The sequence below is a fragment of the Muscardinus avellanarius genome, assembly GCF_963383645.1.
Source record: "Muscardinus avellanarius genome assembly, chromosome: 9".
In the NCBI taxonomy this organism is placed as follows: Eukaryota; Metazoa; Chordata; class Mammalia; order Rodentia; family Gliridae; genus Muscardinus; species Muscardinus avellanarius.
Window position 1 is genome coordinate 78107508 of NC_137795.1, and position 254053 is coordinate 78361560.

Consider the following 254053-nt stretch of genomic DNA (forward strand, 5'->3'; position numbering starts at 1 on the left):
TCTACTTCCTTCAAACCTCACATGGAGGTTAATTTTCAACCCATGAACCTTTAAGGGATATATTCAAACCATATCCAAGCCATCGCACCAACTTTTGTTATAAATTATTTTATGATGAAAAGGAGAAGAAAAAAAATAAAGAGAACCTAGTTACTTTAATTCAGCAATAAGAAAGAAAATTTTATGTAAGCATCATGCATCAATCTTTTATCCTATAACTATGCATCGGAGAGATGTGAATTTTTTTAGGGAACAAGGATTGAAAACCAAGAGTAAAGTTTGAATTAATTAACACATACTAAATGCAAATGGTTCTGAAAATGTCCATTGCCAGAATCACTCCAAAGATAGCACACATACATAAAAACCGGAAGGATAAAGTTATCATTCAAGTTTATTGGTTAATTAATTTTATTTACAGAATGCAGTATTGAACCCAGGGACATTCTATCTCCAAGTTATACCTCGCCCAACCCCTATATTTTATTCTTAATTTTGAAACAGGGTTTCACTAAGTTGCAGAGGCCTAACTAAGAAGCTGAGGCTGGCCTTGAACCTGCTATCTTCCTGTCTTAGCCTCTCAAGTACTGGGATTACAAGCATATGCCACCAGTTAGTTAGGTTAATTAATTGTAAACCTATTAATGTATTTATATTTATTTAAAGCATATTGAAAATTAAATCATTTCAAAATTTATAATGACACTAGAAATTTTTCTATGACTGGAAATCAACTGTAATATTAATGACACATCCAAATCTGTCCTATTCTCAGTTTTTACCTAAATTTCTTTAAAATTATAAAAAATAAAAAGCATGCTAATAACATAAAATATGCTTTAGGTAAGCAAATAAAAATTTAAGTAAATCACAATATAAACTTAGGAAAACTCAATATTAATAAACAGATATTATCAGTTAAGATATTATGGAGAAAAGTGAGGGTGGTTTTATAAAACCTGAGAACAGGTATTAAGAGGACAGTTTCTATGGCAAAAAAAAAAAACAACCCTGAAAGAATTGTTCTTATGCTGATCAGTACTTTTTGGTTGAAAGGGCATGGATATGGTCAACAGGCATCTGAAAATACACATTTATTTTTATGTAATATCCAATTAATTATATAGTTGGGAAATATACAGCATAGTCTCAACTATGTTAAAGGTTTCAACATGAATTTAAAAGTCATTTATTTTTAAAAGACCACAAATTTTTAATATTTCTATGTAATGTTACAAAACAAAACCTAGTATGTATCTTAATACATAACCAGAGGGAACTCCATACTCAAGCCCAACAAAATTTCCATTACCCTCCACAGCTTTAATTTGACTTCCATCCTTTCTTTCAACTGCAGGCAACGGTTTAAGCCCAGCCTGAACTCTGTGTGTGTGTGTGTGTGTGTGTGTGTGTGTGTGTGTGTGTGTGTACTAGAGATTCAGACTTATTTTTTATTTTTATTTTGAAACAGGGGCTCACTAGGTTGACGAGAGTCTCACTTCTTGCTGAGACTTTCCTCAAACCTGCAATCCTCCTGTCTCAGCCTTCCAAATACTGGGATTACAGGAGTGCCACCCTGCCTGGCTCAGCCTGAACTTTTAAATGAGCGTTGCCCATCAGCTGGGCTTCTCTGGAATATAGGAAGGATAAGAAGTGGTATTGCTCCTTGATTCTTTTCTTACCCTTTGCTCTATAACATGGACCTCTTGGGACTCAAAGGAACCAACTATACAGTCTTCTTTGCTGAATGCTAAAAATCTGTGCAATATTAAGAAGTCCCTTGAATTCCTCAATTCAAATTACTTCACAGGTGTTAAAGAATAAACAACTTATTTTTCTCAGTTTAATGTCTCTCTTGTTAAACATTTAAAGGAAATTAGTTCCAAAATTTCTTATAATCAGTAATTTTAGCTCACTAAATTACATTTTGCCCTATAATAAAATAGTAAAAAAATGATCTTAGGATTGGTTATACCTAGTCCAGGACTTTCTGTATTGAAAGTAAGGCTATAGATGACTATGATGAGAATTCTTTTGAATCTTATTTCCTCAAGAGTAAAGGGTATAAGATAAAAATTATCTCATAGGATATTAAGAGAAATAAATGAGGGAAAACACATTAGAGGCATAGCACATTAGAGATATAATACATATTAATTTCCTGCATTTAGTTTGTCTTGAATTTGCTTTAGATTGAAAATAAGACAGGACACAGATACATGTTTTATGTTTCAGAGACTTAAAATATCAGTTGTTTCACAAAGAAAGATGTTTTATCTTCAAAATATGTTTTACCGAAAGCTATTCAATAGAGATATAAAAACACTTCCTGGGGCGGGGTGTGATGGCGCACTCTTGAAATCCCCATGCTTGGGAGGCAGAGACAGGAGGATTGCGGCGGTATGTAGTCAGCCTCGCTGGCTTAAGAGACCCTGTTTCCAAATAAGTAAAAAAATATAAAATAGGTCTGGGAGTGTAGCCTGGAGGTGGAAGGGCTTCCAATAACCCCAGTACCACCAAAAAAAAAAAAAAAAAAAAAAAAAAAAAGAAAGAAAGAAAACCCCAGAATGAACGAACAAACTAACTAACTAACTAACTAACTCTTCCTGGACAACATCAACTACTTCCAAAATGCTTTTTAAAAAGTAAAATATGATACCTCTTTGTTATTTCATAGCAATCTTACTTGAACAATTTAGACCTGAAGGTCAGTAAAAGTAGATATAAAAGAATGAGAAACTAGAGTGAGTAGATAAATAGAAAGGGAATCACAGAATTAATACAATTATTCAAATAAAATATTACTCTAGAGAAAATAAGCAAGAAAACTCTAAAATAGAATCTCTTTTAATCCAGTATTTATCTAGAATCCAAATAATTTTTACAGAAAACAATGGATAATTGTTCTACGGACAAATTCACTTTTATTTTTAAATTATATGACTTTTATAGTGAGTAGTTAATAGCACCTAGAACTGATTAATTCCAATTGTTAATGTTGTTAATAATGACTATAGATTTTTAAAAAATAATTGCAGGCTGGCTTGATGGTTCTGGGTGTTTTTTACATGATTTATTTCCCAGTGGGGATAGAAAGGTTTTTAAGGTCACGGAGTCCCAACTTGAAGCCAGTTTTACGCAGTTCATGCTCTAAGCCCTAGATCTCATGTCACCCTTGCAAGACAAATAACTGAGAAAAATAAATATGAAGACTATTAAATTTCAAAAATGCTAAAAGTGAAACAAAAGGATCTCAATGGGATTGAGCTATTATTAAATACTATTAAAGATTTAAATTGTTAGTAACTTGTTGCATAGAAAATGTGCCAAAGATCAATTAAATAATTCCTCTTATTTTTCAGGTAAAATTTTTATTTTAGAATAGTTTTAAATCTACAGAACTGTTGCAAAAATACTACAGAGAGATCCCATACCTCTGATACCCTGCTTCCCCTATCGTTAACATCTTACATTAGTATGCTACATTTGTCATGATTACTAAACCAATATTAACATATTAGTATTTACATCCATACTTAATTCAAATTTTCCCAATTTTTAACCTAATGACATTTTCTGTTCCATGATCGCATCCAGGATAGTGCACTATATTTAGTTCTCGTATCTCCTTAGGCTCCTCTTGGCTATGACAGTGTCTCAGACTTTCCTTAGTTTTGATGTCCTTGACAGTTTTGAAGATATTTTGCAGGTACTCTTCAGTTGGGATTTGTCTGATGTTTTTCTTATGATTGCTGGGCTTCTGAGGAGGAAGACCACAGAGGTCAAGTGTCATTTTCATTCCATCATTTCAAGGATGCATACTATCAATGTGACCTATCATGTTCATCACGCTGCTCTTGGGGACCTGGAAGAGGTGATGTGTGATTCCTTCAGTATGAGTTACTCTTTCCCTAGCCCCATAAGCAGTTTGACCTTAAGGAATGAGGAAAGGAATTATACCTCATTGACAGCAAATTATCTAATTAATTATTTGGGATTATTCCATACTGGAAATTAGTCTATTCTCCATCTGTTTATTTAATCATTCATTTATGTCAAGTATGAACTTATGGATATTTATTTTGTACTTGGGGTTGTAATTAAATGCTAATATGTTTATTTTGTTGCTCAAATTATTTCAGTTTTGGTTATTGCAGGATCAGTTTTACTTGGTTCTTGGGTCCCTTTGAGAATTTTCCTGTGATCATATATTTGAATTTTATTCTCTCATAGCCTTTATGGCAGTACAAGATGTTTCAGGCTCAACTTCATATTTCTTGCTCCAGTTCTGAAAGAAGCTCTGGGCATTTAGATTGAAGAATGGTATTAGAAACCAAGGTCTTGGATTGCTATGCATGTGCTGATTACTATTGAGATGTCATTGATTTTAGGCCCCTCAGCTGATGAAACAGGGGATACATGTATGTAGACTAATCTGTATATATGTATGCTTCTATAAATATTTCTATATGTAATCATCAGTTCTTTATTAAGTTGAATATGAGCTTATGGAGTATCTCAAATTCTAATATATTACCTTATGGGTCACTTTGCTCTTTCCCCCTGGTTTATCTGTAAGATATGTGAAAAATCTGGCTTCCACCATCCACTGATATATTTACTTAATTTTTCACTTCCAGTATTGCATACAGTGGTTTTAGGATTATCACATGTACTCCTGCTGGATATGACTTTGCTAACAAGAGTAATGCTTTATGTGGGTTATATGGATTCTCTTACCTGATTTTTATAGACTCTACTGATTTCCAAAGTTGCTTAGTCCCAACACTGTCCCCTACACTCTTTTCAGTGTTAACACTTGTAACAGATTCTTTCCTTGCATTCTGCATTCCATACTCGGATTCTTCTTCCCCAATCTCCTAACTGATTTCTTAGAAATTTGCATACATTTGCATAGTATTCTTTGTGATAGATGCATACTGTCATGTGCTCATTATTATAGGCTCATACAGAATAATCCTATAATAGGATAATATGACCTTATTATAGGATCATACAGAATTTACTGCCCTAAAAATATTCCTTGTGCTCTACCTATTCAACCCTTCCTCTCCCCACCCTGAATTCCTAGCAACACTGAACATTTTACTATCTCTGTGTAGCTATTCCTTTCCTGAATGCATATCATCGAAGTCATACAGTTTATAGAATCCTCACACTAGCTTCTTTTATTAGCAATTTCTATTTAAGGTTCATCCATGTCTCTTTTGGCTTGATAGCTCATTCCTTTTTATTCCTAAGTAATATTCTGGCAGATAGGCGCACCTGCTCACTTATCCATTCACTGATTGAACTGTATCTTACTTCAAGCTTTTGAAATTATTATTATTATTATTATTATTATTATTATTATTATTATTAGTGGTACTGGGGTTCCTGGAAACCCTTCTACCTCCAGCCACACTCCCAGACCTATTTTTATACTTTTTTATTTGGAAACAGGGTCTCTTAAGCCAGCGCAGCTGGCTTCAAACCTGCGCGATCCTCCTGTCTCTGCCTCCCAAGTGTGGGGATTACAAACGTGCGCCACCACACCCGGATCGAGTTTTTGAAATTATTAATAAAGCTATTATACACATTTGCATTCAGATTTTTGTGTGGACATAATCTTCTTGTAAATATCTAGGAGTGTAACTGCTAGATTGTATAGTAAGATTATATTTAGCTTGGTAAGAATCTGCCAAACCATATTTCAGAGTGTACCATTTTGTATTCTCACCAGCAACCCTTGCCAGAAATTGGCATTAGTGACAATTTTACTGGGCATTAAGGGTTCAACCATTCTAAAAGATGAGTACTGCTATCTTATAGTTATTTTTGCAATTTCCTAATGAAAATGATGATGAGTACCTTTTCATATATTTTTTGCTATTTGTATATCTTTTTTGGGTGTGGTATTTGTTTATATATACAGTTACCTTTTAATTACTTTGTTTTCTTATTTTTTTATTTTGATTTTTTTGTGGTACTGGGGATGAAACCCAGGGGCATTGTTCCTCCAAGCTATACCTCCAGCCCTATTTTTTATTTTTTAATTTTAATTAATTAATTAATTAGTAAATTAATTAATTTTGGTGGCACTGGGGTTCCTGGAAGCCCTTCTACCTCCAGGTTACACCCCCAGATCTATTTTATATTTTTATTTGGAAACAGGGTCTCTTAAGCCAGCGCTGCTGGCTTGTCTCAGCCTCCCAAGGGCGGGGATTACAAGCATGTGCCACCATGCCTGGTGAGTTTTTTTTATTTTTTTTTGACACAGGGTCTCACTGAGTTGTGAAGGATCTCACTAAGTAGCTGAGGCTGTCCTCAAACCGCGATCCTCTGGTCTCAGCCTCCCGAATGCTGGGATTACAAGCGTGCACCAACATGCCTGGAACTTTGTCTTCTTATTGCTGAATTTAATTTCCCTTAATTTTTTAAGAAAGTAAATAAACTGTTTGAAAACATCCTTTAAAAATCATAAAGAATTCTACCATATACATTTCATGGGTTTTTTTTTGGGGGGGGTTACCAGAATTTAAATCCAGGGGCCATTATACCTGCAAGTTATGGCCCAGCTGTTTTTAGTTTCTATTTGCTGGCTAGCTAAGTTGCTGAGGCTGGCCTGGAACCTAGGATCCTCTTGTCTTAGCCTCCTAAGTACTGGGATTACAGGTATGTGTCACCACACCTGGCAACATTTTATTCTTCTACATAAAAATAATCATAGAAGAGTCATTCAGCATTCAATGAATCATTCGTATGAGAAGGTGACATCTGAAACACATATACACACTATTAGTACTTACTTTTGTCAGACAATATGCTAATTTTTTGCCTTTATAGCAACTCACTTAATTTTTTTGTTGTTGTTGTTTGCAGTACTAGAGGTAGAACACAGGGACATTCTACCTCTGAGCTGCATCCTAAGCCCTATTTTTTTTTCTTTATTTTTGAAACAGTCTCACTGAGTTGCAAAGGGCCTAAGTAGCTGAGGCTGTCCACAAACCCTGATCCCCCTGTCTCAGTCTGACAAGCATGTGCCACCACACCTGGCTTAACTCATTTAATTCTTACTGCAACCCTATGTAATGGAAACTCTTGTTTCCCCCATTTTACAAGTGAATAAACCTCAGTTTACACACTGTGGAAAAATTTTAAACCTCCATGCTATATTTTCTGATAGACAGTACATAGATGGTTGGATGGATAGATTTTTTTTTTTTAGATGGGGGTCTCACTAATTTTTCTAGCTACCCAGGAGACAATATCTTTTAAAATAAGATGACCTAAGGGTTTTGTTTACACAGCTAAAGGAAAATATTTTAAATTTAATGATGAGTCAATTTAGAAACACATTATAGACAATATTGCATTTATTTCATTGAATTTTCCAGCTTGTTACAAGCTTCAAATCTGTTTGGGTTTGTATAAGAATACATTTAGGTGAATGAGTGGAGTGCTATATTGTTTTTCTCAGATGTTTAAATTTGTTTCTCATCATTTTTTTTCATCTTCACTTTCCTAAAAGCAAGATAGAATCTAGTAATCAGATGGGCTGTATTTTCCCTACCCCATTTTAGACCAGATAAATAATTTCAGAGAGTTGTTTGCTTTGTTATTTGATAGGTAATGAACAAAGTGAATTCCTAAAGATAATCAGAATCATGACCACACCGGCTCTTGAAAAACATCTCAGCGCACTCGCAGCTGGTGACTGGCTCAGGGGCTGGCCAGGCGCCTGCCTGGTGGGACTGGATGTTCCACATGGCTTGGCGCTCCTCCAGGGAGCTGTCAGTCGCTGGGTTCCCACAGCGCCAAGCATGAGGCAGGTGCAGAAAGGTTCAAGGTTTCTGTTCCCCATGAGTGTCGAGGGCATGTAGGTCTTCTGACATGAGGGGCTGCGGAGATGCTGCTTTGCTTAGTGTTTAGGGGGAGCGCTGTGTGCCTCCAGAACCTGCCTTTGCTCCTCTGCACCTGCCTCAGCCTGGCCTCCGAGATGAGACAGGAGTTTGCAGGGTCTTCTTAGACAAACAGAGGACTGGACATGTCCATTTCTGAGGCTTCTTGACTCATTTTTAAGGGCAGGGGAAGCAAAAATAGAGTTAAAAAACGATCTGTTTTACTCTTTTTTACCTTTAAAATTAAGATCCTTCATATGCAGAAAGTGAGATGCAGTGGAATTGAGGCACTTACCCGCAATACACAGGACTCTGGAAGTTTTAAGACTATTAACTCCTAATAAACTAGCGGTGGATGATCATGTTTATGAGATAGATATTCAAAGTTACCTCATAGAAGTGCTTTTTACTTACTCCTAATGAAGCAACTTTGTGACTATAAACAAAGTCAGTTGAGAATATTATGTTTTTGGTCTTAAAACCAGGAAATGGGGGAAGAAATCAAGCTTTGTATGGAGGCAAAAGAAAGAAAGCTGAAGGAGAATTAGGGAGCTCCTGTAGATTTTGCAGGCCTGGGAGAATTAAGTATAAATGGAGATTGATGCTGGTAATTTTCTTGGGGTTCAGGCAACTATTGCTTTGCTTTGTTAGAGTTTTAGTCAAATTTAGATCTGAGAAGCCTGTTGGCAGTTAGAGCAAAGTTCTGTCTTGTTTACTGTGTTTCCAGGTTGGCACAGAGTTGAAAAACTGTAGGCTTTCCAAAAGCATGGGTGGGAGGGAATCAGAATATCACTTTACTTCACAGGATGCACTTCTCTTTGTTTAGAAAATAATTATTTTAAAAGGTTAGAAATTTGTCATAGGATGATTATTAATATGTCCATCCAGGCTTCCCCCCCACCAATGTTTATGCACACATATATATAATGTATATGTTTCTTTTCACCCTCTTCTTGGAGTATAAATAAAGTCATTTCTCTTTTTAACTTTTAAATATTGAAGGTATCAAGAAGTGTAGAAAGTTTTTCTTAAGGGTTTCCTCATTACCAGTTGCCCAAGAACCTAGGGTTTTCTTAGTCCAAAGTGGTATTTCTGTTCCCAAACACCAGGGAAGGTGGAGAATATGGAGGATCTGAACAGTTCCCTGCCTCATGCTCCACCCCATTTTCTGCTACAGGAACCTCTGTCACTATAATATTGTGCCACTCTTGAAAATAAGTCCTCCCACAAGGTCCCTGCTGCCATTGTCACCCTGGTGGAACAGATCCCCATGCAGCGAGGTCACAGCAGTTCTTGTTCTCAGCCTTGGTCTCAGCCCATCTGACCTTATACATGGACTTCCAAAGTTGCTACAGTACTTGAAAAAGGCCACCCGATATCTCAAGATGGGTGGGTAAGGGTTGGCTTCCAGTTTTAGCTGCAAAATCAAGAGCAACCCATCTCCAACCATGGCATAGAACTTGGCATGAAACCTTCCCTCTAGTGATGGAATGTGTTCTCCTTGGGGGCTTTTCGTATCTCTATTTGGATACTCCAATTGGGATCATTTCACTCCATCACATGGATTATAACTGTGTTGAATCTCAAAAGAAATAGAAGAGGAAGTCTTGGCCAAGTCACAAAAAGGACCTTGTTCTTTTTTTGTCTCTTCTTGGATACCTCTTTACTGTTCATTCCTCTGATGAAGAGGGCCCACTCAACAGTCAGAAGAAATGAAGAAAAAGAAGAAAAGAAAACACACCTTTTTGGTAAGTCCCTGTTTTCACCTACAGAGAAGAAAAAGGACAAATTCTAAAAGACAGCTCCTCTAAGTTAAACAAATAAAACTGTTCCATGTGATCTAGTCACAGACAGCATCGTGATTAAGTGTTCCTCCTTGGAGCCAGACCACTGGATTTGTTCAAATTCTGGTGTTCTCTCTTATTATTATTATTTTATTTTATTTTATTTTATTTTATTTTTTTGTGGGTCTGGGAATGGAACCCAGAGGCATCCGAACTACACTCCCTACCCTATTTTTTATTCTTTATTTTGAAACAGGGTCTCACTAAGTTGCAGAGGGCCTCACTAAGTAGCTGAGGTTGCCCGCTAACTGCAATCCTCTGGTCTCAGCCTCCCAAATGCTGGGATTACAAGTGTGCGCCATCACGCCCCGCTTCTTTCTTCTTAAATTTGGGCATGACACTTACCTTTCTGTATCTCAATTTCTTTATTTGTAAAATGAGATGTTGTTGTTAATGCACTGATTTAATAGGGTTTTGCTCAAGGCATACAATTTATACAGCAAAAAAATTTTACAATATACAGTATTTCTTCAGCAAAGCTTGAATGGAAGGATAGGAGAGGAAGAAAGCTGAGGTTGTTCAAGGGAGGAGCTACATACGAATATGTGTAATAGCATAAATACAACATGGTTAACCTGGACACTCTACTGAGAGTGGAGAAGGGAAATGGAGGGGGAAGGGCATGAAGCACAATCTAAATGTACACCACTTTCAATATGTTCCACTTATAAAAAAAAAAATTGCCAGGCATGGTGGCGCACGCTTGTAATCCTCACGCTTGGGAGGTGGAGACAGGAGGATCGTGCAGGTTCAAAGCCAGATGCGCTGCCTAAGGAGACCCTGTTTCCAAATAAAAACTTATAAAAATAGGTCTGGGAGTGTAACCCTGAGGTAGAATGGTTTCCAGGAACCCCAGTACCACCAAAAATAAAAATAAAAAATAAAATAAAAATAAAAATTAAAAATTAAAAAAGAAAAGATTCTATCATACTAAATTAATTTGCTTTTATCAAAATTATATCTTTATTTTAAAATAAAACTTTGTAAAAGTCAAATTTGCTTAGATGGAAAACATGCTACAATTTGATTTTACTTCCCTAGCATGAGACGTTTTGTCACAGAAAGGATTTATACAATTTTCATAGATGATATTTTACACAAAAGTAAGAGTTACGAGGTGTTTGGCCATCATTTTGTCAGCATCACTTCTCAGCAGCCTTGGGAGTAAAGAGGTCCCCGTCATTGTCAGACCTAGATGGGTTGTCCTTTTGACCATATGGATTAATCACCATGGTTGCACCAATCACAGTGAACTTGCGATCAATAAATGGCCAGTGTAGTGCCCTAAAACAAGATCTCATAGACTGTCTATTCTGGGCAAATTAAAGAAAATAAAAAAGGAGATCCTAAACCTGTAACTTTTCAAATTCTGGTTTCCTGGGCCTCAAAGGCCGCCTTGGCTAACTGACTGCATATTCTATCCTTGCTTTTTGTTTGTTTGTTTTTATTTTACCACAGATTGGTATAAGAAATGACCATAAAACAAATGTGTTTGAGAAATTTATAGCTGAAAATATGTTCCATGATGATAGTTAATGATAATTCTATAAATCTCATAGTGAGAAACTCTTCCATAAATAGGGAGAATGGTTTTACTTTTCAGTGAACTTGCATATTGACGTCTATCATATTTCAGACTATGAGAATAATGCATCGTACTGGGCTTTGCTAGCCAAGACTTTCAGAATGACTATGAATGCTTATATGAAATAAATATTTTTCCATTCAGTCTCTCTTCTTATTCTATATTCCAAATTTTCTGTGTTGCCTGTTTTATTATCATTTCAACTCTGTCCATATAGAACTTGGTACTCTGTTTAGATTACCTAATCAGAGCTTAGGGAGAAATAGTTATAAATACATAACATATTCTATTTACTGTCTTCCTCTTCCTTGCTAAATGTACCTGACTATTCTATGTGGTATATTAATTAATATAGATCTCATATGAGGGAAAAGCTACCACTTTCCTCTTGGAGTTAAATTCATAAAACCATTATTTTAGTTCTACAAATAATATCTGACTTTCAGCATTGATATCACCAATGAAATTTTAATTTGGTGCTATGAATTTCTCTTGTTTCTAAAAAAAAGCTTCCATAGGAAAATGGAAAGAGAATCAGTATAAGTAATGACGTTTCATGAGCAGCAGCTTCAGGAAATCCCAGAATATTTGTTATCTTCTATATTCACTGTAAAGTTATATTCTCAATATTGTTCCACTGCTTTTGTAGCATTAATACAGTTCACATTTGGTATAACTTGAGGATCTCTATGAGTTCTTGATGAGGAACTACATTTAAGTCACAGAATACCCATCAAGGTGCCAAATTCCATCTGGACATAGTCATTATAAATATACCACTGTTAATATGAAAATTAGAGGAACATAAAACAGATTCAAATGTCATTTCAATGCAAAGGGAGTAAGGTAATTTCCATCATATAAAATATACTTTTGCCTCTAAGTCAAAATAATCTTACAGTTGCAAGGGTACTTGAATATGAGCTAATAACTTCAAAGGGAATGGGACAGCTGAGTGTTCTTAGAATTCCAACAGCCTTCATGGAGTTCAGTTTCTATAGTATTCCATTTTGCAGTGCTGTATTAATTTCAGATTTATAACCCATGAAGTGTAATAATAATGGATAACATTTAGTATGTATTAGGTTCTAAGCCTTTATGTCTGTTACATATATAACATTTGATTAATTTCACCTGGTAGTTCTCAAGGAGGGGAGATTTTCACCCTCTCCAGGCAATTTCAATCTCTGGAAAGAGTGTTGGTCATTACAACTTGAGGGTAGAAGTGAAACTATTAGCCCCCAGTGGATTGAAGCTAAAGATGCTAAATACCCTATAATGCACAGGACAACTCCCCCATCAAAAGAATTATTTAATTCCACATGTCAATTGCACTGAGATTGAGAGAATCTCAATCTGCTCACTAATCCTATGTGACATGTATTATTAGCCTCATTCTCAGAAAAGGGAATCTGAGACACAGAAAGGTTATAAACTTATGTGAACTCACAAAATTTAGTAAGTGGTAGTGCCAGGATTGGGAACTTAGCTTGTTCTTGCCTAAGAACTCAAGCTGTTTCCAATGACCACGAGTAGATTCTGAGTTTTGCAGGGTGGATATATTCCCTTATCTTGCATATCTTCTCTAGCACCAAGCTCTTACTTGCTGAAAGATGAATAGCAACTACTGATCTCCTGAGCATCTTCACATATCCCCTTTAGGATGACATCTCAAACATTAGGCCAAAAACTCCAAGAGAATGGTTTCTTGCTTGCAAATAACTGCATCACTAAAAAAAGGAAAACAAAAGACACTATTTCTGTCTCCAAGGAAGTTGTGGGAGGGAAAAGAGTTTTATATGTATATAAACAGAAGTATGTGTGTTGTATGTTTATAAATAGAATTGTCCAGTCAAACGTAATGGAAGCAATAAAAGTAAAGGAGAAACTGGCCTGATCATATATCGGACACCTCTTTCTGTTCCTGAAACACTATGTAAGACTGTAACGTGTACTCGCATCCTGGTTATCACCGTGGCACACTGTGGATGAGCCAGGGCAGCTACTACCCTTTTAGCTGAGATTAGTTGATGGCTACATCCAGCCTCTGCACGTGAAAATGACTAGGATGAGGCCTTGCCTTTTCTCTCTTGATGAGCTTTGCTTCCCTATGAGGTGTCATTTTCATCCTCCTACTTGTCTAGTTTTTAGTGTACTTGTGATTGCAGTTCATTCAGGAAGGAATCTGAAAAACATACTCAAAGTAAGTTGATCATGACAGAGAAGTGAAGTACAGTGGAAGTCCATTCTGGTGATCTCTAGGGGGAAACTAGCCTGGCAGGGCGAGCAATGTGGGAAAGGAAAGATTACTTCTTGTAATCTTTTATACATTGAGATCATTTGTAGAAAGTACCTGGCATAATGCTGAACACAAAGAAGGACTAAATAAATGTCTTATTTCCTTTTTTCTCCCTCCTGCTCCTCCTCCTCCCTTCTTTCCTCTCTTCCTTCTGTTTGTCCTCCGCTCTTTGTTCTCCTCCCTCCCTCCCTCCCTCTCCTCCTTCTACTTTTCTTTTCCTCTTTCTTCTTCCTCCTTCACCATCCTTTTCCTTTCTCCTTCATTTCCCTCCCTTCCTCTCCATTCCTCGCCTCCTTTACTGCCTATGTTCCCCCTCCTTTTCCTCTTCTCTTTTGCATTCCTTTAAAATTATGCCATGATAATGGTGACTTCCTCTTCTATATTAAAGGTCAGTTCTGCCAAAAATGTCAGAAAATTTTGTAGAAGTATGTGTGTGTAGTCATTAAATGCTTAGTTTCAGGCAACAGACTGTTTAGATTCTAACCCCACTTTCTTCTTTTATTATTAACTGTGAAACTTGCTTGGGAAAACTAAATGTCTACACCTCAGGTCCTTCACCTGCAGCATATGGATAACAGAAGTGTCTGTTCCACAAAGGTTGTATAAGGATTAAAAGAGGAAAATCATTCGGTGCATTTGTCATTGTACCCAGCATATATAGCAAATGCCCAGGGAATGTAAGCCATTATAATATCGTTATGAAAGCCGGGCGTGGTGGCACACACTTGTCATCGCAGCATTCGGGAGGCTGAGAATGGAGGATCGCGGTTCACGGACAGCCTCAGCTACTTAGTGAGGCTCTCTGCAACTCAGTGAGACCCTGTTTCAAAAATAAAGAATAAAAAAATTGGGCAGAGGTTGTAGCTCCGAGGTCAAATGCCTCTGGGTTCCATCCCCAGACCCACAAAAAAATAAAATATTGTTCTGAAATGATATGAGCTGGCATTTGAGTAGCTTGGAGAGAAGAATTTCACTGATTTTTGCTGCCATCTTACCCCCTTCACCCTGGCCTATTGCTTTCCTTTGAGAATCACATAAAGAAAATTGAACATTTTTCTGGTGCATACATTTGCCTTCCCGTGGTAGGTATGGACTGGCAAATCCTGAGTGTCAGATATCAATTACTTAATTTGGACATGTCGGCTAACCATGTTAAAATTCTGAATGATGAAGTCTTACTTTCGTGAAAACGAATGTGGACTGTGGTGTTTTATGACAAAAATCTAGGGTCTTCCTATGGGTATGTATATGCACAAACTTAAAATGGAATGTTATCATTAAATGTCACTTACTAAAAATATGTGATTCCAGTGGCTACTTGGATTATAGATTACTGCTTTCCTGTATTATTGTTGAACAATCTAAAATTTTTTATTTTATGACTAATGTGGAGAGAAAGAATGGACTGTTGTATGTGACAGCTTATCAATATATGTAGGACAATTTGATTAGACGTAATATTACACACTGATAAGGGTGAAGGTTTGGAATCAGATTTGGAACTAAGAAGGTTTGGAACTAAGATTCCAAGTTGGAATCTTAGTTCTACTTGTTAGAGGCATTTACTAAACCTGGCTTATCTGTTCTTTCAACTGAAAACTGCGGGGGGGGGGTAATAAGGCATACTTACTTGGTTATCAGAAGGTTTATATGAATTATGTCTAGCAAACAGTCAAGTCACTATTTTATTTACTCTTGTGATTGACAAATATTTGGGATCTCCTGGAGTCAGATCCCCAGGTCAGCTTCTATGTTCTTTGGAACTTAATTCTTAATCTCTTTATTGTCATATGTTGGTTGATAACAAAGAGGAACTGATTAGCCATTTACTTCAAAATGTGTGTATTATATTTGATGGGTCACACTAGCAGTTATAAAGCAAACAGAGTGGGGGCGGGGAGTGAATGGAATGAGTTCAATCACACACCTGGGAAAAGTCAATAGTGAAGACAGAGCCTCAATTTTTGTCGTACTAGAGAAAGGAAAACACGGTATAGGATTTGCAGCAATAGATTATGAATCAGAAATGCTGTTTTTTTAAAATTTTTTATCCATGTGTCTATTTTATGCATTTTATGCAATTTGGTTTAACTCATTGCTCTTCTTTTTCTGGCATTCAACACAGAACAATAAAATGTGTTTCCAGAGCCCACTTTGAAGGGGGAGAAAAGGGTTATGTTGAAATGCAAAGAAGAGCTATCAACACCTGCTGAACATACTCATTAATTTGCATGCATGTTCCTGCCCTTGTAGCATTATGAAATACACGTTTTATCTGTACTATATTTGGATGACTACAAGTCAACAGGAAGATAATTATTAAGTAAACAAACTTGCTTTTAGGTGTTGAGGCAAACATCAGGTCCAAATTTTGACTTTTGTTTGAATTCTTCAACTCGAACTCAAGGTAAAGTTAAACTTGCTTTCACTCATTAGGGCCCAAGAATTAAAGGCCTAGTTCTTTCAAAACCAGCAGTCGGGCACACAATTCTCACTGGGGAACACTTGGAAAGCAGGTGCCTGCCCTGGGAAAGCCTGCATGCTTTCAGAGAGTTGAAGCCAGGATTTTTTTTTTTTTTTTTTTCTAAAGTGAACATGCTACCTTCGCCTCAAAGACTGTTTGGATTCCTTTCAGTGTGTTAGTCAAGATGTTTTGCTGACCACGACTAGGAAATCTATAGGAGGGCGGGTTAATTTACACACTCTCCACTTGTCATTGCATCTAAGGCACACAAAAGCTTCCCCAAGAACACAAGCCGGACTGAAATAAGACAACGAACAAATCCTGGGCGGGCAAGGGGCGCAGCTACGTCTCCTCTTACCTCGCGTAGGTTTTGTTTTCTTATATAGAAGCGCGACTCTTAAGGTGTGTAAGCCACACTCGGAGCTCACCTACGCCTGGAATTACCGAAGCGCGGTTCCTTTCTGACACGCAGAGGCGGCAGCTCAGAGGCGAGCACACCGCACACCGCCAAGGAACTCGCCGGCGCTCTAAGGCAGGATTTTGGCACACCGGAGACCTATTTTCCTTCCGTCTTCAAAATGCACCTGGCAAACGTAACACGAACCTGGCTCTTGGGAAAAGGAGGAGGAAGAGGAGGAGGAGGAAGAGGAGGAAGAGGAGGAGGAGGAAGGCTCTGGGAAGCTGGCAGCCGCGGGTCCTGGGTCCAGCGAAACCTGGTGCGTAACAGGGTTGGGGAAGCTCTTGGGGGGCTGCTTCTGCCCCGGCAGGCGCCCCGTCCGTGAGCCAGGCGGACTGCACCTGCGAGGGGGGCGGCTGCCACTGCGCCCCACCCGCGGGCTGGACGGCAGGGGCGCAGCCCTGGCCGGCTTGCTCTAGAGCGGGAGGCTGGAGCATCCGGCAGGAGGAAGGAGCGGTCGGGGTGCGGGGCGTGGAGAGAGCGGCCCCGCGGACTTGGGGCCGGGCTCGCCGCGCTTGGCTTTTAACCTGGGCAGCGGAGGCGGGGAGGGAGCCCGAGGAAAGGGAGGTGTGTGGGATAGGGGTGGGTGGGGGGAGTTGGAAGCAAGTGACATCACCGCAAGTGAGAGAAAAAGGGGTGAGCGGCAGGCACCCGGAGGAGTAGGGCGTTTGGCTGTAGGAGCTGGACCCTGCCTATCCCGGCAGGGACCCCCGTGCCCCAGAGACCATGCAGAAGTCGCCCCTGGAAAAGGCCAGCTTCATCTCCAAACTTTTTTTCAGGTGAGAGGGTGTCCAGTGGATCTTTGGAAGGACACGGGTCCATGAAAGAGAAGGGAGTGAATAGGGGCAGAGGTTTTGGAGGAAGAGGAATATTTTTTTAAATGATGCCATTATCATTCATTGTTTTGGAATAAGGTAGCAGTAAGAAGAGACAAAAGAAAAAAAACTGAAGGCAATCGTTTGGATAGATAGCAAAAAATATACTCTCATTCTCCAGCTAGATTCCCAAGACCTAAGTGTGCCACTGAGCAATTTCTTTGATTTTTGTCTGAGAAACTTATAAAGTTGTAAGTAAGAAATTCTTAAGATTTTTTTTTTCCCCTTCATGCTCCGGAAACGTGTCTTCTTGGCACACACACACTACTACAAGTATCATGCCTGTACAGAGTAGGTGCTCAGGGAACATTTTTTTGGACCGAATTTTTTGGGGAAAAAGTGAGGAGAGGAGGTGGAAATTATATGTGCTAAAAGTTTTTGTTATTATGATGCTGTGTGAATCTAACAAGTATTTGCCACAATTTTATTCTTCTTTTTAAGAATGAAAGAAAATCCTTGACATACTTATCTTTAAAAAAAAAAAAAGTACCAGGAACGATATATTTGTAAAAAGAGGTCAGAATTGCCATGGACATGAGCTATGAGTACAGATTCTGAAGTTCTATAAGACTGACATTTAGTAAGTTGTATTCGCATCCTGCTTCGCATGAGATGTGGTACAAAAGCTTGCAAGCTTCAGGTAATGTGATTTTTAAAAGCAGAATTTAAGTTCAGAGTCTCAGGCCAAGATCAAAGATGTAGCAGTCCATCTTGGAAGTGCTCTTTGGATTCTGCACCTACTCTCTTCATTTTATTTTGCTTGTGTAAATAAATGAATAGGTAGAGTTCTCATGGGACATTACTTGACTCAATTTTTCAATGAATCAGCCTGCTAAAATATCAGAAAATTCAAATATAAATATGCTCGTGCGTGTGTGTGTGTGTGTGTGTGTGTGTGAGAGAGAGAGAGAGAGAGAGAGAGAGAGAGAAGAGAGAGAGAGAGAGAGAGAGAGAGAGAGAGAGAGAGAGAAAGAGAGAGAGAGAGAGATATGCAGGGGGAGAGTCAACATTTATGACTGGCTAAGGTTTAGTTCTACATGTGCAGTAAGCTTGGAACTCAGGTGCCAAGTAGAGACCATTGGCAACCAAAGGAGAGAAGGACTTTACTCCTTGAAAAGGAGTTTACCCTTTTGTTTTTGTTTTTCTGGTACTAGGGATTAGATCCATGGGTGCCTTAACACACACACACACACACATATGTATATATCTGTAAATATATATACACTTTAAATTTTTTAATGCTTTTTTCTAAATTGTCTGGGCTGACTTTGAACTTGTAACTTCTTGCCTTAGTCTTCCCAGTCCCTGGGACTACAAATGTGGGCCATTGAGCCCAGCCTGGAATTCCCTTTTGCACTGATATTTCCAGTACCTTTTGTTACTTCATCTATACAATTGGCTTATCTGTTGATCTATTTTCCTACTACTTACAAAATCAGAATGTTAATTGGCATAAATGGTAGGCTTTTATTAGAGCACTTTGAAGAATCTAAATGCCACTCAGTTTAAAAATAAAGTTTTCAGGAGGAGTATCCCATCATTACTTCTAAGTACTCAGAAACTTCAAAACGGTTCTTCTATCTAAGTATTTAAATTTTTTTCTTTTTATAGATCACCTAATATCTTTCAGTATAGTTTGGAAAATCTCTTAGGTGATTTGGAAAGGAAATGTATTATGATGGCTATTACGTTCATTAAAAGCATACTAGTTCCTGTTCTCTAAACTATTTCATAATAAGTTGTAAGAATGGGTGTTTTTGCCAGGTGTGGTGGCTCACATTTGTAATTCCAGTACTTGGGAGGCTGAGACAGGAGAATCACAGGTTTTCAGCCAGCCTCAGCTTCTTAGGCCCTCCGCAAATTAGTGAGAGCCTGTTTCACATAAAAAATAAAATAGTGCTGGGGCTGTAGTTTGGAGGTAGAATGTCCCTGGGCTCAATCCTCAGGACTACACACATACACATACACACACACACACACACAAAAAAAAAGAATGTTCTTTTTTCTTTTGGTATTAGGAATAGAACCCAGGATGTTCTACCTCTAAGCTACACCCCCAGCCATATTTTTACTTTGAAACAGGGTCTCACTAAGTTACCAAGGGCATCACTAAATTGCTAAGGCTGTCTCTCCTCAAACCTGTGATCCTCCTGTCTTAGCCTCACAAGTACTGAGACTACAGGTGTGTGGGATTATGGGCGTGTGCCACCATGCCTGGCTAGGTGTGTTTTTAAAAGTTACATTTTTACCATTTATGAGAGTTGACAATCATCTAAAGTACTAGTGATTATAAGTTTCCTCCTGGACTATAATTCTAAAAGGGTAAAATTTTATTTTATGTACTAGACTAGGCTTTATGGCTTTGTACTCAAAGCTTTGGATTCATATTATTTTGACTCAAATTCCAGATCTATGGCTTAGTAGCTCTGTGACTTGAGACAAGTCTCGTAACATCTCTGTGTTTGTGTGACTTGACCTTTAAAATTTGGAGATTAAGATGGGCGTGGCAGTGCATGCTTGTAATCCCAGTATTTGGGAGGCTGAGACAGAAGGATCCACAGGTTCGAGGACACCCTCGGCTACTTAGTAAGACTCTCCTCAACCTAACGAAATGCTGTTTCAAAATACAGAATAAAAAACAGGACACCGGGTGTGGTGGTGCAGGCTTGTAATCCCAGTGCTTGGGAGGCTGAGACAGGAGGATCGCACAGGTTCGAAGCCAGCCTCAGCTACTTAGTGAGGCTCTCAGCAACTTAGTGAGACCCTGCTTCCAAATAAAATATAAAATTAGTCTGGAAGTATAGCCCGGAGGTAGAAAGCCTCCGGGTTCCCCCCCCCCCCAGTACCACCAAAAAAAAAAAAAAAAAAAAAAATAGGGCTGGGTCTATAGCTTGGAGGTAGAATGTTCCTGGGTTCCATCCCCAGTACTGCAAAACAAACAAACAAACAAACAAATAAATAGAAAGAAGAAAAAGTAAGGCTGGAAGTATAGCTTGGAGGCAGAATGACCCTGGATTTAATCCCCAGTAGCAAAAACAAAACCAAAACCAAAACCAACAAAACAAAACAAAAATCAGAACAAAAACTTGGTGATTAATGGGACCTATGACACAGGGGTTAATCTCTTACAAAAGTCTAGTGTCTAGCCTAGTAAATGTTAGCTGCTCTTATTATTTACCACATTTTTATGTTCTTAATAGTAACATGTATTTTGTTTATGTAAGATAGTCAATTCCTCTTTATTGAGTATAATTTTGTGACTAATAGTCTGTATATAAATGCACTTGTTTGTGAAATTAATTTAGGAAAAATTTCATCTAATATGATCATTCCAGGTACTTATAGAAAAAGTCATGTACTTATATCTTTTTCAATGATTTAAAATTTCAGAATAGAATTTCTTCATTTGACGGTCATAAAGGGTAAAACCTTTTAGTGTCTGGGTTATGGATTATAAGTACCCTTTCAATTATCTAGATATTTGTGATTGGATAATCAAAAAAAACTTTGAAAGAATCTCAGCACTTTCTCAGATTTTCAGGAATTTCACATCAAGCACAAATTTTGAATGATATTAGAATTACCATAGTGCATGATATAAAAGAAAACTGCAACACATTCAAGTAGCTTATGAACAAATTGGAAAAAGGTACACTAAACTGAAGCTTTTATGAAAGTGACATTTATGAAATAATATTTATTTATTTATTTATTTATTTATTTATTTATTTATGGTGGTACTGAGGTTCCTGGAAACCCTTCTACCTCCAGGCTACACTTCCAGACCTATTTTATATTTTTATTTGGAAACAGGGTCTCTTAAGCCAGCAAGGCTGGCTTCGAACCTGCGTGATTCTCCTATCTCTGCCTCCCAAGCACAGGGATTACGACCATGCACCACCACGCCCAGCAAATAAGATGTTTTAAAGCTGGAGGTTATATACTTGAATGGAATTTATGGTTTATGTACCAGTGGAATTGATTTACACATGTTTACCAATAAAAGTTATGCTTTTTTATTTTAGACCACTTTTTAAGTTTACATTTCTTGTAACTTTAAAAAAAAGTATTGGTGCATTGTAGTGAGATTCAAAGTAACACGTTTGTGTATGTACAAATCGTTTGGTGTATGTTTCTTTCTATACCCCACATCTCCCTGCCTTCCTCCCATCCCATAGCATGCTAGTATGATTGGTAGTGACACATTCATATACAAACATAACATGATTTGGTCTGTTTTCTTCTCTTATGTTTTTAATATGATCATTCAGTTTGTTCTTTTGTTTCTTTCTCATGACCTGAATTTCCCATATTCTGTTTAGTTGTTAGATTGTGGATCAAGCCATATGTTGGATGAAATAAATGGAATTCTAGTTATGGTATCCATACTAGAAGTCTGTACCTATATTCAAGGAACCATGTGGGCTCCACAGAAATCAAGTGTGCAATACAATGGATCTCTTAAAAGACTGGGCACTGGTGATTTTCATTCTATAGATTTGTCTCAAGTCTGATCAAAGAATAAAACTGTAGGATCTAAGATAGAAATTCACAAAGAATTACATATTATAAGTTTCAGGTTAAAAATAAAATAACTTAAGACATCCCTTTAGTTATTAAACAGAAAGTAATAAAGTATTTAAGAACAGATATAATAGAATTTCTATATCAGGATATGTGCGATGGTTCAAAATAGCTACAAATAAAAACCATACTCGCAAGCATTTTTCCTTTGATCAAAATTTTTTGACTTATTATAGAATTACCTTTAAAATAGTATATAAATTAATTTTCATAAGTATATGTCAACTTCAATTTTTTATAGCTGTATAGCTTGTGTTAGATTACTCAGATTGACCACTTAGTCTTACTGCTAAATCACTTTTGACTATGTGTCAGAATCAAAATTTTCATCATAATTTTCTTTGTTAACAACAAATTGGTACCTAAGTTTAGATAATTGTCCTTCAAAAATGTATTTTGAACTTTAAAGACAATTCCTAATGAAGAGAAATGTCAGTACTTTGAGCACTGAAAAAATAATTATATAAACATATAAAGAGTCATTAAGAATGTGGTTTTGAAGAGGACCAATCTTATTTGGCTATATAAATTAAGACATATTATTAAAACTTCACAATTATTTTATATTGATATTTTTTCCATGTTTACATTTCATAAGGAAGGCTAAAAATTATGACCTAATTTTTGTTTTTGCAATTTGTTGGGGTTATCCACAAAAAGGTTTCCATGGGCAGCCAGTTGGCTACTCAAGCAAGTGTTTAGTCTGCTTCTGATTAATACACATGCATTTTCTCAAGTTTGCCTCTCAGACAGGGGTTAGGTTATCCAAACTAAAAGTAATAGGTTCATAAAACAAGGGCCAAGAGGAGATGAGCAGTTTGTATTGTGCTATAAAACTGCCAAGGGCGCCTGAAAACCCTGTGCTCATGTAGTCCAAGGGCAGGTGCCATTCCAGTGAACACAGCTATGGGTTTCCATACTTTCTCAGATTTATTTCCTGTAACAATTGGAAGATAGGGGCCCCTTTGTCTTGAACAGTGCTGCCCAAATGCTGACAGATGTTGATTTTTTTATCCTTCCCTTTGTTGTCCTTTTTATTCATCTTCCATTTGCTGACCATGTTGTATTATTAAACAGATCAGATTTTTCAACTTGGAATATTTGTTAATTTTATCCCAATTTTGACTGGTTTAACTCAAAATTCTGAAAGTACCTCCTGTATACAATATGGCTATATATATAATTATGTATGCGTATGTAAGAAATATATGCATGTAGCCGGGCGTGGTGGCACAGGCTTGTAATCCCTGCGCTTGGGAGGCGGAGACAGGAGGATTGCGCAGGTTCGAAGCCTGCTGCGCTGGAGACCCTGTTTCCAAATAAAAAACCAAACATATAAAAAATAGGTCTGGAAGTGTAGCCTGGAGGGGTAGAAGGGCGTCCAGGAACCCCAGTACCACCAAAAAGAAAAAAAAAAGAAATATATGCATGTAAATATATAGCTATATACTAAGTTTCTATTGCTTAATTTTAGAAGTTTTAAAATTCCTTGTTGGTTTTGAAATGTATTAAATAACTCTTCTTAAATACGACACATAACATATGGTGTATTTTTTAAATTGGTGTACTATAGTCTCACACCATAATGTGGATCATGTTGACAGTGGCATATATTCACACAGTACTTGGTGCCCTGCCCCCCCTTTCCTTTCTCCCTCCCTGCCAATACTGAGTGTCCAGATTAACAGTGTTATATTCACAAGTATACACATATTTGAATGTAGCTTTTCCATTAATCAGCCTCAGCCTTCCTCCTCCTCTACCTCTTTTTTCTGGTTTTGCTGAGGTTTCCCCTCCATTATCTGGAGTCCCTCTGGTATCCATTAGCGTATTAGAGAAAACATATGTCTCTTCTCTTTCTGTGCTTGGCTAATCTCACTTAACATAATGTTCTCCAGGTCTTTCCATCTTCTTGTGAATGACATGATTTTGTTCTTCTTTATTGCTGAGTAGAATTCCATTGTTTGTATGTCCCATAATTTTGCAATCCATTCATCTGTTGATGGAGACTTAGGTTGGTTTCATATATTGGCTATCCCATGTTCACAGCACAATTCACAATAGCCAAAATACAGTGTATTTTTAAAATTCAATTCTTTGCTAAAGTGAGCAGAAGAATTTGTTTTGCTTAACTACTTCATCAATATTTTAGGTTTGCTGTGGGAATTGAAATATCCTCAGAGCCTAATGATACACAAGGGAAATTATGGTTTTCCAGTTTTCTGTTTATGTTTTCTTAAGAGGAAGTAGAAGCTAGTATGATAATATTCAATACATGAATGTTGAAACTTGTTTAAAAGGTTCTTGAATGAACACTGCTATAAACTATATTATTATTGGTAGTGTCCTTTCACAAGAACCTGTAATTTCAGTGTGATGGAGCTATAAGTATAGGATTGCCAAACCATCAGGGAAGGGTGTTAACCATTTAGCATGCAGTTATATGTTGTTTGGCTAAACTTTAAAAACATCTCTGACTCAGCAGCAATTTTGGCCATTTTGATCCACTGATTCCTGACGCATCTTGTGTAGGGCATTTCCCTAGAACAAAAGCCTCGCAATATAATGAGGTCAAGAGGGAAAGTAGACTATGGTCAAGGTCTGGTTGTTTGGGAGCACTGACAGAAGGGTTGCTTTATAAATATGTAAAATGCATCATCACAGAGCAAAGCTTTACTCTTTACCTGCTAAGAATCAATGCACCATGTTGTTTCAGTGTAAATTTAGCATTACCAAGTAGCTTTACTATAGAGCTTTGCATCAGCAAAGAGCTTCAGCACTTTTAGTGAGTAGCCTGTACTAATTCAATTTACTATTAGGTTGCTTGAAATATCTGATTCTTAACAACTGTGTTCAAGTTGGAAGATTTGTCTAGTTTCCTATTTTCTGTGAAGCTCCGTTAACTTATTACTATCTTTGGATACCAATGACTATTTCAGATTGTAAATTCTCTTTTTTAATATAGTATCAGACCATGTTGAGATTCTTGCATAGAGTGTTTTAATATATTTTTGTGATAAGGATTCCATGGTGATCAACCCTAGACACCATGTATACAGTAGATTCGTGACATTCAACAATAGTCCTGTAATGGTGGCATGATTTTAATAAAAAATAGGGAGTGGGAGCTGGGCGGGGTGCTGCACACATGTAATCCCAGCATTCGGGAGGCTGAGGCAGGAGGATCATGGTTTGCAGACAGCCCTAGCTACTTAGTGAGGCCCTTTGCAACTCAGTGAGATCCTGTTTCAAAAAGAAAGAAGAAAAAAAAAATAGGGAATGGGTGGTCAAAGGAAACGGAATTGTGGGCAGGCAAATTTTAAGGTTAGTGAGGAAGGTTTGCTGGAAGAAGTGTCTCTTACATCACACCTAAGTTAGGAAAAAATTAACACAGACCAACTAGTTGTTTGGAAGAATATCAGAAGAATAAGTAAGTCAGCTTCAGTGAATTTAGAGAGGGTCCCTGAATTCTTCCTGTAACTTGTAACAGAAATTTGTAGGAGATGGGTCTGGAAACTCTAGAAAGAGCCAAATCGTAAGGGTTTGAGCTTTATCATACTGTAAATGAATAGCCTCAGATGTTAAGCAGAATGAAATGACCATTCCAGAGGCTGAAGTCCTGCAAAAGAAATGATGGACTGATAGAGTTGCAGTAGGGATAGAAAGAGATGGTTTTGAAAGACATTTTAGGAGGCAAAAGGGACAGATTTGTTAATTGATTATGGTGAAGGAGAGAGAAGAATCAAGGGGAACATCTAGATTTACTGCTATACAAAGCAGGGTGGATGGTACTACTGCTATATTAAAAGAGGAAATTCAATGGGAGAAGAAACTATGGGAGAAAGAGTAGAGGCCTCTGAAGACCCTCTGTGTCTCTTTAAAACTAGAAAGGAAAATGATGCATATGGCTCAAGGCGAGGTAATATACTTATTTGAAAATAATCTTGTATTTTTGAATACATCTTTAATAACATAATTTTTTGAAGGAACTTTTACTTTTCAGCTCAAATATAGATTTATTTATTTTTATTTTTATTTTTTGGTGGTACTGGGGTTCCTGGAAGCCCTTCTACCTCGGGGCTACACTCCCAGACCTATTTTTTAAATTTTCATTTTGGAAACAGGGTCTCCTAAACCAGCGCGCGGCTGGCTTCGAACCTGCGAGATCCTCCTGTCTCTGCCTCCCAAGCGCGGGGATTACAAGCGTGCGCCACCACGCCCGGCTCAAATATAGATTTAACATCTAAAAACTCACATTTGCTTCTTTTTTATACCTTTTCACCTGATATTTAATAGACTTACTATCCAAATTCATAAAAGTCAATGTATAGCTAATATATATGCACTGTGAACAAAAGCACACAAAGTAAATAATCTCTGACTATGGAGTCAACTTGGACCAGCATCAGTAATACAGCTAGACATTAAATATTTACATACATTATTTAATTCAATGCATAAGACATATAGCTACAATGGGTTCTAAAATTGTATTCACCATATTAGTTTATAGAACTGTTGAAAGTGAAGCTCAGTGATAGTAATCTCTGTAACATCAAAGCTAAGTTTTTATGCAACAAAATTTTATTAGCTAGAAAGATAATCACTATAAAATGAACTCATTAAAGTGAAAGTAATAACTTTGAAATGCAAATGTGGTCTTTACTCATTCATTCATTTATTCATATATAAACTTGAGTATGCATTTATTCAAGATACATATTGAGCCCCTGACACTTGCCAGGGATATAGTGGTTTGAAGACTTAGAACATAGGAATCTATTAAACATTATATTTCTTCTGCTTTTATGTTCATGTTAATATTTTTAATGATGTAATTTTTCTTTTTGGAATAAGAAGCCATCATATACATCTATAGATGTTTACCCTTACAGGATTTATTAAAGGGAACCTAAAGTTTTTGATTTACAAAATCATTGAACAGAGCACATTTCATATAATAAAACAAATTGTTCCAAAGCCATCAATATAATTACTTGACAACAATTTTTATTTTTTGTGGTACTAAGGATGGAACCCAGGGGCATTCTACCTTCAAGCTATACCCCCAGCCTTATTTTTTATTCTTTTAGTTTGATACAGGGTCTCACTGAGTTGCAAAGGGCCTCACTAAGTAGCTGAGGCTGTCTGAGAACCACAATCCTCCTGTCTCAGCCTCCCAAATGCTGGGATTACAAGCATGTGCCACCATGCCCTGCCAAAATATTTTTTTAATGTATTTTGAAAAATAAAAAAAAAACACTGAACTTCCATGAAGTATAAACTTAAGTCTATTTCATTTGGAAGTATAGATTGGGTTTAATCTTTGGAAACAGTCTTTGGATTCACTGTAGTGTTAACTTGGTAATTTTGCAGCTTTTCAACTCATGCAAGGCTTTGTTGATCCAGTCTGCTGCCACCAAGGGTAGCAGAAAGACTTTTGTCTTTCCTGGTTCACATTCTTACCACTTCAGCCACTATAGTTGCAGATTAGAATCACATTCTGGAATTATAGACACAAATAAATTTTTAGTTAAAAAACAATGAAGTACTAAGTCTGCTCTTGATAAAAATTTTCTCAAAATTTAGTTATTTTGATGAAAGGGAAATCTATCTTTTGACAGAATAAGTAAATTTCTGAGATGAATACTTTTGATTTTTAAATTAGGAGTTTTCACTTCATAATTAAGAGAATTTTCTAAGTTTTAAAGTAATACTCCTCAAATTATGGTATGCTGATCACCTGCTCTAAAATATACTAGAATATCTATGTAGTTTTTATGTAATATAAAAATATAATTCATATATAGTAGATATTTATCTTATATTAAATTTGCAGATTCCTAGATCCCACTCTATACCTACTAAATCAGAATCTCTAAGAACTACTAGGTCAGTCTTAAGAAAATGGGTTTAGATAAGTCAGCTAGTACTTCTCAATCTTGGTTGCCATAAAAAACCCCTGGAGGTCTGGGTCCCAACCCCAGAGATCTTGACTTATGACATTTAAAGTGAGGCCTAGCCGAGATCGGAGCTTGCTGATTGGTGAGGCCAGTATCGAGGTCAGCAAGGCTGGTATTGAGGCCAGCGAGGCCAGGATTGGAGCTTGCCATGCTGCAAGGCCAGTGCCAGGGCCAGCGAGGCTGGGATTGGAGCCTGCGGTGCAGCATCCACAGGGAAATATCACAAAAAAATTAAAAAATCAGATGCTTTCCCTAATATGTGAAAACTAGGGAGAAATGGGAAATAGGAGGAACTTTAGTTGAAGAAGGGACTCTAGAGAGGAGCAATTAAGGTGACTTATCTGAGGGAATGGGAAGGGGGAAGATGGAAACTCTTTAAAGCACATGATGTTCTTAAACAAATATATCAAAGTCAATCACTAAATCAAGCATGGGAATGTGGGAGGGGGAGGGAATGGGATGGGGATCGGATAAAGGCTATTTAGGTGATGTGTGCTTGTATATCCTCACAGGTCTTGTATTCCATTGGGATGTTTGATTACAATGCACCAATAAAAATATATTAAAAAAATAAAGTGAGGCCCAGGAATTTATATCTTCAAGAATAATAACCTCTCGCTCCTTAGTGACCATTTCTGATACTGGTGGTACATGGACCCTACTTATGAGTTCTGTCATTCTGGACTGATAAAACTCATAAAAGCTGTGGGACGTTTTTACAAATTCACATATCTGGACTTCAACCTACACCTCTGATTCATAAAGTCTAAGATGGGTATTGGTACAGAGGTCACAAAAGCTTCCAGAAGAGACTATTATTATAGTTACAGTTTAAAAATGAAACAAACAATAAATAAAAAATAGAAATATTATAAGTTATTAATGTGTTTATAACACTTCCATTTCTTAGATCACTAACAAAAGATCAGAAAACTACAGATAAGAGAACAAAAGAATTCTACCAAAATTCATAAAAATGTGGAATTTGGAGGAGATTCCAGCTTTCCCCAGTTCGATTAATCTTCTCTCTTTCAACATCCCTCCTTACCAACTTTACAGTCCACAAAAGAGAGTTTTGAAAGCTAACCACTCTTCAATAAAGTAGCAGTAGAAACATAAAAATATCTCAGTTTGCCACAGACAGAATTAAAATTTTTCTGTTAAGTAGTTTCTGAAGTCAAGAGTTTTGCCTCCCACTACTTCTAACATTGAATTCTTTTCACCTACCAGGAATTATGTGTTTTATCTCAATAAATTCTTTGAATACTTCTAGATATATTCTACATTAAAAGATACATGGTCTAGAAAGGATAGAGGGTTTATAGATGGTCACCCAGCTAATGTGAACCTAGATTGGTCTAAATCTAAATCTGTTCTAAACCAGTATACCATATTGCCCATAAAAGTAGAATGGGATTAGTGAATGATATAATTTCACTTGCTTTCATTTAAAATTTTTTCTTGTCTCAGAACTTTGTTTTAACTCAATTATAATAAATAATACTATATAAATAAGTCATCAAAATTAGTTCTTGGAAGGGCCAGAGAAGCATTCCCTGTGTTTAATCACGGTTATTGCTTTGCATAGGTCCATGTAACAAGCTATGTCATGGTGGGGAGTGGGTGGGTGTTGTCTTAGGATAATGAGATCTTTAAAACTTTAAATGTCTAGTTAAAGAGTAAAATATCTAGTCAGCCAAAAGCATGCCAATAGCCACATATTGTCACATGGCAACAGCTGAGTGGCAAAAATCTTGATTTAGACTGTGCTTCTTACCCTGATTTGTCCCATACAGGCCGTGACCACCACCACCCTCCTCCTTCTTTTCTTTTCTTTCTCCTTTTTTATTCACTTTTCGAATACAGCTTCCTATAATTTCCCAATCTCTCAGACATATCAAAAAGGTTTTCTTGTTGAGTTTTGAGTTTTCACATTTGTTCCTCTTACCCCACTGACTTCAGCTCTCAGCCATGTTCTGCTTCAGCATTCTCTCCCCACCATCCACTCTTCTTTGGTGTACCAGTATGACCACAGACCCCTAGTTTGTCATCATTCATGTCAACTGTTTTTTTTTTTTTTTTTCCTGGGTATGGGGATGGAACCCAGGGGATTCGACCTCAGAGCTACAGGCCCTACCCTGTTTGTTTGTTTGTTTGTTTTGGTGGTACTGGGGTTCCTGGAAGCCCTTCTACCTCCGGGCTACATCCCAGACCTATTTTTTTAAATATATATCTTTTATTTGGAAACATAGTCTCTTAAGCCAGTGTGGCTCTGCAGGATCCTCCTGTCTCCGCCTCCCAAGCGCGGTATTACAAGCGTGCACCACCACGCCTGGCTCCCTGCCCTATTTTTTATTCTTTATTTTGAAACAGGGCCTCACTAAGTAGCTGAGGCTGTCCACAAACTACGATCCTCTGGTCTCAGCCTCCCAAATGCTGGGATTACAAGCGTGCGCCACCACGCCCGGCTCATGTCAACTGGGTTTTTTTTTAAAAAAAGTTATTTCTTAGAGATGAAGGAAGGCGCCAAGCCACAGAGCAGGTGGTTCTTCAACTTGATACTTGATAGATGTTTATAGGACATTATGCTAAGCGAGGTTAGTCAGTCGCAAAATGTAAGAAATCGGATGCTTTCCTTAATATGTGAAAGCTAAGGTGAAATGGGTCATGGGAGGATCTCCAGGTGAAAAAAGAAATCCTATAGAGGAGCAAACAAGGCAACCTAACTGAGGGGATTGGAGGGGGGAAGAAGAAAACTGTACTTAAACAAACATATCGATGTCAACTACTAAACCGAGCATGGGAAGAAGGGATGGGGAGAGAATAGGGTAGGGATGGGGTAGGGTCTAACTGGGTGACGTGTGCATGTATATCTACACAAGTTTTTTATTCCATTATGATATATGAATACATTGCACCAATAAATAAATAAAAAAGAAAAAAATCTTAGATTTTTCTAGTACCATGGTTTCCACAATTTTTAGAAACAATACTTAATTTTATTAGTGAATAACATTATTAGTGAATAACATTTTTTTTTTGGTGGTACTGGGGTTCCTGGGAACCTTTCTACTTCTGGGCTACACTCCAAGACCTATTTTTTATATTTTTTTATTTGGAAACAGGGAGGCGTCGAACCTGTATGATCCTACTGTCTCCGTCTCCCAAGCGCGAGGATTACAAGCCTGTGCCACCATGCCCGGCTAGTGAATACCATTTTTCAAATGAAAATTTCCATGGAGCTTCAGTATATATGAATAGAAATGAGAATAAAAGACAATAATTCTTTCATAAATACAAAGATATAGTTAACTTGTGTCTCAAAATTAAGGCTAAAAATAAAATGATTATATAACATTTTAGGCACCATTCTCTTGGTCCATCTGTATTTTTCACAATGTTGAGTTTCAGAAGTGGAGGTATTTATTATAAATGACATAAAACAACAACAACAACAACAACAACAACAACAACATCCTGTCAACCCTCAGGCCCAAGAGTTAATTGTAATATGGGAATTTAGTAATCATAAAAGGGATATAGATTCCTATGACCTCAGTTGAATTTATTTTGCATTGGTGCTACCCTACAAAGTTGACTTTCAACTTAAATTTAGTTTGTTGCTTGATTTTTTTTTTGGAGAAAGATTACTGTGTGATCTAGTTTGAAAAGAAACAGGTAATATTTAGCCTGGAGTTTGTCTGGCATACCATGCAATGTAATTATAGTAGGAAGTGTTCCAGCTTGGCCTAGCTCAGCACTATGCCTTGAAATTATCCTGCCTGTGCCATGGGTGAAGGTATTTGGATTCAGCTTGTCACTGTTATCTTGTGCTACGCATAGCTATGAAAGGCCAAGAGTTTTCAGAAGAATATTTTTGACTCAAATATGAAAAAGGCTAAGATTAAAACTTTAATCATGATTGAAGAAGAAAGTGATAGATAATTGTGTGACTGGGCATATAATACAGTTAATTTCTAAAAGCGGTATGTTGTAATGTGTTTCTTTTTGAAAAGACAAATGTTATACTGATGGTGAGTCTTATAATCAATGTCACCTTAGCGCACATAGGTATGATAAAGCATTAGAAGTCCACTGTGATATCATTTGTAGCTTGTTATCAACCATCCTGGGTGTTATTGCTCTCTGTTATGCTCTGATGAAGCCTTCTGTGAACAGATGTGCCAGAGATATGATGAGCTCTTAACTCAGCGTGGTGTAGTGACATGACCACTTATGCAATGCAGGCATAACTAGTAAGGATCATAGTAGATTTAAATATGTGCAAAGAGAAGTTAGGCAAAGCTTTTCAACATAATGGACATTAAACAGGTTAACTTGGAGCCCAGGATAATGTTTGGATGGCTCCAGTGTACTAAAATTGGCATTTAATACATTTGAGAATGTGTGATTTTTAAATTACAATTTTTTAGCTAGTCACAGAAAGCAAAGGGTCATATGTTTTCTCTAATATGCACAAGCTAGGGAGTAATTGGGATGCCAGAGGGACTCTAAATAATGGAGGAGAAACCTCAGTGGGACCAGGGAAATGGCCTAAGGGAAGGGGAAGGGAAGACTGAAGTTCATTATGGAAATACTACCATCGACTATGTGTACATATATGAATAGATCAATGACAATCTCAGTACTCTGTATTGAGAAGGGAGGAAATGGGGAGGTGGGGGCACCAAGTTCTGTGTGCATGTATGTCGCTGTCAAGATGATTTCCATTATGATGTGAGACTATAATGCACCAATAAGAGCACATTAAAAATAACAAAATACAATAGAAACCATAAAATAAAATAAGCTAGGAAATAGAAAATTCTGATTTTAACATCATAAAGCATATTAAACATATTGATGTTTCAAATAAATAAAGCAAGTAAATTCCCTGAAGTATCTCTGGAGAATAGTAGATGTTGGGCCTCACAGATTGAAAACTGAACTATTTTTCCCTATATTGGTTCTTCCTGATATTCCCTGAGTCCCACATTTTACCCATGTTCACTCTTAGAAACTCATCTTACTACTATTGCTCTATAATATAATTTTTAAGTCCGGGATTGTGATACCTACTGCATGTTTTTTGTTGTTGGCACAACAACAGGCAGACTGACCAGTGGAATAGAATAGAAGATACAGAAACAAACCCACACACCTATAGTCAATTAATCTTTGACAAAGGGGCCAAACTCATACACTGGAGAAAAGACAACCTTTTCAACAAATGGTGCTGGGAGAACTGGCTATTCATTTGTAGAAAGACGGAACTGAATCCTTACTTCTCACTGTGCACAGGAATCAACTCGAGATGGATCAAAGACATAGAAATTAGACCAGAGACTGTGAAGTTATTAGAGGAGGGCATAGGCTCAACACTCCAACATATAAGCACAAGCAGTAACTTTCTCAACAAGACCTCCAAAGTACAGGAAATCAAAGCAAGAATTAACAAGTGGGATGGCATCAAACTAAAAAGTTTCTTCTCATCAAAAGAAACTACCAAGAACCTAAAGAGAAAGGCTACAGAATGGGAGAAGATCTTTACCAGCCACTACTCTGATAGAGAGCTAATAACCAGAATATATAAAGAGCTCAAAAGATTCCACATTAGCAAATAACCCAATCAAGAAATAGGCAACTGAACTGAATAGATGCTTCACGAAAGAAGAGATACAAATGGCCAATTGATACATGAAAAGATGTTCAACATCACTAGCCATCAGGGAGATGCAAATCAAAACTACGCTAAGATTCCATCTAACCCCAGTCAGGACGGCAAGTATAAAGAAAACAAATAACAACAAATGCTGGTGAGGATGTGGAGAAAGAGGAACTCTCTTACACTGTTGGTGGGTGTTCAAACTAGTTCAGTGGCTATGGAGATCAGTGTGGAGATTTCTTAGAAAACTGGGAATATATCCACCATACGATCCAGCTATACCACTCCTGTGTATCTTTCCAAAGGGCTTGAAATCAGAGAACTACAGTAACATATGCATACCCATGTTCATAGCAGCACAATGTGTAATAGCCAAAATATGGAACCAACCTAGGTCTTCATCAACAGATGAATGAATTGCAAAATTATGGGAAATACACACAATGGAATTTTATTTAGCTATAAAGAAGAATAAAATCATAGCATTTTCAGGAAGATGGAAAGATCTGGAGAACATTATGTTAAGTGAGATTAGTCAAGCATAGAAATAGAAGGGACATATGTTTTCTCTAATATGTCCAAGCTACAGAGTAGTGGTAATACCAGAGGGACTCCAGATAATGGAGGGGAAATCTCAGCAAAGCTAGAATGGAAGGATAGGAGAGGAAGAAGGCTGAGGTTGATCAATGGAGGAGCTACATCTGAATATGTGTAAAAGTATGAATATAGCATAGTTAACTTAGACACTCATTGTTGGGAGGGGGAAGGGGAGCCGGGAAAGGGGAGAGGGCACTAAGCACAATCTAAATAACCAACACTTTCAATATGTTCCACATATAAATAAAATATGAAAAAAAGAAACGCACCTTACATTCTACTTCATGTCTATGCTCATTGTCAATATGTAGGTAGGGGTATATAGTGTAAGAAGCCTGTACTATGGAATCAGACAGACTTGGCTGAAATCTTTATGACTCATTAACAATGTGATCTTAGGCAATTTACTTAATCTTTCTGATACTCAGTTCTTTTCATTGGTACAATAAGTTGTTCTCATCTGAATATTACCTAACATTAAATCTAATGCTCACTGTATATTAGGGATCTCCAGAGAGACAGAACCAATATTAAATATATACCTATATTTAATATATACAGTTTATCATAATAAATTAGTCCACATGATTAGGAAGGCTGCAAGTCCAAAATTTGTAGGGTTGGCTGATAGGCTGGAGACTCAGAAAAGCCATTGTTGTAGTTTAAATTCAGAGACAATCTGCTGGAAAATTCTCTCTTCCTTGAAGAGGTGAGTCATTTTGTCTAATTCAGGCTTCAACTGATTGGATGAAGCCTACCTACATTAAAAAAGGCAATCTTCTTTTTTCCAAATTCACTAATTTCAATGTTAATCTCATCCAAAAACACCCTCTCAGTTGCCACATAAAATTAACTATCACCTTCTGTAAGCACTTCCCATGCATTAAGTAACAGCAAATAATGCCAACTTATAGAGCAGCTCTTTATTAGAGAGCAAACATTATTTTGAGCCTCAGCAGCATTAATGTAATTAACACCTTTTTAGCTTTCTGTCCAGACTCCAAGAAAACACTGCTTTTCTCTAAAATCAATCCTACTATCCTGGGAACTCTGCCCGGTGCCTTCTCTGAATCTTGGAGATCACATTGGCCCCTGCCAATTCCACTGTCATAGCCTTTAGTCTGTCACTGACTTATATCCCCAACTTGTAAATTTATCTTAAATACTCAGGTTATCCCATGTGTGCATTGCTTAAATGCAGAATTCCTCTGTTGCTTATGGTCTTGCTCTTGCTAGGGATGCCATGACAAAGTCCCACAAACCAAATGCTTTAACAACGAGAATGTGTTATGTTATAGCTCTGGATGGTGGAAGTCTGAGACCAAGGTGGTGGCAGGCTTGATTTTTTTCTGAGGACCATGGTGAAGAGTCTGTTCTGGGCCTTACTTCTGGCTTCTGGGGTTTGCTGGTGATTCTTAGCATCTTTTGACTTGCAGAGGCATCACCATGACCTCTGTCGTCATCTCCACAGGGTGTTCCCCCATGTGTCTGTTTTTTGTGTCCAAATTCCCCTGTTTATAAGGGCAATGGTCACATAGATTAGGGCCAATTCTTCTTTTTAAATACTTTTATTGATGCAGTAAGTCTTCCATCATAATGCAGCCCACAGTCATAGTGGCATACAGCATACAGCACTTACTGATGGTTTACCTGGCTCCCTCCCTCCCCCTCTGTTCCCCATACAGAACATTGAGTTTGGCATTGGTATTCTTACATATGTACATAAAGTCGGTGGAAGTGTTTCTTTCTTTAATTCTCTTTTGCCCACCCTCCCCAAGACCACCCCCTCACTCCACTGGGGTTTCCCCTTCATTAGCTAAAGTCCCTCTTCCATCCTGATTATTCCCTCGCTTCTGCATATGAGAAAAAACATATGACCCTTCACTTTCTGTGACTGGCTCATCTTACTTACATAATGTTCTTCAGGTCATTTCATTTTTATGCATATGGCATAATTAGGTTCTTTTTTAGTGCTGAGTAGAATTTCATTGTGTGTATATCCCATAATTGTATAATCCATTCGTCTGTTGATGGGCACCTGGGTTGTTTCCATAATTTGGCTATTATGCATTGTCTTGCTATAAACATAGATATGCACATATCACTATAATATTTGGATTTCAGTCCCTTTGAATAGATACCCAGGAGTGGTATAGCTGGATCATATGGTGGATCAAGTTCCAGTTTTTGAGGCATCTTCACACGAATCTCTATAGTGGCTGCAATTCTGATGACCGAAATTTAACCTGATCACCCCTGTAAGGATTCTATTTCCAAAGAGGACCACATTCTGAAGTACATGGGTTAGGACACTAACACTTTGGGGTCAGATACAATTCAGTGTTTAGCAATCTGTAACAGTCTTCAGGAGCAGAATGAGATATGAAAGTAATTTGAATAATATGGTAGAATACCATATATTTGGCAGTTTGTAGTAATTTATAAAACTTTTGTAAATCTATGTGTACCTTACTTATAATGGCATATAAATAATATGTAGATAAATCAGAGGATGTCAAGAGACATGAAATCTATCAAGGAGAGTCAGAAGGAAGGGTACCATTTGCTCTTGAGAAGACGGAAGAATGAATTTCCATTATGAAATATTTGTACATGGTTATTAAGAACAGGATTAAGGACAAATGTTAGGAAGGCTGTTTTGATAATGAGGAGTGTTACATATAAAACATTTTATTGAGAACTAAATAATCTTGGCTGGAAGTTTTAGGATTATAAGCTTTAAGTTATGACTCATAAAAATGGAGGAAATGTTATTAAAGCATCATCCCCGAACAAGTATAGACTCCTCACACTTGTATCCACTTACTATCATCTGAAAAGTGTTTTTTATGTTTATGTTTAATACCTTTTACCAAGAGCAATATCTAAGAAACACCTATCTGCAATCACTGTCCTCACATGGGTTATACACCTATCATTTTTATGGGATTGATTAATTAATTAACGCAATACTTTATTCAGTTTCTAGTCGGCCTAAGGCACTGAACGAGATAATGGAGATAGAGTGGTAAACATTACACCTATGTTGTGTGCAAGAATTTAGTCTTATGAGGGAAATAAATTAGTAAACAAATTGTAATGTGGTAATGTTAGCCCCAAAATAAAAAAAATTTGAATGACAATTATGTGTCATGTTATAAAGTGGTAGGTGCAAGTGATTCAGCACTTAAAAAAAGGAGAGAAAAGATTTATGCAGTGTTTTCCCTGTGGCCTTACAGTCCAGTATGCTGGGAGATAAGGGGGATTGGTAGACAACTGAATAGACAATTTGTAGTAGAGACCCAGGTTGGCGGATGCAGGAAAGAATCGTACACAAAGCAGGGTAAATTAAATCTAGACTAGAGAGAGGTTTGCCAATACATAATTTATATGAAATTATTTCAATGCATTTTAGGGTTTCTCGGAAATAGCAGCTTTCATTTCAAGGCAGCGAGTACATTTTCTGCAGGGAGACCTGGTTAAACCAAAGAATGCCATGCCTGGTGATGGCAATAGAAAAATCCTTTTAAAAATTAAGAGCTGCCTTATTATCAATGGTTTCATCAAGGGAGAACTCCTACCGAGTTCAAAAAGAAGAGAATCTGGCTTGGTGTTTCCTTTAAAGTTCATTTTCCTGAAGCATCAATATAAGCAAGAGATTGTGACATTTCCAGGTCCAAAAACCTCTTGAATGTCCATGAAAACAATTTTCATAAAATTATCATGATTTGTATTATGATTTGTTTCTTTAATTACCTAGTTGCCAAGATGATGATTTTGAACCCTTAACTTGTTTAGGAATAATCAACGAAGAGTGTGTTTCACACTTGAAAAGTAGAGAAAGTTTTTTTTTCTTTAGATCTTAGTTACTTATATGTTGCTTATATTAAAGAAAAGATACAAATACGACATGAAGGGAATTTAAAACAAGGCTCTCTTGCAGTAGAGTTTTATTTCCATGGTAAACCTTGAACCAATTACTGACTCCATTCCCTGCCTGTGTCTAGCTTTTTTTTTTTTTCTTTCTGGGATTCACAGTGGTGATGGATGAGGGAGAGGCTGGGCTGCTCAGCTCCCCTGCACCCCTGGGGAGATTTATTATTGGAGCCTCTCCCAGCAATACCAAGGCTTACAGACAATGAAGTAGCAACAGCCTTGCTCCTCAAACTTAGGGACAGGATGTGAAACTTAAATTCTGAGTCATACAATGTGTCCTTATGCACCTTCCTTTTCCCTTTAAGGGGAAGAAATAAAGCAGATGCCAAATTTAACTTTTAATTTGCAGTAGTTTGCTACTTACTTTTAGTGATGCCCTAATCACAATGGAAAGTAGAAAGGGCTAAAATGCCATGTTAAGCAAAGTCTATGTTTAGTTTGAAGATGAGAAATCATATGCAGCTGAGAAGCCTGATGCTCTTTGGATACTTCTGAGGAATAAACACTAGCAGCACTAGTATCACAGAGTGCACGTGCAATCTGGGGGAAGAGAAGATCTGGATAAATAAAAAAATTCCAGAATTGACCTGATCATTCATCTAACTAGATGATTTCAAGCAGAGCTCTAGAGACCATCTTTATTATGACTGAATTTTATTTTATTTTTGTTTTTTGGGGTTTTTTTTTGCGGGTCTGGTGATGAAACCCAGGGGCATTTGACCTCCAAGCTACACCCCCTGCCCTATTTTTTATTATTTTTATTTTGAAACCGGGCCTCACTGAGTTGCAGAGAGCCTCACTAAGTAGCTGAGGCTGTCCGCGAACCGCGATCCTCTGGTCTCAGCCTCCCAAATGCTGGGATTACAAGCATGCGCCACCATGCCCAGCAATGACTGAATTTTAAAAAAACACCAACTTCATCTCCCTGATGCAGCATCTGTATCCATGCTTAAAACATTTGTAAAGTTGTTTCCAGGCTCCATTTTACCATTTTATTCACTAATAAATAATAAGCATATAAATGAATATTCTTAAATGATGTGCTTGGAATCATGCTGTATTTTATTTTATTTTAGTTCTAGGGAAGGTTACTTTAAAGTAGTGAATGGCAAGAAACATCAGAAAGGTCTTAATAAGTCATTATCTTTTAATGCCCATAATGAGTGGTCATTCTATCATTTGGATGTTGAAGGTCATGATAAAAGTCAGGCATGCATTTTTCCTGCCATGACTGCTACTAAACAGATACCTGACTCCATTGTCCAGAGCTTCTCAGAGAATCTCTGACTCCAAAGAGATGTGTCATCTCCATCTGGTGAGAAACACCTTAGAGAAAAATAAAGTGCTTTGATCCCAGGTGTTGAGTTAGTTCCAGAAGGACAATCATGGCTCAGAAAGAATGCAAGTATCTCTCTGCCAAAGGCAGAGAAACGCATTAGTGTGCACTGTGGGTTCTAGTGATGGTGTTTGAACGGGCTAGAAAAAGAAAGAGCTCAGAAAAAGAATTCCAGAAAAAGGGAATACCAAGTAAATGGAATAGCTATAAAGCAAATGCCAGCAAAGTTAAATCTACATACCACATGGAAGCTATCATTATATCACTCATGGAAGGTATATTTTGTTCCTACAGTAGGCAGAATGCTTCATCTTCTATTGTGGATGTTTGAAACTGTTTTTCCCACTGGGGATCTTGAAACTGCCTCTCTCCTCTGTTCCCTAGAATATCATTGTCTAACATTACAGTGGTGACATTCTGTCAGTCACACAAGTTTCCCTCTGTAAGCTTTAAAACGCCTGCCAGTAACCCAATGGCATTTGTACCGTAAAATCTTAAGGCCAATCTATTTCCCTTCTTCCTTATTATCTTGGTTTCAAATATATTTCTTATTGCCAATGGAAATAAAAATCAGAAATTAAAGAGCAATGGTATCACTTGTCTTTCTTGGTTAGCAAAGAGCTCTTGCAAGTGAGTGCATACAGGATGCAGTGATGTCACAGGGCGGTTAATCATCCTCCCCTTCTTGCCAGGTGTTCCAGCCACAGTCAGCTTTGTGGCTTTTGGTAGTGGCTTCATGCCCAGAGAGAGTAGAAATCAAACCCAAATCATGGAGAGACACTCCGAGGCTGCTTTTAGAGAATAGATGGGTACTGAATATAAGTCACAATGCCGTGCCTTCTGCGAACTTTGAAGATGGGTGGTGTGTGTGTGTTTGTGTTTGCTTATTACCTTTGAATTGCTTGAGACTCAGATCAAGTCACGTGACCAATTTAGGTGTGATTGTTAGAAGTGGCCTTTCAATGTCAGGGGTTACACATTCCTTGGTTTCTTTAGACCATTACCATTACCTTTTTTTTTTAATTCATAGTAGTTTTAAAAGTTAAATTTTTTGCTTCTCGAGGACAGGGAATTTACCTAGCACATGTTGCATGTCACCAATCCTAACTCCTCTCATGCTCTCATGAGCTTTTTACATACTCTTAAATATTTTTTTTAAAGTAGCTACCTGGGTATTAACATATTTAAAGGAACTTAAAGTGTGGAAATCACTATAATGAGAACTTTTCAACAGTTCTAGGAGTATAAAATTAAAAAAAATAATAATTCTTTTTCAGCCAGGCATGGTGGCGCATGCTTGTAATCCCTGCGCTTGGGAGGCAGAGACAGGAGGATCGCGCAGGTTCGAAGCCAGCCGTGCTAGCTTAAGAGACCCTGTTTCCAAATAAAAAAGTATAAAGTAGGAGTGGGAGTGTAGCCCAGAGGTAGAAGGGCTTCCAGGAATGCCAGTACGACAAAAAACAATAAAACAAAAAAAAAAACAAAAAAAATAACAAAAACAAAATTCTTTTTCATTTTCTGAAAACAAAGTTCTTAGAAAATATTTCCAAAATTAACACTGACAAGTGATTTCTATATGTTTTCCTGACTGTAGCTTTATGGAGATAATAATCTACATACTAAACAATGTACCCATTTAAAGTATACAATTCAGTGACTTCTTAGTAAGTTCACAGAGTTGTATAACTACCACAATAATGCTTTAGTCACCAAAAGAAACTACATACCCTTTAGTAGCTATTACTTAGCCCTCCTATACCACACTTCTTGCCCCAGGCAACAGCTAATATACTTTCTGTCTCTATGGATTTACCTACTATTCTGGGAACTTCATACTGAACAGTCTAGTCTTTTGTGACTGGCTTCTTTCTCTTAACATGTTTGCAAGGGTGATCCTTGTGATACATGTATCAGTACATCTTTTTTTTCTTCTCTCATAGATTGAGGATTGAGTATAGGATGTGCTGTACATCCCCAGCCCTTTTTACTTTTTATTTGAGGCAGGGTCACTAAGTTGTCTATGCTGGCCTTGAACTTGGGATCCTTCTATCTCAGCCTCCTCAAGCTGGGATTACAGGCTTATGCCAACTCACTGATCCATCAGTTTTTAAATTGTTGAATAGTAATTTCACTTGTAGGAAATAATTTAATTTATCCATTTTATTTATCTATTTACTGTCATATATATTTATTAATATAGTATATATTAAATATAGTTATATATCATATATATCTGTATAGCATCATATATATATATTGAGAAGAAATTTATTTCTGCTTTTTTTCTATTACAAATAATACTGCAATGAATATTTGGGTAGAAGATTTACATTTGGAATTGTGGGGATCAGAAAAAATAATGTGTGTGAAATACTTAGAATTTTGCATGGCTGTCATAATATTCTAGTGTTAGCTATTATTATTGTTATAGTTCCAATAATAAACTATATATATGTATATATATAATGTAGTTTATATAATAAACTATATTGTTATAGTTCTAATAATAAACTTTATTGCTCTGAAAATTAAACCAAAGGCAAACAGCACATGTAAGTAGCATGAGTTCAACTATAATACTTCACGGACAGCACTGAATTTAGCTACCATGAAAGCCAGGTGTAGTAGTTATGATAGTTATTTCTTGCTGTAACTGAGAGGTTCTTGGAGCTTTTCCCAAAACTATATGACTAGCAAATGATAAGAGAAGGGGTTACAACCTAGGGTTGTCTTTTTTTTTTTTTCTTAAAAAAAGTTCAGGTTTTTAGTCATAGATTTCTAGTAGGAGTCAAGTGATAGAGCTTTGTATTTTTTTTTTTAGAAGGAGTACAATCAGTCCAAGAAAAAAAAATGATTTATGGGAAAGAATATTGATAGTATTATATGAAAATCATGTCCTTTAAGTCGGGCATGGTGGCACATGCTTGTAATCCCTGCACTTGGGAGGCTGAGACAGGAAGATTGGGCAGGTTCGAAGCCAGCCTCATCTACTTAGTGAGGCTCTCAGTAACTTAGTGAGACCCTGTTTCCAAATAAAATATATAAAAATAAAATAGGTATGGGAGTATAGCCCAGAGGTAGAAAGCCTCTGGGTTTCACTCCCAGTACCACAAAAAAAAAAAAAAAAGAAAAAAAAATCATGGCCTTAGAACATATTTGGCCAGAAAGTTTATGTTAGTAGTTAACCACAGAAAATAATACAGTATGCTTATGTGTGCTATGCTTCTTATTTAATTTACAAGAACTCTCTCCTATTTACAAAGTTTTACATGCTCATTGTTAAACATTGGAGAAAAAAAGACAAGCAAAGATGCTTATGTTCCTAATATGTTTAGGTTCATAAGTAGCTCATTCAATGAGTAAGCAAATGTTTTATTAATATTTGAATTTATTAAGAATGATGGTAGCAAATTAATTTCCCTTAGGTATGCCTATGTGGTTGTAAATTGTAGGCCTCCAGAAGATTTTTCAGAATTTACTAGTGCTGTTTTGTGAGAAGCTACTAGTAGCTTTCTAGATTGGAAATCCATTGACCACTTTAGTAATGTTTACCCATCAAGTAAAGAAAATGTCTATAATTCCCTTGGTAAAATTAGAGCCTCATGAATAATTAATTTTCTTTCTTTCTTTTGTGGGCCTGGGGGTGGAACCCAGGGGATTTGACCTCCGAGCTACACCCCCTGCCCTATTTTTTATTCTTTATTTTGAAACCAGGTCTCACTGAGTTGCAGAGGACCTCACTAAGTAGCTGAAGCTGTCTGCGAACTGCGATCCTCTGGTCTCAGCCTCCCGAATGCTGGGATTACAAGCGTGAGCCACCACGCTCCACGGATAATTAATTTTCAAACACACAAACAATGACTAATCTTTAGCAAGGATGTGTAATATTCCTGAAGTGAGCTGACAGGTGGTTATTGCTTAAGTGTTCATCATAGAGAAGCAGCCAACACTGTGCAAAAAATTAATGGAATCAGGGAAAGGGAGTGATAAACCTGATCTCATGCTGTAACTTTGGTTTGAATTCTTGAAGCTTATAAGTTTTACATAGAACTTTTGAGAGTTGGGTACTCTTTCTTTGAGTCTTATTTTCACTAAATTTATTTTGAGAAAAATACAAGTGACTGTAGAATGCCTTTGAATCTATGTTAATAATATGTAATTTAAATGAATTAAAAATTAAATCCTGAGCTGAGGATGTAACTCAATTGTATATTGTTTGTGTAGCATGTGTGAGGTCCTGGATTTTGGTTTGGTTGCTAGCACTACATCTACACACACACACACACACACACACACACACACACACACACACACTTAGAGATTAGATGACTTTTAGGCCTAAATTCATTCTTCTATTATGACCATTTGTCAAAATAACTAAAGAAAAGTATGAGAACTATGCTCCAGGAGTGTTTCAGACAATATGTTCAAGTGATTTTTCCTTTTTTCTTCTACCTGCCTTCAACATTTTCTTTGGTAAATTAATTCAGATTATGTGACTGTTTGGTAAACTATTCAGATTATGCGGCTATTTCAAACTCATGGTAAATATATTGAGTGATGAGAAAATTTCTAGTGTATTTGAATTTGCCTACACAAAGTCCTTTAGAGTAATTTCTATTTAGTTTTTTGAATATTCATTATTTCTAGGAAAAGGCTATTAGTCTTTGGGTGTATCACTATGTCAGTATTTGGGAGAAGTGTCATATAAGTGGTTTCAGTTTGGTGTTTTGTTTCATTTTATTTTATTTGGCTAGTTAAATGAAAATCATGTGGACACACGATTGTTTTATGTAAACAGAATCACTTTAACTTGGAAAGATATGATGTATGACCTTCATCTTAAGTTCTAGCAATTAAAATGTCAGGTGTCTCTGTTGAATTAATAAAAGTCAAATGTCAAATGGAAAAATGATTATGAGCTTTAATTAGCTTTAGGAAGATAGATTTTGCGTAAATAAAGGCTTTAGAATAGTTACAATTAACAAAATCTTTTCCTCATAAGCAATAACAACTAACTCTATAGGAAAAATGGAAGTTTTTCCTAAGAAATGTAATTAAATATAATATTTTGTGTGTGTATGTGTTCATGCTTATGTGTGTGCTTAAAAAAATTAAGTCTCCTGAAACATAGTAAAGTAAACTGAATAGTGTATCCAGGATAGTAGATTTTTTTTTCAACATTAGTTTAAGCTGGGTGTGGTGGTGCAAGTTTGTAATCCCAGTACTTGAGAGGCTGATACAAGAGGATCACAGGTTCATGGCCAGCCTCAGCTCCTTAGTGAGGCCCTCTCTCTGCAACTTAGTGTGACCCTGTTTCAACATAAAAAATAAAATTGGGCTAGGGGTGTAGCTCAGAGGTAGAATGTCCCTGTGTTCAATCCCCAGTACTGCACAAAGGGAAAGTTGGTTTAAAACTTGCAAATTTTAAATATTATATATACCTTATGTATCCGCTATCTTATAATAAATGATTAGCTAGTTTCTTTAGAAATAGCCAGAACTTTGAAAATAGTTTCTAACTAGACTAAAGTATAGTAAGTCTGCCATCCACTTACAGTGACTGGTTCTGAAAGGCGGAGGAGTTGCCAGTTAGTGGAAAATACAGCAAGAAAGGAACTGGGCCTCGAGTTGTGCCAGGTGCACTTGCTGTGTTTCAGGAAACACTTGGATGGTCACCCATTGATTTCTAGTGGAAGAAATATGGAGGGGAAAATCCTGACTGTGTACTTTTTAATTCTGTCCAAGTCTGTTAAATATACTTAGGTTTATTCAAAAAGAAGATTGGCTGGCATTTTAAATTAATATTTCATTCAGCATTTACTTAGAGAAGTCTGTTTTTTTGTTTTGTTTTGTTTTGTATTTATAAGTCTGGCCTAAGGTAGGCATGAAGAGCTCCTTGATAGGACAGGATTGTTATTTATTTTTGTTGATTTAATCTCACAGAATACAGTCTTTCTCCAAGATGACTCTGTGGTGATCTCCATACAGCCTAAGGTTAATGGATTTTTTCATATTTTACCTTAAGCCAAATTTTTATTTTGAGACACAAATATGGGTTTACCGTGTTGAAACTTTTAGGAAATACCAAACACTATTAATATTTATACATGGTGAACTGGGGTCTTTATACATTTTTTTTGGATGATGCTGAACTATGGGACTCTTGGTCATCAAAACCAGATATCCTGATGTAATATAACTTATTAAAATGGGCACAGGTAACACAGGTTTTTTTTTTTTTTTTATTAAATCAGCCTAAAATTCTGTTCTTTTAAAATGAGCTGAAAAATAATTTCTGAGCATGGTTACTAGGTCTTAGGTATGGATCAAAAGAGTTATATGTATACATTTTAGGAGATTAAGAAAATTTATTTTTTAATTTCTGGAAAATGCCTTTCTTGTGATAGTGATGATACCCTGCTTACTTACAAAGTGAGTCTTATGCTTTAGTAATTTCAGACATATTGAAAACATGAGGTTTGCTAATAGGTGGAGCCTATTCTTTAAATCTTCCATAGCTCACCTTCTTTCATTTTTCCATGCCATTATCTTTGTTCAAAACCTTTTGCCTGGCGTGGTGGTCCACGCTTGTAATCCCCACGCTTGGGAGGCAGAGACAGAAGGATCGCGCAGGTCCGAAGCCAGCCACGCTGGCTTAAGAGAACCGGTTTCCAAATAAAAATATAAAAATAGGTCTGGGAGTGTAGCCCGGAGGTAGAAGGGCTTCCAGGAACCCCAGTACCACCAATAAATAAATAAATAAATAAATAAATAAATAAATAAATAACCTTTCAAACATCTGACAGTATTTGCTGAAGTTTGCTCTTTCATGCTGAGCTGTTTGGTACATTTTCAGGAACTTTTTGTGATCTGGTTGTTAGACATAGATCATTATTAAACACTAAATTATTAAACACTAAATTACTTAGACTTACAACATTACATAAGTTATATTAACACAAAAGTAATAAAAACTCAGAAGTGATCACTTTCTGAATTATTTTATATTATTATTGCTACTCTACTGAGGATATTTGTGTTCATTGCATCTGAGTGTTGGATGTAGCATATTATAACAGACAACTGTGTATCTCTTTCTGACTCTGTTCAATGACTCATATTTGGTAGCTTGAAACTGGTCATGACGAGAGTGTTTACATTACAGGAAATGGCCAGTGCCATCCATCAGTTTTTGCTTTTGTCTTCTGCAGAAGGGATTGTTAAATATTTGCTTGCACACCACTGCCTGCAACCTGCTGCTTTCAGAGTTTGCTCCCAGCCATTTGCCTAACAAACCACCATGCTTAATTTTTAACATAGAAGACAAACATGGTAAAAGAAGGAATGAAGTCTGAAGGTTGTAAAAAATCTCAGCTTTGCCACTTACCACTTCAGACAAGTGCAGTATCTCCAAGCACCATTTCTTAACCCTCAAAACAGGACAATGATCTCTTTGTTCTACCCACCACGTGTATTTCCAATTTGACCTCCAAGTCTGTTGGATACTGGGATGGTGTCAGCTGAGTGTACTGTCTTTTTCTCAGGTGATGCTAGCTACAGGCACTGTGGGATCATGGCACTTCTTTCCCTACTGCACTCAGACTGGCTTCACCTATTTCAGTATTGGAAAAAAATGATCAGTGAATCAGACTGGGTAATAAAGACAATGCGTAATTGTTACCTTTAGTTAAAGAATGCTCTTGTGAAGGTGAGCAATAATAGTTAATGGGGAAAAAAGTGACATATCAAGCTACATGCTAATTCTTTCTTAGCAAGGGACGATTGTTGAAGTTACTGAGCCTTAGAACAGAGCCCTAATTGAGTCAAATTTTAGTGAAAGACAAACTGTAGAAACATTAGGGACATAGAGAGGGACCTATTGAAGAAGCTGAGTGTGAAGAAGAATCTGGAATACTTTGGTGGGAGCGATGAGGGCAGGCACGAGGGCCAGGCCCAAAATGTTGTTTGTGTTTAGCATGGCATTTTCTCTTTTTATTATGGATGGCTTTACTAGAATACTTTTTTTCTTATTATGAGTTGGTCTTGCCTCTTAGGCGGTGCTAAAAATGCTCCCTTTTACTTTCTGTCAGTTAAAATGCATTTTGACACATAACCAAGTGAAGTCTCAATAACAACAAATTTTAGAATTCTCTGGAGCAAGGAAAGAGGCTGAGGGGCAAAGCGTAGTTCTGGGAATCACTAAATCCATGTTCACTTATTGTCATCATTAAACTGACAAAATGTCACCTGAGAAAGTTCTCATTCATTTAAATTTCATTCAGAAATTTCTCTTTTACCCGACTTATAATTCTCCTTCCCCTCCCTTCTTTCCTCCTCCTCCTCTTTTTTTTAGTTTTTCTTATCTTTGTGGATATTATTCTGCCTTATCCACAATACTTAGAAGCAATGTATTTAAACATACTGTACTCTGCCCAAGTGTTTCTCATGCAACTTAACTCATTTTCATCATAAATTGTTATTTATTAGATTCCTAGAGGACAGATGTGTGTAACTGTTGTGAGCTGAGGGGATGAAGTGAAAGAAAGCTCTGATCCCTACCTTCCAATAATGGTTCAGGCATGATAATTAAGTCTTCAAATTGATACAAACCTTTTACCTTCTAGCTGTAGCCAGTTCCTTGAATAGCTCATCATTGACTACTTTGTGCTCTAGTAATGAGATTATGGAAGTGTGTTGATTAAATGTCTGCCTTCTGTTTAGTGGTCTGTTTTTGTCCTTTAGGAATGATGGTACCATTGTTCCTGATCCCTTTAAACAGAAACAGTCACATTAATTGAGAGGTGTTGATGTTTCACAGAGATATATCCTGTTTGATATGAATTCTGTTATTTATATAAGTTGACTTATTATGTTGTCATATTTGTGCATTCATTAAAGTATTTTCAACATGCTAGGTCTGCATTGGTATCAGATTCCTTGTCTGTATTGAAGACCAAATGAAGCATGTATTTATACTTGTTCTCTCTCTGTTTTAGCTGGACCACACCAATCTTGAGGAAGGGGTATAGACAGCGCCTGGAATTGTCAGATATATACCAAATCCCATCTTCTGATTCTGCTGACAATCTGTCTGAAAAGTTGGAAAGGTATGTTTATGTACATTATTAATTAAAGGGAAGTATTTTTATTATTAATTATTGAAAGAATAGGAACTAGCATATTAGAAGGCTTAATTCTTAAAATGCTGCATTTAAAATAGAAACACTTTCTATTCTTGCTGAAGTTTCAACCAATTCAAGAAGTGAGTAATGAAACCATGAAAGAAAAATAATAATCTTTTTGAGAAATGACCTATTATATGACAAATACATATTTGCATTCTGAGAATTTACTTCTCTTCACAGAACATGAGATGGATTTTATGAAGACAAAAGTAACATCATTATGAAGAAAATGATGTGTATTTCTTTCTAGAATCTTAATATGTAAATACAAATGTAATTTGTCAGAAATCTTAAGGCAATGGCTCCTGGATATCAATATGTAAAAACACATTTTGGGTACCCATTACATACTAAGTGCAATAGCTTACTCAGCTGCTCCAGAAGGAAAGCATCATTGTATCCATCCTACAAGAGCAATCTGAGACTCAGAAAGGCAATTTGCCAGCTAATATTTGCCACTTCTATCCTTTTTCTAAAACTGCATTGACCAGGGTCACCAGAGGCCTCTTACTTATGTATAATTACATTTTTGTGGTACTAAGGATTGAACTCAGGGGTGTTACTTCTGATCTACATCCCTAGTGCTATTTTTTTTTTTTTTGGTGGTAGTATTGGGGTTCCTGGAAGCCCTTCTACCGCTGGGCTACACTCCCAGACCTATTTTATAATTTGGAAACAGGGTCTCTTAAGCCATCGAGGCTGGCTCCGAACCAGCACGATCCTCCTTTCTCCACCTCCCAAGCACGGGAATTACAAGCGTGCGCCACCATGCCCGGCCCTAGTACTATTTTTTTATTTGCTTATTTTTTATTTTGAAACAGGTTCTCACTAAGTAGCTGAGGCTGTTCTTGAACCTGTGATCCTCCTGCTTTGGCCTCTTCTCTCTTCAGCCTCCCAAGTACTGTGACTACAAGCCTGTGCTACCATGCACAGCATGATTACACTTTTTTACATGACTTCATTGTTATTCGTTTATTTTTCCCCCACCTGGAAACCATTTGTTTAGTTTCCACCTGTCTTTCCCATTGGAACAATTTCTCTTTTAATGTAGAAGATGATTCTACTCCATATTTAGCTTCGTACCCAATTTTGAGTTCTTAAATATTATGTTTGAGAGGAAAACTCTGTCAGTGAAAAGTTGGGAAAAGTGTGGGAAGGTAAAGAGATGGGAAAGGGTGAGCTTCATAGATAAGCCATTATTCATGCATAGAGACTGCTGAACTTGTCCTCAGATCTAGTTACATGTTCTTCTTTTAGAGTCACATAGAACCGTGTTTCTGTATGGCAGCTCTATAGTAATAGGAATAGCCATTGATGAAATGCAAAGCCTTTATCTAATCATTTAGCCTTTGGTTCATGAACATTTTCACTTCTGTACAGTTTGATGTTGAAGATGAAGGTAACAGACATTTTATTCCCTGGTAAAAAGAAAAAGAATTTTCATTAACAGAGTTAATAAATAACATTTACTGTTAGCTGATGTTCCTATAGTATTTAGAATAAAATAAAAGGTTTATAAATTTCAGTCAGATTTCAGACTATTTAATACTATGAGATATATGTTATTTTACTCATTTTTCAAAGATGATTTTAAGTCCCCTTGTTAAAACATTTCCCAAGTCACCCATTCCCATAACTCTCTATTCTTTTCTTTCCTTTTCTTTTTTCCCTTTCACAGCTAACATTTCTCTGGTCTCCTGTTCTCTACATATCTTTACCATTCACTAACATCTCAACTCCCTAAAGTATTTCAAAGATTTATCTTTTACACTGATAAGTGATTTAATAGCTAAAAATTAATTTTGATGATACTTATTTCATGCCTCTGTGTTTAAAAGCCAAGTTTAACAGATTTTTCTCATGTTAAATGGCAAACAAATTCACCTGACATTTCAGTTTGTTTTTGGTTATACAGTTAACTCTTGTAACATCTGCCATAGTTCTAAAGAGATAAGGATCAAGAGGGGAAGAGAAACTTAAGATATTTATGTGTTTATTTTTCACCTTGCTCTAAACACAGCAGTGTGTATTCAGAAATGCTGTACATTGTCCTCCATTTCCTTTGCTCTTAACAATCTCAGCAGTTCTCTTTAACACATATAACGTGGCTGTTTCAAGAAACCAAATCCCTGCAGAGTGATATTTGGGACCAACAAATTCTGCCAAATATGTAGTCGACAAGTTGGTACTGGAGAGTCTCCACAAAGTTTTTCTTTTTAAATACTTGGGTTAATCTCTTTGGATACACTTGTATGAAACAAGCTGTGTCAAGGGAAATAGAACTCAAATATTTGGACATGAAATTTATTAGTCCCACTTAATTTTTTTTCTTTTTTCTTTTCTATATTTCAGAGAATGGGATAGAGAACTGGCGTCAAAGAAAAATCCCAAACTCATTAATGCCCTTCGACGATGCTTTTTCTGGAGATTTATGTTCTATGGAATCTTATTATATTTAGGGGTAAGAATTTTACTTGTAAATGTATAATGGATAAAATATTACATTTTGTGATTACAGAAGAACTAGGACAATTTGATGAGCAACGGTAAAGGTCTAAGAACTAATTTAACTCCAAATTCTAAACAAACAACACCTAAAATCCCAACAAAGATAAATAAAAATCCTTTGGAACTAAGATATCCTGGAGTACAGGTGGAAATTTATGACTTGGAATGGATCCAACAAGATAAATTATTTGTTTAAAAATTATTTTATGTTATGATTCTAAATCATATTATCTTACTAGGATATGAGATTATTGATGCCTTTATTTTCCTATATTCAATAAGAGAACATCAGGAAAAATGTCAGGAGAACTAAGTCAAATTTAATCAATTATAATATGAATATCTGTAATATTTTGAAATAATGTCTGCACACTGAATTGTTTCCAAGACATGTAGCAAACATTTAAAATTTGGCAGTGAGGTACACTTGCAATATATTATCTTGATATCCTGAGGTAACATGCTTGAAAACACAGGCTTTGTGATGTTTAAGAGCTTTGGATATGCCGCAGCTGCTCTTGAATGTGTCTCTGATATATTATTTTCCATATCATCTCAGCATCATTTTGAGTTTTTGGTTGTAACCTGTAAAAGGAGGTGACACGTGGGAAATGGGTTCAGTCTTCTAGTAATGGCTGCAAAGTTCATTGCTTTGGGATGTTACATATCATAGGGGTTGACTTGTTCTGTATCCATATTGGTCAAGGTGGGGAGGAAGGGAGGTAGCAGTACCATAGTGTTTCTCAAAGAATGTCATGTGAGTTTCACTGATAAAAGAAACTTAGTTGATGCAGCTAAAAGAAAATTCATGTAGAAGTTTATCTTGACAAAGATGACTATAATTAGGTCCAGAATGTTTCCTAATGTTCTTGATATTCTCCATGAAGAAATTATTCTTGCATCTGTCTGTCTGTCTATCATCTATCCATTCATTCATATATATTATAATTATATGTATTAATATATCTATGTGGATATATTATTTCAACTTTTTTTTTGGCGTTACTGGGAATGGAACCCAGGGACATTCTACCTTCAAGCTACACCCACGGCCCTAGTTTTTATTCTTTGTTTTGAAACCGGGTTTCACTGGTGTTGCAAAGGGCCTCACTAAGGAGGTGAGACTGTCCTCAAACTGTAATCCTCCTTTCTCAGCCTCCTAAATGCTGAGATTACAAGCGTGCACCACCATGCCTGGCTCGTGGATATTTCAAAAGCTAAAAGATTTTCTTCTGCCGGGCGTGGTGGTGCATACGTGTAATCCCCGCGCTTGAGAGGCGGAGACAGGAGGATTGCGTAGGTTCGAAGCCAGCTTTGCTGGTTTAGGAGACCCTGTTTCCAAATAAAAATATAAAAAATAGGTATGGGAGTGTAGCCCGGAGGTAGAAGGGTTTCCAGGAACCCAATACCACCAAAAAAAAAAAAAAAAAAAAAAAAGATTTTCTTCTAGGAGATTGTGTGTGTGTGTGTGTGTGTGTGTGTGTGTGTGTGTGTGTGTGTAAGTATTGTATACATATTTGTATGAAATAGATATATTCTTATGAGTCATACCTGCAGAAGTTTAAGAGTAAAATATATTTTATTAGTAAATACAAATAAGGTAGCTCAAGAATGAGTTATCTTTTAAGATATATCGAGATCTCATTGACCTAAGTTGAAAAGCAATCGAAGCTTTGGGGAATGATTTTGTTGAGTGACGATTCAGTAATGCTAAAGCTGAAACCCACAGACAAAATTGGGACAAGGGAGTGGAGTAGGTGTGAAGAAAAAGTTTTCCTTAAATGTTGTGAGACTAAAAATATCCCAGCAAAAGAGATCCTGACGCTACTCATGGCATATTAATTATCCATGAATAGGCAAAAGAAAGGTGCTTCTGAGCTAACTTGAGTCCTAGGCTACATCTCTGGAACCAAGCAGAATGTTTCAAGGGCAAAGTATATTTCCTCACCTCAATTCCTACTGAAAATCAACCAAATATTTGTGAGGAAAGGATCCTGATATAAAAGGCAGCTGAAATGCGTGTGGTGAAAGGGAACCAAGAGGACAGTTTACACTGGGGATGGCCCAATGCTAGTGAGGCTGTGTGTTTTTTTACCCTTGTCACAGAGAAAAGGCCTCTCTGAGGCCACACAGTTTCAAGTACTAAAAATGTTGAAAACTAAGTCTCAAATAATTTAGATAACCATTGTGGCCATTTAAATAAGTGTAAAATTTCAAAATATTCGATCTCCTTTATAAAACACTATTCTCTATTTTTAACATTTTAACTAACACATTATAATTGCACATATTTATAGGGTACAATGTGATGTTTTGATACATATATACTATTTAAAATGATCAAAACAATATAATTAACACATCTGATACCTTAGACATTTATTATTTCTTTGTGGTGGTGAGAACAATCAAAATTTTCTAGCTATTTTAAATATATGATAAATTATTACTAAATTTCATTATTTTCTATTTTTATTACCATCATTCTACTAGAACCTGTTCCTTCTTTCTGACTATATTTTTGTACCTGTTAGCCAGCCCCTCCCTATCCCTGTTCTCCTGCTCCCCTTCCCAGCATCTGTTGACTTTGCTATTTTTGTTCCTTATACTAAAAATGAAAGGGAAGAATGTTTAGTCATTATAATAAGACCTCTATCTTTTAAATGACTTCAGCTAATGCCTTATTGTTTGTAGTATTCTTTCTGGTCATTCCTTCTTTCTATCAAGTAAGCAGGGATAAATGGAAGGATATAACACTACTTTTAGAAAGAGATGGACATAACTTTCAGAATGTCTTAGTCCTTCTACATCATAATTGTGGTACAATAAATATTTGGTTGGTGTTTGGAACTGATAGAAAAATGTACTGTAACGTTTGCTGTTAACTGTGAAAGGTTAAGAAAAAGGAAATGCCACCATGAAGGAGCTTGTCTCTCTGCAATACTGATGTAATTTTAAATCATATTAGTTATGGCGTGTCACTTGTTTTTTCTCCATCTGACTCAGCAGCCAGATACAACATTGTCTTTAACATTTAAGACTCCCAGCATAGGACAGAAACTGGCTGTTGAAAACAGAGTGAGTCAGTTAAGGATAATCTGAGAGAAGCTGAGGAGAGGGAATCTGTAAGCCTATTACTGGGGGAATATGATTCTCAATGACTGTATTATGATAGGAAATTCACAAGCATTTACTCAAAGCTGTCTTGATTCCTAGGCAACCCTTAGTGTGTTCTCCATCACACTGGTACAGGTCAATGAAACTTAGGTCAGATTACCTTGCTTTACTAAATCTTTAAGGGCCAAAGAAGTCCTAGTTACTCATATTGTCACAGTTTCTCAGATCCCACAGACTATAGTGAAAAGAGAGATTTTTGTCCCTTATATTTGGACAAAAACATGAGGCAAACATTTGAAAACAAATAAACTGCTAAAGAAGAGAGGAGTCTTTGGGGAATCCCCCCCCCCCAGATCTCTTGCTCTAGCAAGTCTTCTAGAATCCAGCCTCTCTCATCTTTCTCTCCCATCCCTCAGGCCCCCACATCTGGCTGCTTCTCTACTCCTGCAGTGGCTTGCACTGTGCACTCCCTCCACTGTATCCTGAGTATTTCTTTTCTTTATTAGAAAACCATCCCCATCCCTCACACACATGATGCCCACTGCCTTTTACATCACCCCCCCCCATCCCACCCTAAGAACATGTGGAAGTTCATCACCTCTCAATTTCTTCTTTGAAATGTAAGGGATTTTTACTTCTCTTTAGTGTAATCAATAGTCCCACCCCAGATCATATGATTTAATTGGTCTGGGATGCGATGTGGGATAATAGTGTTTGGGAATGTTACCCAGGTGACTGTGATTGTATAGCTGGGGTTGAAAACTACTGCTAGACTGGTACCAGCATATTCACCGAATGATGACTTTTCACTAGATCTACTGAGAGGATTGGGGCTATTGGACAAGCAAGAGAAATTTTCATTAGATTTTTTCTTAATGATAACACTGGGAAAATTTTATGCATAGTAGAATTAATATTAATTACTTGAATAACAGAAGGGCAGCATTTCTCAAGCTTTGGTATGTAAACTATTTGTTCCCCGGGATCTAGTTGAGATTGTGGCTCAGGAGGACTGGGATGGGACCTGAGATCCCTGTTTCTAAGAGCTCCCAGGTAGAGATGCTGTTTACTCTGAGGGCACAGTCTGAGTAGCAAGGCTCCAGAGAGCCATGCAAGAGTAGAAGGCCAAATCAGAAGGAAGGTGGCTAGGCATAAAGAATGAAATGCTGTCGTTTGCAGGAGGATGGATGGGACTGGAGAACATCATGCTAAGTAAGATAAGTCAGACTCATAAAGTCAAATATCCTGTGTTTTTTTTTTTTCTTTCTCATATGTGAAAGCTAGAGAGAAAAAAGGAAAGAAAAGAGACCTCAGAACTGGGTGTGGTGGTGCACGCTTGTAAGCCCAGCATTCGGGAGGATGAGACCAGAGGATAGTGGTCCTTGGACAGCCTCAGCTACTTAGCGAGGCACTTTGCAGCTGAGTGAGACCCTGTTTCAAAAATAAAAAGACTAAAGAAATAGGGCTGGGGGTGTAGCTCAGAGGTACAATAGGAAAGAGACCAGAGTGGAGTAGTGGAAGGGGATCGGGGGAGAGAGGAGGAGAAGGAAAGGGGAGGTACAGGGAAGAAAACAGACAAAATTATGCTATGTTCATGTAAAAGTATAGCACAGTGAATCCTCGTTATATATAATTATAATGTACCAATGATAAAAAGAAGAGTAACTGTGAAAAGAACTCTTATTGAAAAAAGTATATAATTTTTATTTGTATTACTTTGGTTTGATAGTGAGTTTAAAATGCTTTTATAAATTAAGCAGGCATTTCTGCTTTTGTATATGAATTGCCTTTTCATATTCTTTTTCTATTTTTATTTTGATGTGTATGTATTTTCCTTATTGATATATGAGGGAGTATTTTCCTTATCCTTTTGTTTGCCTTGGAATTTTGTTTCTAATGAAATTTTAGTTTTTTTTAGTAATCAGAAGTTAATTTTTTTAAACAAATTGCTGCCAAAGCCATGCATATTTTGTTGTTATTTTCTGCTTTGGCATAAAAGTTCTGCAAAGGTAAAATATTATATAAGCAGATTTGTGGATTTTTGTCATTTCATCTTTTACAGTTAAATACATATCTGGAATTTATTCTGATGTATTATGATATAAAAATCTAATTTTTGAAAGACAAGTATTCATTTTTTATAATTTATTACATAAACTACCTTTCTCCACTGAATTAAATGCCATACTCTACTATATATTAAAATATTATATGTATTTGGACCTTTTCCTAGTCTTTTCAAATGAATCAATTTTCTTCATGCCAAATATTATAGCAATTTTATTATTTAATACCCAGAAATACACATTATTCTTACTATTCAGATGTCATATGTGTTTTTGTGTGTGAATTATGTAATTGGTATTATAATATATCTTTTGCTTTATTGTTACTATGAATGAGATATTTATTAATTATTATGTTTAGAATATAGGAATCTATTTTCTCAGTATAATTTTTTAAAATTTCTACCTACTAAGCTCTGGATTTAATTAAATTTTTATAAAGATAATCGTATTCTATGCTGATAATGATCCTATTTTGCTGCTCTTTTCTAATATTTATACTCAGTCATTTTTCTTACTGAGTTGCATTAGCTAGAAGTTGTAGAAAAATGTTACATGGTCATAATAGCCAGTATTCTTGTTGTTTTCCTGGCTCTAAATGTAATGCTTCTGGAGTTTTATTAATTATGTCCCTGATTGTTGTTTTTAGGGAGAAATTCTCAGGTTAACAAAATATCTTTATATTAAACTGTCCTATTAGTTTTGAAATAGAGACACATAAAATATATTTAAAGCAAGTGGAAATGATGACACAATTAAATGGCCACAGGTTTGAGAAATCCAGGTAACCTTGGAAGTTCTTCAACTAGTCATTCTGTTTATATGAGAAACAACTATGCTTGGGGCTTGAAACTATACTTTTAAATGTAAAATTATTTGAGGATTAATTTATTTAATGTAACTGCAAGCCTGAGCTCAGTTCTCTGTTTTCCCCTGAACTGTTCTTTGTTGTATTTGCTGAATACCAGCAAAAGCAGATTCTCTAGCAGATCTAATCTTGCCCTAGACACGCAGGTGAAAGAGAAATGGCTGAATGATTTATACTGATCTACAGTGACTTTGGATTCTAGTCTGAAAAATGTTGTGAAAAACTAGATGTATCTCCTAGGAGGTATTCTCAAGCTTCCAAAATTGCCCTGTGTGACTGATCTAAATAAAGATCCCAGATGATTCCCATTAGGAATGCAATTGCTTGGGCCGATTTCTAACCTCTTCTCTGCCTGAGATGGGCTTCTGAACTCACACCATTCAGATATGCACTGTTCTGAGTAGAAAACATCTAAATTCATGGCAGGGTGTGGGCCAGGTCTATTACCCAAGGAATCCTTGGCCTCTGCCATGGGACGCCACAACTCAGATCATATAATCAGAGACATTATTACTGGAGGAGACCTTCAAGATCAGCTTGCTCCCCCTCTTAGTGTATCAGTGAGGAAAACTGTCCACAGAAGGGACATGACCGAGCTGATAAAGAGAGCAGTGATTATGTTGGGTAAGAACTCGAATTCATGACCATAAGTTAAATGTTCATTTTACTATTACACTGCCCTAAACATTGGTATCAAATGTCTTCGATAATCTAGGTGAACCATTAACCAAATTCCATTTTGGTTTCTGTCTAATAAAAAGTAATAAAATATTTTATTGAATATTAAGATAATTTTATATTCCCCTCATTACATGCAAATCTGTTTGCTTGTACTATATAGAATAGTATAATCTGAAAATTTTTTTGTATCTCTAAAATTAGTTTGAGCAACAGAGTACACAGTTTTTATGTACCACGAATATAGGACTATGTTTTTTCAGGGGTGATTTTTTTGTAAATGACTTACTTCAAAGATGAAACTACATATCAGGTATCAGTTTCCATTGCTTTCTTTTGTAAATAAAAATAAATCAGGTGATATCTGTCAATGGTTCTATTATAAATATAAGAGAACATGCTACATAAACGGCAAATTATAGTGGGGGAGGGAGGATCCAAGTGCTGATTTTGTCCTTGAATGCTAACACCTCTGCTGGTCGTGAGATTTGTGTTGGTTTGCTATTAGCCCATGGTCCTATTATGAAATTAATGTTAACAGAAAGTAAACTGCCTTTTATTCTATGAGCATATGTTGTCTCAGAATAATACTACCAATATCTTTGTCAAATAGCCATTGTTCAAAGGATGAATATGTCCTTTTCTGGTTAAGGCAAGATGACAACTAACTTTAATAGTGACAATGTGTGAAATAGGCATTTCATTCAGCTGAATGTATATTTTTTATTGTTTGTTATAAATTGCAGCCAAGTAGCTATGCAGCAAATAAGTGTATTGTGATAAAGATAACAGGTTATTGGAAAATTATGGTGGAGATCCAATGGCAGGGAGTTTTGTTTAAATTGACCAATGGGAAAAAAAACCTTAAGCAATCTGTCCATTTCTAACTTGAATCGTTCTATGCTATAGCTCAACTGCTAAAATATTTTTTTTCTCATGCTGCTCTTTTTAGCCTGCACCCCCGAAATAGATTCTAGAAAAGGGGAGAAATGTGTTTATGCTATACATGCATGATATAGGCAATTTATTTCCCAGGCAACAGTCATGGTTCACACCCTTCCAATTATTGTTTTGCAATGAACAAGAAATTACGCTTTATCTTATATATGCATAGGAAACATCAGTGTTCCTTGTTCTCTGCTTCGTGGCCACGCACAATACTTTCAACATGAATCACACAACTCAAGAGCTAAATCCAGTAGCACTGGAAAAATAAATCAAAGTAAATGTGGTATTGACATTTGTCTATGAAAATATAATATTAAAAAATTCTGAGACAAGCCGGGCGTGGTAGCGCACGCTTGTAATCCCTGTCCTTGGGAGGTGGAGACAGGAGGATCGCACAGGTTTGAAGCCAGTCGCTCTGGCTTAAGAGACCCTGTTTCCAACTAAAAAAGTATAAAATAGGTCTGGGAGTGTAGCCCGGAGGTAGAAGGGTTTCCAGGAACCCCAATACCACACACACACACACACACACACACACACACACACACACACACAAATACATTTGTAGTATAGCTGTTTATATGTAATTTTGAATTCAAGATTTATCTTAGCTGGACATTTTTATAGTTTAAGGATTATTTTTGAAATAAAATATTTTGGTCTAGAGGAATTTTGGCTATAGATATGAAACTCTAATAAATAGCCAGGGGAGTACTTGCAGTGATTGTAATAGCTTAAGAGTAGAAACAACACAATTGTCCAGAGTAGGAAATTAACTTGACTTATTCTCAGGATGGCAAATTAAACAGCACTTAGAATAAATGAGATAGCTATACAAATACCAATGGGAATAAATGTAAAAAACATAATATTAAATGACAAAAGCATATTATGATGACATTTACATAAAATTTAAGACCTCAAAAATGATCGATCATACATATACGTATTTTGAAAATGTATCTATCTACGTATGGTACATGCTTTGCAGTAATTTACTTTTTAAAAACAATTTTAAAAAGAATTTTTCAGTGGCTATGGCAAACTATTCACATGTTATATCTGAGTAGGAGGTTAACAATTTTCTTTTCCGCACCTTACTATCTGTCTTCAGTAATTTAAATCAATATTTACAATATGGCTATGTGACAGGAAAGAATTATGATATTCTACATTTGTGATTACTTGAAAAACTGTTTTTTAAATATCTGACTATTTTGTTACATTCAGATCCTTGGTTTATATGGTTAAAAACTCATAAATTACAGAAATCATATGGTGGCCAATCAATGGCAGCTGTATGTAGATTATAATTCCTTGTGGGGATGAAGTTAATATAGAAAAAATGGTCATCTATCAAGAATTCGGGAGCTAGTGGTATTGGGTATTGAGGTTTAAAAAAGATATCGTAGAGGATGGGAAAAAGCAAATTAAGGAGTAGAGAGTAACACTGAGCAATACTGTAGTTGAAGAAGCAGTCAGGCTAGGAAATACACATTTGAAATGGAACCAAAATAGCATAACATCCTCTCCTTCTGGTACTTAGCCCCAGATTCCCCTTTCAATAAGTCATTATTGGGATACATGGAGACTTCTCCATGTAATTTGGCAAGATGGGTAAAAAGTAGACCTCCTGAGTTTCAATCTATTTGATGGACAATTGGGATCATAGTTGGTTGAGGACCTCTGAGGAGTCGAGTTGTTGGGAAACTGGCCTGAGAGAGAGAGATCCTGCTGGCAAACTCTTTCACGGACGTCCACAGAGCTCCAGTCTAGGAATGGCTCTGGGAGGGGCTGGCTTTCATTTCTACCTGAGCTGGATGCTCTTCCCTCCTACCACCTGCTTCATGGTGGTATCTTGAAAAGCCATGTTCATTTTGAAAATTCCATTGCTCAAAACACTTTGGGAAGTTCAATTTGATACTACTTCAAGCCCCTTGGTCTCTTAGGTCTGTGTCTTCATCTTCACAGTGAAAACAATAATGTCGATTTTGACTCCAAAGTTGTATAAAATCAAATGGTACATATTTTAGGAAATGTTTAGTGCCAGGTAGGCATTACTAATTAGCAAATTATTTTAGAAAGCACACCTTCACTTTATGGCCACTATTTACTTTTTAGTTAAAAGGACCTCGTACATGAACAAACTTGTCTCTGAATGGTTGCTGTAATCTAAAAATTATGTGTGCATATGTACACACACACACACACACACACTCATACACACAGATATATAATTTTTTTGCAGTACTGGAGGTAAAACTTAGGCTTTGTATATACATGTTAGTTGACAAGTATTCCACTACCAAACTACATCTGCAGTTTTTTGATTTTGTGTTGTGACCTGGTCTCACTAAGTTGCCCAGGTTGGCCTTGAATTTGTGATCTTCTGTCTCAGCCTTCTGAGAAGGTGGGGTACAGGTGAGTGCCCCAGCTCAAAACTCAAGACTTGTTTCAGAGTATTCAGATATTAAAAGATGAGGCTAGCAATTTTATAAATGATTGCCCCATTCTAAAGCCCATTTTAAGTCCTTTTCTAACAATAATACTTATTGTGCTGAAAATGTGAGCATATTTTATGAATGGGAAATGAATCTTAATTTTGTTTTTTCCCCTTCTTCAGGAAGTCACCAAAGCAGTGCAGCCTCTCTTACTGGGAAGAATCATAGCATCCTATGATCCGGATAACAAGGCGGAGCGCAACATCGCCTTTTACCTAGGCATTGGTTTATGCCTGCTTTTTATTGTGAGGACGCTGCTCCTGCACCCTGCCATCTTTGGCCTTCATCACATTGGAATGCAGATGAGAATAGCTATGTTCAGTTTGATTTATAAGAAGGTAATGTGTTCTTGCATGGTCCCCATGGCACATGTATTCTCCTTGGCACCTACTGTAAGGCCCTGAATTACATAGTGAACTGATACAAATGTGGGATAAATGCTGAAATTAATTTCATATGCCTGTTTGATAAATGGCAGAAATAGGTAATGTATTTAATTTTCCTTTATAGCTCAATTCATTCAACTGACAATTATTAATCACCTCTGTAAATGGCCTATATATTGTGGGTTTAAGTTTTAGTCCTGTCATTTAATTACATAATCATTTCTTGATTTATGTAAAATGCCCAGATCAATATAAATATTTTTGTTGATTTATCACCCCTGTTTTTCTGGGACTTGTAAACTGATGAGATTGCAAAACAACCTTGCTTGACTTTTTTTTTTTTCAGTGCTGGAGGTTCTTTTTCATTATTCATGGTTCCCTGTTAAAATGACACACAGTTTACATAAAAGTCACTGACAAAATATCAATTGATGGCAGAATTTTCTGTCTGTCTTCATGATCGCTGACAAGAGTATAATATATAATTTTTGTGATAACCCAAGCACTAAAAGTTTCCACCTGTATTAGTTGTCACAGGTGGTGACACTGTCACAAGAGGTAACATTTATCCATGGTTTTATTGTGAGTTAGACCTTTGGCATCCTGTAGATTTGCAAATTTAAAGGTTTTGAAACAACACATGCATTAAAATCTTAAGAACTTACTTGTTTTCCTGTATGTATTGTCCAGAAAGGAGCCTCAGTTGCTAAATTCTAATTCATATTTAGCTGTCTCACCAATGCAATTGAAAATCACTTCAGTGGCCTATTTTTCACTAAACTGAGGCAACACCACGTGTGCCTGCTCGGTTCTACCAAGTCATTAAAGAAAGCTGTGTTGGTTGAATCTTTTGGCTATATTCTTCTTTTTTAAAAAATCCTTTTCAATAGAAAGACTTTATAAACTTGGATTGTAAGAGATATAGATCTCAAATTCACTCCTAGAAAATAACCCATAACACGTCCATAATGTATGTGCAAGGTCAAGTGGGCTGTTAAACTCTGATAGCCATACTTTATTGTTCAAAAAGCCTATGAGGCAGAGGAAAAACACAGTCAAGAGTTTAATTAAATTACTTTACTGCAGTCTCATCAGTTCACAAATCCCAGGAAAATATGGATGATAAATCAATAAAAAATGTATACTGATTAGAAATTTTACATAAGTCAAGAAATTTTCAGCTATATTTAGGATATAAAACTGACACCGCTTGCTATTAAAGATATTTGAATTTAGTTTAATAATATTTATAAAAAAGTCATTATCATCAGAGTGATAATAGCTAAGGGTATGCATGACAAGCTTCCAAATGATTAAGGTCTGTGATCTAATTTAATCTACTGCACTATTCTATAGGCTACAAATTATTAGCTCTATTTGTGGATCAGGAAACAGAGACCTAAAAATTATAATTCTAAATTTCATAGTAGGTAAATCACATTCTCTGAAAGGCAGGAGTTTCCAGGGGAAACTTAGTGTTAAGGAAATGAAATAAGTATTGGAATACAGTAGTGAAGCAAAGGAGATGTGAGGTTAAAGAAAGAGCAAAGTTGGTTTGGCTATTGTATTTATATTTCTTCCTCAGTTTTATTTTCATATTTATTTATTTATTTATTTATTTATTTATTTATTTATTTGGTGGTACTGGGGTTCCTGGAAGCCTTTCTACCTCCGGGCTTCCCTGACCTATTTTATTTTTGGAAACAGGGTCTCTTAAGCCAGCCCTGTTGGCTTCGAACCTGTGCGATCCTCCTGTCTCTGCCTCCTAAGCGCGGGGAATTACAAGTATGCGCTACCATACCGAGCTCTTCCTCAGTTTTGAATATCTGTGTCCTTAATCAGTTTACTTTGTCTTGCTAGCTGCATTTATTGGCTTTGAGAACCGAAGACTGGCATCATCACCAAAGAATGCAGTTTCATTTCCATGTGGCTCTGGTTTGGTCCCTCCAGTGGGCCTCCTCTTGGCCCATCCCAGGTTTCCCTGTCTCCCATGACTGAGCTGTTTCATGTTCATGGCAGGGAAATGAAAGATCCTCCTACTGTATTTCACATTTTTCATTAGAGTACTCTTTTACTTTGTTCTAAGCTCTCCAGCCATAACAGATTATACTTGAAATAATGAATATATTTCAATTTTATTATTATTATTGCGGTACTGGGGATGGACCCCAGGGGCATTCTACCTCTGAGCTATACCCCAGCCCTATTTTTTATTCTTTATTTTGAAACAGGGTCTCACTGAGTTGCAAAGGGCCTCACTAAGTACCCGAGGCTGTCTGCGAACTGCGATCCTCTGGTCTCAGCCTCCCGAATGCTGGGATTACAAGCATGCGCCACCACACCCGGTTCTATTTTCAAATATTTTAAAGTATTGGTGCACTTTTATTGGTGCATTGTAATTATCCATCATAATGAAGTTCAGAGTGATAGTGACATCCATGCACCCAGCACTTGATGTGGATAATGGATTTAAATGCAAACAAAATTGAGCTTTGCCTGTGAATTTCAAGAAGACACAAGCATCTAACAGATGTTAACTCAACATTTACTGTGCACATAGCTCTGTAGTTTGCCCAGTGCAGACCTCAGGTCTTCCTGAGACTGAGTCTGCCACTAAGTCAGATGTAACCCAGCACAGTGGATCCCAACCCCCATACTGCTCTAATGTTTTATAATTAATTTCCTTGATTCCTTCTTCATTTCTGCTTATCTGAGCAATATCCATTATTCTAGATCCATTTCTATAAATCATGCCAGAGTTTTCTAACTAGACATGTGCATTCTCTCTCAGCAACCCTATTATTTTATATTTTACATGACAAATTTGTTATATCTCACTTAGGTATATTTTATGAGGTTTCCTGGAGGCAAGAATTATGTTTTAATAACTCTTAATTTCTGAGGCATCCAGTATAGAGACTTGCATCTACTAACTGCTCAATAAACACATGATGGATTCAATTGAAATGAATATTATATGGGTGTTTTCCAATCAAGACTATCTAGCAGAAAATCAATTCTTATTAAATTGTGCAGGCAACATATTAATGTGCTATTCCATAATCATCATTAATTTATGCATTTAATATTTGTGACTAATTTATAGCTCAAACAAGTAAAATATTTGTCTGGAGTAAAATTTAAAGATTCTATATTATCACTGTAGTCTGAAAAAGTATTAATTACTCAATTATTCACAACATAATTTTATTAACTTTAATAATTTTATCAAAAGAGTTAGTATAGGGCTTCATGAAAAATTGAAGGCTACCCTTTTAATCTCAAGTTCCAGTGTCTTAGGTTTCATCCTCTCATATGTGGAAGCTAGAGAGAAATTAGGAAGCAAAAGGGACCTCAGATAATTGAGGAGAGTGACCAAAGAATAGTGGAAGGGTAGGGGGAAAGAGGTGGGGAGGGGAAAAGGACGCACTGATAAGAGAAAAAACTCATATTAGGCTGTGGCCACATGTGAAGGTATCACTACCAATCTCACTACTATGTGCCAGGGTGAGGGGGTTGAAAGGAGACACATCAGGAGAGATGTATGTTTGTTTATAGACTGAATCTCATTACGATGGATAATTACAATGTACTAATGAAAATTTAATTAAAAAACCCCACATTATATAAGTAGATTTTTAAGTACAATGTTGTTTCTATTATAGAAGAGAAAAGTTAGTTATTACTGTCTGTATTTTAGAAAATAAAACTAGTAGAGGTTTGTCAGTATAATATTTGCTGTTAAGAGAAATATTTATATATCTAAAAAGATACAACATAAAGCAACTTTCACTATCTTTACTTAAAACTGCATACACAGTAGCCTGATTTTTTAGCTTTATTATGTTATTTATTAATATCTTTGTCTTCTGTTTATTGACATTGTCTAACTTCCTATTTTTCTTTTAGACTTTAAAGCTGTCGAGCCGTGTTCTTGATAAAATAAGTATTGGACAACTTGTTAGTCTCCTTTCCAACAACCTGAACAAATTTGATGAAGTATGTATCTACTGATTAAATCTTTTACAAGTTATGCTAGAAACCATAAAACCCCAAAGGTGAAATATTTCTGCATCAGAATAATAATAATAATAATAATAATAATAATAATAAAAAATAGTTAGGCCTTATTAATCCCATCTTGGCTCTTTCTGGAAACTGAAAGCTAAATTGTGTAGCATAGTGCCATTCTGAAGTCTGGTGGCACCATCCAACTCAAACCACCTCAGCTTGCTCTTAATGTGATTTTTCAAACCTTAATCCTTCTCAGACTTTGCTTCTATTTAATACTTTAAATTGGCTATTTACTTTGGCTAAGTATGACACTGAGAAATTTTTGTTCTGTGCCATCTTACATGATAAATAAATTCAAGGTCCTTAAGGACAGATAGTGTGTTTTATTTATCTTTGCATTTCTACTTCTTACCATAGCACTGGACCCAGAGCAATCGCTAAATTAAATACTGCTGAATTAAGAGTATATTTTTCTTAATATCTCTGTCAGAAGACAGAGTTGTACAGTTGTGTGTGGATCGAGCCACTAAACAATTCCTTATTCTCTCATGTTCTATTCGATGGCTCCTGCTTTATCCAAAAAGAGTTGTCATTTAAATAAATTCTGGACACAGGACTTAAGATATCTTACCTCTGTTCCAGTAAGCGAAAATATACTTTAAATGAAGTAACTTGAAATTTGGTCCTTGGGAAAACTCAGTCAATGTGCAGAATGCCTTAGCTCCCTGCTCAAACATTTGTTCCTTGTAAAAATGATCCAGTTTTAGTGTGCTCAGAGCCATGAAACATTTGATTTCCTAAGCTCCCGGTGCTTGTTTTCTGTGGTACATGATTGTTTATTTGTTTGATTTTGGGAGTGGAGGGTGACAAGGCATTTGTTTCTACTGTGCTTTTATTTTGCAGGGACTGGCACTGGCACATTTCGTGTGGATTGCTCCATTACAAGTGACTCTCCTGATGGGGCTGCTCTGGGAATTGTTGCAGGCCTCTGCCTTCTGTGGCCTTGCTTTCCTGATAGTCCTCGCCCTTTTCCAAGCTGGGCTTGGGAGAATGATGATGAAGTACAGGTAGCTATCTACTGTCATTGCTTAAAATGGCTTTAAATTGGGTTTTCCTAAAGCACATGATGTACTTAAACATATCAATCAGGAAGCCAAGCATGGGTAGGAGGAATGGGTTAGAGATTGGGTAGGGGCTGATTGGGTGATGTGTGCATGTAGATCTCCACAAATTTTTTTTTATCCCATTGAGATGTATGACTACAATGTGCCAATAAAAATTTATTAAAGAAAACAAAAACAAAAAGTTCATTCTAATAAAATCAAGACTTCTCTATGTATGACTAAAAGGGAATTATTTTAATGGTAAAAATTACACATTCTATGTCAAGGGATGTTTCTTTGCTTGTGAGCCTATAGGATATTTTTTTTATAAATATGTTAGGATCCAGTGAATTTTATAAGATTAAGGTAAAAACAGGTATAGTATCTGTTTGAATTGGAGAGAATGCATAAATTTTGTGTAGAGTTTATTGATTTTTCCTACTCTGGTTCATGAATCATCATACCAGAGCCTTAATTACTTTTTATTACAGAGTGAATCAGAAATACCAGTCATTGCTTGTGACAGAGGATTTCTACCATTTGTTAGCTAGAGTATGACAAGAACTACTCAAATTTTGAGGCATTTAAGTTTTTACTTGAATCCCAGATTGCACATTGCTTTAAATCTGTTTTTTTTTTTTTTGTTTGTTTGTTTTTTGTTGGTGGTACTGGGGTTCCTGGAAGCCCTTCTACCTCTGGGCTACACTCCCAGACCTATTTTATTTTTGGAAACAGGGTCTCTTAAGCCAAGGCTGGCTTAGAACCTGTGTAATCCTCCTGTCTCCGCCTCCTAAACACGGGGATTACAAGCCTGCCCCACAACACCTGGCACTAAATCTGGTTCTTAAAATGCAAATTACCACCCCTCGGACACTTTCATAAGACTTTTTAAGAGGGAATACATCTAATGCAATGCCTAGCCATAAGCATTTGCTAAATGTTGCTATTAGTTTTATTAGCATCTATTTGAAAATAGAACAAATTCCTATCTATTTAATAAGAGAAATGTGGCCTTCTTAAAAATCCAAGCATTTTTTGATGACTATTTTGACTTTTTTTTTTACTATCTACTGATTGATTGATTTACAGAGATCAGAGAGCTGGAAAGATCAATGAGAGACTTGTGATCACCTCAGAAATGATTGAAAATATCCAGTCTGTTAAGGCATACTGCTGGGAAGAAGCAATGGAAAAAATGATTGAAAACCTACGACAGTAAGTTTTTATGATGATTACTATACTGTAAACAAATTTTTATCCATCATTGTGGACTTCCACCTCATATTTGAAGTTTCTGACAATCAAAAATTTGTTTTGGGATAAATCCATATTCAAGCATGAGTTTCAGAAAGTTATTTTTGTGAACTGTACACTTACACAGTTGACCCAGTATTTTATTTTGCACTACAAGAAAATTTATACTTATGATACAATCCCCTACATGTGTTCAAAGTTGCTTAATATACTTATTTGATAAAAAAAAGTTTATGGTGCTAAAGGCTAATTGAAACATTACCTGGAACTGCTAGAATATATACTTTTGAACCTGAATAAATCTACTATGACATTTCACTTAATGTGTTATGACTCACAAAAATAAAACAAAACTCTCTATTTGGGCAAATTATATTTATTCTTCCTTAACTTAGGAGAAATTATAGAGGATAACATCCACAAGTTTTGTTCCAGTCTAGGCAAAGTCAGTTCAAGTGATGAAAGCACTTCTGAAGATAGAATCCGTACTTGGCTTCTATGTCTAGTCTTCTTTCACCTTAACCTTTTGCTGATTAGTAAAGATGATATACAGAGAAAGGAGTAGAGCACAGACCGAGGAGGTATGACATAATTCGGGGCAAAATATTAGCTAGATCATGTCTATTGCCGTGATACCATTTTTCTACAGTTGAGTTCCATTGTCTACAAAATTCAATAAAAAACAAGGTTCTAGGCGACTTAGTGGGGATAGATACATCATTAAAGAGACAACTAACTTGAAGATGTATGGAACATGAGAGTTTTGTGGAAATAAATATATTAAATAGAAGAGTACCCTTTTGGGTGGAATATGGATTACAAGGAATTTAGGCTGTTGAGTCCAGTGGACAATGGTGCTTGAGCGGCAGGTGTGTGATTGGAACAACAAATGAAACGCTGAAATGTTAAGTCCTTTGCCATGTAAATAGAAAGAGTAAAAGAGTATTTATTTCCCAAACATTATTGGTCACCTGTTTTTGTTATGCCTTTCAAGACAAATCCAGGAAAGGAATTGCATTTTCTTTCCAGAAACATCCTTAAAGATCTTGGGAGGATTTTTCAGTTCTTCTCGTTAACAATTGAGGATGCTCTCACACTATTCCTATAGATAGTGCAAGGTTGGGGAGGAAGGTGTCGGAAGACCTGATTTTCTCAGGCCTTAGGATAAACTTGTGGCCAGATCATTCTTAAGGTTGACATTTCTTTAAAAAAATTTTGTTGGTGCATTGTATTCATACATCTTTTTTTTTTTTTCCAGTACTGGGGATGGAACTCAGGGACATTCTACATCCATGCTATACCTCTAGCCCTATTTTTTTATCTTTATTTTTTGAAGCAGGTTCTCACTGAGTTGCAAAGGGCCTCACTAAGTAGCTAAGAACCTAGATCCTCCTGTCTCAGTCCCAAACGCTGGGATTATAAGTGTGAGCCACGAAGCCAGGCATAGTCCTACATCCTAGTGGAGTACAAGAATGGTAGAGGCATACATTTGCACATCACTCATTTAGCTCTTTCCCAGTTCCCACTCTATTCCCTCCCCCCTTCCTTCCTTCTCATGTTTGGCTTAGTGATTGATCTGACATTTCTTGACATTGGGTTCTTTTTTTCTTCGCTCCTTCTTCCTCAAAAGATGAAATCCATCCTTCTGTATTTCTGTTTGGCCAATTCTAATAGCAAGTACCTGGTTGTAACTTGTAAAATCCAGCATGAAATTGTTACTTGAAAAGGATGGAAAGTGCTGACGTAAATATGGGAAAGCAAGAATCGCTTCTACTCAAGAGAGTAAATATAATGTTCTGAAAGAGATTGGCAGGATGTACTTCAAAGGAATGATTACCCCAGCCTGGGCCACCGTTGAACTGGGCTGAGCAAAGCTCCTTGGAAGTATACTCTTTTATTACTCTTTGGTAATAAAGTCACTTTCAATTTTTTATAAGAAACTGATAAAATATCTTATGACTCATAAAGTGTAAGTGATTTTATTATGGCGAGTACTGCTTTCTGAATGATACTTATAAGTGGTTTTAGATCCCTATTCTTCTGAATGACTATTTCTATTTTTTTTGACTGTTTTAATGTATTTTGACAACTTTGTTAACATTTTTGTAAAACAGTGTTTTCCATCATTTAAAAAATACCAATCTAGATTTTGTTTGCATAGCCCTGATTGCTGATGACGTTAAGCATCATTTTTCATATATTTATTGGCCATTTGTACTTCTTCTTTTGAAGAGTATCTATTCAGTTTAATTGCCCATTTTATGATTGGGCTATTTGGTTTTTTTAGTGTTGTTTAAGTTCTTTTTATATTCTAGATATTAGTCCTTTATCAAAGGAGCAGCTGGCATAGATTTTCTCCCATTCTGTAGGATTCCTTTTAAGACTCTTGTTTCCTTTTCTGCATGGAAGCTTTTTTTTTTTTATCTATAGTCATCCCATTTGTTGATTCTTGTTTTTAATTAATAGGCTTTGGAGGTCATATTGAGGAAGGTTCCACCAGTGCCTTTATGATACAGTAATGGTCATATACAATTCTAGTAATTTTGTAATTTTAGTAATTGCAAAGTCTCTGGTCTAATTTCTAGGTATTTCCCTCATCTTGAGTTGACTCTTGTGCTGGGTGACATTGGGGTCTAATTTCATTCTTCATACATATGGAATATCAGTTTTCCCAGTAACAAAGGATCTTTTTCTCTAGCATATATTTTTGGCAACAGAGTCAAAAATCAACTGGCTACAAGTGTAAGAATTTGTTTCCTATTCTTCTATTCTGTTAATCTATTTGTCCATTTTTGTGCCAATACCATGCTGTTTTTATTGCTATAGCTTTGTAATATTATTTGGAATCAGGTATTGTGATGCCTCCAATGTGGTTCTTATTGCTGAGAACTGCTTTGATTATTCTGGGTCTTTTCTTTTTCTATGTGGATTTTAGGACTTTTTTCCCCTCTCGTTCTGGGAAGAATAATAATGGTATTTTAATAGGAAATAAATTGAATCTGTAGATCACTCTTAGTATTTATTCTGCCTTTCCCAAATCATGGGAGGTCTTTCCATATTCTAAGATCTTATTTCTATCCTTAGTGTTCTATAATTTTTATTATAGAGATCTCTTTCCTCCTGGCTAGATTTATTCCTAAATATTTTAATTTTGAGGCTATTGTAAATAGACTTATTTTCTTAATTTCTTTTATAGTGGATTAATGATTGGTGTATAGAAAAGCTATTGATTTTTTATTTTGAACCCAGGTACATTGATGAATTTGTTCATCAGCTTTAGAAGTCTCTGAGTAAGTGTTTAAGATCTAAGAATAGAATAATGTCATCTACAAACAAGATAATTTCAGTTCTTTTTTATTTATATTCCTTTTATTTCTTTCTCTTGCCTTATTGATTTGCATAAATTTAAAGTATTACATTAAATAGAAATATTGGTTCCTGATTTTAAAGGGGATTCTTTCAGTTTTTCACTATTCAGGATGATGTTGGCTTTGTGTTTATTATATATTGATTTCATGATGTTGAAGCAAGCTCCTTCTATCCCTAATTTTTCAATGTTTTTAACATGAATTGTTATTGGGTTTTATTAAAAACATTTTCTGTGTTTATTGAGAGTATCATGTGATTCTTGTCCTTAGTTCTATTTATGTGATCAATTACATTTATTGGCTTGCATGTGTTGAACCAGCCTTGATTCCATCTAACTTTAGTTAAAATGGCAATTATCAAGAATACAGTGATAAAGGCTTACAAGGCTGTGGAGAAATAGGAACTCTTATATTCTATAGGCAGAATTTCAAATTATTACAGCTGCTGTGGAGATCAATATAGAGGTTCCTCAGAAGATGGAATGGAACTACAATATGACCCGGCTATACCACTCCTGGTTATTTTTCCAGAAGAAATGAAGTCAGAATACTATAGTCATGCACATACATGTTCATATAGCACAATTCGCAATAGCCAAATTATGGAACAAGCCCAAGTGAAACAAACATCCATTAGTATATAAATGGATTATAAAGGTGTGATATATATATATATATTATGTATATACATTCTTATTCATAAAGAGCAAAATTATGTCATTTTCAAGAAAATGGATAGAACTAGAGAATATTGTGCTGAGTTAGTCAGTCTCAAAAAGTAAAGAATCACTTTTTTTCTCATATGTTGAAGTTAGAGAGAACTTGGGAGATAAAAGGAGCTTCAGATAAATGAATAGAATAGAATCCAATAGACTAGAATATTCCAGTAGAATAATGAAGGAGATTTGGGGAGGGAGGTGGGGAAGAGGGAAATAATACTTGATGAAGTAAAAAGTGCAAATAATACTAGGTACATATATGAGGTTATCAATCCCATCTCAAAAATACATATAAGAGGGAAAGGAAAAGGGGTAGGGGTGGTCTCTGGAGAGAAACATACCAAGTGCTGTGTACATGTATATATCTATCACATTACACTTTATTATGATATATAATTACATGCATCAATTAAGGTTATATTTAAATAAATAAATACCAATCTAGTCAATGTATATATTTTTCCTATTGAGGGGAAAGGATCCACATTGTAGACTATAGAGTATTAGACCTGCTATGCTGTCATTTAATCTTGATACCTACTCTACAAGGGAGGTATTATGTTTCTCTTCTTTAGATGTTTAATCTATAAAACTAGAGAGAAGAGTTACTTACTTAAGATGGCATAGATTAAACTGGCAGAGCCAGGATTACCCAGGTGAGATATCAAGATCATAGTCTATCTTCACTGTCAGGCTTTTGAAGAAGTAAACATTGGACCTCATTAGTCTGATTACAATCTAGGTTGAGCACACTGAACTTGATTTTCTTCATCAGTGTCCTCAGGACTACATTTTTAAGACAAAAATATTAAGAGAGAAAGAAAAGATTCTCATTGAGTTCTACCAACTTGACAATGAGAATCTTTTCTCTGAATTATACATGCACATTGTATGAGCACCCAAGTGCCAGGTGCCCCGCTACACTGGGCCATAGCACAGCTCTTGTCTTTACCAACAGAGCCCTCTATTTGACTATGGCATTGTTCCTCTTTGCTTAGGCAAAAGTTGGATGGGAAGATCACAACTGAATCCAGTTATTATATCTCCAGAAGAGAGGGACTGAGGTTGATGGCAGTGTTGTCCTCTGTTCTCACTGGTCTCTGCACTCCTTGTGTTGTTCTACCAGTTGGGTCATTGAGCTTCATATACATGTTGAAAATAGTTCAGATTTGCAGTTCAGACTAGAGTATTGAAGCTATTATGTAATATGATCACAAATTATTACACTGAAATGGGGGGAGAGAGAATAAGAATATAGTATCTACTGCCATAATTTTTCAAGCATCTGTAACAGAACCACTTGGTTTCTTTTTTTGAAATAAAGGTTCTGGAAACCTACTGTATACTCAATCAGTATCTATAGAGGTTGAATTAAGGATGCCTTTCATCTGGCTTCTCAATTGATTTTTTTACCTATGCTAATGTTTGAGAACCACTCTTCGATTATATGAATGTATGTACATATCTATATATCCATCTATCTGTCATCTATCCAGTCTATTTTCAGTGTTCCTCAAAACCAAGGTAGAATTTCTAAAATGCTAAGAGTTCCTTTAGGTAATTGCATATTTGTCTTTTTCTTTTATAAATCTTGAAATGTCCTTATTTCTGCACTTAATTACTTAAAATACCAACTAACCAACTGACAAAAAATTTATCATCACCTCATACATCTTATAAGCTAATGATGAAGTGAATAAATATATAAAATAATGCAATAATAGTTAAATCACTAATATAATTTAAAAATATTTACAGTTATTTGTGCCAAACACTAGTACACTATTTACTGTCCCATTTTTAGATAAGGTGCCTGATGCCCAGAGAAGTTTAATAACTTGCCCAAGTGTCAGCTTATAGGGTAGAGTCAACCTCAGAAGACAGGCAGGAAGAGTCTAGACCCATTGTTGAAAGCTTGCATTCCGAGTTACCTGATATTTGAAAAGTAAAATATTATCTCAAAACTTCTTCTTTTTATTTTTTAATAGAACAGAACTGAAACTGACCCGCAAGGCAGCCTATGTGAGATACTTCAATAGCTCAGCCTTCTTCTTCTCAGGGTTCTTTGTGGTGTTTTTATCCGTGCTTCCATATGCACTGATAAAAGGAATCATCCTTCGAAAGATATTCACAACTATCTCATTCTGCATTGTTCTGCGCATGGCAGTCACACGGCAGTTCCCTTGGGCTGTACAAACGTGGTATGACTCACTTGGAGCAATAAACAAAATACAGGTAAGGTGCTGTAGATGTGTGTCATATACTATGACTCTGAAATGTTTTGAAATTTTACAGCAAACTCTCTAGGTATGCATTATTGGTCTTGGACCTTTATAATGTACAGGATTTCCTCTCTGGAAGTATGCACATGGTCTAATGAGCCCTTTTAGTGAGAATCTAGGGAGTTAAAATGAAAGCTTGTGATATTCTGACAGGTCAAAAAATATAAACTAATCATTTCTATAATCTGGAGAATTTAATCCAAGTGACCAGCGATTAGATCAATTCTAACAAACATTGAAAATGTGCAAAAAGATTGAATAAGAAATTTTCTTCACTAGGAAGTTATGAAACATTCCAGCTAAGACCAAGAATGTTCACCTTAAACTTTTCTTAGCATTTCCTTGGACAATATAATGGATGTAGCTGTCAGCTGTGAGAAGTTCTAAAATCTTTAAGTGATAAGACTCAACTTTACAGAGTTAATTGAATGAACTTGTGTTCATAAGAAAATTAAAGCATTTTATTATACTGTCAAAATATGTCTTTAAATAATTAACCCAGAAAATAAATCATTGTGTCAGAAAAAGAACCACTTTTGGGTCGTTGTACCATTATTTGATCTAGTCCAGAGATTGAAAATGGTGACTACATGGACCTAATTTTGGCTCCTAGACCTGTTTAGTTTGGGCTTTATATTTTTAAAATTTGAATTGATTGCCAGCAATTAAAAAATTGGGAGATGCATCCCCACGCACATACATACACATGCATGTCTTTAGCCTCAATTGGAGAATTTGTATTCCTAGTAATTTGGGTCCTTTTCCCCCACAGCTTTGGCAGCTGGTCTATGACAAAGCACCTGTCCCATCCAGTTCACCATAGTCTCTTTCAGCCCCCTTCCTCAAATATATCACCTGCTCAGCCCCAGAGACTGAGTTTGAAACCTGTAATTTAGAGAAAGTGGTTACTAGTTTAGAATTACAGTGGTTCTGGGAATATTTTCTGTTAGCCCCATCACAGCTCTGTGTGTGTGTGTGTGTGTGTGTGTGTGTGTGTGTGTGTGTGTGTGTGTGTGAGAGAGAGAGAGAGAGAGAGAGAGAGATAGATAGAGATAGAGATATGGAGTGAAGGAGCAAGGGGGAGGGAATCTGGGTAACAAAACTGGGAGAAAATGAGAGAAACTGAGGGAATAGAGGGAGGAAAGAAGAAAAGAAAGGGGACCAAGGCTGGCAAGGACCTGGATTTTCTCATGACTTCATGTGGTGAAGACCTTAGGCTGTGTGGAGTTAGGTCTTCTTAGGCTTCTGCCTCCCCTGTTGGTTCCATATCTCCAGTAGAGCCCTTCTCTTCAAATCACAGTTTGGTGCCTAAATACCAGTTATATCAAATCTTCACACTCTTACTTAGCTCAGAGAAGTGATGCTCATGTTGCCATTCATAAGGAGAGTGCTAGGAAGATGAAGATATTCACTTGTTCTCTGTCCCAGTGTTGGTTGAGGTGTGTGGGTGGGTAATTTAGGGGTGCCTTATAAGTTCATCAAAAAGGTTAACATTAATATGAGGAAAATCAGTTGTAGGTTAAAATTGAATGCATAAAGATAGCTTCCTAAAATGTCACATGTTTAAAGAGGTTATTTCAAATATGATGAATCCTAGTGCATATGAATTAATTTTAATACACGTTTATAAACTTGTTTTTATTAAGAAAAATTAATTTTGTTAAAATAAATTTATAAGACAATAATTTATTAAACTATTAAATAGATATAATAATGTATGAATAGTGTTCTGTTTCCACAATGTTTTTGTTTTCTTTCATAAATAGGACTTCTTACAAAAGCAAGAGTATAAGGCATTGGAATATAATTTAACAACAACAGGAGTAGTGATGGAGAATGTTACAGCCTTCTGGGAAGAGGTGAGGAGTTTTAAAAAAAATATTACTCTAAACTTTTTAGCTTTTTCTTTTTTGTGAATCTAGATTAAATTCTGATTGTAAACAAGGTTAGAATGATAATATAACTATGGACTGGAAGGAAGGACCACTGAACTTATAAAGTAAGAAGCAGAAGCTCAGGAATATTAGAAGCTATAATTAAAAATCTTCATATTTTTAAGTCATATAATTTGTTCCACATACCAGATCTAGAAATGATACAAACATCATAGGCTTGAAGCAGAGATTGAATCCTGGCTCTACCATTTACTCGTCATGTATTCTAAATCAAGTTATCTTAACTTTGAGGAACCTCTGAGTCCACATTTATAAAATGGAGAATATTAACATTTACTTTGTAAATAAAGATTGAGATAATTCACACAAACCATTCACTTGAGTATTATGCATGTAATGATTCCTTAATGAATGGACATTATCATCTCTGATCTCAAGTTTTAGTCTAATGAGTTTATGGCAGTCAACCAAACGATGTAGGAGAGATAGGCCAATGCATTTTTAACTATTTTACTGATTTTATTTACTATTAAAAATTCTCTTATATTTCTCAGAAAAAAACCATAAATTTCAACCTCTATAGAAGCAATATTTGATTTCTAAGAATACCTGCTTAATCCCTATCTCTTTATTATTTATAGAAATTGAGTGAAATTAAGTTATAAAGCCAATGTTTTCTTTCTAAATCTCTCACTATAGCTTAAATAGGATTTGTTTACATAAATAACTTGATCACTGAGGTGTAATTTTGCTTCATTGTTTAAAGATATTGATATAAAAGTAATTATCTTCCTAGCAAAATTGTTTTGTGGAAAAATCTGTAGATTGGTTTTACTTTAGTTATTTGCTTTTAGGAATTCCAAGTGCCTTTCTAAGCATGAAGGAAGAGTAACGATGTTTTACATTTTCATTACTACTTTCCCATCACTGTTTTCCTTCTTTGGCACAGAAACTCTCCATTCTTCTTTCATGTCAACTGATAAAAATAAATAGCATGTGTGTGCTTTACTATGTGCCAGGCAGTAGGATGAGCACTTTCTGTGTTTTGGCTCCTTTAATCCTATATCAGCTTTCTGTCACTGTGACAAAATACCTAAGATAATCAACTTGAAAAGAAGAAAGCTTTATTTTTGGCTCACAGTGCCAGAGGTTTCAGTCCAAGGTTGATAGGTCCATTGCTTTTGGACCTGTGATGAGGCAGGACATCATGGTGGCAATATGTTACAGAGGAGGCTGGTCACGTCATGGAGATTGGCAAGCAAGGACAGAGAGGAAGAATCTAGTGTCCTGATATCTCTTTCAAGTGCATGTCCCCAGTGACCTGACCTCCTCCAATCAGGCCTCACCTCTTAAAGGTTCCAACACCTCCCAATAGTAATAGGGCCTGGAGACCAAGCATTTGGCACACAGGCCTTCGGGGGGAGGGACACATATCAGATCCAAACTGCAATTATTTTATACCATTGCTATGATGGTATTTTATACCATTGCTATGATACCATTGTATGATGTATGATGGGTAATAATATAAATATTTCCACTGTAATAAGAAAATGGAAGTTTTGTGAAGTTGAGGGTCTTGGCTGAACTTACACCAACAGGGACTGAAACTGGATTTTGTACCCAAATATCATAGTCTGGAACATTTTCCCCAAGCCACTCTCTCCTGTCTGACTGTGTCTTTCCCTCTAGTCTTTGTCACCTGTCAAAGCCCTGATGTTCCTTGATGGCATTTACTTTGGATGGTGTCACTTATTAAACCTCTGCCCTCATATCTGGGACTTCAACATCCACATGGTTTTTCTGACACTGTTCTTAGAAATTATGTTTCCCAGTGACTTCATCAGCAATTGTCCCTCTTAATCATATCCTGAGCTTTGTTAGCACCCAGTCTTACCCCACTTTGGAAATGTCAGGCTCTGAAATCTTTTGCTCATCCTAGAAGTTCCCCATCCTCTAGCTCTCTTGAGCTCTTAATCCTCCCACTACTGCCTTTCAGTTGCACCAAGATTTGTAGCTTCTTTAATTCTCCCTTTTGGATCCTCTTGGTTTATCCTCTGTTTATTCCAAGATCAACCTTTTGGTACGTCTCCCAGCTGCACTCTCAATCCCATTTTTCTTTTGCTATTTTTTGTCTTTTCTTTTATTGTACAGGGGATTGAACTCAGGAGGCCTCTACCTCCATGTTACACCTTCACCCTTTTTTCCCCCTTTTATTCTGAGTCAGGGTTTTGCTAAGTAAGTGTCTTGCTAATTTGCTGAGACTGGCCTTGAACCTGTGATCCTCCTGTTTCGCCCTCCTAAATACTGGGATTACAGGTATGCATTACCACAGCTAGTTTGCTGATTTTTTTCTTAATGTAAAACATTCATTTTATCACTTTGGTGAAGGAAGGAAATATTGACTGAAGAAATTATATACTCTAGTCACCTGCACGATTTTTGCATTTGTTGTTTTAACCTCAGTTGGGCCTGCAATCCTTCTTGGCAAATCCTTTAATTTGTTTTTAGTTAATTTCCCTTATCATTTCCCTAAAAGCTGCTCTAGAATTTTACCATTTTTTTGAAACCTCCTATCTCTGTCAGGATCTTCCCACTTCAATTCCATGGTCTTGCCTTCTATAATACATAGAGAAAATAGAGACCATCGTTACCTACCAATGCTTCTAACTTTTCTTTTGGCTTCTGTAATTAACTTCTACACCTTATTGCTAGTCTAAAAGAAAGATGTATGCTTCCTCCTGTTTTCCTTCCCCTCCTTTATCTTGCTTTATCTTCTCAAACCAGGGGACCTGCAATTCCTCTCTTTAGAAACTTCAACATTTTTTTCAACTGACTCTAAATATTTTTGTGTTAAAACTTTCCCCCCATAACTTTTGCCCACCCCAAATAATTTTCCAACTTTATCACTCTTCTTTCCTTTTTGGTCAGACCTGATCTTGCTGCCTCCTCATGGACTTCTCCCTACTGTGATCTGGATTCTGCCTTTATCAATCTATTAAAGTATTGTTTCTTTCCTGGAATTTATCACTTAGTTTAGCTTTAGCGGAACTATTTCTCCAAATTATTTTAGCCCAAAGTCTCAGTTTCTGAGTCTGCCTTTCCCGCCACTTCAATGGTGATGGACCACTGGTCCTCCCAAGCATCTTCTACCATTTCAAGCTGTCTGTGGATGACCTTATCCAGGATGAACTGACCTCAATGTGCTGATGATTCTCAAATGTAAATCTCTGGCTCCAGTTTCTTTCCTGAAATTCATTCATGTGTCTCCAAATTCCCTTCATGCTCCTCATGCACTTCACATTCCTCACTCCCCAAGCTTCAGAAACCTACTGGTTCCAGGACATTCTCTATGTCCCTTCATGACATCACCCAAAATGCAGGGCCTTGATGAGTTCCATGTGACTTCACCTCTGCTTCAGACCTGTAAGTTGGGACAATGTCTTTCTAAGTATTAGGAAGTTGAGGCTTAGAGAGTTTAAGCAACTAGAATAAAGCTGCTCAACTAGCTAGGACATAGCTAAAATGCCAGCCTAGGCTTCTCTGATTCCAAAGCCCTTTCTCACTCATCAGACTGAAGCTTATTTTTGCTTTATAAAGAAGTGACCAGATGGTGAGGTGGTACATGCCTGTGATCTTAGTTACTTGGGAAGCTGAGACAGGAGGATCACAGGTTTAAGATCAGTCTCAACAACTTAGTGAGACCCTTGGCACCTAGGGAAATCCCGTTTCAAAATAAGAAATAGGATAGGGAGCATGTAACTCAGAGGTAGAATGGTCCTCGGTTTAATCCTCAGTACCAAAAAAAAAAAAAAAAAGAAAGAAAGAAAAGAAAAAAGAAAGAAAGAAGAAATAATGATGTGACTGTTGGTTTACTGTATCTAAGATGGTTTCCCATATGTGACTTTAGTTAGTGCCCTCAACAACTCAGGAAGATAAAGTTCAGACTTTTATGACTTCTCAGATATTACCCATTTAGTTGAGGTGAAATAAAGGCAAAGGGGGTCATAACCACTGCTTCCTCAATATAGGATCCTGTAGACATGGAAACAGTTTAGTGATACTATAAATCAAATAAGTACAAACAGGATCAATAGTGATTGCATATAAAACTACACACATGCAAAGACAAAACCAACAAAAACCAAAATACAACAGTGTTGACAAGGTTTCCTGATAATTAGCTCTTTTATATACTGCTAGAGGAAAATTTAGAAATATTTCTGAAAAACTTGAAATTTTACATACCATTTGCTCTGGAAAATTCTCTCATAGGAATTTATCCTAAGCAACAAGAACAAGAGCTATGACCCAAGATTTACAGAAAATATATATACATCATAGATTCATTGATTAAATTAGAAAAGAAACCATCTAATCGAGAACTGTTTATAATTTTTCTATACTCTGTGATACTGTCCTACAATTAAAATTATACTAAGAAGAGCCGGGTGTGGTGGCGCACGCTTGTAATTCCTGTGCTTGGGAGGCAGAGACAGGAGGATTGCGCAGGTTTGAAGCCAGCCGCGCGTGCTGGCTTAGGAGACCCTGTTTCCAAATAAAAAAACATGTAAAAGTAGGTCTGGGAGTGTAGCCTGGAGGTAGAAGGGCTTCCAGGAACCCCAGTACCACCAAAAAAAAAATTATACTAAGAAGAATGATTAATGCTATTTGAAAATAGTTATGATTTATAATGTCATAAAAATAGATCACAAACCTTATGTATAATTTATATTAATGTCAAAAAATAATATTCCTGGTTACATATGTACATATGTATGATATTTATATATTTACACATATAAAAGAATAGAGAGATATAAGCTAAAATGTTAAATTTGGTTATTTTTCAGTGGTACAACAAGTAATTTCTATTTTTTGCTTTTTTCTTTCTTCCTATTTTCTAAATTTCTTGAAATAAAATGTCTTTCATAATCAGAAATAAGAGTTATTAATAATGATCTTCCATTGGCTCAAGTCTTTGTTAGATAAAAGTTGTTATAGTTTGGATATATGTTAGACATGTGTTGAAAACCTGTGCCCAGTGCAGCAAGGTTCAGAGATAGTTCATGGCAAGCGGAGGTATGTCATTGAGGGTGGGGCTAGGGGACTATATAAATCCGGAGGCCCCTTTCTCTTGCTCTCTCTGTTTCCAGCTGTCATTACTGAGAGTGAGTTTCCTCTGCTACATGCCTTTGTCTGTGGTTTCTGCCTTGAAGCTATCAGCCATGGACTGAACCTCTAAAACTGTGAGCCTAATAAACTTTTCCTCCTCTAAGTTGTTCTGGTGAGGTATTTTGGTCACGGTGACAGAACAGTGAACTAAAAAATAATCCTATTTCTAAACATGGTCAACCAAGCGCCTTAACAACCTTTGGCATCTTGTCAGATATACCTGACGTGGCCACTCACCATCCCTGTGGCTTTTGTTCTTTTAAGCCTAAATCACTCTGTGTGTGTGTGGATGTGTCTTCCCGGAACACCTATCACAATGTCTTGATCTTGTGAAATCTCACTTCCATCCTTCATAGCTAGCCTGTATGTCCATTCGTGTACCTGGTCAAGGTGAATTGGTTGCTCTCTCAAATGTACCGCCATACAGGTCGATATGGTTTTTAACTGCAGCACCATATACATTGCAGTATGAGTATTTACTCATGTGTCATCTTCCATATGGGATTTTTGAAGTGATCTCTAAGGCAGAGGTGGCATGCACAAGTATCTATTATATAAATAAATGAGTAAGGGAATAACAAATATCTTTGTCTCATTTTTAAATACATTATGCTCACTCCTTAAAGGCTCTGCTTTTAGTTGTCAACCAACTGCGGGGGACGTTAGGCACTCACGTTATAAGAAAAAGAAGTGATGGTCTTTGAGTTTAATTTTGAAAATTGTATATTTTTAATGCCTTTTTCAGTAGATTTGTACATGTTTCAGCATAGGTTTAAGTGGTATAAAATGATGTTATTTACTATTTATTGTATATCTAAATGTGTGAAATGGATTCTTATCAAAGTGCTGGACCTGTAGTTTCAGTCACATGTGACTTTGGTCATTTAACCTTTCCGAGTCAGAGCCTACAGTTTGAAAGAGGAAGGTTGAGCCAAATGTTGTGCCTCCATGGAATTTCAGTGGTTGGGAGGCTGAGACAGAGACAGGAGGATTGCAGGTTTGAGGCCAGCCTCAGTGACTTAGATTATCAGCAATCTAGCAGAAGAGGGAAAAAAAGAATGAGAAAAATAAAGAAAAGAGGAAGATTAAATAATCTACCTCATTTATTATTATACCAAGGATGAAATGATGATATGTATGCATGTACCCAGATTCTAGGAGAAGTCATTCATATATATATATGTGTGTGTGTGTGTGTGTGTGTGTGTGTGTGTGTGTGTATACATATATACATATATACTACATATATATTTATAAACTATACATATATATTTATATATATGTGTAGTTTTTAATTAAATTTAAGCTTACCTTTAAATTTGATAATAGACAAATATTTGAGAAAGGGCAATTATGTTTCTATTAATTACTATACTTATAATTTTTGGATATTTTGGGTCATATACTCTAGAAATCATGTGCTCTATAATTATGTACTCTAAAGTAATGTTTTATTTAATATATATTATATATTTTTATAATGAATTATGTGCCATGTTCTTTTCAAACTAATTATACATATAAAATATCTTGAAAATATCTAAATTACCTTTTATTTTTAATGTATATTTTAACAGGGATTTGGAGAATTACTTGAGAAAGCAAAGCTAAACAACAACAATAGAAAAATTTCCAATGGTGATAACAGCCTCTTCTTCAGTAACTTCTCCCTTCTTGGCACCCCTGTCTTGAAAGATATCAACTTCAAGATAGAAAAAGGACAGTTGTTGGCAGTTGCTGGATCTACTGGAGCAGGCAAGGTAGTCAGTCCCTTTTATTCCTCATCATTAAGAACTTAATTGGACATACACTTCTTTCTCTCTCTTCTTTTTCTAGTTTTTTCTATTATATACGAAGTTATTTTGGAGAAATTCTTACATTGGCATTAAAATACTTGGGTGTAAGCTGAGCATGGTTGTATATACCTGTAATTCCAGTATTTAGGAGGCTAAAACAGGAGAATTGCAGAATCAAGTTTAGCTTTAACAACTTACCAAAACCCTTTTTCAAAATAAAGAATAAAATATAGCTGGGAGGTGGTTCAAAGATAGAATACCCCTGGGATCAGTCTCCAGTAACACACAAACACACACACACACACAAACAAAATACTTGAGTATACTTATATTGTTCCTTATAAATTACTCCACTCATAATTTCCTAAAGCTTTTAATTTCTTCATATTGTTTCCAGTGGCTTTTTCTACATCTTTATATTTTTTCATTGTATTCACCACAGTGTCTTGAACATGGTAAGCTTTCGATGTCTTCATTGAATGAATGAATTATCCATTATTACTAGTCATTAGTGCACCTTTTCACAGCTTGAACAAAAAAAATGTGGCTTAGATTTGACTTTAGTTATCATATAGGCAAAACTTTTCCATTTTGTTGACATTAGAAATTTAGAAAATGAACTCAGATATGCTTATGATATATTATGAAAATATTATTGAGTGGGATAATTCTTTGAGAAAACATTAATTTGTTCAGTGGACAACCTCTCTTACTCACCAAGTGCCAAGAACAATTTATTGTATTTACATACACTCAGGAAATTTGGGGATACATCCAATGGAATCTAATAGGTTAGAAGAAAAAACAGCTAAAGGATCAAACTTTTTTTTTTTTTGGTGGTACTGGGGGTGGAACCCAGAGGCTTTCTACCTCCGGGCTATACTCCCAGACCTTTTTATATTTTATTTGGAAACAGGGTCTCACTAAGTTGCTGAAAGCCTCACTAAGTAGCTGAGGCTGGCTTCGAACCCGTGCGATCCTCCTGTCTCAGCCTCCCAAGCGCGGGGATTACAAGCGTGTGCCACCACGCCCAGCAAAGGATCAAACTTTATTGTCACCAGAAGAAAAGACTTTATATTGATTTTCAAGGATATGGCTCTCATGCAGATTATGATAAATAATCTCTTCTCTACTGAGTAAGTAAATTTAAAAGACATGAAGAAATAAAATTAGAGATAAGACAGTGCTTTCTAGTGTTGGAATAGGCTTCTAAGGGCAACAAGTATTTGCTTTGGAGGTCTATAAAAGTAGGACCTTATTCTTTTTGACTGTCATTTTAGCTGTGGTTCTTTCTAGAAATATAAGAAAAAGTTTAGTGATCTCATGATCTATTTTTAGAATTCTACCCAAGGCCATAAGAAAGAAAAAAGAAAGAAAAGGAAGAAAGAAAAGAAAGAAAGGAACAGTGGTGCTATAAGTTAAAAATGTAAATGAAAATAAAAATTAAGAAAGAGACCTGACAGCCAGGCGTGGTGGCACACGCTTGTAATCCCAGTATTTGGGAGGCTGAGACAGGAGGATCACAGTTCACAGACAGCCTCAGCTACTTAGTGAGGAGGCCCTTTGCAACTCAATGGGACCCTGTTTCAAAATAAAAGAATTAAAAAAAAATAGGGCAGGTAATGTAGCTTGGAGGTCAAATGCCCCTGGGTTCCATCCCCAAACCCGCAAAAACAAAAAACAAAACCAAAAAAACAAAAACAAAAAAGAAAGAGACCTGAGAGGCAATTGTCTATTAATATTTAAGATCGGGAGAGCTGTATTTTGAAGAATTTAGTCTGAGACATGAGAAACAGAGCTCCATATAAAATTTCTAGTCAATGTATGTGATGTCCACAATGCTGGTAATAGAATTTGCTTATTGTTTGTTCCAGTTATTTTCCTACATGTAACATAGTTCTTTTAGATGAGATATCTACAGTGGTGTGTTTTATTATTATGAAATGGCCTTCCTTTTTATTATTTTTAACTTTTAGTTCTTATATAATATTACTAGCCATTTTCACTATGAAGAGAAACTTACACCGTAGAAAGAACTGACTTTAAAGAGGTTAGAGATAATCTAAAAAATGTTTGCCGGTGAGAGGGTAGTATGTGTGCTTCATAGAATTTTAAAAATGAATTATTAATTCATTAAGATAAGTTGAATGAAAGATGGAATTTAGCTTTGGAATTCTAAATTGTGAAAAATGCCAGTAATTAAAACTCAGACAATTCTATTAAAAGCCAATAAGCAAGTAATTATGGGCTGGACTTACGACTGCATCTTTTTGGAAGCTGCTAAGAAGATGGGCAGAGGAAGGCAGTGGCCACTTAGGGATAATTACATACTTCTGAGAAATATAGTTTGCCAACTCAATCTAGGAGAATGTATTTTTGTAGTTTGGGTAATAGAACATTTCACCTTATTGGACAAAAGATATATTCAAAATTAAATATTGAATAGCTAGAAATATTAGCATTTTAAGTTAAATTTCATCCCCCTCAATTTGATAATTTCTACTAAAAGCCTTTAAAAGAATCTAATAATCCTTCTACTTGTATGACATTTCTTAATATATATGCAGAGGTTTTTTTGACAGGGCCTTGTTAAATTGCTAAGGCTGGCCTCAAATCTGTGATCTTCCTGTCTCAGCCTCCCAAGTACTGGGATTACCATGCACAGCTATTTGCATAGATTTTATATAAAAATCCTCAGAATATAGCAGTGTGTATGTATATGATATTCTCTATGATTTAAATATGAAAAATTCTCCAAGATGTGTACTTCAGTGAAAAATGCAAGTAATAAAACTATATAGTATGTTAACTTCTGCCTAAAAAGAGGTTAAGAACAATAAAAATATATTGATAGTATACACGGAAAACCATCTCTGGAAAGATACTAAAAATAAATAAGATTGAGGTCACAGCATTGCTTTCGATAACTATCAGAAGAAAAAAGGAATCAAGTGGTTATCTCTGTGATTTTGGGTGTACTTTCCATCTCTGAATTTTTCAAAGTTTCAGCAAATTAAGATATATTATTTTGTTGGCAGAACAATAAAGTTATATTTAATTTTATCATTCCTCTAGTATAATAATCTAGACTGAAAAGGAATCATATCTCACTCATTTTTATAACTCAAGGACTACAACTGTACCTCCATTGCAATAGGTGCTTTCCACAAATTAACTGAGCGTCTTTTGTACAATGCTTTCTTTGTTGTTGTTGCTGTTGTTCTAATATACATTGTTTTTTCTACTTGGGAAACTTCTTCAGGTTGATTTATGAAGCTAGGTTGTCTGTACCATCAGTGTCTGTGATTTAGATGCCTGTCTCACCGATGCCCCCAACTAAAAGCTAGTGTGCAGCATCTCACTGGGGTATGGAATTTTTTAGTCCTTGTTGTCCCGACCACAACTGAAGCAGTTCTGGGGTCCTGTTTTCAACCCCAGACACCATGTTGTTTTTATCACCTACCCTGGCCTAACTCTAGCACTGAGATTTAGCTTCGCCTTATAATTGAGCTTTTGAAATAGGGTTTTTCTAAGTTGCTGAGTCTCACTAAGTTGTTGAGCCTGACCTTGAAACTATGATTCTCCTGTCTCAACCTCCCAAGTACTGAGATTACAGGTGTCTGCCACCCACCAAGCCAGACTAGTGACTCTTTTAAAATCAGAATACATATCTCTGCCTACAATGATAACCAGAGACAAGTGGATCCTGAGGGTGATTTCATCAAATGCCTTAATAACAATGATTTTTATTTCTAGACTTCACTTCTGATGATGATTCTGGGAGAGCTGGAGCCCTCCGAGGGAAAAATTAAGCACAGTGGAAGAATTTCCTTTTGCTCTCAGTTTTCTTGGATCATGCCTGGCACCATCAAAGAAAACATCATCTTTGGTGTTTCCTATGATGAGTACAGATATAGGAGTGTCATCAAAGCATGCCAACTAGAAGAGGTAAACAATTATGTGAAAACTGCTGATATGCATAGGAAACCTTCAAATTACCCCAATTCTATACTTAGATGCCTATTAATTCAGTCATTTACATATATTAAAGTTTGCTCTAGGAGTAAGTTACCATGAGTGGGTTGTGAAAGCACATGATCTTTTCTTTATGAAACTTATATATACAAAAAATAGATGCAGTCTGTTTTTAAACGGTGGGTTGGTTTAGTCACAATAAAAACTCTTGATGAAATTGTAAGAATTGTATTTCTACATTAATGAAATATAATTGTCTTCAGGAGACATTTACATGGCATGCATTTTTTTTTTGGTGGTACTGGGATTCCTGGAAACCCTTCTACCTCAGGGCTACACTCCCAGACCTATTTCATATTTTTATTTGGAAACAGGGTCTCTTAAGCCAGTGCGGTTGGCTTCGAACCTGCGCAATCCTCTTGTCTCCGCCTCCCAAGCACGGGGATTACAAGCGTGCGCCACCACGCCCGGCATGACATGCATTTTTTACTCCAAAAATTATATAAGAAGAATTTAAGAATTTTAATAACAGCATAGCCTAATTGAATTACTTCATCTGCTAGTGGAGAATCAAAGAAGTAAAATAGTCATCTTAAAATTATCTTTTCTTCAGCCTTGAACATATAAACAAATAGCTCTATTGACTGAAATTCTCTGTAACATAGTCACTTAAAGATGATGTTATCTCACTTAATAAGAATTGAGAAATGGGCTAATTATCTGAAAATTACTTAGAATATTCCAGGTGAAGCCAGGGTGTAGATATTAATATTGTATCATGGTGAGTTCAGTGGTTATGGATATAAGTGTTAGAACAGAGAATATAAAATTATGAAGGTTATTGGCATTATTATCTGAATAGTGGTCCTGATTCAAAATCAATAATCTTTTTTTATTGCAGCACTGGGGATGAAACTCAGGGGCATTCTACCTCTGAGCTATGCCAACAGCCGTATTTTTTTATTTTTTTACTTTGAAACGGGGTCTCACTGAGTTGCAAAGGGCCTCACTAAGTGTAGCTGAGGCTGTCCATGAACCATGATCCTCCTGTCTCAGCCTCCCAAATGCTGAGATTACAAATTTGTACCACCACACCCATCCCAATAATCTTTGATAGATTTGGCACTAATGGATTCTTTTATATCACCTTTTATGAAAAAACAAAGTTGTAGTTGAAATAAAATGAGGCTCAAAATACAGTGTACAATGAAAAAGGGCTAACTGTGGATTAGAGAGGGTTGTGTGCTGATACAAAGGGCTTTCCGTGAGTGCACTGACATTCAACAGTCTACTCTAAAAGCCTATTCTCTTTTTGCCTGTATACTCTGAGAGCTTAATGAGAAGGAAGGCTATCCTATAAAAGTGTTGGATTTCTTGTGATGAAGATATCTGCTGTTCCTCAAAAGCTCTTTTTTCAGGAACAGTATTTCACAACCTGGAGATTGGAACACTCTGAATTTTTCTGAATAACAACGACAAAAATCTAAGTGTCTCTAGAGAACATTTTTTTTTTCTGGAAGGTTTCAGGGATGTAAGAGTGTTAATCCTTGGTTTACTTACTCCTGAGTAGAAAGGCTTTCCAAGATTTCTGCTAGGCTTTCTTTATTTTTTTGAATATTCATTTTTCTCACAGGTATGATTTTATAACTGCTGCTTTGAGCCCCTCAAGTAAACTCATCAAATATATTTAATCCAAGTTTAACTTAGTTATATTACTAGTTATAAATTCAGACCTGTTGTTCTCTCATTTGTGGAATGAGCATTTGCCAACTTCTGAACATGGTCCTTACCCTGGGACAACCCAGTTGAATGAGAGTCTGTTTTTGAAAGGTTCATAGTAGAGTGTCCTTTGTTAATAATGAAAGATTGTATGGCATGTGGATTATATCTCAGCAAATCTGCTGGCAATAATGAAGAGGGGGAGGAGACACAGCAGAACACATTGTTCCTTTTTTATTCTTTTATTGATGTATTATAGTCTTACATCATAATGTAATTCATAGTGATAATGACATATGTGCACACAACAGTTTGTGGGTTTTCTTCTAGCTGGCTTTCTTCCCACTACTCCTTTCCCCATAGCTGAGTGCCTGCATGGCCAGCCTTAAAATTATTTTTGGAGTGTATAAGTCAGTATTTATTTTCCTATAGTCATAGGATTGAACAACTATCACCACAGTTTCGGTCTTTCTAAGAGAAACTCCGTACTCATTAGTAATCAGTTCTTATTTTTTTTTGTGCCTGGTTAAGTGAGGTACACACAGAAGGTGCGTAATGCAGTGCCTGGCCCAAAGTCCATTTAGTAAATATCAACTGGCTGTCACTTTCCTCTGAAGAGGAGAATACTGTCACAGAGGATTCCTGAGGGGAAATGCCTCTGAGACTCAGTACTTGTGAATGACTATTGTGGAGAAAGGGTGAAGGAAAACAAGGATATTCCCTGAGGAAAACAAGAATTATGAAACCAAATTATGAAAGTAATCAATATGAGTTTTGATGTTGACAAAACTGATTATAAGAGACACTTATGAAGATGGTCATTTAATATGGTAGTTGGTCTGAAAGACACAATCAAGAAAAGCTGGGAGATCCTATGGGGGAAAATCAGATTATATGAGATCTCCAAGGTTTGGAATGTGGGCATGTTGGTTCCATGCTTGAGAAATGGCAGTGTGTGGGGGGGGAGTGATCCCACATTCTATGTTCCTTTGAGAACCATGGATATCACTTGTGTGATGATCTTATGGCAGACACTGTTCATCGTGGTGATGGCAGATTGGGTATAGTTAAAAATGTTATCATTCCTCTGTCAAAAGATTTATAGGCTGCTTTGGGGGGCGTGCACACAAAGAGCTCCATTCTTTTTTAATTTTCTTTATTTTTATGTGGCATATATTGAAAATGGCATATATTCAGACTATGCTTGGTACCCTCTGCCCCACTTCTCTTCCCCCCTCCTAACAATGAGTGTCCAGGTTAACCATGCTGTATTTATATTTTTACACAAATTCGAATGTAGCTCCTTCATTAATCAACCTCAGCCTTCTTCCTCTTCTATCCTTCTATTCTAGCTTTGGTGAGGTTTCTCCTCCATTGTCTGGAGTCCCTCTGGTATCCCTAATACTCCATAGTTTGAGCATATTAGAGAAAACATAAGTCCCTTCTCTTTCTGTGCTTGGCTCATCTCACTTAACATAATGCTCTCCAGGTCTTTCCATCTTCTTGGGAATTACACGATCTTGTTCTTCTTTATAGCTGCGTAGAATTCCATTTTGTGTATTTCCCATAATTTTGCAATCCATTCATCTGTTGATGGAGACCTAGGTTGGTTCCATATTTGGGTTATTATAAATTGTGCTGCTGTAAACATGGGTATGCATATGTTATTGTAGTTCTCTGATTTCAACCCTTTTGGACAAATACCCAGGAGAGTATAGCTGGATCATAGTGTAAACTAGTTCAGCCACTATGAAGATCAGCGTGGAGATTTCAAAGAGCTCCTTTCAATGTGATATGACAAGTGTGTGGCTAGAGGTACCCTCAGGGCACTACAGAGATCCAGTGACTTTCAGCCTGCCTGGGCAGTTCATGGATCTTCTAAAAGCAGACACTTTGAAGGATGAGTCAGAGATAGAAATCAGAGGAAAATGTATGCACAGAAATGCAGAATATGAAACCACTTGGTCAGTCCAGGGAATTACAAGCATCTTGATAGGACCAGAGTGTGTTGTGGAGACAGTGAGCTGCAGGGATGGAGGTGAAGAACCCTCTCATGGACACCTGCCTCAAGAATTGGTCTTGGAAAACTATAAGTAGGGGAATGATGAAATTAATCACGTCAGAGTTCAGATGTATCACATTGTGACAATGAGGACAGCACAGTGAAGGTGGGCACAATTAGAAGCTTTGTGGGGTTGCAGAAAGAGCCTAGATTTTGAAATCTGACAAAGCCAGATAACCAAAGTCACTTAACTTTGATGTATACTGCATTATATTATCTGCAACATGAAGCTAACAGTTATTTTGTAAAGTTTTCCGGATTCTCTTGGCACATAGAAAGTTCTTTTTATTTTTTTTTTGGTGGTGGTGGTGGTGGTACTGGGGTTCCTGGAAACCCTTCTATCTCCAGGCTACACTCTCAGACCTATTTCTTATACTTTTTTAAAATTTGGAAACAGGGTCTCTTAAGCCAGCGCCGCTGGCTTCGAAACTACGTGATCCTCCTGTCTCTGCCTCCCAAGCGCGGGGATTACAAGTGTGCACCATCATGCCCAGCTTAGAAAGTTCTTAATAAATCAGTAGCTATTATTATTACTAATTATTACTATTATTGATGGTACTATTTGATATTTTGACTAGAAAGAGGAAGACTAAAAGGAATCTATAGCAGTAATCAGATAATGCTCATAATGGATAAGAGACCACAGTTAAAGTGAGAAGATATGAAATGTCATATTTATGTATTATTTGCATCAATATGAAAATAAATCAGGGAAAAGGGCCTTTTCAGGAAAGTGTAAGCTTTTCCCTCAATAAATTAGGAGAGAGACTGTTTTAAGATGAAGGATTCCCTACACATTAGTCACAGTAGGAATCAGAGGGGGCCCTGTGGATAGGCTGTGGGTTTAGGAAGGAAAGACATAGAGGTGAACTACACAGAATGGAGCGTCTGATCAAGGAAGAAGGATCACAGGTTTGGCTGATAACAAACTAATGGAGCATGTGACTGGGTGGGATTTAATAAAGAATCACTATGATAGCTATGACCTCTACTTCATTTTTTTGTTGGTTTTTTGCGATACTGTGGATGGAATTCAGGGGCATTCTACACACCCTAACCCTATTTTCATTTTAAAATAGGGTCTCACTGAGTTGTAAAGGGCCTCACTAAGTAGCTGAGGCTGTCCACGAACCGTGATCCTCCTGTCTCTGCCTCCTGAATGTTGGGATTACAATCATGTGCCACCACGCCTGGTTTCTACCTCTTTTTTTTTTTTTTTTTTCAGTACCGGGGATGGAACCCCCAGGGGCATTCTAACTTCAAGCGACACCTCAGCCCTATTTTTTATTCTTTATTTTGAAACAGGGTCTCACTGAGTTGCAAAGGGCCTCACTGTGTAGCTGAGGCTGGCTTTGAACCTGCACAATCCTCTTGTCGCAGCCTCCCAAATGCTGGGATTACAAACGTGCACCACCACACCCGGCTCTACTTCATTTTTAATGTATAATTGACTCTTTGCCTAAAGTGTACAAAAATAATTCAGTTTTTTGCTTCAAAGAATGTTTAAGGTTTTTCTATTTCTGTCATCCTAATTTTGGTAACCAAATTAGGCCTCCCTAGCTCCTTCTGATAGGCAAAGGCACCCAGGCATTTCTTAAATTTCTTATTCCTTAAATTGGCAAATATAGTGAGCACAAATAATAAATCAGTGTGTCATTCTCTTCTGTGCTGAATGTTTTGTATATGTTCTTCTTATCTATCCAACTACAGGGATAGCAACTCCAAGAACATTATTCTGGTTTACTCTACCTAGAACATTAATAGAATAGTAAATTTTTGTTGGATGGCTGTTTTGGTACTGTTTTAAAGTAGTTATGTCGGTTGCAAGAATTTTTCTTAGAAACTGTTCTTCTCTGAGTCTTGTGGTCTTAGAGTTTGAACAGATCAGTACATGCTAGCACAAGACGACTGGGAGTCACAAATTAAAATCACTAAAAGTGCTTGTCTGCCATGACAGTTAAAAATCATGGTTTCCTATTTTCAGTGACTTAAGAGCTTCCATTGTTGTATTTTCTTCTTGTTATATAAATATTCTCACCTTTTATAAATCCAGTGAGAACCTCCCAAACAGCATAATCCCTGTGTGGCAAATGAAGAGGTTATGTGTTAAGTACCAAGGAGTTTTAATCATAGGAACATGGGATCTCTACAGAATCTTTGATGGTTAAGCAGCAGGTCTTTACCCACCCCTAAATATAATCTTTATGTGGCCCCTGTCACCAAGTACAAACTTTCATTATTCAGTCTGTTTTGACTGCCGAAGCTGATCTGTTTCTTTGGTTTTGTTTTGTTATGTTCCGGTTCTGGGAATGGAACCCAGGGGCATTCAACATCCGAGCTACACCCCTTGCCCTATTTTTTATTCTTTATTATTTTGCAATAGGGTCTCACTAAGTTGCGGAGGGCCTCACTGAGTAGCTGAGGCTGTTCACTAACCTTGATCCTCCAGTCTCAGTCTCCCAAATGAATGCTGGGATTACAAGCGTGCGTCACCACTCCCGGCTTGATCTGTTTTTTTTTTAATGTATGATACCTAGACTTGAAACTGGGAATAAGGATGGAATATCCTCTTCCTTGTTTTGTGTTTTTTTTTTTTTCAGCTATGAAGTCTTCAGAGCCCTTGTGTCTGTAGTATGTTTGGGGTCACAGCATAGGCAGGTAGGTGTAAATTAGTCTGGGTAGAAAAAAGCATACACAACATATTTCACATAGTTTTCTGATTTCGGTTTGTTGTTGGAAATTATTCACTCAGTAAGACAGCTTAAGGACTTTATCATAGGGAAGGGCACAGAGATAGTTCTATGTTGACTGAATAATTTGTTATGTGCAGCCACAAGTGGGAAAATCATGCTCATATTCTCAGGTATTTTCCCTTTTTTGGGGAATATCTCTGTGGTCTCCTTTATAAAACCCATTTTGAATCTAGGTTACAGTAGAATAAATTCCTAGGCAAATTAATACTGAAAATGCTAATTACTTATTTATTAAAAATACTTATTAAAATACTAATTACTAGCTGAGCTTGGTGGCACACGCTTGTCATCCCAGCATTCAGGAGACTGAGACCAGACAGCCTCAGCTACTTAGTGAGGCCCTCTGCAACTCAGTGAGACCTGGTTTCAAAATAAAGAATAAAAAATAGGGCAGGGGGTGTAGCTTGGAGGTCTAATGCCCCTGGGTTCCATCCCCAGATCTGCAAAAAAGAAAAAAAAAGTACTAATTACTTATTACTTATTTTATTTATTTAATTAAAATTAATTACTCAAAATACTATTATGTATCCCCATAGCCATTAATTCATACTCCCATATTTTTTTCTATGTACCCAAACTACTTGTAGAATCTTCCTAAATATTTATGGTTACTAGAGACTTTGCTAGCCTAAAAAGAAGAATCAGTTTGAATACTGATTACTTTATTTATCCTCTATGAAATTATAATCATATTTGACTACTGAAAGAGAGACAGACTACACTGTTCTCATGCCTTTTTAATTTTCAGAACACTTTTCCTGCATGCTACCATTACCATAGTCTACCTCCTAGCCCTGTGGCTGAGAGGAAGAGAAATCTAGGCAGACCAGTGTTTGGGTAAAGAGTAATTGGGCTGTCTGTACTGGGTGACTCACTCTCTTGTAAGAGTACCTGGGTTTAAAGAAATAATTGGCTTTTATGATAGTGTGTGGTGGGGGCAGGGTCAGGAGTGTGAGGAAACAAGAACAGGGGCTTAGGATATGTAATTGGTTTCCACAAAGTTGTTGCGATAGTCTTCAAACCACAAGACGATCTCATTAACTGTTATGACAGCCATTACATATGCATTGTAATAAAAATATTTACTGTATGTTGAAGGAGGTAAAATCTGCATGTGTTTTCTACTCCACCACCACTAGTTTTTATATTTAAGTTACTAGAAGAAAAAAATGAGAGTAAAGTTGGCAAGAATTTACTAAAAGAAAAAAACACTAGGGAGGAAAATTGGCAAGAAGCAGGAAAAGAATTGGGAGGGAAGTAAGCAAAGAAATGAGTTAAGGACCGTTCTGGAAAATAAATTCCATCATGCAGATACCACATGACTAATTGAATTTGAATTTGACCTCCAGATCTCCAGGTCTGGCCAAAACTAACCTGAAAAAACTTGATGTGTAACCTTTGAATGGCCAGTCCAGCCCTGTAGGAGAATTAAAAAATATTCAGTGGGAAGAAATGAAAAGATAAAGTGCTGTGGGAATTAGCATTTGTCCTCAGTATTAGCCAAGATATAATGGGCATTTATAACAGACATTTGAAGCACATTGAACTATGTCCCCTAAACCAGAATAAGCCACACTGATTGTACCTTGAACTACCTTTAATATTCTACTGTCAGATAATTTTGAAAGCACTAAAAATTATTTACTATAATATGATGCTAGAGCATTTATTTTATAAAACTATTGAGCCAGAACCAAGCATGAATATCATAGAATTTCATAAACCAAACTGCTATTTTACTTCATTTGTACCCTAGATGCTAAAAGTAAATACTAAGCATCTCTGAACAGAGCATACCTGTCAGCATCCTGCTAAGTATTTATATGACTGGTCCATTGACTCCTCATTTTTATTTGTCTAGTGTCAACTTTGCCTAGAGTTAGCAGTCCAAAGGAAAATGTGCTGATTCTAAAAGTGTGAGCTGAATTTTAGGGGTTAAGATCACAATTCTGGAGCTAATTATTAGGTTAACAAATGAGAGTTCTTACGTCTGTAAAACCAAAAGAGCCCCAAGACTGCCCCTCCTACTAAGATTTAGGCAAGTCAACAGAATGGTTGTATACAAATGTAATTATAACTGTCTGGGACCAAACTATCCTGTGAATAGATAATGAATTAAGATTTTTAAGCCAGATCTTAATATTTAGAGAAAAAATTAAAAATCATGATATCTTTCAAAGATAAAAATCTTATTATAAAAGGAATGACTATGTCTCAACTTTATATATTAAAGAGATGAGTAACTTAAGATTAAGAGAAGTTCTTACCCTTGGTTTTTTTTTTTTTTTTTTTTTTTGCAGTACTGGGGTTCCTGGAAGCCCTTCTACCTCTGGGCTACACTCCCAGACCTATTTTTTACATTTTTATTTGGAAACAGGGTCTCCTAAGCCAGCGCACGCTGCTGGCTTCGAACCTGCACGATCCTCCTGTCTCTGCCTCCCAAGCACGGGGATTACAAGCGTGCGCCACCACGCCTGGCTTACCCTTGTTTTTTGTTTTTGTTTTTTGTACAGGGGATTGAACCAGGGGCTGTACTATCTCTAAACTACACCCACAGCCCTATTTTATTATTTTTTGAAACAGGGTTTTACTATGTTATCATGCTCTGACCTTGAACTTACTGTCTTTCTGTCTCAGCCTCTCAAGTACTGGAATTACAGACTTGTGCAACTGAGCCCTGCTTACCCCCTTTTTTTTTTAAATAAAGCTTTAGACATAGAAGAATCCCCATAAATTTCTGGCTAAATTTTAACATCAGCAACTGGTCTTGTTTTCTCACTAGGCTTCTAACACTATAGCCATAGAAAATGTTTATAAAGATCTTTCCAAGAAGGGAATCTGTGTGTTTCTAAAAATTGAGTACAAATTTTTTTCTAACAAAACAGCCTTTGAATGGCATATTATATTGCCTATTTTGCTTTTCAGAATCATATCTATAATACCTATTTTAATTTACAAAGCTTAGTAAATCTTTGATTCAGATTCAATGAATTATAAAATTGGTCACCACAAATATTTCTTTAGTTCCCACTATAGATACAGCATTATATTAAACACTTTGAATATTGTCTGAAGGTAAAGACAAGGGTCCTTCTTTGTAATGAGGTTGATTTTGGCTTATATATATATATTTCTGTCAGGGAAATAAATAAATGTGTACACATGTACATATGTATGTATGTGTATATATTTACGCAGTAAATATTTATGGGTGCAAACTTTGAGCTAGACATTGTGTCATACCCTGGGAATATATTGATGATCAAGACAGAACCCCTATCCTTAAAGGACCTTAATTTTAGTGGAGAAGATGCACAAGTAAAAAACATTACAGTTTGATCATTTCTATGTTATTGATTGGTATAGAGCACTTATGTAAGAATAGAGAAGTAGCACTTAATGAAGTCTTTGATGATCAAGGAAGGTTTCCCTGGAGGAAGCTGAGACATGATGGATGATTCATGTCATCTGAGTGAAGGGGGGACAGGGAGAACATTTCAGAAAGAGAAGAGAAGGTGCAAGGTCTCAAGCCAAAAAGTAACATTGAACTCAAAAAGCTATAACTAGTTCAGTGTGGCTGGGGTATAGAATGAAATGTGCCTGGACTCAGCAGAGTACTTGGTACTTTTGAGGAGCTATAGATGATGCAGAAGGCTAGAGACTGGAAAAGAGGAGGTGTATGGTGAGAGCTGAACTCAGGGAAGACACTTCAATCAAGAAGGACCTTCTAGGATACTTTAAGAAACTTGAACTTTAAGGCCCATGAAACTCACTGAAGGGTTTTAAATTTCAGAGTGGTGATGTGATCAGATTTTCATCTTACAAAGCTATTTCTGGATACAACATAGAGTGTGGATAATTGAAGGAGGGGCAAGGGTGGTGGCAGGAAGATCATTTAAAAGGCTGTTGCAGTGATTCAGGAGGGAGACGGTGATGAGCTGCTGCACAGTAGGAAGTAGAGAAGGAGACGCAGATTGGTTCCCAAGATCATTAGAAAACCACCACTATTGGAGATGGGAAGAGAGGGAAAGGGAGGAGTCAAGAGGAGTCAAAGATGATGCTAAGTTTTTAAAATTTAATTTATTTTATGTAATTATTTTAGAGGCTATTGAAGTATAAATGACACATAAAAATTGTGTATATTTTTCTTGTACACTGTGATGTTTTGATATATATATATATGCAGTGTGAAGTGGAAGTAGAATAATTAATATATTCACTAATTGTGTGTGTGTGTGTGTGTGTGTGTGTGTGTGTGTGTGTGTGAGTGAATGCCTGTATGTATGTCATGGGAATCTTTAAGATCTACTCTCTGAGCAGCTTTCAAGTATGCAATGCATTATTATCACCACACTGTACAATAGAGCCCTAGAACATACTCATCCTGTTTAACTGAAATGTTGTACCCTTTGACCAACACCTCCCAGTCTCCTCGCTTCCCTTACCACGTTTCTGTTGTGGGCAGTTGGGTGGATAGTGGTACCATTGTGCTGAGATAGGTTGGTGGAGTGAAAACAATGTGATCCACTTTGAAATGCTGAGGCAATCAAGGGGACCCATCTGGGTCTAGAATTAGAAACAGAATTTTTGACTGGAGAGTGACATGAAGTACTCATCAGCCTGTGGATTATAAATGATGGTATAGGAGTGGATATTGATTATAGCAGGTTAAAATCATTAATACCTTTTTCAATGATAGCACAGTAAAATAACAAAAAGGGGGTGATATATGGAGTGTTAAAGAAAGTGATTTTTCTGGACCTTTTCATTCTACTCCTCTCTCTTGACTGCCATTTCTCTTTATCTAGGTTTTAAATGTAGTACTCATCACATTATTATTTTCGTGATGTTCCTATAGGTGATAGTATCTATACCTCCTACTTCTCAGAAAACCAGAACAAATGAATGAACAAAAAGAGGGAGATAGGCTGGCCTTCCACTTCACTTTCATGTTCCATATAACTGGTGCGCTTCAATTCTCATATGGTCCTCTAGATGCAGAGGAGTCTGAAAGCCCAGCACTTAGCATTCTAACCTTCAGAGCATGGGAAAACACCCTGGGAAGAGAGTGAGTGGGTCTGCAGTTTCCTCCATAGTTGGAATGCCATAACCAAAACACAGTTGAAAATACCACAACCAAAACAATATTTTAGAGAGATTTATCTAGTGTCAAGATGCTGTGGTTAGATATTTATGAAATATTTTTTTAGCACATTTTAAAGTAAAAGGGATGAACATTTGAGACTTATTTAGGATCACATGTCTCAAAATGATGGAACCAGCAATAGAATCCAAATTTTTAAATTATCTTTTTTATATGATTAGTATTGCATATTAGAAAAGAAACTCTTTAACTCTGATGACATATCCTTTGGACATTATTGACTTTAAGTTAAAACTCCATGCTAGTTAATTTCATTGTACTTATAATACTCTTAAGCCATAAAGACTGTGAATTGGCCATTTGTTAAGGAGATTATGATAATAAAGATTCATAAAATAATAGTATTGAAAATTCCATGATATAGTTTTGAAAAATATTTTCAGGGAATCTGTTTTTATGGAAATAATTATATCAAGCTACCATAATCCTGAATAAATACCTTTGGGAAAACAGCTCACTTATTATAATAGATTCGAAACTTAAGTATCAGTAAATTTCTTTCTAGGTGTCCTCCTCCATTATCTTTTCCTTTTCCTTTCCCATTGGGGTAGGATATCTTCTTCATAACCCCAATTTTAAAATACAGAAGTCTAAAATCAGCTAAGCACAGGAATGAAATGGAAGTTGGGTAGCTTCTACTCCAAAGTCAGCACTTAAGAAATAGAATCATGGTAGGAATATTAGCAGTCATGGGTGGGCAAGTATGAAGGCCACTTGCTACTCCCAAGGAACTGAATTCCAAATCAGGAGGATTAATGACTAGGGACCTGGGAAACATCTCGGGAATTTGAGACAAACAGTAACATATCAATGAAGTGCCGAGTAGAATTCTTTCTTTGGGATTGAATTGGTCCCAGCATTTCAGGTAGACAAGACCTGGGTGAAATAGTTAAGGAATAAGAAGCTCCCAAATGCCAGTCTTAGACCAGTCAAATCAAAATCATTGACACAGCTCTCAAGAAACTAGATTTTTAAGGGTAATTGGAGATATAAATTTGTGATGTTTATAAATCCATAGTTGAATGTGTCTACTTTAGAGCCAGAAGTAAGTAAGTAAGATTGTATATTTCAGAAATCTTTTTCAGGCTTCAAAGAACTAATGAAATCAGCTAGAGAGGGGTCCAGTAAACCTAGTGCTTAGCATTTTAATCCTTGAGAACATTAACCCCAAACATATTAAGTCATTTTATTCCACAGCTCTTCCCCCTTTTTAGAAATGCTAACATTATTGGTTTTCAATATGCACGCAAACCTACACACTAATATTATTAGTGGGGAAAACTACTATAACATGCATTTTTGTACTTTTGTTTGTTCTAGTAAAAATTGTATTTGAATGTAAATTTTCTCTTATTAATTTAGTTAGTACCCATCAGTGAAAGAAAATCTTTTTTATTTTCTTGTTGATTAAAAATTCTTACTTTCTATGCAGTCTGGCAGGGCTTAATATTCAGCCAACATTTCTACGTGCAGCTATTTGCAATCAAGTATGACTCAGAGCAACAAATTAGCTTACCTAATAAACAGAACCCCAGTTTAACTTATGAATTCATTAGTGTCTATTTTCTGCTGTGAAAGTTTACCTCTGTTGATATATAGCATACAGAACTATGTGGCTTTCTTAAATACACACTCACATGTACAATTCCTGTGTGCAAAAATGTTTAATTCATTTTTCTCTCTTTCTAGTACTTTCTGGCCTCTTTCAAATCCTCATACAGTCTCTACCTTTCCTTTTCTCTCTTCTCCCTGTTTCCTCTGCCACCTCCCATCTCCCTTCCTTCACCCAATTTCCTTGTGGATAAAGCATGATATAAGAGCTAGGTAAATATTAAATATTAATAACAGTGGCATTAGGCATTTAATGAGTCACTGTTAAAGACAGGCTTTGTTGAATGGCATTACCCTTGAGTTCTTAAGCCCTTTGCCTTAACTTCTCACCCTCTTCCCTCACCACAAGCGTCTGTATTGTCAAGGTTGTTCTAGAAGTGATAAGCCAGCCATAAAATAAAATTTATGGTATTTTCCTATCTTCAAAGTTACAGGAAGCTCAAATGTACTCAGTAAATATTGCAAAATTGTACAGGAATATTAAATGTAACACTCTACCCTTTTTATTTTTCCCTCTCTCCCTCCCTTCCTCCCGTCTATATTCCTCTCTTTCCATTCTTTCTTCCTTCCAATATAATAACACTCTCTAAAATGTTCAATTTAGAGTTAATGAACAGCTGTATGTTCAATTTAGAGTTAATGAGCTATATATTAACAGTTCCTTTTGAACAACTTCTAATTAATTCTATCCACTTGAATAATGTTAGCATGATAAATCTTAGTGAATTTTTTTTTAAAAAGTAAAACGGTAAACATGTGAAAGGGGCATACATCATATTAGCTATGTTATATGATCCTTAATAATAAAACAAGTTAATCTTTATTGCATACTTATTATAATACTACTTTGAACCTCTCTAGCCTTTTATCTAAGTATTTTCAAGTGTTTTACAATCACAATCAAACCCCGTGTGCTGTATGCACAGGATCCTTTGAAGTTGGCATTTGGCTTTCTGACCAACATGTTATAAAGGAAGTCCACCCAAAGAACAAGTTCTCAGATGAACAGCTCTAATACTGGAGGGCACTGTCATCATCATGGATTAAAATGCACATTTCCCGGTTCTTCTGTATTCTTCAGAATAAAACTTGGTGCAATTCTTAAAAAAAGAAAAGGTCCCCAAGTAATTTTGACAATAGGACTAAGGACCACACTTTAAGGACTAAGGATCTAGATATTTGATTTTATCTATAGTTAAAACAATGTTGAGATAATGAGTACAAATTTAAGTGGTAGCGGAGAATAGTTTTAAAGTTTTTCAGAGTCTCAATAAGATCTAATTCATAAAAAAGTGATTTAAGATTGTGGTTTTTATCATTGAGAAAATCCTACGAGTTAAATTTTTATATGAGGAGCCAAATCCAACACAGGGTCTTAATTCTAATGGAGGCTTTAGTCCCATATAGCTTTTCTTGATAGCTCTAAAGGGATTCAAGGGAATTTCCAGTGAGAGCAGAGACATAGAACTTTTCTATGTGCGCAAGCCCTCTTTGATCAGAACTTGCTTTTATGTGGCCTTTAAAAAAACTGTGATTGCACCAAAAGGTATAACTTTTTCTCAGATTGTAACATGAATAGAAAGGAAAACTACTGTGAACTCTGAAAACACTTAAGATAAATATATTACTAGATTTGAGTACCCTTAGTAATCAGCAAAGATAAATGTTTAACAGTACATACAAGACAGAGTGCTTTATGTTAAATCAAATAGAGAAAGCCAAACACTTATAAAGAAATCTGTGAATGAACAATAAACGAGGTAATCAGAGCATGCACTCACATTAGCAGCAGGATATTGTAGTGCTGATGGATTTGGTTTTAAAACAATGGCCGTACTCTCAATTTTCTTTAGTGTACCACCACTATTTGGCTTTTTCTCAGTCTTAGCAGTCTCGTGTTTATTATGACCTTTGCAATACTTATTAAATTAAAAGTATCCAAATATACATATTTCTCTTCACAAATGGCTTCAGAGCAGAAAGGAAGCTCAATACCTGGCTCAGAACATCAAATCTTTTCAAATGCAAGGATCTTTATTTTCATACTTTTAAAATGTAATTTGTACCACTAGTGTCTATTCTAGACAGGAAACTTTCACATGAGAATATCTTTATTTTCTTAACTACATTGTTAGAAACCTAGATATATTCTTAGTAGGACCTTTCACTTTATCATTATAATTCTGCCATAAAATCCCATTTCAAAAATTACTATTATGAATGGGATACATTGTCGTGCGCAGTGACGACTCTTACACGATCTTCCTCAAGCAGTTTTATTACCCCAGTTTCAATGCTCTCTCAACGCCCTCTCAGGTAAAAACAACATCAGTCTTCTATCCTCTCCCTCATCACTCCACCAACCCTCCTTCTGGCACTCTATGTCTCTGCTGCAGCACACACCGGTCACAGTGGTGGCTTTGTGATCATGTCCGTCGCAGCTCGGAGCCCAGAGCAGTCCGCCAAGAAACTGCTCTTCCTGTCCACCAACCCTCTTCTCCTTCTCCTTCTCCCCGCTAGGGCATGCGCGCTTTTTAACCTTCTCCTGGGCGGGCAGGTGGTAGCACGAGGCGTTGCGTCACTAATTATCCGTAAGGCGCCTGATAGGGCTCACTGCGCAGGCTCAGGGCACCGCCAGCCTCGTGAGCCTCGTGACTTGGCTGCAAGCCCAGGCGCCATCTTGAGTCCACGCTGGCAACAAGCCTGGGTGCCACCTCGGTCCTGCCGAGTGGGCCCCAACATATCTCCCTTTTTGTTTTATTAAAATAAGGCTCGGGATCGTGCCTGTCTTAGGTTGCTGACCCTCAAGGACCATTCTTACCCGTCATTGGGAGAACAATAGCATGATTGTTTCCCTGTCTTAGGTTGAAAGGTCCCGGGGACGATCTTACCCGTCACTGACTACCGATCCAGCATACTGAGCCATACATGGGGAGATAAGCCAGCTTCAAGGGCTGCCATAGCTTGCACCAATATGCGCTGTTGTTGCAGTGTGCGTTGTCGAGTTCGCCTGATATATCCAACCATGAAACATCATGCTACCACCAGCAAGAATGCCCAGAACGCCATGCCACCCCAGTCTTTTAAAAAACCCAATGTTCCGTGTATTAAGTCCATTCATTGTTGTACTGTGGCGACTTCCACGCGGGTAGAATTAATTGCAGCGATGGATGCTCATAGCTCAATCATGGTGTGTTCAAATTCACGGCTCCAAGTTCCTAGAAGCGTCTTGCTTAATTGACGAAACAAATTGCCTGCATGGGAGAAATTCTGATACTGCACATACGTTATACATATAGTCCAGATAATTGAGCTTGCTGAGCCATGCCAGCAGCCACATGTGAGGATAGAGCATTTATAGTGGTTGCAATAACTGCCACGGCCACAGAGGCCACAATTACAGCAATAAGAGCAGAAATTCCAAAGTCTCCAAGGGTGCATAGAAGCATAGCAGAAAGTCAGAAAACAGGTATCAATAAAACAACCTAAACTATCATTAACCAAGGTAAAGGAAGAGGGAAAGTAGAAATAATTCCCCAAAGATCTTAAAGAAAACAACTCATCTCTACAGTACCAAGCAGCAGTTTACAACTCTTACGTTAGGAACTAATCTTCTGACCTATCCTTTACACATTAGGCGCCTTTTCCAACTAACCTCAGGTGTCTTCCATCTATGGTGGCGGATTAGGAGAGGGAGTCGAATCAGGACCAGCCCGATTCTCTAACTTGCTTACACTAAAAAATATCCTCCTTAATGGAGCCCCCTTTGATCGGGGAAAATATCCTCCTTAATGGAGCCCCCTTTGATCGGGGAAATAACTTGCTTACACTAAAAAATATCCTCCTTAATGGAGCCCCCTTTGATCGGGGAAAATACAGCGCTGTCCCTCGCTTTTCCGCGAGCCTCGCTTATCCGCGAGCCTTATTTACTAAATATCCTCCTTAATGGAGCCCCCTTTGATCGGGGAAAATACAGCGCTGTCCCTCGCTTTTCCGCGAGCCTCGCTTATCCGCGAGCCTTATTTACTAAATATCCTCCTTAATGGAGCCCCCTTTGATCGGGGAAAATATCCTCCTTAATGGAGCCCCCTTTGATCGGGGAAAACACTAAAAAATATCCTCCTTAATGGAGCCTCCTCCTCCCTTTTCGGAGTCAAAGGAGTACTTACCAGCCGGCTGCCCGGGACTGCCGAGGTTCTGATCAAAGCGAAGGTCCCCGTACGGGCCACCATTTGTCGTGCGCAGTGACGACTCTTACACGATCTTCCTCAAGCAGTTTTATTACCCCAGTTTCAATGCTCTCTCAACGCCCTCTCAGGTAAAAACAACATCAGTCTTCTATCCTCTCCCTCATCACTCCACCAACCCTCCTTCTGGCACTCTATGTCTCTGCTGCAGCACACACCGGTCACAGTGGTGACTTTGTGATCATGTCCGTCGCAGCTCGGAGCCCAGAGCAGTCCGCCAAGAAACTGCTCTTCCTGTCCACCAACCCTCTTCTCCTTCTCCTTCTCCCCGCTAGGGCATGCGCGCTTTTTAACCTTCTCCTGGGCGGGCAGGTGGTAGCACGAGGCGTTGCGTCACTAATTATCCGTAAGGCGCCTGATAGGGCTCACTGCGCAGGCTCAGGGCACCGCCAGCCTCGTGAGCCTCGTGACTTGGCTGCAAGCCCAGGCGCCATCTTGAGTCCACGCTGGCAACAAGCCTGGGTGCCACCTCGGTCCTGCCGAGTGGGCCCCAACAATACATACTCTTCTATTTAAATGAGTTTACACCCAAATATACATATTGTTATCTATGAACAATATTTAGTAGTTTTGTTTGTGTAGCTTTAATATTTATGTTCATGATATAATTTGTGCATGCCATTCTTCACTTTGCTTTTTTGGCTTCTATTTTTGAGATGTAGCTGTGTTGCTGATATGTAGAAATCTAGTGCATTCTGTTTTGTTTTGTATTACGGTGTTGCACTCATACTATGTTACATTTTATTTACTCATTCTGAACATTTAGATTTCTTAGCACTTTAGTGAAAATCTTTGAATATTTCTCCTCTGTACATATGCAAAAGTTTTTTTTCTGGCATAAAAACCTAGCTGTTGAATTTCGGGGTCAAAGAATATGTATGCACATCTAAATTTTCACTAGATACTGCCAAATCGAACTTTCAAGTAGCTGTTCCAATTTATAGCCCTGACAACCCTTTTATGAGAGTTTCTATTTGCTCACATCTTTAAAAGTTTTTGTTAATGACTTTAATTTTTGCCTTGCTGACTTCTCTTGTTCTACCTCCATTGTTCTAATTTGCAGTTCTGTGATTACATGAGAACTTATATATATTCTCATATGTGTTAACCATTCTGATTTCATAGTTGTGTGGGAGGCTGAAACAGGAGGATTGTGGGTTGGAAGCTAGCCACAGCAACTTAGTCAGGTTCTCAACAATTTAGTGATAACTTGTTTCAAAATAAAATAGGACTGGGGGTCCAGCATGGAGGTGGAAGGCCCATGAGTTCCATCTCCAGTACAACACACAAACACAGAGGGGGGGTGAGGGAGGAGAAGGAGAAGGAGAAGGAGAAGGAGAAGATGAAGGAGAAGAAGAAGAAGAAGAAGAAGGAGGAGGAGGAGGAGGAGGAGGAGGAGGAGGAGGAGGAGGAGGAGGAGAAAGGAAAGAAAGAAGAATGGAAAAAAGGAAGGAAATCTGTAGAAGAGGTCATGGGAGATACGCCAGAGAAAATTAAGCTTTTGTCAGTGTTGAAGGAGCTTGCCAGAGGAAGAAGTAGGAGAGAGGCATTCCAGATTGAGGGAACAGAAGATGCAAAAGCACAGAATGATGAAAGGAATGTTAAGTGTGGAAAACTATAAAATTTCAGCATGGTTAAAGGGCAAGGTGTGTATAGAGGAGTGCCAGGAGGTGTGATCAAAGAAGTAAACTAGGAAAAATCTTATATGCTATCTAAGTTTAGACTTTATTTTGGATCCAGCATGGGTCCAGTATTTTGTCTTATTTTGTTTTAAGCAAGATGTGACATGATTGTCTTTAATTAATGCACTACTTGAATTATTTAAAGTAGATGACAAAGTTTACTGTCTTTAAAGTTGTTATTTGACTGAACTTGCTTTATCAGTTGAGAAAAAAATGGCTTTCCTGGGATTTGATAAGCATTTTCAGTGAGTTGAGTGTTACTCTGTTGTGCGATAGGATTGAAGAGGATCCGTCTCGGGAAAGTGGGACAACTAACTTTTTATGAACTCTGTATCTTCCACACATTTTATTTTTTCACATGATAAGAAGTAGTAACCTAGTTCAAGAAGAAAATAATCAACCTCTTACTCATGCAGGATATACTTTTTATATACTTTTATTGGTACATTGTAATTATGCATCATACTGAAATTCAAAGTGATACATTCATACTTGCACAAATCACTGGTGTATTTACCCCTGCGTTCCACCCCACTCCTTTTCCTACCTCCTTATACACGTCACAGAGATCCATAGTGATGCATATATATATATATGAGTGCTCATATATATTTATTTATGTAATGTTTATATATATATAAACATTATTTGAACTGTTGCCTTCCTCAACCCTTGATTTTCCCCTCCCCACCTCTCTTCCCCAATCCCCTTCCACTATTTTACTGGCTTCTTTGCTCATTTATCTGAAGCTCCTTTTGTTTCCAATGGTCTCTCTAGCTTCCATATACAAGAGAAAACATAGACTCTTGACTTTCAAGACCGGCTGACCTCATTTAGCCTTATATTCTTTAGTTCCATCCATTTTCTTGAAAATAAATGACATAATGTTTTCTTCTTTATAGCTGAGTAAAATTCCTTTGTGTATATATACTACATTTTCTTTATCCACTCATCTTATTATTTGGGTACTGTGAATTGTGCTACTATAAGCATTGGTATGTACGTATCACTATGGTATTCTGATTTAAATTCTTTTGAAAGTATTTCAGGGAGTAGCTGGGTCATATGGTAGTTTCTTTCCTAGGCTTTTGAGGACCTCCATCCTGATCTCCATCGTGGTTGTACAAATCTACAGTACCACCAACAGTGTATAAGAGTTCCTATTTCCTCACATTTTCTCTAGTATTTATTATTGTTTGTGTTCTTAGTTGTTTCTAACTAGAGTTAGATGAAATTTCAGTGTAGTTTTGACTTGCATTTAACTGATCGCTAATGATGTTGAACATTTTTTTCATTCCTTTTTTGTCCATTTGTGGTTCTTCTTTTGAGAAGTGCCTATTCAGTTCAATTGTCCATTTTTAATAGGGTTACTTGTTTCTTTGGTGTTAAGTTTTTGAGTTCTGTATATGTTTTAGATATTAGTCCTCAATCATAAGAGTAGCTGGCAAAGACTCCCATTCCATAGGCTTTTTTCTTCAGACTCTTGATTATTTCCTTTGTTCCACAGAAGCTTTTTAATTTTGTGCCATCCCCTTTATTGATTCTTGATCTTATTTCTTGGACTTTAAGGGGTCTTACTGAGGAAGACTTTAAAATGTTTTCTTCTAGTAATTACAAAGGATACTCATTTCTGAGTGCTATGATAGTGAATTGTGGGGGCCAAGTTCTATGAATACATTCATATGTCTGTCGATCTATCTATCACATACAAATTATACTTATATGCACATATATACATATATATGAATATATGTGTATACATGTCTGTAGCCAAGTCATTGTGGTTAGTATTTTTTTATGGAAGTTGTGATAATCTATTTATTAGATATATTATACTTGATAATGAAAGTCATATTTTATAAGTACTAAATATTATTAAAGAAATTTTTGGTAAGGGTAAAGTATTGTCTAATACTTGAAATATTTTCAATATTTTTATCAGTTTAGGTCTTTTTCAAGTAGCTGGAAGTTCTCTCCTCTTAAGCTTAATTTAGTACAACAAAATAACCAAATATTTTTAGGTTCCACTAATGAAGATGTCTAGAATTCTGGTATTTTTCAAGATATTTGTAGAAAGTCTTCTAATCACTCTTCTCTTTCCCTTTCAGATTTTTTAACTATTTTTTTCCAGTTTCTTATCTTCTTAAGGAGTTATAGTTCACCAAGTTTTCTACTTCAAGTATTTGACTAAGCATGTTAGCTATGAGATAAAATGTCTGGATAGTAGATAAGCATATAAAATAATTATCTTTTCTCTATATTGCCAGCAGCCATCTAGAATTTAAAATGAAATCCTAGAAACTATTCAATTAACAATAGTAGCAAACCACAAAACATTTAGTAACAGATTTGACAGGAATTTTATAGGCATGCATGAAATAAATCATAGTACATGAAGAAAGTAATGAACTTGAACTATCTAAATCAGGTCTGAATTATTGGAAAGATGATTGTGATTTTTAATAAAATGTAGCCTTTTAAAATATATACTCTAACTCTATGCCATTTAACAAAATTACAAATATGTTCTAAAGAGATCACTTAGGAATTTATTAACCAAATTTTTGGGTAGGGGAGGACTTATAAAATGTAGAGTACATGCTTTGCAGACAAATTGCCTTGGTTGGAATTCTGACTCCATTATCTATTAGCTTTCTTATCTTTGAAATAGTATTCATGTTTTCTAACTTTCAGTTTCCTCATATCTAAAATGAGGACAAGTTATACATGTAAAAGTTGACCTGGGTGTGGTGGCGTGAGCTTGCAATCACAGCTTTTGGGAGGCTGAGACCAGAGGATCGCGGTTCGTGGACAGAGGATCGCGGTTTGTGGACAGCCTCAGCTACTTAGTGAGGCTTTCCGCAACTTAGTGAGACCCTGTTTCAAAATAGAGAATAAAAAAAATATAGGGCAGGGGGTGTAGCTCAGAGGTCCAATGCCCCTGGGTTCCATCCCCAGACCCGAAAAAAAAAAAAAAAAAAAAGTTGATACATGTGAAATGTTTAAAATAGCACCTGACAATAAATACTAGTACTTCTTGTTATTATTTATATTACAATATATTCTTTATTACTATTTTTATTATTTACATTATATTTTATTATTTGTATTATTATTGTTATATATGAGAGACAAAATGATCAGACAGCCAAACATTTATAAGGATTATGCTTTGATATTAAATCATACCTAAAGTCATAAAAACACACATGCCAGAATTCAAGCAGGGCATTAGTATAGGAATTTAAAAAATAGATCAGAGAAACAAAACAAAGAAGACAATAATATGATATGATAGATGGTACATAAATTCAGTAGAAAATATCAATTTAATAAATCTCTATTCAATTGAAAATAAGGTTAGATTCTTATCTAATACCAGAGTTATATAAATTTCACCTTGAGTACACTTTTTAGTTAAAAAAGAACAATAAACATTTTAAAAGAAAATTGAGGATACTATACATAGAACCTAAACATTGGAAAGTATTTTTTAAACTTTTTTTGTGTGGTACTGGGGTTCCTGGAAACCCTTCTACCTCCAGGCTACACTCTCAGACCTACTTTTTATATATATTTTTTATTTGGAAACAGGGTCTCTTAAGCCAGAGAGGCTGGCTTCTAACCTGCGCGATACTCCTGTCTCCGCCCCCCAAGCAAGGGGATTACAAGCGTGCGCCACCATGCCCAGCTCTTTTTTAAACTTTGAAAAAAATCAATGTAGCTACCTGGATATAGGATATCAAGAAAAATTATGCATTTTATGAAAAATTAAAATGTATATAATAGATGGTGAAATGGAAAATGATGACTAAAATCTCTTACATGGCAAAAACAAGAAAAGAATTGATGAGTCATTCCAATAAAAACAGGCTTTTTACAGAAGAATAAGTCTACATGGCCCATAAAAATTTAAAATCTTACTGATATGAAAGAGAATGTAAATTAAAAGAGGAAATTAGCAAAAGTTAGTGTTTGATCATGTCTTTTGTTGGCAGTGATTGTAAGGAAAGAAATCTAGCACAACTTGGGATGAAATGTAATTCTTTTTAGTCGTTTTGTAAAGGAACATGGTGGTATCCCTTTTTTATACATCTACTAGTCCATTGCAATTTTGCATCCTAGTGAGGTTAAACATTCTAGAAGTAAGCCGGGCATGGTGGTGCACACTTGTAATCCCTGCGCTTGGGAGGCAGAGACAGGAGGATGGCACAGGTTTGAAGCCAGTCACACTGGCTTAAGAGACCCTGTTTCCAAATAAAAAGTATAAAAATAGGTCTGGGAGTGTAGCCCGGAGGTAGAAGGGTTTTCAGGAACCCCAGTACCACCACCAATATATATATATATATATATATATATATATATATATATTCTACACAGCTGTTGTTGTATTCCACTTTAAAAATAAAGAAAACACATATCTCTGACCTAGAGTCTATCTCATAGCTTTAAAAAAAATCTAAAGAACATAAAAACTTATGTTGAATGATATTATTAGTAGGTTTTGTGGGGGATGAGGAGGTAGAAAAATGTCAGAGAACATCACATAATATCTAATACACCTATATGTGATATGAAATGTTATAGTTCCAGTCTAGACTGCACAAGCAAATGATTCAAGCACAGAATCACCTGAAGGCACTTGCCTAGTCTATTTTCTTATTATAATATCCCAGTGTTCTTTTCGAGAAGGTTATTGTGCTGTTGGTTACTCAAATTCTTATGTTCCTATCTAGATATGCTGAATTCAGTAGTATATTAGTCATTTAGCAGAAAATGTGAGGCTTAATGAATATTGTTATTTGTTTTCACTGCTGAAACATATTTTAGGAAACATTGTAAATCAACTGTTACATAATTACCCTGAAAGCAAAATAAGTCTCTTAGTAAAAGGAAAGTAAAGCTGGGCAACGTAGTACATGCCCACAATCCCAGTATTTGGGAGGCTGAGACAGGAGGATTGCAGGTTTGAGGACTGCAGGATTTCAGTAAGTAGTGAGACTCTCATCAACCTAGTGAGACCTCATTCCAAAATAAAAATAAATAGGGCTGAGTATGTATCTTAGAGGTAGAATGCTCCCAGGTTAACCCCCAGTACCACAATAAATAAATAAACCAACAAATAAAATTTAAAATAATAAATTAATGGAAAGTAAAGAACTTTCATCCCTACCTCAACTCTCCAAAAATAAGATACAAATTTTAAAATCATATTACAATTTCACACTGTGAAATAAAGTTAATTGACCATTTCTGGAGTGGTAGAGCTTGCAAGGCGAGGAAAGAGATCAAGATCCTCTCTGGGAACATCATGCCTACTTTTATCTCATCATTAAGAATTCTGACTTTTAGTTGAGGAGGTCATGGCCGCACACATAGAAATTTCAGTAATAATACACCTAGTAAGATCATGTAAACCTGAGACTTAAACACAGGACTTCCGATTTTACTGATTCTAAGCCCAGTGTGTTGTTCATATGTCATCCCTTATACATTCCCTGTAATAATGTGCTAATACGGCTTTGTGATTAGAGCTTAAGAATCTGCTTTTCCTCTCATGGGAGAACAGGGCATGTTATCACATTGGGTAAACATGCTACTCAAGGCCAAATGAAAATTAATGACATATTCCAATCGTTGGTAAACAGATGATAAAATTGCAAGAGTCATCAATGTTTGAGTGTATATTATGCAATTTATTTTTATTAAGCTATTTCAAATTTTTACAACTGTTAAAAAAAGTAGCTCTGTATTAGTCTGATTTTTCAGATGAAGAGGTGAGGTGTGAGAGAGACTTGCCCACAGCCATTTGTCAGTTGCTATTAAAAAGACGGAGAGAAAAGCAAGTCATTTTGCTTTCTGGTTGTATTTAGCACACACATTTTTTAATTTGTTTAAAAGTTTGTTCTAGGGTTTAGGATATTCTTTTTAAATTATCACATTTTATTTTATTTCTTTGTGTTTAGTGAATTTGCTTGACTTGTTTAAAATGTAGATATTATATAGGCTCCTAAGGGAGATACTTGGCTCAAAATACCCTTTTGTTTGTGTGTCCTTAATATAATTAATAAAATAAAATTGCATTTGTGGTTTTGGACATTAAAGTTCAGTAGGGATATTTGCTAAAGTATACACTATGGTTTCTTATTTTTATTTTTAAAATCTCTTCCTCTTCACTTCTTTCTTCTTTTTATTTTGCCAATACATTTTTATTTTTTCTTTTAAAAGATATTTACTTCTGATAACAATGATTTCTTATCCAATTTTTGTTCTTTGTCTCCTCTGTATACCTTTCTTCATTTTCTTTTTTTTATAAATACACCTCTTTCTTTGTATCTTTAATGCTTGAATAACCTCTCTCTATCTATATCGATCGATAGATAGAAAGATAGATAGATAGATAGATTGATTGATTGATATATTGCAGTACTAGGGATGGAACAATGGGGCATTCTACCTCTGAGATACACACCCAGTCCTATTTTTTATTTTTTATTTTGAGTTGCAAAGGGCCTCACTAAGTAGCTGAGGCTGTCCATGAACTGTGATCCTCCTGTATCAGCCTTTCAAATGCTAGGATTACAAGATTGCTCTACCATGTCTGACTCTCCCCATTTCTCTTTCTTTCATCTTTTATTCTATAAATCTTTACTAAATTTTTGTACCAAGCTAGGATTCTGTACCCACTAAATCCATAACCTAGTCCTTAAATTTAACTGTGTCATAATTATGCTCTCGAGATAACTAATAATTTCTACTAATAACTAAAAAGTCTAAAGTTTAAAAAATTGGTCGATTTTACTAATACTATGTTGAATTTAAAAAATAGGAAACTAATAATTTCATCAACCTTTGAACAAACCTCATAACAAAAATAGCAAGGTTTACAAAATGTGCCTCTTAGAAGCTTGCACTCAATCTATTCATATGAGGCAAATCTTTTTTGTTTTCTTCAAAATATTTTGTTCTTTAAAAGGAAATAGAATTTGGGAAAGTAAAACATGGGGTGAGAGAGAAGAAATAGACATGTAAGCAGTTTTGCCGAAGTTGATAAAAGAGGACCCAGGGGCGTGTGATGTCTGGAACAGCTCAGTCAAGGCTTAAGCACCAGGTGTTCATGGAGGTGCTGCTTTAGCAAGGCTCAAGAGAGTTCAGACTCTACTGTGAGAAAATGAGCTGTAGTCCTTATTATTTGGGTAGAACCAAGGGAACATGGCCCAGTTCACAAGCTGAACAACAAGTGACCACTAGTCCAGGTAGAAAGAAATGAAGCACTTGGTGCCACGTGTCTCTTAACATTGTAAGTCTTCTTTACACAGGGCTGCTTGGGTCATGACCACTCTGTGTGATATTTATTCCTTCAGCACCCAGGTAACAGACTCTTCTGAGTCCTGTACATTTCCTCCAACACGGTAGCATTTTTTGATGGTAGGCTTATGGTCACTGCGGTCAGGGATGCTGATAGCAACAGTTCCTTGGGGACAGTGGCTAGCGTGGTTCCAGCCTATAGAAGAAGCTAAGTTGTTTTTAAAATAAATGAACATTAATTAATTGGTCTGCTTTGTGTTTGGAGTTTTGTGTATGAAGTTCTACTTAATTTCATGTGGTAGATAAAAGGAGCAAATGAATAACAGCAGTAACCTTGTTGCTGCTTTAAATATAGTGTTTATGGATTATTTCTGGCTTAAAAAAAGAGGATGGAAGAAAATTTTAAGTTGAGGGAGAAAAGAAGGAGCTGGGAACAAAAGAAAATAATAGATGCATGGGTCTGGGAGAAAAAATAGGATTATTTCTACTCATCTAACTTTTTTTATGCTTTAAGTCTCAGGCCAAACCCATTTCTTCCTGAAAGACCTTAGTATTTTCAGTCTATTGTGTGGATACTTCTATTATCTTTACAACTAATTTGTCAATTAATTACTGTTTTACAATCAGTCTTAAGATAGTTAATTAAATCTTTGGGCTTTCTCTAGGATTTTGACATACCTTCTAAATTAGACTTACAATGTCTGGAGTCAAGGACTATTTCTTATAAATTGAATCTTCTTTTACAATGCCTACAGTGGTTGTTGCCTCAGAAAAGCTCATTAAGGAAGAAAGAATGACAGGAATGTCAGGGAGGTGACAGAAGAGGCAGAATAGATGGGGAGAGGTGCTGAGGATAAATGAGGAGGAAAACTCTGTTGGAGTGAGTGAGAAAACTATGGAAATAAATTGTTTTGTACCCATGGCAGCACATCGAAGAGGCCTAGGTACTATTGTGAATAGGAATTGTGTTCTCTCCGTTTCTCTTATTAGGAGGTTTATTCATTTTTGGAGATTTCCTTTTGAGAGTGAATTTAAACTGGAGGGAAGTACACTTTAGTATGTTAATAATACTTGGGTTTGTCATATGGGCCAGTAGGTGATTCATATACATAGTTAAGTACCTATGAATATACATCGATTTTGCTTTTTAAATTTTCCAATTCTTATTCAACGATCAAGAGTGACATTTTAAAAATCAAAGAAAGCCGGGCGTGGTGGCGCACGCTTGTAATCCCCGCGCTTGGGAGGCAGAGACAGGAGGATCGCGCAGGTTCGAAGCCAGCCGCGCGCGCTGGTTTAGGAGACCCTGTTTCCAAATAAAAATGTAAAAATAGGTCTGGGAGTGTAGCCCGGAGGTAGAAGGGCTTCCAGGAACCCCAGTACCACCAAAAAAAAATAATAATAATAATAAATAAATAAAAATAAAAATAAAAAAAATCAAAGAAAATTTACTTATAAAATTTTAGCAATGATACTATAATCAACTAGATGGCCTGCATTTGAAATAACTGAGATGTAATTTCCTAAATTTCAACAGTGGTTAAAGCAATTTGAATCACATTTTTGCTCATTTGAAGGAAGATGCAGTTTTCAATTCCAAGTTCTACAAACTAAAAGTTCCTCTTTAATTTTCTGTTTTTAATAATAGGACATCTCCAAGTTTGCAGAGAAGGACAATATAGTTCTTGGAGAAGGTGGAATCACCTTGAGTGGAGGCCAACGTGCAAGGATTTCTTTAGCAAGGTGAATATCTCATTATTGGTTCAGCAAGTACTTTCTATAACTATCAGGCGTGTAAAGAATTATAGATATTTTTCTATTGCTTGATATCTTATTTCTGAAGTTAAAAAATGTGGAAGTAGACCAAAAATCACTTTTAAGAACTAAAGATAACTGTTTAGTATTTACATTTGTTAAAGATAATGGCTTTTTCTAAATTCATTCCCTTGTTTTGGTGTGTGTATATTTGTTTGCCTTTATGGTGTGGTTTACTACAAAAAGAAAACTCTGGAATTCTGCACAGAACAAAAAAAAGAGGACAAAGAAACTTCTGTTGATTCCATCATATACTCCCTTGCCTCCCCCACACACAATGCATACACCTGAGATAGGCTTCTGTTTATGCTTCTTGGTTTAGAGAAATACACATTTGCAAAATTTTGAGTATAATTTATAATCTTATAACAAAAACAGTAGGGCAAATGATGTCACTTCTTTTTGTGTGTGTGGTACTGGGGACTGAACCCAGGGGCATTCTATCTCTGAGCTACACCCCCAGCCCTATTTTTTATTCTTTATTTTGAAACAAGGTCTCACTAAGTTTCAGAGGGCCTCACTAAATATCTGAGGCTGGCCGCGAACCTGAGGTCCTCTTGTCTCAGCCCTCCAAGTACTGGGATTACAAGTGTGCACCACTATGCCTAGCTCTTAAACTCTTTAAAATGAATAGAACAAACACATCTGATATTTTGAGGGTGGAGTTCCCTTGGTAAAGACATTCTTGGTACAAGCCTTTAGAAGCTGTCACAAAGAAGTACATATATTTAATTTTTGTCAAGCAGCAAACATGGTTAAATTGAAACTTTCAGTATATAATACTATTGGTGACATGGGATGTCAAATATTTCTTGTTTTATTTAAAAATGCTTCTTCCTATGCTACTAAACTTATTAATAAGAAATCAATTTTGTTGGCTTATTAATGTTTTGGTTCCTTTCCATCCATCCTGCCTGCTTCCAAAATCTGCGACAAGAAAGTAACACAGAACCTCAGGTTCCTGATACCATTCTAGGGTACACACACACACTGAATATATTATTTCTAATCTCTTGAAAAACTGTAATTGTAGCTGTGAAGGAGAGTATCCTAATCCTTCTGTTGCTAATCCCACAATACCACAGACTGGGAAGGTTATAAGTAAAAGTGGTTTATTGAAGCTCACAGTTGTGGTAAAGGGGCCGCATCTTGTGATGGCCTGACACTGGCAGAGTCCTGGGGCAGCACAGGCATGGCATGGCAAAAGACACAGAGTGTATGTTTTTGTGTAGGTATCTTCTCATCTCTCTTCTTGTTAAGAGACCATTATTCAACCATGGGTGTCAACCTTGATGACCCTATCTAATTCTTATCACTTCTAAAAGACCTCATACCTCACAATGATATTACACCCCAACATGAGTTTCAGAGGGGATAAATCATATTTAAATCATAGGAGAGATAAATAAGAACCAAGTGTAGGCAGAGAAAGAACCTGAAGGTGCATTTTTATTGGGTCTTTTAGTCCATGTTGACTTCAAACATAATTTACAGTACAAGTTTCTTTGAGATTTTGATTTGAGTTTTTGCTATTTCTGGATTGTTTTATTTACTTCTCATAATTATATGCTGATTAAATCCAATTTTCTTTTTAATAAAGTTTCCAAGAATTACTTATTTAAGCACAGAATCCTATGTAGTTGGGATAGAGGTAAAGTTATTAACACTCATACCTGAACATTTTAATTGCCTTGATGAAATTATCTCATTTCTGTTAATATGGAAACTATAAGTTTATCCTCTTGCTCTTTTCGCTACCTGCTGCGCTAACGAGGCACCTTCTTCTTGCTTTTTTAATTCAATGCAGTAGAGATGTCATTTGCTTTTAAGATTTTGTATTTTAACCTAAAAAGTAAAGCAATATGGATGTAAATTTTTATTGTATATTTTTCATCCTGTTCTTAGAACTCTTATGAAAGTAGTAAAGACTGAGATTCTAAGGAGCAAAATGTGATATCAATTATACAACCATAACAGCATTGCTGTCAATTTAGTGATAGTGTTTAACACTTTGAAAATATTAAAAAATAATTTTATATAAGTGCTACAATTTATTTTGTTTCTGACATTCCACAGATTGAAATAATATACTCTTTTTGCCACAAAAATACAAGATCTTCAAGGACAGTGACAATAATTTTTAGGACAATATTCCCAGCACATAGCATTGTTCCTAACTCTAAATAGACAGTGTTGTTAATTTTTATGTGAATATCTTAAAGTGTATTATGTGGTGCAATTCAGTTTGTAATTTTTGTTCTTTTATGTCACTTTGAGTTAGCAGAACCACTTCAGCATTCTTGGAGTATTGTAAAATGTCATAAAAATAATCTAAGACCGTATTCCTCATTTAAAACAATATATACTATTATATACAGATGTATAATAGTGTGACTTCTGCCTTATGTTGTAAACTGTGTTATTTCAGTGAATGAATGTAATATTACCATACTATATCACATGTGGTAGACTATTTAAAAATATGTATTCTAAATAATATGGGAAATGTTGAGGAAATTAATTTAATTTTCATTTTCTTTTCAGAGCAGTATACAAAGATGCAGATTTGTACCTATTAGACTCTCCTTTTGGATACCTAGATGTTTTAACTGAAAAAGAAATATTTGAAAGGTAACTTATTTATAATGTTAATGCTAAAAGAGAAGGGAAATATGGCAATACCATTGTCACAGACTGCTATCACCTCTTGAGAAATATGTCCACCTTTGGTGCCACTCAAGGTGGCTAAATGTAATATAGCACTTACTCAAATCTGATCTACTCTTTATGGCCAAGAATGAAGATCCCTTCCATTGAAACCTTTCCTTATCATATATGCTAAACCATTTTTTCTATTAATATGCTGTTAGAATAATCTCTACATAGCTCTTACAGTATTATTGCCTTGCAGTAGACATATCTTTTATTGATATTAGTTATTATACTTAAAATTTTTACTGACATTTTGTGTCTAAGCATTTTATTTTATCATCACATCAGTCAGTAAACTGTCCAAGGAACTACACACATTAAATCATTTAATGGTTTCGTGATGGATGTTCACACTATTCAGGTACCTAAGTATTTCCTTGGAAACCTCCTCCTCACTCACACAGAGCTTGGGATTTACATTTCCTTGGAGTTCTCATGGAAACACTAGGCATATGAAGTTCCTGAGAGCAAAAGTTAGTTGTATTACTTGATTGCAAAGTTTCAAAATGATTTCATGGACTATGAAGTAGTTGATTAAGATAATGGCCATTACAGTTTTGTTTTAGCAATAAAGATTTTAAGCAGTGAGGGTGCTGTGTGGCAGGAAGTGGGGGGAGTAAAATGGCTGCATTGTTCCTGGAAGCATCTTTCCTAGGATTCAAATTTATTAATGTATTGCCTTTGTCAGTTTTTTTGTTTGTTTGTTTGCTTGTTTGTTTTGTGGTACCTCCAGGCTATATTCCCAGACCAATTTTATACTTTATTTGGAAACAGGGTCTCACTAAATTGCTGAGAGCCTCACTAAGTAGCTGAGGCTGGCTTCAAACCTGTGCGATCCTCCTGTCTCAGCCTCCCAAGCACAGGGATTACAAGCGTGTGCCACCATGCCAGCTTTCTTTTTATTTTTAAAATAGGATCTCACTGAGTTGCAGAGCACCTCACTAAGTAGCTGAGACTGTCCATGAACCTCGATCCTCCTGTCTCAGCCTCCCAAATGCTGGGATTATAATTGTGCACCACCACGGCCTGCTTTAACGCTTCAGTGGTTTTCAATCCCGAATTTTACTATATTACAATATGAAGCCAAGGAAAGCTACCTGTCCAGGCACTATTTTTTTTCTCTGAAGTAAAATCAAATGGCATTATTTTATTTGACCTTTTTTAGTTTACATTATTTTCAGTCAAGTGTGCCTGAGAATGCTTTGTCCATTCACAAATCCCAAGGCTACCTTATTCTAGCTTCTCTGAATGAGCTGCAAGTACTATCAATATAATCTCCATTCAATTTATTCCCAATTCTCATTTTCATTCATGAGCTTCCAAACCAATCTATATTAAATGAATGCACTATTTAATATTATATGGTATATTAAGAATTTAAGATTATTTCAATTGTTCTCAATTTAATGAGAAAGACAGTCACCTTTCTACTTTTCCCCAAAGCTTACCTTATCCCTTTCAATAAAGCATAGTAAGATCACATACTAAAAACCCAGTTATCTTAAATCTCTGTAATTGTATGCAATTGTAATTACATACAGCTCTCTGACTTCCTATTCTCTGAAAAATGCCAGTTAATCTCTACCATTTTAAGTGTAAAGCAACTCAACATAGGACAAAGGTACTAAGGATGGAACCCAGGGGCATTCTACCACCGACCTACACCTCCGGCCCTATTTTTTAATCTTTTTATTTTTTGAAACAGGGTTGCACTGAGTTGCAAAGGGCCTCACTAAGTAGTTAAGGCTGTCCGCAAACCTCGATCATCCCATCTCCACCTCCTGAATGCTGGGATTACAAGCATGCACCACCACACCCGCCTAGGACAATATGTTTTTAAAACCGTTTAACAACAATATAAGAGCACAAATCCACTTTTATTTATTTGGTTTTTACTTTTTGTTTTTCAAACCCTTGAGAGGCATAGTGTTGCACTGAGTCAGTGTCAAGTGGCCTTAGCAGGAAGACGGCTTTGTAATTTAGCATGAAATGTTTCCATGAATTACCTTTCCATACATTGGTCTGGTTTTGTCTGACCTGCTGCCAAGAGTCACTGTGCTTTTTTTAATTTCTAGACAATGGGATTTACTTTCATTTCAAACATTAACACCTTTTATTTCAAGAAGGGTCTTCCTATATTTGCTTTATAGAAGTCCCATTTCCAGCCGATTTCTTCAGGCTCCATGATGGTGGAAAGAGCAAATTTAGTATCCAAAATACTACTCATATAATCCCGTGACTATGACAACTAACTTCTCACCATTATGAACTTTGCTGTATTATATTGAGTGTTCATATATAAGAATTTAATGATACCTCTCTACATATGATAGCTAATGTTTTTTTTTTTTTTTTTTTTTGGTGGTACTGGGGTTCCTGGAAGCCCTTCTACCTCTGTGCTACACTCCCAGACCTATTTTTACATTTTTATTTGGAAACAGGGTCTCCTAAGTCAGCGCGCGCGGCTGGCTTCGAACCTGTGCGATCCTCCTGTTTCTGCCTCCCAAGCGCGGGGATTACAAGTGTCCGCCACCACGCCCGGCGATAGCTAATGTTTTAATGGCCCAAAGAAACTGATCTCTCCTAGAAGGTTCTAGTCAAGATTTACTTGTAGACTAGAGGAAAATTTCATTAGTAGAGGGTCAATTTTATTATCTAATTCTCAGCTGTTGTGCATTTTTAAATAATCATATTAGTCAAAATGTGGTAAATTTAAAATGTAAAAGGAAATTAATAGAATACTTAACAAGAAAGCTTAGATATTTTTGAAGATATGTGGAAACAGACTTCTAAAGACACTTGAAAGTTTTCCAGTAATTCTCTCATTTTCTGGAAAAATAAACTCATATACAGAGGGTAAATTATTTGATGAAAATCAGACATCTACTGCATATCAGAAATTTAATTTCAGTCTAGGTGTTATTCAACTTTACAATATAGCATAATATTTCATACTGTAATAGTTTAATAGGTAAATTTAATTACGATAGAGTATTTACTTTTAGAATAACTTCAAGTATAATAGTAAAATGATGTGATAAATATTTTATACAATGAAACATCAATAAATACTAGAGCAAAATACATATGTTATAAAAGTATTTATGAAATTGATATTTATATCTTTTTATATTCTTAAAGCTGTGTCTGTAAATTGATGGCTAACAAAACTAGGATTTTGGTCACTTCTAAAATGGAGCATTTAAAGAAAGCTGACAAAATATTAATCTTACATGAAGGTAGCAGCTATTTCTATGGGACATTTTCTGAACTACAAAATCTGCGGCCAGACTTTAGTTCAAAGCTCATGGGATATGAATCTTTCGACCAGTTTAGTGCGGAAAGAAGAAACTCCATCCTAACTGAGACCTTACGCCGTTTCTCATTAGAAGGAGATGCTTCTGCCTCCTGGAATGAAACAAAAAAACAATCTTTTAAACAGACTGGAGAGTTTGGGGAAAAAAGGAAAAACTCTATTCTGAACCCAATCAACTCTATCAGAAAGTTTTCAATTGTACAAAAGACTCCATTACAAATGAATGGCTTGGAAGAGGACTCCGAGGAGCCCTTGGAGAGAAGGCTGTCCCTAGTGCCAGATTCGGAGCAGGGGGAGGCCATCCTGCCTCGCAGCAACATGATCAACACCGGCCCCACCTTTCAGGGCAAGCGGAGGCAGTCTGTGCTCAACCTGATGACGCACTCAGGTGGCCAAGGGCAAAACATTCACCGGAGGACAACAGTGTCCACACGGAAAATGTCACTGGCCCCTCAGACGAACCTAAACGAAATGGACATATATTCAAGACGGTTGTCTCAAGAGAGTGGCCTGGAAATTAGTGAAGAAATTAATGAAGAAGATTTAAAGGTATGTGTAAATTACTAGTGCCCCCCCATGCAACAGAGTTCATTGCAGTATGTAGTATGTAAGAAAACTAACTCAAATTATGCGATTACAATGAAGTTTATCTTAAAACCTAGGAAGTTCAAAGTTCATAAATTATGTAAAGAACTTCAAAATATAAAATAATCAACCTTTCCATTTGCAGAGTATACAGCTCTTCCCATAAAATGTGTTACAGGCCAAAGCAAGGACTTCGTACAGTGCCACAATTAGTATTAGGCCAGTAGTATTCATTATTATACATTAAGAAAGCATCTGTTTTATTACTAAACCTTCTGAAATGAGGAAGGGATGAAATAGAATACAAATAAATAGATGAACAAATAGTTTCAGCTGAGTAGAAACCAAGAACTATTTCTCTATGGACATAGCCTATGCATCGAGTATAGCTACAGGACTAATGCATATTCTGATTTATACATCAGTCTTGCCTGAATTTTAGCTATGTGGGCTTTTTATAATTTTTTAAATTTGCTTTAGACATTAGGTTCCCGAAAAGGTTTCCTTTAAAGAAAACATGTGACGCTCAACATATGCGCGCGCCAATATTCAGAGAGATTTCTGTTATATTGTTACAGAACAAATGCTTTTATTCTTGAAATAGGAAGTAATATAATAAAGAGGGTTTTCGTTGTGTTTACCTACAAACATACGCACCTTCAATGAAGTCAACCTCAGGCCGAGTTGCAATGAGTTGACATGTTTAATGCATAGGCCATTTAAGAGCAGTGGACAGTTGGCAAGTCACAAGTCATTTAATATTTCTAGGTCAGCGTTCCCTTCTTTGTGAAATTAAGGAATAGGTGATCCCTAAAATACATACTTCATATTTCCAGAAGTTTGAAAAAGTTTCAAAAGTATAATTCATCTCCGTAGTTTAATATCCATCTATGGATTTCTAAATCTAAGCCTACAAATTTAGCTATAAGGAATAACTTCGTTGACTACTTATACTTGCTATTGATTGATTGCTTCTAGTGTCAGGCAGCACATACTTAGTCCCCACAACAACACTACAAGGTACTTATCATCTTCCTCACTTACCCAAAAGGAAACTAAAGTTCAGCAACTTTTCTCAAACAAGTAGCTCCTAGCATGTCAGTGGTGGAGCTTGGATTCAAACCCAGGTTTATCTGACTCCAGAAATCTGTGCTTCCAATCACTGTACTCAATTCCAATTTCATAGGACCCCCTCTCTGTGATTTTAGTGCTTTCTTTACAAATTTTGTGGAAATAAAAAGGAACCAACCTCTTTATTCAAAAAGAAATCTGGAATCTCTTTTTCAAATTTTTGAAATATGTAAAAAAAACCCTAAAGAAATAAACAAACAAACAACAACAACAACAAAAAAAAAAACCCCAAGAAACCAACGGTAACAACAATAAACTTCTAGAAGAATACACCAGGCTTAGAATGATCCAATTTAAGTTATATCTGCCAAAAGGGATAACCCTATGATAATGAGGAATGTTCAAACATAAATCTGCTCCCAGCCTATTGAAAGACCTTGTAGCTGGTAAAACACCACACTTTTCTTGGCTGTGGCCCCTTGAAGAAATAAGCTCAATCAAGGAAAATTCTGAGAAGCTTCATTTCCATGGTGCCTTTCATTTGTTAAAAGGTTGTGACAGTTAAGCCTTTAAATGCTAAACCTGTCCTACAGTAATACAATTATATAACCAATCATATACTTTTAGAATTTTGAAGAATTACAGTGATTCTAATTTTTCAGAAAGGCGTGCTGCTCCCATGGATGCAATACGGACTATGGAGTGATGTGGTTTACGTTTGAGAAAATTCACTTAGCTTCAAGTAGTAATATTTCTTTTTCCCCCATATATTCAAACATGGCAATCTGAAATGGCACTTTCTCATTGCTGTAACCGTGACTCTTTTTCAGGAATGCTTTTTTGATGATATAGACAACATTCCAGCAGTGACCACATGGAACACATACCTTCGATATATTACTATCCACAAGAGTTTAATTTTTGTGCTACTTTGGTGCTTAGTAATTTTTATTGCTGAGGTAAGAATGTTCTGTTGTAAAGCATTATTATGATTTAAAGTTAAAAATAATTGAGAGGGTGTATAAATTCATATGCACAGAATTAAAAAAATGTGTGTGCTTATATATGTATATACACATATGTATATGTGTTTGTAGTGCCAGTTTTGAAACCAGACTGCCTGGGTTTGAGTCCTAACACCATGAAACTGAGCAATTAGCTAAAGTCTGTGAGATTCAATTTCCTCATCTACACAATAGAGAGTGAAAGAATACCAGCATAATTGGCCATTTTGTGGGTGAAAAGACGCTCTGATTATTAAACACTTAAAGTAGGGCTTGGTACATCTTGAGTAATGCTAATTGCTGCTATCATTAATGTCCTCACTATAAAGCTCAAGATAGTTTGAGGTGAACAAGTTCACAACCATAATAGAATGAAAAATTTAATCATTCCTTTTAGTCTTTAACAAAAATAAAAGGTTGGGTAACCTGAGTAATGAATATTGTATTGAAATGTATTTCCAATGTACCTCATTAATCTCTACCAGTCATGCCAGATGACTAATGTTAATGTGAATGGCCTGTGCTCCATTTAATCTCAACCCACCCTTTATAATTATTAATAATTTGAACCCTCTATATTGAAAGATCACATTACCTGCTTGTCTTCAACTTATGCAAGAAAAAAGGGTCTAAATATAATGGTGATTTTTGTTAATTTGTAAGACCTTCGTCTCATGCAGCTTGAACTTAAGTACCTTTCAAAATGATGTGTATTTTGGGTATAATTGTGCATAATTTGTGTATAATTGAGTGTTGAGCTGCTACACATGTATACAATATTACTGGCTCATGTAAGAAGTAGACACAGACTTTTGTCATTGGGCAGGAAACTAAATTGTGAAAAAGAATGGAAGTGCCATGTAACTACACATTAGTAGTGTAGCTTTCACAATTATTGCAAAAAGTTATCTTCTTAATGGGCAAAATGAAGGCTAATGCCCTTTTCTGGCCAAGTAGTAATATAAGAAATGATGAGTCTTTTTGGCCGATGTCCTGTAGGCACTGACAGTTAATTTTGAATAACAAGAATGTCATATTAGAAGAATGGCAATTAGATTATGTACACCTAAACAATTCATTCACTATTGTTTACAATTCTGTTGACTTTGTTGAATCAAAATTTACATAGCTTTTTACTTAGACTAAGCTTCTTTCTTAATACCAGTTTGCCCACTTATTATTAGCATTAGAACAACTCTTTGGTACTTACCCTCGTGGTTCGGGTGTTAATCCAGTATGATAGTTTATTTGTGGCCTCATACTTATGATAGGAGAACCTAAATATTAAGAGACATTTTTTCTGCCATGAATGTGATGTATCTATATTCATTTTACATAAGGCTCATATTTCAGTTTAGATTTATGATTTTACACAGTAGGTTCAATATGCTTCCCCTTTTTTTGTTTGTTTGATTTTGGTGGTATTGGGGTGGAACCCAGAGGCTTTCTACCTCCGGGCTCTACTCCCAGACCTATTTTATACTTTATTTGGAAACAGGGTCTCACTAAGCTGCTAAGAGCCCACTAAGTAGCTGAGGCTGGCTTCGAACCTGTCTTGTCTCGGCCTCCTAAGCGCAGGGATTACAAGTGTGTGCCACCACGCCCGGCCCAATATGCTTCCCTTTTACAATTCAAATATTCTTCTCTATTTTTTCCATTTTTTCTAAGCTACTAAACTGAAAAAAGTTAGTTTTGTTTATTTAGTTTGTTGAGACTTAGAGTAGTGTGTCATTTTATAAAGGGAATCAGTCTACCTTTGCATTTGTATACCATTTTTCCTCTACAAAGCAATGTCTTCTGATACTTACACTAACCAAATAGGCTATTAAATTTCTATTAAGTTGGTCTTTCTGGTGGCCCTATTTGGCTGTACCTCACTGACTAGCTAGTGAAGAAATAGGAGATATTTTCCTGGTTTCCTTTACTTCAACCATAGGGTGTTATTTATTTATTTATTTATTTATTTATTTATTTTGGTGGTACTGAGGTTCCTGGAAGCCCTTCTACCTCCGGGCTACACTCCCAGACCTATTTTTACATTTTTATTTGGAAACAGGATCTCCTAAGCCAGTGCATGTGGCTGGCTTCGAACCTGCGTGATCCTCCTGTCTCTGCCTCCCAAGCGCGGGGATTACAAGCCTGCGCCACCACACCCGACCATAGGGTGTTATTGACTGGAACATTTGAAGGCCCTTTTTAGTGCTTCCCTTCTGTGTATTTTTAAATTAAATTATTTTTTACCAGAAAACTTTTTTTTTCTTTTGGCAGTATTGGGGATGGAACCCAGGGGCATTCTATCTCCAAGCTATACCCCCAGCTCTATTTTTCTCTTTCTTTCTTTCTTTCTTTCTTTCTTTCTTTCTTTCTTTCTTTCTTTCTTTCTTTCTTTTTCTTTCTTTCTATTTTTTTGGTGGTACTGGGGTTCCTGGAAGCCCTTCTCCCTCCAGGCTACACTCCCATACCTATTTTTTATATTTTTATTTGGAAACAGAATCTCTTAAGCCAGTGCAGCTAGCTTCGAACCTGCGCGATCCTCCTATCTCCACCTCCCAAGTGCGGGGATAACAAGCATGGGCCACCACGCCCGGCATTATTCTTTATTTTTTGAAACAGGGTCTCCCTGAGTTGCACAGAGCCTAACCAAGTAGTAGCTGAGGCTGTCCACGAATGGCGATCATCCTGTCTCAGCCTCCCAAATGCTGAGATTACAAGCGTGCACCACCACACCTGGCCTCCAAAAAACTTTAAAAAAATACTCGTATCAGTGCATTCAGTGGTTTTAAGATCATGTTAGAGAACTGCAATATCCTGTTCTTTTATGATTTCCTTTCTCTTTGTTAAGGAAAAATCCCTCTGTGGCTTTACATTGGTAATAAGATGGAGTTGTAGTATAGTTCCTTTATACTACTTCTGCTATGAGCTCATGGTCATTCTGTTGGGGTATTTTACTTACCATGAATGTATATTTAAGGGCATTCTTGGACCAGTAGAGCACTGCAATAAATGTGAAATGAAATGATGTTTAAAACTCAGAGAAAACGGGAAAAATCTTTTGGCTTCTTTTTTATCATTGAGGACTTTCATGCTATCAAAGTTGTGTGGCCAAGCATGGTAGCGCATTTGGGTGGCTAAGACAGGAGGATTGTGGTTTGCGGATAGCCTCAGCTTCTTAGTGAGGCCCTCTGCAACTCAGTGATACCCTTTTTCAAAAAATAAAGAATAAAAATATGGCTGGGGTGTAGCTCAGAGGTAGAATGCCCCTGGGTTCCATCCCCAGTACCACACACAAAAAAAAGTTGTGTGAACTTCAAAATCTCAAAGCATTTCGAAAATGAATTGATAGAATGTCCAATTGCTTCTATATGCCTCCGATATTTTTTTTATCAAAGTCATTATGGCCTTAAAAATGCTTTTGTTCTAGTCAATAAAAGCAGTTTGGGTTGGTAATTCCATGTGGATGGAGCCAGGAAATAACTTTATATTACAATGACTAAGCCAGTTTCTTTAGAAAACTCTTTGGGGCATTGTTCCATTAGTAAATATTATAAAATATTTATTTCTAAGATTTACTCAGATTTACAGAACGTTGGCAGTGCCAGCATTATTGACACTCCTTTAATTGGAACAAAGGGAGAGTATAATAATCAAAGGATGACTCAAATGTGTGCCTTATCTAGGATCTTGAGTAATTTGATTAGTCTTAAGAAATAGGAAGATATTTGTATCAGAGTGAAGACTTTGAGAAAGGCTAGATTATTGGGAGGTTTCTTGTTATTTTGAACTTACTTGAATCTTGAGGAAACAAAGGTAGCTTTTTTTTTGAGAGAGTGAATGGAAAAAAGTAGGAGAGTAGGAATAATATCACTCGAATTTAATCATTATACTTGAATCTGATATGATTTTAACTAAAATATATACATTTTTTGAAGTATAGTATTTCAGAATGTGATTTCTTGATGCTAAATGTTCTCCATGAGCTTTTCATATAGTATATTTAAATATTTAAGGTAAATTCAAATATTAAATAAGAGTTGATATTTTATCCCAGGCATATTTGTTTCTCCCCTATTTTTTATTTTGTATTCATTTCTCAAATCATTTTAGTCACAATTGCTTGCTTTTCCTATTTTTTCTCTGGTAAAGTTATTATTTAGATAATTATATGTTCTCAGAGTCATTTCTAATACTATGGTTGTGATGGAATCAATATAAAATTAAATTTCTCCACATAGCTTATGAAAATATAATGCTAAATTAAAAATAGAGCAGAACACAGATAATATATCAAAGGACTATACAAACCAGTTTTGTTAAAAATTGTATTTGTTTAGTTATGGTACAGACATATTTTACTTAGCCAAATATCTTTACTTTGTGGGAAAGCCCTAAATTTTAAGTTATTCTAGTACAGATAATTTGTATTTTAACCTGAGTGCACCAAATTTTTCTTCATTAACTATGAATTTTTACAATGTTGAGATTTCTAATTGATTTTTATAAATACTAATCTCAACTTTTCCAGTAATCAAGTGATCTCACAGGTGTTAACCTTCCATAATTCTTGCACAGAAAATTAAATTATTTGTGGCAACTGAAGAGATTATCTGCCAGTAGGCTGAGATTATCTATTTGTGAAAAATAAAATTTATTATTTAAAACACTTACCTATAATCTCAGCTCCCATCTGAGGTTCAATGTATAGTTTCTGTTGCGTAACAGAGAAAATTGACAAAGTACTTATTTCAGTGAATATTGAGTTCTATAAACTTAATGTGTTCTTACCACAAGTTATAAGGCTTAGAATTATAAAGCTTCTGGAAGAAAAGGCAAAGCAAAAAAAAAAAAAAACTGAAAATACATGTACTTTGACACCGGTCATATTGAATTTAGAGGTAGACATGAAATGAACAGGTAAAAGAGCTAGAAAAAAATCAGCTGTATATTTTTCCATTCCAGGTAGCTGCTTCTTTGGTTGTGTTGTGGTTACTTCAAAGGTGAGTATTCCTTGTCTTATTGTGGATATTTTTTTTTGCTGAGTTTTTTTTTCATTGATTATATGGGTCTTATGAAATATTGCAATAGCTCCTATATCCCCCACCCAAGTATTATGGTGGTAAAAAGCCAAGTTACAGCCATCCTTTGGTTTCTGTGGACAATGGGCTCCAGAACCAACCCCCACAGATCGAGTCCCTTATATAAGAAGTAGTGTTTGTATAGAACCTATGCATGTATCTTCCTTTACTTTAAAACCATCTCTGGATTACTTATAATACGTAATATAACATAAATGTTATATAAATAGTTGTTATAATGAATTGTTTAGACAGTAATGATAAAAAAAATTTTGTACATGTTTGGTACGGGGCAATTTTTTATTTTTTTGCAGTACTGGGGATTGAACCTGGGGGGATTCTATCTCCAAACTAGACCCCCAGCCCCATTTTTTAAATTCTTTATCTTGAAACAGGGTCTCACTGAGTTGTAGAGGGCCTCACTAAGTAGCTGAGGCTGTCCGCAAATTGTGATCTTCCTGTCTCAGCCTCCCAAATACTGGAATTACAAGCATGTGCCACCATGCCTGGCTCAGATGCAATAAAAAATTATATATATGTTTTTGCCGGGCGTGGTGGCGCACGCTTGTAATCCCTGTGCTTGGCAGGCGGAGACAGGAGGGTTGTGCAGGTTCAAAGCCAGCCGCGCTGGCTTAAGAGACCCTGTTTCCACATAAAATATTATAAAATAGGTCTGGGAGTATAGCCCGTGGGAGTGTAACCTGGAGGCAGTAGGGCTTCCAGGAACCCCAGTACCACTAAAAAAAATATATATGTGTATGTATATATATATATATATATATTTTGAGGTATTGGGGGTTGAACCCAATACCTCAAATGCATTCTACCTCTGAGCTACACCCCCAACCCTATTTTTGTTTTTTATTTGGAAACAGGCTTTAACTAAGTTATGGAGGACCTCACTAAGTAGCTGAGGCTGGCCTTGAACCATGATCCTCCTGTCTCAGCCTCCCCCAAAATATTTAAATTGGTTGAATCCATAGATGTGTAATCCTTGAGTCTAGAGGGTCAACTGTATTTCTTTTTTAAATAGTGAGCATGTATACTTCCTATGGCTCTTTGCCCATTTATTTTTTTTTCTTTTGTGGTACTGGGGATGGAACCCAGGGTCATTCTACCTCCAAGATACACCCCCCAGCCCTATATTGTATTGTTTATTTTTAAACAGGGTCTCACTAAGTTGCTGAGGGCCTCACTAAGTAGCTGAGGCTGGCCTTGAACCTCAATCCTCCCGTCTCAGCCTCCCAAGTACTGGGATTACAAGCGTGCACCACCACACCTCGCTCTCTTTGCCCATTTCTAAAGGAATTAGTTGAATTTCATTTCTATGATATGCAATGAAAACTTTTAAAAAATATAATTTTTATTTTCTCTAGGCATTTTAATCTAATAAAGATCAAATATATTTATTTCAGGGGTGAGAAAACCTATTTCCTTCCAATAGGATATTCTTGAAGTTAAGGTCATAATCTCTGCTAACTCAATATACTGTGTTTCTTTTCTTTAGACTCAAATTTAGTTTTTTGTTCGCATGTATTAGAAACTCAGTGGACAAGTCTTGTTCCCAAATAACATTTTTCTCTTTTGTTTTTACAGCAACCCTTTCCAAAATGAAGGGAATAGTACTAAAAATGCAAACAGCAGCAACAGCTATGCTGTGATTATCACTAATACGAGCTTCTACTACATTTTTTACATTTATGTGGGTGTAGCTGACACCTTGCTTGCTCTGGGATTCTTCAGAGGCTTGCCACTGGTGCATACACTAATCACAGTGTCGAAAATTTTACACCACAAAATGCTACATTCTGTCCTTCAAGCACCCATGTCAACCCTCAACACGCTGAAAGCAGGTACTTGACTAAGTATACAAAATGAAAGTGGTAATCCATCATCAGTAGAGCCTGTGGTTTCATTGACTCTCCAGTATCAGCACTGGCTCTTCACAAAGGCATCTTCCCTTCTTATGGCTTATATGTGTACATTTCTCAGACATTAAAAACAATTCTATATTGGGTCTCCTGATATTTCTGCATCAGCTGACTACAGTAGCTCAGTTTGTTAGAACAAGTTGCTGCTGGGACAGCAGGATCAGAAGCAATCTCTTCTGAGTCAGTTCTATTTCTTTTTTTTCAGATACTTGGTCTAGCCTTCTTACAGGTATTGTGTTACCAATGTATAGTATTGTTCAAAGAAGGAAGAGATTTTAAATGAGCTGGGAAAGTATAGCTACTAATATAATGTGTTTTCATAGGGCTGAATAATTTGGTGTTCTGTAATGTTCAAGTACGATCATGAAAATTTGTTCCCTTTTACTTTTTATGGTGGGGAGAATAAAAAATGTATTTGGAATCTGTTTTTGACACCGTTATAGTTAATGTCACAGAAAGTAAGAGCAATGGAATAAAGGAACCAACATTTTTCAAAACTTAGGGTCATAATGTACTTTGAAAGTAATCAATTCCATTGATTTTCCTCTAGGCAAATTTAAACTTAAAAAATTGGAGGTTAATAAGGAGCCTCCTAAAATATATTCTTCTAGCAATCTGCCCAGTTCTTACTCTGTGTGACTCTAAGCCAGCGAGGGGCTAGTATGTAGATTAATAAGGGTCCATTTGGGGCTTAGACAAAGGTAGGAGGTAGACACAGAAACATTTGACTCTAAAGTAGAGAATTTTAAGATTTTGAGACATGTGGAGTTATTTGTACCTAAAAATCTCAAGACAAGAAGTATCTACCATTTTTTTTTTCCTGAGTAACAAAATTTCAGTGTCAGTAGGTAGGAAGATCTTCATGTTTATTCTTTTTTTTTTTTTTTTTTTTGCGGGTCTGGGGAAGGAACCCAGGGGCATTCGACTCCTGAGCTACACTCCCTGCCCTATTTTTTATTCTTTCTTTTTAAACAGGGTCTCACTAGGTTGCAGAGGGCCTCACTAAGTAGCTGAGACTGTCCGCGAACCGCGATCCTCCAATCTCAGCCTCCCGAATGCTGGGATTACAAGCGTGTGCCACCACACCTGGCTCATGTTTATTCTTGAAGCCCATGTGCATCACTAAAGGCTGGACTACTTTTGATGGAATTATCATCATCTTCTGTTTTACTGCTAAGAATTTTATGCCTAAGGAGATTTCCATTTCAGTTCATACATTTAGCTCATTTTTCATGGAAGTCTGGGACTCAGAGTAGGGGGGATTTGAAGTGGGCCATGAAATACAATTGAAAGGACATGAGAATTATTTGAAGCCTGTTTTGGCCCCATAAAAAAGGGTGATCATGTGCAAGTTACTCTTCTGAGCATTGGCTCCCTTGCCTGTAAGGCAGGGAATCCAATGTGAAATAGAGGTTAGTTTCCCATCCTGTTCCCTTCTGTGGGGTGGTGTTCCCACGGGGGTGGGGGAGTGCACTTTCCATTTCTCTTTACTTTTCTGAGTTCCTCATTCCCTTAAACATGGCCCACAGTTGGCTCTGGGCCTTCTCTATTTCATACTTAAAAGATCACCACTCATTTCCTTTTTCTCATTTGTCTGACTTCTCCAACTCTCATCTGCCATGTAGGATACTCCTCAACATCTCTGTGCTGTTTGAACTCCTCCTTATCTATGCTCCTGAGAACTGAAATAGCAACTTGTAACATCTCCATGTCCTTCTCCTGCCCCTTCTGCTCCTCATTTTTAAAGAAGGCAAGTATTGGTGCCTTCTTTAAAAAATCATCTCCATACAGATCCTTAGGTCAGTCATACTCATTCTGTCATCTCATTCTTCTCTGATTCTCTTGGCCACAACCAGCGCTACCTGCCCTTGGGGTTTCTCCCAGATGTGCCCTTCTGCCACTGTACGTTGACCTCGATTTTCTCCAACTCCTCACCTGGTTTTTCTATGCCACTTTTCAATGATCTTAAGCCTACAAAGACACACAGTAGACATGTGTTGAAGAGATGAAAGTGTGAATGCGTATTTTGACAGAATACTACCATCAGAGATATAAAAAACGCCAGGAGGACACCTTTTATCAACAGAGCAAACTTTCCTTTTCTAAATACTAATTATAAATACAGTGGACTATTTTCAGTCCACTTAAAGAATACACCAGCTTGACTGAAATATTTCAACTTGTGGTTTATATATGTAAAGATATATAGATATATTTAATGAAATATGCTAAAGAACATGTTAATCAGGAATATTTGTTGAGTAACTTTGACATGCAAGGTATATTTTTGTTTCTTGCTTGTGACTGCAGTTGTTATGAAATGAATGTGGAATAAACTCTATACTGATCAGTGAATTCAGTGAGAGTCAGTGAATCCCATTGAACTCTAGCCATTCCAATCTAGGAAAAGAAACAAGACACATAGATACACAACCAACTATAATATATTTACTTATTTGGTTTTTTGGTGGTAGTGGGGCTTGAACCCAGAGCCTTGCACATGCTAGACGAATTCTCTGTCACTGAGATACATACATAGTATTTCTGTAACACAGAGGTATAGATGAGGAGTAAGAATTTTATTTTGGGAGCAAACACCAATGCTTTCTTGCAGGAGAGGTTTGTGAGTTGGGCCAGGGAAGAGATTTTGACATGCAGAGATAGGAGCAAAGGATTTTCAGGCAGAGAGAATCACGTGGGAAATATAGGGAGGCAGGAAAGTGTAGCCTGTGCTTAAAGAATACACCAGCTTGACTTAAATAGGCTATTTGAGTAGACAAAGCTTGTGTTAGCCAGGTCATTCAAGGCCAAATTATGAAAAGCATTAAATATTAAACTAAGAATTTTGGACTTTATCCTGTAGTTAATAGTGGATGAATGATAAGGTTCCCTATGACTTTGTTTGTACAGTATTATGTTACATTTTATCTAATTGTTTGTTTAACTCCTCTCTAGACAATGAATTCCTCAAGGGCAAGGAGCATGGTTTATTCACCTCTATTATCTCAGCTCCTGGCGTTGTGCCTGGCACACAGTAGACACTCCATATGTACCTTTTTATTATTTAGTTTTTCTCATTGACGCTTCTATGAGTGAGTCTGGAATTTAGAAGACAGGCTGCAGCTTAAACTGCTAGCGAAGAGGGTAGACAGACAACATGGCAACGAAGAGCCATCTAGAAAGCCTGCAGGGAGGTGGGCGGCCAAGGGCCCTGCAGAGGTGCTGCAGGGTGCAGAAATAAGTCAGAGGACAGGGACTTCCTGACGACATTCTATGTTACATGATTCAAATATAAAGGGAATGATTGGCATATCCTATAAAGTGTCTTTAAACTCAAGTTGGCCAAAGTGAGGTTTCAATAACAGGATGAATATTAAGGGCGCTGTTTTTTTTTTTTTTTTCTACCTGCATCTTATAAGAAGCTAGGTTGCATAAATGTTTAAAAGTACAGTGCTTGGGAAGCTAAGACAGGAGGATTGCAGGTTTGAGATCAGCCTCTGAAACTTACCGAGACTCTTAGCAACCTAGAAAGACCCTATTTTAATACAATTTTTTTAAAAGTGTTGGTGTTGTAGCTCAGAGGTAGAATGCCCCTGATTTCAATTTCCAGTACCAAAAAAGAAAAAAACACAAGTTTAAAAGTAGGAGACAATAACCTGAACACATAGTTCTGTAGAATCTTGGACAAAACTAAAATTTACCTAGTCCTTATTTATCTAGTTCCATGTCTTATTTGAGTTCTGAATGCTTCTACTGTACTAAAAGTTTAGAATTAAATATATTTATATACCTTTTAAAAGTTGTTTGGTTTTTGAGAAACATATCTTTTTTGTATTGTAGGTGGGATTCTGAATAGGTTCTCCAAAGATATCGCAATTTTGGATGATCTCCTGCCTCTTACCATATTTGACTTCGTTCAGGTTTGTAAAATTTAACTAGTATCAGTTATCTTTTATTCATCATGTTGGTTTTTAATAATTATAAACAGATTCAAATGAATTTTTGCTCATTTTTATTTTATTGAGAATGTCTTATCTATTTTATGATTTTTCATATCAAAGTCTTCAAAATGGGCATAAATTTAGTAAATCCAGTAACAAGTCAGAACTCTTTTCCTGGACGAAGTCCAAGGCAAGCCCACCTCTAGATATCCCCTTGGGAGTGATTGGAAAGACACAAAAAGATTTCTCCCCCCTCCCCACTGGCCACACAATATGATATTTTTTGGCACAGTCTCCCTATTTGATGGAAGCCCATTTACCTTCAAATGCCCATGTGGAAAGGAAGTGGGATTCCCTGGGTGGGCTACACTTGAAGCCATCCTCAGCCATCTATGCTCTGGCTACCCAGTTTAGCTAACCATTTTCCCCAAAGTAAGGGCCACAATAAAGAGACAGAAGTAAGATAAGTTTTCGAACAAATGGGAGAAAAAAGTAAACGTAGTCAATGTGAGGTCTGCCCAGAAGTGAAAGATGCAGATAGGCCTCCTGGTGGCCAGATAGGAGGCTGACTCTCTGGCTGGACTGGTGATGAGAGCTGAACCAGGGAAGGGCAGGCTGGGATGGAAGTGACCTTGGGGATCCCACAGGAGGAGTCCTGAGTGTCAGGACGTAGGAGCATTGTGAGTTGATACCTTTGGTCATCTGAGCTCCTTGTCTGGTTTAGTTGAAGCTTCAGAGAGCAAATGCCAGGGTCTTATTGACCTCCTTGGAGAAACAGTAGGAAAGGAATGCCACCCATCTGGGGATGAGTCATTCTCCTCTCCTCACTCCGCAATACAATCCTGCAGCACTGAAAGAACTTCAAAGCTAATTAAATAAATAAATCAGGACTACCGCACATGTGTATACACAACCAACAGCGGGCAGATGCAGAAAATCTAGCCTGTCATTTTGTCTTTTCTGAAATGATTGGCACAATCAAATATATTTACTGTTCCAAGTGACCCATAGCATTTTGGATTTATTTCACTTGCTGTGTTTAAAGATATAACTCAGCAGTACTTGCTAGAATTTTTTTTAATCCAGGTTTTGAGCTCATGCTTCAAAGGAGTGTTTTCTGAGTCTTTCTGTAAAATGCTGGAGATTTTGTCCTCGCTCTAGGAGTGTAAATGACTGGTCCTAAATTTAATATATTGTAGAAATTGGAACATGAATACCAAGACCTGAATGAAAAAGTATACATGAAAAATATTCAAGAAAAGTATTATTTCTCTACTATTATGGTCTATTGAATATATTCTAAATTAATTTGAGGCTCACTTGAGAAATCCTCTGGGAGAATTAAATTTTAAATATTTATATGTTGACATTTTTGATACATGTGATAATTCTCAAATCCTTTCTTTTCTACCAGTTTAAACTGTCTTTACTCAAATCTTGTTGAGGTTTATTTGTTGTTGCTTCACAGGTGATTAGACAGTCCTTTTAACTTACCAGTTTTATTTATTATTGAAGAAATCTTCAATTTAAGTAAGCAATTTAAGCATGACAATCCAAACACAGTAAAAATCTGCTTAATTTTTATTTTGTTAAGCAATTTTTCACAGGGCTTTCTTGAAATTGTGAGCTATTTGAGATGTAGTCAATTATGTTCAAATAAAAATTCATTCTGTTCTCATTTCAGGAATAGATCCATCGTACAAAATAATGCATACTTATAATTTTCCTTCTTAAAAAACACCTTAGCTTCTCTTTACTCTGTTTACTGTTGATGATATTCTGGTCAACTGGAGCACTGTATAATGAAAATGGAAGGTCTGTGTGTTCTTTTAAATGCATTGCTGTTTCATGTTGAGTAGACAATCTCTGAAGCTCTCAATTCTGTCACTTTTTTTTTTTTTTTTTTTTTTTTTTTGGTACTGGGGATGGAACCCTTCTACCTCCAGGCTACACTCCCAGATCCCGGCAGTTCTGTCACTTTTCAATTAAGGAAGCTAAGCCTGATGATGGGCCTTTCAGTTTTAAAGTTGTATTTTTCAGACTGGAATTGCACCAACCCTGACCAACATCCTGAAGGAAAACTGGGAAAAACGACACCCAAGCATGCTGCTTAGCATCTGAGCAAAATATTATTTTTCATGAAACAAAAACATATATGTTTTAATATATTAAAACCTTCAGTTCTCTGCCTCAAAGCTGGAAGGACTCTTGATTTCTTCCTCCCTTTCTTTTTTTTTACTTTTACTGGGGCGTCATAGTCTCACATCATATTGTAGTTCAGGGTGATAGTGACATACAGGCTGGTGTATGGTTGCACACTAAGTCCTGGGACTTTGGTTTCTACAATATGTCATTTGCACCTTTCCCTTGTCTCTCTATGCATCCTATCGATCCCCATTAACCACTTGCTTAAACACTTTCAAAGACTCCCCATCACTTAAAAATTAAATGACAGCTGGGCATGGTGGCGCAGGCTTGTAATCCCAGCATTTGGTAGGCAGAGACCTGAGGATCAAGGTTCATGGATAGCCTCAGCTACTTAGACCCTTTGCAACTCAGTGAAACCTTGTTTAAAAAATAAGACTAAAAAATAGGACTGGGGGTGGGGGGATGTAGCTCGGAGGTAGAATGCCCCTGGGTTCCATCCCTAGTACTGACAAAAAAAAAAAAAATTAAATGACAAATCTGGTGTTCATTGTATGGATTTGAGTATATATTTAAGACAATCTTTCCTTCCTTCCTTCCTTCTTTCCTTCCTTCCTTCCTCTCTCTCTTTCTTTCTTTCTTTCTTTCTTTCTTTCTTTCTTTCTTTCTTTCTTTCTTTCTTCTTCCTTCTCTCTTTCTTTCCTATTTCATTTTGACCCTTCATGACTATCATCTGTCCCCGCATCTCAGGCAGCCCTGTGTGGCCTTCAGTGTCAGGAATGCTTCTAAGCTGCTTCTGCGGAAATGTGCTGCCACTTCATAGGAGCAGGCTTATATGGCACCTTTAACATTTCATATTCCAGTTTTTTGCTTTGTTTTGTTTGTTTGCTCGGGATATTTAGGATTGGGGTGAAGCTGAATGGGACTTAGAAATATGTGCTCATGTGTCTTCTTATCTTGAAGTCCCTCCACTTGTCTATTTAGTTCATTCGTGCTCTCTCACTAATATTCTTGGCCTTGAGTAATTTCTGTCTAATCTATTATGAAGAAAAAAACAAGGAAACGATTTTATATTCTGTTATATAATTAGAGCATCAAATGTATTAAACCAGTGCCTTTAATTTTGCGCGTAGTGCTAAGTTATTAGGCTGTGACATCAGTCTTTAAGGATGGCCTCTAATAGAGAAAAGGGAATTTTTTTTTCCCAAGGCTGAAGCTCACTTTTCATTTATTATTTTTGGTTCAGGCAATACTCTGGGCAATTACAGTTGCCTGAAATCTGACTTCCCCCTGAATGCCATGTCACTTCCAAATGTAACTACCTTCTCAATTTTGATCTAGCATTGTGAGGTATCTTGGTCTGCTGACTGCCCAATCCCACTTGTGTCAGTCAGCTTCCTGTTACTACAGCAAATAAGTGAGATAAGTCAAATTATGCCATAAGAAGATTCATCTTGACTGAGTTTTGCAGGCTACAGTCCATGATTGTGTGGTCCTGCTGCTTTTAGGCCTCTGGTGAGACAGGACAGTGTGGCAGAGGAAAACCTCTCACCTCATGGCCAGGAGTTAAAATGAAAAAAGGGGACAGGGTCCTTCTATCCCCAAGGCCATACTCTCAGTACACAAAGACCTCCCCCAGACCCCACCCTTAGAGGTTCCATCAACTCCCAATAGCTCTAAGCTAGGAACTAAACCTTATTTAGTACATGGGCCTTTGGGAGCATTTAAGATCCAAACTATAGCACCATCCATTCTGTGTTAATATAGTTACAGAATCTCAATCATGTCAGCCATCACTGAAATCATGTCAGCCATCACTGAAATCATGTCAGCCATCACTGAAAGGGAAATGATTCTTTTTTTTTTTTGGTTGTACTGGGGTTCCTGGAAGCACTTCTACCTCCGGGCTACACTCCCAGACCTATTTTATATTTTTGAAACAGGGTCTCTTAAGCCAGCACTGCTGGCTTCGAACCTGCGAGGTCCTCCTGTCTCCGCCTCCCAAGCACGGGGATTACAAGCGTGCTCCACCACGCCCGGCTTGAAATGATGTTTTCAATAGGAAGTAAAGACTAGAATGTTTCTTATACCCACAGAATCACTTTCTCACCTAATGTTTAATGAAAACATCACCACAGTATCATTTTATGGTAAAAACGGCATCAATCAAAATGAGCACAGTGCAGTTTATAACCATCAACAGCAAACAAGAGTCCCCGATCCTCGAGGAGTAGACAAAGGCTCCCAATATCAGTGCCACAGCAATTGTATTTCAGATGTGCCGATATTTAGTGTGGTGATCGATTTAAATTCAGTCATGTTTCTACATTAACCATGTATAGAACTTAGATTTTTTTTTCTCTTCTAGCTCCAATTTCTGAGAAATAATTTGCCCTGGTTTTCATGATTGTTCTGCCATTGATGAAGTATCTTGCCATCCAGCAACTATGGCATATGGGACTTGCTCATTGTTCCAGTGGACTTGTGGGCCCAAAAGGGAATATGGAAGTTTTCTTAGATGACTAAGTGATGAATTACTGAGTCCAGTCCCTGGCACAGGAAAGATTCATCCTAGTAATTTTTTGATTGAGTGAATGGCTGGTATGCCTACATTTGATGATTGGAAATACAGAGGCGTTTTCCCTTAGAAAAGGGTCCTTGAGACATGATCATCTGAAGTTTTAGATGAAAACAGCAACCTGTTCTGAGACTCGTGCAGATCTGAGCTATACCCATTTTTGCCCCATCTGTCATATCACAGGGTTTTATTGTGACAGCTGGAAAATATACCCGTCGCCCATGGAAACTGGTAGAGAATTGGTTCATTAGTTGGCACGTGAATGTTATAATAAGTTTATTTTTAATGCTTCTTGAAGAAATACTTTATTGTAATGGGTTTTGTGAATTGTTTGCATATTTTTTATAATTTTAGAATATAGGTACTTGGTATCCTATAAAAATGTAGAATTTAGACCTTTAATTTGATCCTGAAGAATACCAATTTGATAAATTTGTTTTTGAGACTGCCTGCAGGGTTCTAGTTTATTGGTAGATAATGTGAATAGATGTCTGTAATGGATGGGCTCATCTGAAATGCAAAACTTGTTCTGACAATACCTAGTACAGAAAAAAAGTTATCTAACTTCAAATTAAATCAACCCTCTCCCCAAATCTTTTCTGAGCTGTTAAAGTATCTCCAATTATTTCAAAGAATGAGAACAAGAGAGTTGGGTAGAGGAATACAATTGATTAAATATAATTTCTTTCAATATTAAACAGGAGAAAACTATGTTCAGAGAAGTTAGAAAGTTTGCCTAAATGACTAATCTATATTTAAACCAGATATTTCTGAGTCAAAAGAATTCAAGACTATGCCCAATTTTCAAAGTTTGTCTCAACAAAATAAAGTTAACATCCACATAAGAGTTATTTCAGAATAATTGGTTTATTTATTTTGGTATTGGGTATTGAACCCAGGGGCATCCTATCTCCTAGCTATATCTCCAACTTTTTTATTTTTTACTTTGAAATATGGTTTTGCTAAGTTGCTGAAACAGACCTGAAACCTGTGATCCTGTCGTAGCCTCCCAAGTACTGGTACTTCAGGCATGTGCCACCGTGTGCAGCTTCAGAATATATTTTTAAATACAGGCAAAACAATTCATTTAAAATTATTTATCATATAAAACTTTCACATGTCTGGAAAGTGAGAATATCAGGAAATCAAAGCGCCATGTTTTCAAAACTTCAAAAATGTAACTAGCATTGACCTAAAGAAATTTACAAATTTTCATAGAACCTAGAAAATAACGAACTTTGAAATGCCTGCCATCCCAGTGAGACCACACCTGGGCTCTAGTAAAATAAATCACTGACATTCCCTGACCATTTTCCCATGTGAAAATGTTTGCTCACCCACGTGTCTTCTTTGATCCTCTAGTTGTTATTAATTGTGATCGGCGCCGTGGCAGTAGTCTCTGTTTTACAACCCTACATCTTCCTAGCGACGGTACCAGTGATCACGGCTTTTGTTTTACTGAGAGCATACTTCCTCCACACCTCGCAGCAACTCAAACAACTGGAATCTGAAGGTAGGACATTGAGTGCATGGTGCTGGACACTGTGGGAAAAAGCCACAGAGCTTCTTGGAACTGTCTGTTATTAATTGCTACCTAATAATGATTGTTGAAATAGATATGTGTGTAAAAGGTAACTACATTACAGAGTATTCACAGGTTGTTTTGTTAACTAATGACTTTATTTTGGTGGCCAAGATTTTCATTTATAATTTACTTATATCAATTAAAAATGAGGATGATACTCTCACTCAAAAGTTCTCTGGGTTCCAAAATGGTACCAGACAAGAATTCTTTCCTTAGCCCTATTGTCTTCAGAACCTTTCTTATGTTCAAGAGCTATTTTTGTGTGTTCCCAAACTCTGAAGTTCTTTGGGGAAGCACATTTTTCAGTAACAGCCTTGCTGTGGGTGCGTGTTTAGAGGATAAACTTTCAATGTGTTTCTGCTTAGAAGTTTATGAGCTAAATCAAGTCAATATACACTTTCTTGATTGGAAAATTTTTTTTAGGAGTGAACAATTCAAAATTAGACAGAAAAACAATGCGGAGGGATAACCAAGAAATGTAACTAAATAATGATAATAATTTTAAGCTGGGTGTGGTGGCGCACGCTTGTAATCCCAGTACTTGGGAGGCTGAGACAGGAGCATCCAAGTTCGCGGCCAGCCTCAGCTACTTAAAGAGGCCCTCTGCAACTTAGTGAGACCCTGTTTCAAAATAAAGAATAAAAAAAAATGGGGCTGGGGATGTAGCTCGGTGGTAGAATGCCCCTGCATCCAATTCCCAGTAACACAGTACACACACACACACACACACACACACACACACACACACACACACAATGATAATTATTTTATAATAAGCTCCCATTCATGGCAGCCAAGGAAAAAAGAAGGTTAACTCATTAAAAGCTTAACATATCCCGTCTTTGCACAGTATGACACCAAAGAGAAAGACCTTTCTAAGCAGTGATATTTATGGTATGACAAATTAAGTCTTTTTCAGTTAGTCTAAGTCTTTTTCAGAAGCATGGTACTATGAAATTACATTCGGTGTTTACACAATTCATGTTGTTTTCTCTGGGAATATTTCACAGGTCGGAGTCCAATTTTCACTCATCTTGTTACAAGCTTGAAAGGACTATGGACACTTCGAGCCTTTGGACGGCAGCCTTACTTTGAAACACTGTTCCACAAAGCTCTGAATTTACATACTGCCAACTGGTTCTTGTATCTATCAACACTGCGCTGGTTCCAAATGAGAATAGAAATGGTTTTTGTCCTCTTCTTCATTGTTGTTACCTTCGTTTCCATTTTCACAACAAAAGGTACTATGAACTCATTAACTAGTTAGCTATGCGTGTAAGCCAGAACTCCGTTAGTAAATAAAATGCTTCATTCCTGTAAGTTAAAATGTTTAGATGTCTTTAAACAGATATTTTTTAGTTTGTTAATCAGAAATATGTTGGTTCGCTGTTGAACAAATGATTTCTTTGAATTTATGTTGTTTTGATATTAAACAATTTATTTGAATTGGAGTTAGAGATAGACTTATCCCTCCTCTAACAGTTTAACTAACTGAAATACAGAGAGGGACAGATAGCAAATCTGTGATTGGGAGAAAAATATTCTTTTCATGGTAATATTGGAAAAAGGGTTCTGGTTTCAAAAGTAATAGATTTTAAAGAACTCTCTAAATAGGAGGAAAAGAAGCAAACACACACACACACACACACACACACACACACACACACACACACTCCTGTCCATCTTCCTGGTAAATTTTGTTCTTTTTATCACTGGTTGGTGAAATTCTTTATCTAATATGAATTTAACATGAAGAAAAGCTGCATTTCATAATAAGTAACATATAAGTCTATATAGACAAGTAAGTTCCTTTAAGAAGCTGAATTTCTGAGTTAAAAGAAGGGCTGAAATACTATATATAATCTTTGATGTAATATGTATATATAATATATATTTAATATAATATATTTTATATATTATATATAACATAATTATTTATATATATACAATTGACAAAAATATCAAGTCAGTGACAAACCTGTAGGATTGTTTGGTTGTAAGAAGAGAATCCTGCTCAACCCCAAATAAACCAGAGAGCCTCATGGAACTCCAGACCAAATGACACCATTGGACCCCTAGAGGGACCAGAAAAGAACTCCAAGGAGTTAGGAGTGGTTATCTTTGCCACCTCTTGGGTCTGGGCGCTGGCCTGGGTCCATTCTATTCCATGGCTGCTTTATTCATTTCTCTCTCTGAAGACTGGGTTTTGTGGTGTACCAGGCTTTGGCGCATGCACTTCCATGGCCTCTTCATTTTGGATTCCTGAATTAGCAGAGATCCTCTTTCTGATTTTAACACCCAGAGAGAACAGAACACAGGGTCCTCTGGGAGCAGGGGTCCCCCTGCAGTCCACACAGCTGCTATGAGGTCAGTTGCTCCTCCATAAGGTTTCTGTTTCTGTTTTCCTTTCAGCTGGAGCACTGGTACATAACTCTATGAAAAGAATATAATGGGCAGGCAAATAAGTGAATATTCCATAGTACAACAAGTTTTGGCAACTTCTTTTTAAATAAAGTTTCCTTTTAGAGTCAGATTATTTAAAAATTTAATGAAATATGTTAGATGGTCAACAGGATCAAAGATGGTTGAATGACATGAATAAATATCTAACAATTCAAACCAATACATCATGTGCTATATCATAATGGTTAAAAGTAGGTTGAACTCTATTTTACTAGGGCCATACTCAAAGCATTTAACCATCAGCCTTGCATAGACTCACCCAACCAAATCAGAGACCCAACCAGGGTAGACACTGGCCACTTAACTATTGTCAATCCTGGCTCTATTTATCTCTAGTTATATTAACTTGCACACATTAATTAATTTCTCTAAGATCCTAATTATCCTCATGTATAAAAAGACACAATTAATAGTACTTATCCCATTGATTTGCAGTAAGTATTAAATGTGATAATTGGAATAAAACATTTATTATAGTACCTAGTCCACAATAAACACAAATAACTTATATTACTTGCTGTTATTACTAAAATTATACTCTCATTTTGTTCTTTAAAACAAGTAATATATTGGGGTCCTAGATTAATCTTAATCAGTTAAATTATTTAGTACTCTGCTCGCTTCGGCAGCATATATACTAAAATTGGAACGATACAGAGAAGATTAGCATGGCCTCTGCGCAAGGATGACACGCAAATTCGTGAAGCGTTCCATATTTTTATACTGCTTCCCACTCCCTCTCTGCTTCCCAATAAAATAAGAAAGCCAAGAAAAAAAATTTATTTAGGACTAACACAGCAAATATGTGTTACCCATGGCATACCACCTCTTAAAGGAATTGTGGAAAGAAAAATTTTAATTAATAATCAGATGAATTATGTCTTCCAATTTTTAACCTTATAACAATGTATTATCGATACACTGTAGGTGCAAGAAAAATTGATTGAGACTCAATAATCTAAATTTATAATAACTTAAGAACATTCTTCTTAGAAAAATGTCATGGCCTTAATACTGACTATTTATGAATTTTAATTAGTGGTCCCTTCTACTCCTGAACAAACATTTACTCTAATTAACTATCGTTGAGCGTAGTTCTTCACAGGTGAACTTGGGATTTTAAAATTTTCTTTCCGAATGGCAATTTTATGCTTGTTTGGGGAAGTGCTAAGTCCATTTTCTTTCCAATAGCCTCTCATTAGCTGAGAAAAAAAGCAATCCTTGCAAAGCTACATAGCACATTTAAACACCCTGCAGATAACCACTCCAATGCATCCTTCTTTGCGTTTGAGTGTTTTGAAGAGGGGCCCACCTGAACACAGAAATTTTTCCCATTGTCCATCCTAGTATTTGTCATTACTATTATATACAGAGTATTAGTAGAAGAGAAAACAAGGCAGCTAACCAATACTGACAACCTCTTCAATACCTGAAATATTATAAAAAGGGAAATTCTTTCCTAATATTTAATCACTCTTGGATTTTTAAAGTATTTGTTGAGTATAAAATATTTGTTGAGTGTTTACTATATGAAAGCATTATACTGGTAGATGGTATGGTAAACTGAAAAGAAAGATGGTGGTGCATTCTTGTAATCCCAGTACATGGGAGGCTGAGACAGGATGATGCAGGTTCAAGGCCAGCCTCAGCTACTTAGTGAGAACCTGTTTTAAAATAAAGAATAAAAAAAAATAAGTCTGGGGGTATAGCTCAGAGGTAGAATGCCCCTGGGTTCAATCCCTAGTTCTGAAAAAAAATCAGCATAAAGTTGAAATGTAAATTTAATGTGATATGTTTTCATAGGAGTATAAGTAAAGTAGTTCACAGAAAAGGGAAATAACATAAGGTTTGCTTTTTTTCCTGTTTTTAACATGTAGGCGATGGAGAAGGATCAGTTGGTATTATTCTGACGTTAGCCATGAATATCATGAATACATTGCAGTGGGCTGTAAACTCCAGCATTGATGTGGATAGCTTGGTAAGTCATTATTGTGGTTTTTACTTTATGAAAAAATCTAGACAAACCAAAATGTATAGGCAATAACTTAAAATGTATAGATAATAACATAAGGAATAATCTATACCCAATACTGTTGCTTAAGAAATAAAATATTATGGTTAATTTAAAGGTACTCTATATCTCTGATTGATTCCACTTCTCATCTTTTCTCTCCATAGATAATCATTTTACAGATTTAATGCTGCAGGGGACATTCCTGTGCATGTCTCCTTAACCAAGATTTTTTTTTTTTTAGGACAGAAACCTAACTAGTGGAATTTCTGGGTGATAGAATTCCTCACACTCGACTCTATGTTGCTGTATTTCTTTTGAATCTGTTGTACCAATATATACTCCCATCAAGCACATATAAGGATTATCAAAGCGCCATGTCTTCAGCAATACTTTCTTTTTTCAGACCTTTAAATTTTGACAATCTGAGGAATGTGAAATGATACCTAAGAAGACAGGACAGCTTAATGGATATTTATTGGCTATTTGGGTTCCTCTTCCGCTATTTGCTTGTTCTTGTAAATTGCTAAGTTTTCAATCAGACTGGTTTGGGTTTTTTTTTCTGAACTGATTTGCAGTTTATGAATCCTGGATTTATTTTAAGCATAGTCCTTTAGTCAGTGACTTGCCTTCTTGTGTCTTTTGATGAAAAGAAGCTTTTAAGATTGATGAAGATAAATTATTAATCTTTTTCATATTTATGACTTGTGTTTTTGGTACCTTAAGAAGGCTTTTCCTATTTTGGGTTTTCCAATTCAGTATTAAAACTTTTTTTTTTTTGCAGAGCCTTGGTTCTCTAGAGCAGCAATGTTTATGTGTTAGCATTGTGTTAGGAGCTCAAGTTCCAAGGCAGCAAAAGTATGAGTTGAAAGGAAGGTAGGCAAAATTTTCTATTTTAAAATATCAAATGCGTTTTTAATTTTCAGTCAGACTGTATAGTGGAGCTGGGTTACTTTATTGATGGCTCATTTTAGGCTTTATGGAATACTGTATTGAAAATAATTCATACATTACTACATTTCCAGAGGGTCTAGAAACACAAGTCAAAAATGACTGTAACAATATTATCCCTCTTTTTGTTTAAAGTCTTTCTTCTTTCTCTGAGACAGGTCATATGTTCTCAAACTGTGCACTTTTCTTCAATGATAAAGTTTGTATAATCAGTTCTTAGCAGAACAAAATCATCATGAAATATCTCTTGCTCATGTGTCTTCATAATTTATTGAAATATTTTAATAATTTGTTAAAACATAATTAACCTTAGCATGATTTATAGTGAGTTTGTTTCTTTTCCTTCAACTCTCTGTTTTGGTTGTTTGACTAGATCTTTTTAGCATCTCAGGTCTCCTTACTTAATTCTATTCCATTATACTTTAGTAGTTAGGTCTCATAAATTATGTAAGAATGTTTCTGTTGGGAAGTAGCATAAAATATTAAATAAATATTGTGCTTGTATGAAATCTTTGCTCAACTCCACACTTGGACTTTACATTTTAATATTCTTTAGCACCTCACCTGTTAATTTATCTAAAAACATCTCTCTACCTTGTACATGCATAGTTCCTTTCTCTTTGCTGTATTAATTTCCTTGGTTTATGTAGTAGCCCCATACAATGATGTTGAACCTTTGTTAGCAGGCTCAATCTTTATGAGAGCTGCTTGAAGGCATTTTCGTTTCTCTACTGGTATCCTGGATTTGTGACCTGTGCTTTGACATTGTGTCTTTCATCTTGTGGCATAAAAGGGCCTTTGCAAGGACCTATTATGTTATAATACAGTCTATGAAAAGTATCAATATTTGCACTTGATTTCATTTTTGAAAGTCATGTTCTTTTGTTTGAATATCAAAGTGAATATATGAGTTTTCATCTCTGTGCCAAGTGGCACAAGTGGCCTTTCCTGGGCATTTATCTGGTTATTAATTCTCATCTTACTGCTGTCACCCATGCAGCTGCTAAGGTTATACAGTAACCTTTTTTTTATTTTCACCTTGCATATGTCATCAGTTGGAGGAGAGGTAGATAGAACTATGTCTCCATATGTCTGTGATGTTAGCACCAAAGGTCTTCTTACTCCTGAAACAAAGGCTCAAGCTGTTGTCATTTTTACTAAACTTTAACTGAATTTAGAGCTGAATTTAAAATGGAATAAGTAGGTTGTTTTGTTGAACACAATTTAAGTTGTGCAGGAGAAAGGTCTTCAGATTTCAGCAGAATATTTCATTTACCCATCTGGCCTAGTTTAAACATGGACACACAGTCAACTGTTAGCAAGCCCTGAAGTTACAAAAGTGGAACTATGGCTTTTATTGCCTCTTACCTGTTATTTATATCCAGATGCCCAGCTTTCTGTAGCTTCACACTAGTGAAGATAATATATGGATGATAATACTTAATTACTGTGTTGATTTAGTTTGTATTTATGATCACATATCTCAAATACCTACACAAAACTCTCCAGCAACACTTTTATTATGTGTTCCTAATAAATTCCTTACTTTATTCCCAAGGATATGTCTTTCCCACCTTCTTATCTCCTCTTAGGTGTTCCAATGATCCCACACCCTGTCCTTTGAGCCAATGACCTGTGACTTACTTCATAGAAATAAACAGGTGGACCAGAGAGAATTCCCTCACATCTTTCTACCGCCTGTGTCAGCTTCCTGCACATCTACTCAGTGTTCCACCTTCCCTTGTGTCCTGACTCCTACATACAAAGCCAATAATATTACACCTCCTTTGTGGGATCCCTTTCCTGGCATAAGAATCCTCGCCCTGATCTCTAGCTCCCCTCATATCTTTGGCCTCTTTTCAGCAAAAATTTTTGAGAAAATGCCTAACTTTATTTCCTCCTCCAATTTTTTCCATTCTTCCCACAGAAGAATTATTTCATCCTGTCACTCACTTGGCTCATGACTAACAGCTTGCAAAAGCAACACTCCTGCCTGCCTCCATCACAGAGCAGTACTGGCCATGGGTGAACCCTGATGCCATTTCCATTTCATATTTCTGCTACCTCGTTGTTCCTCTGCAGTACTTTCTGTTGGCCTGTCCTCTCTTGTGAACCTTGAAATGTCAGCGATATTGCACTTACTAGCTGTTGGTTGCCTAACCTTACAGTTCCAAAACCATCTCTTGATGACTCATGAATTCAAATCTCTAGTGTAGACTTTTTTCTGCTCTCTCAGCATACATCCATCTACAATCTTGACACCTCCATGTGTTTGTTAAACACAATTATGGAGTGTTTCCCAGTAGACTTGACACTTTAGAACATGAGTTTCTATACAGTATCCCCTCAAAATGGACCCAAAGTCTTAAGGGATTATTACAATGAGACAAAGCTTCTGCTCTACCTATTTATTTGTCTGGAAGGTTAAATAAACAAACAAGAGCCAGAAAGGATGCCAAAACTGATGTTTCAAACTTAACAATATCAAGACATCTGGTGACTAATAAATTGCTCCTATTCACAGTTTCCTCCTTTGAATGTTGAAAATTCATGTCTTCAGGACTGTCTATTTCAAAGTGAACATAACTAAAATATTTTCAGCAGTTGAACTGTATCTTGCTTCCTTAGTCTTCCAAGTGAAGCAGCAGATATCCATCCCAGTTTCCACTAAATGCCTGCCCTGTGGAACAGTCTTTCTCTAATAGGACAAGAGGAAGGAAGCCACCAGGGTGAGCAGGAAGCACAATGGACCTGCAGGGCTCATATTTAGATTCCTGTTAATGAGGCACCAGAAGGTTCTTGCATGATTGATGCAATCTGAGAAGAGTTTTCTGTCAATAGAAACTCCCTCGGTTTCTCCTTTGTCCTTTCATTGCCAGTGTTTATTTTGGGTTCCAGTAAAGATCAAGTGACTGATTGTACAGTGACCAACATGAAACCTGGGGGGAGGAGAAAAGGGAATCTGGCTTTTCTTCATGGCTTCTGATGCATACTATTAGTCTCATATTCAAAGCAGGTTCTGTTACAAGAACCTAAAGGAAGGATTCTGTCCTCACAAGTCTTTTGGCCACTAGACTTCTTTCCATCCAACCATTGTCTTTCCATCCCATATTGTGGCTGTGGTGTGAAGAGCCTGCATTCCACTGCACTCTTACTGCTGGAAAGCCCTGTGGCTTCAGGAAAATCACAGGTCCATTTTACTCAGAGTCTCATTTTTTTCATCCATAAAAATGAAATAATTAGTTTAGGAATTTTCTAAGTTTCTGACCAGGTCTAGCATTCTCTCTCTTATGAACCCTTTTCATGTGAACTATTTTCTTGTGAACTTCAATTCTTTGTTTTTGAAATATACTTTTATTAGTGTATTGTAATTCTGCACCTTGATGAGCATGTATATAGGCATTATTCCAGATCTTTATAGGAATCATGTACCTGCCCCATCCCTAAATGCTAAAGTCCATTGATTATATGCCACAACAGTTATCAGAACTGATCAAATAACTCTGACCCAATGAGCCATTAGGACCAAGAAAGATAAAGGAAACAAGAATATGATGTTCTAGAGTCGTTAATTAGTATGAGAGACATATGAGAACATTAAAGTATGTAAAAAAATTTGGAGAGTTAGGAATATTTATTGGACTTCACACCTGTCACTAACTTTCTGGGTTTAGATTTTCTCATTTATAAAATTTAGGTCACAGATTCTCAACTTGATGACACATGAAGAAACTTTGTAAAAAGTAAATATCACTCTTGGTTCACTAAGACCAAGGGAATTGGTTCTTTTGTTGGGATGCAGGGTGAGTGAGTATGCTGTCTATATTTTAAAAAGTTCTGCCTGTAATTCAAATGTGTATCTAGACATATAAATTGCTATATTAGATGCCCTCTTAGAAGCCTCTTAGCTCTGGTTTTCTGAGTCATTGCAAGAGGATGATCAAACTTTCCATAAAAGGTGAGATAGGAAATACTATCAACTTTGTGGGTTAGATAGTCTCATGGCATCTACTCAGCTAAACTTTCACAGGACAAAACAGCCTTTTATAGACGATATGTAAACAAATGATGTTCCTGAATGTGGCCTGTGGGTTGCATTCTGCTGACCTCTGGACTATGCAATATAATTTATTTTTTAAGTGATGGATCATCAGAAAATTATTTTTGTCTTATGCCAATCAATGATACATATATAAATCTCTACAGGGCATATGAAGGATGATGCTTAATGACAGAATATATCAGGAAAGCCACAATATTTCAAAATAAATAAGCCTGGAGTAAAATCTTACTGAAATAGTAAAAACCCTGCTAAAATGTTTTGATTTGTGGATTTAGATGCCTCTTCTTTAGATTGACTTTAAAATATTTTCTGTTGAAACCACACAGACCCAAGTACATTCAATACTTCCTGATAGCCTATTACATGCTTTTGAAAATAATAACACATGATAGAGTCATGTGAGTTTCAATGTGAGTAGTAGATTCAATGAGTGATTCTGACCTTTCACATAGAAGAGTGAAATTGAATTTCATCCTTTCAACTTGAGTTTTTTTTTTTGCCTGTTGGCACACTTCATACCATATATACTGAAGATCCTGCTTATTAAAAATAGGTACTTACATTTGAAAGCTCTGTTTGCTTGGAGTGTGCCTTTTGTTGCAGCAGATTTTGGTATGTGAGGATCATGATTTTCATCATTCCTGACAGTCAAAAAAAGTAACAGTGACTTGCTCTGTAATCTACTACAGTTCAGAGCAAATAAACTATTTCTGTAGAAAGCAAGCTACATAGATCTACTAAAGAGTTCCAGTTCATAGATTTCTATAAGTAATTCATTTATGTTGTTAATTTATGCCAACATAACACTTCACTGACTTTTCATGAGCTATAGAGACATATTTAATAGAAGCAGAAAGATAGCCTCATGTTTAAAGAATATATTTTGGGCAGAGAGTCTGTTTTATTGACAACCACTATCTCTTAAGTCTATATGCATGGCCTAAAGATTATGGTACTGGCTCTAAAATGGCCTTGGATCTCAGATCTGTGTTAGTGGGTGTTGAGAAGCATTTAGTTTGGGCTCACCTGGAAGTATCTGTAATTTAAGGTACTTTCATTGTTCCTTTTATGTATTCAGTTTGTGAATTTCTCCTGTAAAATGTGTGATATTTTTTGCATTGTGCCAGTTTCTCAGATGATCAAATGTATTTTTCTCAATCCTCTTAGAACTAGTTATGAGGTCTCTTTAACAATTATGCCAGCCAGTTCTCAGTCAGGGAAAATGACTTTTCTATTATCATGGCTTTTGTGGTATCATTGCAAGTTTGGGTGTCAATGTATTATTTTGAGGTCCTGGATTCAAAATAACCAAAAGGTTGTAAGGAAATAAATATATCTGTGAAGGAGGATTCTGGCTTTCTGAAAAGGGCTTTGCTACCTCCTTTTCCATCCTTATCAATTAAGAGTGAACAGGAAATTATTCTCTTCCTCCTCCTCTTCTTTCCTCTTCTTTCTCTTCTTCTTCTTCTCTCTCCTGCTTCTTTTTCTCTACCTCTTCTTCCTCTTTCTATTATTTTTTTATAGTACAGGGGATTAAACCCAGGGACATTCTACCTCTGAGCTATACTCCCAGCCCTATTTTATTTTTTTATTTCAAAATAGGGTCTCACTAAGTTGTGGAGGACCTGGCTAAGTTGGTGAGGCTGCCCATGAGCTTCCTGGGATTGTCCAGTCTCAGCCTCCCAAATACAGGCATATGAGAATTTTTTCTTTTTCTTGACTTAAATGCATACCTTATAAAGTAATGCTGAGACAAAGCTATGGAACTGTCTTTTTGTTAAGGCCGTCATCATCTCAAAAGATGCTGTTCTACTGATGCTTATATTAGCAACTTTAGATGTTCTTATAAAGATAATGAGATTCAGCTTTAAGGATTAATTTCTTCTCAAGATGTTCAGGGGAATTTTGGGATCCTAATAGAATTAAACAACCAAAGAATTTAAGACTTGATTCTTAGAGCAAAAATAATCACCTAATTTTGGCAACATTCCAATTTTATAGAATTGTATAGAATCTGCACAAGTTATGTCAGATTTTCCTCTTCACAAATGCATAATAGGTTCAGCATTTCAGTACCTGGCTTTCTCTTTGGCTTTATCTTTAACTTCTCAGTCTAAGAAAGCTGCTACTGTCTAATGTGGTGGTAGCTACAGGGAGCCTTTTCCTGGCAATTCCTCCCCAAGCACAAGAAGTCACAGCCAGAGAGATTAAGGAGTTAGTCCATAGCCACTCTGATAATTGCTAACTCTGGATTTCTTTCCAGCACAATCTAGCTGGCTGAGCAGTGACATCGTGATCTTTGGGTATCCTGTGAACACGAACAGTAGACATTTTAAAATAAGAAAGATAAATAAATGACAAAACAATAGTTTGTAATGTTGTAACTCGAATCCAAATATCAATGTATATTTTTGGGCTGAGAAGCCTAGGGGTGAAATTGTGGCCTGAATTACATGTGCTCACAGCCCCAACATTGCTCCTCACTGTGTAGACCGCAGCCTTCTGCAGAGGAGGTAGAACAATGAACTCATTCATCATTAACAAAGATTTATGAAGTGGTTGTGTGGTGCTAAGCAGCAGATGGAGAAGAGTGCTTTGAATGTTCCATTGTTTATGTGCGCTAGGAATTGAAGAAAGTCACTGGAATAGGCAGAATGGGTTTATCACCAAGCCCATGAAACATAAGCTTCAGGTCTTCTCAGTTGCATGAAGTCCTTTGAAGGCCCTACACTTAATTTTATATACATAATTTAAATGACCTAAGCCTTAGACCCCACAATGCCAATGTCCTTTTCTGAAAGCAGTCACGAATCTTTGGCTATGAAATCACAATTGCAGGAAATATGACTGAAGCTGTGGTGTATTTATTTGCTGTTTGAATATACATTTCATCAAGTGGAAGAAAGTGTCCTAGCCAATCTGGTAATCTTGCCATGTTCTGAGTAGAGTTTGCAGAGTGCCAAGGCACCTAGGAAGAGGGAGTATCTGGTCCTTTGTCCAGGCTTGCTGCCCCTGACTAGCTGATGTTTCTATCTGAGATAGTGTGTGGTCCAAAAAACTGGAGATTTTGCCCCTGTCCTGACCGTGAGCTCTCCTTTGCTGAACTTTCTCTTTGCTGCTTTTATTCCTGTAAGAGAACAAAAGATTCAATCTGGCTTTCTCTCAGCATGACTCTGGAAATAGGGGGAAATCTGAAGCTATATCAAATCATCTGTGCCTGGAAATACCAAGCAACCAGGTCCACTCATGCTGGGCACTGGATGCTTCTCAATGATATGCCTCTTTTTCTGGGGTTCACCTTGAAATATAGGCATATGCTTCCTGTGTTCTAATGTCCCCCAGAGAGAACCAGGGTTCTATCCTAGACAGAAATCTTTTATAGGAATTGGAATAGTTCCTTCATTCATGAGTACCCTTTCTTGAGTCAGAAGATAGGGTGAAGAGGGTATCTGTTTCTCAGTCATCATCACTTCATTTATGGCTATCATTTTTTAATACTATGCTTTGAGTCTTTCAGTCTTTGGCTTTTGCTTGTCTGTTTTCTAAAAGACAGGGTTTTGTTATGTTGTCCAGGCTGGCTTCAAACTCCTGGGCTCAAGCAATCTTTTTGCCTTAGCTTCCTGAGGAGCTGTGCCTGAAGGCCCTCACCCATCTTGGACTTTAGTTTCTTAAGCTCAAAAGCCAATATTCATATGACCCAAAAATGTCAACCTATCAATATCTGTGTTGAGTTTCAGAAAACAATTTTTAAAACTTGAAAGGCTAGATTTGATTCTTTCTGCTCTATTTCTGATGTGGCTTCTCCTCCCAGAGGCAGTGGAGGTAGAAAGTCTGAACTGAGAAACTGTAAGTTACAAGGAATTAGTTAGCAATTCATAGTATTATCTGGACACATCATGTATTCAAGAATGACATTTTTAGTGGTTACACCCACTATGCGGGTGTCTGCACTGGCCACTTTTTCTTCCTGTCAGAAAATGTTCTAACTCATTGATTTGAATGAATGTGTGTTCATATGTTGTGGATGAGTGCCCATTGTTAAGAAATAATATGTTCTTGGTCAGGGATATTTAACCATCCTGGGAATAAATATAATAGCCTGGCTTTGGGTCACTTTAAACAACTAGCTAAAAGAAAGATAACAAGTTACAAACTTTCGTTTTCTGAATTGAATAGGTATATTTCTATTTTCCACATTTGACATTAAATGGTCTAGACTCCTCTCAGTAGGGGGCCTCACTAATGGAGAATATAATACACAGTGCTCAAACACAAGTCTTTAGGCTAAATTTTTAAAATTGTATACTATATTCCAGTGAAATAAAAATAATGGTTTGAAGAATATTTTCTAATAACAATCACATATCACTAAGTAGTTTAGACAGCAATATTTAAGTGTTTTATGGATTGCTTGAGAGTGTTAAAAGGTGAAGGACTTTTGTTATATAGTATTTTGAAAAACTGAAGTGTTTAACAAAGCCTGGTTTAGACATAAAGTTTAGACACTATGTCTAGACGTAGTTTAGACATGCAGAGATAATAGTCTCTATTAAGTTAAGCTACCTTTGTGTATTTCTTTCTCTAAGTCATGTCAAGAGAGAGATGCTATTCTTAAGCAGAATAAATGCAAGAAGGTGTTTTAAATACATTTGAGCTAGTTCTCTGACAGTTTCATCTCATTGATAATTATAGTCTAATTTATCTTCCAGACCTTATATAGACTAACAGCTCTCTATGAATGTTAATTACAGCAAAATGCAAGAGTATGGTTTAATTTAAAATTAGGCAACATTAGCCAGTTGGGATTTAACAACCTCTTACGTTCGTTCAGAATTCAGAATTTAAAATACTACATGTGGGAACAATCATGATTGTATCCTTTTACTTCATCCAGAATTATGTATGAGTGTGGGCTTTGGACCCTTTTTGTTTCCATTAACAGTAAGTTTGACTTAAAAAGATTCTTTTCTTAAATCCTGAATGATTATTGAAGAAAAGTTAAAGATCTATTCAAGTTGAAGGAAACTGAATATAGAATCAGTGTAAAGAAGAAAGAACTTCATAAACAGAGCAGGCTTGATCAGTGGCCTGTGAAAAAAGACATTAAAATTGGAATTGCTGAGATGAACTTTTAGTTTTAATCAAGGATCAATATCTAAACTATTCTACTTTATTCCATATCAAATATAAAGATTTTTTTTTAGTTTCATCTTTTGCTAATGAAAAATAAAAACAGTAGAGATAAAAGCCCCAACTGCATTTCTACCATTTTTATTCAAAAAAAGTATTACTAAAGTCTAAGCATTACCTAGAAATGTTAATAAATTAATATTAAAAATAGATTAGCTAATATTGTAAAAAAAAAAGAATTAAGTCAACATTAGCAGTTACTAAAAAGATTTTTAAAAAAGCAGTAAAATTCAGTAAAATTCTGTCCTGTAAGCTATTAATATCTCAGGAGAGCTGGACAGCAAGATCGATGATACTGTTTTTAAAATGCTTATTTGATTATTACACATCATGAAGATGTACAAATTGTAAAAATAATGACAATTAATAAAAACCAAAAGGATAAAATGTATTTTATACTGTTATTGGTGCTTTATAGTCTTGTAGTCTCCCATCATAATGCAGTCTGCAGTGATAGTGACATACATGCTCACAGTAGTTGGTGGGTTTTTCCACAGCTCCCTTCCCACTCCTCTTTCCCTCTATATGTATGATACTGAGATTGACTTTGGAATGCTCACGTCTTTACATAATATCAGTGAAAGTGATTCCTTCATTAATTCTCCATCTACCCAATCCTCCCCTAGGCTTCCTCTCTTGCTCCACTGGCGTTTCTACTCCGTTTGTCTGAAGTCCCTCTCATATCTATATCTTGATTACTCTCTAGCTTCTGCATATGAGACAAAACATATGACCCTTCACTTTCTGTGACTGGCTAATTTCACTTAACATAATGCTCTCCAGGTCCATCCATTTTCCCTCCAATGACAGAATTTTGTTCTTTATTGCTGAGTAGTATCCCATTGTTATCATATCCCATAATTTTGTAACACATTCATCTGTTGATGGACACATAGGTTTGGTTCCATTTTTAGCTATTGCGAATTGTGCTGCTATAAACATGGATATGCATGTACTACTATAATATTCTGATTTCAGTCTCTTTGGAAAAATACCTAGGCGTGGTATAACTGGATCATATGGTGGATCCATTTCAATTTTCTGAGGAATCTCCACACTGATCTCTGTAGTGTCTGCACTAATTTTCAACCCCACAAATGATGTAGAAGAATTCTTCTTTTCTTACATTCTTGCCATCATGTATTGTTGTTTAATTTCTTGATGATTGCCATTCTAATGGAGTTTAAATAGAATCTCAGTATAGTTTTGATTTGCATGGCCCTGATTACTAACACTATTGAGCATTTTTTTCATATATTTATTGGTGGTTTGAAACTCTTCTTTTATGAAATGTCTATTTAATTCAATTGTCCATATCATGATTGGGTTACTCTTTTTAGTGTTAAGTACTGTTACATACTTAGTATATTTTATATGTTATTCCTTTATTGGAAGAATAGCTGGTAAAGATCTTCCATTCTGTAGGCTCTCTCTTTAGACCCTTTAATGGACAGAAGGATGCCTTTTAGAATTAAAAATTAAGAGACTTCAAAGTCTTCATTCTTTCTCATTTTTAATTTATATTTGTTTATTTACATATAAATTCATTTATTGTTAAAATACCTATTGAATACCTATTATATCCCAAGGTGTTTTAAGAGTCATATTCTAAATTTTAATGATAATTATTTAGAGAAATATGTTTTGGTAAAGAATTTAAGTTTCTTTTAAAAAGTTGAGCTTCCTTATTTCTGTATATATTAAAATGTACTTTATTTAATGTTATATTGGTAGATTTATATAGCATATACATATTTAATTTCTAATGTAATCTTCCTTACAGTCACATATTGAACAGCATTGGAAGTTTATATTTAAGTAATATGGGTGAAAAATGTAAATATTTACAGATGTATGTCAATGACTTAAATTTATTTGAAGATTATTGTGAAACTATTTAATATTGACTAAGCATCCAAGATTCTACTTATAATTCTCTATATAATTGTAGGTAGTTATTAATGTACTTCAAGAGAAAGGCAAGAATCTTCAACAGTGGTTTTGAAATGTGGTACATTTTACTATAATATAACATTGGTATAGCATTGTGAAGTGCTCCTTGTGGAAGTAAAGAAAAAATCCCATTGACTATATCTTCTCTTAACAATAGTTTGGTTATTTGTGTGTGGCTTGTGTAACTGAGAATTAAGTGATCACAAAGATAAACAGGTCTATACAGAGTCCATTCATATAAGTCTTGATTTTCTTTGATTAAGCTGTAATTATATCTAACTATTTCTTGTTCATTTAAAAACTTGACAAATATCTGAGTGATAAGTAGCCAGTATCACATCATCCAAGTTATTTTTTAAAGAACATCAAACTAATTATGGCACTGTCTGCAGCTCTTAAACAAACACAAATAAAATATGATTTTCATTTCAGATGCGATCTGTGAGCCGAGTGTTTAAGTTTATTGACATGCCAACAGAAGAGGGTAAACCTACCAAGTCAATCAGGCCGTCCAAGGACAGCCACCTCTCCAAAGTCATGATTATTGAGAATCAACATGTGAAGAAAGGTGACATCTGGCCCTCGGGTGGTCAAATGACTGTCAGAGACCTCACAGCAAAATATGTAGATGGTGGAAATGCCATATTAGAGAACATTTCCTTCTCAATAAGTCCTGGCCAGAGGGTAAGATTTAAACATTGCTTGTTTTTTAGATCTGTGCTCAGTAAATGAATCTCAGCAGCCTAAAGCAGTATGTTAGTAGAATCCTCTTGTAACACTACTATTATAGTCTTGGGCCAATATTTAACATACATGTTTCAAGTTGTTATTCATATGGAGTCATTATTTTTCATAGAAAATTTAAGTTGCAGAGTCTTGAATCTAAATAATCGGTTCATTTTAAATGTGATTATACTTGCAGAATATCTAAGCAATCGCTAGTTTGCCAATTAAAGAAGCTAGTGAAAAACCAAAATTGCAACATGCTTTAAATTTTCCATCTTGGAATTACCTTTCAATAAGAAAAATATTTTATTGCTAACTCATTTATTAGAGTTTTCTTCAATTTAATCAATTTGCATTCTGTCAAACGTGATATTTTTATCACGTTTATTTATTATTTATTTATTTGAACTTTTATTTATTTGAACTTTTAGCAAGATGTGTTTTTGCCTAAATAATTACTAAGAATTAGAAAAAAATTATTTACTAAGCAATAATTTTATTATTTGCTCAGACTAAATAACTGTATTTTTAAGGATTTCTTCTTGATCCCAGAATTGTGCTGTCCAAAGGAGGAATTCATTATATACAGATTTTATAAATTGATTGTTGGAGAAGGGATGGTTATTGTTTGTATACTTCATGCACATTTCTTATTCTGGATCACTCATAGACCTATACAGAAATAGTATATATTTTTAATTGATTTTAATGTTTTTGTCAAGATTGTATAAGACATAGTTAAGTTTTAAGAAAATTTGAAAACATCTTTTGTAATTAATTTCAAATAGAGATTTTAAAATATATTAAAATATAGTCAGTAAAGATGATAGGCCATCATTATTAACACTGATATAGAAAGATTATTGCTTGCTTTTCAGAATTTGATAAACATTTAATACATTAAACTAAGTTGTGCTAAAAAAAATAAGTACAGGATGAGCGAAAAGTCCCTGTTTACCATACTAAATGGCTTAAAATGGAAAATTGGAATTTTGACTCTTTTATGTCAGTATAAATAAATTGACATCACTAACACAATTTTTCATTATTTATCTATTAATCAAGAATCTGGCTTAATAATTATTTCTGTTCCTGAAGAAAAAACAGTTTTAAGTGAAAATTTTTTACATTTTAGATTACATTTTAGATTAAATTTGCCCTAATTATTAGCATCCATAGGTCTATGGACATTTAGATAACATTAGAACTCTGATAAGTTATATTTTTAACATTTTTGCTTCATTATTGTATGTGAGATGTTAGTTATGCTCTGTAACTATGTAAAACTAATGAGTTGCCTTGATTTCTCCCTTGAAATGAAAAGAAAGCATAATTAATTACTATGTTTTGCTTTACACATCAGTGGATACCATAGGAAGCTCAGAGTGTCTTTTGCTGGAATCACCAGGACAGATGCCAGAATTGTAATCATCACTGTAAAAATCAACAGCTACTAGGTTGAGGTAGACTGAGATGGAAAGCCTTAGTAAATTATTTGCTTTCGCATGGTATAACTTTATCTAGCCTTTTAATTTATATGGGACTTAAGTTTATGTGACTTTATTGTGGACAATATGTAGTTAGGCCTTATTTTTTTTTATCTGCTTTGACAATTGCTGTTTGGCATACACAGACTGTTGGCATTTAAAGTGATAATTGACATGGTAGGATAAATATCTGTCTTACTTGTTACTGTTTTGTCACCCTTACCTTTGTTTCTATTTCTATCTTTGACACTTTCTCCTTACATTGTTCTTTGAATTAGCATTTTATGATTTTTCTTAGCATAGTAATTCCTTCTTAGAATATTAATTGTTTTTTCACATTTTAGTAGTTTCCCTAGATTTTGTAATATATATTTGCAAAGAACACAAGTCCGTTTTCAAATAATATTTTCATGAGTAGGATAAGTCCCTTATAATAATGAAATATCCCCAGTGTCTCTCTCCTTTCTTACTATATTCATTATATATATGCATATGTAATATAGATGATCAAATACATTATTGCCATAATTTTTTTAGTAAACTGCTTTGCATTAATCAACTAGGAATAAGAGAAATTAAAGGAAGTTTTACCTTCACTTAAATTTAAAGTCTTGAAAGGAAAAGAAAACATGCCACACTAGAATTCTAGAACCTAGAATTTATCCAGTAAAATTATCCTTCAAAAGATTAAAAAAGAAATAAGAATTTATTAGACAAACAAAAATTGAGGGAAAATGTTGGTAGACATGTCTTGTGAGAAATCTTAAACATTCTTCACAGAAAAGGAAAATAAAACTCAGATCTACATAAAGATAAAACAAAACTCGTATCTACATAAAGAAGGGAACATCAGGAAAAAAAATGTGAAAAGTAGAAATACTATTCTAAGAGAGAATTACTATGCTAAAAAATGAAATTAAAAATGCTTAATTGAAAGAACAATATAAGGAGAAAGTGACGTGCTTTCAGAGTCATCTACACTGATTCCTGATAATCTGTCCGTTAGGGCTTAGTCTTTTCTACCCTGCTGTGCTGGGTCCCTCAGAGGTTTCTTTTTGATGGTTTCTGTTGGGTACTTTGTGGTTCTATTCTCTTGTCTATCTCTCCATTTGGAGTTGTGGGGAGTCATAGTTTTCATTGTTCCATTACTTCTCAGGTAAACCCAAGAAAAAGCTGTTGATTTTCTAGTCTGCTCAGATTTTTGTTTGGTTGGAGTGACCACTGATTGGAGTGACCAGTTCCAAGCTGCACACATGTCAGACTGAAATCTGGAAGTCAACTTTGTTTGTCTGCTTTTGGTTTTTAATTTTTTTTTTTTTTTTTTTTTTGGTGGTACTGGGGTTCCTGGAAGCCCTGCTACCTCTGGGCTACACTCCCAGACCTATTTTTACATTTTTATTTGGAAACAGGGTCTCTTAAGCCAGTGCGCGCAGCTGGCTTCGAACCTGTGTGATCCTCCTGTCTCTGCCTCCCAAGCGCGGGGATTACAAGCGTGCGCCACCACACCCAGCTTGGTTTTTAATTTAATTTTACTTTTTTTCAGTACTAGGGATCGACCCAGGGGCATTTATCTCTAAGCTACACCCCCAGCCCTATTTTTTATTCTTCTTTATTTTGAAACAGAGTCTAAGTTGTGGAGGGCCTCACTAAGTAGCTGAGGTTGGCTGTGAACCTGTGATCCTCCTGTCTCAGTTTCCCAAGTACTGAGATGATAAGTCTGTGCCACCACACCCAGCTGTAGCACATTGCCTAATAAATTTTAGATGAATGAATTGATGGCTTTTACCTATGTTACTACATGGGCTACTTTGGGATAGGAATTGATTTTTAAAATGTCATTCTGAGAAGCTCTCATAAGAATGTCATTTCTACTGCCTTCCCCTTAGAGTTTGCATCTTGCAAACTATAACAGGATGCTCCAAACATATTTCTTAGATGCTGAATTAAGGAGTAGACTCAAATTTGCTATACTATTTAGGATACAAGAAAAATAAAAGAAAAAGCTTCCAACTCAACTGTGAGCTAATCACTCTTGTGAAAAAGAAGCAATTAAAAATTTAGAGCACAAGTAGGCATCTCTTTTAATTATTAATGGATTTCGATGTTCTTGGTTATGTGGAAATAGATGAACAATCAATATTTTGTATAGAAAAGTTATTCAATCTTCATATTAAATTACTTTGTTCATAGCAATTTCTTTAGAGAAAATGTTTTATTACTTGATTTGCTCTTAATCAAAAGCCTTCAGTTCATGAAACTTATGCTATAAATGTTTTTATTTTCTTTTTTATTATATATATGTACTTTTTAATCAGAGCATTATAGTCTCACATCATAATGTGGATCCTGTTGACAGTGGCATATATTCACACGGTATTTGTTGCCCTTCCTTCCCCTTCCCCTTTTCCCTCCCTCCCAATACTGAGTGTCCATGTTAAGTATGTTATATTCACATGTATACACATATTTGAATGTAGCTTTTCCATTAAAGTTTTTATTTTCTAGGCACAAGGACTGTAGCACTTCTTCATAACTGTTACTTTAAACAATTTAGTTTCTTTTCAATCTCAAATAAATTTTTCTTAAAAGCTATAATTTTTTTGGTCTACATTTTAATAGTAGCTAAATCACCTTTCCCCAACTAGAATATCTCTTGCTCTGTTTCTTTTTTCTCTCTCAGAATGCAGCCTGGGGTTTTAATTTGGAGTCAGTTACTTTATGATAAATTTGGACTTATTGAAATTCTTAAGATGGTATATTGCATATATCATAGTACTGGACAGTCCTAAAATAAAATAGATATATAATAGTACTTTAAGATCTATTCTTTTGGGTGATTTAGTTGATGTCTTCTTTTATTATCCTTTAAAAATACTCTAGTGTCAGAAATGATTTGTTAAGAATGGCAAAAGTTCACATCAAATCAGCACAAGTCCCTAAGTGCCCGTTTGATTTGATTTGTTGGGCACACATCTCATTTCTGTTTTGATTTAAAAATTGATTTGAAATAGCTGAAACAGTAACTTAATCAGTGCATGTGTTTTAATAATAAACAGATATAAGAACATATAAGAGGTTTAATGATATCACCTATGGATCTAAATTTCACTTGAAATTGGCTTCTTGATTTCTAGAGACAACAAAGAAATGAAAAATAATTACAGCGGGTTTTCATCTGTGGCAGTATTAAAAATGGCAGGCAAGACATTCCGAAAGAATGCATTGAGACTGTTCTATTCATGGTACAGTGCAATTACAACTAGCACCAAACTCAGCACTGTTCAGCTCTCTACATAATCATCTGATTTATCTTCATCCAAAATTCCCAGAGGGGGTGCATTGAAGTTACTAGAGAACACTAACTTGAAATTAGGAAATATCTTAAAAGCTTACTTGCAGGAAGCACTCTTAAAAATACCGGAAATGAATTACTATGTGCCAATCATATGAACAAGAAGACTTTGCTAGGTACAAATCAATGAGACTCCTAGCTTTTGGAAAACTTGTCAGACATACCAATTACCAGCAGTTTAATGATATAAGGAAATCAGAACGGCAGATAAAAACTGTGAAGCTAAACGGAATGTATAAATTGCTTCTTGATTTACTCTATTCCATCATAAAAACGGACCTTTCCAAAAATTTTAGTGTTTGCTTTTAAAGGAAAGGCAATGTGGTCATCTGTCCTATGCTTGAGAACCCTGATGAACAATATAAGGATTTAGGTCACTTCTTACTCAAATATTTTTGTAAGAACTTAGAGCAAATCACTTTCACCTATTGAACTTCCTTTTCTTCTCTTCCCTTATACCTTGCTGACATTGGACAGATTGCTTATACAAAGCTGTACTGTTGTGTTTGAGAAATCATGACATGTGAATGTGTTTGTGCAACATGGGATAATTTAGAAATGGAAATGTGAGCTGAGATTGGTGACACACCCCTATAATCCCAGTACTTGGAAGGCTGAGACAGGAGAATTGAGAGTTCAAAGCCAGCCTCAGAAATTTAGTGAGACTCTGTTTTAAAATACATACATACATACATACATACATACATGCATACATACAGGCTAGGGGTATAGTTTGGAGGCAGAATGTCCCTGGATTAAATCCCTAGCACCACACACACAAAAAAAGAAAATGTGTGCATGAGATAAAATTTCACAAATCTTTAAATTAGGTATTGCTCTGATAATTGACCAGAATTAACTAAATTCATGTGTTTGTAAGATCAACTAAATATATATGTTTATTCCTCTGCTCTATCCTTCCATCTGACTATCTCTCCCTTAGTCAATCGAGACAAGTATTTGTTGAGCACTTTGTTTAAGCCTATTATTTTGCACCTGGAAAACAAAATAGACCTTACTCTTGTTGAGCTTGGGGTGAACGCAAGCAATAATCAAGAAAAAATAATTAATGAATATAATTAGCACTATGAAAAAACTCAGCAGAATGCTCTGCACGCCACTTGGTTGATCTGGTTTTCTCTGTTGTTTCAAAGAATAAACATTTGTGAGAGTCTCATTATGGAGCTCTTATGATGGCTAGAAAGTCACTACTGTCATCATCACTGTTTACCAGCTTATTGCAAAGGCCTATTCTATTAGCAAGTTCCTAATGAGTGTTCTATTTTTATTATTATGCCTTGTTATAAACTCTAAAACATGGATTGTGGTTCCCACTCTAGCCCTGATTTACAAACTATTACTGGACTATGATGAAATAAGTATAGAAATTGAGAGTAACCATTTTATTTTATTTTTTTGCGGATCTGGGGATGGAATCTAGGCACATTCGACTTTCAAGCTACACCCCCAGCCCTGTTTTTATAATTCTTTATTTTGAAACAGGGTCTCACTAAGTTACAGAAGGCCTCACTAAGTAGCTTAGGTTGTCTGCGAATCACCATCCTTCCGTCTCAGCCTAGCAAATGCTGGCATTACAAGCTTGCGCCACCATGTCTGGCTGAGAGTAAGCATTTTAAAAGTCCATTTTTTATTATAATTTTAAAATACTATTTTGTAGTGAATTGGATATTAAAAAACGAAAAAATCTTTCACCACAGATGGGGTGAAAAGTATTACTCAAAAAATTTCTGCTAAATAATTCTTCTGTTCTTCTTCTAGAAAATTATATTCCTTTTTTTCTTTTCCATACTGGGGATGGAACCCAGTGTCATTCTACCTTCAAGCTACATCCCTAGCCTTATTTTTTATCCTTTATTTTTAAATAGGTTCTCACCGAGTTGTATAGGGCCTCACTAAGCAGCTGAGGCTGTCCGTGAACTGTGATCTTCCTATCTCAGCCTCCCAAATACTGGGATAACAAGTGTGTGCCACCACGCCTGGCTTCAAAATTGTTTTCATAGAAAGAAAAAAAGAATCAATGAATATAAAGCCAAAACTTAAAGAGGAATGTATTATAATACTTTCAGGCAGTTAATTAGAAAAAAAGTCATGTTATTATCTTAAAAAAAAGAAAAAAAGACCATTTACTCAGCTATACTTTAAAGAAGCCAAAGAATATATAAATATATAAAAATATATAAATATATATAAATATGTTAAAATATATAAATATATAATATATATAAATATGTTAAAATATATAAATATGTAATATATATAAATATATATAAACATTTTTTTCTTTAAGGAAGAGAATGAAGCAAATACTTATTCAATGCTGCTAAGTGTCAGGCAGTTTATTCTGTGGTTGTTAAGAACAGCAAGATATTCTACCCCAATCAGAGCTCCTTCCTCAGGTGCTGGGATCTGAGCAGAAACACATCAAGGGGCTCTCCTGGCTACCCATGCCACGCCTCTCCCATGCAACGCACTACGTGCTTAGTACCATGCTATGTCCTTCTGCTTTTGGTCTTTAGATAGCTAAAATAGATCTTTGTTAATATTCTTTTTGCTTTATAAAATTCCCTTCTTGCTAGGAGGGTAAGATGTTAGAATATTGATTTGATGACTGTTCAATACTTACTCTTTTAGGAATGGTGAAGCCTGGCCCCATCCTGACTTTTTTTTTTTTGTAATATATTTTTTGTAATATTGTTATTTTTCAGGCTTGTACTTGACACATGGTTTGTTTTACAAGAGAAAGTAGCTACATATTAAACCTATTTCCAATTAAGTTTCAAGTTTGCATCCATGTTTGGAACTAGATCAGGCTGTAGGTCTCTCCATCTATCTTAAGCTCATCCTTAGAAATACTTCATTGATAACTCTACCTTTGCTTTTCCTTAGTGCCATAAACTCATTTTGACCTTTGTTTTTATTAGTTAAAGTCAGTGATCAATAAGGCCAGCATGGGCAGTTCAATTCCTTATGGCCAATCTAATTCCTTAATTCTATATTCTGTTCCCAGGTTATTTTTCCCTCTATTGATTTATCATAATTAAGAATATGCAAAAAGGTTTGAATGAATAAATAAAAATCTTCCCCTGGTGACAGGAGAAATAATTCCAGTGTTATTTTTTAAATTGTAATACAACCCTGATATATATATGATATCTGTATATTATAGAGTAATCTTATTACTTTTTCCCCCACAGGTGGGCCTTTTGGGAAGAACTGGGTCAGGAAAGAGTACTTTGTTACTAGCTTTTTTGCGACTACTGAACACTGAAGGAGAAATCCAGATTGATGGTGTGTCTTGGGATTCTATAACTTTGCAACAGTGGCGAAAAGCTTTTGGAGTAATACCACAGGTGAGGAAAAAGATGTAGCCACATAAAAGCAACTAAAATGACATTTTTAACAAGATTTGATACTTGTTTATACTCAAGAAATTCGCATTACTCTGCAAAATATATTTGTTGTTCCCTGCTGTTATTTTTTCTGCAACGTCAGAAAAAGTGTCATGAGGAGAGAAATACCTTTAGAAGTTTGGGGTTTTCTGTGACATATAGTTATTAAAATGTTCATAGTTTTGGTAGTATTTCCCAGAAGACATGATCTGTAGCAGGAGCCTGGGGCTTTTGTTTTTAACAGCTTTTATTTTATTTTATTTTATTTTTATTTTCCTGCTTCAGTGGTCTGAGCTCCAAGTTAGCAGTCACAGCAGGTTGAGAAATGCTTTGCAAGACATAAAAGATGCTCTTGAAATAGCAAACACTTGGAAACATGAGGTAGTGAAATTGAAAATAGAAAGTGTGATGATTGTTTTTTGTTCTTTGGATAGGAAGAACCATGTCAGATTAATCTGTAGCTTCTTTTTAAAATTTTTTTCTTAAATGTCACTCTTTGATTTGGGTCACAAAGAATCTCTAGCCTCACCATCTTAGTGCCAGTTTATCTGTGTTATCATGCAAATGGACTTCTTGCCTGTGAAAGAAATAGGAAGAGTTCCAGTTTAAAATGATCTAAATGAAAACCAAGAAATATCTTTACTGGGACCAAAGCTAAAAGGCATGTGCTATATTGCTGCTGGTCTCTGTCCTTTTATGGGTATTTTCACTGTTCTAATGATAAATTTCCTCCCTTTATACAAAGGGGTACCAAATCAATTCCACTAACATGGCTTTCTGTAATACTTCTCTACTTTTAACATAAAACTCAAATGCCAGGAGCATCTCCAGGTAGACTGAATACAGAGCCGGGCTGAGAAGAAAGCTTGTGTTTCTTGATAGATTACCTTGGTGGTAATTCGCTCCTTTCAATGAATTGAATATTGAAACTGCTAGACCGATGCTTTTATTTCATTTGTCTGGGTTTTCCCTTGTTGCCAGAAACTTCACCCTGGCTGGCGTTTTGAAAACAAGTCTTGTTTTTTCAAAAAGAAAAAATAAAGGGGTGGAGAAAGGGAATTGCCAGAGAGTCTAAGATAAACTGGAAACACAAGTATCCCGAGGTGATAGCATTAGGCAAAATAAAAATACTGAAGAACGTGGAATAGACTCTGGTTGTTAGAGAAGTGTTATTCAGCTTAACCTAGGTCTTCTGCTTTCATTTACAACTAAGAGCAAAGAAGCTTTAGGTTTTGTTGTTTTTGTTCACACAAAACTGTCCATTAGAAGAAGCCAAACTCTAAAAGTTAATTTCAGTTTCACCGGGAATCCTTTAGTATTTTTGCCCTGTGTAAGAGACTTTTGTTTGCTTACACATTCTATTTAGGTCTCTATTTAAATATGAGAGACCTAGAAGAATTGAATAGGCCAGAGCTATAAATTTTTATTTTTTTTCTTTCTTGCTAAAGTAAATCTTTCAAACTTGCCTTTATTTAATTTTCGCTCATCTACAGCTTTAAGCTTTGTATAAACTAAGAAAGAAAGACTTTCAGAGATTCCATCAGAAATGTTTAATAATGCTGATGTGGATATTCTCATATATGTTTGCATGACCCTGGTTTCTGGAACTGACTCTCAATAGCACAGTGACAGCTTTGGGACATTGTAGGGAATGCCCAAAGGAGAAAGAGGAGAAATTTCTAGTATATATATACTAGAAATATATATATATATATATATATATATATATATATATATATATATATATATGTGTGTGTGTGTGTGTGTGTGTGTGTGTGTGTGTGTGTGTAGTCTAAATAACGAGATGCCTTTATTTTCCTGAATTTTCTTAGAAAGTCCAAATTAAACAATTTTTTTCCTTCTGGAATTTAATCTTCAAAACAAAGAAAAAGGAATTAAATATCCAAGAAGAGCTAATGTTGTTACTCTTCCATCTTTTTCTTTCTCCTACCTCCCATCCTTGTGTAGTTGTGCAGGTCTCTGAAAATGTGCTATCAGAGATCTCTGGGTTAGTTTGTTATTGGTTTTCAGAGACATAAAACAGGAACTTGGAACAAGAAACTTCCTTTCTCTTTCAGTGATATTGGAACATTTGCTGTGAAATCACAAGATTCCAGCAATTTTGGCAAATTCTCATAGTTATTTTTTGTTTGTTTGCCTTCTTGCTTAAAATTCCTCTTCTCCATAACTAGAAAGCAATTTTGGAAGACACAGGGGCCTGAAAGACAGGCTATTGTGTGCATGTCAAGGTGGAGCCTCCTTTAATTTGCTTCACTTTGCCTGTGAGCTGTGAGGTCAGGAAGAGGAAGCACAGAGGCTTAGAGTCAAATCCCACTGCTTGGGCAACTGGAAACGCCAAGACTTGAAGCCGATCACAACTGTGGACCTTGTGAAACACTGAAGCCATGAAAAACAGACAAATATTTAAATGTATTTTAAAGCTTCTGTTACAAGTTTGAAAGACTGCAAGCTTTTGTGAGGGAATGACTAGGCCTATTCTTACCATAAGACATTACATTATGATTGGGAATAATTAATGCCCACACATGAATCCCACCACAGAGTCAGGGCATCTTTTGTTCTGAAGAATGCCAGATATGCTCAAAATGTGTGCCTATTGATATAAACAATGAAGTTGGGGGTGTAGCTACTCTTTTTCAGTTTAACAATAATTAACAGTTGAGCAATTTGTTAAACCCCTTCTATATGCTTATAGTTAAAAACAGTGACTTGTAATCCCAGCATTCAGGAGGCTGAGACTGGAGGATCTCGGTTTGCAGATAGCCTTCACAACTCAGTGAGACCCTGTACCAAAAATATAAAAGACTAGCGGGGCGTGGTGGTGCAGGCTCGTAATCCCCACGCTTGGGAGGCAGAGACAGGAGGATCGCGTAGGTTCAAAGCCAGCCACGCTGGCCTAAGAGACCCTGTGTCCAAATAAAATATAAAAAAATAGGTCTGGGAGTGTAGCCCGGAGGTAGAAGGGCTTCTAGGAACCCCAGTAACACCAAAAATAAATACATAAATAAAATAAAATAAATAAAATAAAATGAAAGACTAAAAAATAGGGCTGGGGTGTATCTCGGGGGTACAATGCCTCTGGGTTTCATCCCCAGCCACATAAAAGAAATAGTGTAGCTTCCATAGTTTTATAAAAGGTACAGATAGTACTTGTCCTTGGTCTGTCACAGTGAAGTCCCAATCCAGCGTATAAGCTTTGAATCAGAAGCTCAGAGTTATATTCAGTGTCATAAGTCAGAAATCAAAGGAAGAAAGGATGTGACCACAGTGATGAGGTAGACACAGTCATGGCCCACACACCCCAGCCATGGGGTGCTGTGGGTGCTTCTGAGGAAAGTCGAGCCCCTGATTCCCATTGTCAGTACTTTCACCACGTCGGTGGGCCCTTCTTTTTCTACCCCCACTGCTGCGCACTTCCCCTCATATTTTTTTCTTGCCTCCTTCCATTATATGGAACATCCAAATCAAACCTTTCAAAGAAACATCCAGCTGGGCGTGGTGGTGCAAGCTTGTAATCTCTGTGCTTGGGAGGCGGAGACAGGAGGATCACGCAGGTTGATCCTGTTTCAAAAAAAAAAAAAAGGTCTGGGAGTGTAGCCCAGAGGTAGAAGGGCAACATTCAGACTCTGTGACTTTGGGGTTTCAATTCCAACTCAAATACTCCGTTCTCGTAGTCTAGTCTCAGATGAGCCCTACAACCCTGTTTCTAAATCTCTCCTTGCTCTTCTGATGTGTCTTATGTTACAATTATCTATTTAGTTTCCACTTGGTATTGTAAAAATTTTGCAGACATTTTAGTTAAAGAGGCAAAATTTAAACACAAAATCATCAACAACAGAAGCGGGCTTACAAAAGGAATATTTAACAGTAATGCTGAATAAAATATTCCTTTTCTTATCGATTTTCTTTTTTTTTTTTTTGCAGTACTAGGGATGGAACCCAGGGGCATTCTACCTCTGAGCTATACCCCTAGCTCTATTTTTTATTCTTTATTTTGAAACAAGGTCTCATTGAGTTGCAAAAGGCCTTACTAAGTAGCTTAGGCTGTCTGTAAAACAATCCTTCTGTCTCAGCCTCCCAAAGGCTGGGATTACAAGTGTGCACCACCCCAGCCCAACTCCTACTGATTTTTCTATCTCACAAAGCACTTAACACAATAGCTTGCATGATAGAACTTCAGTCCACATTGTTTTGTTCGGCATCACTAAATGTTGGTCTTTTTTTTTTTTTTTTTTTTTTTACAAGGGACTGTGACTCTCTCGGTATTTGATTTTAATCTGTGTCATTTTAGGCAAGTTATTTAATTTCTATGCAACTTAGTTTTCTTACCTATAAAGTGAGTATATGGTAATAATAACTTTGTTCTGCTTTTATGGCTATTGAATGCATTAATACATTTAAGGTAACTCGCCTCCTCCTTGGCACATAGTAAGGACAATACACCGTGTTGTGGTTATTATTATTTATAGTAATAACCTTGAAGATAAGAGTTCATATCTCCTTTATCTTTGTATTATACTGAGGGCATATTATATAGAACAATTTCACAAAGATAATGAAGGTGGGTCATAAAGGCTCATAAAGTTTGTAGGTCTTAGAAAGGTTGAGTGCAAGAGTTCCAGGCAGGGAAGTTATGAACAACCACAAAGATGGGGATTAGAAAAAGTCAGGGTGAGGAGAAGACTCAGAGGGGGCCACATGTTAGGAAGTTCTGACATGGCCCAGTGAGCGAGAAAGGCTGCAGGAAGGGGATGGAGCATCAGTGTACGGAGGAGATGGGATGAGAACAAGGCACTCCAGCAGCGGCGTGATAAGCCTGTGGACTACACGGAAATGGGCAGCAGAGATGGAGTGCTGGATTCAAGGGTGATGAGGAAAATAGCTGGTGTAGATATAAGTACAACATACTTTATCTACTCCAAATTTTTGATATGTTTGATCATGCTATTTCTGAAAAAGTATGTACTATAAATTTATAGTATGAAAAGGTTATAAAATGTCGAATAAAAAAAACTGACTCAACCACCTTACATACAAGTATTTACATATAAATATATGACATGCGCATTATTATAAAATTAGTCTGGATTTTTTAAGATTGAGACATGTTTTCTTACACTTATTCTAGGTAACAGATATTCTTAAAGCAATGTTTATTTTTTAAATGTTCTCTAATGCAGCATGAGGGTCCTGATTGCTAACATCAGGTAGATTCTTACTGTGCAGATGCAATGTATCAGAAAATGGTTCAGACATCGTCAGGAAGGTAGAGCACAGCTACTGTGTGCTTATAAACATTTGGGCCACATTTTAATAGAATTATCTATAATATCTTTAATTTATCTATTTCTTTCTTTTCCTTTTGGACCAAAAATAAATAGCACCATGTTTAAATAAAGTCATCCCTCCCACTTATTTAATTTATATTACATTCCGTCACCACAGAAATCAAAGTGCTACTTTGTTTTCATTTGGCATCTGATACTGAGGCATAATGCCTGTTGCAATGATATGTGACCATTTCTGAGAACTTCATGTAGGCTCAGCTGTTTCCTCTGATTTCAGGAGTTGAGGAGTCAACTTCAGGGAAGAGATTAGTCATTAGTGAACAATGGTCATCTCTTTATTCTTCCCTGAGTCTCAAGAATTACTCTTTGTACCATACATGACATTAAATAAATATCAAATATTTGCACACCCTAACTTTCTTATTAGTGAATAGTTTCTTAAAAGAGAGATAGAGGATCATTGTGATTGATAGTTTCAGGGTTTTTTTTTGGGGGGGGGGCACAATAGCTGTGACTGTGCCATGTTGGCCAAACCATGTAACTTCTCAGGCTCTGGCTATTTCATTTGTAAACCAGGGAAACAGAACTTAGGTGACCTCCATGGACCTTTCAGCTGTAGAGAAGAGTTTGTGGAAAGTTCAAACAGTTTAGAAAACAGAACTAAGACACCCACTGGCACCCCTGGAAGCAAGAGTGCCAGATCCTATTTGTAACACAGGAATGGAATGTCTGATTGATTGTACGAAATTAAGTTCTAACCCAACTAGTTTGTTCAGTTTCTTTAAAGTTAAAGGAGTACTTACTTCATTACCTTATGCTAGACAATAAACTGTAAACAAAAGACCTATAGAATTTCTGAGTGGTGACAAATTCACTATATTTTGGACCTATAGAATTTCTGAGTGGTGACAAATTCACTAATTTCAAGAAATAACTTTCTTGCTTTGTAATTTTGAATACAGATATATTTAAATAAAAATAACCTGTATATATTTTAATATATTTATTAAGTACTTTACATAAATTATTAAGCTATCATGCATAAAAATTAGGCAAACCATTTTCTAAGCAATTATAAAAAACCAAAAAACTAATGAATTATTAATGTTATTCTTAAAAAGACTGTGATCGTTGTAAGGATGTAGGCCACATTTTACACACACACACACACACACACACACACACACACGCACGTGTGCTCTTCTGAGCAAAAATAAAACAGTAGCTGGTAGAAGCTATTCTTCAAGATAGAATAATATCTATTGAACTCTAATGTTTTCACATTTTTTCTTATCTTCACATAAGCCCACTCATTTATTCAGTCAACATCTACTGAGCCCCATATTATGTACAAATCTTGTGCTCATGACATGGTATATAGCAAAGTTATGAGATCTAATAGGAGAAATGGACACCGAAAACAAAATTCCCTGTGGGGCTTAGATAATCTTAGTATTTTGAGGAGCCTTATTTGGTTGTGAAGGATACTAATTAAGCCAGAAGAGGTAGGAGAGGCTAAATCATATAAGGTCTAAAAGGCCATCTTGAAGATACTATGTTTTTTCCCAAGTGCAAGGGAAAGGTTTTTATTTTTTTAATTTTTAATTTTTATTTTTTTGGTGGTACTGGAGGTGGAGCCCAGAGGCTTTCTACCTCTGGGCTATACTCCCAGACCTTTTTATATTTTATTTGGAAACAGGGTCTCACTAAGTTGCTGGAAGCCTCACTGAGTAGCTGAGGCTGGCTCAAATAATGAATTGACTCAAGTTCTCACATTGCTTGCTTAATTCTCATTATTTTATCAGAATTCTTCAATAATGCCCTTTGTATACTCTCTTTAACTTATTTGGACATTATTTTTATTTGACAGCATGGAAGTAGATATACAGATATACCCATCACATATCTGTGATCCTATGAGTCACATGCTTACTGCACATTTACTTCTGTAGAACAATGTTGGTACTCTTCAGGGGGTGATTTAAATATAGGCAGAGAAATATCAGACTAGGCTTCTGTTTACTCTCTCCAGAAAGTTCCTGAGATATTAGTCAATAACATTTTTCTTTAAGCCATAAATTTTGCCCCTGAGGATTATATTTCTAACGTGAACTTGGCTGCCTTGCAAAGAATATGCTATTTCTGCCTGAGAGGTGCGTACATCATAATCTGGGAATATATTACCTTGTACAATTCCTTAAACTAGACAGAATAGGCAGGCATTAAGCATTTTCTCTCAGTCAAAGGCAGTTTGTGAAAACTAGGACTTCAAGAAATTTAGTTCTTAATTCTCCTTTGTGTTATCAACCCAAGGTAAAAGGAAACCATGTCAGAGAAAAAATTATACTAGAGCCAGGAACATGCTTATTATCCCAGTATATGGAAGGCTGAAACAAGAGAATCACAGATTTGAGGCCAATTTCAGCAACTTAGTGAGGCCTTCAGCAACTTTGTAAGACTTTATTTCAATATAGAATTAAAAAAAATTTTTTTTTTGTTCTGGGAATTGAACCCAGGAAGATTCTACTTCTGAGCTACATCCCCGGCCCTATTTTTAATTCTTTATTTTGAAACAGGTTCTCACTGAGTTGTAAATAGCCTCACTAAGTAGCTGAGGCTGGCTGCGAACTGCTATCCTCCTATCTCAGCCTACCAAATACTGGGATTACAAGCATGTGCCACCACTCCGGCTTTTAAAACATTTTTTTTTTTTATCGGTGCATTGTAGTTATACATCTTAATGGGGTACAAAATAGTAGAGGCATACATGCACACATCACTCATTTAGCCCTTTCCCAATTCTACCCCATTCCCTCTCCCCTCCTCATGTTGGGCTTAGTGATTGGCGATGATATGTTTGTGAATGTACATCATGTACATTAGGGAATTTTCCTCTTCTCCTCTTCCATCCCCCTCAGGTCACCTTATCTGCTCATCTATGCTTTTTCTTTCTTCATCTAGAGTTACTCCGATGACCCTTTTTCTCTCTAGCTTCTGTGTATTAGGGAGAGTATCTAATTTTTTTCCTTTTGTGACAGACTAATCTCACTCAGCAAAATGTTCTTTAGTTCCATCTGTTTCCCAGCAAATGACATAATTTTGTTCTTCTTTATGACTGAGTAAAATTCCATTGTGTACATATACCATAGTTTTGTAATCCAAAATTTTTTTTAAAAAGTCTAGAACCATCTCTCAGAGGTAGAATACCCTTGGGTTTAATCTCTAGTACCAAAACAACAAAAAAATTTATTCTAGAGATTAACCATAAAACAGTGATTTTTCTCTTAAGACATTTTTAAGCATTTGGGAAAACCTAAATAGATAGCACAGTGGCAAGTAGAGTGTCACAGGGTGGTAGCTGTGCCCTGGTCCTCTCAGGGAATTCAACTCTGATTATTCAATTCGGATCAATCTAATTTGCTTATCTTTTATAACCCGCATTCAGTAAAACAAACATTTGATTTATGCTCTTCTATTGATTTGTGTGTGTGTGTGTGTGTGTGTGTGTGTGTGTGTGTGTGTGTGGTACTGGGGATGGAATCCAGGGGCATTGTACCTCCAAACTACACCCAGCCCTATTTTTTAGTCTTTTTATTTTTGAAACAGGATTTTAGTGAATTGAGAATTTTCTTGTTAAGCAGCTGTGGCTGTCCACATACTGTGATCTTCTGGTCTCAGCCTCCCTCCTGAATGCTGGGATTACAAGTTTGCACCTCGATGCCTCGCCTATTGATTTCTAAATTGTGGCCCCATCCTTTGTCTGTCTGGCAGTATTAGTAGAGATGGGCATTGGTTTATAGACCAGATATACATTTATGTTTAAATACATACGTGTCTATAAGTTAAAGTATTTTCAAAATCCCTTAAAAAGCTAGGCTTATCAAACAAATTGAAGGAAAATACATTAACAACATAAAATTTTGCTCTAAGTTAATTATACCTCATAAACTTACTGTTTTAAACTTTTTAATTTTATATTTGTTTGTGATAAATAATATTGCTAGGAATAAATTTTTTAAATTTTCTACAACTTATAATTATCTCAATTTCTTTGTTGTAAGGACATTGGGATTAGAAAAATGTTCACAAGAGGCTTCAAATGTTGCTATAGTTTATTTTTTTTAAATGATACAAAGCAAGCATAATAAGATATTAAAATTTAAGAAAACTGGATGGTAAGTATATAGGTGTTTGTTAAATTGATTTAAAATATATTTCCTGCTTAAAATATTTCACAAAAAATAATAAAAACGTAAAAGTATGTTTAGGTATTCATGCTTTCTTCTTTTTTATTGTTATAGAAAGTATTTATCTTTTCTGGAACATTTAGAAAAAATTTGGATCCCTATGAGCTGTGGAGTGATCAAGATATATGGAAAGTTGCAGATGAGGTAAGGAACTAACTGAAATAATTTTGAAATAGGTAGTTCACTTACATACAAGAATATTTGCCAGCTGAGGCACACTTGCCTTTGTGTGCATACATGTGCACAAACTTTAAAATGGAGCACCTTGTACTTTGGATCAGACACAACCCTATCCTCAGTGGATGCAGGCCTGTGCTAGTCCATTCAGGCTACCGTAATAAAATACCATAGACTAGGTGGTTTATATACAACAGAAATTTATTTCACACAGTTCTAGAGGCTGAGAAGGCCAAGGTCAAGGCACCAACAGATCAAGTACCTGGTAAGGAACCACTTCCTGGTGCACAGACGGTGCCTTCTCCCTGCGTCTTAGTGTGGTGGAAGGGATGAATGCGCTCCCTGGGGCTTCTTTTAATAATAACACTAATCCAGCCTGTGTTAGTAATTCTAATACTTGAGATGCCTGGACAGGAGGACCACAGGGTTCTTGAGACTCGCCTCAGCAACTTAGTGAGATTCTCAGCAACCTAGTAAGACACAGTTTCCAAATGAAAAATAAAAAAAGAGTTAGATATATAGCTCAGAAGTAGAATGCCTCTGTTCAATCCCCAGTACCTCACATATAACAATAATAATAATTATAATAACAATAAGATAATAATAATAATAACAGCACTAATCTTATTCATGAGGGCTCTGTATTCATGATCTAATCACCTTCCAAATGTCCTACCTCTTTACACCACTATCTTTGGGTTAGATTTTGACATATAAATTTTTTAAGGACACAGACATTTAGACCTAGAATAACCTTTTCTCCAATTCATATCATTCTCACATGCAAGATACTTTTTTTCCATCTTAATAACCCCCAAAGCCTTAACTCATTTCAGCATCAAATAAAAAACCTAAAGTCTCATCTAAATATATATAAATCAGACATGATGAAATTTAAGGACTTAAGATATGACTCACTCTTAGGCTAATTGGTCTCCACCTATGAATATGTGAAATCAAACCTGTTATGTGTTTCCAGAATAAAATGGTAGAACAGGCACAGGACAGACATTCACATTCTAAGAAAAAAAAAAAAAAAAAAGAAGAAGAAGAAGAAGAAATAGGAAAGAAGGGAGTAACAGACCCCAAGCAGAACCATTCTCTTTGGTTCAGTTCTCTGTCCTGCAGGCCCACTGTGGAGGTGTCCCACTTTCCAGATACCCTGATGTGGAGGCCAAGCCCCCATGGCTTTGCGTAGCTCACTCCTGCAGTGGCTCTGTGCTGTGGCTCTCTCGGGCTGAAATCACATGCCAGCTAGAGTTCTACCAGCCTGGGATCACAGGGGTGGCCCTGTGGCCACAGCTTCACTGGGCATTGCCCTAATGGGGGACTCTTGGTGGTGTCTCAACCTCCACGCTGGCTCTCTGCCCGGTTCTTACAGCACTCTAAAGCACCCTCTGAAATCTAGGTTGAGGCAGCTACACTCCCACATCTCTGCTGGGTGCATGCCACACTGGAGCTACACATGGAGAAGCGGAGGAGCATGGCTGTAAAACAGAGAACTGTATATAATGTCAAGCAGCCAGGGCAGCTATGGCTCCTCCTTTCTAGCCTTCTCCCCAGGCCCTTGCACTCTATGTCTCTTGTGGGAGAGGCACCTCAGTGATCTCCCAAATGCCTTTGCAGTCATTCTTCCATTATCTTGGACTATAGGTCCTGCCTTCTGTTTGGATGACAAACACCCCATGTTTTCTTTATTTTGGCGGGGGGAGGGGGACTGGGGATTTGAACCCAGGGGAATTCTCCCTCCAAACTACACAGCCAGCCTTTTTCTATTTTTTGTTTGGAAACAAGGTTTTGTTATATTGATGAGAGTCTCACTACATTGCTGAGGCTGTCTGGGAACTTGTAATCCTCCTGTCTCAGCTTCCCAAGTACTGGCATTATAGATGTGCACCACCACATTTGGCACAAGACCCTATGTTTTTTTGATGAATAGCTCCTAGCTTCTTCAGAGATGATAAATCCATGTGAATTTCCCTATCAAATTGGCATTCTACCTCCAAGCTACCCCCCTATTTTTATTCTTTATTTTGAAACAGGGTCTCACTAAGTTGCAAAGGACCTCACTAAATAACCGAAGCTGTCCATAAACCACCATCCTCCTGTTTCAGCCTTTCAAATGCTGGGATTACAAGTATGTACCGCCACTACCCCCGACTTCATTTTTTAAATAATATAGGTAAGCTGAGATTTCTCCAAATTTTTTAATTTTTCTTTTTTTTAAATCAACAATTCCATCTTGTATGTCATTTTTCTTCTTGTATTTTATTCCAAGTGATCAAGAGGAACCAGGTTTATCCTTCTGTGCTTTCTTTGATATATCTTGAGCTAAATATCCAGTTGCACTATTTGCCAATTCTAGCTTCCACAGAACACTGGGACATACAACCATTGTCCAATAACACCTTCCCCATCTGTCTGAGAGGCCATGAGAATGGCCTTTACCACTATTTTTACTCACATTTTTTTTTATTCTCTAAGATGATTATAGTGTTCTCTACAGCTTCCTCTTCTCCTTTACTAGAACAGTTTCCAAGAGTCTACTGATGTCAAAACTTTTTCTAGCATGCACTTCAAACTTTGTATCACCTCAACTCATTACCCAGTTCCAGAGCTCTTTCCACACTTTTAGCCATTTGTCAGGGGCAGTGTTCCTCTCCTAGTACCGAGTTTCTGCCTTAGTCTTTCTGGGCTTCTATAACAAAGTGCCATAACTTGGGTGGCTATAAAAAACAATTATTTATTCCCAACAGTCTTGAAGTCTGACAAGTCCACAGTCAAGGTACTAGCAGATCCAGTGGCTGGTGAGGGCCGGTCCCTCACAGATGGCTGTTTGTGCTGTCCTTACGTGCAGAAGGGGTGACTAGGTCTCTGGAGTCTCCTTTGTAAGGGTGCAAATCCAAATCATGAATTGATGGTAGTGTCCTCATAATCTAGTCACCTCCAAAAGGCCTGACTTCCTACTACCATCCCCTTGGGGGTTAAGATTTCAGTATGTGAATTTTGAGGAGGCATAAACATTCAGTCTATAGCAGGCCCCATAGATAGCATTACTTTGATCTTCCCTAAGCAACTTGTATTAATGAGACATGATCTAGGAGAAATCCAAGAACCTACCAGGCACTAGGATTACCAATGGTCATCTCCCCACGCCTTCTCATCTCTACCCTCTCTGGGTTCTGAAGCTCTCTCAGTACAATATGGTGGCTTGATATGATATTCTTCTCTGGGAAGCATATGTTCAGCACAGAAGTTGATGTACATTCTAAAGGCCTTGCAGGTGACTGTCATTTTCTTTGGAAGTCACGAGGATTCATCTTCTTTTAGAGGATGTTGCTATGAGCACATCCATATGACCTAGATGTGGCATATATCATCCTCTTAAGTCATTAGGATGTCAAATAGGATATGTATGGATTAAAATGAAATCAAAATTTCTAAATAACACAGTGTATTTATCCAACAGATGATTCAATCTAGTTGAAAGCATTATACAGAGGAATTGGGGGGAGCAGGGAGTAAAGTGAAATTCCTGATCCTTTAACAGAATACCCCATATGTAAGCTGATAATTCTTGAAATATTGGAATTTGTTAAAGAAAAACATAACATAATTTTTTTTGTTAAACCTGAGGTTTAATTCCAAAGATCTGAATGATGGAAGAATAAAATAATGAGACTGAAGAATTCTATAACTCAAAGGTCTTCTTAGAGAACAACTACATTCTATTCTGTCCTGTATTTTTGATACTTGTATCCCAGTTTCTGTTTATTCCAAATGTTTTCCTCTTTTCTGCCTCCCTTCAACAAAGGCCTTTCTAGGAGCTTTGAAATGCCTGTGAGTGCTAAACACTTATCCGTTGAGCACCCAACCTTAACATGCCCCTAATAAAATGACTTAGATTAACCATTTTCATTATCAAAGTTTCCTTATGACCCAGAAAACACAGGAGTTTTGAAGAAAACATTAACCAAATTGTAATCGACACATTTTAAAATCTTTGATGTGACTTCAGAGAGTGAACTATAGGAACACAATGTGGTGGAGAGAACTTGGGAAAAAAGATGTCAGGCTTTGTAAAATCTGCAAGTAGTGCCAAGTTACAATAAAATTTACAGGAAGGCAGGGTCATAAAATAATCGAAAATTTTAAAGACATGGTTAAAACTTTAAATACCAATATAATACATGTCTAGATATTTACAGATCTAGATTTTATTTTATCTACCCATACTTAAGTGTCATGTGCTTTGAGTAATAGTGATTTTTTTTTTGTTAAAAAGGCCTAAAAGTAGCATACAAGCAAAGAAATGATAGTCTAGAGAAGCAGAAAAAGAGTTGGGTTTAAAGGTTAGAAGGTCTAGGCTTTAGACCTATAGTTGATCACATGATTTATACAAACAAGAACAGTTTGGGGTGTGTCAAAATCTAACTTGGAAAAGACACTAGAACAACAAAAAAAAAAAGTGAGTCCTCATTGGTTCCCTCCCTGTGGTACAACCCCTTCCTGTTTGCAGCCTGGTGATCTTTCTAAACTTCACATCTGATTTCTTGTCTCTTTCTTTACTATGGTTTCTTATTGCTCTCTCAACAAAGTCCAAACTGTTTCAAGTGGCTTAAAGGGCTTTGTGAATTGGTCTTTGCCTGTCTCTAATCTCCCTAACATCCTCACGTCCCATGATTCAACTACCCTGAATTTCTCTAGTTGTTTCTGCCGCCTTCTCCTTCTCCTTCTCCTTCTCCTTCTCCTTCTCCTTCTCCTTCTCCTTCTCCTTCTCCTTCTCTTTCTCCTTCTCCTTCTCCTTCTCCTTTCTCCTCCTCCTCCTCCTCCTCCACTGAATTCTGGGGCATTATGTCTACACGAGCTACATCCTTAGTCTTTAACATTTTATTTTGAAACAGGCTCTCACTACATTGTGGAGGGCCTTGCTAAGTTGCTGAGGCTGGCCTTGAACCTGTGATACTCCTGTCTCAGCCTCCCAAGTAGTAGGATTACCGACATTTACTACCATGCTGAGCCTCTCTGGTTTCTTTAGAGCACTGACTCTGCTCTTCAGGGGCTTTTCCCTATATTCTCCTACAGACCTGAGAGACCTACCCAGCCCTTCACTCTGTTCCTATTCCTCATCCAGGCCTTTCCTTACACTTTAATTCTTCCAGAAACTTGCCCAGATGCATCAAGTCTGAGAAGGGTCTTTCCTTGGGTGTATCCTATACCTCCACCCCCTACATAGTGCTATCCACACTAGATAGAGACTTGACTCTTAACTTCTCCACCACCCCTGCTATACTATACATCCTTCAAGTTTGGGGCCATATTCTATTTACTACGGTGTTTCCAGTGCCTAGAGTAGTGTTGGACACCTGGATAGTATTCAATAAGTATTGACTGTTTGACTGAATGAAGAAAGAAGGAATTCTTCCATTTCGTGTATAACACATCATGAAACCAGCCTTGTGATTGATATGCAATAGGCATAGTCATCTCCATGTTAGTAATGAGGATACTGAGCCTTGAGAATTCAGGGCCTTGCTGGGATAACTGGTGTTACAGGACCAGAGCTGTAGCCCTGACTTTAGGGTCCCAGGTATCAGCAAGGGACCCAACAAGATGTGTCAGTTTTGTTCATTTAAGCACCATTACTGTTGGTTTTAGAATGAAGGATTCTTTGGCAATTGATTTTTAGATAATTTATCAACGTTTCCAACCATACACATTTATAGTTAGGAAGTTACTTTAGAAGCAAGCTAATAGTAGAAATAGTGAAAATTTAAGTTGAAAAATTTCCCTGGGAAGCCTGTAGAGTAAGAGCTAAAGGATTATGAAAAGAAGTTGAGCCAGAAACATGCTTATAATGCCTGTACTTGGGAGGCTGAGACAAGAGGTTACCAAGTTTGAGGCCATCCTCAGCAATTAAGTGAGACCTTATCTCAGAATAAAACATCTAAAAAGGCTAGAGTTCTGGCTCAGTGGTAGAGCACCCCTGGGTTCAATATCTAGTTCTACAGAAAAAAATTAAGAATGTCTATTTTTATAGTTATCTACCAGTAGACTATTCAGTTAAACCACAATTCTCTTTTATTAATTTTTAAAATATGCTTGTCATAAGAGCAAGCTCTTGCTCTATAATAACATTCCAGAGTATAAAAATAGAAAAATCTAATATTTTAAATAAAATTTCTGTTTTTTATAGACTGCTAAACTTGTTATATTAGTTTGAGATGTCACAAAGCAATTTTTGTTCTTTCTGAACAGAAGTTTGGAAAGTACATGTGATTTATTAGCTCATCAGCATAAGCCGAGAAAATGATTTCCTTCTAAAGTTTCTTAAATTAACAAACTATTAATGTTTTTATTTATTTATATTTAGTATTGTGTTGGAGCAAAAATAATTAGAATCATTTAGATTCTAGTAATTAAGAATACATCTTGGTTTGGGTAAGACTATAATAAGTTTGTATTTACTTTTAGTATTTTGGAAAATGGTTTGTGGTGATAATATTAAGACTATATTAGGAATACATATAGGTTTATGTGTGTAATATATATATGTATTATACCTTATTTTGCTGCTAATTATCACTAAGTCAATAATCTCTATGATTTCCATTTCAGTCTTTGTTCTTTGCCCATAGTGGTTATCTCTTGAACAGTAATTTCTCACTTGTGACCCCCCCACCCCAATCTGGGCCATTAATTCCTTCAGTAGACTGCCAAATGTTACTCATGTTTGAATTCCTAAGTCTGTCATAGTACCTAGAATTTAATAAACTCTCATTAAGCATCTGTTGAAGAAATATATGACTAAGTAGTCATTTACATTGAGATGATCAGTAAACAAATTTAAGCCCTTCTTAGTAGCACATATATTTGGTAACAATAGCTTTGTATCTTTTCAAAAAGCAGCTGTTAGTCCATCTTGTTTCCTGTTTTCTTTACAAAACCCATCACAATATCTGGCAGAAAATATGTACTTACTAGATTTGCTAAATGTTTACTGAGTTCAAAATTTCAAATGGAACTAACTTTTATTGACCTTTTTTTTGCTGACAATGAATCTAAAAGATTTTTATTACTTCATAGTTAATAAAAAAGTAAGATAGGAATGTTGCAAAATACCCCCTATATTGATCTGCCTAGTTGTAATTTGCTCTTAAAATTCTATTCTCTACATATCAATAGTTATATATTTGAAGCATTTTATTATTTACTTGTACAGAACACAATTTTTTCATCTGTTACCATAGGAAAGTACAAAGTATAGCATAGTAAAGCAGCTTTTTTAGTGTGGCCTTAGGGAATTTGTGTGTGATTGATATGAATCTAGGGGAAAATGTTCCATGACTACCCAAATCTCAACCCTGTTCCAGTGGGTCCAATGTAACTTAATAGTATTGTGGCACTTACTGCTTAACAACTTCCTAAGCAACTTGGGAAGGAAATCTTGAAAATCTTATTGTCACGCTAAGGAAGTGTTTCATTGCCTGTGTCCTTGGCATTTCCCTGACTCCATGTAGTTACAATATGTTAGGAAACCATGAGTAAATGCATGGAGGAGCACAGATTCAAAACCAGTTCTTTTTTACTTCAGATCTTCCATCTTTAACCAGTAGTTTTCTTGGTAGTTAATTGGATAAAAGCAAAACAAAACATAAACACCCATAAAACTTAAAATACTACTGATTGGAATATTGATAATTGATCTGCAATATAGTACTGACTTCTCCAGCAGTGTTAGAGAATTTCTAGTTTTGTAATTTGATTTGGGGGGATTTTATAGCATTTTGGACAACACAATCAATGTGATATCTATAAAAAAGTAGAGATAAAATTGATATTCATTCATCCTGAAGTTTTGATTCATCAGAGCTCTGTTTTGTTTGGATACCAGAATTCTAGGAGCTCAGCGTGTATTTGTTGAATGAATGAATGAATGAATGAATGGTGTTGAGGCTGACTGTCTGTCAAAGAAGCTTGCAGTCTAACAGGGGAAACTTGCATAAATGCCACCATGTCTAGATGTCTAGCTTCCCTAAGGGATCACCGGGGGTATTTAGAAGGATATCTCTGGATGAGCAGTAACACAGACCTGAGAACATACAAGATATAGAGAACTACAAACTGTTAGGTGCTACTGAGAAAAAGAGTGTAGGGGGCTCGATTCTGGATGCCTTGTGTGCCCTTGAGAGCACTTACATTTTATTCCAATGGGAAGAGAACTACCATAAGATTTAAAACAGAGAAATGATAGGATCAAATAAACCTTCATTTTAGGGAGTATGTGCCTGATGAATTCTTAATTCAACCAGCTGGCATTTGGAATTGTGGTGCTGAAGAGATGATGACAGCCTAGGCTAGGATCACTGTGGTAGAGGCAACACGGAGGAGAAGGATTATAGAAGTAATTGGAAGAAGTCCAGTTACTCGAGACAGTTGAATATCATTAGCTCATGGGTAGCTATAAATGACTGAAATATCAGAGAGGAGTTGGGAAAATTGGGATGAAGTTTAATATTCAGGGGACAGAAAGAGGGAAAGTTGCAATACATCATAATAGGAAGAAATGGTCATAGAGGGTGTGATTTCTCATAAACCAAGGCATAATGCTCTGTGGCACAAGACAACAGATACATACTAACTTTTCAGATTTCTGGTGATAAAGTGGGTAGATATTGAATGATTGCTAAGGAAGAACGTGAGAGCAAGTGAGCATTCTATGTTTGTTTTAAGAAAAGAGAAATCATGGAAGATTCACAGGCTGTAGCCTTGAAGTTGAAGGCAGAAAAACACAGGTCCTCGGATTCCTGGCCTAATGACCTTTATTCACACACTCTGAGCTGCTTGAATCCCACAGTAGTTTTATGTTTGAGTCTCCAGGGATCCATCAGAGTAATCTCCTCTGGATAATTAATGTGCTTGCATTGCTTACCATCTCAGAAAACCTTTTCAAATTTTAACTCATTCTCATAAAATGAGATTGTTTTAATGATAAACCAGTCAGAGAAAGAAGTGTCATCTACAGTATACACCACAGGCTCAGTTTTTGCTAAATAAACAGTTAAGTGAGACATTTCTGATTGTATTTCAGGAATCATGAGATTCTTTCTTAAAACCATTATCTCATTATGCCTATACTAGAGTTAGGTAGGAACATACCTTATCTCCTCATACTGAATTCCAGGCTCCTAAGGGCAAGAGACAACCATCTCTGTAGGGTTTTGCCTCTTAATATACTCAACAGCACTTGGCAACAAAAACCTTTGATGCACATTTATTTGAGAAGTGATAAGACACCTCAACAATTTGTTTCTTATTTTAATATAATGTATTTCTACATATATTTTACTTTTCTAACCTTTTTTGAACTTTACAACTTAAAAAATAAGCCATTGACCTTAAACATCCCATGTCTTTTACCCCAGTATATAAGAGCTTTTACATCTCCCAGTAACATACCATTCCTTTTACTCTAGGTTTTTTACTTCATAATTTTTTTTTTTGTGTGGTACTAGGGATGAAACCCAGGGGTCTTCTACCTCTGGGCTACACTCCCAGACCTATTTTACATTTTATTTGGAAACAGGGGCTCACTACGTTGCTGAGAGCTTCACTAAGTAGCTGAGGCTGGCTTCAAACCTGTGCGATCCTCCTGTCTTTGCCTCCCAAGCGCAGGGATTACAAGCGTGTGCCACCACACCCAGCTTTCATATTTTTTTCTTACAGTTTTTGTTAATTGAAAAGATGATCAATGAACTTAGCGGATAGTTTTAAAAACCTCAAGTTGATTGTCTCATGATATCTTTATCCCTTGATATACTAGTAGAAATGGAAGGTGGTGAATCAGGCCATGTTATCCCTTCCACTTTCTACTATCCATTATAGGATGCTGTGATAGAGTAAATTATAAATTTCTATACATCTTATCTTTTCCAGCATGTATTCAGTTATGTTATATATATGTATATGTATATATATATATTTATATACAACATAAACAACAAAAACAGTAATTTTAGAACAAATTGATAAAATAATAGACACTTTATCCAAGATAAAGGCGTATTATTCATGTTTATAAATGTGAGCCTCACACAGCTGTCCACTAAGTATGGTTTCCTTAGTGCCTATTGAAGCACCTGGATCTTACTAGGGACTCAATGAAAGTTTCCCGAGTAATGAAGTGCAGGGCTCAAACAAACCCTCAACTGATCTAAGATTATAAATAGACTTTTGCCCAATCAAACTCAAACAGTGGGAGTTGGGTTGGACTGCTATGAAATGTAAGCGCTCAGAATGCTCATGTGTATTTTTAGACTTTTAACCTCTTGACTGATTTTAGCCCCATGACGTGTCAAGCACCCTCTCTAAACAGTGTTTTCCTTCTTTCGTTCCTACAGGTTGGCCTCAGATCTGTGATAGAACAGTTTCCTGGGAAGCTTGACTTTGTCCTCGTGGATGGAGGTTACGTGCTAAGCCACGGCCACAAGCAGCTGATGTGCTTGGCCAGATCTGTTCTCAGTAAGGCGAAGATCTTACTGCTTGATGAGCCCAGTGCTCATCTGGATCCCATGTGAGTTTCAGGAACTTTGTTACTCAACAGCACAGTGGGAACAGTCATTGAGACCTACTTCATATCAACATAAATTCCCATCAGGCTCTTGTGCCTGCAAGTGGGAGACTCCTCCCAAATGTGAAACAATTGCCCTGTAGAAAAGTCACTATTTGGTGTGGACACAAACACGTATTTCCTTGTGTAAGAGCCCTCTGTTTTCATCTGAATGTAGTTTGAAACTTAACACAAACTCGTCTGCCTTGTTAGCACATGATGAAATATATAGCTACGTGGACATACCCGCATCTTTATGATTTTCCCTTATATCTAACTTATGCCATATATAAACTTACAGCACAAAATAAAAGATGGCTAGTGACTCGACATAATGAAAAATGTACTTGTTTATGACATTTTCTTTTCAAAATATTTTACCTCTTTGGTTCTGGATACTTGGAATCTGCCCCATAGTTGGAAAGCTGATTGTGGCTAACTCTACACCAACTTTATGTTCAGAGTATTTACAAAAAGTAATTTAAGAACAAATTGACAAAATAATAGGTACTTTATCAAAGATTAAGGCAGATTATTCATGTTTTGCAGTATTATATGTGGTACTTTCTTTCTTTTTTAGAACGTACCAAATAATCCGAAGAACTCTAAAGCAAGCCTTCTCTGATTGCACAGTAGTCCTCTGTGAGCACAGGATAGAAGCGATGTTGGAATGTCAACGATTTTTGGTGAGTGGTTTTAAATTTACTTAAGCTCTCATTTCCCCTGTAATTCTTGATAACAATCTTGCATGCGATAGTTTCTGCAAATTGCAACAGTGTACCTACCTGTTCTTGTTTGAAACGTGTCAAAAAACCATCCAGCTTTACCCAAAATAGCTGCACAAGTTTTTCACTTTGATTTGAGCTATGAGTTAAGGTTAAAATTCAGCACTCCTAAAATAGCATGTGACTAAGCCACATTAATAAGCCAGATATCTCTGGGGTTTTTGAGCCCTTCATTTGGGGACCGAGTCATAAAAAATACTCTACTATTAAAAAATAAAAAGTCTTTCTTTTTTTTTAATTATAAGTAGATGTCTCTTGGATAGGATGCAGGAGAGGCCTGGTTGTCTTACAGTCTAATTTATGGTTTTTGTGTGGTAGTGTGAAGGTTTATTTCAACTTTCAAATAATTATTTAGAGCTCAGGTTAGCGCTTCTGTCAACCACCTTCTCATTGTGTTTTCAAAAGTGTCACAGATTCCTTCAAGGGATGTTTATAAATTCCCTTTGGTTTAGTCACAAGGAAGTTTCAAGGGTAAAGTATCATGTCATTCTGTTAAATCTTTTAAGCCTTCTAGGGTATATTCTTTCCTTGCTGAAGGATTTGTATTGTTGTTATTATTACCAAGCTTGAAGAAGCAAATTAGGGAGCAGACTCATAACCTCTTCCCAGGCCAAGGGCAAGTTCAGGAGATTGGGCAAGCCCCTCTCTCCTCTGGCCTTGGATCTGCTCAACTTTAACACACTACAAAGGCATATTAAATTCACACACATCCAATTTGGGATTGTTAAACTTTAGACTGTTGGAGACGTTCAGAATTTTATGATACTATTTGGACTTGAAACTTATTTTAGAGACTTATGGAAGGGACTTATGATAAATTATTATTGCTTTATAAGTACCCTCAGTTCCTCTAAAGTTCTTTTCAGGGTATCTTATTTTATTTTATTTTTAATGTATTTTATTGGTGCATTGTAATCACACATTATAATGAAGCTCAGAGTGATAGGGACATACATGCACACCACACTTGGTGAGCTCCCCACGGGCTCCCATCCCACTCCCTCTCCCTTCTTGTATCCTCTAAGATTCTTTAGAGATATGTGTTGCCCAGTACTCTACTAATCCTAAATAGAAGAGAGGGAGAGAAAAAAATGCTGCTACATCTAAAATTGTAGTCAGTTTCACAGATGATATGATCTTCTTAAAGCAAGAACATAGAGTATTTGGATGAGTTCTACAGGATTGCTCAACCTGCAGGGGTCTAGACACTCTGATTTCTTTTGGCTTTCATTTTCCTTTGAGCCTTTGCCAGTTTCTGTCCCTGCTCTCGTCTGACCTGCCTTCTGTCTGAGATCTCACAGTGGCTGCTTCCCCAGGTCATAGAAGAGAACAAAGTGCGGCAGTATGAGTCCATCCAGAAACTGCTGAGTGAGAAGAGCCTCTTCCGTCAGGCCATCAGTTCCTCCGACAGGGTGAAGCTCTTCCCCCACCGCAACTCCAGCAAGCACAAGTCTAGATCCCAGATCGCTTCTTTGAAGGAGGAGACAGAAGAAGAGGTCCAGGAAACGCGGTTGTAGAGGGCAGTGCTGATGACTGCACGGGACACCCGCTCATGGATTTGTAGGAGAAATCAGCTGTCTTCACCTTGGAAAACAAGGATGAATGATGCTTTGAAAAGAAAATAAAAGAAAAGGAAGAAACGTTTTAGTAAGAGAAATTAAGGATATTCGTATGTGCCTGGTTAAATGGCTTCCAGGCAATTGTCCACTTGTGTGAAAGGTACTTGAAATCTTGAAGATTTACCACTTGGGTTTTGCAAGCCAGTTTTTCCTGAAAGCACTTGTCCTTAGGGAGTTAAATGTCAGTGAACTTGGTTTTTCAGTTTCTTGTTTAGTGAAACTGGTTAATTTGTATTATTGAACTGAAATCATACGAATGATTATGTAATGATAACTGGAAACATAATTTATATCCCATTTTCTCTCCTTTCTTCAAGATATCTAGACACACAACTATAGTGTCTGGTAAGGATTCTGGTTGTCTCACTTCCAAACAAGTATTAGAATACTGTAGGAGTGAAAAAGAGCCCATTCAGTTATGGAACATTCAACATCCAATAATCAGTCAAAAAAGAGAACTTCCAGATTCTAGAAATCTGGGTTAGAACCATCCAGCTCTACCAAACATCTAAATAATTCAGATAATTAGACTGCATCCTTTACTTTGGAAAAGGGCTGCTACATTCCATATAGGGAATGGGAGATTCCCTTGATGTAGAAATTGACATGCCTATACTTATTCCACCCTAGGTAGTAAGGAGATCTTAAGAACTCTGAGCCGGAGGATGACTGGCTAAGTGTGTTAGTGCAGAGTAATGGAGGAAAGCTCCGCTTTCCATAGGAACTCCAGGTATAGAGTCTCAGTGCAAATATAGGCCATGGTCGCATTCAGTAGGCATCACAAAATCCAAGCAGGTAGACAAATAGGGCAGTGTGTTTTCAAGCTAGCTACATGTGCTTCATATAGTCTATGCTGAGTGGGAGAGAAAATGGGACTCACCCTGAATAAGATTTAATCATGAATTAGTTTTATATACTTTTATAATTTTGTGATGCAGATGAAATTTTCTCTAGGAAATATTTATTTTAATAATATTTTCAAACTCATATATAACAATTCTGTATTTTAAAATGATTATATTATGAATTATATTTGTACAAAAGAATTTTTATATTTGAAATGTTAACTTTTTATGGCATTAGCTATTTTTATGAGGCAGTATGTTAAAATGGGGGTGGGGGGACCTAGGGTGATATGGACCAGAGGCCATGAATCGCTTTAAGATGTGGAGAGAAGGCTGAAGCCGGTGTAGATGCTACAGGCATCTGTGTGATTCTCAGATGGCACATCAAAGATGGTACCAGAGATCCAACTGGCCTTATCAAGGGCACACCAACTTCCCAACTCCAAACTAATCCTTAGGAAGATTGCATTATATTTATTACTGTAAGAATATATCATGTTGTCAATAAAATTCTTATATTTGTGTGAAACTCATTTGTTTTCAGATGCGTTCATTAGTTACATCTCTTCAATCTCTTACTCCAGTCTTTAATCTTCATGGAATACAAAATATGAATTTTTTAGACACAGTTTCTTGGAGAAGCCCACATAAACTAGGACACAAATTTTGAGGTTGGCTTTTTAAATTATAGTAAAATCTACATGAGAAAATACTATTTTAATCATTTTAAAACATACTTCATCATGATATTATAATGCACCAATAAAAGTATATTAAAAATAAAGTACAGTTCAGTGGTATTTTGTAAATTTACATAATTTTTCAATCATTATCACCTTCCATCAACATAATTTTTTCTAAAACTAAAAATCTTTACCCATTAGACAATAATTCTCCTGATTTTTACCGCTGAAAACTGATTTCTTTTTTTGTTTATGATTTTGACTAAGTACATCACAGAAGTGCAATCGCATAATAATCCTTTTCTGTTTGGTTTATTTCACTTAACATAATGTCTTTAAGGTTAATATTACGTGCTTCAGAATTTTCTTCCTTTTTAGAGCTGGGCAATATTAATTATATGTATATGTATATATATATATATAACATATTATATGTATTATATATATATTATATTTTGCTTTTCCATTAGTCTATAGATGGACACTTGGGATGCTTCCACCTTTTGAATATGGTGAATAATGCTTCTGTCAAGGTAGCATATAAATATCCCTTCATGATACTTCTGAGGTTAGTTTCATTTTAAAATAAAGTTTTATAGAACACAAAAATTTGTAGAACCAAACATCAGTACATCCCACACCAGTGTGTCACATTTTTTTATGAATCTTCATGGACACATCATTATCACCCAAAGACACTGGCTTACATTGGTTTTGTTCTTTGCACCCAAAGACACTGGCTTACATTGGTTTTGTTCTTTGTGCTGTACTTTTCATCAATTTTGATAAATGCATACTGACATGTGTAGTATCATGCCCGGCAGCTTCACTGCCCTAAACACCCCTCTGTGCCCTTGTTACTTATCCTTCCTTTCTACCTAACTCTTGGCAACCACTGAACTTTTACTGTCTTAATGGTTTTATCTTTTGTAGAATCTCATCTCATTGGAACTCTGCAGTTTGTATAATTTTCAGACTGGCTTCTTTCACTTAGTAATATGCAATTAACATTCACCCATGTCCCATGGTGTGATGATTCATTTATTTTTGTTGCTATTTGAATAATGGTTTATATAAATGGAACATGACTGGATGGACCACAGTTTATTATTCACCCCCTGAGAAATATCTTGGCCCCTCTCAGTTCATTCATATTCATTTTGGCAATTTTGAATAAAGCTGCTAAAACATCTGTGTGAAGATTTTCATAAAACATTTCAAATTATTTGGGTACCAAAGAGCACAATTTTTGGATCATATGGTAAGAGTATGTGTGGTTTTGTAAGAAACTACCAAACTTTTTTTTAAGTGGCTGTACCATTTTGCATTTCCACCTTAAAGAATGATGAATGAATTCCTCTTGCCCCAGATCTTTACCATCATTTGGCATTGTTAGTGTTTTGGAATTTGGCCTAGATAGAGATATGTAGTGGTATCCAGTTTTTATTTGCATTTCTCTGGTGACATGCAATATGAAGCATCTTTTTATGCTTATTTGACACCTGGTAATCTAGCTTAGTGAGATGTCTGTTAATGTTTTGGCTCTTGTTTTGAGTTGTTTATTTTCTTATTGTTGAAGTTTAAGAGTTTTTTGTATATTTTGGATAACAGCATTTAAAAGATACATGTCAGGCCGGGTGTGGTGGCGCACGCTTGTAATCTCCGTGCTTGAGAGGCGGAGACAGGAGGATCGCGCTGGTTCGGAGCCAGCCTCGTTGGCTTAAGAGACCCTGTTTCCAAATAAAAATATATAAAATAGGTCTGGGAGTGTAGCCCGGAGATAGAAGGGCTTCCAGGAACCCCAGTACCACCAAATAAATAATAAATAAATAATAAAGTAAAAGATACGTGTCTTGCAAATATTTCTTCCAGTTTGTGATTTGTCTTTTCATTCTCTTGACTTTATCTTTTGCAAAGTAAAGTTTTAATTTTAATGAATTCCAGTTTATCAATTATTTCTTTTGAGGATTTAGGCTTTGGCATTGTATCTAAAAAAGCATACCTACACTCATCATGTTACTTTCTGGAAGTTTTATAGTTATACTTTTTTTTTTGTGCACATGGTACTGGGGTTGGAACCCAGGAGCATTCTACCTCCGAGTTAAACCCCCAGCCCTATTTTTTTTTAATTTTTAATTTTGAAACAGGGTCTCACTAAGTGGGAAAGGGCCTCACTAAGTAGTTGAGGCTGTCCACAAACCGTGATCCTCCTGTCTCAGCCTCCCAAATGCTAGAATTACAAAGCATGTGCCACTACACCCACCAGTATAACCATGCATTTTATATTTAAATCTATAAGCCATTTTTCATTTATTTTTGTGAAAGGTATAAGATTATCTAGATTCTTTGGTATATTGGCACCACTTAATTGAGAAAATTATTTTTTCACCACTGTATTATCTTTGTTGTTGTTGTTGTTGTTGTTAGATTGGGTTCAAATGGGTCTATTTCTGGGCACTATATTTGGTTCAGTTGATCTATTTGTCCAGTTTTTTAGAGGCAATACTATACTGTATCTACTAGTATATCTTTATATTAAGTTTTGAAGTTGGGTCAGGTAGCGTGAGTGAGTAGAATGAATGAGTGAAAGGGAGAGAGGGAGAGACAGGCAGAAAGCCTCTTTTTTCAGGAGAGAACCATCAGAAATAAGAAATGCAAGCTCCAGTGACAACGGAGGCTGACTTACTGTAAAGCTAACAGAGGTAATATTTCACAGTACAATGCCGTCAGCACTTTCCAAGGCCTTGTAACTGATTTAACATTTATAATTTTTTAAAGAAAAACACCTTCCCATTAGATAAGGTCTAGGCTCACCAAAACCTTGATTTGTCATTGAATAAGAGATATAGACATATACGAACTGGGTATGGTGATGCACGCTTGTAGCCCTAGAAAGATCACAGATTCAAGGACAGCCTCAACAATTTAGTAAGCCCTTCAGCAATGAGAAAGACAGACAGACAGACAGACAGACAGACAGACACACACACACACACACACACACACACACACACACGTAAAATGCTATGGGATTTTATGGGAAAGCAGCTAGGAGCAAATAGTGGAAATTAGGCTATTTCCAAAAGCAGGACATGGTGGTTCATGCCTGTAACTCCAGTACTTGGGAGGCTGAGGTAAGATCGAGGTTAGCCCAAACAACATAGTAAGACCTTCAGCAACTGAAACCTTGTTTTATTTTTATTTATTTATTTATTTATTTATTTATCTATCTATTTATTTTTGGTGTTACTGGGGGTGAAACTCAGGGGCTTTTCTACCTCTGGGCTATACTCCCAGACCTATTTTATACTCTATTTGGAAACAGGGTCTCACTAAGTTGCTGAGAGCCTCACTAAGTAGCTGAGGCTGGCTTCGAACCTGTGTGATCCTCCTGTCTCAGCCTCCCAAACGCTGGTATTACAAGCGTGCACCACCACGTCTGGCTTTGAAACCTTGTTTTAAAGTAAAACATTAAAAGGACTGAGGGTGTAGCCCAGAGGCAGAATACCCCTGGGTTCAATCCCCAGTACGATAAAAGAAAAAAAGAAAATTAGGCTACTTGAAGAAAGGGTTATATAAAATGTGGCATGTAGAATGATACTTTGAGACTTAAATTATGTATTTGAACAAAGAAAGGGGTAAGGAAGAGCTCCTGGCAAAGAGCGTAAACACAAGGCATGGGACAGGTACAGAAAGCAGTGACTGGTAATGTCAGGTTGCAGAATACTTAGAGGAAGTAGGGGGAGATGAGATTGGAGCAAAAATGATGAAGTTATGGCTTTTGAAAGACAAAGAACCAAGAGAAATTAACTATTGAAATAATTCTACTAAGTTGTTGTTAACCATCAAGAGCAATGGGTCTCAAAGTGTGGTCCCTGGACCACCATCATCTGCCTCACTAGAAAATGTGTATAAAATGCACATTCTTGGGCCCCATCCTGACCCAATGAATCAAAAATTCTCCTAGCAGGGCAGTGGTTTGTGTTTTAGGACCCTCCCGAGTGATGCCCCTGCATATCCAATGGACAGTAAAAAGCCTGTTTTTGAAAGTTAGTTTGTACAGAGGGCAGAGTGTAGCTAATGATCAGGTGCATGAGGATGGAAGCCGCGTAGAGCACAGCATGAGTGATCGGAGGTAGGGAGCAAGAGCCCTGGCTCCAGGAATGATGAGCACAAATGCAGTGTGCAGGCATTTGCCTCTGCATCAAGGAGGTGGATTTTCTCTGAGAGAGGAAGAAAGGAGAGGAGTGAGTTAATCAGGACCTCTGAGCAAAGAGTTGGGAAACTGAAGGTGTTTACCAACTAAAACTCTGCTGTCTCAATCATTGAATTCAACTGTAAGTCAAGGTCATGAGAGTTAGATGTGTCACTCCTATGACTTCTCCTTCAGTGGAAGTCTTTACCTATAATAGCCAGGCAACTGTTTCTCCTTGCCCTTCTGTCATGTTTTTGCCTAATAAATGTAGACACTCTAATTTTATGTGCATACTCATTAGGAATTATTATCTCTGTGGGATATTTCTGTTTTTATTGTGTAATGTCTTCCTTGATCTCTAAGCTATAAAGAACAAAATCATGCCATTCTCAAGAAGATGGAAAGATCTGGAGAACATGATGTTAAGTGAGATCAGCCAAGCACAGATAGAGAAGGGACATATGTTTTCTCGAATATGCCCAAACTAGGGAGCATTGGGGATACCAGAGGGACTCGAGATAATGGAGGGGAAACCTCAGCAAAGTAGAATGGAAGGATAGGAGAAGAAGGCTGAGGTTGATTAATGGAGGAGTTACATCTGAATATGTTTAAAAGTATGAATGTAGCATAGTCAACCTGGATACTCATTGTTGGGGGGGAGGGAAAATAGAGGGGGAGAGGGCACCACACACAGTTTATATGTATACCATTTTCAAAAATATCCAACTTAGTTTTAGTTCCAACTATCAGCATATCTATCACTGCGATAGATAAAAATCATTCCTTCTATTACTATGTCAGTAACAAAAGTGTATGATAAAGAACATGGTTACTGAGCTATTTATACCCCAAAAGTATCCAGGCTTACTTTTTGATATTAAAAGTGGCTTAAGCATGAAATGTCTGGGAGATTCATTTAAGTTAACCTGTAAGGTTCCTGTGGTTGGCCTGTGCTCATTTGGGAAATCAGCCATTCTAACAATAGAACCAAAACTCCACAAGGGGGCAGTTCTTGAAAGTCAAGTATTTTTTGTACAGCTTTTATACTTTGGTCAATATAAGTCTTTTATCCCATTAAAATGCGTGACTACAATGCACCAATAAAAAATATGATCCGGTAAATGGTCCAAGGAATAAGGGTTAAAATAACACTCCATGGTAGCATATATGTTAATCTGATAAACATTATTTGTGTCTAATAATACTTTATAATTTGTGGTACTATTAAAAAGATAATACTAAAAATTATTGCAATTATATAAAAATTTGATCCCAGTAACTCGCAAGAATTATTGCTGCATTGGATTATTTTGCTATGTAAATTTAAAGGCTCACATTAGCATATAAATAGATAGCAAATAAGTGTTCCCATTATAACAAATTAAGGACTAACCCAAAATTTTGCCAAGAATTTTTTCTATGAGAAAGTACACAGGTACCAGCTCCCTGCTCCTTGTCAACTGACAATGACTTGAGTCTCAGGGTCTACACACTGGCAGTAGCTTAAAATTCCTAACCCATTGACTTTGAGTTCTTATGCCCCAATGCCTTTGTCTTGTGTTTATAGTTTTTTCATAGCAGCCTCTAATAGAGAATTGTGATTGTCCACTTGTTATAACAGGTTTGACAAGTTTCTATACTGAGCTCTATATAAACCTCATTCTAAATTGTCTTCCACATAGTATTTGAGAATCTTTTTTTAGACACTATTAAAATATTTACTTTGGAGTTTTGATTAGTCTTTCACTCCAATAAGTAGCAATTTCCCAACCCTGGAAGGTCCCTGGTTACTGACGGAAATGTATCCAGTTTCAAGTTTTTGCTTTTTTCTCCAAACAAGGATAAATAAAGTGAGGTTGAGAAATAAATTTTTTTAAAAAGTGAAATGGGAGTGGCCATAGGCGGAGCAATTAAAGCCTAAAACTCAAAAATGAATAGAGAAAACAAATAGAAAGTCTAGGACTAAAATTCCTGTTTATTTTTTCGGTACTAGGGATGGAACCCAGGGGCATTCTACCTCCAAGCTATACCCCCAGCCCTATTTTTTATTCCTTATTTTGAAACAGGGTCTCACTGAGTTGCAAAGGGCCTCACCAAGTAGCTGAGGCTGTCTTCAAACCGCAATCCTACTGTCTCAGCCTCCCGAATGCTGGGATTACAAGCACGCGCCACCACGCCCACCTTTAAAATTCCTTATTTTAAAAAATAGAAAAGAAGATCTAAGAAAAGTCAACTGTAAGGATAAGCCATGGAATCAGGATGGCTGACATTGATGTTCCCTCTTATCTCAGAGTTTTTATTCTTTGAGTGGAATTCCATAATTAGGATTTCTTTTGTTTTACACAATTTTCACTTGACTTCATCCAGCTTTGCAAAGCTTTTTTTTTCTGCAACTAAAAATAAATTAGAAGGACTCTCTGTTTCCATTCCAGCGCTCAAAGAGCCTAGAAGTCATCACTCCATCCTAATCAAGCAAATTCCTGAATGAACTGAAAAAGAACTTCTTAGATCCATCAGACAAGTGAGGTGAGGTCACAGGACAAACCGCTGCCCCAAATCTGGAAATACAAAGAGAGTGGCAACTTACCTGAGCAGAATCTACTGGGTAAAAACCTTCACAGGAGCCAGTGCCCTGGGAGGAATACATTAACTGTAATTGATAAATTGCTGTAGGCTCAACAGGAGAGTTAAAAACTTGAGTGAGATCTAGTTGGGGGGGCATTAACTTTAGGAGCTCTGTAAGAATATTAGAGGAAACCCCCTCTAGTTCTGCAGAATGAGGGAGGAAGTAATTACTCTGAAATGCCCTGAACCATTTTCAGTCTTTTGTTTTTTTAATACTGGGGATTGAACCCAGGGGTATTCTACTTCTGAGCTCTGCCCTCAGCTCCATTTTATTGTTTTATATTGATACAAGTTCTCACTAAGTTGCTGAGGGCCTAGCTAAGTTGCTTAAGCTGGCCTCAAAACCTGCAATCCTCCTGTGTCTGCCTCCCAATTACAGGCATGTGGCACCATGCCCAGCGACAAAAAGGAAATCTAAGAATCAAAAAGACAATCTAGAGACCAAAAACACTAACAAAAATGAAGAATGTCTTTGCTAGGCTCATTGATACACTGGATATGATCTAGAAAAGAATCTCTGAGCTTGAGGATTTGACAATACAAACCGTAAATACCTAAATAAAGAGAAAAGTGAATGGGAAAAAATAAGCAAATAAACACCTGCCCCCTCAAGACAACAAGAACAGAATAGTCAAGAACTGTGGAACAGGTACAAATGGTATAATTTTGCATGGTAGAAATACCAGATCCTCAGAGGAAATTCTGAAAAATAGTTTGGGACAAGTGGTTAACCGTGCTATTGTAGGAATGATCTGTTGTATACTCTGGTGCCAAGTTCAGTGCCTTGCATATAATAGGGGTTTAATCAATTTGTTGACTGGCTAAACTGATACATATTTCAGTAAAGCTTCTTGATTTTTCTTCCTAAGGAATATCAGCTCTGCCATCACTGCTAGAGAAGGTACCTAATCTGAGGAGAGAGAGAAAGGGGCCTCTGGGCCTGCTCTTCAGGAGTAGGTGCTTGGAGGGAAGAGCCAGTACTGCAGGAGTGCAGAGCACCTGGTCCCTGGTCTGGACACTAGAAGTTTCTTCACTGAGAACTTAGTCAACCTGCAGGACCTAGAACACCTAGAACAGTGTTCTCAGAGTATGGGCCTGGGCCCCCCAGCATCAGGCAGCACCTATGACCTTGGTAGAAATTCATGTTCTTCCCACAACCTACTAAATAGAGTCCAGAATTGAAAAATAAGAGGAAATGAGAGAACCTCCCCACCGCCAGAAGACAATTTATCCTTAAAAACTTATTGTCCATTTTCTTCAAGCCTCTCTCCCTGAAAGGTCTTTCTTGCATCTGTTTTCTGTTCGAACATTGATTCCAATCCTACGCAGCTCTCAGTCAGTCTTACTCTCTCATGTCAGGACATGAGCCTTCACTGAAGATGCAAAAGATACTGAGTATGGAAGGAGGACTGGTAGCATCTGACCACTCCTGATGGCTCTGCATGACATTTCTGTTTCTAGTAATATGTGTGACTTTGGTTGTGACTCATCTTGATAAATATTCTTTCAAAAACCACTGTACACTAAAGGAGAGCTAGAAATTGCCAGGATTCTGTTCAAGTTCTATTTGAGATACAATTTCCCACCTTTGTAACTTTCTGTGGGCAACCTTTGTTAGTACTTGATTACTCACTTCAGAGCTCAATTACCCAGAAACTACCTACCACATCCATGCCCACAACTGGCCGACAAGAGGTTTTTGCAGTGAAGTCAATCAGTAGCTAGAATGAAATATGGGCTGGATCCACTTTTGCCATTAGGTTGCTGGGAGGAGGGAGGGAAGAGAAGCCAACTTTGTTGTTGGTTTTTGGAACCCCAGGGATGTCCCATCTTGCATTTGAAAGTTGAATTACTGAGGCTCTTCAAGGTCATGAGAAGGATTCCTATATACCCCACCTTCTTTGTTAGAATATTCTTATAAGAAGGGTAGCATGGAAAAGTTCCTTCTCAGGGACATATACCTCCTGGTTTCAGGGCTGCCGAGTTGGTTTGATGCTAACAAACTTCTCAGCTACAGGCAAAGGCCAGAGAAGCAATGTGTTTTACCTTTGTTTTCCTCATTCAACAAAGAGTGTACACTTGAATTAGATTTCAGCCTGTCATCACAGGGTTTTCAACTGGAAATAATTATCAGCTACTGTGATGTTTAGCTTCTTTAGCAAAAAGACTTAGTGGCAGAATGTAGAAAGTTTATCTTGTGTGGTCCCATGGCCAAAAAATTTCTTTCCTGCTGTTCAAATAGACCCTTAAAATGGTTCCACAGATGGGCATGGTGGTACACACATGAAATCCCAGCATTTGGGAGGCTGAGACGGGAGGATTGCAGTTTGTGGGCAGTCTCAGCTGAGATTCTGTTTCAAAATAAATATTAAAAAATAGAGCTGGGGTTGTAGCTTAGAGGTAGAATGCCCCTGGGTTCCATCCCCAGTCTCGAAAAGAAAAAAATTCCACAGCATGACACTAAGAGATTGAGATTGAATAAGTAAAAGATATTTCATGATTTTCACATCATAGGTAGCAGAGAGCTTAAATATCAATCTCCTATACATTCACAGCAAATGTTCTACAATTGCATATAAAAACTCCAAGAATTCCAAAATTGTATTATGATATTTTATTTTTTGAGGTTAAATTTACAAAGCCAATATTCTATTACTTGCTTTGTGTACATCCTAAAATTACCATATAAACATGGAACAGAATCCAGGAAAGCCACATAAAGCATGATGATTGCATTTAACTTTACTCTGGAGTTAGAAGATGCTGGAACAGTGTTTAAATTGAGGCCAGAAGAGGCAAAATTCCCATGACAGAGGACAGGTCAATGCAGCCAGCTGGCATCATGCTTATTTTAGTGTTTCTGTTTCTAATGTTTGTTTACTCTGCTTTTGGCCTTGCCTTTTATATTTTTAATTTTGTTTATTTTGTTTTCAGTGGGGCTTGGTTCTTTTATTTTCTTTGAACATACATCTTATTTGTTAGGACTTCCATTAAATTATCTTGTCAGCTCCCACCAAACTGTCTTTTCACTGTCCTTGTTTTCTGGGTTGTGAGAATCCATGGTAAACCCAGAGACCCTGAAAGAATGTGTCCTGGAACTTTTTGAAAAAGTATTGTCCTGGATCCTGTGAATCTTGGCCTGTGGGGAAGCATCAGGAAGAAGGTAGATTGGCCCATGTAGAATGAATGACTTTTTTTTTTTAGCCATGTAAAGTAGCTCAGAGACTGAGTAATTCCAAGTTGAAGATCTGGCTGAATGTTATTAATAAACGTGAAATGAGCAACTCTCCTGCAGGTTCTTCATGGATGCTCTTCATTCTCATGTGTTTTTATTCACTTCCTTTTAAAATGTAGGAATTTGCTTTCCTTGTCACTCAAGCCAAATGGGTTATTTCTATCCAAGCTTTGTCACTATAGACAAAATAATAAAAACAGCTATGTCAACTACATGTTATTTCTGTGACAGTTTTATTTCTTCTAATGAACAGTGATGGCCAGTGCAAAGTGCCTCACTGGATTAGGTTAGTGAGGGTAACCAGACATACAAGATAATGAGCTCTCCATCTATTGAGTGCTCCCCAGGTAGATGATGTCATCTGTTTCAGCTTGATTTAGTCAGAGAAGAGCTAGAAGAGAATAGAGAATTTTACTGTGCTCCTGAAACTGAAAGGATCATTTAAATGAAAGAATACCATAAAATAACAACTTTTGTTAAAATAAAGTCACAAACAAGTTAGAGAAAAATATTTAGTAATACCATCATCTAAGTTTGACTAAAGGGTCTTCACTCTTAGAATTAACTGAGTTCTTCTAATGTGACATTCACCACTACCAAGAATAGGCATGGAAAGGTGAGAGTTGAAGTTCTGCATTCAAAATCAAGAGATTTCATAGTGTTTTATGTTGTGTGTTTATCAATAACAAGGCCTCAATAGTGGCCTTACCTCACGGAAGGCTCCGATGCCAGCCAGTGGCCCCGGCACCGGCCTAACCCCTCTGCAGGCTCTGATCCCGGCCTTGGAGGCCTCAATAATGGCCTTGCCTCACGGAAGGCTCCGATGCCGGCTCTTGGCCCCGGCACTGGCCTAACACCTCGGCAGGCTCCAATCCCGGTCTCGGAGGTCCCAGCACCGGCCTTGCTTCATGGCAGGCTTCGATCCCAGCCTTGCTGTGTCCGTCGCAGGCCTCACCTCTCGGCAGTCTCTAATCCGAGCACCCTCTTCGCCCAACTATTTGTCCCACATTCTCGAGGGTGCGTGGTGGTGGTAGCATTTTGCCTCTGGGGTCATTACTTCAAAGGTTCCAGGTGTAATGTATCAGATCTCTGCCTCCCCTGAGTACTGGCCACTGCCATTGCCACTGCCTCCACCATTTCAAATCTTTCCCAAGCTCTCTTTTCACTCTGAATGTTGTCCAATCTTCCTAAGCATGCGCGACGGTAGCATTCAAACTTTGGTGTAATTTCTCCAAAATAAATAAGTAAATAAATAAATAAATAAATAAATAAGATTGGTAGGCTCCAATTTCTGCTTCTCCTGAATACAATTCTCCACTGCCAACGTGGAGACCTCTTTCAACACCGCCTTTCTCCTTGGTCTCTGCTAAAGTCTCTCTCCTTACAGGTGATGTCCAAGATTCTTAACAATGTAGAGAAGCAGTCCTCCTTAGCGGGGAATTTTTCCAATAATTCCAGTTCATTTGGATTAGTTTTGTCTGCATCTCCAATATCCTGACATTTGCCACCTCCTTGACCCCTCTCCAATATTTTCCTTTTTTCTTTTTCTTTTCCTTTTTTACAGGGTCCTTCCAGGTGGAGAGGGGGGTCACCTAGGGGCACCCCGCCAGTGCCTGCCCACCCGCCCAGGGTCAGGGCCCCGGGTCCTTCCGGGTAGAGAGGGCGGTTGCCTAGGGGTGCCCCGCCAGCGCCTGCCCACCCGCCCAGAGTCGGGGGCCGGGGTCCTTCCGGATGGAGAGGGGGGTCGCCTAGGGGCACCCCACCAGCGCCTGCCTACCCTCCCAGGGTCGGCCAGGGGCCGGACCACGGGGTCCTTCCGGGTGGAGAGGAGGGTTGCCTAGGGGCGCCCCGCCGGCCAACAAGTCTTTTATTACATTATATCTTGTGAGATTAAAAGACCCAACATTCTATAGCATGCTCTATATAAATCTTAAAGTTAAGCCTGGAATAGAATCCAGAAAAGGCACAGAAAGCATGCTCGTTATGGGAAACTCATCATGATGACACCGGGAGAATCCTCACTTTGAACTCAATGTGGAGGTTTCTCCACCCATCAAAAGAAGAAGAGAAGAAAGCCACCTTCTAGAACACTCCAGGAGGAATGTGTAAGGTTGAATCATGTGAAAGAACCCCCACAAAAATCTATCCATTTCTTAATGATTAGTGCAGTAGAATCAGCAACTTCTCCTTTTTTTTTTTTTCCTTTGGTGGTAGTGGGGTTCCTGGAAGCCCTTCTACTTCCGGGCTACACTCCCAGACCTATATTTTATATATATATTTTCATTTGGAAACAGGGTCTCTTAAGCCAGCACTGCTGGCTTGATCCTCCTGTCTCTGCCTCCCAAGCGCAGGGATTACAATCATGCGCCACCACGCCCTGCAGCAACTTCTCATTTTAATGGTGCCTTTTTCAACTTTTCTTTCTCCTGAATTTGATCAGAAATTCCAATCAGGGAATAAAACGTGCTCTACTCCTCAAACAGACAGGGAATTCTTGCTTTATTTTCTCTTTCTCTATTTTTCTGCAGTATCAAGAAATATCTTAAAATATCTCATGAGACCTCAGTGTTATGCCATGTTTTTCTTGACATCCAAGCCTCTCCATTTCATTGGAACTTAACTCTCTCTCCTAATTATGCCTTGTAAATTTACTGGGCAAAGGAAGATGGGGTTGAGGTATGGTTACTTTACACATATAAAATTATTTTTCCATAGGGTAAGTTTAGTTATTATCAATTCTAGATTTATAGTGTCTTAGGTCAAAGAACTATGTCAGATATTCTTGGCAATATAGATCTATGCTTCAACTGGTTATTTAAGCTAAGATTTTAGTAGCCAATAGGTGTAAGCTAAGTAAGCATCACGCCTTACAGAATGCTGCTTAATGCCTTTTACCTGTCCAGGTGTGTTGCATGTTACACTTACATATATTTTACATAAATCTTCTTAAAGGTTGTCTGAGAATATATTCACCTGGCTCTATTACTCTTTTTTCTTGGCTCCCTATCACAAAAGGCAATAGCTAAGTGTGCTTGCTCACCTAATCTGTTGTTAAACAGCACTATTCCCTGGCATGGGGAAATAACTTCTAATTTCTTCAGGCAAGGGCTCAACAGGCCAGACCAGTTCAGGCCGGTTCTTTACCCTGAACCATCTTGTCATTTATAGAAACTTCAGCATGCCAATGAAGGGACTTCCAGATCCTTAGCAAACTCCTTTTACCCTCTTTTCAACATTGACACCATTTTATGTTTTGATGAAAAGCATTTTTCTTCATGTGTTAGTTTCCTAGGGCTTTTTTGAGTTTGACTCAAACTGAAAAAAGGCATTAGCTAGTGGTAAGTACTATGAAGAAATAAAAAGAGAATGGGGTCAGTGAACTGTGTTGTATATGTGTGTATGGTGTTTATATTGTGTGTGTGTGTGTGTGTGTGTGTGTGTGTGTGTGTGTGTGTGTGTGTGTGTGCACGCACGCCCAGGGACTAAAACCAGAGTGCTCTACTGCTGAGCTACATTCACAGCTCTTTCTTTCTTTCTTTCTTTCTTTCTTTCTTTCTTTCTTTCTTTCTTTCTTTTCTTCTTTCTTCTTTCTTCTTTCTTTCTCTTCTTTTTGTGGTACTGTGGATGGAACCCAGAGGCATTCTACCTCTGAGCTACATCCTCAGCCCTATTATTTATTATTTATTTATTTATTTATTTATTTATTTATTTATTTATTTATTTATTGGTGGTACCAGGGTTCCTGGAAGCCCTTCTACCTCCTGGCTATACTCCCAGATGAATTTTACACTTTTTATTTGGAAACAGGTTCTCTTAAGCCAGTGCAGCTGGCTTCGAACCTGCTCGATCCTCCTGTCTCTGCCTCCCAAGCACGGGGATTACAAGTGTGCACCACCACGCTCGGCCTTACTCCTTATTTTGAAACTCACTGAGTTTCAAAGGACATCACTAAGTAGGAGCTGAGGCTGTCCATGAACCAGGATCCTCCTGTCTTAGCGTCCCAAATGCTGGGATTAAAAGCATGTGCCACCATGCCTGACTCACAGCCCTTTCTAAAAAAAAAAAAAAACATATTTCATTAGTGCATTGCAAATATACATCTTAGTGATAGGTTGGATCCCTTTCTTCTCCCATGGGACCCCACAGTGGGGACAGGAGGCAGAACCCCAAAAGCCAGAAGCAGAGACGTCACGAGACTCTGGATATCATGAGACTCCAGAGATACCGGAAGACTCCAGATGTCATGAGAGGACCTGCATTTCCATGCTGCTAGCCCTGCCCCAAGATCTGGCTACATAAATACCCTCACTTCCTCTCTGCTTCGAGACTCTGCTGACTATGACTCTGCTGACTGTGGTTCTGTTGCTTGGTCATCAGTCCCTTCCCCCGAGACAGCTGACCTTGCCCAAAGGTGCCAGTTTAATTAAAGAGGCTTTTAATAACTTGGCTGGTTCTTGCTTCCTTTGCAATGCCCAACTCAATTTCAATGTTACACTTAGTAAAGTTTAATGTGATAAAAAGCATACATGATGCAGTTCTTTATGTATGTAATAAAAGCATACATACACACTTTCCTCCACATACCACCCTGCTTACCCCTTCTCTCCTCACAGGAGCTAGTAAATGGGTAGTAATACATCACATATAGTGTTGTTTTGAGATAGCTCAGTTTCCTGGGATTGTCTGAAACTTGCCACCCTCCTGTCTCAATCATCCAATTACCTGCCAATACAAGAACTACTCATTTTTTGATCTGCTCCGTGAAGGAAGACAGATCATTATTCTTATCTGAGTTTAGTGTTGTTGTGGGAGGAACTGTAGGTACAAGGTCCCTGAGGATGGCAAGTTCCTGGTATTTTTAGGAATAGCAGGAGGTCTTGTAGCCTCTTGGTATTAGCCAGAAAGAAGGGGATTCAGCAACAGCCTGGGGCATAAACAGAGCTTGGAAAGCCATGATAAAGCTAGTATTTCATGTACTACTGGAAAGGAAGCAGGGGGTTTTGAGCAGTTATAGTCACATGAACACACTTGCAATTTATTTGTTTTTTTTATAAGTTTTATTGGTGCGTTACTGTTGTGAACATACAAAATACATGTCAAAAATGTTGTGAGTATATGAAATATATGTCGGGATATAGGTATAGCGTAGGGACAGGTGGACTGGCCAGATATGCAAAGAAGATGAGGCAGAAGAAGGATATAACCGACATGCCCAAGATAAATTAATGGACACACTCCCCAGCACACATCTGTAGGATGAGATGACTGGAAGACAAGATAAGGATGAAGTAACAGACACACATCCCGGACATATGTCCATAAGATGAAACAGCTGAGAAAATAAGATGACGGTCAAAGTAATGAACCAATGCAATTAGTGACATCAATTTAGGGTATATAAGACCTAGCAAATGGCTAGATCGGCGGCTCTGACTCAACTGTCTAAGAAGCTGAAAGTTAGCCCAGTCAGAAGAAAACATTCCTCTGGTAGCTGCTGGACAATTACTTTAAATGACAGTTGAGCTCATCCCAGTCTGACTCCCCGGACCTCGAGCATCTGCACCTCGACCATCGACGATGGCTGTGACAGCGATCCTGCACCTAGGTTACCCACAGAGACCTGTTTGCCTCAGGTAACCAAATGCTTTCTGTCCAGTGGCTTACTTAGAGAAGGATGAAAGTGTTATAAGCATTATAAAATAAACCGAGTATTCATGAGAGACATTGTGACCTGTCATTCTCGCCACTGTATCAGTAATACTCATAACAATTACAGTCTCACATTATAATATAGTTCACAGTGACAGTGACATACATGCACATAGCACTTGGTAGGTTTACCCCTGACCCCTCCTCCATTCCCTGTATAGGATATTAATGTTGGTATTTTCACATATGTTCATAATATCAATGGAAGGGATTCGTTCATTGATTCTCCCTCTCCCCCCTTTCTTTAGATAACCTTCCTGGCTCCATTGGAGTTATTCCTCTATTATCTGAAGCCCCTCCGGTATCCCAATTACTCCTTAGCCTCTGCATATGAGGGAAAACGTATGACCCTTCACGTTTGCATGCACTTGCAATTTTTTTTATTATTTTTTTTTATTTTATTTTAAAAATATTTTTATTGGTGCATTGTAATCATGCATCACATTGGAATACAAGACTTAAGAGGATATACAAGCACACATCATCCAATTAGCCCTCATCCAATCCCCATCCTATTCCCTCCCTCTCCCTTGATCCCATGCTTGATTGGTGATTATCTTTGATACATTTGTTTACTTACCTCCTGAGTTTTAAAGAGGTTCCATCCTCCCCCATCCCTTCCCCCCTGATTGGTCACCTTAATTGCTTTGTTATAGGGCCCTTTCTATAACTTGACCTCCTCCTGTTACCCTTTCCTCCTAGTTTTTGGTAATTAGGGGAAGCATCTGGTTTTTATTTTCTGTGATATTTCTCTGTGCATGCCGCATTGCAAGTTCCGGTCCCAATCTTGATGGCCCCGATACTGGCCTGGCCACCTAGAGGACTCCGATCCCAATCTCGCTGGCTCCAGCACCGCCCTTGCCTCATGGGAGGCTCCGATTCTGGCCGCGCTGGCCCCCGTACTGGCCTAACCCCTAAGCTGGCTCCGATCCCAGCCTCGGGAAGCCCCAGTACCAGCCTTGCCTCAAGGCAGGCTCCGATCCTGGTCTCACTGACCCTGACACCAGCCTAACCCTTCAGCAGGCTCCTATCCTAGCCTCAGAGGTCCCAGCACCGGCCTTGCCTCACGGCAGGCTCCGATCCCAGCCTTGCTGACCCCGGCACTGGCCTAACCCCTCAGCAGGCTCCAATCCTGGCCTCGGAGACCTCAGTAGTGGCCTTGCCTCACGGCAAGCTCTGATGCCAGCCTCGCTGGCCCCCGGCACCGGCCTAACCCCTCGGCAGGTTCTGATACTGGCCTCGGAGGCCCCAGCACCAGTCGTTCCTCACAGGAGCCTCTAATCCCAGCCTTGCTGACCCCGGCACCGGCCTAACCCCTCAGCAGGCTTCAATCTCAGCCTTGGAGGCCCCAGCACTGTCCTTGCCTCATGGCAGGCTCCTATCCCAGCCTTGCTGAACCCGCACCAGCCTAACCCCTTGGCAGGCTCCGATCACAGCCTTGGAGGCCTCAGTAGTGGCCTTGCCTTATGGCAGGCTTCGATCCCAGCCTCGCTGGCCCCGGCACCGGCCTTGCCCCTTGGCAGGCTCCAATCCAGGCCTTGGAGGCCCCAGCATCGGCCCTGCTTCACGGCAGGCTCCAATCCTGGCATTGCTGGCACTGGCACCGGCCTAACCCCTCGGAAGGTTCTGATCCTGGCCTCGGAGGCCCCAGCTCAGGCCTTGCCTCACGGAAGGCTCTGATCCCAGCCTTGCTGACCCCGGCACCAGCCTAACCCCTTGGCAGACTCTGATCCTGGCCTCAGAGGCCCCAGCACCAGCCTTGCCTCACGGCAGGCACCTATCCCGGCCTTGCTGACCCCGCAACGGCCTAACACCTCAGCAGGCTCCGATCACAGCCTCGGAGTCCTCAGTAGTGGCCTTGCCTCACGGCAGGCTTCGATCCTGGCCTCGCTGGCCCCGGCACCGGCCTTGCCCCTTGGCAGGCTCCAATCCAGGCCTTGGAGGCCCCAGCATCGGCCCTGCCTCACAGCAGGCTCCAATCCTGGCATTGCTGGCACTGGCACTGGCCTAACCCCTCGGAAGCTTCTGATCCTGGACTCGGAGGCCCCAGCTCCGGCCTTGCCTCACGGCAGGCTCTGATCCCAGCCTTGCTGACCCCGGCACCAGCCTAACCCCTTGGCAGACTCCGATCCCGGCCTCGGAGGCCCCAGCACCGGCCTTGCCTCACAGCAGGCTCCGATCCCGGCCTCACTGGCCCTGACACTGGCCTTACCCTTCGGCAGGCTCCAATTCCGGCCTCAGAGGCCCCAGCACCGGCCTTTCCTCACGGCAGGCTCCGATCCCCACTTCGCTGTACCCAGCACTGGCCCTGCTACACGGCAAGCTCCAATACAGGCTTTGCTGTCCCTGTCACCGGCCTCACCCCTTGGCAGGCTCTGATCCAAGCACCCTCTTCACCCAGCAGGTTGTCCCATGTTCCCGAGGGTTCATGGTGGTAGCATTCTGCCTCTGGGTTTATTTCTTCAAAAGTTTCAGGTGTAATGCATCAGATCTCTGCTTCCCCTGAGTACTGGCCACTGCCATTGCCACTGTCTCCACCATTTCAAATTTTTCCCAAGCTCTTTTTCCACTCTGCATGTTGTCCAGTGTTCCTAAGCATGTGCGAGGGTAGCATTCGACCTTTGGGGTGATTTCTCCAGAAGATAAGGTTGGTAGAATCAGATTTCTGCCTCTCCCAAATACAAGTGTCCACCACCATTGCGGCGACTGCTTCCAACACCACCTTCCTCCTAGGTCTCTGCTAAACTCTCTCCTTACAGGTGATGTCCAGAATTCTTAAGGATGTAGAGAAGAAGCAGTCCTCCTTCGCAGAGAATTTTTCCAAAAGTTCCAGTTCATTTGGATAAGTTTTGTCTGCATCTCCAGTATACTGGCAGCAGCTGCGACCATCTTGACCCCTCTTCGATATTTATCTTTTCTTTTTTCTTTTTCCTTTTTTTTTTTTTTTTTAAAGAAGAGATGACAGTATGTGTGGTTTGAGGAGGTTGTGGGATCAGGCACTCGGTAGCATTGTGACCCGGGACCGGTTCTTCTGGGGGTTTGGTGTGCCCCACACAACCCCTGCCCGGGCCCCAGGGCCTTGAGACCCAGGCCACGGTTCTTCCAGGGGTCTGGCATGCCCCGCGCGACCCCTGCCTGGCTGGGAACCAGGGCCTTGTGACCCGGGCCCTGGTTTTTCAGGAGGTCTGGCATGCCCTGTGCAACCCCCGCCTGGGGCCCAGGGCCTTGCGACCTGGGCCCCAATTTTTCCAGGGGTCCGATATGCCCTGCGTTACCCCTGCCCAGGGCCCAAGGTCCTGTGGCCTGGGCCCTGGTTATTTTGGGGGTCCGGCGTGCCCCATGCAACCCCTGCTCGGGGCCCTGGGAACCCGGGACCTGCGGCCTGCGCACTTGCAATTTAAAGGGACCCCTGGATACCATGTGAGTCCTGGTATGGGGGAAATGATGGACTAGGACTCTGGCTTGGGTGAGATTTTGACTGAATGCCAGTGGGACTCATAGTGGAAAGTGCAGCAAGGTTGTTGGGGCCCACTCGGCTGGACCGAGTTGGCACCCAGGCTTGTTGCCAGCGTGGATTCAAGATGGCACCTAGGCTTGCAGCCAAGTCATGAGACTCACAAGATGGACGTCTCCTTGAGCATGCGCAGTGTGCCATGCTACGTGCCTGCAGTATGATCAGTGACGCAGCACCTCGTGCTACCACCAGCCTGCCTATTAGAAAGTCAGAAGTGTGCATGCCCTAGCTGTGGGAAGCTTGGGGTTGGTAGGGAATAGAGGGAGGGATTTTGATGCTGATATATATTGTGCTTGTTGTACGCATTGTCAGACATATTCAGAGACATATTATTATGAAGAAGAAGAGACATATTATTGAGACATATTAAGGATCCATTAAAGAAGAATTCATATTTCAGCTGAAGAGGTGTCTGTGTCATTCTCTAAGCCCCTGCGGGTCGGAGTCTTAGGGGACGATAAGTGGTGCCGAAACCCGGGAAAAACAACGTAGCAAAAAGTTCACAGGTAAGCGACAAAATAAGATAAGGCTCATGGATAAGCGAGGGACAGCTGTGAAAGTTCACAGGTAATTGCGACGATAGGCTCACAGGTAATTGCGACGATAGGCTCGCAGGTGATTGCGACGATAGGCTCGCAGGTGATTGCGATGATAGGTGTGTAGGAGTTTGTAACAAAGTAAAACTTATCATGGGGTCTAAGGTTGCTACCATGAAGATCAAAGAGGCTCTTTGTAACATTCTGTCTAAGGGAGGAGTGAAAGTGAAAGCAGCCACTTTAGAAAATTTTCTTAGCACAGTTAAAGCGATAGCTCCATGGTTTTTGGAAGAAGGATATGTTAACATTTCTCAGTGGAAACATCTCGGTCAGGATCTTCTTAAGGCCGATACCGAAGGGGCTCTCCCACCAGGGACATTGGCTATCTGGAGTTTAATTAAAGCATGCCTGACAGATAAAACAGGGAGGTATAGTCAAATTCTGGCTGAAGGCTCTAATGCTTTAGAGGAAGCAAAAGAAGAGATTTCAGAGCAAGGTCAACAGGCAGATTCTCACAGGGACGAGGAGTCCTCTGAAAGCAACTCCTCCTATTCCTCCGAGGAACAAGAGACATGGCCTGTTCCACCAGAAAGAGATAAGGAGGAAGAAGCCTTGTTAGAATCTTGGCGCAGGTTCCAAATGTCTTGTCACAGAAAAAAGAAACATCCTGAACCTTCCGCTCCTTCCCCTCCCTCTCCTAGTCCGCTGCCATATCTTATTGAGAAGGGAAAGTTTGACAGACAGAAGAAACTCAAGGTTAGCCCATGGGCAAAAAATGTTACCCACCCCAGGGGCATTTCCTGTGTGCCTTGAAAAAAAAAAAAGTGTTGCCATGGTATCCAGCCTGTGTTGCACAAATAATTATTAAGGCATTAAAGGCAACTCTGACTGCATTTGGGATGCAGCTTGATCTTATCATCACTCCATATACTAAAGAACAGCTTGCCACTCTAGCTGCTATCAATTCTGACTGGGCCATTGTTCATGTAATGGCCACAGGACAATTCGATAATCATTATCCACAACATCCATGGCTCAGGTTTGTTTTGGCTCATCCTATTATTTTTTCTAAAATCACTCGATCTGCACCGATTGCTGGAGCGCCAAATATTTTTACAGATGGATACAAAGGAGGTATAGGAGTGATATTCAAAGAAGGCTCAGATCCACAAACTTTTCTTTTTCCCCATTCATCAGCACAGGCAGTAGAGATTTTGACAGTGATTCAAGTATTTATGCTCTATGATTCCACTCCATTTAATTTAATTTCAGATAGCTTATATGTGGTACAGGCACTTAGTAGCCTTGAATGTGTAGGACATATTAAGGGACAATCTACTATTCTTCTATTATTGACTAAGTTATAACAATATATTTGGAACCAAAAATGTTCTTTCTATGCAACCCACATACGAGCTCATTCAGGACTTCCTGGACCGCTTGCTGAAGGCAATGCTATTGCAGATTTTCATACTCGAACTGTACTTATTTTTTCAAATGAAGACAAAGTTTTACAGGCTCAAGAATTTCACAATAAATTTCATGTAAATTCCCAAACGCTGAGACTAAAATTTAAAATCACTAAAGAACAAGCTCGACGCATTATATTGCAATGCAAAAATTGTTTGACATTACTGCCACAGCCTACTACAGGAGTAAATCCTCGAGGTTTGCGACCTCTTCACCTATGGCAAATGGATGTCACGCATGTTCTTGAATTTGGCTCTCTTAAATATGTACATGTTTCCGTGGATACATGTTCCGGAGTTATCTTTGCCTCTGCTCATACTGGAGAAAAGGACCAACATGTAATTTCTCATTGTCTGCAGGCTTTTGCTGCCTGGGGCATTCCTCACCAAATTAAAACTGATAATGGACCTGCTTATGTTTCTCAAAGATTTTCTCATTTTTGTGCCCAAATGGCTATACAATTAAATCATGGATTACCATATAATCCACAGGGCCAAGGCATAGTAGAACGAGCCCATGCCACTATTAAATCTGCTTTAATGAAACAAAAAGGGGGAATAGGGGCTCAATGGACCACACCAAAAGATAAACTAAATCTTATATTATTTATTCTAAATTTTTTAATGCTGGATGCCAATGGACGAACAGCAGCGGAAAGACATTACAGGCCTCATGAGCACTATGCAGGGCAAGCAATGTGGAAAGATATTCTTACAGGAGCATGGAATGGTCCGGATCCAGTGCTAACGTGGGCTCGAGGGTCGGTGTGTGTTTTCCCACAGGACAAAGACTTGCCAATTTGGGTTCCTGAACCCTGATCTGAAGAAATTGCCCCAAAGGTAGAATGCTACAGCCGCGCATCCTCAGGAATTCTGGACAACATGCATGTGGGAAAAGTGTTTGGGAGAGAATTGAGATGGTGGAGGCAATGGCAATGGCAGCAACCAGTATTCAGTACAGGCAGAGATCTGATTCAATCCACCTTGATCTTTTGAAGAAATCACCCCAAAGATAGAATGCTACCACCACGCACACTTGGGAATTTGGGACAACATGCTGTGTGAATAAGGTGCTTGGAAGAGAACCGAGATGGCTGTGGCAGCAGCAGCTGTGGTCAGTATTTGGTAGAGGCAGAGATTCAATCCAATATATTTCATAATTTTAAAGAAATGTCCTCAAAGGTATACTGCTACTGCTGCACATACTCAGGAATTCTGTAAAACAAACTGTGTGGGAAAGGTGTTCAGGAGAGAAACGAGATGGCAATGGTGGGAGCGGTGGTGGTAGTGACCAGAATTTGGAGGGGCAGACAGATCCAGTCCAGTCCACCTTGAACTTTTGAGGAAATCTCCCCAAAAGTAGACTGCTCCTGCCACCCATGCTTGGGAATTCTGGACAACATGCTAAGTGGTAGAAGGGTTTCGGGGGTTTAAGAGGGAGCCCCGCATAGCTGGGATGGGCTGCCACACTGTGTGTTCTGGAAGTCATTAGCCCTCATGGCCACCGTGCTCCTCTGTGCAGAGTGGGAGGCCAGGGTGCACATAGAGCAGCAGAGCCTGCTCTCTGAAGTGAAGCTGTGGACCTCTGCCTTTGGAGGGAAGACAAAATTCATTGCCACTAGGTATTTGGGGTCCCAGCTTTCACAAAAGACATGTACTGCTCTCTCATATTAAAAAAAAAATCAAAGAACACTGGGTGTGGTGGCACATGCTTATAATTCACGGGCTTGGGAGGTGGAGAAAGGAGGATTGCGCAGGTTTGAGGCCTGCCTTGCTGGCTTAAAAGACCCTGTTTCCAAATAAAAATATTTTTACAAAGGTCTCCAGGAGTGTAGCCTGGAGGTAAAATGGTTTCTAGGAACCCCAGTACTGCCAAAAAAAAAAAAAAGAAAGAAAAAAGGGAACATCCGTAGACAACCTCCTCATAGTGACAGAGACCAGAGCCTGATGGACAGCAACGCCTGTGCTGGGGCCTCTGAGGCCAGAATAGGAGCCTTACAGGAGGCAAGCCCAGTGCTGGGGCCTCTATGGCCACAATCAGAGCCTGTCGAGTGGTGAGGCCGGTGTCAGGGCCAGTGAGGCTGGGATAGGGGCCTTCTGTGAGGCAAGGTCGGTGCTGAGGCCTCCAATGCTAGTATTGGAGCCTGCCATGAGGCAAGGCCAGTGCTAGGGCCTCGGAGACTGGGATTGGAGCCTGCCAAGGGGTGAGGCCAGTGCCGGGGCCAGTGGGCCAGGATCAAAGCCTGCCCTGAAGCAAGGCCAGTTCTGGGGCCTCCAAGGCTGGGATTGGAGCCTGCAGAGGAGTGAGACCAGTGCTGGGGCCAGCAAGGCCAGGATCAGAGCTTGCTGTGAGCCAAAGCAGGTGCTGGGGCCTCCAAGGCCGGGATTGGAGCCTGCCAAGTAGTGAGGCTGGTGCTGGGGCCAGCGAGGCTGGGGTCAGAGCCTACCCTGAGGCAAGGCTGGTGCTGGGTCCTCGGAGACCAGGATCAGAGCCTGCTGAGTGGTAAGTCTGGTGCCAGGGCCATTGAGGCCGGGATCGGAGCCTGCTGAGGGGTGAGGCTGGTGCCGGAGCCAGCAAGGCTGGGATCAGGGCCTGCCGTGAGGCAAGGCTGGTGCTGGGGACTCCGTGACTGGGATTGGAGCCTGCCGAAGGTGAGGCCAGTGCCAGGGCCAGCAAGGCCAGGATCAGAGTCCACCATGAGGCAAGGCTGGTGCTGGCATCATCAAGGCTGGGTTCGGTGCCTGTCATGCGGTAAGACCATAGCTGGACCAGGGAGGCTGGGATAGGAGCTTGCCTTAAGGCAAGGCCAGTGTTGGGGCCTCCGAGGCTGGAACCGGAACCTGCCATGAGGCAAGGCCAGTGCTGCAGCCAGTGAGGCTGGGATCAGAGCCTGCTGGGTGGCCAGGCCAGGGCTGGGGCCTTCAAGTGTGGGATTGGAACTTGCATGCAGCATACACAGAGAAATATTACAGAAAATAAAAAAGCAGATGCTTTCCCTAATATGCAAAAACTAGGAAGAAATGGGTAATAGGAGGAAATCTAGTTGAAGAAAGGGCCCTATGGAGAAGCAATTATGGTGACCAATCAGAGGGAATGGGATGGGGGAAGATGGAATCTCTTTAAAGTACATGATGTACATAAACAAATATATCAAAGTTAATCACTAAATCAAGCATGGGATTGAGGGAGGGGGAGGGAGGGGGATGGGGATTAGATAAAGGCTAATTGGATGATGTGTGCTTGTATATCCTCACAAGTCTCATATTCCATTGTGATGTTTGACTGCAATGCATCAATAAAAATATATTACAAAAATTGTGTGTGGCCTGTACACAGAAAAACCATTTCTGGGAATCTACCATACAGAAATAAAATTCCAATGCTTGAATATAAAAATTTTACTGGTGCACTAATGACAAAAGAAAAACAGGGACCGGAAAATGGAAACAATCTCATGGGTAAACAGATAGCGAATTATGGATTGTATTTGGCTATGTAGAAGAATGTGTTGGAGTTGTCTTAGTTGACTTCAAAAAATGTCCAACATGTTTTTTGAGTGATAGACTGACTTAACAGAATAATATTTAAGTAGAAAGTGTAAGCTAGTTGTGGTGGCACATGCATGTGGTCCCAGTAATTAAGAGACTGAGAGAGGATGGTGGTAGATTAGAGGCCAGCCTGAGCAACTTAGCAAGGCCTTCTTTAACTTAGTGAGACCCTATTTCAAAATTTAAAAAAATTAAGATAAAGGCTGTATGTAGCTTGGAGGTAGAACACCCCCTGAGTTCCATCTGCAGTATCAAAACAAATAAATAAATAGAGTAGTAATATGTAAAAAATAAAATTATATTAAGAAACCCGAATCTTGATTGCTGTAGTGGTTTCACAGGTATACATAACTCAAAACTTGGAGGTTGCCAGGCGTGGTGGCACACGCTTGTAATCCCCGCGCTTGGGAGGCGGAGACAGGAGGATTGCGCAGGTTCGAAGCCAGCCGCGCTGGCTTAAGAGACCCTGTTTCCACATAAAAAATGTATAAAATAGGTGGTCTGGGAGTGTAGCTCATGGTAGTGTAGCCAGAGGTAGAAGGGCTTCCAGAAACCCCAGTACCACCACCAAAACAAAACAAAAAACTTGGAGCTTATATTTTGCTCAGTTTGTAGAGAAATGATCTGCAATAAAGTGAAAAAATTCCATACCTGAAACATCTTTCTTCTATCATCTATTTATCTGCCTATATTTGAGTAGGTATGAATAAAAGGGGAAAAACAATAAATATACAGTGGTTATACAGAGATAAGTTTAGAGAGAATGACAGTTATATCTGTAATTCTATAGTGATTTTATCTCCAAGACACTGTCCAGCCAAAATATGGTGATGAGTGGGCACATATTTATTGTCTGCAGAGCAGAGCTGGGTAAATATTTGGGCTGGCTAAGTGAGATGAGGGAAGTCCTTCTCATGTCACTTCTACATGTTCTGTGCAAGTGGATATCCAAGTAGATAAGAGGTGGAAATTAAACCTCATTTGCTGATTACATTAGCAACAAAAGAGTCATCTTTTTGCAGTATTTCTTAGAACATAGTGGATGAACATGATCTTTGAAGTTACAAATACCTGAATTCTAATTCCAACCTTTCCCCTTCCTGCTAGAGCAAGTTTTATGTGGCTTTAGTAAATTAATGTAACTTATGTTATAATTAATGTACTTATTTAAATTTATGCATTTTAGCTTTATTTAATGTCTTTATTTTCCTCAAATGTAAATAATAAAAATAAATTTTGATGGCATTGGGTTGTTGTGTAATTTATGTTATAATTAATGTATTTATTTAAATTAATTATTTTAGTTTTCTTTAATGTCTTTATTTTCCTCACATGCAAATAATAATGGTACAGGGTTATAGCAAAGATTAAATCAGATGCAATATTCCTAGTACCTTCTCCATTGTAGAATGTCAGTATGTGACATTATCCACAGTGGGAGGAAAGACTGGGAAGATTTTCCTTTTGAGAACTGCCGTGCTTAGTGTACTTATTTGCATGGCTAGCCGAGACATTAATCTTTAGAAAGTCCTAATTCTAGACTTTGCCATGTGTTGGGAATCCAGCCCAACAGCTGGCGGGGCTTGGAGAGATGATGAGTACCGACGACTTGAACACAAACCCACGAGCTGGGAGTCAAGTCAAGCAAGATCTCATTTATTTCTCTCCAAGCAGTCCTATATATAGCACCAAGCCACGAGGGGAATTTCCATGAGAAATAGTCTAGCCTATCTGGGATAAAGATCACTAGCACGTAGTTTACAGCCAATCCCAGACCAGTACATGAGCCATTCATGTGTGCGGAAAGCTCCTTTAAAGGTAGAAAGGGAAAACTGCTCAGTGTCCCCACCCATAATGAATGGGGAAACCACGCCTTCCTAGCTTCTTCCAGGCGCCATCTTTGCCCCTTTTCTGCTGAATCACTTTACTTAAAGTTTTGCCTTAGGCTGTAGGCCGCTCAGGCCGAATCTCCTTAGGCGCTGTATGGACACACCCCATCAGCCATGAGCCTATTATATAATACTGTAATTTGGTAAAAATTTAAACATTGAATCTGCAATGACTTGGGCATGCACTCTAGTATCCCAATGGAATCACTCCCATGTTTCCTCAGTGTGTAGTTCTCTGAGTTTTGTCCTGCCAAGTGAAGGCAGCAAGAATCCTTTCCACCAGGTTTGCTCTGCAGCAGTGAAATTGCTTTGGAGAAAAGATGCTCATAAATGTTGATGGATATTTGGATAATGACTCATACCAAATGGAACCCCAGACTTGGTGGATAGTGTGTCAAGTTATCATCTGGGGAGAAGAGAGGTTCTTTGAGGTGACAAACAGAAGAGGTTAAGCAGTCCCTTTGTTTATACAGATTCAAACCTGGAGCTTGTCAGACAGCATTTGAGTTACACCCAGTGCTCAGAGATGTGCCACGTGAGCAAGGACTTTTTGAAGGATGCCTCCGAGTCCCTTTACTACAGGGCAGCCTCCTCAGCTGCAAGACCCCACCTCTCTTGATTTACTCTCTGTGTAGCATGAGGAGCTCTGTAACAATAAGGCAGAATCCTGCAGTTTGTTCTCTTTTACAACAGACTTGCTAGGCAGCCTGAATTCATCACTCCAGACCCAAACTATGTATTTATAAATGGAGGGTACAGACACTATTTGCATATTGCCTAAAGACAGAGGAGTGGCCAATTTAAAATTTAACCTCCACAGAGTACATTTTAGTGCTCTATTGGTCAATGGAGTAGACATATTTTAGTTGATTAAAGAATAAACCAAAGGAATAAAAGGCTAGATGAAGAGACATGGGAAGAGATGTGAGTTGTTAGAAGGTGGTGTCCTTCTGGCTGGGTGTGGTGGCACACCCTTGTAATCCCTGCACTTGGGACACTGAGACAGGAGGATCTGATAGGTTCGAAGCCACCATCAGATGGCTTAAGAGACCCTGTTTCCAAATAAAATATAAAATAGGTCTGGGAGTGTAGCCTAGGTAGAAGGCCCCTGGGTTCCATCCCGAGTACCACAAAAAAAAAAAAAAAGAAAAAAAAAGAAAGTGGTGTCTTCTTCGTTTTCTCACTGGGGCTTTATGAGCTTGTGTGCAGGCTTAGTGGAAGGAACCACAGCAAGGGAAGATCAAGGAGACCAAGCAGAGCACTGAAGGAGCAAAGTCTTGAAGGACAAGTCATATCTTTTGTGATAAGAAGTATTTTAATTTGTGTTTTCCAAGAAGCAGATACCAAGAGTGATTAGATGTGGAAGAGATTTATTGGGGAAAACATTTATGAGGGATAGAGAGGAGGATCAAGAGAAAGTAGGGAGATCCCTTAGTGAGGGTCTGAAACCCATGAAAGTAAGGAGGAAGAGGAAAGTTCAGGTAGGAAGTATTTCAGGGTCTCACAGTTTCAAGCAAATCTTGGCCAGGCTAAGATTTGGGTTTTGGTTAAAGGTGTCACTGAAAATCACCTGTAAGCCTCCCCTCTGGGCTAGATCAGTGGCTGGGAGCATCAGGTGAGAAGCCCAGCTTCAAAACAGATCAGAGGTGGACCCAAAGGGCAGCCTTTGGAATTGTTGGCAATTACTCCTTCAGCTACAGGAAATTTGAGCAGTGCATTTTCCTGGCTCTGCTTTGGCACTCAGAGAGTGGGTAATTGTGGAAGGGCTGTTATTTTATTTGTCTGATACAGTGCCAGACACCAAACCTTCTTCGCATTTGTAATTTTCATATTCAGGGCCTTAATCTGGGTGGGACGGTGATCACCTCTATTGCTAATGAGCTGCTCAGCCACTCTTTTTCTTTATTTTTGGTACTAGGGCTAGTACTAGGAGTATTCTAACCCTGGGCTACACTCTCAAACCTTTTAAATTTTTATTTTGAAACCAGTTCTAGCTAAGTTGCTGAGGCTGGCCTTAAACCTGCAGCCCTCCTGTTCCCACCTCTTAAGTACTGGGTGTACAGGAGTGTGACATCATGTCCGCTCCCTTCTGTAATCTACTTTCTCATACACCTGGTTACAAACACAGCTGGATAACTTCTGGGGTTCATATAAATCAGAAGCTTTAGGGGCCCTCACCTCTACTTCACAAGTGTAATTGCCACTTTTATCCTTTCATGACCGTCACAAAGTTTGCACACTTGTATAATGTCTATTGCAGTGAAGCATTTCCCTCTAGTAGATGTAATAACCTGACTGGGTTATAATCATGGCAGCACATGTCCAGGACACAGTAGTGTTGGAGCAAGGTCTTAGATACTCAGTTTTCTCACCCACCAATGTGTCTGTATTTCACAGTCTAGGTCTTGGTTTGGAGAGGGAGGGAGGCAGTCCTGCTATATTATCCAATCCTCGCTTACCAGGAAAGAAGCTAATCTTGAATGTTGTTGACTCTTCATTTAGATCCTCATTTTGGCTTCCCATAAATCATTTGAATGATATTTTCAAGTAATAAATCTATAATTTTTTTCTTCTGCCTTTCCAGTAACTTGTGATAGATACTGCTGGAAAATACAAGAAATACAGCATTGCATAGCCAGAACCTCTATCTTATAAAGTATAAATGATTTACTACTTATTCTGGGAAATACACCTGTTTTATAGTGAGGAAGTTATTCAAAGCTATTGCTGAGTTCTTCAGTGAATAGCTCAGTACAGTCCATCAGATATGGTAGGAGCTTTTATGTAAGAACATTCTCCAACCCATATGAGAACTTAATCTATTCTTCACAGATCCAACTATATGCCTAGCTTTATCGCTCTCATTATTATTCATTCATAGTGACCTTCAGACAAGAAAACACATCTAAGACCCTTTATATTTGATGGGTTCAATCCAGCTTTGCAATATCTTATACATTTTATCAGTAAAATTGTGAAATAAATTAAAGTTGAAGAACCCTTGTGCACCATACTAAGCCCCTCTAAGAGACTTTTAAAAATACTTTTATTGGCGATGACCTTACTTGAGCGCAGGCCATGGAGCAGGAAGCGAGGGCAGGCAGACCCCGTTGCCCAGCCACCCGGGATCTAGAGGTCGCTGGCACCCACCGAGGAGGAGGAGCGGTGGGAGGTGGGAGCAGAGCTGTCGGGCGGAGGGACTGCGCAGCCACCGAAGGGCTGTGGGAGCTGAGGGTGGAGCCGGCCCAGCGGAGGCCGGAGTGCTGCACGGCAGCCCACCTCAGAAAGTATGTTTGTGTTCATTTCTACCAGTGCACCCTCTGCATCTCTACTTGTACATAATTCAGCATCCAGGGCAGGAAAGCAAAGTGCTATGGACAGTTCCATTACTAACAGCATGCCTCCCCCAGGACAAGGGTAAAGACAGGCCATCGTTTCAGTGAAGAGAGAGTGAACTTTCAACGGTCTGTCGGAAGTCCAGTACATTGATATTGTATCCAGGGGCTGAAGCTACTAGTTTGGAAGAATTTATATTAGATTTTCCTATTTAACCTTCCACACACATCATCACTGATGTACTGGGAATTGAACCGAGAGGCATTCTACCTCTGAGCTACACCCCCAGCTCTAATTTTTATTCTTTATTTTGAAACAAGGTTTTGCTAAGTTGCAGAGGGTTGTACTAAGTAGCTGAGACGGTGAACCTGTTGTCCTCTTGTCTCAGCCTCCCAAGTACTGAGACTGAAAGTGTATACCACAACACCTGGCTTATTTTTATTTTTTAGAAATACTAGGTTTTGAGGCAAGATGGTTAAGATGGCAGCAGCCGCTGTTGCATTGGCGATCGCAGCCACTGATAAGGATAAGCTTTCCTTGGAGAAACCCTGGACACCAGATTTTGGTTTAATATCTGATTGGGACAACTTAAGGAGACACTTCCAGCTGCGACTTCCTATCTAGAATACAGGAGAGAGAGTGGATAATGACAGAATTAGAAGCAAAATGAAAAGGAGGTGCCAGCCACTCAAGAAAAGCAATTTTTGGAAGATCATTCCAGAAGAGATTAGAGAAAAGATCACTTCAGCTGCACATGCTGGGGACGCTTAACATCATATCTTGTAAGAAAATGACCCGGGTGTTGTGGAGAAAGCCAAGCAGTGATGTGAGGGGAGCCCAGCTGTGTGGCCCAGGAACTCAGTGCGCCCGGCCACCTCTCTCCTATGCTGCGCCGGGCTGCGGTCTGCCTGGAACATCAGATTCTGCTCTACGTGGTGAGGCTGTGGGCCTCCGCACTTGGAAGGGAGATAAAATTCATTGCTACTGAGTGTTCAATCTCACAACCCCTTCATAAATAAATAAATAAATAAATAGATAAATAAATAAATAAATAAAATACTGGAGAGGGGCTAAGATGGCGGCGGCGGCAGCCAGGATGCAGGAGATGCAGACAAACTCTATCCAATTTACCTGAAACTTTTGGGGAAAAAAATCCCCACCAAGAGTGACTGCCCCTGCCACATAGGCTTAAGAATTCTGGACATCATATCATGTAAGGAAGGAGCTCAGCAGAGAACCAGGCGGAAGGTGGCCATGTCGCGGCGCCAATGGTGCGACAGCACCAGTGGAGCGGCAGAGCGGCGGTGCAGCAGCGCTGCAACAGCTGAGCAGCTGTACCAGCGCTAGTGCCAGCGGCAGAGGTAGAGGTTATTATTTTGGAGAGGCAGACATTTGATTCAACCCAACTTGATCTGCAAAAAATTGCCCCAAAGGTAGAATTTGGAGGGGCAGACAGATCCAGCCCAGTCCACTTTGAGCTTTCCAGGAAATCTCCCCAAAAGTAGACTGGCTGCTTCTGTCACACATGCTTAAGAAGACTGGACAACATGCTAAGTGGCAAAAAGGTTTGAGGGGTATCAGAGGGAACCCTGTGGAGCCAGGATGGGCCTACACGCTGTGTGTTCTGGGAGTCATCAGTCCTCATGGCCACCGCGCTCTTCGGCTCAGAGAGGCCAGGGTGCACGTGGAAAAACAGAGCCTGCTTTCTGAAGTGAAGCTGTGGAACCTCTGCCTTTGGAGGGAAGACAAACTTTATTGCTACTAGGTATTTGGGGGTCTCAGCTTTTGCAAAAGACATGCTCTGCTTTCTCATATTAAAAAAAAAAAAATGAAAGAATGCCTGGCGTGGTGGCACAAACTTGTAATCCCAGTGCTTGGGAGGCAGAGACAGGAGGATCATGCTGGTTCAAGGCCAAACTCACTGGCTTAAGAGGCCCTGTTTCCAAATAAAAATAGATATTTAAAAAAAAAAAGACTCAGGTCTCCAGGAGTGAAGCCTGGAGGTAGAGGGATTTCCAGGAACCCCAGTACCACCAAAAAGAAAGAAAGAAAGAGAGAGAGAAAGAAAGAAAGAAAGAAAGAAAGAAAGAAAGAAAGAAAGAAAGATCTGTAGATGACTGCTCATAGTGACAGAGACCAGAGCCCAGTGCACAGCAAGGTCGGTGCCAAGGACTCTAAGGCCGGGATAGGAGTTTGCCAGGCGGCTAGGCTGGTGCCAGGGCCAGCGAGGCCTGGATTGGAGCCTTCTCTGAGGCAAGGCTGGTGCTGGGGCCTCTGTCTGAGACCGGGATCAGAGCCCGCTGAGGGGTGAGGCCGATGTCTGGGCCAGTGAGGCCGGGATCAGAGCCTACTGTGAGGCAAGGCCAATGCTTGGGCCTCCGAGGCCAGGATCAGAACCTGCCAAAGGGTTAGCCCAGTACCGGGGCCACTGAGGCCGGGGTCGGAGTCTGCAGAGTGGTGAGGCTGGTGCAGGGGCCTCCGAGGCTGGGATAAGAGCCTGCTGAGGAATGAGGCCAATGCCGGGGCCACTGAGGCCGGGATCAGAGCCTGTCATGAGGGAAAGCTGGTGCTGGGGCCTCCGAAGCCAGGATCGGAGCCTGCCAAGGGCTTAGGCCGGTGCTGGAACCAGCGAGGCGGGGATTGGAGCCTGCTGTGAGGCAAGGCCAGTGCTGGGGCCTCTGAGGCTGGAATGGGAGCCTGCTGACGGGTTAGGCCAGTCCCGGGGCTAGCAAGGCTGGGATTGGAGCCTGCCGAGGGGTTAGGTTGGTGCTGGGGCTAGCGAGGCTGGGAACGGAGCCTGCCATGAGGCATGGCCGGAGCTGGGGTCTCTGAGGCCAGGATAAGAGCCTGCCATGAGGCAAGGCTGGTGCTGGGCCCTCCGAGGGTGGGATTGGAGCCTGCCATGTCAGAGCCCGCTGTGAGGCAAGGCTGGTGCTGAGGCCTCCGAGCCTGGGATCGGAGCCATTATGCTGATGCCGGGGCCAGTAAGGGTGGGATCAGGGCCTGCTGTGAGGCAAGGCCAGTGCTGGGGCCTCTGAGGCCGGGATTGGAGCCTGCTGAGAAGTTGGGCCAGCGAGGCCGGGATCAGGACCTGCCATGAGGCAAGGCCGGTGTTGCAGCCAGCGAGGCCTTGATCAGAGTCTGCCGGGTGGCCAGGCCAGTGCCGGAGCCTTCAAGAGTGAGATTGGAACTTGCAATCTGGCATACACAGGAAAATATCACAGAAAATAAAAAACCAGATGCTTTCCCTAATATGCAAAAATTAGGAAGAAATAGGTAATAGGAGATCTAGTTGAAGAAAGGGCCCTATAGAGGAGCAATTAAGGTGACCAATCAGAGGTAATGGGATGGGGGTAGATGGAATCTCTTTAAAACTCATGATGTACGTTAAAAAATGTATCAAAGTTAATCACCAATGAAGCATGGGATGGAGGGAGGGGGAGGGAATGGGATGGGGATTGGATAAAGACTAATTGGATGATGTGTGCTTGTATATCCTCACAAGTCTTGTATTCCATTGTGATGTATGACTACAATGCACCAATAAAAAAATATATATATATAAATATCAAAACCAAAAAAAATAAATAAAAATACTAGGTTTGCTGAAATATAATTTACCTGCAGTAAATTCTCCATTTTAGACATAATATTTGATGGATTCTGGCAAATATATACAGTTCTAAGCACTATCATAATTGGAATATAGAGAACATTTGAAAAGTTTCCTTAATATAATGCCAGCATTTTTCCCCTGCAAAGCATCATACATATCTATACAGCATTTGTTTAAATTCTTATTTAGAAATGTAATTGACAGAGCAATGTAATATTTAATTGATTACAAAGAAACAAAAAACACATTGAATCAACTCTCAGCATTAAAGGCAGTGTAAATTGTTTGCCTTATCTACTGATAACAGAAAAGTTTAGTGTATATAATATTTTATATCATGAACCTACAATAATGGATTCAATGATCAATGATTTCTGTATTGAGTATTTAAGTGCCTGTGTGTGTTTTCTTTTACCATATAGATAATGAAATAAACATTTTTATATCTGTCCTCAAAAAATACTTTTATTGGTTCATTGCAATTAGACATAATAGTTTGAAGTGATATAAACATATATGCACACAGCACTTGGTGTGCTTCCCTCTGAATCCCACCCCGTCCCTGCCCATACATGTTAGTGAGACTGGTAGCGATACATTCATATACAGAGATAACATTATTTGAGTTGTTTCCTTCATCAAACTTCCTTTTTACCTTTCCTCCTTCCTCCTCAAATCCCCATCCACTATTTTATGGGTCTCTCTCCTCATTTATCTAAAGCCCCCTTTTTTTCCTATTTTCTCTCTAACTTCCACATTTGAGAGAAAAATACAACCCTTGACTTTAGCAAATGGCTGATCTAATGACTTTTCTGACAAGGGTTCCTCATATAGACAGTGTTTTATAGTTTCTTTATTAGTGATTTTGCCTCCTGTCTAGGGATTTCTGTTCTCTAGAGGTAAACTTGGGGTCAGGTACTTCAGCTCCAGTAGCTGCCTAAGTTACTGCCATTGGTCTCTCAAGAAACCTTTCCTTTAGAAAAAGAGATATCATCTTTTAGGAAACCTTATCAAGGTCAACAGAACACACTGTGTTTACTTTAGTAATTATTTTGTATTAACAGTATTTACTTTTGGGCTTACCAAGATGTATTTATCCTCCCAGGCAGCAGGCGAGTTGCTGCCGCTTGAAAAAAGAAAAAAGTAAGTGGTGTGTTAACGTCAGAGAATAGGCAGGGCACTTTTGTCATGAAGGAGAGGAAGATGTGAATGAGCAGCCAAGGAGCAGCTAAGTAGGAGAGGTGGAGGGAGGTTGACTCTCCCCTCTCGGATGTGGTAGAAGCTTCCAGGTGAGAACATTCTCCAGCCCATATGAGAACTCTCTGTTCATTCTTCACAGGTTCAACTCGCACCCTTTTCCTTGCAGTTTGTTTTATTCTCTGAGGCTTGGGAAGGTGAGCTGTGCCTTCTCGGAGTGAAGGGTCTCATATTTTAGCTTGCAATTCTCAGTCTCTGGTCATGGGACTCTGTACACAGTGGCCATTCAGAGCTCCATTTCAACAATCTGTTGTGCCTTTGATCCAGTAATCCTCCAGAGCCAGGAGTTGGCAGTCCTTTCCAAAATATTTTCCCAACAGTGCTTACAACCATACCTTTTCATTAGGTAAGTGCCAGGTGAATAAACACAGCCACTTTCCATGCCTTGGCAAGGAAACATGTAAGACATGAGTAATGGATTGACCCGTGGTTGTAGAAAGTTCATGTAATAAATTCAAGGTTGCTGTGATAGCTAAAACACCTGTGGCATTGGTTTAATGCCCTACCTCCCTACCTTTGAGTTTTCTTCTTATCTATAAAGTAAGATAAAAATATCATATGACTGATGTTCCAAAATGGCCAATCTGTGGCCCACTGAAGCACACTGGCTTTCTCATCAATTGTCAAGGTTAGGTGTAAATTTCCTCATAACACACACTTTGATAGTACAATCCTTTCCCCCTCTTCTTTGGGAAAATCCCTCTAATTAACCTAGATAATTGTCCAGTTCTCAGTTCTGAGGTCTAGAGATAGGAATCTGCCAAAGGAGTTTACCATGAAGCTCAAGTTCATGGGCCTTTATATTCTGACCCTTTGCAAGCCTCTAGACAGTTCCTCAGAAGATGCGGTACAATGCAGTAGCTATAGCCAAATGCTAGAGATACAGAGAACTTTCCAGAAGCTTTGATGGTCCAGACCATCCCTTCCTCCATAGTTCCACAGCTAAGTCTTGTTATACTTCATCTAGAAAAAAACCCTGTCTCTTTTTACCTCAAAGAGAAAAATCTGAATGAATCAGACTTTACTCTTTGATCTGGACTACTTCGACTCAGCCAACATGGCCATCTATCCAGACCTACAAACACATTGGTAAGAAATTACAGATAAAGCATTGCTAATGAAGCTAAACTAATCTTTTATATAGTATCGATAATCAAACTAAATCTTGAATAACTCTATTATAAACCAGACTCAATTATCTTTCATTTTTTCTATATAACATTTTTCAAAATCATTGCTCTGTTAAGAAAACAATTGTGTGTAGTTTATTAAAAATACATAATCCTTAGACTGCATTTTTGTGAGTAGTTTTTTGTCTTCAAGAGCTTTATTGAGATATGATTTACATATGAAAAGGATGTTATTCAATTTTACCATTTAAAGTGTACACTTTAATTTTTTTAGTATATTCAGAGTTATACAACCAAAATTACAATCAATTTTAGAGGATCTATATCTCCTCAAGAAGAAACTTTGTGCCCTTTAGCTATTACCTGTCAATTTTTCTGTTTCCCTCCCTTTCTTCCTCCCTCCCTCCTATTTTTCCTTCCTTATTTCTGGGCTTGGGATGGAATCCAGTGCTTCACACATGCTAGGCAAGCACTCTACCACTGAATTACATTCTCAGTCCCTTTTGAAAAGTTTTTATTTTGAGATGGGGTTTTGCTGAGCTGCCCAGGCTGCTCTTAAACTTGCAATCTTCCTGCCTTTGCCTCCTGAGTAGCTGAGATTACAGGCATGTGCCACTGTACCCGGTTCCCTCCAATCTTTCTACCCCCCCCCATCTTATGTAACGTCTAATCCACATTCTTTCTGCTCATATTTGTAAGCTTTTTTCTTTTGTGGTACTAACGACTGAACCCAGGGTCATTCTACCTCTGATCCACACCCTCAAACCTATTATATTTTTGAATACGGTCTCACTGTGTTGCTAAGGGCCTTGCTAAGTTGCTAAGGCTGGCCTCAGACCTGTGATTCTCCTGTCTCAGCTGCCCAAGTATTAGAATTACAGATGTGTGCCACTACTCCATGCTCCTATTTGTAAGTTTTAAAAAAGAGATTTAGAGTATTCAGTAAAAGATTCTTTAAAGTTTTCTTATTATATCCCCTAGCTTGGATTATTTTTCCTTTTTGGTTAAACAACAACAACAACAACAACAACAACAACAACAACAACAACAACAACAACAGACATTAGGTTCTGCTCTCTGTTTTTGATTTGGTCTAGCGCCCACAACTATACAAGTCATTTTCTTCAAACTTTAGGCAGAACAAAGTATAGTATACAAAGGGTTTACCTCATTATATAGAAGCACAACATGGCCCAGCATGGTGGTGTACACCTGTAATCCCAGTACTTGGGGGTCTGAGACAGGAAGATCACAGGTTTGAGGACAGCCTCAGCAATGTACCAAGACTCTCAGCAGCCTAGGTAGACCCTGTTTCAAATAAAACAAAAATTATGACTGGAACATGGCTCAATCCCAAGCACCAAAAACAAACAAACAAACAAACAAACAAAAAAACAAAGAAAAATAATCCAAAGCAGACAACCTTGAAAAAATGCATTTCATATGAAGTAGGATTACAGAATGTCATATTTCATCCACACTACAATAAAAAAAATATCTTTTTTACTTCTTACAAATAGAAGTCAAGTATGGCCTGGTATGACAGAGTGTTACATTACTCAATCCTTCCAATTACAAGAGATAGAAGGCTGACCAAATGCTTAAACAAAAAGGGACATTACTGACTCATGGGATGATCCTAGGGTTCCTATGGTGCCACCAAATCTAGATGCTTCCACCCTGTCATTAGGGTTCAATCTTGCCTTCTCTATTTGCTTTCTTTGTGCCAACTCCACTCTAAAGCGGGCTTGCCCCTTGAGGTGACAACGCCAGGTTTACAAGCTCTCCACTCAATAGCACAGTGGTGGGGAGAATGCCTCCGGTTGAACCTGGGACATACTTACTCCTGGAATTGATTGTGTTTGGCTCTGGTTGGCCTGGTCTTGGCCACATGCTAACCCTTGAAGCTCAGAGTTGAGACTCAGGGTCTTGAAGCTCAGAGTTGACTCTACCTGGGTCAATTGATTGCAAAGGAAAGTCATTGTTTCCCAAGGAAGATCAGGTGTGTCATTGGAACTGGTTTAAAAGCATGGATTTGGCACAGGCAAAATCAAAGGAACATGAAGAAGGGTGCTACAGCCCGAGTCACAAATCTGTATGTTAGTCTAATATCACTATGTAGTTTCATTGCTTTATTATTATTATTATTATTATTATTATTATTATTATTTATTTTTTGGTGGTATTGGGGTTCCTGGAAACCCTTGTAACTCCGGGCTACACTCCCAGACCTATTTTATATATTTTTTTATTTGGAAACAGGGTCTCTTAAGCCAGCGAGGCTGGCTTTGAAACAGCACGATTCTCCTGTCTCCACCTCCCAAGCCCGGGGATTACAAGCGTGCGCCACCATGCCCAGCTGGAGTTTCATTACTTTAAATAAGTCACTTAATCTCAGTAGGTCTTGACTCCAAATTTATTGAAATTACAAACTTGCATTAGAAGTCCTCAAAGGCCTCTGCTGGTTTAAAATTTTAATCCAATGATGAATTAGTTAAATATTGTGGTATTAAGCAGACATGACTAAACCTGTTTTTTGATGCAATGAATAGCATGACTTCCATGGAAGAATACTGGGTTCCACACAAAAGTAGTTGTTTTTGTCTGGAGTTATAGTGTATTGTCTGTGATACTGAGTGTTGTCATCTAGGTGAGGGCAAGGTTTCTAATTTATTTTTGAATGATCTATACTTTTCTCAGAAGTTTTAATGTTTGTTTTAATCCTTCCCTTTTTTCCTTTCTTCTTCCTTCCTTCCTTTCTCCCTCTCTCCCTCTTTTTCTCCTTCCCTTTCATCTTCTCCTTTCTTCCTTTCTCTCTCTCCTCCCCGCTCTCTCTTTTTCCTTGTCTTTCTTTCAAGGTAACAGAGATAAAACCAAGAACTCACACATAATATGCAAACACTCTACCACCAAGCTACATTCCCAGCCTTATCTATTTATTCTTTTTTTTTTTTTTTCAGGTCTGGGGATGGAACCCAGGGTCATTCTACCTCCAAGCTATAGCCCCTGACCTATTTTTTATTCTTTATTTTGAAACCGGGTCTCACTGAGTTGCAGAGGGCCTCACTAAGTAGCTGAGGGTGTCCACGAACCGCGATTCTCTGGTCTCAGCCTCCCAAATGCTGGGATTACAAGCGTGCACCACCACGCCTGGCTCATTCATTTATTTTTGAGACAGGGTCTCTCTAAGTTGACCAGACTGATCTTGAACTTGAGATCCTCCCACCTCAGCCTTCTTCTGAATAGTTGGGATTACAGGTGAATGATGTCATGCTAGCTCATTGTTTTATTTTGTTGTTATGATTTTTTTAACAAACAGCCCTGCTAGAAATCAAGTTACTTGCACAGTATTTTTATGTTTACATTAACTTTTATAGTGTTACATAGAAAACAATTTAATTCCTGGTAATTGTGAAAAATATTTAGAAAAAAGTGAGATATTATAATTGACTGATATATTTTAAAATTTTTAAATTATTATTATTACTAGTAGTAGTAGTAATAGTAGTAGTAGTGGTAGTGGTAGTAGTTTGGTATTAGGTATTAAACTCAGCAGCATTTTAACTCTGAGCTATTTTTCCAGCCCTTTTTATTTTTTATTTTGAAATAGGGTCACTTTAAGTTGCTAAGGCTGGTCTTGACCTACAATCTTCCTTCCTCAGCCTCTTAAGTCTGGGGTTTTACGTTCTCACCACCATCCCTGGATTTTTTTGGACACCTAAAGCAAGAAACTTAAGGAGACTCTATTTCAAAATAAAAAGGGACTTGGGGTATAGCTCAGTGATAGAGTACCCATGGGTTCAGTCCCTAGTACAAAATATGAAAGAAAAAAGACAGAAATAGAGATAAAAAAGAAAGGAAGGAAAAAAGAAAGAAGGAAAGAAAGAAAGAAAGAAAGAAAGAAAAGAAAGAAAGAAAGAAAGAAAGGTGGGAGGAAGAAAGGAAAGAACAAAAGGAAGGAAGAAAATAACAATAAGTTGAGTATTCCTAATGGGAAGTGTGGCTTGGTTTGAAATTAGGAGAAAGATACTAAGCCGGGCCTGGTGGGTGGCACATGCTTATAATCCCAGCATTTGGGAGGCTGAGACAGGAGTATTACAATTGGAGGACAGCCTCAGCTACTTTGTGAGACCCTTTTCAACTCAATGAGATCCTTTTCAAAATAAAAAATAGGGCTCGAGTTGTCGCTCAGAGGTAGAATGCCTCTGGGTTCCATCCCCAGTACCACAAAAAAAAAAAAAAAGAAAAAAAAAAAGACATTCAAATAACTCATCAGGTCTTCCCTAAAGTTCCATGTGATCCCATGAATCTGGGCTTCATTTCTGAGAAGGTGAAAGAACGATATAGCACATCTGAGAGGAAATCATGAGAAGGAACAAAATAATGGTTCTTCTCGGCAGTGCAGATGATCGAGTGAATGGGGAAGTTGGTAGATGTGAACTTAACAGGGTGTAGGCTTATTCTGAAATAAATAAAAAATACAAACCACAAGACTTCCAGGACTAGCTTGACCTTCCAGACATGAACATTGTATAAAGGATTAGCTGGTACAATAGTGCTCAAGTACATTGGATAAATATTAGGTGTAAAGGCCAAGACACTTAATGTATGATTATTTATAGGATTAAGTGAGGTATGAATTGATATTTTGCAACTCAAAAGATGAAAAGGGTGATGGTGCTGTGGTCACCCCTCCCCTGAGGAAGTTGAAATGTCTCACTCAAAATTTGGTTTAGATATTAAGACTGATAATCATATACACATACGCAAGCACACATACTCACACACCCAAGAGGGTATGAAAGGTTTATTTCTCATCCGAGGTCTTCAGTGGAAAGTAGGCCAGGCTCCCAAGCTAGGCTAAAGGTGGGTTGAGGAAATAGAGAGAGCTAGTTGACTTGGGATTTTATTGTGGTTTTCTGAGTATTGGGACTAGATTGAGGGTTCCTGTTCATGTGGGCTGGGGTGCATGTGGTGTGAATTTCTCATCCATGCAAAAAGAGAGGTACTCAAGCTTTCTTCTCAGACTGTTTAGAGATGCAGAAGGCAGTGATAAAGCTCTCTTTGGGGGTTTGTGGATCCCAGGGCCCAAAGGCAGAGGAATCATGAGGAAACATAGTTCAAGAGAGAAGGCTCTCCAGGGTGCTGGCTGGTGGCCAGAGGGGAAGGCAACTATTTGGGTGCTCAGGAACCCTGATGGGCTGAGTGTTTAGTACCTACTCTATTTCTGTGGATTTTGCCCTCCTGCTATTATTCATTTATTCCAGGAGCTCTAAACTCCAAAGTGGAAGACACAACCAATTGTGGTGTGGTCATGGCAGTGGAAAGCTCTTCCAACTTCACCTGAAGGAATCTTGAACTTAACTAGGGCTTCTGGTTAGGATTAAACACCACCATTATGTCATCATTTTTATTTCTTGTCAAATATATTTTATAATACTAGTATATAGTAGTACTAAGTACTAGAGGAACAGAGAAATCAGAAAGGCATGGTTGGGTTTAGCTTCCATGCAGCTGATGGAGAAAGTCCTGTTTAGTGGATTATTAAATATTTGTTACCCCTCCCTACCTGCTTGCTGTCCTTGGCCTCAGCTAGGACTAATTGGATGAAATATTTTTTCACCCAAGCTCTAATCTTCAGCTTGGGCTGCTCTTTTTCACTTCTCTGGCTTTTGGCCCGTCTTCCCTGGGTGTGCTGCCCCCACTGCCTGTCCTGGCATGGTCTCTCACTGCTCCCCTCCCAACAATGTACACCTGAGCATCTCCCTATGCAAAGGGTCCTGTTTCCTTGATTATATCAGATTATTTGCTTCTGATGAAATGTAAGGATTCTGATTCTATACCCTCAGCATTTGGGTAGGAAAAAACAATCTGTACCATTTGAGGTGCCTGATGAATGACAAGAGGCAAAGATTTCTAGAAATGAAAGACACCTTCATTCTATCAAAAACCTAGGCCCAGGAAGGTTAAATGTCACATGATCTATGACATGGATCAAAGGCAAAGCAGGGCGTGTTAATATTTCAGTTGCGTTGCTCCACTTACTGTAACACACGATACCACAATATGTCAAATTTTAAAAAAGATAATTCAGACATAAGGAAGAGAGGGATAGTGGGGTAGGAACATTGCACTTATCAAGTTACAGCATGAGTTACACCACTTCCTTTTCCATTACTCACAAGGTCAGCCTTGGAAATTCCAGGGTAAAGCAAACTGTCAGAAAGGTCTGAACAAACTGGTTCGACAGAACCAACTCCTGCTGCTTTTGCTTAAAAAAATTTTGTGGAAATATTATTATATTTGGCCTTAAACACCCCTTGAAGTATTTGTCAGGAAGAAAATAAACCAGTGATTGTTTGGGCCCCTTGCCACAGAGGCTTAGAAATCAAATGAACTTGGGTCAGTCTGTTTTCCTAAAAAAGTGAAAATTAAAAAGTCCAAATTAATGGGTGGTCAGGAAAGAAGAAGTTTATATCTATGAATTGAATGCCTGTGCTGTTTTCAGCTTAGAAGGACAAACAGACACACCAGAAATTCTGAATTAAAAGAGAAGTCATCTGTTTATAGGCTTAAAATAATTGGCTTAGATTTTGGCTAGGGTTGCTTCAAATCTATAGATTTAAGGATTTTCAAGAATAAATCACAGTGTTATTAACTATAGATAATATACTAAATAATAGGTCTTTTGAACTGGTTCTTCCTAATTAAAAAATTTTGATTCTTTTACCAACTTCTTGATTACCTGTTACAACTTGCTTCCTGGTAACTACCATTTAACTCTCTGCTTCTCAGAGTTTGCCTTTTTAGATTCCACACAGAAGTAGGATTTTTCCACATAGAAGTGGATTCCACATAGAAGTAGGATTTTTCCACATAGAAGTGGGATTTTTCACTTAACTCAGTTTTCCAGGTCCTTTTATGTTGTCACAAATGAGACAATTTTCCCTTCTTTTAAAAAGATTGCATAGTATTTCATGTGTATATGTACCACTGTTTTTTTTTAAATTTATTCATCTTTCAATGGACCCATAGGTTGACTTTTTAGCTTAACCTATTGTAAATAGTGCCATAATGAACATTAGAGTGCAGGAGTCTCTTTAATAGACTGATTTTATTTACTTTATTTATTTATATCTTTTTTCCAACACATTTTATGTTTTTTAATTTTTTGGGGTGGTACTGGGGTTCCTGGAAAACCCTTCTTCCTCTGGGCTACACTCCCAGACCTAAATATATATATATTTAGACCTAAATATATATATAAAGACCTAAATATATATATAAATATATATAAATATATATATGTTTTTATATATATATCCCAGACCTAAATATATATAAAAATATATATAAAATATATATATAAATATATATAAATATATAATATATAATATATAAATATATAAATATATAAATATATAAATATATAATATATAAATATATAAATATATAAACATATAAATATATAAATATATAAAAATATATAATATATAAATATATATAAATAAATATATAAATATATAAATATATATAAATATATAAATATATATAAATATGTATATATTTTTTTAAACAGGGTCTGTCTCCGCCTCCCAAGCGCGGGGATTACCAGCGTGCACCACCACACCAAGCTTATTTACTTTAGATAAGTAGCTGGAAGTGGAATTGTTGAGTCATATGAAAGTTGCATTTTAATTTGGGGGGGGGTACTGAGAATTTAACCCAGGAACAATCTACCTCTGAGCTATATTTCCAGCTCATTCTTATTTTTTTATTTTGAAACAGGGTCTCACTAAGTTGCAGAGTATGGTCTTGAATCTGGGATTCTCCTGTCTCAGCCTCCCAAGTACTAGGTTTACAGGTGTGTACCACCACATCTGGTTTGCATTCTTAATTTTTCAAGTTACCTCCATGTTGTGTTCTACAATGGCTACACTAATGTACATTTGCTCCGGCAGTATTTCCTTTTCTCCACATTCTCAACAACACTTGGCATCTTTCATCTTTTTTCTAATAATAATTCTGAAAGGTATGAGGGGATATCTCACTGTGGTTTTCATTTGCAACTCCCTGAGAATTAATGATACTGAGCAATTTATTTTCAAATACTTGCATATCTTCTTTTCAGAAATATGTGTTTAAGTCATTTTTAATTGTTTTAAATTAGACTGTTTTCTTACTATTGAGTTGAGTTTCTTCTATGTTTTAAACATTATCAAATGTGTGGTTTGAAAAGATTTTTTTTCTATCCCATAAGCAATTTTGTGACTCTGTTGGTGAATTCCTTTGCTGTGCAGAAGCTTGCAGCAGCTTTTAAATGTAATATATTCCTAGTTGCTTGTTTTTCACTTGAGAAAAGCCACCAGTGCTGTTTTCTCTTGGTTTCTATTTTATTTGACTCTTTTCATCTGTCAGATCCTACAGAAAAAGTTTCTTGGAGACACATTCTGCAATAAAGAAATTCTTCCTCCATGATCCTTATGAATCTCTCTCTACTACATCACTCTGAAGATTGATTTAATAAAAGATACATAATGAAAAATTATCTTGCTTCATTTGTTTCTTAATGTATTCACTGTTTTGCCCTGAATGGGCTGTGAGCTCTGAGAGGAGCCTGGCCTATGTTGACACTTGGTTCCCAGCTCTTAGCAAAGTACTTTTGTGTGTGTGTGTGTGTGTGGGGGGGTACTGGGGTTCCTGGGAGCCCTTCTACCTTAAAAGCTACACTCCCAGACCTAATATATATATATATATATATATATATATATATATATATATATATATTTTTTTTTTTTTTTTTTTTTTTTTTTTAATTTGGAAACAGGGTCTCTTAAGCCAGTGCAGCTGGCTTCAAAACTGCGAGATCCTCCCGTCTCCACCTCCCAAGCACGGGGATTACAAGTGTGAGCCACCACGCGTGGCTTGATTTTTTTTTAAACACACAACCTAAATAGTTTTCATGGTATTTTAGCTGATAGCCTTATTAGGGTATCAGAACAAATGGGAACAACTGTCAGAATTTCCATTGTATTTTTTCCCCCTGGAAGAAGCAAAAAATACTCATTTTCCTCAGGTGAACATTAAAGCCAGAGAAGTTCACTGTCGTCTTAATTTTGTGGCTAGAGCCGGAAGTTATGATTTGTGATACTTGAATATTATTTTCACTATTAAAGATAGATGAGTGTGTACTCATTCAGTTATTTCCATAGTTCTCTCTCTCTCTCTCTTTCTCTCTCTCTCTCTCTCTCTCTCTCTCTCTCTCTCTCTCTCTCTCTCCCCCCCCTCTCTTTCCTCAACAGGCATCTAGGTTTACAACTAAACACATTTATTAATAGAACCAGACTATCATTCACCAATCTAGTCCTTTGGCATATATAGAATGTTCAGAAAATGATCTTGCAAAGAAATAGAATTTAGAAAGCATCACAAGATCAGAAAATGACATTTCTGTAGCGTACCATAATTATTAAGGACAGATTCCTAAATAAAGTTGTGGCTAAGTATAGGCCAATGAATTTAATTTTTATTAAAGATTAGATACACAGAAATATAGTATTTGTAAAATATTGACCTTATGTATTAACATCAACTACTTTTAATTTGTTTTTATGAATCTACTCGTTTTCCCATTCACACACACACACACAAAAACTTCAAAATGTATCAGTCTGCTGGGGAGAAACACACTTTTAAGCTAAAGTCATAGAAACATAAAAATTACAAATGTGTCATATACTTAATAATTTACAGTTAGGCATTTCTTTCCTTCCTTGTTTCATTCATCCATAGTTTAGAATGAGATGTTCATAATGTAGTAACCAGTTTTTTTATTATTATAATTTGAAAGGAATTTTTTTTTTTTGCCATGTTGAAAGGGGCCTTCTACCTCTGGGCTATAGTCCCAGAGTTATTTTATATTTTATTTAGAAACAGGGTCTCACTAAGTTGCTGAGAAACTCACTAAGTAGCGGAGGCTGGCTTTGAACCTGTGCAATTCTCCTGTCTCAACCTCCCAAGTACTGGGATTACAAGCATGCACCACCATGCCCAGCTAATTTGAAAGGAATTTGAGCTGGGCGTGGTGGTGTACGCTTGTAATCCCTGCGCTTGGGAGGGAGGCGGAGACAGGAGGATCACACTGGTTCGAAGCCAGCCTCGCTGGTTTAAGAGACCCTGTTTCCAAAAATAAAAAAAGTATAAAATAGGTCTGGGAGTGTAGCCTGGAGGTAAAAGGGCTTCCAGCAACCCCAGTACCACCAAAAATAAATAAATAAATAAATAAATAAATAAATAAAAAAGGAATTTGAAATGCCACAATGTTATTTTTTAAATTTCTACTCTTATCTTTAGATATTTTCTTCTTTCTACTGACCTTTGTCTTTGTTCTTACTTCTGTGGTTCCTAAAGGTACAATGTTAGGTTGTTTATTTGAGATTGTTTTTATTTGTTAAAGCTGTATATTTCTATAAATTTACCTTTTAGAACTATTTTTACTGCATCTTACATTTTGGTATGTTTTCATCTCCATTTGTCTCAAGACATTTTCCAATTTCCCCTTTAATTCCATTGACCAATTAGTTGTTCAGGAGCATGTTGTTTAATGTCCACATATCATCAAACTGTCTATTTGAGCTCTTTCTGATTTTTTAAATGTAGGCACTCAGAGCTGAAAACTTTTCTCTGAGAACTATCTTAATAATTTTCCAGAGATTCGGCCAAGATGGAGGCCACTGAAAAAGACATGCATTCCTCGGAGAAGCCCTGGACACCAGATTTTGGCTTAATATCTGATTAGGACAACTTAAGGAGACACTTCCAGCCGTAACTTCCTATCTAGAATACAGGAGAGAGAGTGGATAATGGCGGATTAGAAGCAAGATGACAAGGAGGCGCCTGCCACACAAGAAAAGTGATTTTGGGAAGAACATCCCAGAAGGGATTAGAGAAAAGACCATGTCAGCCACCCATGCTGGGGACTGTTAACAACATACCTTGTAACAAAAATGATCCAGGCGTGGTGGAGGGGGTGGAGGGAGCCCAGTAGCTCCAGGCAGGAAGCTGAGCCCCGCGTCCGGGGAGCTCACTGTGCTCCTCTGTGCTGCACTGGTGTTCGTGGTGCCCTCGGAATAGTAGATCCTGCTCTTCATGGTGAGGCTGTGGGCCAATGCTCTTGGAGGGGAGATTAAATTCATTGCTGCTGAGTGCTCGATGCAACAACCTTTTAAAAACACACATACTGTCTCCCCTTATTAAAAAAAATAATATTGGAGAGGGGCCAAGATGGTGGCTGCAGCTGCCAGGATTCAGGAGATGCAGACAAATCCTATCCAATTCACGTGGAACTTTTGGAAAAAAATACTCGTGAAGGGGGCCTGCTCTTACCGCACATGCTTAAGAATTCTGGACATCATACCATGTAGGGAAGGAGCTCAGCGGAAAACCAGTAGGAAGGTGGTGGTGATGGCGGTGGCAGCAGCGGCGGTGGCAGCAGCTGCAGTGGCAGTGGTGGTGGAGGCTAGTATTTGGGAGAGGCAGAGATCTGATCCAACCAACCCTGATCTTCTGAGGAAATTGCCCCAAAGGTAGAATGCTACCGCCACACATGCTCAGGAATTCTGCACAACATGCAGTGTGAGAAAAGTGTTTGGGAGAGAATTGAGATGGTGGAGGCAGTGGCAATAGCAGTGGCCAGTATTCAGTAGAGGCAGAGATCTAATTCAATCCACCTTGATCTTTTGAAGAAATCGCCCCAAAGGTAGAATGCTACCATCACGCATGCTCGGGAATTTGGGACAACATGCCGTGTGAATAAGGTGCTCAGAAGAGAACTGAGATGGCTGTGTCATCAGCAGCTGTGCTCAGTATTTGGTAGAGGCAGAGATTCAATCCAATGTACCTCATGATTTTAAAGAAATATCCTCAAAGGTATACTGCTACTGCCACACATGCTCAGGAATTCTGTAAAACAAACTGTGTGGGAAAGGTGTTCAGGAGAGAACTGAGATGGCGGTGGTGGGAGCGGCGGTGATGGTGACCAGAATTTGGAGGGGCAGACAGATACAGTCCAGTCCACCTTGAACTTTTGAGGAAATCTCCCCAAAAGTAGACTGCTCCTGCCACCCATGCTTGGGAATTCTGGACAACATGCTAAGTGGTAAAAGGGTCTCCGGGGTTTAAGAGGGAAAAAGGGAGCCCTGCATAGCTGGGATGGGCCGCCACACTGCGTGTTCTGGAAGTCATTAGCCCTCATGGCCACTGCGCTCTTCTGTGCAGAGTGGGAGGCCAGTGTATGTATGGAGCAGCAGAGCCTGCTCTCTGAAGTGAAGCTGTAGACCTCTGCCTTTGGAGGGAAGACAAAATTCATTGCCACTAGGTATTTGGGGTCCCAGCTTTCACAAAAGACATGTATTGCTCTCTGGTATTAAAAAAAAAAAAAAAAAAAAAAAAAAAAAAAAAAAAAAAAAAAAAAAAACCAAGAACGCCGGGTGTGGTGGCCCATGCTTGTAATTCCTGGGCTTGGGAGGCGGAGACAGGAGGATTGCTCAGGTTTGAGGTCAGCCTCTCTGGCTTAAGAGAACCTGTTTCCAAATAAAAATATTTAAAAAATAAGCTCTCCAGGAGTGTAGCCCGGAGGTAGAAGGGTTTTTAGGAACCCCAGTACCACTCTCCCCCCAAAAAAAGGTAGAAAAAAGGTCTGTAGACAACCTGCTCATAGTGACAGAGACTAGAGCCTGATGCACAGCAAGACAGTAAAGTTGGTGTCGGGGCCTCTCAGGCCAGGGCAGGAACCTGCTGGGCAGCTATGCTGGTGCCTGGGCCAGCGAGGCCGGGATTGGAGCCTGCCATGAGGCAAGGCCGGTGCCTGGCCCTCCAAGGATGGGATCAGAGCCTGCCAAATGGTGAGGCCAGTGTCGGGGCCAGCAAGGCTGGAATCGGAGCCTGCTGTGAAGTAAAGTCTGTGCTGGGTCCTCCGAGGCCAGGATTGGAGCCTGCTGGAGCTAGGGAAGCCGGGATTAGTGTCTGCCAGGTGTCCAGGCCAGTTCCGGGGCCTTCAAGAGTGGGATCGGAACTTGGAATGCAGCATACACAGAGAAATATCACAGAAAATAAAAAAATCAGATGCTTTCCCTAATATGCAAAAACTAGGAAGAAATGGGTAATAGGAGGAAATCTAGTTGAAGAAAGGGCTCTATGGAGGACCAATTAAGGTGACCAATCAGAGGGGACTGGATGGGGGAAGATGGAATCTCTTTAAAACACATGATGTACACAAAAAAATATATCAAAGTTAATCACTAAATCAAGTATGGGATTGAGGGAGGGGGAGGGAGTGGGATGGGGATTGGATAAAGGCTAATTGGATGATGTGTACTTGGATGTCCTCACAAGTCTTGTATTCCATTGTGATGTTTGACTACAATGCACCAATAAAAATATATTAAAAAATATCATCTTAAGTGAACTTGTAGTGACTCAGGGAAGAACCCAGAGAAGGCACAAACTTCCAAAATCATGGGAAAGAGAAATAACAATGGAGCAGTGAATGCCAACAACCCCACACCATCAGAATCTGATAACACAGAAACCCAAAGATCTCTAGAAGATCAAATTAGGAAAATAACTTTAGAAATAATAGAGGACTTTCGAAAAGAATTTAGAGAGAGTCAAAAAGAGATAAAGGATGCAATTAATGAAGTAAAGGCCTCAATTCAAAGTATAAACAACAGATTAGACCACATGGAGAATAGAATCTCGCTTCTTGAAGATGATCATTCTAAAAATGAACGCATAGTTTCTAATTTAGAAAAAAAAACCCGACAGCAGGAATCTGACATTGAAGAAATATGGGCCCATTTCAAGAGAGCTAACCTAAGAATAATTGGAATAGAGGAGGGAAAAGAAGGTGAAACCAAAGGGATCAACAATCTCTTCAAGGAAGTAATAGCAGAAAATTTTCCAAACATAGAGCAAGAGGTCGATACACAGGTCCAGGAAACTTATAGAACTCCCTTTAGACAGGATCAGAGAAGAGGATCCCCACGCCACATAATTGTCAAAATGACTAATGTGGAAGCCAAGGAGAGAATCTTAAAGGCAACAAAAACAAAAGGCCATGTGACATACAGAGGCAAACCAATTAGAATCACTCCAGACTTCCCAAACCAAGTTATGAAAGCCAGAAGGGCTTGGAGTAACATATTCCAAACTCTGAAAGAAAACAACTTCCAGCCAAAAATTTCCTACCCAGCAAAACTATCCATCAAATTAGATGGGGAAATAAGAAGCTTCCATGACAAACAGCAACTGAAGGAATTTATGTCTTCAAAACCAGCGCTAGAGAAAATACTCAAGGAGATAAACTGCAAAGAGGAAATGGGTAATACACGCCAGAACCAAAGAAACAAGAATTCCCATCCAGCAGACAACTAAGCAAAGAAGAATAAACAGTATCTTAAACAGAAATAAGATCTTAACATGTTGGGAATTAAAAATTATCTCTCTATAATCACACTGAATGTAAACGGCCTCAACTCCCCAATAAAAAGACATAAAGTGGCAAAATGGATTAAAAGCCAGAATCCATCCATCTGCTGCTTACAAGAAACACACCTTACAAGTAAAGATAGGAACAAACTCAAGGTAAAGGGCTGGAGCAAGGTAATCCATGCTAATGGCACTCGAAGACAAGCAGGATTAGCAACTATGATATCAGACAAGTTAGACTTCAAACCCAAACTTATTAGAAGAGACAAAGAAGGTCACATCTTACTGGTAAAAGGAATAGTCCAGCAAGAGGAAATAACAATAATCAACATCTATGCCCCAAACATAGGGGCAGCTACTTTCATAAATCAAACTCTTTGTGATATGAAGTCACACATAAATCCCAACACAATAATACTGGGAGACTTCAACACACCTCTCACAATACTAGACCGATCTTCCAGACAAAGGGTCAGTAAAGATGTCTCAGAACTAAAGAACACCATTAACCAAATGGACCTGTTGGACACATATAGAATATTTCACCCAACTACAGCAGAGTTTACATTTTTCTCAGCTGCTCATGGAACCTTCTCCAAAATAGATCACATCCTGGGACACAAAATGAGCACTAGCAAATTTAAAAAATGTTACATACTTCCCTGTGTCATTTCAGACCATAATGGAATGAAACTAGAAATCAACTATAAGAAGACCCAGAGAAACAACATAAACATGTGGAGACTGAACACCACACTTCTGAATGAAGAATGGGTCATAGAAGATGTAAGAGGTGAAATCAAAAAATTTCTAGAAACAAATGAAAATAAAGAAACAACATATCAAAACCTCTGGGACACTTTGAAGGCAGTATTAAGAGGAAAATTTATAGCACTGAGTGCTCACATAAGAAAAATAGAAAATCTTCAAATAAATAGCCTTATGACACACCTCAAAGCCCTTGAAAAGCAGGAACAATTGAACCCCAAAGCCAGCAGAAGACGGGAAATTATTAAAATTAGAGCAGAAATTAACGAAATAGAGAATAAAAAAACAATACAGAAAATCAACAAAACCAAAAGCTGGTTTCTTGAAAAAATTAACAAGATTGATAAACCACTAGCCAACCTAACTAAAAAAAAGAGAGAGTCAACCCAAATTATGAAGATAAGGGATGAAAAAGGAGACATTACTACTGACAGCGTAGAAATCCAGAGGATTATCAGAAACTACTTTGAAAAACTATACTCCAACAAAATGGAAAATCTGGAGGAAATCGACAACTTCCTAGATAAATACAACCTTCCTAAACTGAGTCAAGAAGATATAGAACACTTAAACCAACCAATAACAATCAAAGAGATTGAAATAGCAATAAAGAGCCTACCATCAAAGAAAAGCCCAGGACCAGATGGTTTCCCAAGTGAATTCTATAAAACCTTTATAGGAGAACTAATCCCAATACTACTCAAACTATTTCGGGAAATAGAAAAAACCGGGACTCTCCCAAATACATTCTATGAAGCCAACATCACACTAATACCCAAACCGAATAAAGACAGTTCAAGGAAGGAAAACTACAGGCCTATATCTCTGATGAACTTGGATGCAAAACTATTAAACAAAATACTAGCAACACGCATTCAAAACCACATCAAGAAAATCATTCACCATGACCAGGTAGGGTTCATCCCAGGGATGCAAGGCTGGTTCAATATACGAAAATCAATCCATGTAATTCATCATATAAACAGAATCAAAGACAAAAACCACATTATCATCTCAATAGATGCTGAAAAAGCATTTGATAAAATTCAACATCCATTTATGATAAAAACACTGCAGAGAATTGGAATAAAAGGAACATATCTCAACATTATTAAGGCAATCTACAATAAGCCCACTGCCAACATCATATTAAATGGGGAAAAACTTCAAGAATTCCCCCTAAAAACTGGAACGAGACAAGGATGTCCACTATCACCACTTCTCTTCAATATAGTACTAGAGACTCTAGCCAGAGCAATAAGGCAAGAAAAGGAAATCAAAGGAGTACAAATAGGAAAAGAAGAACTTAAGCTTTCACTATTTGCAGATGACATGATACTATATTTAGAAAACCCAACAAACTCAACCAAAAGGCTTATAGAACTCATCAACAAATTCAGCAAAGTATCTGGATACAAAATCAATCTTAAAAAATCAGAAGCTTTCCTGTACACCAACCATAAATCCACTGAAAAAGAAATTCAGAAAACACTTCCACTTAGGATATCCCACAAAAAAATAAAATACCTAGGAATAAACTTGACCAGGGAGGTAAAAGATCTCTACAAAGAAAATTATAAAACACTGAAAAAAGAAATCGAAGAAGATCTTAGAAGATGGAAAGACCTTCCATGTTCATGGATTGGCAGAATAAATATCATTAAAATGGCCATCCTCCCAAAAGTGATCTACAGATTTAATGCAATGCCCATTAAACTACCAAGATCATTCCTCACAGACATAGAAAAATCAGTCCTTAAATTTATCTGGAATAACAAAAAGCCCAGAATAGCCAAGGTAGTTCTCAGCAACAAAAACCACGCAGGAGGAATCACAATACCTGACTTTAAACTATACTACAAAGCCATTGTAATAAAAACAGCATGGTACTGGCAAAAGAACAGATATATAGACCAGTGGAGCAGAATAGAAGACCCAGAAACAAGTCCACACACTTTCAGCCAATTGATTTTTGACAAAGAGGCCAAAAGCATACACTGGAAAAAAGATAGCCTCTTCAACAAATGGTGTTGGCAAAACTGGTTAACCATATGCAGAAAATTGGATGTTAATCCCACTTTTTCACCCTGTACAAAAGTCAACTCACGATGGATCAAAGACTTGGAAATTAAACCAGAGACTTTGAAGCTCCTTGAAGAGAGCATAGGTCCAACACTACAACACATAGGCACAGACAAACATTTCCTCAACAAGACCCCAAAGGCACAGCAAATTAAAAGGAGAATCAATACATGGGATTGCATGAAACTGAAGAGCTTCTGTTCAGCGAAGGAAACTATCAAGAATCTCAATCGAGAGCCAACAGAATGGGAGAAGATTTTTGCCACCTACACCACTGATAGAGGACTAATATCTAGAATATACAGAGAACTCAAGAAACTCAACACTAAGAAAACAAAACATCCAATAACAAAATGGGCAAATGAACTAAATAGACACTTCACAAAAGAAGAAATTCAAATGGCCAATAAATGCATGAAAAAATGCTCAACATCACTGGCAATCAGAGAGATGCAAATCAAAACTACCCTGAGATTTCACCTAACTCCAACTAGAATGGCCATCATTCAAAACACAAACAACAACAGATGCTGGCGAGGATGTGGAGAAGTGGGAACTCTAAGACATTGTTGGTGGGATTGCAAATTAGTGCAACCACTTTGGAAAACAGTATGGAGAATCCTCAGAAGAATGGAAACAAATCTACCATTTGATCCAGCAATACCACTGTTGGGTATCTACCCAAAAGAAAAGAAACCAAATTACCAAACTAATCCATGTGTATCTATGTTCATAGCTGCACAATTCGCCATAGCCAAACTATGGAACCAGCCAAGATGTCCATCAACAGACGAATGGATTACAAAACTGTGGGATATGTACACAATGGAATTTTACTCAGCCATCAAAAAAAACTCAATTACATCATTTTCAGGGAAATGGATGGAACTGGAGGACATTATGCTAAGTGAGATTAGTCAGGCACAAAAAATAAGAAATCAGATGCTTTCCCTAATATGTGAGAGTTAGGGAGAAATGGGTCATAGGAGGAACTCTTGGAAGAGGATCAGTAACTTTTAACTCTGTTTACATTGTCTTTGGATATACAATATTTTTTTTATTTTTTAGGGAGTTTATTTACCCTTTTGTTGCCTATGCCATTGAAATCATATCCAAGAAATCACTTCCAATTTCAATGTTGTGAGGTTTTATGACCCAGATTTTCTTCTAAAAGCTTATAGTATTAAGATTTATATTTAGGTCTTTTATCTATTTTGAGTTAATATTTGTATATGTGTTAAGTAAGGGTCCAATTTTATTCTTTTCCATGTAATTATTATTTTTCAACAATATTTAGTTAAAAGACTAGTATTTCCTCCACCAAAAATTCATGGAAACCTTGTCAAAAATAACTTGACAATGTATGGAAGAATTTATCTCTAGGCTTTTATTTAGCTCCAATGGTTTATATATCTGCCTTTAGAACAGTACTACACTGTTTCAATTATTGTAGCTTTATATGGTTTGAAATCAGAAAATATACATCTTCTAGCTTTGTTCTTCTTTGAGATTGTTTTGGGTATCTAGTGTCCATATTCCATATCAGGATAGATTTTTTCTGAAAAATAAATAAATAAATGTATGATAGTTTTACCTAAAAAAAAAAAAAAAGAAAAAAATAGTCTCTGGTAAGAAAGAAAGCAAAAAGAAATATTGAAATGTTATCTTTAAGGCATCAAGAGTTTGGTACCAGACAAATGAAACTGTTATGTGAGATTATCAATGTTAATATTGTATAAATTGCTATAATACTAGATGTCAACCACTAAGCCAAGCATGGGAAGGAGGGATGGGGAGGGAATGGGGTGGAGATCGGGTAGGGGCTAACTGGGCGATATGTGCATGTATGTCTACAAAAGTATTTTCTTTATACCACTATAATGTATGAATACATTGCACCAATAAAAAATAAATTAATAAAAAAAATAAAAAATAAAAATAAAATTGAATAAATATAAAAAAATAAAACCTGAAGATTCATATTTAAAAAAATGTTCCAGAGATTGTGATATCTTGTATCTCTATTCTTATTGATTCCAAGGATTTCCAAATTTCTCTTGATTTCTTCTACCACTCATTTATCTTTCTTTCAAAAATATATTGTTGCCAGGTATGGTGGTGCTCACATGTAATTCTAGTACTTGGAAGGCTGAGGCAGGATTATAGGTTGAAGGCTAGCCTCAGCAACTTAATGAGACCTTTTTTCAAAGGAAAAAAAAATTAGAAAGGGGATCTGGGGTATATCTTGTATGTAGAATGACCCTGTTTCAATCTCTAGTACTGAAACAAAGAAACAAACAATCGATATTGTTTATAAAGCTTCTTTCATTTTTTCCTACTGTTAATCTTTAATTTCATTGCATTATGATTTGATAAGATGCAAGTAATTATATTGATTTTATTTGCTAAGACTTCCTTCATGGCTATGTTTTGGAGATGATTCCATAAGCAGCTGTGAAGAAAATGAATTTGGATGTTGGATGAAATATTTTATAGATGTCTATTAGGACCATCTAATTTATAATAATTTTTAGGTCTATAGAATCTTTACTGAGTTTATGTCTAAAAGACCTATTGGTGATAAAAATATGTTGAAATCACCTAGTATTATTGTTTGGGAGTTTGAGTCTTTAAATTGAGTAGTGGTTTTTTTTAATGTAATTATATGCAGTGATGTTTAATGTTTGGGGAATACATACATACACTTGTTAAACATTATTGTTAGATTGTTCCCTTTACCAGTATGAAGTGACCTTCTCTTGTCTCATTTGATTACTTTTGGCGTGAAGTTTGCTTTCTCAGGTATGAGTAGTTACTCCTGTTTGTTTTGTGGCTGCATTTGAATGTAATATCATTTTCTATCCTCTCACTTTTGGCTGTGGCTGTCTTTGCCTGTAAGATGAGTCTCTTGCAAACAACATTAGTTGGTTATTTTTAATCCATTCTGCCAGCCTATGTTTTAATTGGAGACTTGAGAATATTTATATTCAGTGTTATTAAAGAAGTGTTTATTGATTTCTGCTCTTTTTACTTCTTTTTAAAAATCTACTTTTATTAGTTCATTGTAATTATTCATCTAAGTGAGATTCAGAGTGATAGGATTAGCATGCACACAGTACTTGGTGTTTTTCTCTCTGGATCCCACTCTACTTCCTCTTCTTCCCCATACATATTACTGAAATTGGTATCGATAATTTCATTAAAATATATAGAATTATTTGAACTATTTCTCTTCTCTGTCTCATTTAGTCCTATTTCTTATTTGCTTGTGAATTCATCCATTCACAAGCTCTAGAGTTTATACTTTCTTCTGTGTGTAGTATTTAAGTATTTGCTATAGTGTCCACTGAGTAGTTATCCATTATTTTATTTTCTGCTTATCTTGGAAGGTTTTATTTTTTTTAATTCTGAAGAATATCCCTGCTGACATAGATTTCTTAGCAGTTATTTTCTTTCAGGGCTTGGGACACATCTATAATTCTGGATTTTAGAATTTATGCTCAATGATTCTGATTGGCTCACCTCTAAAGTTGACATAATGTTTTTCTCTTGAAGCATTTTAATTATTGTGTTGCAGAAAAGTTCTTGTTTATTTTATCTATTTGGGGCTCTGAATGCCTTCTGTACCCGAATGTCCAGTTCATTCTTAAAGTTTGAAAATTTTTCTGTTATTTCCTTAAAAATATTATCTATACCAGTAGCTTGTATCTTATTTTTCTCTTTAATTTCAATCATTCTTAAGTTCATTGTTGTCCCAGAATTTCTATATATTCTGATTATGGCTATTTTAATACTGCTGGAGTATTCAAGGTCAGCCACTTTCTCCTCCAGCTCTGAGATTCTGTCTTCCATATGATTTATTATGTTGAGGAGACTTTTGGCTGAATTTTTTATTTGATTCATTTCTCCTTTTATTTCTAATATTTGTTTGGTACTTTTAAAATAATTCTCTTTATTGCAGTTCTCATTCATATCCTGTACCTACTTTAATTCAGTTGCTTTTCTGTGTTTGAATTCACAGATATTTTTTCATAATTATTCCTTTGAAATCTTTATATGATATTGCATCCACTTCATTATCTCTGAAGTCAGTTGCTGGTGAATTATGAACTTTAAGTGTCATGTTACCTTGCTGTTTCATATTTCTTGTATTCCTGGGTTGAGATCTATGCATCTACTGGAATGGATTATTCTTTCTGTTTTATGTGATAGCCTTTTTAGGGCACAGCCTTCTCTCGATGAAGTGTTCTATCAGGTTGTTGTGAATTGTTGAATATATTTCCAAGTAAGTTTTATAGCATATTTTATCTTCTAGTTCCTTGGTGATTTGTACACTTTAATATAGTGTGTGCTGTGTTGGAGTTTGAAGATTTCACTTTCTCTATAGGTTTCACAAGAGAGGGGTCCTTCTTGCTGTGTATGATAATGCACGCCTATAATAAGCTGAGGGCTGAGGCAGGAAGATTACAGATTTGAGGCCAGCCTCAAAAACTTAAGTGAGACCCTTCTTCAAAATAAATAAATTGTGCCTGGGAGGTGGAATGACCCCAGGTTTAATCCTCAGTACAAGATATATATATATATATATATATATATATATATATATATATATATATATATATAGAGAGAGAGAGAGAGAGAGAGAGAGAGAGAGAGAAAGTAGGGTCCTTCTTGTTGATCTGGGAATTATGTTGTATAGGGTGAGGTAAATGGGGCACATCCTCTGTGAGTGCTCTTCTGGACTTGACAGCTCTATATTCTAAGGAGGCATGAGATTGATATAGATTGAAGGTCCTTATAGGTATGGTTTCCAGCCTCTGTGTTATTTCTCTCTGCTATTGTTATAGGAGCAGATGCCCATGAGTGAGACTTCTCTCCCCAAGCAATTACTTCCTGGGTCCTTGTCATTTATTTCTACCATTGTATTTTATATAATTCATGTCTACCTCTGGTCCTCAATTTGATGTATTCATCTCTCCTATTCTTGGGTTAAAACTTTGTTAAAGATAAGTGGGGCTAGGTTGTATGTGGAACAAAGTGAACTAACTGTTTCTTAGCTAGATTTGGGGTGTAGTAGAGTACCCCATAAACTCAGAGTGCCCTACTAGCACCTCAAAGAAAAAGAAAAAGTAAAAAAAATAGCAACAGCAGCAAGAAATGTACAGCATTAAAACAAACATACATAGCAGGGCGTGGTGGCACACACTTGTAATCCCAGCATTTGGGAGGCTGAGACAGGAGGATCATGTTTCGCAGCCAGCCTCAGCTACTTAGTGAGGCCCTTTGCAACTCAGTGAGACCCTGTTTCAAAATAAAGAATAAAAATAGGGCTGGGGTGTGACTTGGAAGTAGAATGCCTCTAGGTTACGTCCCCAATATCACACACACACACACACACACACACACACACACACAATCCATGACACTAATAATTAAGTAAAAATAGAAATGGTGCCGAATTATACTTTAAATTACATGGACATACATGCATACATTCATATAATGGAAACAGAAGCCTCAAGTTTTTACTTTATGATGAATATTTTGTATTTAATCTTTCCTGTTTTTTATTAAAATTGCCATTTATGAGTCACTAAATTAACATAATGACCGACTAGTAGGTCTCTATAACTATTTTGAAAGCTCCTGATCTAAATGCCCTTTTTAGCCACTTCACAGTCTGTCACCCAATAATAAAAAGGAAACATGTTGAATTTTACTGACAAAGCTATGCAGACCTGTTACCACATGTGATCTTAATAATGTATTCCAAATTTGGTTTTGTTTCCTTGCCTTTGGTTCTTGCTAATGGAATCTTTGTCATTAGAAAAGCTGCTGATATAAAACACAATGCTTTATCACCAACAATTGGGATGAGATATAATATAAATAGATATATTTAATCAAGAGATCAGGTAAGACCCACCTGAATCTAGATAGGTCAGTCTATAATTTTTGAATGCATTGTTTTATTCTCAACTGTCTTTTTGTGAAAACACTTGGGAACTATCAAACACTACCAGGGTACCAAGAATTTTAGTCCAACTGAAAGGACTTACTATGTTCAAGCTCAAACCCATTTCTCAGTCTCTCTCTCTCCTTCCCAGGCTCAGCCCCTTGCTCTGGTCTTCTCATCTCATTGAACCTTTCCTGTGCTGAAGGTCAGAGCTGAATTCACCTGATACAGAAGCAGCCCAAAGAGGATGCTGGCACAGATAAAATCTAGTTTTTCCTTGATGGAAAGGGAAAGGCCTTCCTCTACTTCACCCTATGTGACATCAACTTTACTACATAGTGTTTATTGCTGTATTTTTTTAATGCTTGCAAGCATTTTTATTCAACATCAATGATAAATGTATGTGTGTGTTCTCTAATATAAAAAAAAAAATTCTGGTCCCAAATGGCTTTCAGTACCCTTAAGCAAGTAAATGTTTCTTGATTAAAAATGTACTTTTTGGGTACTTATGGCAAAAAAAGAAAAGCATTTTATTGCTCGAGTACCACTTAAGTGTCTGCCTCATTTTTATTTCAACCAACTATCTAACATGTTCTAATAAGGCTGAGTATTTCTGTGAGTAGCTAGTGAAATAACAGCATGGTGGAAATTTTAGGAACGTTCCTAGATTGAACACAAATTATTTGCTGCACAGATGAACTGCTAAGAGCTATTGATAGAAAGTACAGTAAAACTGTTCCACCAATTTAGCATTTTATTTGGTGTCAAAGCATCTTAACTATGAATTGAGTAAGTAATTTCACGTAGTAATTTTAGAAGAAACAATTCTGGAAAATAATAACTTTATTATCTGTTGTGCTATCAGAAATAATATTAAGGAGGGAGTTAGCTCCAAGTGAATTTATTGAAGCCTTTATGCAAGTATCTTTTATATCCACTTAGGTACAAAACTTTTGTAAGAAAGATAACACTTTTATTGCATTATAATTTCATATTTTACAGGAGTCATAATGCAAACTCATGAGCATAAATATATACATGATGCAGCCAAATGGCAATGTAGCCACTAAAGTATTCAAAATGTAAAACTAGAATTCAACAGGCAAAATACTTAATATGGCTTGTCATGGAAAATAACTGCTTAGAAATGATTTGTTATTGCCCCATTCTAGTCATTCCCCATCAAGTGAACATAAAGTTATGCTCTCCACTTAATATGGTATATTTCATCTAAGCCAATGCTGTGCACATTTTGTGACATGTTTACAATATGATTTGTGGACTTTCTTAAGTATATATACATATGTACATATGTATAGAAAGCAATGTACAGTACACAGAGTTCTGTTTTAATACCCCTGGACATCTTGGTGAAAACTACTATGATATTTCTATTATAAAACTACTCAAAAAGTTGGCATAACTTCATGGTATTGAAGTTCAATCCTATAGAATTTTAAACAAAACAAAAAAAAGTTGGCTATAAATACATTCTTTACAAAAAATTGAATAGTGGTCCCGCACTCATACTTTATATTACAGTGAAAACATTTTAGTTGTTTAAAGATATGTACATCTTGTCCTTGGTTTCTATGTGAAATATACAGAATTGTGAGGATATTGTAGGCAGGCCTGTTGGTTAGGTTTTTCTACTTTGTTCGTGTTTGTGTAGGTTCCAATTCTCTTCTTTGGAGTTGTTGTTGATTTCTAGTTGCCTTGTATTACTGCTGCTGCTGCTTCTTTTGGTGTTCTGGGAACACTGGGCGATTTTACTTCTAGGAACAGGAAGAAAAGATTTAACTCTTGAGACACTCGACTCAGTCTTTGATTTATTGTTGCTGCATTCAGTCGTTCGATGGCTGCTGAGAGGACTGACCTCCTGAAAGAGAAGAGAAACCAAACATACTTATCTCTGTGACCAACTTCTCCTGGCTTCTGTCCTCACTTCCAACCTCTCTCTGTCTCTGAGCAAACATGCAGGAGTTTTGCTCTAAACACAAGTTCTCATGAAAAATTAAACAAAAGCTAACAGAAAGCTGAATGATTAACTCCAGTACATCTGCTCAATTTTCTTTAGGCCCTTCCTGGTGTTTCAAACTCCAATATATAGGAGTCAGTAATTTAAGGGCTGATGAGTCTGGGATCTTACTAAGAGGAACTTCATAATATCCAAGGCCTGAGGAAATCACCAAGTTGGACTAGTCCAACTAACTATTTGTAGGCAGCTTTAAAAATTATGTCACCTTGGGTAAGTCACTTTAATTTTTTGCTTTTAAGCAAATACTTTTTGAGCTTTTACTGCAAGAAAACATTGTTGTAGTTGACTAGCATATAACAGAGAATATATGAGGATACCCTGTGCTTCATGGAGTTTACATTCCAGTGACTACAGATCCTGCTCAGCAAGTCTTTGATTAGGTGGCTCAAAATCTTCTTTACACGACATGGCATGGTCCCAGTTTTTTTTCCTAGAGTTTCAGAGCCCTTATGGTCACCTGGCTAATATTTTTCATTTTGTCCATGAGGAAATCTGAGAACTAGACAGGGAACATGAGTCACCCAGACAGTGAGGATGCTGAGACAAGACCTCATGTTTCCTAATTTTCACTCAAGGTATTTTCCCTGTATAGTATTAAATTCTGCAAACAGAGTATGAGACCTACTAGAGAACTGTTCTGGGTGCCTCTGAAGCAGTTAACATTGATTACTTTTCCACTTTGATAGTAATAATGCACTCAAATAGAAAGGTAACCATTAAGAGACTAAAAACTAAAATTTATCAGGTCAAATACTAATATTAATGGCTTTTAGTTGAAAGTAACAATTGGGCTTCAAACAGCAGCTGAACTTCTAGTTGTCTTGAGTCAATGTTTCTCCAAGTTGGCACTAGAGTGAAGTCATCTGGGGGTCTGATGACTGGCCCGGTCCTCACAGATGTAGATTCGATTGGTGTGGAGTGTGGCATGGACACATGGTTTAGAAAAATCTGTCATGTGATTCTAACCTGCAGCCCAAGTTGAGAAGCCCTACCTTAGCTCAATATCCTTTTGCTCCACTGACCTGTTAGATGATGGCATTGTTCATAGCCCTCTTTGTTCTCTTTACACAGTGGGTGAAGTTTCCCTTCTGCCCATTCTGAGTGTTTCAATGATCACAAATAGCTTCACAAATTTCA

At 37.4% G+C, this 254053-nt stretch overlaps 2 protein-coding genes across 2 annotated transcripts in view; one reads left to right on the forward strand and one right to left on the reverse strand.

The window, feature by feature from the left end:
- Positions 1–17276: 17276 nt before the first annotated feature.
- On the forward strand, positions 17277–189895 carry CFTR (CF transmembrane conductance regulator; the record flags this gene model as incomplete). The annotated part of the gene is made up of 27 exons (XM_080700885.1): positions 17277–17329; positions 48506–48616; positions 51047–51155; positions 61500–61715; positions 65673–65762; positions 66681–66844; positions 67970–68095; positions 74210–74456; positions 76270–76362; positions 83151–83333; positions 87126–87317; positions 115539–115633; positions 118250–118336; positions 121559–122282; positions 124220–124348; positions 129350–129387; positions 131062–131318; positions 135237–135316; positions 141423–141573; positions 142656–142886; positions 145986–146086; positions 158709–158960; positions 167057–167212; positions 176862–176951; positions 187385–187557; positions 188174–188279; positions 189695–189895. The coding sequence occupies 27 exons, from the start codon at positions 17277–17279 to the stop codon at positions 189893–189895; spliced, it is 4455 nt and encodes a 1484-aa protein (XP_080557011.1).
- A 62622-nt stretch (positions 189896–252517) lies between these two features.
- Positions 252518–254053, reverse strand: part of CTTNBP2 (cortactin binding protein 2) — a gene marked incomplete at both ends in the record, with an annotated part of 163792 nt that continues 162256 nt past the window's right edge. Inside the window, one exon of the mRNA XM_080701723.1 lies at positions 252518–252757. Within this exon, the coding sequence (XP_080557849.1) occupies positions 252518–252757 (240 nt within the window). The remainder of the gene's footprint in view (positions 252758–254053) is intronic.